Source organism: Schistocerca piceifrons, chromosome 4, assembly GCF_021461385.2.
Source record: "Schistocerca piceifrons isolate TAMUIC-IGC-003096 chromosome 4, iqSchPice1.1, whole genome shotgun sequence".
NCBI lineage: Eukaryota > Metazoa > Arthropoda > Insecta > Orthoptera > Acrididae > Schistocerca > Schistocerca piceifrons.
In genome coordinates, this window is record NC_060141.1 from 649,319,213 (window position 1) to 649,607,570 (window position 288,358).

Here is a 288,358-nt window from a genome sequence, read left to right on the forward strand (position 1 = left end):
GCACAGTGATACGTCGACCATGTCCTATGCCCCATTTTGTATCCCTTTATGACAAGCCATCCTGGCTTACATTTCAACAGATAAGTTCTACCCGAACACGTCGAGAATCGCTACTGTTTGTCTTCGTGTTCGCCAAACCCTACCTTGAGCAGCAAGGTCAATGGATCTCTACCGCGTTGAGAACATTTGGAGCGTTGTGGGTACGGGCCTCAAACCGTCTCGGGATTTTGACGATATAACGCACCAATTGGAGAGAATTTGGCACGATATGCGTCAGAAGACCATCCTACAACTGTGTGAATAAATGCCAGGATGAATAACAGATTGCATAAGGGACAGAGGCGGGCCAACGTATTATTGACTTGCACAATTTGACGTGCAGAATTTCTTGAATAGGTCATGCAATTTTTAAGGTACTGTGTTCATTTGTTTGTCTGTACATGTACATCAGATCTATTGATTTCCGTCTCGTTAAGATAATTTCTTCATGGTGCATTTTTCTTGTCTAACAATTTATTTTGGAAACGAAAGCTCAGAGGGGGCTGGCAGTAATGTTCAATTGAAGGGCCAACATTATACCCCCCCCCCCTCCCCCCCCCCCCCCCAGGTACATTATTGTCTCAGCAATGCTCCACCAATTCTTATGCCATGTATTAACTGGTCGTTTCTGTTGGTGTTGTTATAAAAATAGCACTGATCGCTTTTCCCATTTTCTATAACAGTGCAATATTTCGGAGTAATGCAAATTTAAGAATAAAAATTACTCATTCTTTAAAAAAGGTTTATCTAAAAACGAAAAATTTTAGCACTGCTGACATCGCTAAGTGATATTTCCGTCCAGCTACTAGCAAAAAATAAAAACACCTGTTATAACCGAGATCAGACAGATACCGAAAAATACCGGTTCTCCACGTATAAAACACCTGTAGCGGTATTAATCGATCGGTTCTTCCCATCCCTACCTCCCACTCCCTTAACCCCTAAGGATAACGAGGGAACAATGAGCACTCTGTGGATGACAGGTGGCTTTAAAAATGTTGCGTGTATGATGTTGGGACTGAGTAACCCATAGACAACAATGCAGCTGTTTACCGTTTTTATAAGAAAGGGAGGATTTAGTATGTGAGTATTTGGTACGATAAATCGTAAGCTTCTCCACGTGCTCTGTCACGAAAATAGTTACATCTAGGAAGTACTGAGTCCACAATTCGTTTGTAGTGCCGTTACGTCCTAAAAAATAGTTACTGTATACACTGACAGCAATCAAAACTTGTAATACTGTTTTACAGGAATTATAATCTGGAAGCGAACAGTGCCTCGCATCCGCTGAATAAATAAACAATACTTAAGACATGCATATTGTGGCGTTCGCTGTGTTATTCAGTGGTTTGGTATTTAACTAATTTGTAAATGGAAATGGTAATCTTATTTTATTACATTGAGTAATTACTAAATATTTTTTCTCCCGGCTAAAGATTTGATCAAGTTGCTGAAGAAATTCAAGTTAACGTCGTGTTAAAGTGTTGTCTGTAAGCTGTGTAAGTGTCATTAAATCACAGTTCATACAACAGATTCAATACAACTATTGATTAGGATGGAAGCAGTTATCTTCAGCAAAATGATCATTAAAACCACCGAATATCAGCCGCGCGCAACACTGACGTATGTTACCTGAAACAATATTCTTCGCAACTCGTGCGTAATTAATTTCGGCTCCATACATCAGCTAGAAAAGTTTCTTATAAGGATCGTGCTATGAGCACTGTTTTTAAAGAACCAATCTGATTCGAATTATTTTCGTTAAAATGAGTTCGGGACCACCGGTGCACATTTATTTTTACACATTTGTATTACCTTCGGCATTTATTCTGCAGAGTTGCGTAATTTGCCGCTGAGATAATTGTTAAGATGGCGCAGACAATTGATAGAGACTTTCTATTGTTAGGGCAAATAAGTAAATATTTAACATACTTATTAAACGCTATAAAATCTACTTTCGTATTGTGCACTATTTAGACTTCATCAAGCATACATTTGATTTGTTTCTAAGGAAAACACAGACAAAAACGCGATACAAATCGCTATCATCAATGGCTGCGCTCCTTGCAGCGGAAAGAAATAATTAACACAGATAATGCTTACTGAGAGAGGAATTAAAGTTACAAATAATTATCCACTCATATTTATAATAATAATGAACTCTATTTTCAAGTAATAATTAACAAATAATTACATTTTCTTAACAGACCTCAGTTCGATATGCGTCCGCAACTTACAAAAGCCAACCAACAAAAGGTAAAAAAGAAGAAGACAAACGCAGATCATAAAAGGAATTTACAATTATCATTGTCGTTGTCTGATACACATCGATACGTCCAATTACATCATAGAATATTATATACATAATTAATATTTATCATCGTTTTCATTCGTTTTCACTGTTTTTTCATACCTCGAATAGATAATGTTTATAGCTGTTAGAGGCATAATTTTCTCTCGTCGCACTGTATACATAATTAATATTCATCATCGTTTTCATTCGTTTTCACCGTTTTTTCATACCTCGTATAGATAATGTTTATAGCTGTTAGAGGCATAATTTTCTCTCGTCCCTCTGTAGCTAAAATTTATCTCGTGGATGTTACAATGCCCATTGGGCTGAGAAAAAAAAAATAGTTTATCTTTTGTAAATTTTTTTATCAGTCCTCGTAATCCACGTAGATTTGCTACTCTCAAGATACAAATGTTTAGTTTCAATGTTGTTTTAGACATGATAAAATTATAGTTGAATCGAGTACTTTAAATGACTTCAGTGACTGTATTATCTCGGAAATTGCTGCGGATACCTCCGGGATTAACTTATCCCCCCCCCCCCCCCCATTTCGGTTCACTGGACTCGGAAAACGGGGAATAAAACTGTCCAAGGGGCTTCAAGAAAATACAGACACCTACTTTTAACAGTCAGGCTTGACATGATTGTAATAAAATATGGTGGAAGATGCAAATTTTTGACTCTGTTGTAAGCATCTGAGATAATGAATGTTTTTTCATGGTGGTATATCATAACAATTTCCAAAGTCACTCATTTATCGAATGTCATAAGATTTTGCTGCTGATGTCGTAAGACCGCCCTCGTGTCGAGCCGTTGGACCGCAGACAGGTAGTGGCTGCTGCTGGACCGCTCCTGGCCGAGTCGGTGGGGCGTCGGTTGCCGTCGGTTGCATCGTGGTTTGGATCTGCTGCTGGCTAGAAGTCGCGCTGCAGCAGGTCTTGCTTCTCCTTTCCCACGTCCCTCAGTTTAAGACGGGTACATGAAATGTCAAAATATAAGCATCACTGACAAGATAATTACTATTCTCATCCTGTGGAAAAGTCTATTAGTGTCCATTTCACTTGCATTCACACGGATGGAATTAGACTGTTTTTGGAGTATGTTCTGTATTTTGACACTGTTCAACACAATGTAGTGATTCACATGTAAGTTTATCACAATATGCACATTTTGAACACTGCACCGTTAATCATACAAGTGTCCGTAGTGTGCTTCGTTTACTTTAGCAGAATGTAAATATTTTCGCGACGCGCTGCGTAGCCAACGTTGCATTATTGTTTTGCCCCGCGGCTGGCTGTGGTACGCGGAGACGCTTCATATCAAACTACTAAAGGTCATCAGTTCAAATTAATTATTAATACAGTCAACAGTACTCGACGTTCATAGCGTTGCTGCTAACTTTGACACTCCAAGAGCGTTCATAAGGTTGCGTGATCACAGTTTTTATCACTGTTCATCATTATTCACAATGTAAATCACAGTTCTTCACGCGTCCACTAGTTCCTTAGAAACACGTTTCACGTTCATATTACCATGACTGAATAACAAAATTTAAAATTTTACACTGTCACATGAACATGAGACAATATAAAACTTTCAGAATCTGCTATATTATCTTGACCATGAGATCATTACTGAACTGTCCAGATAACAGTACATTTCCATTTTTATTACAGATACATATATTTATATATTTCAATTTTTAATTTTTTTTATTGTTATTTACCATGCTTGTGGGACAGATGTCCATGTTCGCTTTATCTAACCGGAATGTTGCTCATAAGAGCATTTTAAATGACTTTGTAATGAAACCACGTACGTAAATAAGTACACATTCAGATTTCGCTTCACTAGTGATGAAAGCAGTTTATTTTATTTTTTATTTATTTTTCTTTCTCAGTCACACAGCTCACACACCACCAACACTCACTATGTGTGTGGGACTACATGACTCGATTTTATGAAAATATTTTTGTTATATCCATTCTTACACACGAACAAATATATTACTTAAGCATTTCAATCATTTCTATCCTACGTATAGAAAGCTAAAATTACTCACATTTAATGCAACAACAATCAAGTGTTTATCAAGTTATTTATCCATTTTAGAGTAAAAATACATTTATTATGGGGATTCTCTACTCCTTGTTCAAATAATTCAACAACATTACAGTGTAATACTTGACATAAAAGCTTATAAACTAATACATACATAATATTATCAAATTATTACTGCTAATTATTTTACCATAAACATTATATATATATACAGTTGTGGAGCAGTGCACTTGCACTTCTGATTGGTCCTTTGTATATTCCAACATTAAATTTGTTTTCCTATTGCAAATACTTTTTTAAGTCTTTATGACAATACAGTCCTTTCCTCTTTCCTGTTTTGACATCCTCTAGTATATAGCAACCCTCATGTGGGATATTAGCTATTTTATATGGTCCTTCATACAGTAATTGCCATTTTTTATTTTTTTCTTGATTATCGATGCCTTGTGGTGCGTCCTCAACAATACTAACTCATCGATACAATATTGTTGTGTCTTAGTAAGTTTTTTGTCAGACTTCGCCTTGCGAAGCTCTGCTTGGTGATTTATATTCTGTAGAGCTGTATCTAGTTTCTTCTGATAAGTTAATTGTTCCTCTTCGATCTTCGGTATTGGATTAACCCATACGTCCACTTCGTTTTTCTGTTCATTCATTAGTTCACTGGGCGTGAAACCAGTTGTCATATGTGGTAAATTATTATACGTTTCCATGAAACTATTTAGGTATTCCACCCACTTAGTGTGCCTGTTATGGGCGTACGTTCGGATGAACCGGTTGAGTTCCCTGAAAGTTCTTTCAACCGGGTTACTGCTCGGTGAAAACCTTGAAATTAGAACATGTTTGATGTTATATTCATCAATAAGGTTATTCCACCTCTCTCCAGGAAAATATGTGGCATTAGCTGTTATGACAATCGATGGACACCCGACAGATGTGAGGTAATCGTCTGTCAATCTTTTTGGAATACTACTGGCAGTCGGTGCCCTAAGCGGGTACATTTTCACGTATTTTGAAAATCAATCATACACTGCAAGCACGTATTTCACTCCTGCTCTGGCAGTTGGTAGGGGTCCTGCAATGTCGATGGCTGCAATCTGCCGCGGACATTTTGCAATAATAGGGTGTAGTTCAATATCTCTGCAAATATTGCTCGGTTTGACCTTTTGGCATATTTTACAGGTTCTGATAAGTTCTTGAACTCTTCTTTTTAATTTGGGTAATAACAATACTGACTTATCTTCATAGTACACTTAATAAGTGCCCCCATGCCCGATGCGTTAACCAAATTAAATCATCCAGCAGGTCTGATGGAATGCACACTCGCCATGTACTATTAGGATTGTCAGATTTGTAAACTAAAATGTCATTGTTCAACTGGTAATATTGGTGGAAAGCACTATCATCTTGCTGACACAATGCGTCCCTGATGTTCTTCCATATCGGATCCTTTTCTTGACATTGTTTTACCCTTTTCCACAACGCTAAATATTTTTGTCTATTAGCTTTGTCCTGTATAAGAAGAATTTTATATTCTGTAGAACTTTCTACTGGAGCTGCAAACGCTGGTAATCCTCGTGGTAGCCTAGATAATGCGTCGGCAATTACATTATCTGGTCCATGGACATGTCTAATTTCAAAGTCATACTCTTGCAAGGCGAAAGTCCATCGAGCTAAGCGCCCGTGCAGTAATTTGCATGTTAACATGAAACTCAGAGCTTGGTGGTCACATAAAACATTGACATGTTTCCCGTAAACATAGTATCTAAATTTTTTAAAGGCAAATACTACGGCAAGTGCCTCAAGTTCGGTCACAGTGTAGGATCGTTCACATTTGGTTAGGATCCTACTTGCAAATCCAATCATCTTGACTTCTAGCTTGTTGTTAATGTTTTCTATTTGAAACAGGCATGCTCCGAGCCCATAATTTGATGCATCTGTTGCAATAAAGAAATCCTTTGACATATCCGGCTGATGTAAAATTGGTGCATTGATAAGTGCCTCTTTGATACTGTCAGAGTCTTCTTTACATTTCGATGTCCAGCACCATTGTGCGTTTTTCTTTAGCAAACTCAATAACGCTCCACTGTTAAGCTGTTGAGCTGTTAAAAATCTTCTGAAGAAAGATGCTAAGCCAATGAAACTTTTAAGTTGTTTCTTCGTGCGCGGGTACGGAAAATTTGCAATTTCCTCCATTTTGCTAGGGTCTGGTTTTATACCTTGTGGCGATATTACATGACCAAGGAATTTTATTTCCTCCCTATCAAACTTGGATTTTTTCAAATTTACTGTTACTCCTCTTGCTAGAAACTTGTCTAGCACATTTTGTATTAAATCAAGATGTTCTTCCCAGGTACCTGTTGCTAGCAACAGGTCATTAACATATGCTGTGACTCAATCTAACAACTGGGGACCTAGTACATGATCCAACGCTGCTATGAACACACCGGCACTAATATTTAATCCAAAGGGAAGAACACGAAATTGATAGCTTCGGCCTCCAAACACAAAGGCGGTATATTGCCTGGATTCTTCTGATAAGAGGATTTGCCAAAATGAAGAACGCAAATCGAGTGAGGTTAGATATTTCTTGCCAAAAAACTTCTGGATTTGTTCGTCTAAATTTTCAGGTCCCTTAGCACTGGCACTATAATCTTATTGAGGTCTCGTGCGTAGAGAACTAAGCGTATACTTTTATCTGCTTTGGTTACTGCTAATAGGGGACTGCTATATGGCGAATTAGATGTTTCAATAATGCCCCAATCCACCATTTTCCGGATTTCTTTCATCACTTCGTTTTTCTTAGTCCAGGGCACCGAGTAAGATGCTCTGCAATAGGTCTTGTGCGGATATACTTTCATATTATACTGGTAATCTTTTATGATTCCAGGGCGTTCAGTGAATGCTTCGAGGTATCCGGATAATAATTCTGTTAATTGTCTAGTCTCTGAAGCATTAATGCAAGTTGCCTCCTGTACTTTCTCTTGCATTGTTGTGGCGATGTCACTCACGTTGCTGGGTGCATCGTTATTTCGATTTTTGTGACACATCTGTGGGTGCTTATGATCCAACACTAACAACTTCTGTTTGCTGACAGAAATATTCATTTTTCTCATCACCTTAAGGTTCGCACCGAACTCCCGATTCAGCATTAATGTTATGGGTCGCTGTTGGTACTTAAGTGCACATGTCCCACGGGCGAGATCAATTACAGCTTCCCTTTCCCGAAAGAACTCAAGACCCAGAAGCACCGGTACTGACAAGTTATCCATTAGTAGGAACGTGCATATAAGCAATCATTTCCCAAGGAAACTTCCACCTGTGCCTGGTATTTTATACTCTGTGCCTTTTTTTCCCAATGCCCCTATAACCTTACAATTTGCAACCGCCAAAATCGGCAATCTCCTTATCTCCGATACCTTCTTGAAAAACTGCGTGTTCATAACTGACACATTCTCACCTGTGTCAAGCAGAATAGTAGTTGTTACACCATTTACAGCTCCGGTGCCACTTGCTTGGATATTTTCCCCTTGTGGCTTATCAGAGACAGCAGGTTCCTGATATAGCTCATCTTCGATCCTGTTGCCATCCTGATACCGTATCATGTTTATTTTTTGTTCTGTCGACCTATTGCCTTCATTATTGGCCTCGGTCACCTGGCGAAGGCCTACAGGGACAGAAATTAGTTTGTTGGCTTCTGAGTGCTTTGTTTTGTTTCCGAAGGTACCTCCACTATTCTAACATTTTGTGAGTTTTCAGTCGGAGGAGGCCTGCTTGGATCCCACCACGGTGGATATTGATTGCTTTGTATAGGTATAGCCTGTACATAATTTATTGGCTGACCTGAATTGATAGAATTTTGCTGCGTCTGCCAATGACTTGGCCCTGGCTGTCGCCAATATTCACTGTCACCCCACATATTTTTAGGCTTTTCTTTATGTGGACTGTCTGACCTGTTGTGATTTCGTCTCTTTCGGTTGCTATTGTTTGGGTTTTCATTGTGGTACGGCCTCTGATTACCACTCGGTTGTTGGTGTTCTTCGGATTTTTGATAATTACTGTTATTATTATTAGGATAACCAAAATTTTGGTTGTAGGGATTCCTACTACTATTATTATTATTTTATTTTCCGTTACTATAAGCTTTACTTTCATTTTTCTTTGGACTACCTTCGCCCCTATTTCCATTATTTCCATTCCATGAATTTTTTCTATTAGGACTATTATTATTGCTGATCACGTCAGAATTTTTTCTGGCGTCTTCTTGCACTAGATCCAGAGAATCAATTACAGACAGAAATTCTTTCAGATCGGTGTCTGTAACATTAAATAATTTTTCTCTAATCTGTATGGGTAATCTAGCTTATAACATTCGCAATAAGTCTCTGGTGGTTACTGGCTCATCCCAGTACCGGGTCATGTTAATATATTTTTCAAAGTACTTTCTTAAGGAACCTGACTTCGGATTGTACATTTCTACATTGTAAACAATTTTACGGAGTCGCTCTTGAGCAGACGCTGACCAGAACTGATCAAGGAACGCCTTCTCAAAGTCGTGGAAAATCTTGCAAGTTTCTGCTGCATTTAATGCCCAGAGCGACGCATCACCAGAAATATGTGAAACCACAAAATGTATGTTCTGTTCTTCCATCCATGATTTTGGAAGAACACTTTTAAAGTTTCGAACGAAAACTACTGGATGTATGTTTTCCTTGCTTTCTTCGTTAAATATTTGAAACTGTCTATGCTTAATTAGGCTTTCTTCATGCATCAAAGTAGTTAAGTGCATGGAATTTCTATCATTCGCAGGTGGTGTGATTACTTTATTACAAGTACACTCTAGTCCACTATTATTGTTCCTTGGTGTCACATATTGCCCTGGTAATATCGGTTGATTACCAAAATTTGGTCTTCCTTCTGGTGCATTAAAATTCGCCGTTAGATTATCTGCGATCTTTTCCCTGTCAGTACCAGTGTTGTCATTACTGCATACTGTCAGATTTTCAAAATTTTGATTTTCAGAGCTCAGCACCCTGGCTACTTCTGTTCGGACTTGCTTTCGGATTTCCGAAGGAATGTCCTCCCGCATTGTTTCCACAGCGGTAGCCAAGGCTTTGAATTGGTTCTCTAGTCTATCTACTTCAGTTTAAAGACTATTGACCCGAACTGGAATGTTTGTTAACGGTTCAATAACGGTTTTTACTGCATCGATCTCCTGCTTAAAATGGGTAGTAATAGCATTATCACGATCGACCAACACTTGATTTATCCTATGGACAATTTCTTTATCTCTTTCCAGAAAAGAATTCTTTATATTTTACATTAATTTGTTTTCCTTTCTTGGTCCCTGAGCTCCTGTTTCTGTTTTTCTATAAGCTTTTCCTGTCTACGTTTTTCCTTTTCCTGCTGACGTTGTCTTTCACGCTCCTGCTCTTTAAGCTGGCGTTGTTTTTCACGCTCCTGCTCCTTAATAGTAAACTTTCCAAATAATGCTGTTAGCATATCCTGTATGGACATAGCTTGAGCATTGCTAACTTCTGCCCCCTGCCCAGAAGAAATATTGTCATTAATTCCTAACTGGTTGAATGCAGGAGTGTCAGTTTGTTTTGGCAACTCCTCGGATTTACTATCACTCGGGACATCAGTTTCTGAATTATCATTCATAATTAAATTTTCTAATAATTCGACAGAAATATGGGTACATTGTTCTACCTGAGACTCTGATGACATCTCTGCATCAGTATCCTCATTCGGTTTATTTTTTTTTTTTTTTTTTTGTTTAACCATTCTATCACCAATATAGCACAACAAATATATAAATCACTGACAAGCACCAATTGACACAAAATGATCTTATAACCAACACATATACACAAATAACACTTAAAAATATTATTCTCGCTGCCAGAATTTTTAATTATTACTACTTATGGCTGCAGGCACTGATTGCTGCTGTATAACTACTGAACATGAACATCTGTTCCTACCTGAGCTGATTGAGAGTTGTGGACTGCACTGCCTATATGAAGCCTCTCGTGTTCTCGCACCAGCTCAGACACAGACTCGCTCAGCAGTTCGGTAGGAAGATGTCAACGCTCATGAAACAAGCAAATAAACGATGATTAATAGTTTGTTTTGGTACCCCATACCTGTAATAGATCACAATTTCAATTATTAAAATGAATAAATGTGCATTGGTGGCCCCACATTGGGCGCCAGTGTGGCGTTCGCTGTGTTATTCAGTGGTTTGGTATTTAACTAATTTGTAAATGGAAATGGTAATCTTATTTTATTACATTGAGTAATTACTAAATATTTTTTTCTCCCGGCTAAAGATTTGATCAAGTTGCTGAAGAAATCCATGTTAACGTCGTGTTAAAGTGTTGTCTGTAAGCTGTGTAAGTGTCACTAACTCACAGTTCATACAACAAATTCAATACAACTATTGATCAAGATGGAAGCAGTTATCTTCAGCAAAATGATCATTAAAACCACCGAATATCAGCCGCGCACAACACTGACGTATGTTACCTGGAACAATATTCTTCCCAACTCGTGCGTAATTAATTTCGGCTCCATACATCAGCTAGAAAAGTTTCTTATAAGGATCGTGCTATGAGCACTGTTTTTAAAGAACCAATCTGATTCGAATCATTTTCGTTAAAATGAGTTCGGGACCACCGGTGCACATTTATTTTTACACATTTGTATTACCTTCGGCATTTATTCTACAGAGTTGCGTAATTTAAATTTGAATTTGCCGCTGAGATAATTGTTAAGATGGTGGCAGACAATTGATAGAGACTTTTTATTGTTAGAGCAAATAAGTAAATATTTAGCATGCTTATTAAACGCTATAAAATCTACTTTCGTATTGTGCATTATTTAGACTTCATCAAGCAAACATTTGATTTGTTTCTAAGGAAAACACAGACAAAAACGCGATACAAATCGCTATCATCAATGGCTGCGCTCCTTGCAGCGGAAAGAAATAATTAACACAGATAATGCTTACTGAGAGAGGAATTAAAGTTACAAATAATTATTCACTCATATTTTTAGTAATAATGAACTCTATTTTCAAGTAATAATTAACAAATAATTACAATTTCTTAACAGATCTCAGTTCGATATGCGTCCGCAACCTACAAAAGCCAACCAACAAAAGGTAAAAAAGAAGAAGACAAACGCAGATCATAAAAGGAATTTACAATTATCATTGTCGTTGTCTGATACACATCGATACGTCCAATTACATCATAGAATATTATATACATAATTAATATTTATCATCGTTTTCATTCGTTTTCACTGTTTTTTCATACGTCGAGTAGATAATGGTTATAACTGTTAGAGGTATAATTTTCTCTCGTCGCACTGTAGCTAAAATTTATCTCGTGGATGTTACAACATGTATGTGAAGAAATATGGCTACGTATATGTGCTCTGTGCTTAAATTTAATGTTACTCCGTCCCAGGAAAAAGCTGTTCTATTTAACTTAAATTTCTTACTGGCAACTGCGCATCTGAACTGCCCAATAATTAATAGCGCCTTGTGTGTTTAGTAAGTTCCATTAACGTAGCTGGGTTTGTAAATAAAGAGAAGACAACATTTGCTAATGCCAGATTCTTAATGAATGATGTAATATTTATCGAATCAGTGCTTTCTTGTTCTGCAAAATAACACCCAGTGATAACCAACTCGTTGAAATGGAAAAGTCACAGTGCAAAATATTTCCTATATGTCATCAAAATGGTTCAAATGGCTCTGAGCACTATGCGACTTAACATCTGAGGTCATCAGTCCCCTAGAACTTAGAACTACTTAAACCTAACTAACCTAAGGACATCACAAACATCCATGCCCGAGGCGGGATTCGAACCTGCGACTGTAGCAGTCGCGCGGTTCCGGACTGAAGCGCCTAGAACTGCTCGTCCACAGCGGACGGCTTACGTATTATCTTCCAGTTGTGATCGGACAAATTACACTGACAGAAAAAAATCACAACAGCAAAAAATAATCAATGTAGAGCAATGAAATTTCTGGAATATATTTGTCTAGGTAATGTATACAAGTGATTAACACTCAAGATCAGAGGTTAATGTAAGTGCGAGATAGGTAATTACAAATATGAAATGCTGGTACATTAACAATGAGTGTAACCGCCAGAATATTAAACGCAAACACGCAAATGTGCATGCATTGTGTTGTATAGGTGCCTGATGTCACTTTGTGGGATGGAGTTCCGTTCCTGTTGCAGAAGGTCTGTCGGTACAGGTATGAGTATTAATGCTGTCTGTGGATGACGCTAGAGTTGTCGCCCAATAATGCCTTGAACTTACTCAATTGGAGACAGATTTGGTGATCGAGCAGACCAAGGCAGCATGACGACACTCTGTAGAGCATGTTGGGCTACGACAGCGATATTTGGGCCAGAGTTATTCTGTTGGAAAACGCTCTCTGGAATGCTGTTAATGAATTGCAGCACAATAAGTCGAAGTATCAGATGGAATTAAAATCTTGCAGCCAAGGTGCATCGAACAACCACGAGAGTGCTTTTGCTCTCATACAAAATCACACTGCGGACCATAACTGCAGGTATAGATACATTGTCTATAGCACGCAGACAGATAGGTATCAGGCCCTCAGCTGGCCTTCTTCTAACCAACACACCGTCATCACTCGCACCGGGCAGAACCGACTCTCATCAGAAAACCCAGCTGACCTCCACCATGTCCTTCAATGAGCTCTCGCTTGACATCAATGAAGTCGCAAATGGCGTTGGTTTGGGGTCAGGGCATGCTACAGGACATCTGGCTTGGAGCCGTCTTTGAAGTAACCGATTTGTACCAATTCGTTGTGCTACTGTGGTGCCAACATCTGCTACAGATGCAGTACAATGCGTCAGAGCTGTACGCTGAAGAAGGTGGTCTTCCTTCTCGGTAGTGTCACGTCGCCGTTCGGTGCGCCTGTCTCCTTACCACCGTACATCTCTTGTGACCACCGCAGCCAGCATTTGTGCAAAGTGGCTACGTTCCTGCCAGGTGTTTCTGCAGTATCGCAGAAGGAACATCCAGCTTCTCGTACCCTATTACACGACCTCGTACAAAATCAGTGAAGGTTGATAGTGTCGTCTTTGTTGCCTTAAAGGAATTCTTGACTAACATCTGCTCATCACCTTTCATCTCAAAGGTAACTAATGCTCACGGCCGTTACAGCGTGTATGTATTTAAAGCGAACCTGAATTGCATCCTCATTGTGACACTACCAGCTGCACTGGTGCGAATCTTGAGTAGACATCGCCTTTTAGATCTAGAAACACACCCACCAATTTTCGTTTATGACGCGCGGCTCCTTCTTGGTGTTAAGATTTCTTTTTGTCGTCAGTGTATTTATGAATGAGATGTATGAGGCATTATCACGATTTCATCTATCACTCAAAATAATTGATTCAAAACAGATATACAGCTTGATCAGTGTCCTTTTATTGTAATATCTGATAATGCATAATGGTACAACTTTTCCTGAGATTGTGAATAAATGTCGACTATTGAAAGCCATAGAAAAAAGTAGGCCTTCGGTCAACGATGCAATTTTTTTCGACAACGTTTTGCTTTGTTTTGTTTCGTTGGTAGATGAATATTTTGTTTATTTCCTATCTAATATCTGTTTCTTCAAGATTTACTGTAAAGTATTTCATTAGATATCAGTCAGCAGGACTGATCGGGTTTCGTTCTCTAGCTGTTTTCGTTCAAGTGTAAAATGCTATCATCAAGTCATCTTATTGCTGAATTAGCGTGCTTCTGGCCTGATTTCTTTTTTCCTAGCAGCCAACAGACCAGTAATATCTCTGCATTGCAGCCGCCTTTTTCTACAGACTTCCAAAATTTTTCCTCTCTTTAAATTAATTTCATAACTTTTTCTTGCAAAACCATAATTGTTATGAGGATAACTTTGATTTTATGTAAGTAAGAGTCGAAAAAACATTTTTCATTTTCACCTTCAACAACTTTGTTTAAATTTTTCCAGCATATCAGAAGTGGACGTTAGTGAAGACAGAGTACAAATGGATGGGCTATGCCACATGCTTTAGCGCTCCCTGCTGTGACACACTGTACTATTGTCCGCCATATTTTCGGAAGTCATTATGCACGCGTGACTAAAATGACTAAGGAAGGCATGCAAGTGGCTTTCGGATGAAATCTTAAATCGATCACGCGTTGTCCATCGTTTTCTGGTGCGATTCTTGTCTTGATCGCCAAATTTACAAAATCGTTGTTGATTCGATCGCAGCTAAATATCTGCGACAGTTAAAACTACCAAAATGATTGCTGCTCGTTTCGTTCATTGCTTTTAGGTTGCTTCCTTGCTACACCCTCGGAAGTCTCGACATAGTCCGAAAAAAAGATCAAATACCTGGACAAGAAAGAATATAAGAGTGAATGCCAGTGCTTTTTGTTTGCTTGCAGCACTCTCATCTTTCGGTTTTGAAGCAGACTGAAATCATGAAATCTAAGAAACTGAATTCTCATAGAGCACGCTCTTAGACGTAAATAACATCGAATATAGCAGAATGTGCATGTGTTACCTGAATAAGAAACTCACGAAGATGAAAAAAAGGGATGGGTCAGCACCCGAACGTACCTCCTTTGACTCCTTGATTGTACGTCTATAACCACATGACCCCAGGAGTCGCATTCAATTTAGAAGCTTGTTATCACTCATCTTACAAACTCATAAGGACTTTCGCTTCTATTGTGCGTTTCAGTGAAATTTAATTATAACAAATCGTACCTAGAGTGCACGATTGACTTGAAGCGGCATACTGCGATAACACGCAAATTGTGATACGGAAACACAAAATACGATTAATCCTCTTAAATGGAGGATCTCACGAGATCGATTTCCGATATCAGGGGAACGCCAGTCGAAAGCGATTGTTGCTTCGATCCTAGTTACGCGTCTTTCTGCGGTTGTTTTGAAAGCGAGATACTATGTGTTGTAAGCATGTATCGAGTAGCACTGATATCGATTATGATAACATCGCTTAGTCGCTTCTTTGTTTTTTTCGCGCCAGAATGAGGAAGGAGTCGCTTGGTGATTTTTAACCGTGTGCGTGGTGTAAAGATGTTAAAGAATCAGGTTAAGAGATCAAGTAAATTTTGTGGCTATAAAGGTGTTTGATGCTGTGTAATCATTCGCGTACCTCACGAAACGTAATCCGCGGTTCGCAAAGTCATAAACCACGAGAACAATCGCGAAAACATGATTAGATGCCCGCGAGCATCTCATCCGCGCCGGTAAATGAAACTTGGATTACATATATTGCCACGATCGCCGCATCTAGATTGCAGTGTTGGATGATGTATTGTGGTGTAGTGACTGTGTGTATCAGTGTATCATCATATTTGTTATTTTGTGAAGAGTGTAACAGTGCAGCCCTATGTAGCGCAATAATCAATGGATTATACTAGGCTAAAACTTGAATTTTGGTAATTGGCACTCCTTTGTTCCCATTGTTAGTTACCGTTTATTACAGCAATACTCAAGCTGCTGTTCCTAGACTGCAAGGGAAGAAGCGAATGACGATTGGATTTACGAGGTAAGTGGGTACAATTAGCAAACTCAGACGGAACTATAACCCCACCCTCCCCCATTCGCTTACAGTGTGTGAAATTGAAGGATACGGAATTGCCGAATTTCTTTTAGAAATCATGGTTAATACCTGCGTAGTGTGTAACCTGGTTGGTAGGTACTCAGAGAGCGCACAGGATTGTGTGTGTGTGCGTGGTTTGAGGTTTTCGGGCGCTAAACAGCGTGGTCATCAGCGCCCAAACCCATAGAAACAGGAACACATGCGGTGAAGGGACGAAGACGGACAGCGAACAAGGAGAACGGCTAAAAGACATAGACCTGATTCAGTTCCAAATCCTCACATACAGAGGCAAAACAAGAGGAGAAGAAACGCACTAAAAATGGAAAGGAAACACAAGGAAAAGAGAACAGAAATCGAAGTGAAACAAGTAGGTAATCGTGACTGGCGGACCTCTTACCTAAAGCCTGGGTGAGCCAGTCACCCAGCAGCACATTAAAATCCTCTCCCTAAAATCCGAGGCAACAAATTGGACAGGACACAAAACCGTAAGACCTTAACCACAGTCGTTGCGTCGTCTTGCAAAATAGAGGGAAAAGAGGGATAGAGTGATAAGGTTATGATTGTGGATGGGGCCATAAACAGTTATTGTGAGTTGCACAATCAAATACACAACTTTATTTTTCTAAGAACCACGTATTTACACATTGCTTTAAAAGATCGCAATTAATCAATACGGCTGAAGGCCTAGTTAAAGAAAACATGAGACGCTTTCTGGGCTGAAGGCCCAAAACCACATCAAAACAAGAACGGCTGAAGGCCTGACTTAGAAATCGAAGGCAATTAAAAATAGAAGGTAAAAATATTTAAAAAAAAAACCATGCAGTTGAAAACAACTAGCTGCTGAAGGCCTACACAACACGTCTGATGGACAACTATAACTAAAACACATTAATAAACAATTTTTTCTAACCAAGAAATTTATTTGTAATCTTATAATAGAATGGCCGAAAGCCTAATTAACGAAATATTAACTTATTGCACGGCTGAAGGCCACAAACAAATTTGAAACAATGGCTGAAGGCCTGAACACCAAGTCAGACAAACAATTTAAAATAAACCCCTTCCTTCTTACAAAAAATTCTCCTTGAAACAATGCACAGGGCTGCAGGCCTTATTAAAAGGGGTTGACGTAAATCCTCGGCTGAAGGCCACACATAGCAACTAACGCAACTAACGGCTTAGGGCCTGGATTATAAACAGTTTCAGAGAGAACAAATGTTAAGAAATTTTTTTTTTCAATAAAATCAATCTTCAAAATTTTAATTTAACACGGCTGAAGGCCTTTAAAAAGAACTGTATTAACACACGGCCGAAGGCCTCACACAGTACTTCAAACTGGTGCTCAGAAGTGTTCCAAGGGTCGGCCTGAGAAGGTAGCTCAAACGTAAGGTGAGGTGTGACAGGCAGCCAAGAACTGAACTTAAGTAATAGGATGGCAACCCAAACTAGGGATGGCCCAAGGACTGACCAACAATTTAACCAATTCCCTTCCGTCCGACCAACGGCACAACGATGGAAAATATCGGCCGAGGACGAGGACAGGAACAGCACTACGTCTTCAGAAATTGGCGTCTAAAAAAGGCCAAGAGAACAATAACCACCCTAAGCAAAATATGAACCAAACTACTTAAAAGGCTGTAGAACTACACGCCGTGCCAGACAGCATCAACACGATGAGGAAAGGGACACTACCGGAAAACTATGCTAACGACGGGGGCAGGCAACTGGGGCGTTAACGGTCACAGGGCAGAAAATACCGCTGGTGAACTTCACTGGCAAGTAACAGTCAATTTAATAATTAATCACAATACGGGAAGACGGCTGCAAGATTTCGCCAACTGTAACACACCTTACATTGCTGCTAGCCCGAACAGCCCAGGGAGCAACAGCCCACCAATGAACGAAAAGATGTCACAGTAGTTGAGGTTTCGTACCAGGTCAACTGATCGCTCAACTTCGGTCTCCAGGTTCGGTGGGCAACGTACTTTGTCGCACTCGCAAGATCTGACAGCACGTGCACCCCGCCAGCGGTCCCAGCCCGACACCACAACAGGGAGACATCCTAGCTGCCCCATCCCAACCGACTGACCACTATAAACACTACCACCACCCGGAAATACTAGCGGTCACACCAAAGATAGTACGAGAGTACTACTATCGATAAGCGCTGCTGCTGCCACTCAAGGAGGTAAGCCAGCTACACTCCTGGAAACTGAAATAAGAACACCGTGAATTCATTGTCCCAGGAAGGGGAAACTTTATTGACACATTCCTGGGGTCAGATACATCACATGATCACACTGACAGAACCACAGGCACATAGACACAGGCAACAGAGCATGCACAATGTCGGCACTAGTACAGTGTATATCCACCTTTCGCAGCAATGCAGGCTGCTATTCTCCCATGGAGACGATCGTAGAGATGCTGGATGTAGTCCTGTGGAACTGCTTGCCATGCTATTTCCACCTGGCTCCTCAGTTGGACCAGCGTTCGTGCTGGACGTGCAGACCGCGTGAGACGACGCGTCATCCAGTCCCAAACGTGCTCAATGGGGGACAGATCCGGAGATCTTGCTGGCCAGGGTAGTTGACTTACACCTTCTAGAGCACGTTAGGTGGCACGGGATACATTGTCCTGTTGGAACAGCAAGTTCCCTTGCCGGTCTAGGAATGGTAAAACGATGGGTTCGATGACGGTTTGGATGTACCGTGCACTATTCAGTGTCTCCTCGACGATCACCAGTGGTGTAGGGCCAGTGTAGGAGATCGCTCCCCACACCATGATGCCGGGTGTTGGCCCTGTGTGCCTCGGTCGTATGCAGTCCTGATTGTGGCGCTCACCTGCACGGCGCCAAACACGCATACGACCATCATTGGCACCTAGGCAGAAGCGACTCTCATCGCTGAAGACGACACGTCTCCATTCGTCCCTCCATTCACGCCTGTCGCGACACCACTGGAGGCGGGCTGCACGATGTTGGGGCGTGAGTGGAAGACGGCCTAACGGTGTGCGGGACCGTAGCCCAGCTTCATGGAGACGGTTGCGAATGGTCCTCGCCGATACCCCAGGAGCAACAGTGTCCCTAATTTGCTGGGAAGTGGCGGTGCGGTCCCCTACGACAATGCGTAGGATCCCACGGTCTTGGCGTGCATCCGTGCGTCGCTGCGGTCCGGTCCCAGGTCGACGGGCACGTGCGCCTTCCGCCGACCACTGGCGACAACATCGATGTGCTGTGGAGACCTCACGCCCCACGTGTTGAGCAATTCGGCGGTACGTCCACCCGGCCTCCCGCATGCCCACTATACGCCCTCGCTCAAAGTCCGTCAACTGCACATACGGTTCACGTCCACGCTGTCGCGGCATGCTACCAGTGTTAAAGACTGCGATGGAGCTCCGTATGCCACGGCAAACTGGCTGACACTGACGGCGGCGGTGCACAAATGCTGCGCAGCTAGCGCCATTCGACGGCCAACACCGCGGTTCCTGGTGTGTCCGCTGTGCCGTGCGTGTGATCATTGCTTGTACAGCCCTCTCGCAGTGTCCGGAGCAAGTATGGTGGGTCTGACACACCGGTGTCAATGTGTTCTTTTTTCCATTTCCAGGAGTGTATTTCGTTACGCCAGTAAGTAAGGGAGAACAATACGCCACTTGATGTGACAAAATACCAAAGAACAAACGGCATGAACTAGAGCCGCACATGGCTCACAATGTATAACACACAGAAGCAATAAAAGTGTGGACACATCATATTTCAAGTACTTATTGTCGAAAAGTATTACCTGTTAGCTGTACTGTACATTGTCGCTATGGACTGATGTGACAGAAGTCATGGGACAACTCCTAATATCGTGTCGGACCTCCTTTTTCCCGACATAGTGCAACAGCTCGACATGGCATGCACTCAGCAAGCCGTTGGGAGTCCGTTACAGAAATTTTAAGCCATGCAGCCTCCACAGTCTTCCAAACTTGTGAACCTGTTGCCAGTGCAGGGTTTTGTACACGAAATGACCTCTCGCTTATATCCCTTACATGTTCGATGGGATTCATGCCGGGCGATCTGGGTGGCGAAATCATTCGCTCGAATTGTCCAGAATGTTCTTCAGATCAATTGTGAACAAGTGTGGCCTCGTGACATGTTTGGGGAAATGACGTCCATGAATAGCTGCAGCTCGTTTCTCAATACTGAACATAACCATTTCGTCAATGATCGGTGGAGTTGGATCAGAAGACCCAGTCCATTCCACGTAAACACAGTCCACACCGCTATGGACAAACCACCAGCTTGCAAAGTGCCTCGTTGACAACTTGGAGCCATGGCTTAGAGGAGTCTGTGCCACTCTTGAACCCTAACATCCTCTCTAATAAAGTGAAATCGGGATTCATCTGACCAGACCATGTTTTTCCAGTGGTCTAGTTTCTAATGGATATGGTTAAGAGCGGAGGAGAGGAGCTGCAGGCGATGTCGTGCCGTTGGCAAAGTCAGTTGCGTCGGTCGTCTGCTGCCATAACCCACTAATGCCAAATTTCGTCGCACTGTCCTAATGGTATGTACCACATTGAATTTTGCGTTTATTTCTTGCAGAATGGCTTGTCTGTTAGCACTGACAACTCTACTTAAACTCCACTGCTCGCGGTCGTTAATTGAAGTCCGTGGGCTACTGCGTTGCTCGTGATGTAAGGTAATTCCTGAATTTTGGTATTCTCGACACACTCTTGACACTGTGGATCTCGGAATACGGACATCGCTAACGATTTCCGAAATGGAATGTCCCATGCGCCTAGCTCCAACTACCATTCCGCGATCAAAATCCGTTAATTTCTGTCGTGCGTCCATAATCACGTCGAAAACCCTTTCACATGAATCACCTGAGTATAAGTGACATTTCCACCAATGCGCTACCCTTTCACATCTTGTGTATGCGATACTACTGCCTCTGTATGCGTGCATATCGCTGTCTAGTGGTTTTGTCACTTTAGTGTACACCAGCCAAGAAAGAATTTTCATGCGCTTAACTGTACGTAAATACGTGAATTTTTTGTTTTGCCCTAAGTTTCGTAATTTCCTTATCCTCCACTATCATGTACAATATACCGTTGTTTTGACTTCGGAAAACATGCGGAGAGTTGTTCAATTTGATTCACAATGGTCGTTTCGTTGACTGCCCATGCTACTTTGCTAGAGAACGAGTGTCAGGAACTCTATGTTCCCCAGTATAGCGTTTTAAGATTTATAGAAACTAAATAGATACAAACAAAAGTCCTACGTGCCACCATCACTTTGGGCCCTGAAATTATACATTTCAGAGAATAGTTATGCCTCGTCAGCTGTCGTCAAATCGAGACCCAGTATTTTTTCCCCGACTTAAAAGTCACTCGCCACTTCAAATATTTATGTAATGGTGTTACTAGTACGTACTTGCATAAATGGTTCCAATATTTCTTTACCGAGCGAGGTGACGCAGTGGTCAGACGCTGGACTCGCATTCGGGAGGACGACTGTTCAATCCCACGTCCGGTCATCCTGATCTAGGTTTTCCGTGATTTCCCTAAATCGCTCCAGGCAAATGCCGAGATGGTTCCTTTCAAAGGGCACGACCGACTTCCTTCCCCCTCCTTCCCTAATCCGATGAGACCGATGACCTCGCTGTCTGGTCTCCTTCCCCAAAACAACCAACCAACCTGTCCAATATTTCTTTAGTTACAAAATGGTTCAAATGGCTCTGAGCGCTACGCGACTTAACATCTGAGGTCATCAGTCGCCTAGAACTTAGAACTACATAAACCTAACTAACCTAAGGACATCACACACATCCATGCCCGAGGCAGGAGTCGAAACTGCGACCGTAGCGGTCGCTCGGCTCCAGACTGTAGCGCCTAGAACCGCACGGCCACTCCGGCCGCCCTCTAGTTACAATTAAGAGAAAGATCTTCTCAAGTTACGGGCGACTAACATTTTACGACCAATATATACTGTAGCTATGTTTAGAAATTCCCTAGTGTCTGTTTAAAAAGAACGTCGACAATTGAGTCATTTTCGGCCAGTGCCACAACAAATTATTCACCACATCAGTGGCGCAACAGACTGTCCCTCAGTATGCACAAATCTCCAGATGACATCGCTAATATTCGATTCCGACAGAGTGCACTTATCATACCTATGAAATTAAAGCTATATTTAATTATCTCAGAATTACTGCACGGGAACACTAGTTAGAAAATACTCAACACTTCAGATCAGCATCTAGTCATAAATCCAGTGGCATATAAAACATACTATTTGATCTCAGTACAGTTATCACCAGAAGATATTTCAGTCATTCAACATATTAATAAAGCCACTCTTTACCACATGCCGCGAGGGGTAGCCTTGCGGTCTGTGCCGCTTTGTAACGGTTCGAGTCCTCTCTCGGGCATGGTTGTGCAAGTTGTTCTTAGTGTAAGTTGGTTTAAGTTATATTAAGCAATGTGTAAGACTAGGGACCGATGACCTCAGCATTTTGGCCTCGTAGGAACTTAACACAAATTTCCAAATTGCCGTTACATAGCCTCATCTCCCTAACTAGTCATTTAACGATTCATAATGGGAGCCACTAAACAGAATTTCGCCGATACAAATTTGCGGAGTTACAGCAGTCAATTTCTCGAGACATGAATTACTCGTACACTTAATTATTCAGACTCCAATACCACTGCAAGTTAAACTACTTCGCGGAGACTATCCATACTGCAGCTTATTGCGACTGTCAGCACATCACGTACACTGACGGTGCCCTACTGTGAACTGTTCCTCCAGACTTCTCCCGATAACTTCCCCCAACAACTATGTCTAAAACGCTCCTCAGGACGAGTGCCTCTGGACAACTGCTCCTCTTGATTGCCCGTAAGGTGCATGTTAAATCATTTTCGAACCGTTTACACAAACAAACGTGAGCCGTGGCGCCATTAAGTTAGTAGACTGTTTTGTATGACGCCACTAGCTTAAAGGTAGTATCGACTATCCCTCTTGCGGCCCGTTGCCAATATCTATAAGGAAGAGTTGGTATCTGCGATATATATATATATATATATATATATATATATATATATATATATATATATATATATAAGCCAGCAAAGAGCTTCTGAGGGCACAACTCGCAGATACCAACTCTTCCTTATAGATATTGGCAACGGGCCGCAAGAGGGATAGTCGATACTACCTTTAAGCTAGTGGCGTCATACAAAAGTCTACTAACTTAATGGCGCCACGGCTCACGTTTGTTTGTGTAAACGGTTCGAAAATGATTTAACATGCACCTTACGGGCATATATATATATATATATATATATATATATATATATATATATATATATATATATACGGGTTCGCTGGCCAGAGGGGAGAGGCACCAAGTTTGGGGACTGGCAGTAGCTTCGCGACAAAAGGCGGTCACGATGTCCGAGAGGCCGAAGTCAAGAGCTATGTAAGGAGGTCCTGCGCAGAGGAAGGATACTGGAGTACTTCAACAGGGTCAGCGTCAAGCAGCAGACCGACATTCCGTCGGCTGGTTGGCAACATTTATGTCGGACGACCGCTCGTGGCCTGGTTGCCTCCTTCTACCTGGCTGTCATCGGCACCACTCAGCAACCGCCACCAGGCACCGTGGATGCATGGAGCTGCTTGCTGATAAAGGGAGTAACACTCTTTAATCATTGTGGTTATTGGTGTTATTGTCTACCCAACCACCTAATTATTTTCTGGTTTGTACCCGACCCTCAGAGTTTTACTCGGTCAGCTCATTGGTCGTAAATATAGACCGTAGTATTGTACTAGAAACTAGTTGTCGTTTGAAAATTTGTTCTGATATTATATTGCCTTTCTTTCTAGTTCATACCCGGTCATTAACGTTTTAATGGATCAGGTCCTGGACGGAAATTCAATCGGAACAATTCTATCAAGGCACAGGTTTCCGTTAAGCAAATAGGGATCTTGTGCTTAGACTTGGATGTTAACCGGTTCAATTCCTTGGTTGTAATTGCATTTAACATAATCTGAACTACGTGTTGTGCTAAACTGTGCAGTCCTGTCTTTGAAAGACCAGGTCATTATTGGTGTATTTTTAGCTGGATCTTGCGGTTCCGCCGAGTGAGTTCTCTTGTAATAAGTACTCATACACAATGTTTTAAAACGTTCCTTCAGAGCGGCATTCGTAACTGAGAAGTAGTTTAACTTTTGACATATTGACAGGGCTTTAGTCAGAATACGATTGTCAGAAGGGACGGGCTGGGATCCAGTCGCACCTTACTGCTGATAGAAATGAGAAGGTTGCTGGCTTTGAAACAAGCCTTATCATTGTCATAGTTGTTTCCTAATTTGTTTAATCTTTAAGCCTAGTCCACTTATTAAAACTCTCGGCATACAGCTTTCAAATTAAAAGTTACGTCATCTGTTCTGAATAACTGAATCCCTCTTGTCATCAGTGGTGCTTATATAGTTTTCATGTGTTGCAGAGGCGCATTTAATAAGAGAAACTGTGTCCAGCGCGGTAGTAAACACCGATATTTCACCCGATAACGGGCGGGCTGCAGGTACGGTCGTCTTCTAAATATTTTCATGTTATTCTTCTTTCGAATTCTCTTGTAAAAGCTTATTCATTTCACAAATCTGTTAATTTGAAATGAAAACAAATTTATGATTGTGTTTTCTTAAATAAACAGGTTGTGTGAAAAGGAAGTTACATTGGTGGGTCCACCCTTCCACGTTTTCCTTAATACTAGTAAATACCACGTCTCAAAACGTACATCGGTACAATTACTTTTAACACTTAAGTTATTCCAGAATGAGATTTTCCCTCTGCGGCAGAGTGTGCGCTGATATGAAACTTCCTGGCAGATTAAAACTGTGTGCCCGACCGAAACTCGAACTCGGGACCTTTGCCTTTCGCGGGCAAGTGCTCTACCATTTGAGCTACCGAAGCACGACTCACGGCTGTTTCTCACAACTTTACTTCTGGCAGTATCTCGTCTCCTGCCTGACAAGCAGGCACGGTTACTCAGCGAGTTCGGTCAGTGGGGTTAATGGATCAACGACGAACAGAAACGGGTGTCTTGCGACGTCCGCCCCGAGAAGATACAACGAACTAAGACGAACAAAATGAGACTAAAAAAAAAAAGCGAGAGTGGAAGCAGTCATCAAGGCTAAGGGTGAATTCCAGCATTACCGATGGAGGGTGCCGCGAACTTCTAAATCGTTTTCTGTAGTGTTGGCAGAAGAGCCAACACTGTGTTTCTAGAGAAGGCCGAAACGCACGCGTTTGATTACACGCTGACTGGCGTGAGGTGTGGAACAGGACAATATCTTGAGAATTGCAAATAAAGTACGTAGATGATGTAATACTTAACTTTAATCCACAATTGTAGAACATCTCTCTTGATGATACATGCTTCACATAATAAATATCAATTGAATACGGCGCCTTGCTAGGTCGTAGCAAATGACGTAGCTGAAGGCTATGCTAACTATCGTCTCGGCAAATGAGAGCGTAGTTGTCAGTGAACCTTTGCTATGAACGTCGGCTGTACAACTGGGGCGAGTGCCAGGACGTCTCTCTAGACCTGCCGTGTGGTGGCGCTCGGTCTGCTATCACTGACAGTGGCGACACGCGGGTCTGCCGTATACTAACGGACCGCGGCCGGTTTAAAGGCTACCACCTAGCAAGTGTGGTGTCTGGCGATGACACCACAGTTTTCAACCAGGTGGCTTTATAATTTTGATCACATAGTGTATCTGACTTTAATGAGTGACCACATTTACAAATCAGTTAGACTCTGGCTGCAGCAGCAATACACCGCTGACGTGTTACCGTTCTCAAACGGGATTCAATTCTCCATCCGTCATCCAAATTTCGGTTTCTTTGTAATATCATTTCACCGATTACAGGAAGTTCCGAGACTGTTCATTTTGAGAAGGACACGTCAGTTTCCTTTCCCAATCCGAGTTTTTTCCCGTTTCTGATGCATTCGACTTGATATTAAGCCCTTATACGTCATAATTTCCTCTGACACAAACATATCCGCATTCTCTGCCGGACTGTTATAACAAGTGTGCAATGAACTGCGTGTCCACTATTACTGAACTAGATGACTTTATAGCTGATTACAGTAACAGCTGAGTTGTTATGTTGGCGATTACAGGTTCGGCTGTTATCAGCAATCTTCAGAACATTTAGGCTTTGTTAGGTGTAATATCTGTACTTTCTCGTCAAGTTTAGCTACCTCAACTTCAAAATACATATTTTAATCTTGTGGCAGTTGTACCACACGCCAAAGTTGACACGTCACACTGTAAAATTATTTGAAATTATCTGAAAGCAACCGAAACTTGTATCTGTCTACGCTGACAGATAAATGATCTTGATTAAATTTAGCGGGTATGTAAAGGGGTCAAAATAAAGAAGTACATCTTTTTCCGTTTTTCTCCGATTTCACTTTTAAGGGGTAAGACACACCCAGAAAGCTAATTTGGAGTATTAGGTTTAGAGGGAATATGTTTGAAAACATGAAATATGAAAAACATGTTTCACATAAAAGTTGAAACGTTATTAACAAGCTATCTGGTCAAGTTTTAGTAGTAATTTAAAAATGTTGCAAAATACCCCACCACGATTAATTATTTTTGAAAAATGAAGACTATTGTAATAACATAAATTTTAGGAGTCTTTCATTCCAGATATCAAAATTTTAATTTTTTTTTTCTATCTAGTGAAAGTATGTAAACGTTCAATATTTACTATTTTTACTTATTTTTCTTTTGAGTTTTAAATGATTTTGTGTTAGAGTGAATGTACCAAAGACCACGCACTCCCAAAGAGAGCACGGCTCGTGTTTCTGACAGTTGGTTAAACTGGTCATCTTGCCACTGACGTAGTTCGGAATGGTATCAGAAACACCTTGCAGAAGTTGTGTGAGGAAATCACATATTTCCGAAGTGAAACAGTTAAAAATCACTTTTCAGATTTCTTGATATAATTCTGGTACTCTGTTTCATAAGTTATGCACAGAATAGACGAGCAATAGCCTGGACTTCAGTCTACCATACTGCATCCACAAGTTTTGCAAATATGATGTATGCTGCCGGGTGTTGACTTTGCTTGGAATCCTTGTTCCTGTGCGAAAGACCGCGTATGTAACATCCCGACAGAGAGCTTGCTTACTCTTTTCGGGGACAACTGCAAATATGTACCATCTTGCTCGTGTTGTGGAACCTGAAGTACAGATTTTGTTTCAGACTAATTTCAAATTATATACGAAAATACGACAGGAGACTCAGCTTTACTGAAGAACTGCTCAATGAATTCAGACGACGAGTCGAAAATGGAGAAAGAAAACGAAAGTTTGGCGCCGATCTTGGTAGAAAAGGGTCTACAAGAAAAAGGAAAAGACAGAAAGCTGTGAGTTTTGGCGTTTACTTGTTAGACGTCCAATACACAAATACATATGCCGTGTTCAAAATATTTCTGTCATACAGGGTGTAACAAAGGGGCATAATGTTAACAGAATCTTCCATCAGTTCTTGGTAGAACAACATTATAGTAAATGAAAAGCACCAGTTTGCTTTTGTTCTGCCAAATTGTAGAACAAAAGCAAACTGGTGCTTTTCATGTACTGAAACGGCAAAAACTGCAGGACAAATTCCTCACACGTAGACGAAGAAATTATGTTACATGAAGATGAGTCTGGAGACGCTCTATTTCTAAGTTAAAACTTGCTTTCTTCAACTCATTGATCATGGGAAACACACACAAACAGAACACTCCAATATACCAAATGCAACTCTTTCTCATAGGAGATGTTTAATATGCCCTCTGTGGGCACTGATATATACATCCACCCTCTGTCGCAGTGAATCTCTAATGTCCTGATGTATCCTTGCAGTATCGCATATGGTTTCTCAGCGTTCCATAACACGATCCTGGAGACTGTTGAACATCATGTACTGGGCTTCCATACACAAGAACTTTGAAACGACCCCTCAAATAAAGTTCCTGTGGGTTTAGATCCGGAGGGCGACGAGCAGGCAATTGGACCATCTCTGCCTATCCATCCATCACCAAATCTGTTATTTAGAAGTCGTCAGACATTAACACTAAAATGAGGAGGTGCTCCATCGTGCATGAAGTACATGTTTTGTCGCACAGCTAACAGCTCAGGTAGAACTTTGTCTACGAAATTGTGATAACTTCGTCCGTTGAGACTGGGTGGAAGAAAATGAGGCCCTGCCAAACAGTCACCAACAATGCCAGCCCAGACACTGACAGTAAATCTTTGTTGATGACTTGCTTCCAGAGTTACATGAGCATTGACGTCTGCCCACACACCCCGCTTATGAAAATTTACAATCTGTTCTCGTTGACACTCGTTGGAGAGAAAGCTTTGCCAGACCCATGTTCATATAATATAATTTCTTCGTTACGTCTGAGGAACGTGTTCTGCATTTTGTTTGTATATTTTTGTTACACCCTGTAGGTCACGTTTTCCTTTAGGGTACTGTACCAAAGTCAGTGGAATTTTCTCAGATGAGCTGCAACAGAACATTAGCAAATTATATCAGAAATCCTAATGCCGAACTTCCACCTTATCCGATCCCTGTCTTTGAGGAGACTCAGTGTGAAGCTTGGCTTAACGAATTCTTAAATTTGAAAACAATATATTTCTTCGAACATGATTTTGAGCACGAACTCTAGTTTCTTTATGAATTATAGCTAATTATGAATATATTTCTAATCCACTTAAGAAGATTGCACACTGCTATTTCATACGCAGTATAAATAACGCCAACAGCTCTGCTGTGTTCTTGTTGTCTCCAGTCTATATCAATACCGTTGACAGTGCATGCTTCACCTCAGGAGTCGTCTGTTGAAAACGAAGTCATCGCCGAATATCCTGGAAGAGGAGTTGGTTAACTTCTTTTTAGGGAATCAGCAGTGTTAATACAAGCAAATTGTTTCAAAACATGGGTGAAATACAAAACAGAACATGTAATTAATACCTTTTAGTTACCCACAAAGATTCCCATTACAGTATGCATCAGACTACATTCATTCCAGTGTTTGTAATCTGTTGCTGAGAAGCGTACGAACACTTCGACTGAAATGTGCAGGAGCTCCATCGTGCATGAACCACATGTTGTGTCGTACTTGTAAAGGCACATGTTCTAGCAGCACAGGTAGAGTATCCCGTATGAAATCATGATAACGTGCACCATTGAGAATAGGTGGAAGAACATGGGGCCCAATCAAGACATCACCAACAATGCCTGCCCAAACGGTCACAGACAATCTGTGTTGATGACGTGATTGCACAACTGCGTGCGGATTCTCGTCAACTGGGCCAACTGGCGGTGAATCGAGGAAGTACAGTACATACTGACGAAACTAAAATGAGCTCTGACATGGAAATTAAGCGTTTCCGGACACATGTCCACATAACATCTTTTCTTTATTTGTGGGTGAGGAATGTTTCCTGAAAGTTTGTCCGTACCTTTTTCTAACACCCCGTATAGTTACAGGAAACAACTGTTAATAAGGATAGATTACGTTTAATGTACTGACTCATAATTGTCATACAGGCGAAGATATAACAGTCAGACTATCTAAAAAAAAACGAAAACAGAATGGAACTATTGAGGGTAACAATCCTGGTGAAAGATCAGTTTGGGTTCTTGAGAAATATAGGAATACGCAAGGCAATACTGACTATACAAAGTACCTTAGAAGCTCTATTGAAGAAAGACAAACCTTCACATACACCATTATTAGATTAAGAAAAAAAAGGTTTTGACAATTTTTACTGGAATACCCTCAATGAAATTGTACACAATGCAGGGAACGAAAGATGATGACCGAAAAATTATTTCATCTAGTACAGAAACCAGAAAGGATTTTTCGGTTCCTGAAAGTCAGGCAGCGGTCAAGAAGTTGGTGAAACCGGCTGCAGCCTATCTCCCATGACATTCAATCTCTAAATAGCACAATTCGAAAAGGAAACCAAGCACAAATTTCGAAAACAAATTAAAGTTCAAGGGAAAGAAATAAAATCAATGAGGTTTGGGATGACGCTATAAATCTGTGAGTAAAGGCAAATGACTTGGAACATCAGATGAACGGAGAGGATAGTGTTTTGAAAAGAATTTATGAGATGAACATCAACACACGCAAAAAAAAAAAAAACAGGGATACAGGGATGAAGTCGAATTAAATTAGATGATGTTGAGAGGATTAGGTTGGGCAATGAGACGCTGAAAGGAGTATATAAGTTATGCTACTGGGCAGCAAAATAAATGAGACTATCCAAAGTAAAGAGAACATAAAATACAGGTTAGTAAAAGCAAGAAAAGATTTTCTGTGTAAAATTTTTTTGATATAGAATGAAAAAGTATGTGTTAGAAAGTCTTTCCTGTAAGTATTTGCCTTCTATATACGGTCCAGTCACACTAACCTGACCACCTGTCAAAATCCCGACCAATCACATTCTGCAGCGCGTACCGCTGCGAGACGAGCACGAAGGGTCACTGGGGTTCTGAAAGGTCCCATCAGGGTGTGGAGCCATGTCGACTCCAGCGCCGTGGCCAGCTGCCTCAGGTTTCTCGGTTGAAGATCCATGGCGCAAATAGCCCGATCGAGATGGTCCCACAGGTTTTAGATTAGGCCTAAGTCCAGGGAGGTTGATGGCCAGGGCAGTACGGTAAACTCATGCTGGTGTCCTTCGAAACCTGCACGTACACTGCAAACTGTGTGACACGTTGCATTCTCCTGCTGGTAGAGGCAGTCGAGCCGTAGAAAACATAAACTCCATGTACGAGTAGACATGGTTCCCAAGGATAGATGCATACTTGTGTTGATACACTATGCTTTCCAGAATGACGAGAACACCCAGGGAATGCCAAGAAAACATTCCCCACAAATAACACTCCCTCACTCGGCCTGGACATTTATGACCAATATTCCAGGGACGTAAGCACCAACGGTTATCTGTCGAATGAAGCAAAAAAACATGATTCATCTGAAAAGGCCACTTGTCGCCCTCATAGGAGATCCAGTTGCGGTATTAGCGTGCAAATTCCAGGCTTAGTCGCCGACGAACAGCAGTGTGTGTCAATTCCTAAGGGAGCAAACTGCTGAGGTCACGGGTCGCTAGACTTACACACTACTTAAACTAACTTATGCTGAGAACAACACACACACCCATGCCCGAGGGAGGACTCGAACCTCCGGCGGGAGGAGCCGCGCAATTCGTAACATGGCGTCTGAGACCGCGCGGCCACTCTACGTGGCACGAACAGCAGCCAGCAATGTGTGTATGAACCAAGCTCCTACTGGGGAGGCCCATGCACAGCAGTGTTCTCTGAAAGGTCATTGAAGAGACACTTTTGGTAGCCCCTTGGTTCATCTGGGTGGTCAGTTGTTCAACACTTGCACGCCTGTTCGCCTGTGGACATCTCCGCAGTCCTTGTTCACCCCTGTCATCTATGGCCTGTGGTGCAAGACACTTGGCTTGGCGCCAATATCGGATCGCACCATTTTGACATACACGGCATACTTCAACCACGGCGGCACGCGAAACGTTTACAAACTTAGCTCGAAAGCCAATGAACATGCTCTTGTGGACGTCAGATAAATCGCTTCTTTTCCGCCTTACAACGACTGCACTGTTTTTCATATCCCCCGATACATCGTCCCTGATGCTGCCGTCTGCCGTCTTTGAGTGGGTGCTGCTCGTTGATACCGAACACACGCGGTGGTCACGTTAATGTGGCTGCACCGCGTAGAAACGCAACGTTGAAGACAAACAGTTCATACAAGAAGAGAATAGAAGGTAAATAAGTTACATAAAACTGCAACCACTCAATTAGAATAGAAGCTTTTGAAATGAGATACCACAGAAGAATGCTGAACATTAAGTTGGTAGATCGCGTATCTAATGGAGATGTACTGAATCTAATAAAGGGAAATGAGTTTTTTTTGCACAACATGGATCTGTTGACAGGGTATGTCGAGGAACGTTAACAAATGGTTTATTTGTTAATGAAAGGAACTGTGGGGAGAAACATTATAGAGAGAGACCAATGTTTGTTTAGTGATGGCAAGTTCAAGTGGATGTCGACTGGAGGAGTTACGCAGAGAACAAGAAACACGTTCAGTCTGCACTAGCGTGGAGCTGCAATAGTCTTACAACTGAAGGCTACATACCCACAACGCTGCTAGAGTGGCTGAAGGCTGTTGAAGTTAGAGACTACTTTTGCTGTAAGTCTAGTGAGCGAAGATTTTAGTTACCATACAAAGTTCCATATCTTCCACTAGGCAAACGAGGGGCAAAACCTTTCTCTTTTAGAAGCTTTTGAGATCGACAAACACCTGAGCCCATCTGCCACTTAATCTTTAACTGTCAGACTTGACCTGAACCTCCCAACCATTTTCTCGCATTCCGCAGGGTATCCTATTCTACTCACCCATCTTTAATTTTTTTGTAGACGTATAATCATTATTGAATATCTGAGTGGTCGTCTCTTTTGTGTGCATATTCTATTCAGCCGATGTTCATATTTGTTTTTACAAACCCAAAGCATTATTTGAAGTTCTGTTAATTTGATGCATCAATATTTTAAAGTAATCTGGTTTTATGCTTCCTCATTTTCTCTTGAAATGTATTCATTGTGTAGTTCATCATTTATTTTGTATTTCTATTGTAGCGTGAAAAATTACCTTTGTCTTTGAGCATTTGCAGCACGATAAACCAGTCAAATCTAAAGGCCGTAAATACAACTAAATATCTAGGAAGTACTATTACAAACAACTTAAACTAGAAGGGAAACATAGAAAATGTTGTGGGGAAGGCAAACCAAAGACTGTGTTTTATTGGCAGCACACTTAGAAAATATAATAGATCTACTTAAGAGACTAGCTACACTACGCTTGTCCGTCCTCTTTTAGAATACTGCTGCGTGGAGTGGGATCCTTACCAGATACAGTAGGTCTGACGGAGTACATCGAAAACGTTCAAAGAAGGGCAGCACGTTTTGTATTATCTCACTGAAATGATACAGGATTTGAGATGGACATCATTAAAACAACAAAGGCGTTTTTCGTTGCGGAGGAATCTTCTCACGAAATTCCAATCATGAACTTTCTCCTCCGAATGCGAAAATATTCTGTTGAGGCCGACTTACATAGGGAGAAACGATCACCATGATAAAATAAGGGAAATCAGAGCTCTCAAGGAAAGATATAGATGTTCGTTCTCTGCGCGCACTATACGAGATTGGAATCCTAGGGAATTGTGAGGGTGGTTCGATGAACTCTTTGCCAGACACTTAAATGTGATTTGCAGAGTATCCATGTAGATTTAGTTGTAGGGCTTTTGCCAGTAAGAACTTTTCTAAAGTTGTTAACTAGCACTCTCCTCTCTTGGTGATGAGGGTTAGCTATCGTATAACATGGGCAGTTTGTTATTATTAATAATGCCTGACGAATGATAATTTTTGTATCTGCATACTGAAGCGCAGAAGTGTAGCATACTGGAAGGTTCGAAGTTGGAACGACACGTTCTATCAAACATATAGGCTTATTCTCTGTTTACCTTGTTTCCTTGGGAACTGTTTCTTTTCTTCTTTGTTCGCATTTCTTTTTTATGTATATTGCAGATTTATTCTTTTATTTTATAGAATAAAGTGGGACTAAATTTATAACTTCGGATGACAATCAGTATATACGATACTGGTTAGAACTCTATTACAGCAGAAAGGCAACGGCACGAAACAGTACGTACTGTTGCTCATTCAGACGTAAATAGCAAACTGTGATTTACCTGTAACAGCATACTGGAATTCCAACCAATCTGCAGTTCCTAGAATTTAACCGAACATCTCTTCCTTTCAACTCAGCAACTCTGTAATACGTCCATCCGTTGCTTCGAGCATCGCCTGGATGGAATTCAGATTTTAAATTAATTTCCTGCCTGTCTGTGAGACAAAGTGGTATGCAACTCGTTGAAGTTTGCGTGGCAAATTGAAATTTCAAAGGACTCCTCCGATTGACGTGGTAGTCAATAAAAAACAACTGCAATATAAAGAACGACCCGAAAAGTAATAAATATTTGGCGAAAGGAAGAGTACTACAAGATACTAAAGTAGAAGTAAACTTGTGTAAAATGAATAAATAAATTAATATTCCGAAAACACAGTGTATTCTTAATATCTGCTTCAAAACTTTCCTACAGTCTAGCGCTCTATTTTATCACTGATATCTTTCTTCAGATGATTTCAGAGGCCAAGCTGCCGTTTTTTGACTTTACTTTCGGTTCAGATCTAACATGGATGCTCTTGTCGTTGACGCATCAACTTAAAGAAATGAATTTTTACTCCAAAATGGTGTCATTCCCGTCTTCGGTTAAGTCTTAAATTGGGCTGAATTCATTTCGTATAGTATTAAAATATTAGCAGCGTAATTGAAATCATTGTTGGTATTACAGTCCCACGTCAAAGTGCCATTATTGAGCGCTTAATCCGATTCGACTGCTGGCATTCTATTATCGTGAGTAACCTGACGCTAGTCAGTGTTTTTTTTTCCACAAGATATAGCTTACAGCTTACTGAAGACCTAATTATTCGTTTGTACGTACGCAAATAGAAATATTTACGAACTTTTTTTGTGTACCATTTTTTTCTTCTCTTAGTCGTAAGGAAGGTGACATGAGATTTTGTTTTGTTGTTTCAAAACGACTGAAAATCCTCGCGGAAATACCATGGAATGATGTTGTTATTGATGACGAATCTGTGCGATGTTTCTCTGAGCTAAAGCGGGGTAAGATTTTAAAAAAGTGAATAAGATACTTACTCAGATGTTACTACCGTTACTAGTGTTGACATGGTCACTGTTAATAATAGTTCCTTTTTTTCTCATCTGAACGGGAAAACTAAATCAGACTAGCAGCCATTTAGCGAAATAAGTCTCGCTAAATAACACAATATTATTATCACACATTTCCCAGGTGCTTAGATGTGTAAAAGCTGGGTACAACCGTCAAACCAGTCCAGGAAAAAACTAGATCTATTTTCCGCTTTAGATATCACTATTGTATGATGTATTGTATAATATAGTACAGCAATACGACGATGAAAATTTCAAGGAAGTACAATACGGACTGATTATTTAATGCAACTACGACGTCTAAATATTGTTGCCACTTGGTATTAACTACGTGACTATGAGAAGATGAAATTTGCCTCTTGTTTGGTGTTCGTGAGTTTCTGACATTGATGCCAAAAAGCACGTGAATGGATATTCTCCTACAGAATATCTCACGATTGACGAGTTACTCATCCTATTTCCCGAGTGTTGCTCTTTAAGCGGTATGTAAGTAAAGGTCCAAAGCAGTTTGGAGTAAAAGATGGTTGCTATAGTAGAACACAGAAATTTCTGTTTTCACACATTTACGCGTATGCAGGAATGGAGTCTGATGGCTCATTCAGGCAACCAAATCATCTTTCAGGTGTTCTTAAACATGTTACTTCTCACATAAAAGCCTCCGGGAGAAATATAACCGCCGGCTGCGGTGGCCGAGCGGTTCTAGGCGCTCAGTCCGGAACCGCGCGACTGCTACGGTCGCAGCTTCGAACCCTCCCTCGGGCATGGATGTGTGTGATGTCCTTAGGTTAGTTAGGTTTAAGTAGTTATAAGTTCTAGGGGACTGATGACCTCAGATGTTAAGTCCCATTGTGCTCAGAGCCATTTGAACGATTTGAGAAATATAACCATTGATAAGAGGAGTATCAGAGTTCCAGTTGCCAGAACTTTGATAGTTTTGAAATTGGCTTCAGTGGGAATATTACCCAGATATAAGAATAAAATTTCTGCTGAGCGCCAGCTCAATAAACACAGAGATGTTGAGTTCGGCTTTTCTTGGTGTCACGAGACAAATGTGTGTGTGTGGTGTTTTACCTTCAGAGAAAGCCTCACTGTTTAGTTCTAATATAAGTAACACAAAGTCATGGTTGGTTCGTTGATTTGGGGATGGAAAGTAAATAGCGAGATGATTGGTCCCACTGGTATAGCGAAGGATGGGTAGGAAGTCAGCCGTGCCCTTTCAAAGGAACCATCCCGCCATTTTCCTGAAGCGTTTTAGGGAAATCAGGGAAAACCTAAATGAGGATGGCCGGACGCGGTTTTCAACCGTCGTCCTCCAGAATGCGAGTTCAGTGTGCTAACCACTGCGCCACCTCGCTCTGTCCAAAGTTATGACAATATACATGAAGATATAGGTACATATAAAAGAAGGTGACTTTCTGCAGATGCACTAAGGGAGCACTGAACACGTGCGAACATCTGTGCAAGAAATGTAGTGTTGGGCGCAAAACAATCACAGGGCCCCTCGTTTTGTTCAAACTCGTAATCGTCTGCGCAAACAACTCCTGTGTCATTTACGAAATGAAAACCATTAAAAACACACGAAGAAAAATATTTCTCAAGAGCCTTAAAATTAACGTACCATGGAAAATGTTGTCAATGAGACGTGCTTCTGTCCGTCTCGTTTAAACCCGCACCCTAGTTACGCCTTGGCTTCCCGCCGGCGCTTTTCGGCGTGGCGGCGCCGTCTATTCTCCTCGTCTCATGCCCCGCCCTCTAGGTCGGTGGAGTGGAGCGACTGAGTCGTGAAGCGGGGCAGTACGCCATCGAATTCTGAAGTGCTTGTTTGTCTTACTTGCGGTGGTTTGTGTGGTGTCGGCCGGCTCATTCCACTGTGAGGTTCTACGGCATAGCGTGCCTGACTTGGAGAAGCCGTTAGCTCCGATTATGCTTGTTCTTGTCGGAAGAGAATTGAAATAAGGAGCTGTGATGTTGCTGTTCCGGAGAATAGTGGGAGTCGCCGAGGACGGTTGCTCCGGAAATGTTTTGAGCACGAGGGCGGCAGGTTTTCCTCCGGGACTGAAGTTGAGTATATTTCGCTATTGCCGTTGTGCTTTTGACTTGCTATTTCCTTGTATTAGGGTGGTGTTTGCGACTTCCTTTATGTTGCTGCCGCCGACATCGTGTGTTTTCTGTCCACCGGTTTAGCTCGCCGGTTCTGAACCTATGAAGGAAAAGGTTGAATGTTAGTTCTGCACTGCGTTTGCGGAGTTTGACTTCGAGTGTATAGGTTGTTCTTGTACTACTGGGCTGGTTCCTCGGTTACGCGTCGACGTGAGCGTGAATTGCTTGGTTAAAATTTGCAGTAGGCACTCCGGGCGTGGTCGATGCTATACAACGAGGACAGTAGAACATGTTGAATCAAAGGCTATGAATGTGAACTGTTGCTCTGTCATGTCACACTAGGAGACTGTCTAGTTAGGTACCGATGTATTGGTGGCTATCTATTGATTCTTGCGACCAATTTGGTAGTCAGTTCCAAGCCTACGTGTTCTATGTATGTGAGAGAAAGAAAATAAATTTGTGAAGTACGTGGCTGTGCACACCTTAAAAGTTGTTGGTGCATGTGTTTATCTTAAAGATTGTTTTAATACCGTATGTTATTATCAGCCCCCTTTTAGACTGAAAATTTTACAGGGTTAGACAATTTTATTTGTATGTTTGCCTATATGAACAGTGTCGATTGAACTGGTGGCTTTTACGCCAGTTTGTGAAATGTGGCAGCTTTACACTGCGGTTTAATGATTTGTAATTGAAGGGCATCATTTAATTCCTTCTTGGCGCTCGGCTTGTATTTTTCCTTTTTTGTACTACCTGAAGATTGTAAATCATGATATTGGGGCACGATGACTGATTGGTAGCCTTGCAGCTGCTTGTATTTCATACTCAGCAACTGTGGTTAAACTTTTGTAAATTTGCTGGCCATGTTGGTGTGCGATTGTTTGCATTTTAAATTTAGATTTTATTCCAGTTTACCTTTTAGAAGTATTTGCATGTATTGTTGTCCCTAGGTTTTAAGCTGAGTAGTATCAATTGATTTATTTAAGGTTGCTAAGTTATAGGGAATTGCTTCGCTATCTGATAGTTCTTAATGCTTCATGTGGATTCTAAATGTACTGTGGCCCTTAAGGCTCGATTACTGATAAATTTGTTGATTTGCCTTCTATTTTTGAGAACTTGCCTAACCTTAACCATCGGCCAGCCCTTCAGGCTGAGCTGTTTGTCAAGTACCTTGATGAATGGGCCCTTCAGGCCCCCCTTTTGGAAGCTCTACAGCCCCTAAAGCTTTGAAATCCAGTTTTAATACTTAACCTCCCTTGTTAGTGTACTGGGGCCCTTAAGGCCGGCTTACTGATAAATTCCTGGCCATTACTTACATATTGCAGAATTTCTTTGACTAATTTCATTTATTACCTGGCCCTTAAGGTCGAGTTGTTAATAAGTACTTGTTATTTTCCAGTTGATATTTTTAAGATTTTCTTATCTTGTTAATTTGGCGCCTTCAGGCTTTCTTTGCGATTGCAGCCCTTAAGGCATACGGAGTAATATGTTGCGTGGTACAATGTTAAATTGTTGATGAACTAGTTTCTTAAGGTTTGATTCTCCCTGTATTCATTATCTTGGCAGATTGTATATTGTATTTTAGCTAGTTTTAATAAATGCATTAGAAGTAAGGTGTTGTGTTACTTCTACCACCATTATCGGTCCCGGTGAAGAAATTGGGAATATCCCGTATTATTAGAGAGAATGAAGTTGTTTGCGAAGAATAGAAAAATGTTCATCGAACTGAATTATTTTAATGCAACAAAACGTTTTGTACCCTAATTCTGAAACACTGTTTGCATACTAAGTTAGATTTCCATTGTTGTGCACGTATTAATTTCATTGTCGTTAAGACACCTGTTGTAATTGTCTCATTTTGAGCAATGAGCTGCTGTCCTTATTCACTAAAATAAAAATTTTTTTAGACAAATGTTTGGAAGAAAATATTGTAAGTAATTCTAATGTAAATAAAGACTGATTGGAGGATAGTGCACCAGATGAAGAGGGAGTGAATAAAGATAGAATTACTGAAAGTAATAGAAATATTTTGTTTCATGACTTGTCTCTGTTCTTCCCTGTCGCAGAGCATCTAAGGGCTGACTTCATAAAAAAGGATGTGAAATGTTTCAAAACAAAGATGGGCCATTTGTTTCCGTTAATACCCAAGGCACTAAGGATAAGACAAAAGGTGCTAGCCGACCGTTGATGTGGAACGTTCTGCATCAATCCAACACGTGACCATACATTTCTGAGAACCTAGATGGCATACGCAAATAAAAACAAAAGTTTATGCTATGTTTGCAGTAGGTTCTCTGGCACAGATGCTAGTTTGAATAATACATGTAAATTTGTTAATGATTTTCAAGCTCGGCGGAAACTTCAAAAAATGGTTCAAATGGCCCTGAGCACTATGGGACTTAACATCTGAGGTCATCAGTCCCATAGAACTTAGAACTACTTAAACCTAACTAACCTAAGGACTTCACACACAGCCAAGACCGAGGCGGGATTCAAACCTGCGACCGTAGCGGTCGCGCGGTTCCACACTGAAGCGCCTAGAACCGTTCGGCCACTTCGGCCGGCGGTGGAAACTTAGTCTGAAAATTTGCTATCATGAAACGTAAGAGAAACATCAAGCTGAATCTTAGGAATGAAAAACCTTAAGAATAGCTCTAATTACCAATAGAACAACTGACCATGTTACGCAGGTTGTGTTTAAACCAGAAGCAAGGAAATGGATTTTCTTAAGAATCTTTATAGACGTCACTATTTTCAATTTTAACAAAATCTTCCATTCCGTACCCACAAAGAGCACAATTATGCAAATATGCTATCAGAAAATAAAGGAAATTTTGCGCAGTTGATTAAACTTTATCTAAATCTGAGGCAATACTAAGGGAACATGTGACAAAACGAGAAAAGTCCACTCAGTCGCAGTAGGGCCAAATACTAGGGCTATTCGGAAAGTAAGCTCCGATTGATCGCGGATTGGAAACCACTGTGATAATCAGAAATATTTTGTCTGCAACAGTTAGCTACAGCTTCCAGCCACTGCTCTACATAGTCACCACTCTGACTTAGACATTTGTCGTAGCGTTGTGCCAATTCTCCAATACCCTCGTCTTCCCGCCAATTCTCTACGCTTATGTATAGCTCGTTGTCTGTGCGAGAATGTTGTCTTCATAGCCAGTTGTTAATGTGTGCAGAGATGAAACACAGAGGGAGCCAATTACCGGCTGTAGTGCGGGTGATCAAACACTTCCCATCGAAATCGCTGCATGAGCATTTTCATTGCCCCTGCAGATTGCGACCGAGAATTGTCACGAAGTAGGAACCGTATGGCAGTTCTGTAATGTGGGCTGCATAACATCAGGCTAAATCTCTTACCAGGACCTCAAACTTGGTGGATGACACTATTTTCTACGCATCTTTATGTTCTCACCGTGCACTCAGAACTTAAAAGAGCGAAGTGATGCAACCGACGGGCATACTAGAGACACTGTCGTACACATATGTGCAAAGCTTTATTAGATTTTCGCAGTGGTTTCCATTTCTTGACCAATCGGAACTTACTTTCCGAATATCCCTCGTATATGCAAGCTGTTTATCTCCCACTGCACAAAATGGATTTATGTCTCTTCTGGGCGGGAGTCTTAAGGAAAAGATTTGGAAGTTCTAAGAATTCTGTATATTCTTTGACAGCACGCAAGACATCTCGCAGATAGATCAAATCAGTGGAACCCTTCATTACGTTCACGCAGAAATATAAGTAGAAGTAAAGGAGTTATGGATACTATGAACCACAAATAAACAAAAAAGGAGTAAGTTGTGTACATGTTATAACACAAGAGACGCAAAAATCAAGGAACAAAAAACTCAGGAGAAAAGAAGCGTTGTTACACATAACCAAGGATACTGGTAGACCGTCTTTCACGTAGGCACAAACATAGTTCACGATTTCGATGACATGTTTGAGTGCTTGCGTCGTCGCCACACAGCCCCCCCCCCCCCCCCCCCCCCCCCCCCCCATCCAGCAGATCGGAACTCCAGGGATGAGAGAGAACTTGTCCCGAATTGTTCTGCCCGCTCTCGTGCGGAACTGCGGACCAGCACCGGTATCGGTGTGGGAGAAGAACCTGGCACTAAGTGAGCGTCTGTAGCAACTGACCCCATTGACGTTGACAGCAGGGCGGCGGTTGGGGCCGGCAGAGTAGAGGCCTGGTCAGTAGGGGAAGGTCTAGAAGCAGGAGTCTGCCGACAGAGAGGCTGCCGTTGTGCAGTGACGAGAGCACGTATCCTGTTTTCACCTGTTCAGTGGCAAACCTGTTTGGTTTGACGTTGATCAAGAAAGTGAAGAAGAATTATACACTACTGGCCACTAAAAAATTTCCCCAATGAAGATGACGTGTACAAACGCGAAATTTAACCAACAGGAAGAAGATGCTGTGATATGCAAATGATTAGCTTTTCAGAGCATTCACACAAGGTTGGCGGCGGGGCGACACCTACAACGTGCTGACATGAGGGAAGCTTCCAACCGATTTCTCATACCTAAACAGCAGTTGATCGAATTTGCCTGGTGAAACGTTGTTGTGATGCCTCTTGTAAGGAGGAGAAATGCGTACCACCACGTTTACGACTTTGATAACGGTCGTATGTTAGCCTATCGCGATTGCGGTTTATCGTATCGCGACATTGCTGCTCGCGTTGGTCGAGATCCAATGACTGTTAGCAGATTATGGAATCGGTGGGTCCAGGAGGGTAACACGGAACGCCAAGCTGGATTCCATGGGCCTCGTATCACTAGCAGTCGAGATGACAGGCGTCTTATCCCCATGGCTGTAACGGATCGTCCAGCCACGTCTCGATCCCTGAGTCAACAGATGGGGACGTTTGCATGACAACAACCATCTGCACGAATAGTTCGACGACGTTAGCAACAGCATGGAATATCAGCTCGGAAACCATGCCTGCGGTTACCCTTGACGCTGCATCAAGACAGGAGCGCCTGCGATGGTGTACTCAACGACGAACCTGGAAGCACGAATAGCAAAATGTCATTTTTTCGGATGAATCCAGGTTCTGTTTACAGCATCATTATGGTCGCATCCGTGTTTGGCGACTTCGCGGTGAATGCACATTGGAAGCATGTATTCGTCATCGCCATACTGGCGTATCAGCCGGCGTGATGGTGTGGGGTGCCTTTGGTTACACGTCTCGGTCACCTATTTTCGCATTGATGTCACTTTGAACAGTGGACGTTACATTTCAGATGTGTTACGACCCGTGGCTCTACCCTTCATTCGATCCTCTACGAAACCCTACATTTCAGCAGAATCAGGCACGATCGCATGTTTCAGGTCCTGTACGGGCCTTTCTGACCATAGAAGATGTTCGACTGCTGCCCTGGGCAGCACATTCTCCAGATCTCGCACCAATTGAAAACGTCTGGTCAATGGTGGCCGAGCGACTGGCTCGTCACAATACACCAGTCTTGATGAACTGTGGTATCGTGTTGAAGCAGCATGGGCAGCTGTACCTGTACACGACATCCAAGTTCTGCTTGACTCAATGCCGAGACGTATCAAGGTCGTTATTACGTCCAGAGGTTGTTGTTCTGGGCACTGATTTCTCAGGATCTATGCACCCAAATTGCTTGAAAATGTAATCACATGTCAGTTCTAGAATAATATATTTGTCCAATGAATACCCGTTTATTATCTGCATTTCTTCTTGGTGTAGCAATTTTAGTGGCCAGTAGTCTATGATATGCTGAATGGAATGAACAGTCTAATCAGTACTGAATATGGATAGGGAGTAAATCGAAGAAAGACTATAGTAATGAGAAGTAGAAGGAGAACGGCGAGAAACTTAACATCAGGAATGATGGTCACGAAGTTGATGAGGTTAAGGAACTCTGCTACCCAGACAGCAAAATTACCAATTAAGGGCCGGCCGCGGTGGTCTAGCGGTTCTGGCGCTGCAGTCCGGAACCGCGGGACTGCTACGGTCGCAGGTTCGAATCCTGCCTCGGGCATGGGTGTGTGTGATGTCCTTAGGTTAGTTAGGTTTAAGTAGTTCTAAGTTCTAGGGGACTTATGACCTAAGATGTTGAGTCCCATAGTGCTCAGAGCCATTTGAACCATTTGAACCAATTAAGGACGGGACAAGGAGGACATCAAAAGCAGACTAGCAATGGCAATAAGGGCATTCCTGGCAAAGAGAATTTTACTGGTATCAAACATAGTCCTTAGTATATGAAAGAAATTTTTGAGAACATACGTTTGGAGCACAGCAGTAGTGAAAGATAAACTGTAGGAAAGCAGGAAAAGAACAAAAAATGGTTCAAATGGCTCTGAGCACTATGGGACTCAACATCTTAGGTCATAAGTCCCCTAGAACCTAACTAACCTAAGGACATCACACACACCCATGCCCGAGGCAGGATTCGAACCTGCGACCGTAGCAGTCCCGCGGTTCCGGACTGCAGCGCCAGAACCGCTAGACCACCGCGGCCGGCAGGAAAAGAACAGAATCGATGCTTTTGAGATTGTGTGCTACAGACGGATGTTGAAAATTAGGTGGTGTGATAAAGTAAAGAATGAGGAGGCTCTGCGCAGAATAAGAGAGGAATGGAATATATGGCAAACACTGACAAGAAGGAGGGACAAGATGATAGGATATTTGTTAAGGCATAAGGAAATAGTTTCTGTGATACTAGAGGGAGCTGTAAAGGTTAAAAGCTGTAGAGGAAGAGAGAGATTACAATACGTCCAGCAGATAATTTAGGACACAGGTTGCAAATAAGATGAAGAGGTTGGCACAGAAGAGGAATTAAAAGAGAGAGAGAAAGATCGTCGTTGTGTAAGCTTCTCTTTCTAGGACTGAAAAGGACCAATGTAAGATGGCTACAGGACAGCTTTAATGACATCCGAACGGAGCGTGACATGGGTACATTGAGCGAGGTATTTATGAATGAAAACGAGGGAGCGCGGGGTTCCCCATGGAGAGATGCCCTTGAAGGTCGGAATATTGAAATGAAATTCCTCTTTTATAGCAACAGTGAGCAATGGCCTATAGGGTGACCTTGTTGTATGGACAAAAAGCCCGATGGAAGTCGCAGGCCTTCGACGTACGGCATTTCTGCTGCTGGAGCGCCGAGCTCTGTATTGGACGCTGTCTGGAGCCTCAGTAAAAGCAATGGCACATTAACACTGACTTGGCTATCGCGTGCCAGCATTCCACGATGTCATTGCTTGCTGAGTAGCACCTAGTGGGACGATGATTATTGAACCCACATAAAGTAGCTAGTTCGTTGAACATAGAAGACTCATATTGTCGAACATAGTCTGTCGTCACACCTGTCAGGTACACAAACCATGAAATCCATGTAAAAAAGGCTCGTGCAGCTGTCTCCGCATGAATGTACATAATAGTTGTGGCTTCGACGCGACGGTTAGGTGTTTCAGTTGCCATGAGAATACACCTGAATCGCAGCACAAGGGAGTAGAGACCCTATGAGATCATTGTGAACATGAGACAAACAGCATGTCGCTTTTCGACAGAAAGTCTGTTGCCATACAAATAGCTGCACTGGCTGCAAAATGTGCGTAAAAACTTGTTTCCGGCTACGGAGAGATACGAAATGTCAGCGTCGGTTCTCAGAAATTTCGCACCAGATGAGGAAGTTGCCCACAGGTAATTGTTTCAGCTACAATTCCATTGTTTTTTTCTTTCATAAGAAACTAATGTAGGCCATCGTCTTTTTCCTGTGCCACAGCTTGTTGGGTTCGATACACTCTAGAAGAGAGCGCTTTGATTCCTGTGACGTAGTCGGCAACCCCGTTGTCAGTTGCTTCTAGCCGACGGAAAACGGTAGTGAACTGCGCGATGAATTCCGAATGGTTGAAGTGCCGAAGGGAGACGGAATTGCGAAGGTTTGGTAACGCCAAAGAAACAGATTTTTGGTCCTTAAAGACAGTGAGGTGGCGTACCTAAAGTTGTGGTCTGAAGTGTCATATTGATATGTAGGTCACTAGTAGTTCTCAGTCTTAGGCACTCCATGTAGTCTCTGTGTCAGACAACTTACGGAAAAAAATGGAGGGTCTGCCAGGACCCTTTCACCTATGCAGCACCACTTCCTCTAGAAGTCCGGCTGGCGTCGACCGCCACAGCCAGTTGCGCTGAAGGCAGAGGGTCAGCAAGGAGTACTGTGTCTTTTGAAGGAGGATCTGGCTTTGTGAAAAGCAGACATTATTGTGTCCAGGCAACAGACCCCATGAAGTGATCCGGAAATCGTAGCTGTGAGCGGTGCCTAGATGGCTGCTGCATGCGACAGGTGGTGCTAGTAGAAGTTAGTGATGCCTAAGATTCGGCGGCACTGATAATATGTATGTAAAAGAGGGATTGATTGAAGCAGGTAAACAGATTATAAGGGCTTAATGTCTTCGGAGACACCTGATGTCCGGGTCTTTTGTATTTCCTCAGGTGCTTCTGGAATTTTGTAATGGGCCTTTTGGAATTCAATAACACTAAATATTTGGGGGCTTGCCAGAGTGGCTGTAAAATCACGTAAGTGGGGGACAGGCTATCAGTTCTGCGAGGTGTGAACATTTAGTGCGTTAGGGAATGACGGTCCTCGACACAGAAGACATGAAACTTCTTTCTTTCTGGCGTAAGGGAGACGCCCACGGGCTATCAGAGCGCCTGATAACCCCCATAGTCAGCAATACTTCAGACTCTTTCTTTGTATTGCATACTTAGCAGGAGTCAACCGATAGATAGGTGTTGTAAGCAATCGGGAGTCCTGCCCTAGTGTGAATACTATGTGTAATGCTATGTTGAAACTGTGGTGTGGACTGGCATCTGCTGCATCCACAGTCATACCAGGAGTGACGTCATCCCTGACATGATGAAGTGCAGCTCAGCCATATCAAGTGCGGTAGTATAGTCTGAAATGTGGGTGCGTAAGGCCTCATTGTATGTGAGGAAGTGCATCTTATGTTTTTCCACTACCATAACTCTTGATATTACACCACCAGACTGGACAGTAAGGTAAGGAGTTCTTTCAACAGCCGGCCGGAGTGGCCGAGCGGTTCTAGGCGCTACAGTCTGGAACCGCACGACCGCTACGGTCGCAGGTTCGAATCCTGCCTCGGGCATGGATGGGTGTGATGTCCTTAGGTTAGTTAGGTTTAAGTAGTTCTAAGTTCTAGGGGACTGATGACCTTAGAAGTTAAGTCCCATAGTGCTCAGAGCCATTTGAACCATGTGCCAAGTTCTTTCAACAGTGGTGTTTTTGCTGCTACTGCTGAAGTTCCCTTACTTGGTAGTGCAGTTGTTGCCGATATGGAAACGTCTCGTAGAGTCATCACATGACCATGTATAGTTACATGGCTCATGTGAAATATTACCTCCCGCATGAACACTTATGTTTTAACACTGGTAAAACTTCAGTGATGTCAGATATCAGAAAGCCCATCGAAAATTCTGTGAGAATACTAAATTGAAAACTATGTCTTGATAACCGAAAGTAGGTATTCTCGAATTTTTCGCTGCTATGAGCCGTAATTTTATGGATAAAAATTTTTTCGATGTTGCAGGGAGGAAAATGAGACTGAGCCCGTGTCAGTTAAATAAGCCCATGTGACGAAGGAACGCTGTGAATAACAAAGTGCTTGTGAGGTGTGTTAGAGACATACGACATATTACCTCCCGCATGAACACTCTTTATGTTTTAACACTGGTAAAAATTCAGTGATGTCAGATATCAGAAAGCCCATCGAAAATTCTGTGAGAATACTAAATTGGAAACTGTGTCTTGATGACCGAATGTAGGTATTCTCGAATTGCCAATTCGTATATTGCCAATACGAGGGAGTGTGCTGTAATCACGCAGCAGAGTATGAGTGGTACATAGGCAGAGCCGTCTGTAGTAGTGGGCAGGGACTACAGTGAGGCGATCGGTCGCGCCAAATTTCCAACGCCGTCCCCATTGGGGTAATAGCATGCCAGCGTGGATTTGCGTGTCAGTTGTCCGAAGCATGAAAGGTACCAAAGCCGTTTGGCATGCTAGTTGGCGTTACCTCATGCGCTGCACCGTCTGGTTGGTTGTGTGCTGCTGGAAGTGGTGGCATCTCCTCGGAGTTGCCACTGGAGAGCGTCTAAGCTGTGTCGTAGTAGAATCACTTGTTCGGCAAGCGGAAACTGCTGCTCCTTATCGGCGGCGTCAGCAAGTATACCCGTTTATGGGGCCCTGCTTGGCGTCATTAAGTGACAGAACACGATAAAGTTGATCTGCGATCAGTTATTTCGAGTGAAAAGATGAAGTACTGGAAATCACTGCGCTTTTCACCTCTGGCTCACCCTAATCTGTATAAGAGTGGTGTTGGAAACTTCAGTAGCCTAAACCAGTGATCGCAGGAGTCGCCGGAAACGGAAGGGACCTGTTCACCAATAACTTCGTCCTACAGCACTTGTTGAATTCCGATGTCCATAGGTTTCCGCATTTGACGAAGCACACTGTTCTTGACGTGCGTGTGTATTTACCCCCAGGAGCGTGTTGTGCACCTCATTGTGTCAACAAAATTTGCGAGTCGGATGCTCTAATAGCTCAAAAAATGGCTCTAAGCACTATGGGACTTAACATCTGTGGTCATCAGTCCCCTAGACTGAGAACTATTTAAACCTAACTAACCTAAGGACATCACACACATCCACGCCGAACCTGCGACCGTAGCAGCCGCGTGGTTCCGGACTGAAGCGACTAGAACCGCTCGGCCACCACCGCCGGCGCTCCAATAGCGAGGACGAATTGAAAGTTACCATTTGAGAGTCCATAGGCTTCTAAAGAAAGTTCGAGAATCTGGAACCAAAGACTGGGCTATTGCTGCCTGTACGACGGCGCGACGAATTTATTACTCGGAATGGAAGGCTCGACGCAGCTCGGTAGGGACTCTCTATGAGCTTCATAAATCGAGAAGTTCCCGGAACTTGCCAGGGCAGTTGTGGAGTAGTCTGAAGATCTTAATGTCTTGGAGGTGTTGCGTCCACGTTCGTAAGCGATCTCGCTATTGATTTACTTATCATCTGCCATGGTCGCAGTCACCACTTGTGGGTACTATGATCCACAATTGAATAAAGGTGGTGCAAGTACTATTCATTTTATAACTCAATAGACGTAATAATAAAACAACAAAAAGCTCGGAAGAAAACAAGAGAGATAATTCAGAAAAGTTGCTGCGAGACCGGTCGTCACATAGACACAAAGACAGGTTACACTTTAGAATTTGTGTTCGACTGCTTGCGTCCCCACACAGCGATTTCTAGGTAGTTTTCTGCCAATTGTGAATAACACCATTAACAAAACGTAGGATATTTTACAAGTCAATAAACAGAATGGTCTGGATATAACGATCTGCTGAGGAGAAGGATTCGACAACATCTCTATAACGTCTAAAGTACATACAGGCGTTCAGAAAAGGAATTGTGAACCTAATCCTAAGCCACTGTTTGTACATTGCGATAAACACTCTCTGAATCTGGGGGATTATACGCTTTTTCAGCAGTTCCATTATGTGTGGCATTTTTACAACTGTAGAAAGTTTGTACGTGTAATACACACAGAGTGACTATCCTTCTGAAAGACGTCTGAGTAACAGTTAACAGACTTTCATATACGCGATATAGTGCTCTCTACGAAGCTGTTTAACATGTGATTCAGTGGTTAAAAAGGTTATCGATGCCTGAGAAACTGTCTGATCCCTTGAAAACAATAGAAACCCAAGAAGGTGATCTAACTCTCTCGCATGCATTGTGTGTCCTTTTTTTTAAATTTTTAAATATTGCCTTAGTTAGAGGATATGGGGGATCCTCAAGAAGGAAATGTCATCAGGGGAGACTACTGCTGGCGAAACGCTGATTTTGCAGCGGAAACTGAGGTCAGTGTTATAACTTATCGACAGGTTTCTACAGTAGACCTTGCAAAACCTTGTAACGTATATCAGATCGTTTTGCTGTTTTAGAGCCCGTCGATCTGATTAAATTCTCTGAAACGGAACTTCTCATGACTTTAAAAAGGTTTGTTTGGCAACTGCTATGAGTTTTCTGAAGATGGTATCCTTGCAGGAATTCCACATCTCAGAATATTTCGGCATGGTGTCAAAGTTCCAAAAAAAAGTCTCTTGGTTGGATACCTTTAAGAATCTTACAGTTAATCGTTGAATACGAATGTTCCGAATCCGTCTACAGCCTCACTTCGCCTGTTTAAATTTGGCATGTTTGTTTCGTTGTTTCTGCAACAGTGTTCTAACCCGTTTTGTGTACCAAGGAGGATCAGCTCCTTTGTTTGTTAGTTTATTTGGTATAAATCTCTCAACTGCTGCCGATGCTATTTCTTTGAATTTAAGCCACATCTGGTCTACACTTATATTATTAATTTGGAATGAGTGGAGATTGTCTCTCAGGAAGTTTATTTTTATCTAATTTTTTTGAATAGGTATTTTTTAGCTTATTTTTCGAGGATTTGGGGAGTATAATATTCAATATTGCTACGACAACCCTGTGTTTATGAATCCCTATATCGGTTTTGATGCTCGTTATTAAGTCAGGATTATTTGTTGCTAAGGGGTCAAGTGTGTTTTCACAACCGTTTACTATTCGCGTGGGCTCATACTAAGCTGGTTAACTCTGTATGTTTATCTGCAATGAAAGTTTTGTCAGAAGTGGAGTGGTGCACCATAACAGATTTTGTGGTCCCCTACGATACAAACTGTGCTGGTCCTTAATCAGTTGATGTTCATTAAAGAGAAAAAAAGAGAAAAAGGTTATCTAATTTGTCGGCTAGTACTCTTCAGTGTGACAAAATTTAATGCTTTAGTCATGCTCATCAATAGACAAATGCAAGGCGATAACAAGTGATTGATTCTGCTAGTGTGTTCTTTCTCGATTCCAGTTATGTTTTGCATTCTGAGAGTAGACAGAATTAAGAGCTTAAATTCCATTTTAGAATCTTGAACGTCTTTAATTATTGTTCTGAAATTATTTTCTCCAGTTTGACTGGCCACTGTTTGCTGTACATTGCCACATATAGCCACTCTCACCTGAGGAACTTTGGTTCGAGTATTTATTGGTGTAGTATTTATTGGTGTAGTAGTTTCTTTGCTTTGACGGAGAACAATATCAACAGTCCATTGCCTTTAATGCATTTGACGCATGATCACACTCAATTAATTGTGTAAAAGGATAACATTACATGGGTTGCAATAATTGTAACTGTTATGTATCACTGCTGAGATGCATTTCACAGCACTGTAAATACATGTACACCAGATTACTGTTATTTCCTGCAAAGAAGTGCTAAATATGGCGGGGAGGAGAGAAGAATGGCAGATTCAACAATGCGTTGCATTTAGTGCCTCATCATGAAAAGTAGGCTGAAGTGATACAAATGAGTATATGAAGTTTTATTTTCTCACACTGTCTGTGACTTTTTTACCCATTATAATTCCATCTGTTGTAATACATTAACGGAATATAAATTGCACTCAAAATAATTAATGTAGAGTAACGGAATTTCGGGAATACACTTGTTTGTGTAACATACACTCCTGGAAATTGAAAAAAGAACACATTGACACCGGTGTGTCAGACCCACCATACTTGCTCCGGAAACTGCGAGAGGGCTGTACAAGCAATGATCACACGCACGGCACAGCGGACACACCAGGAACCGCGGTGTTGGCCGTCGAATGGCGCTAGCTGCGCAGCATTTGTGCACCGCCGCCGTCAGTGTCAGCCAGTTTGCCGTGGCATACGGAGCTCCATCGCAGTCTTTAACACTGGTAGCATGCCGCGACAGCGTGGACGTGAACCGTATGTGCAGTTGACGGACTTTGAGCGAGGGCGTATAGTGGGCATGCGGGAGGCCGGGTGGACGTACCGCCGCATTGCTCAACACGTGGGGCGTGAGGTCTCCACAGTACATCGATGTTGTCGCCAGTGGTCGGCGGAAGGTGCACGTGCCCGTCGACCTGGGACCGGACCGCAGCGACGCACGGATGCACGCCAAGACCGTAGGATCCTATGCAGTGCCGTAGGGGACCGCACCGCCACTTCCCAGCAAATTAGGTACACTGTTGCTCCACTGTTGCTCCTGGGGTATCGGCGAGGACCATTCGCAACCGTCTCCATGAAGCTGGGCTACGGTCCCGCACACCGTTAGGCCGTCTTCCACTCACGCCCCAACATCGTGCAGCCCGCCTCCGGTGGTGTCGCGACAGGTGTGAATGGAGGGACGAATGGAGACGTGTCGTCTTCAGCGATGAGAGTCGCTTCTGCCTTGGTGCCAATGATGGTCGTATGCGTGTTTGGCGCCGTGCAGGTGAGCGCCACAATCAGGACTGCATACGACCGAGGCACACAGGGCCAACACCCGGCATCATGGTGTGGGGAGCGATCTCCTACACTGGCCGTACACCACTGGTGATCGTCGAGGGGACACTGAATAGTTCACGGTACATCCAAACCGTCATCGAACCCATCGTTCTACCATTCCTAGACCGGCAAGGGAACTTGCTGTTCCAACAGGACAATGCACGTCCGCATGTATCCCGTGCCACCCAACGTGCTCTAGAGGGTGTAAGTCAACTACCCTGGCCAGCAAGATCTCCGGATCTGTCCCCCATTGAGCATGTTTGGGACTGGATGAAGCGTCGTCTCACGCGGTCTGCACGTCCAGCACGAACGCTGGTCCAACTGAGGCGGGAGGTGGAAGTGGCATGGCAAGCCGTTGCACAGGACTACATCCAGCATCTCTACGATCGTCTCCATGGGAGAATAGCAGCCTGCATTGCTGCGAAAGGTGGATTTACACTGTACTAGTGCCGACATTGTGTATGCTCTGTTGCCTGTGTCTATGTGCCTGTGGTTCTGTCAGTGTGATCATGTGATGTATCTGACCCCAGGAATGTGTCAATAAAGTTTCCCCTTCCTGGGACAATGAATTCACGGTGTTCTTATTTCAATTTCCAGGAGTGTATTTAAATGATTAACATTGCAAGATGTCAGGTTAATGTTAGATGGAGGTAAGCCATTGCCAATGTGAAATAGAGGTACATTAATAACCGGTGTAACCGCCAGTTTGTTGAACGAAAGCATGCAATCGTGCATGCTTTGTGTTATATAGGTGCTGGACATTACTTTGTGGGATGCTGTATCATGTCTGTTGCCCTTGGTCGGTCAGTAAATGGACGGTTAATGCTGGCTTTGGATGACGCAGGAGTCGTCGTCTGATGATTTCCTATATGTGATCAATCGGAGACAGATCTGGCGATCGAGCAGGCCAAGGGGACACGTCGACACTCTGTTGAGAATGTGGGGTTACAACAGCGGTTTGTGTGCGAGCGTTAGTTTGTTGGAAAAGCACCCCGCAGGAATGCTGAGTGGTAGCACAACCGGTCGGATCACCAGACAGACGTACAAATTTGTAGTGGGTGGAAACTCACGATGTTACTCCTGCTGCTTTACGAAATCGCACCCCAAATGATTCAAATGGCTATAAGCTCTGTGGGACTTAACTTCTGAGGTCATCAGTCCCCTAGAACTTAGAATTACTTAAACCTAAATAACCTAAGGACAGCACATACATCCATGCCCGAGGCAGGATTCGAACCTGCGTCCGTAGCGGTCGCGCGGTTCCAGACTGTAGCGCCTAGAACCGATCGTACACACCGGCCGGCAAATCGCATCCCAGACATTAACTTCAGGTGTAGGTCTAGTTTGTATAGCACGGAGGCAGGTTGGTTGCATACCATGAGGTGGCTTCTTTCTAACCAAACCACGGCCAAAACCTGCACCGAGGCACAACCAGCTGTCATCAGAAAACACAACAGGTCTTCACTCTGTCCTCTAATGAGCTCTCAGTTGATACCACTGACGTAGCAGTTGGCAGTGGTTTCGGATCAGAGGAATATACGCTACAGGGCGTCAGGCTCAGAACTCTCCTTGAAGTAACCGATTTGTAACTGTTCGTTGTGTCACCGTGGTTCCAACTGCTGCTCAGATTGCTGCTACAGATGCAGTACGATGCAATAGAGCCGCAGGGCGAACATGATAGTCTTCCCTCTCGATAATGCCACGAGGCCGTCTGGAGTCCGGTCTTCTTGTGTCCGTACTTTCTCGTGACTACCACTGCCACAAATCATGTACAGTGGCTACATTCCTGCCAAGTCTTTCTGCAGTATCGCCGAAGGAACATCCACCACCTAGTAACCCCATTACACGACCTAGTTTAACATGAGTGAGGTGTTGATAATGGCGTCTTTGTAGTCTTACACGCATTCTTGACTAACATCAACTCACCACGTCCAATTTCAAAGGTAACTGACTCTCACGACCGTTGCAGCGCGTATTTAAAGAAAACCTGATGTGGGTCCTCATAGTGGCGCTACTAGAGCTACTATTGTGAGACTGGCGTGAAATTTGAGTGGACATCAACTTCCAGATGTAGAAACACGTCCATCATATTTCGTTATATCGCACGAATTCATTTTGGTGTTGTGAATTTCTTTCCATCAGTGTATTATTTCAACGAAATCAAGCAGCGTCTCATACTACACTCATGCTCATAAATTAAGGATAATTGCAGAATGTGGTGCCACACAACGTGGCCCTAAACAAAACTGACGCTAATAGCATAGGTACATAGGGAACACACACGACGCAGATCTGTAAGTCCACGGTATTGGTGACAAGTTGAGAAAACCGTTCCGAAATCCATGTGATACAAAACGCCACTGTTTCCTGCACATGTACCCCGACATCAATATGGGATATGATCACCATGCTCAGGTACACAGGCCGCTTAACGGGTTGGCATACTCTGGATCAGGTGGTCGAGCAGCAGCTGAGGTATAGCTTCCCATTCTTGCACCAGTGCCTGTCGGAGCTCCTGAAGTGTCGTAGGGGATTGAAAACGTGCTGCGATACGTCGACCGAGAGCATCCCAGACGTGCTCGATGGGATTGAGGTCTGGAGAACAGGCATGCCACTCCATTCACCTGATCATCTTCTGTTTCAAGGTACTCCTCCACGATGGCAGTTCGGTGGGGTCGTGCGTTATCATCCATCAGGAGCAATATGGGACTCACTGCACCCCTGACAAGGCTGACATACTGGTGCAAAATGACTTCCCGATACACCTGACCTGTTACAGTTGGTCTGTGAAACACATTCATGGATGTACGTGCACCAATCATAATCCAACCCCACACCATCAAACCACGACCTCCACACAGGTCCCTTTCAAGGACACTAAGAGGTTGGTATCTGGTTCCTGGTTCACGCCAGATGAAACCCCGGCGAGAATCACTGTTCAGACTATATCTGGAATCATCCGTGAACCTGGGACCACTGTTAAAATGTCCATGTACTGTGTTCTTGACACCATGCTTTGCGGGCTCTCCTGTGACCAGGGGTCAGTGGAATGCACCTTGCAGGTCTCTGGCGAATAAACCACGTCTGTTCAGTCGTCTGTAGACTGCGTGTGTGGAGACAACTGTTCCAGTGGCTGCGGTAAGATCCCGAACAAGACTACCTACAGTACTTCGTGGTCGTCTGCGGACAATGATGGTGAAATATCGGTCTTCTTGTGGTGTTTTGCACTGTGGGCGTTTCGTACTGTAGCGCCTAGATACGTTTCCTGTCTTCTGGAATCGTTGCCATAATCTTGAGATCACACTTTGTAGCACACGGTGGGCCAGTGCTACGACCTGTTCTGTTTGACCAGCCTCCGGTTACCCTAGTATTCTACCCCTCATAACGTCATCAGTACGTGTTCTTTGAGCCATTTTCAACACAGAGTCACCATTAGCACGTTTGAAAACGTCTGCACACTTACTCGCTGCACCGTACTCTGACATGCACCAACACAACTCTGCGTATGTGGACCGCTGCCAGCGCCACCGTGTGACGACCGCAGGTCAAATGCACCGCGTGGCCATACCCCGAGGTGATTTAAACCCGCAAACGGCCCACCAGAGCGTTATTTCACTATGTATCAGCATTATCCAGACTTGATGAGCATGATTGTACTTACGCAATTTCTACCCAGCTATAGGCACTCTGGAGACACCTACAGTACTTGAAGCGATAGGTCTTGTTGGACACTTAATGGGTGAAGCGCGAGGGAGGCTGCTTGCAGGTGTAAGAAAACACGTTCTGTGGGGCAGCAGTGTGGGGCCTCCTTTGTGAGAGACTGCCTCAGAGGTGAGCACAATAATTAACGTCGCAGCCTGCTGACTCCAAATATGAAGACGAAGACAAAGGGCGAGGAGCGCCGGCCCCTCGGAATTTAATCTTCTGTGTTCTTCGGAATGTGGACCCCTCGCCGCGCCGCTCCTGTTCCACCGAGATGAAGCGATTGCCCACCCTCTCGTGGCACAGTTCGAGTCCGCCTATTGTGCGTCAGCTTGGGGAATGCTGAATTTGTCACCGGGTTTGCTGTCACTTGATGCAGGCATAAACTCACCGGCCAAAAAGTTAGTCACGGCAGGAGACATCCGTTAATGCGAATTAATCACAGCGAATTTAGCCAAGATAACTGCCTCGGGTAATTATTATGTGTCAATTAGATAGTGTTCTCTGTTCTCTTAATTATCGTTGGACCTAATGTAAAATTTTTTCATACATGCCACAAAAATATAGTACATCCCTTCAGAGGTTTCCAATTCACCCAAGATTTGTTACAAAAATGCATATGGAGTACATGAAATGAATACATTGAAAGTTCAATAGTACAAGCGGTTCTGTGTTACCAGGTATCGACTCATGCTGAAACACCTATGTTGATATGTATTGTATTCTCCACGGATGGCAACGTATGCGCTGACTCTAGCATCCAGTCGATATTACAGGTGTCTGATACTCTCATGGGATACGTCATTCCACGCCAGATTGATCTGTCCGCATACTTCTGTAAGAGTACTTGGTTGACCATTCCCACGAGTCACTTGCAGTCCTATCATATCCCTCACGTATTCGATTGGAACAAGTCCTGAGGTAGTGCTGGTCAGAGAAGTGGCTGAACGCCTTGCCAAGCGCGTTGAGTTTCACGGGCAGTGTTTGGGGAGCATTATCTTGTTGAAACAACATATCACCTTCCTGTTGCAAGAACGGTAAAAGAACAAATCTAATAAGTTTATCCTCATAACAGTCGCTGGGTAGCATCTCCTCCAGAAACACCAAACGTGAACGAGAGTTGTAGCTTATCGCACCCGAGGCCATAAGGCCGGTGGTGGGGACAGTGTGCCTTGGAAGAATGCACATAACGAGACTGAGCTTACCAGGCCTGCGTCCTACGCGCAAAAGAGGGGCTCGAGGTATTTGTGATTCTACACTGTCCCAATAAATGAGGTACGAACATGGTGTCATTTGTGCGGTGAAATCAACGATAGATACTTTCACTATTAAAGTGTCCATGGATCGCAAATATTAAGTGGGATATATGATTCTCAAAAGCTTATTCATTGTAAATATAAAATGCTTCTACTTAAAGGTCTGGCTCAATATACCCGTATTACTGTCAGGGGCTTAGTGGAGTATTGGCCAATAGAAAAACTCCGAAAATAAAAGTTGCAATAGGATCTTCAGACCTTAGTTCATACAAATATTCAATTTTGGACTATATCAGTTCATGCAAATGTTCAGTTGTAGGCTAAACCAGATCATACAGATGTTCAACTGTGAGCTAAAGACATGTCTTGTACAGTGTCCATCATTAACTGATACACTGTACACACACACACACACACACACACACACACACACACACACACACACACACACACACGCGCCAATAAACTTTCAACCACATCTAATTTTTCCCTTTCCACCACATCTAGTTTTTCAACTTTACCAAAATATTTTATATTTTCAAAACTGATATCAATCACATATGCATCACTAGAAAAAAAATGTTATGAATTTAGTTCATATGATCAAACATTACACGGCACAAGGATACAAATTGTATGTAATTACTGTAGTTTCTTTCTTTAGTAGAGTTTGGATAAAAGGTAAATTCTCTAATTTACGTCAGTTTTTAATGGAAGTTTCAGCTGGACGGAAATAGGGATGATATCGTTGCCGACAACGGATAGAACACGGAAAACTGCAGACTCGGTTACGTGACAACCCAGAACCTATCGTAAGAAACGAGTAGCCACGAGGAAAGGTTTTCGTAGTCAGTAGACAAGACATTTCAAGGCCGCTCGGGATAATGTTCCCGTAGATTGTTGATGATGTTCACGTTTGGCATATTACACGATAGGATACATAGACAGGAATTAGAATAGTTGCACACGCGAGATACATGTGTCTGCAGAAAGAAACGTTGATTTTAGGGTACAATTAATCTTGTTTTCTTTAATTCACAAAAGTCAAAATTATTTTACGTCAGTGATTGAGTGGTACTGCCTTGCTGTATGTATGTGACGAGGAACACACAAACACAAACACACATACACACACACACACACATTATATATATGTTCCTGTCTGAATGATAATAAAAACACGAAACATTACCATTTAGTTGATCGTATGTTTTCGCCACAGAAGAAGAGAAATTTATAAATGTATAAATCGTTGTAAATAGATGTAAAGGCAGAATATAGATTTCTAGTTGATGATCAACTAGATTACACATGAATGAGGCCTGACCATATGTAAAGGACATTATTAATAAGGCGAGGAGGAGAACAAATTTAACTATCCCAGTCGAAATAATTAACACTGCTGTTTACATCCAGAACATCTAGCGAAAGTGAGCAAGAGGTGAAACAGTGATAGGTAGTGATGCGAATTAACTGTACCACCTACTGGAAAGACTAATTGGCAGTGAAATTATGATTTACTTTCCGGTGCTTGAATGTTGCATGAGTGGACAGGGATTGAATTCGCAAACAGTCTTCACTTATTCCTGCGAGTAACAGCAAATGTTGCGAAGCGGCTTATGGCACACACACATGTTCAGAATGTTATGCGGCTCAACACTGAATATGTACACGCTGGTCTGCGTGGCAATATACTGCAACATGGACTGAGAACCGCAACGTACGGAAGTTTAAATTTGATTGTTGTTGGCGTTCTCGTGCAAATGCCTGAATTGATAAAGTTCAACGAACAAATTAAATAAGTTTAAAAACTGACAACATCACATTCAGAAACACTGTATATTGTGCCCGTGACTGATTATCTCTACATAAATCGTTAACTAATACAGACGATTTGAAAAATATATATATACGGGGTGGTCCATTGATCGTGACTGGGCCAAATATCTCACGAAATAAGTGTCAAACGAAAAAACTAAAAAGTACGAAACTTGTCTAGCTTGAACGGGGAAACCAGATGGCGCTATGGTTCGCCCGCTGGATGGCGCTGCCATGGGTCAAACGAATATCAACCGCGTTTTTTTAAATAGGTTCAAATGACTCTGAGCACTATGCGACTTAACTTCTGATGTCATCAGTCGCCTAGAACTTAGAACTAATTAAACCCAACTAACCTAAGGACATCACACACATCCATGCCCGAGGCAGAATTCAAACCTGCGACCGTAGCGGTCGCTCGGCTCCAGACTGTAGCGCCTAGTACCGCACGGCCACTCCGGCCGGCTAATTTCGGTTGTTCCAATGTGATACATGTACCTTTGTGAACTTATAATTTCTGAGAACGCATGCTGTTACAACGTGATTACCTGTAAATACCACATTAATGCAATAAATGCTCAAAATGATGTCCGTCAACATCATTGCGTTTGGCAATACGTGTAACGACATTCCTCTCGAAAGCGATTAGTTCACATTGACAATGCGTTGGTGCATGTCGTCAGGCGTTGTCGATGGATCACGATAGCAAATATCCTTCAACTTTCCCCACAGAAAGAAATCCGGGGACGTCATATCCGGTGAACGTGCGGGCCATGGTATGGTACTTCGACGACCAATCCACCTGCCAAGAAATATGCTATTGAATACCGCTTCAACCACACGCGAGCTAAGTGCCGGACATCCATCATGTTGGAAGTACATCGCCACTCTGTCATGCAGTGAAACATCTTGTAGTAACATCGGTAGAACATTACGTAGGAAATCAGCATACATTGCACCATTTAGATTGCCATCGATAAAATGGGGGGCAGTTATCATTCCTCCCATAATGCTGCACCATACATTAACACGCCAAGGCCGCTGATGTTCCACTTGTCGCAGCCATCGTGGATTTTCCGTTGCCCAATAGTGCATATTATGCTGGTTTACGTTACCGCTGTTGGTGAATGACGCTTCGTCGCTAAACAGAACGCGTGCAAAAAATCTGTCATCGTCCCGTAATTTCTATTGTGCTCAATGATAGAAATGTACGCGACGTTCAAAGTCGTCGCCATGTAATTCCTGGTGCATAGAAATATGGTACGGGTGCAATCGATGTTGATGTAGCATTCTCAACACCGACGTTTTTCAGATTCCCGATTCTCGCGCAATTTGTCTGCTACTGAAGTGCGGATTAGCAGCGACAGCAGCTAAAACATCTACTTGGGCATCATCATTTGTTGCAGGTCGTGATTGACGTTTCACATGTGGCTGAACACTTCCTGTTTCCTTAAATAACGTAACTTCCCGGCGAACGGTCTGGACACTTGGATGATGTCGTCCAGAATACCGAGCAGCATATATAACACACGCCCGTTGGGCATTTTGATCACAATAGCCATACATCAACACGATATCGACCATTTCCGCAAATGGTAAACGGTCCATTTTAACACGAAGAAAATACCGTCCGCACTGGCGGCATGTTACGTGATACCACGTACTTATACGTTTGTGACTATTACAGCGCCATCCATCACAAAGCGAAAAAAAATGGTCCAACTAAAAAATTCATATATATATATATATATATATATATATATATATATATATATATGTATGTATGTGTGTGTGTCTTCGTCACATATATACAGCAAGGCAGTACCACTCATTCATTTAAAAAAATAATAAAGAATAAAGTTTTGTGTTCTGTCTCACGGAAAGTCTTGTCAAGGGGGAAGCCCCGCCACCGCATGAGCGTGTACAGAAGTGATGCCAGTGGTAGTTTCCCATTAGATTTCACTGATGACGATGAAATGAAAATGAGGATAACACAAATCCCAGTCCCTGAGCGGAGAAATCTTTCCTCCCTGCCGGGAATCGAACCAGAGCCTCTTGACGTGACATTCCGGCGCTCTGACAACTTTTTTTTCTCGCTTTGTTCGTTGTATATGTTCATGGCGGACGTCTCATGATACCAGTTCAGGATGTTCGTTGATCCGTTCACTTAGTTTTTTTTTTTTTTTTTTTTTTTTTTTTTTTTTTTTTTTTTTTTTATAGAGGGTAGCTAACCGTTTGTCCGAACACGCTGAGCTACCGTATCGGCTGTCGAAATTCACTGAATAAAATCCATTTATTTGAGAGCCATAGATGAAAGTGTATAGTATCCCTTATATGGTTATCTATTCATAAAAAATAAGTAAAAATCCTAAAATTAGTCTAACCGGCAATTACCATCAGTTGTTTCAATGGCATAACTCTTTTCCTTTACTCGCCAAGATGGAAAATCGTATATGTTTAATTCTCTTTGCGGTTTTGAGTACTATTTTTTGGTTGTTGTGAGAGATTGCCTCGCACGGTTCGCTTTCCTGATCTGAAAGTATATGTCATTCGCAGGTTATGAATGTTCACGTTTTGTAATGGGAGTTATGTAGTCCTTTATTTGTGTTATTACGTGTTAGCGGTGTTGCCAATGAAAGAAATCCTAAAAGAAAACTACTTTCAAATATATAATATTAACATGAATTTTATTTAGTGATAAAGTTAATAGCGTCTGTTGACGCTATGAAAGCGAATTGCTTCCTGTGAATGAGTTTTTTAGTTTGCAGTTCGCTTAAGACAGAAAAACACCAACAGTTGCGACAGCTGCTGGAGAGAACAACAACCCATTTCATTTTCGCTGCACTTTATTTATGATGTTTGAGATGCAGTCGGTGTATCTGGATATTATTCGTAACTATGTTTTAGACCCAAATCATAGTTTCAGACTGCGAGCAAAACTCATTGGCCCAACTAGGTACTTCTTCACCCAGTCAATGCGGTAGCAGCTTAGGGAACTGTGTCTTTGAAGCGTGAGCTTCCGCAATGCTAGCCAGCTCAAGAAACACACCGCCTAAGCAAATGAATTTTGCCTGTCGCTAGTTTAGAGGAGAACTGGCAACATTGTAGAGCTCAGTTGGCAACTATACGACCGTCCATTTCCTTCCTGGTATGGTTCGGGATTATCCTGGAAAAATCCCTTCGATATTTTCTTGTCGTTCACATTAAAAATTCTGAATGATTCTGAATGATTCTTACTTAAGGCATGACATTAAGGTAGCTAATATATGTTTTTGAGTTCAGGATGCTCTTCCAACAGAAACAGCAGCTTACTTTGCCTTATACATTTCAAATTCTATGCCTTAGTCATAACTGTGACAAAAAAATTTTTTCATAAAATTATGGTATGTCTAAATTTATTTGTATTGGCGCAGTGTACACTACGTATCTGTTTTTCGTTAGTTTATAAACAAGACATATAAAAATAGGAGGTAATGTAATCAGTAACAATATAGTCTCCCAAATTATCTAAAGCAGTCTGTCACTGCTCGAATAGTGTTTCGGCTTTACATCTGTAGACAATATGTTGGTAGCACTTCCGCTCCTTGCACGTTATGTTGCATCAAAGGCAGTAGACCTGTCCAGTTGGGCATACCGATAAGACGAGAGGTCTCGCGAATTACGCCACAAACAGTACAAATGGCTCTCTGAGGGTAATTTTCATCTACGTTGGTGGTAACGTTATTCCTTATTCTTTTGCCGCTTCCAGCGTAGGAAAATTAGATACCTATATAATTATAAAGGTATTTACTGCTGTCTGGACAATAACATGTCTTCTTCTTTGCGTAGACGAAGACGACGGCACAGAGATGCGTTTTATTGTAATTTGACGATCCGTTTGGGCGTCCATCATTTTAAAATATTTAACTATTAATAACACGAATACTTAGCGTCGAGCTAAAGAAAGAAGTAAATAAAAAGACGTTAGAGAACATTCTAATTTTGTAGTGTCTTATGTGTCACTAAACCCAAGGTCATTTTATTCTCCAGTACAAAAATCTACTACACTATCGGTACTGGTGTACGAGATTAATACAAAAAAATAAACTCTTTATGGATAGTACAGTCTGAGAATAATATGTGTAATGTTCATATGAGTACAATAATAACAATGATAATAACAATAACAATAATAATAATAATAATAATAATAATAATAAGCATAAAAGTTTTCATGTATTCATGCTTGTATGAAATTATTTTCACTGCCACCTGATTTGCTCGATTAATTTAGGGCAGTACTAACTGCAGTGTATCTGCTTCATTTACTACCTTTTGGTACCCAATTTGGAACGACCTGATACGTAAGTTATCAACTTGCTTGAATTGCAACTGGGTAACGATTCTTCCTCATAAAGATACGTTAGGAATCGGAACACTGAGTAGTTTGAATTATGTGTACTTGCTCATCAGCCTTGGCACTCTCTGACTGCCTTTCCCAAGTTTAAAGAAATTCTTTTTTGAAGACATTTTAAGCGCAATGAAGAAGTTTTGAAAAAATAAATACATAAATTTAAAAAAAGAAAGGAAAGAAAAACAAAAGTTTGGATGACGTGCAGTTGTTTAAATGGGACTTCGTCGAGAAAGAAGTATATTTTTTAACAACTTTGAACATGGCTGACGTTTGCAGCAACCGTATGCACAAATTTGAAAAATATGTAAAAATCTATCAGAAAACCTATGCAACCGGTTGGCAGATTTTTACATATTTTTCAAATACATTTTAACCTAATAAATGTGTAGCCCCAAACTAATGATAGGTTTTGGAACAGCATTAGCATAAGTATTCCTGTATTTATTTTCTTGCGGTCACATTAAACAGGATCTACTGACACACCAGTGACATTAAATAAATTAAATACTAGTATTTTGGAATTCAGTGTCAGATGCGCGGGTATCTGAATTGCCGTCCTCCCGAAGGCGAGTCCAGTGTCCTAACCATTACGCCACCTCATTCGGTATGGACATCAAAGGCAGATGGTAGTTGGGGAGGTAGAGGTAACGGTGGAACCTTTCCCACTGCAGTTCAATTTTAGCTTAGGGGAAACAGTAAAAGAAGTAATGCTAAATGTGGAAAAGGAACTATAGTTCAGGCAGAAGAAATGAAGACATTAAGGTTTGCCGATTGCTTAGTAAATGTTTTAGAGTCAGCATAGGATTGGAAGGGTGGCTGAATGGAATGAATCGTCTTGAAAATACAACAGGAGGAAAACAAGAGTAATTGATATTGCAAAACAGAGTTGAACGACAGCAAGGAAATTAGGTCAGAAATACGACACTAAAAGCGTAATTCTTTATGGAGACCAAAGTAACTAACGATGGCAAAAGTAATTCAAAAATAAAATGCTTACTGGGAATGTTTTCAAAAAAGAGAAATTTGTTAATATCGAATATAAGTGTAATGTTAAAATATCGTTTCTGAAAGTAGTTTGAGTGTAGCCTTTTGAAGAGCCAAAGAAATAAGTGCACCTGCCTAATACGTATAGAGCACCCGCGAACTCACGGAAGTGCCGTAACACGACATGGCATGGTCTGGACTGTCAGAAGTAGTACTGGAGGTAATTGACACCTTTAATCCTGCAGGGCTATGCATTAGAGTACGACGGGGTGGAGAACTCTTCTGAACAGCACATTGCAAGGCATCCCAGAATGCTTAATAATGTTCACGTCTGGGGAGTTTGGTGGCCAGCGGAAGTGTTTAAACTCAGAAGAGTGTTCCTGGAGCCACTCTGTAGCAATTCTGGACATATGGGGTGTCGCACGGTCCTGCTGGAATCGCCCAAGTCTGTCGGATTATACAATGGACATGAATGGATGCAGGTGATCAAACAGGATGCTTACGTATGTGTCACCTGACAGAGTCATATCTAGACGTATCAGGGGTACCATATCACCAACTGCACATGCCTCACACAATTACAGAGCCTCCACCAGCTTAAACAGTCCCCTGCTGACATGCAGGGTTCATGGATTCATGAAGTTGTCTCCATACTCGTACACGTCCATCCCACCAGGCAACATGTTTCCGGTCCTCAACATTCCATTTCGGTGATGTCGGGTCCAGGCGAGGCGTAAAGCTATGTGTCGTGCAGTCATCAAGGGTACACAGGTGGGCCTTCGGCTCCGAAAGCCCATATAGATGATGTTTCGTTGAGTGGTTCGCACGCTGACACTTGTTGATAGCCCAGCATTGAAATCTGCCACAATTTGTGGAAGGGTTGCAATTCTGTCGCAATGAACCATTCTCTTCAGTCGTCGTTGGCCCCGTTCTTGTATGATCATTTTCCGGCCGCAGCGAAGACGGAGATTTCATGTTTTACCGTATTCCTGATATTCACAGTACACTCGTGAAATGGTCGTGGGGGGAAACCCCCACTTCATCGTTACCTCGGAGATGCTGTGTCCCATTGCTCATGTGCCGACTACAACACTACGTTGAAACTCACTTAAATATTGATAACCTGCCATAATTTTGATAACCTGCCATTGTAGCAGCAGTAACCGATCTAACAACTGCGCCAGACACTAGTTGTTTTATATAGGCGTTGCCGAACGCAGCGCCGTATTCTGCCTGCTTATATATCTCTGTATTTGAATACGGTTGCCAATAGCAGTTTCTTTGGCGCTTCAGTATATATGATTGCACAAGCACTGTATAAATCAGTCTTCGGTCCCATTCTACAACAAAAACAAATAAACAATAGTATACGTATGTTTTTGGACAGGGTCCGCCAATATTGTTAAAGCAAACACGGAAGAAAAGTGCTTCAACACAAGATGAAACAATAGTATTGTCAAAAACACGGTCTAGGTTGTAGTCACTCATCTTTCAAAAGCATATTTAAGAATTAATTTCAACAAAATTGGTAAATTCTTTAATCTGCTTGCGCCCACATTGCGCAGAAATCAATTTGTAAGACATTCAATGACGACCCAAACACTGCAACCACCTGCTTAAGAGCGTGTTGATGAACGTTTGGAACGCATTACAACGTCCATTCTGCATCGGATGGATTCGTCAGTGCTTGGTATGTTTCTGGAAGCATGTATCACCAGACGTCTACGTACAGGTTACACAGTTCGCGTAAATCACTGGCCGATATGCAAACTATTCAGATACAGAATCATGAATAATAAACAGTAAATTTCTTGATTTTAGACACGCTGCAACTGAATATATGAAGCCTGTTGAAGCAGTAAATTAATTTTTCTTTGATTGCTTCGTCTTTTCATTTGAATTACGAGATCCTTTACAACAATAGACTTATTTCTTACCATAAGAACTTGTTTGAAAAATTCATGTAATTGATTCACTCAGGAATTATGAAAATCGGAATATTTTGAGGGGTGCGCATGTTTAAAACTTAATATTTCAGGGATGTTGAATTTATGTAGCATAATAATAGTATACGACGTGTCACAAGGCTACGTATGACGATGTCGCATGTCACAACTAGTGACCTCTACGGAGGTGACGAAGTGACTCGGTTAGCATTTCATTTGCTGCATTACATTGGAAGAAAACCAAATTATACACACATATGAAGTTTAACATTTTCTGTTCATGTAATGATCTCTAACGACGAAAATGAACATTTGTTACTCATCTGTACATTAGTGGCATGTATGATTACACTTACGTTTAAGGTATGTAAAAACAGGTACTGCACGAGTGAAAAGTTTTATGACGTTGTACGTAACATTCAACTCGCATGTACAAATGCGAAAGTACGTTGTAATTTTATCTTAGTTAACATCATAAAATCTTTTGTAGGATATGGTTTGAAAATGGACGTGATGGTCCAAAATTAGTCGCCCCAAAGAAATGACTATCATCGTAACTCTTACGTATAGTGAAAAAAATTAAAAAAGTCGAACAAAGATTAAGAAACAAATGGAGAAACTACTCGTTTCACTAATGTCATTGATAAAAACTCGCTTGGACGTGATGGTCCGAAATTAGTAGCCACAAAGAAATCAATTATCGCAACTGCGACACTCAATGGAAAAAAATAAAAATATGTTGAGCATAGTTTAAATTACAAATGAAAAAACCTTTCATTTTACTATTTACTGCGAGAAATAAATTTAAGCTTTTAATCCATAATTTTAATCGAGAAGAACAAAACTACCCAAAATACCATGGCCTTTATTGTAATGCATTAGATATAATTTAAAAATAAGTATTGGTACAATTTATGAAAAAAATAATCCCAACAAGAAGACTGTAGAAAACGTTCGTTGATATCTGCAGTAGATGACTTCTCGAGTGTATAATTCTGGAAACATTAATCCTAATTGCCATTAATCAAGCAAAAGTATACAATAACGGTTTATGTGTATTGAAAGTGAGTGAAAACGCATAAGAAATCTGTTTGCAAAATGGAATATACGGCATTCGCGCATCCAAAAACTATTTCTTATGAGTTGTGAATATGAACTCAATAAAAGAATTTTTGACCTGAAAATACTGATATCGATGATGCGCCTTCACAGCCAATACAAAAGTGTGGAAAGTCGACGAAATCGTGAGAAATGTTGAACAACTCAGGGACTTTAGCAGCCACTATATTTGTAAGGAATTTAACATCTATGACGAATCCATGTAGAAAACGCTGTGTAGTAATAGCTCGACTCCACACGATCTGACGGTAGATTGAAATTCCATTTGCGAAAAAACACTCTAAACGGAAAGAACTTCCACAGATTACGGAACTGCTGCTGGTGCTGTCCGAGTGTGGAAGTGGGTAGGAGCTGGGGGTTTGTTTCGAAAAGTATTATTTTGTACGAAACACACGTAAAATTTCTGGTACTTTTTGATTCTTGTATCTTGTTGACCACTGGTATGAAATGTATCCAAGTGCCAAATTTTAGAGTAATTCCTTTCGCTGTAGAGAAGAAGCGGGCAACAAAATGGTTGAAATGGCTCTGAGCACTATGGGACTTAACATCTGTGGTCATCAGTCCCCTAGAACTTAGAACTACTTAAACCTAACTAACCTAAGGACATCACACACACCCATGCCCGAGGCAGGATTCGAACCTGCGACCGTAGCAGTCGCGCGGTTCCGGACTGAGCGCCTAGGACCGCGAGACCACCGCAGCCGGCAAGCGGGCAACAATTCAGGTCGCAAGCTGTGCCCTGGCACGAAAGCCATAGCGCTGAACCTTGTAGCCGTCACCGTAGTTCAGTATGTTCGGTCAGAAGGTTACCTGCCTTCTATAATAATAATAATAATAATAATAACTGAGTGAATGGATCAACCACGAACTTGAGTGGATTCATGGCACGTCCACCCAGAAAAAATACAGCGAGCAATAACGAACAAAGGAGATAAAAAAAAAAAAGAAAAACTCGCTGCATATTTCCCCCACCACCACGGCACGCTGTCTGAGTGTCTGCAGAGGGAAAATGGGGAGTGTGAATGAGCTACATTTAAATGGTAATGCCGCCGTACTGCGCAGGGCTTGGTTTCATATTTAACATTTCGTAATAACATAACTCACAAACATAACAAGTTTTGAATGTTATTTAATCGTTTTTGGCGAGCGGAAGACATAATACAATTTTTATCTGGTACAAACTCTCGGCATACCGACGGATGCAGTTTCGCACTCAGGTTGTCACGTAATCGTAACTTGATTTTGTTTCAAAATCGAAAAAAGGTCTCTCACACAAATATGTCGATCGAAATGTTGCAGCACTTAAGCAACCTCATTATGGAGACATGAAAACTCTACTGGAGAAAAGCAAAGTGAACGTCCTGGACAGATTTGAAGTAAAAGTATTTGTCATTAAAAAGGAAATTACACTGCGCGTCAGTCAGTTATATCTGTACACTGAAACGGGAAACCCTTTCGAAAACAGCCCGAAAACAGATGTAAGATTGGCAATTGTGACGTCCCTTCCCTCCTTCTTCAATCACCGGGAAGAGATGCGACTCGTAACGATGTTCGTCCCCGTCGGTATGACGTGGAACATCACCTGTAACTCTCCTAAGAACACAACTCCTCGCATGGTTTACAAATATTCTCTTATCTGTCCGCAACAGTCTTCTCAGCTTGTACGAACTGGCAAACTGCAATCGTTTATTTTTATGTTTATGCCCTGTTATTTCCGAGATGAAATAATATCTTGATTCTTGATTTCATCATTACGGTCGTTTTTCACATCATACATAGCGAGGATGAAATTTTGATGTCTGCTATTCCGTTGCTATGCCGTTGCTATGCCAAGTTATTAACAACGGTCCGAAGTAACTCCAGAGATAACTTATGTTAGAATAAATGTTTTTTTAATACGCCATAATGCCGGCTTAAACCAATCACTTTTCACTGTCCATTATTCATGTACTCACTTAGTCACTTAAAATGTTTAAAGAGTCAATGAACTTGCATTAATACACATTATATTGTCCATTTAATGAGTTAGGCGACACGTAAGATTTATCTTTTGACTTATATTTTATTGTTCTTTCTTTAATTAATTGTTTGTCCCTACAACACACGCACACCGATATATCACTTAAGGTTAACTTCTGTTCAGTTCAGTAATCGTGACGCTGACGACAACTTTTGAGTAATCGGCGGACTTGTCTTTCTTCGTGTCTTCGTTTTATTGTGTTCTACTCAAGACTACGAATAGTTTTTCTGTAGCTGATCCATTGCTCTCAAGGTTTGTAGCTGTTCATCAGTACGAAGGCTAAGTCCAATAAACCAGAATCACTCAGTTGAAGTCTAACACTCGTCTTACTATACCGTCGCGTTGAAAACGGTAAAGTCGAGTGACTGAGCAATACTTCAGTCTCTACCTCATGAATTATCAAACTTCCAAAACTGATTCAAACTAATAACGTTTGCGTCCAGACAACTATCGCAAAAGTACTCTAGAGCCACTCAAGAGCAATTAACTAACGAACATTTCCATATTCGAGTTGCATTGTAGTCGCATTGAATTTCCTTTTCGATGCTGCTACAACTCTCTTCCATATCAAATGTTATCTTTGACTGAATTACTTTCTTGGATTTAAGCTTCGTTCATATGATTTTGAATTTATTCTATAGATGTTGGATAAAGAATCTGTGATAATCCTTTCCTTTTATCTCCCCTTTTTGTATGCTATTCTCAGTATTTGAATGATATAGGTGTTAATCAAAACATCGCCAGTGTAGATTTTATCGTCAGTAGTTGCCGTCACTGTCAAGATGACTCACTTACCTACTTTAAGTTTCCCCAAAATTTGTTAATTTGGGTTTTCTGTCCTTGGGGCGTTACACAATGTAAGTACAACGTTTAGGAAACTATCCTTGTATTTCCTATAAGGCCACAATGAATTCTTCAATCCTCGCGTTTTCTTCAATGGTAGGGAACTTTGATGCGATTGTGGCAACTGTTCTCTTCTATAACGCTGTTTCCCTTTCGAATTCATCCCCATCAAACCACAAATAATTTGTTTCTCACCGTGCAGTGTCTTACTGTGGACTGTGTGCAGTCAAGTCCACTTAAAATACGGGACTGCAATCCATTCCGGATTTTCTATTTTCGTTACAGTAATCTTCTCTCCACTATACGTTTAACAATAGCGAGTTTTAATTCGAAAAATCGTTCCAGGCATGGCACTTGACTCGAGCAACGTACTTTACAGTAATAAATAAAGTCTCCATACTCTTGGTTCATTTCCATCGAAAACTATTGTAACTGACAGTGGAATAACGCGTGCGGATTCAAACATTTTACTATTCACGCCATCAGTTTCTTCACGTTATGCCTGCATGTAAATTTAGTAGAGTGTACTTCTTGATTTACAGAGCAATGAAGCCCGTCCGTCGATGGTTGTAATTCTTTGCACTTTCACTGTCGACAAAATCTTTAAATTATTTCTGCATGGTGCCGTAATATTGTTTTATAGGAAAATTGCAGTACTCATCGCATGTGCGTCTGCATGATTTATATAGACAATTATCACCCGTCTTATCTGTAATGGGCTACTTTCCTATATTAAAAATATGGTTCGGGTTGTTGTTATTCTGATTAATTATAACATTTAAATAGCATTTACAGTCAATATTCACATAAAATATCTGTTACTTTTATGTTATTAAAGCCTAAAAATCATTAAATATCAGGATATGCTCGCGTACTCTAAATCGCTCTGTTGTTGGCTGATGTTCCGGTGACGTCACAGACTAGAAGTAAGGAGAATATATACGTGTTTTATAGGAGCGTTAGCAGAAGTAAAGAGGTTTTTACACGATTATTCTGCAAACAGTTTAGCTGTTTACTGATAGAAAACGCAATTACAACTTTTAAGTAACCGTAGAAAGAAATTTTGTGAACGCCGATAGTGGAAGCCTTGCGAAAGTTGATGCGATTATGCTGCACCCATGCACCGATTTAGAGTGGCGGTATGTGCAACGACGGACATCCTTTCCCTGCTCCCTGCTACATCATTAAACTTGCTCAAAACTAAGGAATAATAGAACTTTTTGCAAATTATCCCGTATGTTATAACTAGAGTTTCAACCATCGGTGATGAGCTACGACCCAAACTACAATAAAATAATTATTTTCAAAACTTGGTGCTGATTTCCTCTCTAGAAGGAAGCAGCAAAGGTGCATTTCACAGGCGTTCTGTAGCGCAAAGGCTAACGCGTCCGACTGTACTTAGATATGGCACATGTTCGAATCCTGTAAGGGTCACATATTTTTAAAAGTTTTACACGAAATACGAAAGTAGCGTTAGCAAGAAGTGATTATATCACTCGCGATTGTGCAATGTATTATATACAGGGTGATTCATGGAGGTATGCAAATATTTTAATGTGTTATTCTACAAGTAAAACTAAAGAAAAGAGTTCATATAAACATAGGCCCGCAAATGTTTAGTTTCGGCTAATAAAAGAAGTAATCGCAAAACTGTACGAGGATACAATAAAACGTGATTTCTATTTATTTTGTGTCTGGTGAATCTAATAAAACACGTCCCAGGCGTATATCTGCAGTACTTTTCCAGAACATCCAGAGATGCAACGATTATTATAGTAGTAAATGTGTTTTCTTTCCATTAGGAATGTAGAAACGTTTATGTCATTGTTGGCAACCGTTAGTGAGTTGTTTCAGTCGTTTCCTAACCTTGAAACGAGTTAGTTTTCTGTATTGTTCAGTGAAAGAACATAATAAAAACAGTGTATTTAAGTGAAACCGCATAGTAACTGTTGTAGTTTGTAGATTATTTATGAAATAGGGATGCCTTTCAAATTTACGACAAATGAATACGCCGATATGGTGTTTATTTATGGCAAATGTAATGGTAATGCTACGGCTGCAGTTAACGAATATCGCGTACGTTATCCAGCTCGGAGGATTCCGAATGCACTCACTGTTAGCGAAGTATTTCGAATGTTAAGAGAGACAGGTTCTCTACTTAGCGTTCATGATCATGATGATATTGTGGATGCTGTCCAGCGTAGCCCGGGTACCAGTACACGACGTATCTCTCAACGATTAGGCATTTGACAATCTAAGGTATGGCGTACATTGAAGTATAATAATCTGCATCCTTACCATAAACAAAATGTGCATCATTTACATCCGAGACATCATGCCCTCCGCTTGGAGTTGTGCAACTGATTAAATACCAATCGGCAGTTACACAAATACATATTATTTACTGAAGAGGCGCAGTTTACTCGAGATGGTATAAACAATTTACATAAGGCGCGTATGGTCTGAAACAAGCCCACATGCAACAGTGCAACGCAATCTCCAGCAGCAATTTAGCTGCTGTACTGTGGTATAATCAACACACTCTATTGGACCATTCATTTTCGCAGGTCGTCGAACTGGCGAGACATACTTACAGTTCCTTCGAGAAGTGCCCCCCCCCCCCCCCCCCCCTTGCTCCAAGATGTTCCACTTGCTACGCGATTGCAGATGTATTTTCAACATGACGGTGCGCCTCCACATTTCACCAACGCCGTTACTGCACATTTAAATGAACATTTTCCCCAGAAATGGATTGGTTGTGGTGCTACACGTCTATGGTCATCCAGATCGCCCGATTTAACACCAACGGACTGTTGTGTATGGGGTTGGATGAAAGACATAGTTTATGAGGACAAAGTCAATGCATGTGAGGCATTACTTGCTCGCACTATGAATGCAACAGACGAAATTAAGAATAACCCTGTGAAACTGAAATGAGCAACAAAATCTGTTGATGCACGTGCAGCTAAATAAATTAAAGTCGGTGGAGACATTTTTGAACATTTATTGTGAATGTATTGTGAAATTGTTTGTACACTGTACAACTTCCTTAACACTGAGCTATTTTTTTTCGGTTTAACATGAATTCACTTGTGCTATGGTATTAATAAAAGCAGATTATCTGACACATTCATACAGTTTCAGTTAACTTTATTACCATCATTTTTCGAAAATTAAATTCTCTGCGACTTCTGCTGAAAACTTTGTGCAATGGTCTGGAATTACAAAAAAATAGTTTGGGTCAAGTAGTTAATAAATTAAAAATTTTGGCAATTTACTTCTTTGCTACTCTGAATATTCCGGAAACTGCTCTAGATAGACATGTGGGACATATTTTATTAGATTCACCAGGTCAATAACAACAAAATAAATGGAAATCGTGCGTTACTTTAACCTCGTACAGTTCTGCGATAACTTCATTTTAGCGAAGTTGCTAAATTTCAGGCAAAATCTTTTACTAGCCGTAACTCTGTAACTCAAAATTTGCGGAACTATGTTTATATGAACATTTTTCTTTAGTTTTACTTGTAGAATAACATATTAAAATATTTGCATATCTTCGTGAATCACCCTGTATAGCTTCATATTAGTCTAAGAAATGGACAACACATGATAAACGCACTTACTTTGCGAACAAACTATTCAGTTTTTGGAAAACTTTGTTGGTAGTGAAGATATCAACATACGCCCACAGGACAACGAGGTGTATGACAGCGGGGTTACACGAAGAGATATGTGTAAAGCGTGTACAACGTACAGGTGACACGAAGGTAAGGGCTGTGATGTTTGTCAGTGTAAACTAACGTTAACGTCTGGAGCAGACTTACGATGATGAAACTGCAAAAGTTTAAAATACAAGGATCCTAGCCGGGCAGTACGAAGATAAAAACATTGTTTCTAATAAAGTAAAAATCACGTGATCACGGTAATTAGAAAAAATCTTTTTGAACTTAACGTGTGAACATCAGTTGCAAATGTAAGTGCGTGTAAGCAGAAAGGAAAACAAAAAATAAGTTTCTTGATCCAAAATGTGTTTCGGCGTATGCCATCATCAGATAATGCTGGTATTGAAGGTAAGCAAAGAACCTAATCATTACATGGTATCTAATGAACGTAAACAGACTGTTCAATTCCGTCAAATTTTCCGCAGTAATTGCGGAACAGTTGTCAAGCAAATTTCTTTGAGTTCCCACATAGTCCATTCCTTGAATTTGATCGGTTACAATAAGAGCTCTACCCTTATCCTGTACTTCACCAACATGACATAAAAGTCTCTTCCCCCTTCCTAATGCCTTAAAACAGCACGTAGTCGGAATCATGCACTTGCACCCTGTAAGGACGTCTCTGTCCCTCTGATGCATCACAGGAAGCTCTTCGGATGAGATAGTGCAATATCGCTGCACACAGATGGGAGTAAGAGAAACACTGTTGTACCCCTGTGTTGTTCATTTCGTCATAAGAGTTTGCGAGCCTTACTGACGTGAAAGGTTTACTACGACAGTTTTTTATGTTTATAATCTGTTTTTGTGTTGTTTTGATTAACGTATACTGATACTGTTAACCGGCGGCCGGAGTGGCCGTGCGGTTCTAGGCTCTACAGTCTGGAGCCGAGCGACCGCTACGGTCGCAGGCTCGAATCCTGCCTCGGGCATGGATGTGTGTGATGTCCTTAGGTTAGTTAGGTTTAAGTAGTCCTAAGTTCTAGGCGACTGATGACTTCAGAAGTTAAGTCGCATGGTGCTCAGAGCCATTTGATACTGTTAACCCCATACTGCTTAAATTTTGATTAATAATCAGCATTGGCGGCCGAAGACTTCCGGCATAAGAAGTCAAAGAGGGCGGAGGAGCGGACATAGGTTCAGGGCACTCTCTTGTCTTAGGGGTTGTAAACTACCACTAAAGGCGGAAGAATCAGCAATGATCGACGGCATGAGAATGCAGAAGGCAATGGAAACCATTGCATAAAAGGCGCGTAACGTGTATCAACAGGACATGTGACCTGTAATTGAAGAACTGTCATGATGATCTCTCCATTGGCAAAATATTCCGGAATTGTACCCCATTCAGATCTCTGGAAAGGGACTGCCAAAGGGGAGGTTGTCATGATAAAAAGATTGAATAATCAAAGGAAGGATAACGTTCTACGATTCGGGGCGTGGAATGTCGGAAGCTTGAATATGTACGGAAACTAGAAAATCTGAAAAGGGAAATGCAAAGGTTAAACCTAGACATAGTAGGGGTCAGTGAAGTGAAGTGGAAAGAAGACAAGGATTTCCGGTTGGATGAGTACAGGGTAATATCAACAGCAGGAGAAAATGGTATAACGGGAGTAGGATTTGTTATGAATAGGAAGTTAGGGCAGAGAGTGTGTTACTGTGAACAGTTCAGTAATATGGTTGTTCTTATCAGAATAGAGAGCAAACCAACACCGACAACGTAGTTCAGGTATACATGCCGACGCCGCAAGCTGAAGATGAAGAGATGGAGGAAGTGTATGAGGATATTGAAAGGGTAATACAGTATGTAAAGGGATATGTAAATCTTCTAGTTTTTGGAGACTGGAATGCAGTTGTAGGGGAAGAAGTCGAAGGAATGGTTACAGCAGAATATGGGCTTGGGGTAAGGAATGAAAGAGGAGAAAGACTAATTAAAACAGTTCAGTAATACGGTTGTTCTTATCAGAATAGAGAGAAAACCAACACCGACAACGTGGTTCAGGTATACATAGCGACGTCGCAAGCTGAAGATGAAGAGATAGAGGAAGTGTATGAGGATATTGAAAGGGTAATACAGTATCTAAAGGGATGTGAAACTCTAATAGTTACTGGAGACTGGAATGCAGTTGTAGCGGAAGGAGTAGAAGGAAAGGTTACAGGAGAATTTGGGCTTGGGACAAGGAATGAAAGAGGAGAAAGACTAATTGAGTTCTGTAACAAGTTTCAGCTAGTAATAGCGAATACTCTGTTGAAGAATCACATGAGGTGGTGGTATACTTGGAAAAGGCCGGGTTATACGGGAAGTTTTCAGTTACATTACATCATGGTCAGACAGAGATTCCGAAATCAGATACTGGATTGTAAGGCGTACCCAGGAGCAGATACAGACTCAGATAATAGCACACTAGTGATGAATAGTAGGCTGAAATTGTAGACATTAATCAGGAGGATCAATACGCAAAAAAGTGGCATAAGGAAGTATTAAGGAATGACGAGATACGCTTCAAGTTCTCTAAGGCTATAGATACAGCAATAAGGAATAGCTCAGTAGGCAGTACGGGTTAAGAGGAATGGTCATCTCTAAAAACGGTCATCACAGAAGTTGGGAAGGAAAACATAGGTACAAAGAAGGTAACTGCAAAGAAACCATGGGTAACAGAAGAAATACTCAATTGATCGGTGAAAGGAGGAGGTACAATAATGATCTCGGAAACTCAGGAATAGAGAAATACAAGTCGCTGAGTAATGAAAGAAACAGGAAGTGCTGGGAAGCTAAGACGAAATGGCTGTAGGAAAACAGTGAAGACATAGAAAAAGAAATGATTGTCGGAAGGACAGACTCAGAATACAGGAAAGTCAAAACAACCTTCGGCGACATTAAAAGCAAGGATGATTACATTAAGAGTGCAACGGGAATTCCACTGTTAAATGCAAAGGAGAGAGCGGATAGGTGAAAGGAATACATTGAAAGCCGCTAAGAGGGGGAAGATTTGTCTGATGTGATAGAAGAAGAAACAGCAGTCGATTTAGAAGTAGTATGGGATCCAGTATTAGAATCAGAATTTAACAGGGCTTTGGAGGACTTAAGACCAAATCAGGCAGAAGGGATAGATAACATTCCAACAGAATTTCTAAAATGATTGGGGGAAGTGGCCACAAAACAACTATTCACATTGGTGTGTAGAATTAATGTTTTTGGCGACAAACCATCTGACTTTCGGAAAAGTGTCATCCACACAATTCCGAAGACGGCAAGAGCTGACAAGTGCGAGAATTACCGCACAGTCGTCTTAACAGTTCATGCATCCGAGTTGCTTACGAAAATAATATACAAAAGGATGGGAAAGAAAACTGAGGATGCGCTAGATGACGCTCAGTTTGGCTTTAGGAAAGGTAAAGGTACGACACAGGCAATTCTGACGTTGCTACTAATAATGGAAGCAAGACTAAAGAAAAATCAAGATACCCTCTGCCAGGCACTTAAATATGATTTGCAGTGTATCCATGTAGATGCAGATGACACGTTCATAGGATTCGTCTACCTGGAGAAAACGTTCGACAACGTAAAATGGTGCAAGATGTTCGAAATTCCGAAAAAAGTGAGGGTAAGCTATAGGGAGAGACGGGTCATATACAGCATGTACAACAGCCAGGAGTGGGCAACCAAGAACGAAGTGCTCGTACTAAAAAGGGTGTAATACAAGGATGCAGCCTTTCGTCCCTACTGTTCAATCTGTAAAACGAGGAAGCAACGATGGAAATAAAGGAAGGTTCAGGAATGGAATTAAAATTCAAGGCGAAAATATATCAATGATACGATTCGCTGATGAGATTTCTATCTTGAGTGAAATTGAAGAAGAATTACATGATCGGCTAAAGGGAATGAACGGTCTAATGAGTTCAGAGTATGGACTGAGACTAAATCGAAGAAAGACGAAGGTAATGAGGAGTAGTAGAAACGAGAACAGCAAGAAACCTAACATCAGGATTGATGGTCACGAAGTAGATGAAGATAAAGAATTCTGCTACCTAGGCACTAAAATAACCCATGGTGGACGGAGCAAGGAGGACATCAAAAGCTGACTAGCAATGGAAAAAGGGCATTTCTGGCCAAGAGAAGTCTACTAATATCAAATATCGGTATTAATTTGAGGGACAAATTTCTGAGAATGTACGTCTGGAGTACAGCTTTGTATAGTAGTGAAACATGGACTGTGGGAAAACCAGAACAGAAGAGAATCGAAGCATTTGAGATCTGGTGTTACAGACGAATGTTGAAAATTAGTTAGACTGATAAGGTAAGGAATGAAGACGTTCTGCGCAGAATTAGAGAAGAAAGGAGTATGTGGAAAACACTGATAAGGAGAAGAGACAGGATGATAGGATCTCTCAAGACATGAGGGAATGACTTCCAGGGTACTAGATGGAGCGGTAGAGGGCAAAACCTGTAGAGGAAGACAGAGATCGGAGCACATCCAGCAAATAATTAAGGACATAGGTTGCAAGTGCTACTCTGAGATCAAGAGGTTAGCACAGGAGAGAAATTCGTGGCGGGCCGCATCAAATCAGTCATAAGACGAAAAAAAAAAAAAAATAGTGATGTACCTAAACCCAGCAGTACCAACACATAAAAGACAAATTTCATTAATTGTTGTTAACTTTTATTGACAGCGTCTTTTTTTAAATAGGTAATGACCTATAAGTAGGAATCAGAACCAGCAAATATCTTCTAGCACAGTCTCAGCAATACCAACGCATTTTCAATAATGCGTACACCATTGTGTGCATAATGTGTTACCTCTATATGACCACCACTAAAATTTTTTTAAGCTAGAGATCTCGTTAATTATCTTTGAGTTTTATTCACAACATACCTTTTACAGAGTTAGAGATGAGTTAGAAGGATTGGCCCTGAAAATATGAATATGAAATTTGTTTCAGAAAGTCACATTCACTGCCAAGACTTAAATTTTTGGATTACGTTTTCTGAAAAATTCAAAACAATTACCGAATACGTTATAACAAATCATTAAAATTAACAAATATTTTTTCTAAAATTTTAAAATGTGAAATAAGATAAGCTCCACAAATTTCGTCCTTTTGTTGATAACTCAAATACTAATTTCTAAAATGTTTATAATCCCACAAGACCTGTGACCCTGTTCCAACAAACAACAAACGTACTATGATTCAAATTGTAGACGACAAACGATTAAAAAGAGTTTACTTCCAATATAAGATTTCTAATTTAAATATATATGCGTTCTAGCGCATGGGCAGTAGATTAGTGAAGTTTGTCTCCAGTTATGGTGGAAATGAAACAACTAATGCCTATAGAAAGCTAAACGATGGTACAAATTTAAAAATTTCTTTTCCCGCCCTACAGATATTATAGTAAATGGGAGGCATAGTTTATGGGAATAACACAGTTACTTGTACAGTATTAATCCTAAGCTACCAAAATGGTTTCACAGAGTAGTCTTGGTAAAAACCGACACAGTATTTACCAATGCAAATATCATTTATTATAACTTGTACAAAAAATACCTAGGGATTGGTGGCCATGTACGATACTGGAAGTGGGGGAAGGAAAGGTAAAAATAGCTGACACACGATACCAACAGGCAGCCCTAGCATTATGACCAAAACAAAGTGGGGAAAAGCATACTGTCTGCCTAAGATTTTTCGGCTAAACAACTGTTTGAGGAAAACAGATAACGTTGTGAAGTGTGTGCAAACAACAATACTGAATCACGGTCTAACATGAAGTGTACAACGGATATAGTTAATCTGTACCTTAATGAGAAATAATCGTGTTTCTATGCTTACCATGATAATTTATCATAACAACCATGCTATCCATAAGTTTTTAATAAGTTTCCATAGACGCTGCTATGTATTTCACTCAGTCTGATACGATGATTATATTCTGACCTGATTCAGAAGTCCCATTTACCTCTTTTCCATAATATAAACAATATATGTATATGACAGTGCACTGTTCTGTTTTAATCTACTTTGGTAACATTCTCTCCATACATGTTAAATCCTCTCGGCAGTATTTCATAGTTTGGATCAGAAAGGGTTATACAGTGACGGGAGGCCCTAGTCACACGACATTTACATTTTTTTAGTGGGTCCATAAAGTTAGATGTCGGATGGACCGCTCTGCACGTAAACCTTTTCCTAGGTTTCATTGCAGCTTTTATAAGTGACTGGTCTTCTGCAAAAATATTTTACTGTCAATTAGCAAGTGTCTCTTCGCCAGCTGAAATCACAGTATAAATGCTATGTTCTTCCGACAAACCGGTATTTTCTGCTTGTGCTCGGGGATGTAGAATCATTCATAGGCCTTAGTAACTGCAGAGTCTCTTCCAGTTTCTGCCATGTCTCATCCTTTAGCAGGGCGGTCTTCAAGGCACTGTCTAACTGCACACTGAGACAAACCATTACCTTCTCTAGAGCTTCCCTGTTCTTCAAATAGCTATCCAAACTTTGCTACAATCTGAGTGTAACAGATAGTGAACGGTATTTCTCTTTCCTCATAGCCCCCAGTACGGCAATGGGAACATGGCTGTACTTCAAAGATTTGTTATTTGTTTGGCTACACGGTTAAGTTCATGAAGAACGTCCTATATCAGTAGGCCGACGATGTACATTGGGCAGCTTATGCTGGTGATGTCGTTGATATTATGTTGCCTGCAGCCAGCACATTTTGACCATAGTTCAGTTGTAATAGAAGCGAAATTTTCATTGCCTATTCCATCGATAATGTCGGAGACAGCATCCACTAGTTATTGGGCAGGTTCTCATTTTTTTTCAGCACTAATACTCGTGAAAAATATTGGGCACGAAGCGGCTATTATAAAACAGCCACAAGGTGGCCTGCAGCATCCGTCCAGCCTTCCACATTTAATACGAGTGATTGTGGTACCTGGATTTTTCACGTCTGTGAGACCGCATCCTACTGTATCGCGCATAGGTGGCTCATAATTAGTCAGTATCTTCTGGAAGGCATCCTTCCAGTATATCGATTCTAACAGTGAATGCGGTATGCCTTTTGCTTATACTGCACTAGGAATATTTTCAACTTTTTCATGTGTGACAATTACCAAAGGGTGATACGGGCAGCGGTACGTCAATATGCTTCGAAGCGTCCGCAGGCCAGGTCGTCCTCACAGGCACAACCCTACTCCCTCTATTTCCTTTTTCTCATAGGTTGGACGTCACTGTGCATGTAATAGATTGTGAGAATAGCTTACATAGAGGTCCTGAAACAATCGTAGCACTAGTGCATTGTGGTAGAGTTCGTCGCAATACTTAGATCTCGCTTCAGTTATTCCACGCACAATTTGTGTTTCATACTCTGCCACGAAGCCACTTGGCTACAGAAGGCTTGATAATTACGATGCTCACAGACGCTTCTGTGGATCTATATTCTTTCTTTTAAGCGAGTAAACAAGGGTGTCATAGATTAAATGATCTGCTTCCAGCACAATCTAGGCCTTGCCATTCTTCTGATCAGGGTTTCTCTGCCTAGGGGTATTTCGTTATCCCCAGGAAACATCAGTCTTGAGGGCTGCACCAATTTAAGCAACTAAATAAGCGTGCTATAGAAATCATTCCTCTCCTGTAATAAACTTTTTAATATCAGAGTTGCAAACAGACAGCCCGTTGCCCGGAAACCTGCACTGTCCATGCCGCTTCACTGGCTGTCTCACTGATAGCATCACGGTAAACGTGTTACTCTTCCTTTACGCCAATGAAATTCTGTTCCAGGAGATGTGGTGCGAGCTGTCGATAGTGCAATGGTTCAACTCCCCCCCCCCCCCCACAAGAAAAAGAATCGCAGGATGAGGATATCAGGGCTCACAAGAGAAACTTAATTAATGCCACCTCTCCTAACTTGGCTTAAGTGCACCCAGGACTCATTTCCACTCTCTTCGTTGCGGAGTCTAAGTGTGATTGAATCGGTACCTCCAACATCTTATACGGATCTACAAAGTGGGGTGACGTTTTTCTGGACATTATATTATCATAATCTCTACCTGTAAAATTTTCAACGTGGAGTAATTCTCCGACCAGAATTTTCCCCAGCTCTATACCAATTATCCTTGACTAAAGGACTAACGTCATTTGGCAAACAAGTTGCATGTGGGCAAGAGGATAGGCAAATATGAGAGGAGCAGGAGTACCTCTGTGTGTCTCATGTGTGGCAATATTACAGGCTAGGTTCAGTTGTGGTAAAGAAATATACGAGGGCAGTTCAATAAGTAATGCAACACATTTTTTTTCTCGGCCAATTTTGGTTGAAAAAACCGGAAAGTTCTTGTGGAATATTTTCAAACATTCCCGCTTCGTCTCGTATAGTTTCATTGACTTCCGACAGGTGGCAGCGCTGTACGGAGCTGTTAAAATGGCGTCTGTAACGGATGTGCGTTGCAAACAATGGGCAGTGATCGAGTTTCTTTTGGCGGAATACCAGGGCATCTCAGATATTCATAGGCGCTTGCAGAATGTCTACGGTGATCTGGCAGTGGACAAAAGCACGGTGTGTCGTTGGGCAAAGCGTGTGTCATCATCGCCGCAAGGTCAAGCAAGACTGTCTGATCTCCCGCGTGCGGGCCGGCCGTGCACAGCTGTGACTCCTGCAATGGCGGAGCGTGCGAACACACTCGTTCGAGATGATCGACGGATCACCATCAAACAACTCAGTGCTCAACTTGACATCTCTGTTGGTAGTGCTGTCACAGTTGTTCACCAGTTGGGATATTCAAAGGTTTGTTCCCGCTGGGTCCCTCGTTGTCTAACCAAACACCATAAAGAGCAAAGGAGAACCATCTGTGCGGAATTGCTTGCTTGTCATGTGGCTGAGGGTGACAATTTCTTGTCAAAGATTGTTACAGGCGATGAAACATGGGTTAATCACTTCGAACCTGAAACAAAACGGCAATCAATGGAGTGGCGCCACACCCACTCCCCTACCAAGAAAAAGTTTAAAGCCATACCTTCAGCCGGTAAAGTCATGGTTACAGTCTTATGGGACGCTGAAGGGGTTATTCAGTTCGATGTCCTTCCCCATGGTCAAACGATCAACTCTGAAGTGTATTGTGCTACTCTTCAGAAATTGAAGAAACGACTTCAGCGTGTTCGTAGGCACAAAAATCTGAACGAACTTCTCCTTCTTCATGACAACGCAAGACCTCACACAAGTCTTCGCACCCGAGAGGAGCTCACAAAACTTCAGTGGACTGTTCTTCCTCATGCACCCTACAGCAATGAAGGACGCAATCCGTGGGAGGCACTACGCGGATGATGAAGAAGTTAGTGATGCAGTACGGCGTTGGCTCCGACATCGACCAGTGGAATGGTACCGTGCAGGCATACAGGCCCTCATTTCAAGGTGGCGTATGGCCGTAGCATTGAATGGAGATTACGTTGAAAAATAGTGTTGTGTAGCTAAAAGATTGGGGAATAACCTGATGTATTTCAATGCTGAATAAAACAACCCCTGTTTCAGAAAAAAAGTGTTGCATTACTTATTGAACTGGCCTCGTACCATTTAGTTTGAACCTCAGAGTGGAAAGCAGTAAGAGAGGACTTTAAGATACGTTTTATCCACTCCACGAACGAAAGTTAGGGGTTATAAGATAATCTGGTGACGTGTTTAACCCACTGATCGAAAACAGAAGTTCAAAAACTCCCTCGAGGAGAAACAAGGCCCATTATGCCTGACAATAACCTTCGGAGGACCTAACCATGAGAAAATCTTACTCTGATGCCTAATACTTTGTCTTTTAGTAATACCACTACTGCGAAGCAGTCATCTGAACTTAGTAAAATCACCAACCACCACAAATACATAGTGCTGCTCACCTTGGGTCCGCGGAAGAGGACTGACATAATCATAAAAAGACGCCTCGTGGACCTCTGCCGGAGTAGACTGAAGCAATCCCCGGCTCCCTTGGGAATTAGGCTCAGCCATCTCGCATTCCTGACAATGAATAACCATTTTCCTAACACCACGATACAGGTTGGGCCACGTTAGGGACTCACAGATCTTGTGAATGGTTTTATATACACCCAAATGACCCTCTGCAACAAAACTATGATAATATTTGAAAACAGCCAGAACAAGCGCGTTAGTCACACAGATTCTAAGCTCTTTATTGTGGCGCCCGCAGCGGCTGTGAATGTCCTTCCGCAATTCATACCCAAAAACTCCCTGACCGGCTCTCAACTGCTCCCTAATGCAGCCCAAACTGGGGTCCTCATCTCGTTGTTGCGCAAGGTCAGAAAATAATACCGGAACCTTGGCAAGCACAGAATTAACAAGATCTTTTACTACCTCAGCATCGTGGGAAGAAGAACCCTCCACCTCTTTGAACATACTGCTCAAGGTATCCACTACAACATTATCGCACCCCCTAATGTGACGCACGTTGAAGCGGAATGCAGGAAATTCAGACAGCCCACTTCACAAAATGCACGGTCTTACGCGGGCGATCGAGAGCTCAACTAAGCACCTGGTTGTTCCGTCTCCAGTGTGAATTCCCGGCGTTTGAGGTAGTATTTAATTTCTCCAGTGCGAAGAGGACAGCCAGCACTTCCCCAATTCATAAGCAGAGTATTTCTACTCAGCTAAAGACCGGCACCTATACGTGCAGGCTAAGGGCCTCTGCTCGCCACGTTGCTCCTGAAGCAACACGTGGCAACCCCTGAGTTAGAGTCATCGGTCTGGAACGTTAAGGGTTGATTGAAGTTAAGAAATGCCGGAACAGGGGCATTATTCAAATCGATCGTTAGTGTATCAAACACAGCCTGCTGACTGTCAGTCCAGAAAATGGTTCACCCTTCTTCTGCAGCAGGTTTATCGTAGCGGCTAGCTTAGAAAACTTCAGAAACTGGTTACCCTTTTCTTAGTTTTGGAGGGCGGAATCTGTACATAGACAGAATCGTAGACTGATCAATCCTGACTGCCTCGGCGGAGACTAGATCCCCAAGGAAAGATATAACTACGAGCTAAGGTAACTATCGATATTTTGACAGCCTTGCTTGCCTCAGACGCTCCAAAATCAGTCGCAAGTGCTCCAAATGCTGTAAATGAAAACGTCGTCCAAGTAGTTGTACAAGCACTTGAACTTCGGATCTTTGAGCATGGAATCAAGTAACCTGTAAGGAACTGCCGCCGCTGTAGAAAGGCTGAACGGCACCTGGTTGAATTCCTACAACTTTCAGTCAGTGCAAAAAGCAGTGGCCCCCTTGGATTCTTCAGCAAAGGTAATCTGGTAATAAGTTTGGTTAAGACAGAAAACGGAAAAGTAGTGGGCGCTGGAAAACCATGAAAAACCCCAGGTCAGCAAGAGAGAGACAGACTTCAACATTACTTTCTGTTTATGGACGAAACAGTCTACAATGGGTTTGAAACCGCGCACCTATTATTCTTGGACATCAAAAATATGGGCGATGCATACAGTGAGGTGGACGGCCTTTTCACCCCCTCAGTGACCATTTTATGTAATAGCTCACACAATACCTTCATTCTAGGTGGGCAGTAGGATGACTGCCTGACTAGAAGATGGTCGAAAAGGAAAATCTGATAATCAGTATGATGTGTCACAACTATTCGATCTGTCAACAATTCCGGGAAACCTCACAACATCTGGAGAAGAGCGTCAGCCTGATCAGGAGATAAGTGCGCAACGTCGAACTCTGCCACACTAACGTTAACATTACGGAGACCTACCCTCCTAGAATGGCGACCCAAGCCAAAGTTTACCTCATGCCGAAACCCAAAATAGAATTTCCCAATGGTATAGCCCGAAACTAATCATGTTTTACTTGCAAAATCACACCCAAAGAGGAGATGGTCCGGAAACCCTCCGCCATCAACACCTCCTTGGATCAACAAAATTCACCGATATAACAAGAAATGAGCATTGATCCTATCGAAGAAAGAGCTTCGCCAGTACCAGTTCTACAAGTTCTGCCCATGGGATTGAAATTAAGAGACTTACAAAAGCTCCAGTAACAGGAATGCCACCTACAACGTATTAAGGAAAGCCTGGTGCCAGAATATAACAGCGCACAGAGCGGCTCATGATTGACGTATGCGCACACAAACGGAAGACGGTTATGGATCACCCCTTTTACTTTATTTCATGCACTCAGCAACGTGTAAAAGACGTCGCTCCATCTCTCCCTTTGGCTTCAGCTGTCGAAACGCCTTTTCCTGTTGACCTTGCACTAGTCAGCAGAATTCCCCTGCCGATCGCAACGATAACACCTACGATGGGAGAACCTCAACTTGCTGGCGGAAACGGCAATCTAGATGGGTTTGGCATAACTTGGAGATAACGCCTTCTCACAGCCTCTCCTTTGATCGAGATGTTTAACCCCCTCCACAAGTGGAACGATCCTCCGGTTTAATCCCTTACAAAATGCTGACAATAATCTTGTGCTCAGCCAACTCTAGGTCATAGGCCACGACTGCCGCATATACTTCACAAATATACAGTAGTTATAGGGAGCTCCAACGTTAGGCGGGTTATGGAGCCCCTCAGGAAAATAGCGGGTAGGTCGGGGAAGAATGCCAGTGTGCACTCGGTGTGCTTGCCGGGGGGTCTCGTCCGTAATGTGGAGGAGGCCCTTCCGGCAGCTATTGAACGCACTGGGTGTGACCGGCTGCAGATAGTAGCACATGTCGGAACGAATGACGCCTGCCGCTTGGGTTCTGAGGCCATCCTTGGTTCCTTCCGGCGGCTGGCTGATTTGGTGAAGACAACCAGCATCGCACGCGGAGTGCAAGCTGAGCTTAATATCTGCAGCATAGTGCCCAGAGTCGATCGCGGTCCTCTGGTTTGGAGCCGTGTGGAGGGTCTGAACCAGAGGCTCAGACGACTCTGCGACTATAATGGTTGCAAATTCATCGACCTCCGTTATTGGGTGGAGAACTGTAGGGCCCCCCTAGACAGGTCAGGCGTGCACTACACACCGGAAGCAGCTACTAGGGTAGCAGAGTACGTGTGGCGTGCACACGGGGGTTTTTTAGGTTAGAGGGACCCCCCCTTGGGCGAAACGATAAAATACCTGACGGCTTACCAGAGAGGACATTATCATCGTTGATAAAGAACGTCCGTCCTCAGAGACCAAAAACAGGAAAAGTTAACGTAATATTGGTAAACTGCAGGAGTATCCAGGGCTAGGTTCCTGAATTAGTATCTCTTATTGAAGGAAATAGTGCGCATATAGTATTAGGAACGGAAAGTTGGTTAAAACCGGAAGTGAACAGTAACGAAATCCTAGACACAGAATGGAATATATACCGCAAGGATAGGATAAACGCCAATGGTGGAGGAGTATTTATAGCAGTAAAGAATTCAATAATATCCAGTGAAGTTATTAGCGAATGCGAATGTGAAATAATCTGGGTTAAGTTAAGTATCAAAGGTGGGTCAGATATGATAGTCGGATGCTTCTATAGACCACCTGCATCAGCAACCGTAGTAGTTGAGCGCCTCAGAGAGAACCTGCAGAACGTCGTGAAGAAGTTTCGTGATCATACTATTGTAATAGGGGGAGACTTCAATCTACCAGGTATAGAATGGGATAGTCACACAATCAGAACTGGAGCCAGGGACAGAGACTCTTGTGACATTATCCTGACTGCCTTGTCCGAGAATTACTTCGAGCAGATAGTTAGAGAATCAACTCGTGAAGCTAACGTTTTAGACCTCATAGCAACAAATAGACCGGAACTTTTCGACTCCGTGAATGTAGAAGAGGGTATCAGTGATCATAAGTCAGTGGTTGCATCAATGACTACAAGTGTAATAAGAAATGCCAAGAAAGGAAGGAAAATATATTTGCTTAACAAGAGTGATAGGGCACAAATCGCAGAATATCTGAGTGACCACCATCAAACGTTCATTTCTGAGGAAGAGGATGTGGAACAAAAGTGGAAAAAATTCAGAAACATCGTCCAGTACGCCTTAGATAAGTTCGTACCGACTAAGGTCCAAAGCGAGGGGAAAGATCCACCGTGGTATAACAATCATGTACGAAAGGTACTACGGAAACAAAGAAAGCTTCATCATAGGTTTAAGAGTAGTCGAATCATAGCTGATAAGGAAAAGCTGAACGAAGCGAAAAAGAGCGTAAAGAGAGCAGTGAGAGAAGCATTCAACGAATTCGAACATAAAACATTGGCAAACAATCTAAACAAGAACCCTAAAAAGTTTTGGTCATATGTAAAATCGGTAAGGGATCTAAATCCCCTATTCAGTCACTCGTTGACCACGATGGCACCGAAACAGAGGACGACCGAAGAAAGGCAGAAATACTGAATTCAGTGTGCCGAAACTGTTTCACTGCGGAAAATCGTAACACGGTCCCTGACTTCAGCCGTCGCACGGACGCCAAAATGGAAAATATTGAAATAAACGATATCGGAATTGAAAAACAACTGCTATCACTTAGTAGCGGAAAAGCATCCGGACCAGACGAGATACCCTTAAGATTCTACAGTGATTATGCTAAAGAACTTGCCCCCTTTCTATCAGCAATTTATCGTAGATCGCTGGAAGAACGTAAAGTACCTAGCGACTGGAAGAAAGCGCAGGTCGTTCCCATTTTCAAGAAGGGTCATAAATCAGATGCGAATAATTATAGGCCTATTTCGCTTACGTCAATCTGTTGTAGAATAATGGAACATGTTTTGTGTTCTCGTATTATGACGTTCTTAGATAATACAAATCTCCTTCATCATAACCAACATGGATTCCGCAAACAGAGATCATGTGAAACTCAGCTCGCCCTATTTGCCCAAGAAATTCACAGTGCCGTAGACACTGGCGAGCAGATTGATGCCGTATTCCTGGACTTCAGGAAGGCATTTGATACGGTTCCGCACTTACGTTTAGTGAAAAAAATACGAGCTTACGGAATATCGGACCAGGTTTGTGATTGGATTCAGGATTTCCTAGAAGAAAGAACACAACATGTCATTCTTAACGGTTCAAAATCTGCAGATGTAGAGGTAATTTCGGGAGTACCGCAGGAAAGCGTGATAGGACCTTTATTGTTTACAATATACATAAATGACTTAGTTGACAACATCGGTAGCTCCGTGAGGCTATTTGCAGATGACACGGTTGTCTACAAGAAAGTAGCAACATCAGAAGACTCGTACGTACTCCAGGAGGACCTGCAGAGGATTAATGCATGGTGCGACAGCTGGCAGCTTTCCCTAAACGTAGATAAATGTAATATAATGCGCATACATAGGGGCAGAAATCCATTCCAGTACGATTATGCCATAGGTGGTAAATCATTGGAAGCGGTAACGACCGTAAAATACTTAGGAGTTACTATCCGGAGCGATCTGAAGTGGAATGATCACATAAAACAAATAGTGGGAAAAGCAGGCGCCAGGTTGAGATTCATAGGAAGAATTCTAAGAAAATGTGACTCATCGACGAAAGAAGTAGCTTACAAAACACTTGTTCGTCCGATTCTTGAGTATTGCTCATCAGTATGGGACCCTTACCAGGTTGGATTAATAGAAGAGATAGACATGATCCAGCGAAAAGCAGCGCGATTCGTCATGGGGACATTTAGTCAGCGCGAGAGCGTTACGGAGATGCTGAACAAGCTTCAGTGGCGGACACTTCAAGAAAGGCGTTACGCAATACGGAGAGGTTTATTATCGAAATTACGAGAGAGCACATTCCGGGAAGAGATGGGCAACATATTACTACCGCCCACATATATCTCGCGTAATGATCACAACGAAAAGATCCGAGAAATTAGAGCAAATACGGAGACTTACAAGCAGTCGTTCTTCCCATGCACAATTCGTGAATGGAACAGGGAAGGGGGGATCAGATAGTGGTACAATAAGTACCCTCCGCCACACACCGTAAGGTGGCTCGCGGAGTATAGATGTAGATGTAGATGTAGATAAACTAGGTTCTCTTAATCAAGTTCCACACTAACAAAACATTGATTAACGAGATCGCTCTTAACCATGGCAGACAGGCGCTCCCGTAGCACGCGAGAGCGTAGTTCGCTTAAACATCCTTTCCTCGCGAAAGTCTCCCTGAGAATTTCAGTAAAGGACCCTTGACACAAAGAATACATCAACTGGATAACGGTTTCCCACGAAATTTTAAAAGCGTTAACTTGTTCTTTTAAGGTAACAGTATATCATAAAAATTTTAACAACTCCTTTTGACTATCGATGGCACTGCATTCTGTCCCACGCAACACATTCAAGAAGAGATTAGGTAATTTAGCATTGGGCCCCAGACAAACGGTTCCATTTTCGGAAACCGCCGGATTTTGGAATTCACTACGCCCCTGCCCACTCTCCCACTCTAAAGCACTCAAACTAGTTGTTAGATTTATCATTCAATTATATAGTTGATCCACCTTAGGTTTGAACTGGGAATGCGTGACTACCGAAGCCTGGTCTTCAAGTCTACACAAGCAGCGTGTTATTTGCGGCTGGATGCGGTACAGCTCAGCGCGTTGGTGCACTAAACCGAAGAAAGTTCAAGGCCTGCTCTACCTTGCGAAGGCAGCCTCTCCGACCATGACTCGAGGCTCCATAACGGAGAAATGCACCTGACACCCAAAGCAAAAGAACAGCAGATTGTGCCTAGCTATACACAATACAAGTATTAGGGTAAAATTATATATACGCACTACTGGCGTAAGGTTGCCTGGAGGTGGAAGGACTGGGCCAAAGAAGGGTTCAACATCATTCGTATCAAAATATATATTAATACTTCCAAGCAGAAAAAAATCTTTAACAACTGGACCTTACATATTAAGACAAAACTGTTCAGTTAGATAATTTTTTTGCATCATTTAAGAACATGTTATTATATTATTTAAGAACAATCGATCAATAACGTTATGAAATATTTCAGTAAGATCAACTAACAAAAGATTATAGTGTTAATTTATATACTTACTTCCATCTCTCCGAAAGTTATTCATGGGAACATGAAGTATGAAAATTTTAATTTACAACAAATGTTATTCTTTTTCCAGAAGTACAACGAATATACAAATCTTGTATATAAATCTTGAGAAATATTTACAGAAAATTTCAATAGGAGAAGGAAGATAATATTTCACCAATTGAAGAGACACAACAATCTCTTCAAAGGTTATAATACAACAGTCTTCAAATAGGTAGGCCACAAACATATTTAGAATGTATTTAACTCAAATACATCAATCAATTCAGCTAGGTTTACCCAAGAAGGAGCTCATTAAATGCAACAAAAACAGTTAAACCTACTTCATATGAAACCACCACACGTCGGATACTGTGGTCCAGACGAACGGATCCGAAATTACTTAGGGCCGGCTTGAAACGCTGCCTACCACACTCCTTGTGAGTAAAACTTAACTCATTAGATTACAAGCTAGCGCCCGCATCTCGTGGTCGTGCGGTAGCGTTCTCGCTTCCCACACCCGGGTTCCAGGGTTCGATTCCCGGCGGGGTGAGGGATTTTCTCTGCCTCGTGATGGCTGGGTGTTGTGTGATGTCCTTAGGTTAGTTAGGTTTAAGTAGTTCTAAGTTCTAGGGGACTGATGACCATAGACGTTAAGTCCCATAGTGCTCAGAGCCATTTGAACCATTTTACAAGCTGGCAGCGTAGACAAAATCTTTGTGTAAAGTCGGTTAACGATAATAATGTAACTTGCCAGTACATCTGATGGTAAAGTTAAGCGGTCAACGGAGGGTCAGGTTCAACTCATGCCACGAGGCGAAAATGGTAAATACCTAACCGTAGCATGGGAAAGAAAACATACTTGGAAGGAAGACGCAAACGGTTGGCTGATGAACCTCACCTATGTAAGCTTGGAAGTATAGCCCTGCAAAATACAAGAAAGAAGATTTGACCCGCTGAGGCGCGTAAGCTTGCGGGCTTCAAATAACTAAAGTAAGCGGCTTGGCGATGTAGTACACAAGGTAGTATGCAGTCAAAACATTTTAGACTTCTAGATTAATGACACTGAACATCAAAGAAATTTACTAACCCTAATTTAAAACACAGATCAAATCATAACTCTATGGCAGTTACCAAATGGAAGTTCTTATATTTTGATACGGGCGAGACGCTCCTCAAATCGCCTGGCCAGACACTGGAACAGGGAACAATAACAACAGGAAACTGAACTAAATCCAATAAAAAGCAGCAGGGTCTCGGAACTGAAGCAACGAACTTAAGGGCTCACGGAGCATACAGAGCCACTCTGGGATGACAAACAGTGAGAAAGCTTGGATTCGCCACGAGGTGTGTGGATGCCGATGAACCACTCCTCTCCTCCAGACTTTGTCGTCCGAAGAACTAATGTGTCCGCTCCTGTTTCCTCTGCACGCCGTCCGGAAGATGCTCATGTCCGGCAGATGCTCAGCTAGACAAACTTGGAAGTCACCCGGGTCGTAGAACAAACAGTCAGCACGCTGTAGAATTACGCTGTCCATGTTGCTTTACTGACTGCTTTCCCCGCAAAACGGACTCGGCGACACACGCGGCAAACGTGCCATGCCAACTTCACGCCAAAGATATTGCCTTCAAGAAGATGTGGTGCTATCGATCGCACAACGGTTCAGCCGGCTCTTGCTGTTTTCAGAATTGTGTGGTTGATGTTTTTCCGTAAGCCTAATGCTACATCGCCAGTTTTATACATTCCACAAACAAATGTGAACAACACTTTGTTGCCACTTCCGCAAAAAATGTTTCAAATGGCTCTGAGCACTATGGGACTTAACTTATGAGGTCATCAGTACCCTAGACCTTAGAACTACTTAAACCTAACTAATCTATGGACATCACACACACACATGCCCGAGGCAGGATTCGAACCTGCGACCGTAGCGGTCGCGCGGTTCTAGGCCATAGCGCCTAGAACCGCTTGGCCACCTCGGCCGGCCTTCCGCAAAAGATTTCTGAAATTCTGCAGGTATGTTATCTATGCCGTCTGCCTTATTTGACCTTAAGTCATCCAAAGCTCTAATAAATTCTGGTTCTAATAGTGGATCAGTTGGTAGGACATGTTTTGAGGCATCAAGGGATCACAAATTTAGCATTGGAGGGCAGCGTGGAGGGTAAAAATCGTAAAGGGAGACCAAGAGATCAATACACTAAGCAGATTCAGAAGGATGTAGGTTGCAGTAGGTACTGGGAGATGAAGAAGCTTGCACAGGATAGAGTAGCATGGAGAGCTGCATCAAACCAGTCTCAGGACTGAAGACCACAACAACAACAACAACAACCCCGTCTACACGGATTTTTTCTTCTATCAGTTCTGCTGAGGACTCACAACTGCGATCCCATCAGCACCATCCGCTGAAAGACCTCAAGCAGACGGTGGCAGCTGTTGTCACAACGCGGTGCCATATAGGATTTGGCCGGCGCGCTGCAGTGCCGCGGGCTGCCATGGACAGACAGGATACAGCGGGACAAAGTGGACAGTGGCGGCGGAAACAGCGGGTAAACACGCCATTGTTTACCTGACGCAGCCGGCGGGGCTTCGCGGAGCGCTACAGCCAGGGTTCAGGTGGCGCTGTTGCGACTCTGCTGCATCACGGCGACACATGTGTGTGTGTGTGTGTGTGTGTGTGTGTGTGTGTGTGCACGGGAGATCTAGAAGCAGCGTCGCACAGATGGATCTGCGCCATTCACGTCTGGAGCAAGCACAGAATACAGGGGGTTCTGTCGAATAGATCCACCGTTTCGTATCAACAATGAGACTCTGCAGGGTGGTGTGATCCGTGAGTTTACAGAATTGGCCTTTATTAACGAGCCACGTTATTATTTTACGGTTTCATAATCACACACGGCCAATCTGGTTTTAGGAATGGTAAAGGTACCAGAGAAAGAATTCTGATGCTTCCCTTGGTAATGGTGCGGGCAAGTGGGATGCTGTCAGCCTTAGTGAGACCAGTTGAGGAGCTACTTGATTAAGAAGTAACGGCTTCGGTCACGAAAACTGACGACGACTGGGAGAGGGGTGTGCTAACCACATGCCCCTCTATATCTGCCTCTTGTGACGTCTATCGATTGAAAATGACACGGCGGTCGGTCGGTACCGCTAAGCCCTCCGATGCCTGTCGGGTCGAAGTTAAGTTTTTAAATTTGGGGTCCTTCATGCAGGCATTGCCTGCTGAAACATATTTTAAAACTTAATTGCATAAACTCCTCTAAAAATCTTGAATTCTCCCAAAACCTGACTCGTTAAAGCAATCATAATTTCAGGTGAATGGCTGGAGATAAGACAGTGACCTAATGAATTAACACTTAATGACATGTGACCGTAGGCTTCCGCGGCCGTTGTCACCGTCACCAAAATTCTTCTTTGCTGTTGATACGAAGTTGTTATACGAAGTTGTCCGACGTTTCGGCCGCTATTGCTAACGGTCCCCCTTAGGGCTTTGTGCTGAGGTGGACTCTAAGAGCCCAGCTCAGCACAAAGCTCTGAGGGAGGCCGTTTGCGATAGTGGCCGAAACGTCGGAAAATTTCATATATTGAAAATGCGGTCAACAGCCCAGAACAGTCAAAATATCAAATAATTGTTTATTTAGTAATGAGAACTGGTTTCGCCCTTTATGCTAGCCAATCTTAAGATCCAAAGCACTATAGAGAAAAAATAGTTCCAAAATCGGGAAGTCAGATGATGACGATGTTTGGTTTGTGAAGCGCTCAACTGCGCGGTCATCAGCGCCCGTGCAAAGTCCCAATTTTTACATAGTCCAATTTTCACGCAGTCCAATCTTGCCACTGTCACGAATGATGACGATGATGATGAAATAATGAGGACAGCACAATGACCCAGTCCCCGGGCAGAGAAAAGGGAAATCAGAAGATAATATAGAGTGCAGAGCAGTAGTACTAACTAAAGTTAAAACAACGTAGCATTTGCTCATATGGCTGAAGTCGGTACACACAACAGTTACGTGGTACCACGGTCTTTTACTGCTGCTGGTGGCTAACCTGCCACCAGTTAAACAGAGTGACGTCATCCTCAGCCTATGGACAATAACTCACACAAATATACTCAAAGGAACGAATAAAATATAAAAGTAGACGTCAAGGTATTTATATAACACATTTTGGTAATGATAATAACGTAAGCTAAAAAATGATTTTAAATGCAAATGGTAATGGGACAGGATATACGGTAATCGACCGCCGCCTCGTGGTACTGGCTGATACCCTCAGGGACGTTGTTTCCACAGAGATGGCGCCGTCAAGATGGCTCCTGGTGGTCAAAGATGTACCGAAAACGCCGTTGCTACGACAGTGGGTTGTGATTGTCGATATGTGCCAGCAAAGATGAAGCAGTAAGTTACCATCGGCTGTAAAGGCGCCGATATGTTGATAGGCTGACGCCAGCACGGATACGTTTGTTGGTTGTTAATTGCAGTGCGAAAATACTACTAGCAGCAATGCCTAAAACTATAATACCGTAATACATGAATGTCAACGTAACCACTGATGGAATGTGGATGCGTGAAGCATGAGAGGGTCTATTCTAAAACGTTTACTTTAGATATAAGGTTATATTCGTTTATAGAACGACAAGGATAATTAAAGGACGGTAACGACAGCTATAAAACATTTAAAACACTTAAAATGGAATAAATATTAACAGTTGAAGTTTTCATAACGGTTAATGAGAATTAGCAGTTATGATCTTCTGGCTTGGTGAAAAACCCAGCTTCTTACCAACTTATAAAAAATAAGTAAATAAAAATAGGAAAATAAAAATGTAGATTAAATAAAAACACTGCTTGACAGCAGTTATGATCTTCAGGCTTGGTGAAAAACCCAGCTTCTTACCAACTTAAAAAAAAAAAAGTAAATAAAAATAAGAAAAAAAATGTAGATTAAATAAAAACACTGCTTGACAATAACGAGAAAATCAAAATTAGTGGCTTCAGCAAAGTTGGTTATCGCCTGATATTCATCAGTAAAAGCTGAGAAATGTTCATGTGACGTAATAAAGCACAAAGTGACGAGAAAAATCAATGATACGAAAAAGCAGCTATCCTTTTTATTAAACAGGACCTGCAAAAAGATCGAAACCCTTTAGAAGGGTTAAAAGATTATTCTTACAGTAAGCAAATATTCGCAACTCTTCCAAAGTGTTCAGCAACAGTCCCTTGGAAGCAGTGTGCAAGGCTATGGGTAATATCACCTTCTGAATGATTATTATTTACGAGGTATTACCCAAAGCTGACCTGTTACATGAAATGCTTGAAACGTGTTATAAAGGTGCGCTCCGTCTGTCCAGTATACACCTTCTCACAATCATTACAAGCCAATTCATAAACACCTGAGCCAAAGTGTCGATGCTTAGCATTCCCAATAGCATGATTCACTTTGTTGCAAAGCATACTTATCGTCGAAAAAGCAATAGATGTATCTATGTTTCTAAATAATCTATTAATTCAGTTAAATATTGTACCATATAAATCACTTTAGAGAAGAAGCAGTTTAAAGAGAAACGAGGTTTTTCGGATTGTATTTTTTGGAAAAGGTCATCAACAATTCTCATTTCATAATCATTTGCAGCTGCAGTCTACTTTAAAATCTCGAATTCCGTTTGCTTTTGGTCCGATGTTAGGGGTTATCTGATCACTCTAGCAAGCATTATAAGGAAAAAGCTTTAGCGTATTCGTTCGGGTTACAAGACGTAGCTTTTGTGATGACTTCTGTCACTGTCGGTTTCCTAAAAACAGCAAAAAAAATGTTTTCCATTATGATCAGAAACGGTTAGATCTAGAAAATTAATAGTCCCTTGATTTTTGTGCTCCATTGTGAAAGCAAAGTTTGGACATATGTTACTCAAGGCAGCAGTCACAGTGTTTAGTTCATCTTCTGAACCTTCATATAATAACAATGTAACAATTACATAAAATTTGTAGTAGACCACTTTGTTGAATACTTGTGGATTGTCTCTCAGACATAAAGATTCCAAGTGAGTGGCGAAAACATCAGCGATAGTGCGAAAAAGGAAGTTGCCCTGGCTAGGCCAGTATGTAAGACTTGTCAGCAAATGAAAAACTATTGAAATTTAAAGTCGCGTCTAGGGGTCAAATAAGTTCATCAATTTTCTCCTCCAAATTCATAACTTCATGTTTCAAAAGGATATTTTTAATAATACTAATAGTTTCTACTACTGGGATATTTGTGTGTAGGTTTTTGATATCTAGTGAGGCAAATCTAGCACCTGGTGGAATGGTTATGTTGTAAATATTTGTTGCCAGTTCATAACTGTTCTTTAAGCAATAATTACCCTAAAATATTAAAGTCTTTCAATGTGTCATTAATTGTCTTTATTTTTTGAGATACTGCGAAGGGCAATTGGTATTTTTCATTATAGGCTGTATTGGCAATCTAGGTTTATGCAGTTTAATTTCAGACCTAAATCTAGGCAGCTGCGGGTTCATTGTTTTCGGCTGTACCTTAGCCTCAGGTGAAAATAAAAGCCTGATTTTTATCAAATAGTTTTTTTGATCACAGATTGAAATTTTATGATTGGATCTTTAACCAACTAAATTACGTTGTTGTTAGTGAAAACCTCCATTGTTTTTAAAGTATAATCTTCTTCTTTAATTGCAACAGAAGAATTACCGATGTCTGCTTTTACAGCAGTAGACTGATGTAATGGAAGTTTGTTACTGATGTCTTTAATTAATTTTGTCTTCTGATTATTATTGTTTTTCTTTCATTTCCATTACCTTCGCTATTATTTCTTTGGATCTAATGGTGGTCATTTATGTGTCATGTTTATTTAGGTTTGCTCGTTTAGTAGCATTAGCAATGATGCAATTTATATTGGAATCAATTAATGTGGAAGTTAAATTATAATTTAGTCCCTTGTTAAGCAAAGTTATTTCGGAGTAAGAGAACTGTATGCCAGCTAAGTTTGCAACTCGTGAATGAAATTGGTGTATTTGCGGATGTGGGTCGAGAGGGGATGGAGGCTCAAGTTGTTGACTAATGAAGACATCAAGTTTTTTACTACGCGTCTCTTCAATATAATCCCACATGTAATTAATTTTTTCATGTATTGCGTTAAGCAAAACAGAAGAAAATAGGAAAGATGCAGTTTGCACAAGCTGGAGTTGAAAGTATCTTTCATATGAGTAAATGCTCTGCGTTACTTTAACTTTTGTTAGTTCTACAGTTTTCCAGTCTATGTTATTTTATGACTTCCCTTCTTTGGGAATATTTAATATCTTAGCAGTGACATGCTCGCCAGCATAAAGTTATTATTTGTAAATAAATGATAATTTGTCATCTTCACAGTTTCATTAAGTGATAATTTGCAATTGATAGCCGTTTTGTCTCGAGCCATGTTATCTAAGAATATATAGTGCTTCTCAGTGGGACACAGAAAACAGTGCAGTTGTTACCATAATGCAGAAAAGGAGCGATTTAAAATATATAATGCGCGGTAAGATGGCACTATCCAGAAACGCCGCCAAGGGAACTGTGTAGCACCGTGGGTGAAAAGGGTGACGACGGCTGCAAACATGTGTACAGGCGAATGCAAGTGTCGAACAAGTGACCACCCAGACGATCCAAGGATCTACCGACGGTGTCCCCTCAACGGCCGTTCAACGAACATCGCTACATTTGTGTCTCCGAAGGAAGTGCCTGGCTCATGCACCCGTGATGAATGGTGTTCTATGGCGATGAAGGCTGGAATTTAAACACCACTGCCCCAACTGGACATCCGCTGGGTGGAGACAGATGGCCCGTTCAGATGAATTACGGTTTTGCTCCAAGGGAGGGATGGCTGTTGGCGTGTACGGCGTGAAACGTCTGAAAGCAGACACCCAGGGTGTGTTATGATATGGGAAATCTTTCCGTGGAATTCTCTGGGTGAATTCGTCATCCTGGAAGACACAATGGATTAACACAAGTACGCCTCCATTCTGGGGGACCATGTCCAGCGCTAGATTCACCTTGTTTTTCCTCGACACGAAGTTATCTACCAGCAAGCAGAATAACATGTTACACAGCTCACAGTGTGAGTATACCGTATTGCCCTCTCCACTAAACTTCCCGGATATAAAATCAATTGGGCCGTTCGTTCCATGGATCCTCAGCCGAGATACCTATTGCAGCTGGCCACGGCACCACGGCACTGGAGTCGACTGGCTGTCAATATCTTCCAGAACCTACATGACCACCTTCCTGCACGTCTCGCAACGATATGCACTGCAGAAGGTGGCTATTCAGGCTTTTGACTGGTGGTCATATTTATGTGACTGGACAATGAACAAAAATCATGAAAATGTAAAATTGACCAAGAAAGTCTCAGTAAAATTTATAAGCTATAGAGAAAAATGGATAATATACAATTCATGTAAGAACTAAGATGGAACACGAAGAATGAAAACCAAGAAAGAAGTGCTCGTATTAAAAGAAGTTTCAGACAAAGACGAAGTCTTTCCCCCAAAATCTTCACTCATCTGCATCTAAATAAATATATTCTTAATGGCTTCGTGTGCGACGCGAGAGCATGCCCACAAACTGTACGGGATGTCCACTGACTATTTCCATCGAATAAATTAAGAGGAGTATACTAATTCAAGCTTACCATTACTTCGAGCAAAACTCAAACTATCGTCCCTCTGGTTGATGGAACCCATCGTTTTGGAAACTGACATATTGATGTTGACGACATACATTGCGCAAACAGAGGCAGAATAGAACAATGAGAACAGTTTTTTTGAGTCTATATTTTGAAATGTCGGTTTGTGATACAAGACTAGGAGCGCAGAGATACATTTCTGGGAGTTTCCCTTTGTGAGCAGCCAGTTAATGGCAGCCTAACAGATCTGAAAAATTCCCTCAGCATTCGCTGGTAAGACAGACATAGGTTTGTGTAGGAATGGCTGTTTGGGATGGTAATACAAAATAATGCCTGTTCCGATAATACATTGTTTTCTTTCTGTCTTAAATAGGTTCATTAGGCACTCTGCATCGCTGTGTAGCTTGCTGTCGAGGTTTAGAGAGGGTGCGTTTCTGGATGAGGTATCTAATATATTGCTTCCCCTTCTTATACCTCCCGAGGAGATCACGAATGTAAAATTAGAGAGATTCGAGTGCGCACGGAGGCTTTCCGGCAGTCATTCTTCCCGCGAACCATACGCGACTGGGACAGGAAAGGGAGGTAATGACAGTGGCACGTAAAGTGCCCTCCCCCACACACCGTTGGGTGGCTTGCAGAGTATAAATGTAGATGTAGATTCGACCTAACGTACTCGGTGTCTTGGAGCAGTCAACACGCAGCGTCCATGTCCATGAGAACCGCCAAACATCAACGGCATTACAAGCAAGGTAACGCAGCATCACTCCTCTTTGTGGCTCATCTAACCCTTTATTGATCACATTCTTGTAACTTTTTTTAAACTAATGTTTGATAATATCATTTTGAACACTAGTGCACTCTTTCATCCTGATTTCAGTGCTTTATATTCGTTTACTGTTGCTTGTCAATCTTGAATGTAGGATATGTCGCAGTTAAGTAGTCGTATTTGGGCTCTTCTGGTTGTTATAATTATCATGCTGCCATTTATACAACCTCGTGATTGGCTTGCCTTTGTCAGTATTCAAAGGAATTGATTCATTCACACCTGCTAGTCAGATACTTCCAAGGAGACTTGGTATGGCATCACCTTCACTGAGCTCCATTTGTTAGTAAAAAGGGATGGGCAGGAGGAGAGTGACATCAATAACAGTGGTGACAGACTGATCTGTAACGTAGCCCGAGGTCTAGATCAGGGTGGAAAGCACCAATTTCATATGGGAGGCAAAATCTTCTACATTATTAGGTCGCGACTCCTTTGTTCTACACTATCGACGTTTCGATCCCTATGCATGAATTATTGTCGTCAAAGACCAGTGTCATGTTCTCTAATAAAAGAGAATTTTGCCGCTCTTGTACTGAAGAGTTAGAGCTGTTGGATAAAATTTCTGTGGCTACCATTGTTGGGCCATCCTCACTGGATAGAATAGTGTGAAAGTCTATGAAATGACGTGTGGCTGTGGCAGAGTGTACATAGGCGAAACCGGAAGGACTGTGATTGTTTTACGGAACGCCACACGCAGTTAAAACATAGTGTGAAATCTGTAGTTGTGGAATATCAGGAAACGCCGGTCATGACACTAATTTCAAAGATGTACGTGTGCTGGTCAAGAAAAGTTCGAGAAGCGACTGAGATTCCCTTGAACGAATGTAACTTAAACAGAATGTACGGTTATGGACTTTCGGGTTTGTAGTTTTGTCATAGAGGAACTGAATACGCATCTGCATTGCACGATGAATACAAACAACAATTAAAATGTCTTCTCTGCAGACAACAGGCTGTCAATTTTAAGTTGTGAAACGAGAATAACTCGAAAAATAAACTTCACTCGAAAAAAATGTGTAGAATCCAAAGTTGATTATTTTCGAGGGGGAAATCTGCTGGTGCTAAAATTATGCTGCACCGCAGCCCCCTGGGCTGAGCTGGGAGGCAACTTTAAAATTTCAAATGGGAACCACCATTTTCTATTACAGAATCATAAAAAACTACGTATATTTGGTCATAAACATTAAACTAATATTTGGTTCAACATTTGTAAAACTCTAATTCCTCTCTGTCAAACCCCACACTGTGGGGAGGGAGAGAGAGTTTTAGTTTAAGGGAATCAAAATTTACGAAGTAAATAAGTATTTTTTATTTAACCGTGACCATTTTCCACGCAAAACTGAGGACATGGATTTTCTTGAATTACAGCGCCAACTACCAAGAATCAAAACGATTGTTTAAAACAAAATTTAATGTAGAATCTCATTCTGCAATAAAAAAGTGTGGTTCCCATTTGAAACTTTAAAGTTGCCTCCCGTCCAACTCCTAGGGGGCTGGGGTGCGGCCTAATTTTAGCACCAGCAGATGTCCCCCTCGAAAATAATCGACTTTGGATCCTACACATTTTTTCGTGTGAAGTTTCTTTGTAGAGTTATTCTGGTTTGTCAACTTAAAATTTACACCCTGTATATGAAAGGCAATGTCCTGACTGACACTCATAGTCCAACCCAAACTCCTGAGGAAGGAAACATGAAATTTGGAGAGGGTGTCGATCTTTTACCGTAGACGTTGTTTAAGAAGGAATTTACCTAAGGGGGTAAAACAGAGGATGAAAGGTTTGTTGAAAATACGTCACTATTAAGCCAAATTTGAAGCTGAACAACAAAAATTGGTATTTAATTTCTTGGTCAGAAGTAAAGAAGTACATGTTTCATCATATTTGAAAACTTAACCCTATGTGGGCGATAGAGCTGGAGAAAGCTTTTTTTCAAAAAAGATCATTATTAAAGAACTACTAAAGCTTTCTTAAAGATGTATCTATGAAAATTGTTATTTGACATGTCAGAAAAGATGTTGTGTCTAGGCAAGGCAGCCTAGACACAATGAGAGGAAGCCGAAAGGCACGCGCTTAAACTCACGCAGGCTGGCGTGAGGTCTGAAACAGGATACGTAATGAATGCTATAAAGAAAAGTACGTAGCTTCTGGAATACTTAACTTTAATCCACAACTGGTGAACATTGGTCTTGTTGATACAGTATTATCATCTCAATATAACTTGGTGATGGCGCCTTGCTAGGTCGTAGCAATTGACTTAGCTGAAGGCTATGCTAACTATCGTCTCGGCAAATGAGAGCGTATTTGTCAGTGTGGCGTCGCTAGCAAAGTCGGCTGTAGAACTGGGGCGAGTGCTAGTACGTCTCTCTAGACCTGCCGTGTGTTGGCGCTCGGTCTGCAATTACTGAAAGTGGCGACACGCGGGTCCGACGTATACTAATGGACCGCGGCCGATTTAAAAGCTACCACCTAGCAAGTGTGGTGTCTGGCGGTGACACCACATTCCTCCCCCGCAAATCGGCGTACTGTTGTGTTATAAGGCTTCCGTCCGCCGTGGGGAGGACCCCATGTTGACGCATGCGACGAGGTGGGGAGCCTAACAACAGGCGAGGCTGTGCCACCCGCACCCTGCCATTCGGTCCGAGGGGAGCTAGGAAACGCCTGAAAACCTAGTCCAGGGTGCACGCCAACATATGCGATGTATGCGCCCGTAAAGAGACAGGAGGGGCCGAAGATTCGACCTCCATCGCGTCGGGGTACCCGACGGGCGAAGACGACATCTGGTCGGGAGCGGGCAAGAGTTCCATGTCGGAGGACAGCTGGTCACGGGAAGCGATCGGCGGCGCTTGACCCAGGGAGGTGCTTGGCGGCTGCAGCGAAGCGTCCACTGCGGGCGGCGCCGGCAGGAGAACAGGCGGCGGCGGCGGCGCATCGCCATGTGGCAAAATGGAAGGCAGCGTCGGTAACACCTGGGGATGAGGCGAGCCAGTAGATGGGTCCCCAGGGCGCTGACCGGACGGCACCGTCGCTGAAAGCAAACGGGGAGCGGCAGAATCCGTGCGACGACAGATGCGCAGCTGATTGAGATGCCGACGCACCTCACCAGAGGCCCCCAAAACCAAATACATAGCGCGGCCGAGGCAGCGAAGAATGCGCCCTGCGAGCCAACGCCGTGAACCGCGATAGTTGCGATAGTATACAACGTCGCCTGGAGCGAAAGCAGGCGTCTGCCGCTGCACAGGAACCTGATGCGGCGGATGCAGCAAAGACATCAAGGTTCGATGAGGACGACCGTGGTGCAACTCAGCCGGCGAGCGACCAACTCGGGGCTGAGAGCGATACGAAGACAAAAAGAGCAACAACGCGTCCTCCCGAGAATGCGACTCTTTCAACTTCAACATCTGTGACTTGAAAGTCCGGACCAATCGTTCAGCGGCACCGTTTGACTGAGGCGAAAACGGCGAGGATGGCAGATGTTGAATACCATTGGCCTTGCAGAATGACTGAAATTCTGCCGACATGAATTGTGGGCCATTGTCGGAAACAATAGTCTGTGGAAGACCTTCACTGCAAAAGATAGCGGATAACGCTTGGATGGTGGCAGATGACGTCGTGGAAGACATCCGGACAGCAAAAGGAAAATTACTGAATGAATCCACCACAACGAACCATCGAGCATTCCAGAATGGACCAGCAAAATCGATGTGTATGCGTTGCCAAGGAGAAGTGGCTTTCGGCCATGCAAAGAATTTCCGCGGTGGTGCGGATTGTTGTTCGGCACACGCCATGCAAGAAGAGCACATATTCGTAAATGCAGCATCGATTCCGAACCAAGTACAGTGCTGATGAGCAAGTTGTTTCGGTCGCACTAGACCCCAATGTCCTTGGTGGAGAAGCTGTAAGACAGAGTACTGTAACGAACGTGGAACCACGACTCTGGACTGATCATTGTCAGAACGCAACAGCAAAACACCACGTCGAACAAAAAGTCTCTCCTTGTGAGCAAAAAATCGGCGAACCAAAGGATCCTCGATCCGTGATTTCGACAAGGGCCATTGTGGAGCAACAAAACGCAAAACAGTAGCAAGGACAGGGTCAGCAGCTGTGGCTGTAGCTACACGACGAAAATCAGTCGGAAACGATTCGACCACGGCATCGATTTACGCATCAATGAACATGCAAGCAAGTTCGGAAGAATCGAATGCTCTATCCTCAGCAACAGGCAAACGGGACAACGCATCGGCGTTTCCGTGCTTAGCAGTGGACCGATACAAGATATCGTAGCGGTACTGCGAGAGGAAAATAGACCAGCGAATGAACTTCTGCGCTGTACGTGGAGGTACAGGCTTGTTCGGATGAAAAAGCGATGTCAAAGGTTTGTGGTCTGTGATGATGGTAAAGTGACGACCATACAAGAAATCGTGAAACTTAGTAACAACAAATACGAGAGCCAAGGCTTCTTTCTCTATCTGTGAATAATTTCTTTGCGCAGACGAGAGAAATTTGGACGCAAAGGCAATAGGGTGATCAAGCGAGCCATCTTTGTGCGCAAGCACAGCACCGATCCCGAAATCTGATGCATCTACCATCAACAAAAACGGGTTTCTGGGGATCGAATGGCGTAAGGCAAGTATTTGAAAGCAACGCCGATTTCAACTGACGAAAGGCGCGTTCGCATTCCGTCGTCCAGACGAACGGAACACTTTTACGGCGTAAGCGATGAAGCGGAGCTGAAATGGAAGAGGCATGTGGGATATATCTATGGTAGTAGTTAATTTTTTCCAGCACACTCTGTAGCTGCTTCAAATTCTGCGGCGAAGGCAAGTCTTGTATGGCACGGAGGTGCTCTGGACTGTGATGTATGCCTTGGGCATTGATTACATGTCCCAGATATGGTAAATCACGAGCAAAAAACACACATTTGTCCTTCCGCAAGCGAAGACCATGTCGCAAGACCTGAAATAATGTTCGGAGATTGGCTAAATGTTCTTCTTCCGTCTTTCCGGAGATCACAATATCGTCCAGATAGTTTGCTGCAGTAGGGACCGACGCACAAATAGTTTGCAGATATTGCTGAAACAATGCAGGGGTGGATGCACACCCGAATGGCAGTCTTTTGAATCGGTACAAACCAAGATGCGTGTTAACCACCAAAACGCGCTGGGAGTCTTCGTCCACTGGTATTTGCAAGTACGCATCTGCTAGGTCCAACTTCGAAAAATATTTACCCGGGCACAGGTTGTCAAAAAGATCTTCCAGGCAGGGTAAAGGAAAAGATGCAATCACTAGTTGTGGATTCACCGTTGCCTTGAAGTCCACACAAAGTCTCAATTTTCCGGAAGGTTTTGGCAAAATTACTAAGGGTGATGCCCAGAGAGAAGCCTGCACACGTTCAATCACACCTTGTGACTCCAAATCGTGTAATGTTCTTGCGACCTCATCACGCAATGCATAGGGAACATTGCGCGCTCTGAAATATTTTGGTTGCGCGTTTACTTTCAGTTCCAAACGTGCTTTAGAGTTCTTAGCGCAACCAAGGCCCGGTGCAAAAATGTCTGCAAACTCTTCACATAGACGAGGAACACTGGCTGAAGGCACAGTCTGGTTCACTGATAGGACCTGATTGACTATAGACAAGTTAAACAACTGAAATAAATCTAAACCAAACAAGTTCACAGCAGAAGAAGAACGAAGGACGTAAAAAGGCACAAGTTTTGTTTGTCCCTTGTATGTTGCAAGAAGGCTGCACTGTCCTAACACTGGGATATGCTGTCCTGAATAACTAGTTAGCTTAACATTTGCGGCATGCAACGGAGGTGTGCCCAGTTGTGTGTACATGTCGTTATCGATCAATGAAACTGCAGCTCCGGTATCGAGCTGGAATGGTATCACGTGGCCAAGAATGTCCAAGTCTACAAAAAGTTTATTGTCCTGCTGACGACAAGAGCGACTGTCTCGTGCAACGTGAACAGACACTGGTACAGAATCACTTGCTACTTGACGTGATTTCCGGCGACGTCGATGCACACGTTTTGTGGGACGCACACAGTCACTTTTAGAGAGAGTGGCATTGGGCGGAGTGGAATTAACTACATGAATGTCCATGGGCGAAGGTTCACGAGCCTGAGTATTCTTGGTTCGATTCCAATTCCAGCATGAAGCAAAGGGCCTGGAATGGGTGTTAGCGTCCGATCTGAGCCTTTTCTGGCAAACACTCTGAACATGTCCTTTTTTATTACAGAAAAAGCAAATAGCTTGGCGTGACGGGCAATTCTCACGCGAATGTCTAGTAGCACACCGCGGGCATGATTTAGCACTGCATTTGCTTGCTGCCGCGGGACACGTGGCTGAGAGCATGGTTGAGAGCGTGGCGGCAGCTGCGCGGACGAGCGCGAGGGCTGTTTACTGTTCCGTGCAGCTCGCCCGGCGGGCCGGTTAACGTCACACACAGCTGGGGAAGGTTCAAACGATTCCTGAGCAAAGTCAAGTGTGTCTTGCCTATCCAATATGTCTATCACTTGTTGAAGGGAGGGATTGACTAGTTTCAAAATTTGCTCCCGTATACGAACATCAGAAACGTTCTGTGCAATTGCATCACGCACCATAGTATCTGAATAAAGGAGTCCACATTCACACTCAAAAGCACAATCTCTAGTAAGGCCTTGCAAAGTTGCAACCCACTCCCGATTAGTTTGACTGGCCGTACGTTTGGTATGAAAGAAAGTATACCTTTTCGCAACTACATTGATTGATTCTTTGAAATATGCATCTAATGCAGACAAAATTTCTTTGTAGGACAGAGTTGCTACCTCACGTCGGGGAAATAATTTCACTATCACTCGGTACGTGTGGACGCCGACACATGACAATAAGTGACATTACCTTGAATTCTGTAGGCGGCGAGATGTAATCCAAATTGGCGTGACCACTCAGTCCAGCTTTCCACTGCCGCATCAAATTGACGAAAAGGTGGTGCAACTGTGTGTTGCAGCTGCGGTAGCGGTGGAGCGGCGGCGGCCGCATCATTTTGCATTGCATGTTGACCCTGGACGAGCTGTCCGAGGGCATCCAATGAGGCCTGCGTCTGCTGATTCTGCAAGCGATAAAATTTGGACAGTACATCTGGAGATTGTGGCGAAGCCATGATACAAGTAAATTAGAGCAATACGACCATTTGTATCCTCGTCGCCAAAAATGTTGTCTCTAGGCAAGACAGCCTAGACACAATGAGAGGAAGCCAAAAGGCACGCACTTAAACTCACGCAGGCTGGCGTGAGGTCTAATACAGGATACGTAATGAATGCTATAAAGAAAAGTACGTAGCTTCTGGAATACTTAACTTTAATCCACAATTGGTGAACATTGGTCTTGTTGATACAGTATTATCATCTCAATATAACTTGGTGATGGCGCCTTGCTAGGTTGTAGCAATTGACTTAGCTGAAGGCTATGCTAACTATCGTCTCGGCAAATGAGAGCGTATTTGTCAGTGTGGCGTCGCTAGCAAAGTCGGCTGTACAACTGGGGCGAGTGCTAGTACGTCTCTCTAGATCTGCTGTGTGGTGGCGCTCGGTCTGCAATTACTGACAGTGGCGACACGCGGGTCCAACGTATACTAATGGACCGTGGCCGATTTAAAAGCTACCACCTAGCAAGTGTGGTGTCTGGCGGTGACACCACAAAAGAAATAAAAAAATAGCTATTTCAGTGTTCTTGGAAATTCAACCACAAAGGGGGTGAAAGAGGGGATGAAAGTTTTTATGGAAATATTTCCTTATTTAATTAGGAATGCGATTTAGAAGCTACATTTAAGGAAATTTGTATTTGTTTCCATCGCCTGAAAATTTAGAGGATGTTGCAACTACATAAAAAGGAAAACAAAAAAATGTCTGTGCAAACCACACAGTGCGAGCGAAGCAGCGAGGACTTAGTTTTTGGTAAACGTTCCCTCTCTCTTGCTCTGCACGTTTTGCATCTGTGTGGCTGAACACACTGTTTGCCACCATCTTGGATAACGGTACTTGCATCATCAGGTGACATCATGGCAGCCATCTAGGATTATGTCATGGAACTGATGACTGTGCCATCTGGTGGTGGTACCGTGTACTAGGTCAGTTGGAGTGCAGATCTCATGGTGAACACACTGGTTGGGGGTGCATCCTCTAATTGTTTCAATAAAGACTGGTGCCTGATTTCAACAGTTGCCGATTATGATTTTGACAATTTACAAGTTGTTTGGCTCTCTGGACATAAATGTATTGCATTATTTACGAGTGGTTTGCATGTCTATAGGCTGTGCAATGCGTTATTATGACAGTTTACAATTAACAAGCATGTTTGTAGAGCATTACACATGAGTTATTTAGGAGTAGTTTGCAGGTATGTATGCTGTGTGGTATCTCAGAGACTGTGTTCTGTACGACTGTGATAGATATACTCCATCCCTAAATAAATTGTTTCAAAATAAATAAATAAAGTACAATCCTTCCTCTCTCCAGCAGCCCAGGACAGGCTGAGTCCTTTTCCTGGCAGTTCCTAGGAAGAGGTGGCGGTCGGATGACTTAGTTTAGTGGAGGTAGCTCAAGTAACCTCTTTTCCCTCGATCTACTTAAGTTAGTAGAGGTGTGATGCTTTATGATGTTGGAATTTGAACTTCCCACCATGTTTCTGTGGGAAGCGAAGGGAGGGGGCTTAGGTTAGCGGAGGTAGCCCACCCTATCTTCCCACCAAAATCCTCCATCTTGGATGACATCACCGCCATCTTGTATGATGTAATGTGCTGTTCCCAAGTCTACATACCGCCATCTTAGATGACGTCATCGCCGCCGTCTTGGATGCATGTGGCAAGAATGGAGAGTCGGGTGATGACTGCTTTGTTCTACTACTTTCATCGCCAGACTAATTATCGTGAGAAATAAAAATGTTGACATGAAGAATAAATATGTAGAATATTAATAACGTTTGTTTTTAGTTAAAAGGCCTTAAGAGATTTCAAATAAGAAATTCGGAGGCATTACTCTTCAGCATGCCCTCACACATAAAAGTTGGGACTGCACAGTGTGAATCACATAAAACTTCCTCCGAAAATATTTCGGAGGAAGTTGGGGTGTGGGTTTCACAGAATCGTTTGGTAGGCAGGGGCTCGTATTGTTAACCAATAAATGCTTTGTAATAATACATAGAAAGTGTATTTTTCATCCAAACATGGAACAATGCCTGTTGACATTAACAATCTGAGAGTAGGGTAAATTAGAATGTCAGTAGTGCTTGTTGCAGGATTCTAGTACGAGTCGTATATCGAATTTTGAAAGTTCCTGCATTGACACTTGTACCATACTGTGGCAACACACACTAAGGAAAAACAAGAGTGCAAACACTAGTTACGTGGATTCTGACCAGTAACAGGGCAACTGACTATCACAAGGTGTGTTCAGAATGGCCACTGGCAGCAGCGACACACGCTTCCAGTCTGGTGTGGAATGACTGTTGCGCACGTGCTAGCATTTCAGCGGAGATGTCCGAGCAGGCTGCAGTAATACGTCCTTCCATATCATCGGTTGTAGCTGATATCTCCTCGTAGACAGCGTCATTTAGCTTTCCCCACAGAAAAAAGTCTACTGGCGTCAAATCCGGGGAACGGGCCGGCCAAGATACAGGTCCTCTGCGCTCAATCCAACGATCTGGAAACAATTTTTGAAGACAGGCTGCAGTACTTCGTGCACTATGGGATGGCCAGACATCACGTCGGTACCATAAATTCCTTCTAATCTGCAGAGGAACGTCTTCTAGCATCCGTGGAAGGTGGTGTGTTAGGAGGCTGCGAAATCTGCGCGATTCCAGTCTACCATATATGACAAACGGGCAATGAGCAGATGTTAGCGATCCCATACCACAGGATGACACTCCATGAACGGTGACGTTCCACCTGACGAAGCTAACAGGGATTGTCAACAGAGCAGTTGTGCGTGCTTCGGCGGTTTACCTGGCCATGATTGGTAAATGTGACTTCATCACTAAACAAGATACATGAAACATTTGTAGTATTCTGTCTTAATGTCCATGTAAAGAAATTTACACGATTTTTGTAAGCGTTTCCATGCAGCTCTTGATGGAGATAGATGTAACAGGGATGGATGCTATGCCGATGGAGAATGCGTAACGCACTTACCTGGCTAGTGCCATACCCTCGCACGACTGCGTTAGGGGATAATGTGCAGATCTACTGCAACACCACAAAGAACATAACTTTCCCCCTCATCTACCATCACTATTTTCCTTCCGTTACGTTGTCTAGGTGTTACACTGCAATTTTTACGTGTCTGGTTGAAGAGGTTGATAAATAATTGCCAAGCTGATTTACGCTACTGGGATATCTTTCCAAATACACCGTAGAAAAGCGAACTAAGTTCTTCCTACGCTCTCCAATACCATGAGCATGTCAACTTTTTCTGCATTGGTAAATCCCATCGTCCACTCACGACCTACTGCTTGGACTGTCACACACTAACTGACTAAGCAAGTCGCAGTGCGCTCAAGGAACGCAAGGAAACACTGTAAGTAAATATAACAGCATCGTACCTGGCAACTACGCAGGTTAGACGGCACATACAACATCTCGCAACCGACCCAAAATAGAATCCTGGAACAGAAACCACTGACATTCCAGTTCACTCTACATTTAGTTTGTTAATGTCAATAGGCATTGTTCCATTTAAATGCGTACGTCTGCAAAAAATAGACTTTCTTATTTTTACTACAACCTGTTTATTAGCTAACACTACGAGCCCATGACTACAAGTCCATTCTGAGAAAACTGCACATTAATAGCAATTTCCATTTCCGCAATATTTGCGGTGCAATTTTTAGGTGATTTACACTATAAATGAATCCAGGTCTCATCAATGCCTTTTGTATTACTTAATATAAATATCAACACTGTCGTTTTTAATTTTATAATATATTTCACCGAACAACCTGACGATAATAAGACCTGCAGAAGACACTGGATGCGACTGAAAACACCGGAATAAACATGTGGATAGTTAACTGGAAACGAACATCGTTCTGCCTTTCATTTTATTTCCGCACTATTGAGCTGTAAGTGATATGTTTAATGTTACTCTTTGGAACTTATAACTTCAAAAGAGACATAGAAATAGAGGTACGGAACAAACTAGAAGAAGAAAGCCATCTCAGAAGAACAGAGTGAAATTATTTAAAAATTTTCATGTGAATAGCAGACCAACATACGAAGAGACATCGCCTTTTGTTAGGTTGTCCTTTTCTTTATACATAGGGTAAATACTGAACATTCCAAGACTGTTTGTGTGTGTGTGTGTGTGTGTGTGTGTGTGTGTGTGTTTGTGTGTATCTGGCTGTCTTAAACAAGCATCACTTAAATGCTTTCAAATTCTCATACTCGTTAAAAAGGGTCGTTGGTGTAGGACTGTTCTTGGAAGGAAAACAGTGAAATTGCACTTGCAATGTGGAAGGAAGACATCCTTCAAATGAAAGGTCACAATAGACGGTACTCGCTATGCTGTTTCATTATGTAGACTTCGTTAATCCAAAACAACTGATAAGAAGGATGAAGTCATATTTTGGTTATTCGGCCAATTATTAGAGCAATGCATGTCAAAGATTAAGATTTAAAAAAATTACATTGTGGAATTAAAAGTACATTGACCTTTTTTTTACTGTATAAAGTTTTGCCTTTGCAAATAACACCTACGCTTCATACACCAGACGACATAAGAAGATGAATTCCTTCCATCCCAGTTTCAGATTTATTTCTTTGTTCGTTATTATTAGATGTACCCTCTTGTATATTCTATTTCTATCAGTGTATATTCTATAACTTCCTTCTTATTCCATTGACAATTAATTTACTTAAGGGTTGTAGTCAAAATTGTGCATTGTTTATTATATATGCAGCATTGTCCTCACTTCTGCATCTTCATAATTTTTTGCTTAAAAACTAATTTGCACTCCCGGATTAATGCTGCAGTTAACATTTTACCCTTCTTCTTTGCACACAAAATGTTTTCACTAAAATCTCAGACGATACGATCTATTTCATTTTAATTTCAATAAAGTCACGTCATTTTTCATTTGAAACTCTACCATTTGAGTCAATGATATGCACTGTATGCACTGAAGGGTTTAGCTTCACCCATTTGGAAGTTCATTCATTTTTCATTAATGTCATTGCTGCCGGCCGAAGTGGCTGTGCGCTTCTAGGCGCTGCAGTCTGGAACCGCGAGACCGCTACGGTCGCAGGTTCGAATCCTGCCTCGGGCATGGATGTGTTAGTTATGTTTAACTAGTTCTAAGTTCTATGGGACTAATGACCTCAGCAGTTGAGTCCCATAGTGCTCAGAGCCATTTGAACCATTTTTTGTCGTTACTTTGTGAGAGGGATTAGAGAAGTATTTCTATATATGGGTTATCTTCACTGTATAATTAATGGTTACGTTCTGCTCGTAATTAACTACCTATTCATTTTACGGAAGCATTAATCGGTTCTTTAGTCCTTTCAATTTAAAAAGAAAGGCATTCATCGTTTAATTTTTCAGTATTTTAAACCTGTGGGTTCAAGCCTGATGATAAAATTGCTCCGTTTAATCTCAGTACCATCAATTTAATTGAAAGTTTAATTTGATAAATGTTATTGACTGTGTAGGGTGTTTTCTAATCAGTCTGCAGTGTCTCCTGCTCGTTTCCTGCACGTTACAAATCTGCTTCATGAACTTTTTTATTTAACAACACTTCCAACTTTTCAATAGTTTTACTTTCAGTAACTTGCGGATTTCTCATTTCTGATTACTTGTCGAGACTTTTTGTCATCAATATCGACAATGACAATGTAGTTTCTTCCAGCTGTGTCTCCGAGATTTCTTGACAGAAATTTGGTCACCTTTGACCACTTCCGGATGCTTTTAGTCAATTAGCAATGTGGCGGTTAGGCGTGGCTTGTCGTCGGCAGCTTTCATTCGTCCTAGTAGGCAACTTACTTTTGGAAGCAGGTCCGTTTGCAGCGTCAGTAAGTCAGCAATTTGGTGACAACGTTTCAGTCATTCGAAACGGTTCCTGACTGAGACGACTTTGATATTAAATCATACATGTGGTGCTTGTATTCGGCAACTTACACTGAGGTGACAAAAAACATGTGATGCGATATGGATATTCACAGATGGTGCGGTATCGCGTACACAAGGTATGAAATGGCGGTTCATCGGCGGAGTCGTCATTTGTGTTCAGGTGATTCATGATTATATCGCCACACGCTGGGAATTAACAGAGTTTGAACGCCGGAAAGGTACCCGAAGCTAGACGCAAGGAACTTTCCATTTCGGAAATCGTTAGGGAATTCAATATTCCGAGATATAAACTGTCAAGAGCTTGCCGAGAATATTAAATTTCAGACATTATTCTTTACTGTGGACAACGCAGTGGCCGACAGCCTTCACTTAACGACCGAGAGCAACGGCGTTTGCGTAGAGCTGTCAGTGCTACCAAACAAGCAACACAGCGTGAAATTAATTGGTTATGGAAGTAGACAGCTGACACGAGTGCCTTTGCTAACAGCACGACGTCGCCTGCAACGCTTCTCCTTGGCTCGTGACCGGTTTGATTGGACCCTACACGACTGTAAAAACATGGCGCTGATCAGATGGGTCCCGATTTAACTTGATGAGAGTTGCTGGTAGGCGCAGCTCCACGAAGCCATGGACCCAAGTTGTCAACAAGGCACTGCCATAGCTTCTGGTGGCTCCATAACGGTGTGGGCTGTGTTTCCATGGAATGGAATGGGTCCACTGATCCATCTGAACCGGTCATTGATTGTAAATGGTTATGTTCTGTTACCAGGAGACCACCTGCAATCATTTATGATCTTCATGTTCCCAAATAACGATGGAACCTTTTTATGGATGACAGTGTTCCAAGTCGCCGGGCCACAACTGTCGCGATTTGTACGAAGAACATTCTGGACAGTTCGAACGAAATATCTGGCCACACAGATCGCCCGACACGATTCGCATTGCACATTTATGGGACATAATCTAGAGGTCAGTTTCTGCACAAAATACTGCACCGGCAACACTTTCGTAATAATGGACGGCTATCGAGGCAGCATGGGGGTTGGGTTGTTTTGGGGGAGGAGACCAAACAGCGAGGTCATCGGTCTCATCGGATTAGGGAAGGACGGGGATGGAAGTCGGCCGTGCCCTTTCAAAGGAACCATCCCGGCATTTGCCTGTAGCGATTTTAGGGAAATCACGGAAAACCTAAATCAGGATGGCCGGACGCGGGATTGAACCGTCGCCCTCCCGAGCGCGAGTCCAGTGTGCTAGCCACTGCGCCACCTCGCTCAGTGGGCAGCACGTCTCAATATTTCTGCAGGGGACTTCTAACCACTTGTGGAGCCCGTACAACGTCGAGTGCTAAACTACGCCGGCCAAAATGAGGTCCGATACGATATTAGGAGGTATGCCATTACTTTTGCTCCCTCAGTGTAGTTTTCATTAATATCGCGTGCTAAATATGCTTATATTGTGCTCGTGAACTGATATTCAGGCACGTGTTGTTACAAAAGTTTCGAGTCTTTGCGCTTTCATCAGGCTTGAAGAGAGTTGCAAGAATATCATGTTCTGTTCATTCAATCCCAATCAATGTGTAATCAATTTCGTAACTATCCCTTTCAATTTTATTACAACAGTGCATGCGTATTGGAACCTTTGTGACTGCAGGCACGTTCGACTTCTGTTGTCCATGTATCCTGAGCGCCACGTGGCTTGTCTCCTTTGTTTGCTTTAACGTCATCGTACAATTTAATTACATTTACTACTTCTCATGTCGACATTCCTAAACCATTTTTTGAACATTTATGTATATTTTGGTGCATGGCTGGTCCGCCACTATTTCGTGGTCATGTATTACATGTTACACGTGTTGTCTGTATAACTGTTGCGCATGACAAAGGTAACGAAATCGCTAAATTTACTCATAGTTTTATATAGAAAAATAAATAATCAATTCTCTCTATCCAAATTAAAGGGAAATCTCAACGTCGTTTGTGAGTGAAGAATTGCTTTGACAGATGTTGTAACGTGTACTTGTTCACGTTTCAGAAGCTATCTTATGGATAGTATGGTATTGCAGTGTTCATTATTACCTTAATAGGTCATACATTTCCAAATATTTCTAACTACATCATTACTAAAAAAATACTGAAATGCGTTACATTAATGTTTATTTCTCATATTTGACTATTGCAATTACAGAAAATAAACTCGATGCCCATTGATCGACTATAAGTAGGTCGCCGTTACACTATAATAATTCTGATAGGCTCTAACGAAAAGTTATCACATCCATTTTCTCCTGTTACACATGCTACGAATATCATTCATTAGTTGTGTGATTTAATGTCTGAGATACTCATTTGGTTTCCTTTTTATTGTTGAAGTCGGAGTTACAGAATTGTTTATTGAGTCATGTATGTATTTGTGATAGGGCATAGTTTCACTTAATCAAATGCTTGATGATTCTACTTGTATTTGCAGTTTCAGTTTCGAAAAGGATACCCACTTTGCACACTGACAATCAAGGATGAAGGCGTAAAACGGTTTCGTGTCCGGTGTATTCTGAGTCTCACAGAGAAACAGCCAATTCCGATCGCAAGATAGCAGTTTGTGGTGTCCTTGTTGGTTCCTACAGAGGAGATTTTTCTAGCTCTTTCGAGATGAGGAAGCACAGAGAAGTAATCGCGACAGAATCTGGGAATCTGTTAGTTTCACAAAAAGATTTGGAAGAGGTATTTAATTTTCTTTGGAACACGGGAGGAGTGATAAATGCATATAAATTTAAGGAAAGTCGGAGAAGAATAGGTCGTAGAGGTTTTAGAGGAAGCCATTCAGAGGGATTAATAGCAGGGGACGAAGAAATGAAGTAAGTTAAAAGAACTAAAATGGCAACGTAGAAGATTATTATCGTCTGTGGGGAAAAAAAACAACTGGAGAGGCACACCATTTAACAGTCATGCAAGAAAAACCTTCGGTCACTTGCACATACTATGTTACGCCAGAGTACCATAAAGCAGCATGGCAAGTCATTTGGGCGAGAGAAGTAATCGACATCATATCTACAGTTCCATCAAAAATGCTTTTGACAAATTGATTCTGTTCGCGGGATTTCTCCAAACATTTCGAAGCATGCTGGTATTCCTCCTAAACCACTGAAAGACGTGCGTTCTTTCTCATTCACTAGCACCCATTTCATATTTAATTCTTTTAATGACGAAATCATATTATTTTTATGCTATTATAATTGTATTCGGATGCCTCAGTCGCAACGACAATTTTTCACTTTAAGATCACGCTGATTAATGAGAGGGGATGGGAGCGGGAGATATATTTATTTGATACTCTGCTCAGCAGTCTCCGCTGCATAGCCATTTTGGTTTCCCTTTCCCGCCAATATCGTTGCTTTCGTTGGGCGTGGGCTACCATTTTGAACAGTTTGTAGAGACGAAAGGTAGTACTACCAACTGCGAAACTTAACTTTCTCTCTCTTTCAACTGCGCGAAGTAGCCTCCCTGTCAGTTTCGCGGCAGGCCCTCTGATTAGCTAGTTTAAGAGCGCCTGTTTCGCTGCCCAACGTTCCCGGCACCCCTTGGGAGGCGAGGGATCTTGGCCGTGTCTAGTCTGCTTTTGTCCGTGGCTGGCAGCGTGCTACAGAGTTCTTGTAGGTAAGTATGTGTGTTCTCTGTGAGCACCAAGTTCGGTGCCTGCAAGGTAGCAAGAACGTCAGGAACTCCGCCATTTAGAGCGCATTAATCGTTTTGTTTTTGTGCAATATTTTTATCCCGTAAATGTCAAAATTTCTTTACTCTGCTGGACCTGTGGTCTGTCTCTTGTCCGTTAGGATCGCGAAGTCGGTCATAGCTCATTTTAGGATAAGGACTACCACTTATAGAGTCATATTTTCGCTTTCTGGGCCTTTGCTCTTGTTTTATCGTAATATGCGTGCGGAGTTAAAAATTACGAACTTGTCACTTCAGTGGACTTAGATCCGTTGTGCTGGGCCACGCGGCAACGTGTCGAGCGGTTGGTCTCACAGTATGATGATTTCATAGCCATAGTTTCGCAATAAATCGATCGCGTTGATTTCGACAAAAATAATAATCACGGGGATTAATGATAGTTATTTGATTTTCAGACGAAAGGCCACATCGGCTTTTTCTTTTCAAGCATTCATTACTTGTTCCCTCTGTTTTACAGTAATAGCTCTTGCATGTTGCTAATCCCACTCTCTTGCTAAGGAGTTATGTAACCTTTTGCGACACTGATCGGTTTCCACATTCTTTTCCAACCATCCCTTATTCCTCGTCATTGTGGAGAGGGTGTATGCCGCTAGAAGAAAAATGTTTTTGTTGGCAAATTTAGTAGACAATCAAAGAAATTACGTAGGCAGTTTCCCGTAAGGTCGTGCGGATCTCTTACTTCTCTTAGTTAAGGCTGAGTTTGTTCCGTGGGACCCGCTCGGCCATTGCACCTGCGGAACCGCCAATAGAAAGTCATATTCTTCCCTTACCGAAGTAAGGGAATGGTCATGGCTAACTCCGAGTCGTGAGTGAAATCCATTCGATGTGGTGAAAGTGGATGTCTTGCTCCGAATAGGAGATAATAACTGTTAAGATTTTGGAGAAGACACAGCGTTAGAGCTAATCTTTCTTAGCCGGACGTATATTATCAGTAATTACGCAATAGCAATATCTACCGTCTATTTATTCAGCCTCCTTGTTAATCTACCCATTTAAATTTCTGCACCAATGAGACTAAATAAAAACGAGACACCGCTTTTACCACTTGAGACATTTTTGAATCCATTTCCAAAGGTAAAGTGCACACAATGAGTTTTGCGTTAAGTATACTACTTTTCTCCTCTCTTCGTTAAGTGGTAAAGAGGGTGCCGTAGGCACTGAGTTACGTGCGGCGTTATCTCAGAGCGATAGGGAGACAATAGCAGGTTTGTGTACGTGTCTGACTTATGACACCATTCTCCAAGAGACATTTGATAAATATCTGAGTCATCCAGAGGATATTTTAGAAATACTGGGAAGGTATGGAGCAACACGTCGTCTTAGTTTGTATCAAGTGCACATCCTAGGTTCTTAAAGGTTACCACAGCGAATTCATGATGTGACAGAAAAAATTACGTAAATGGAGCATATATACACAGAGGCCATCGAGGGGGTTAAACAAAAATATCTCACAGTCCTACAGAAGTAGTATGGGTCAAAACTGGAAGAAAAGTTCCTACAATCAGTACCTGTTGACATATGACCATATGTCTATCTATCAGTAGAAGTAGACATTACAGACAGTCCTGCATGTTGTTGCCACGCATCCTAACGGAGCCTTCAGCCCATCTTCGTTGTGAATCACACAAGCTTTCATATCCACCTGGCTCCAATGGAACTGCGTTACATGCATTGGACATACGCTCCTATAACATCTCTATGTTGCCGATGGGTTGGCCGTACAGCAACGCATATCTTAGCTCCATAGCGAGAAATCCAACGGATTCGGGTCTAGTGAACGGGGACGCTATGCTACCAGACCTCCCGGTCCAATATAGCGCCCATCGAACGTTGCGGTAAGGTACTGTCCCACAATCTGTAGAGGTTCGCCGGCGGGCATAAGCCACAGTCGTTATCTTTCTACATGGGTAAATTCCTCCCGTTGCTAATTCACCGTTCAGAAACCGGTGTTACACGGCATCTGATAATGAATGGTAGAGTGAATGACTGTATGAGTCTGTCAGCGACACTCCCTGCCCATACATCGACGCTGAAGCTGTCCTGGTGCTTTATCTGCGTGACAGCTTGAGGATTTGCATCTGTCCACACATGTGTATTGTGGTAATTTACTATACCATCTCTTGACAGTCCTGACTTGACTTACTTGACTTAATTCTTTTGACCCATATGGGAGCATAGGACATCCAGGAGAACTAACCATTTATCTTTGTCTTTGGCCACTTCCCTCAATTCCTCCCAGATCTTTCCAACTCTCCTTGCTCCTTCTCCACCGTCCTCTTCCATGTACCTATATGCTTGCCTCTCTTCTAGGCACTTCAGTCCGGAACCGCGCGACTGCTACGGTCGCAGGTTCGAATCCTGCCTCGGGCATGGATGTGTGTGATGTACTTAGGTTAGTTAGGTTTAAGTAGTTCTAAGTTCTAGGGGGCTGATGACCTCAGCTGTTAAGTCCCATCGTGCTCAGAGCCATTTTTGAACCTTGCCTCTCTTCCTTGTTCCTTGGGGATTCCATTCCAGTGCCTCCTTTTTGATGGCTCACGTGGCTTTCTCAGTGTGTACTCTAACCATCTCCACTTTCTCTCACGTATCTGTTCATCTATAGGTGTCTGGTTTGTTTTTCACCAGATATCCTCGTTACTTATTTTTTCTGGCCACCAGATACTCATCACTCGCTGAAGATACCTATTTATGAAGCTCTGTAACTGCGATGTTATCTTTTCATCTACTTTCCAACTTTCACGGCCATACAGAAGGATTGATTTCAACTTTGGATTAAAAATACTAATTTTAGATTATATTTATTTATTGGTTTATTTACACGTCAAGTTCCGTAGGACCAAATTGAGAAGCAAATCTCCAAGGTCATGGAACGTGTCAGTACATGAAATTACAACATAAAAGTAATAACAGATAAAAATAAATGTTTATGAACCCGAAACAAAAAATCAGTTCATAAGTTACCTCATCAACAATACAACAATAATCAGCTTAATTTTTCAAGGAACTCATCGACAGAATAGAAGGTGGTGGTGGTTAGTGTTTAACGTCCCGTCGACAACGAGGTCATTAGAGACGGAGCGCAAGCTCGGGTTAGGGAAGGATTGGGAAGGAAATCGGCCGTGCCCTTTCAAAGGAACCATCCCGGCATTTGCCTGAAACGATTTAGGGAAATCACGGAAAACCTAAATCAGGATGGCCGGAGACGGGATTGAACCGTCGTCCTCCCGAATGCGAGTCCAGTGTGCTAACCACTGCGCCACCTCGCTCGGTAGAATAGAAGGTGTAACCTATGAAGAAACTCCACAGTTTAGATTTGAAAGCGCATGGATTACTGCTAAGATTTTGAAATTCGAGTGGTAGCTTATTGAAAATTAACGCGGCAGTATACTGCACACCTTTCTGCACAAGAATTAAGGAAGTTCGATCCAAATGCAGGTTTGATTTCTCCTGAGTATTAACTGAGTGAAAAGTCCTTATTCTTGGAAATGACAGTAATGAATATATATGTATTGAGAGGCCAATTTCAAAATACAAAGACTCGTGAACGGGGGTCGACAAGAGGTACGTGAACTTAAAGCACTTATTGCCCGTAACGCCCGTTTCTGAGCCAAAAATATCCTTTTAGAATGGGAAGTGTTACACCCCAAAAGAAATCTATGACATAAGGAATGAAAAAAAGCAAAGTAGACTTATTTTCGTGTCGAACGATCACTCGCTTCAGATACCGTTCGAATAGTAAAAACGGCAGCATTAACTCTTTGAACAAGATCCTGAACGTGGACTTCCCGCGACAGCTTACTACCTGTCTGAACACCTAGAAGTTTGAAATGTTCAGTTTCACTAATCATATGGCCATTCTGTGAAATTGAAACGTCAGTTTTTCATGAATTGTGTGTTAGAAACTGTAAAATCTAAGTCTTACTGTGATTTAGCGTTCGTTTATATTCTACTAATTAGGTCATGAACTGCACTATTTGAAACCGAACCAATGCACACAACATCCTTTACTAACAAGCTAGTGACACCAGCAAACAGAAATATTTTAGAGTTACCCTTAGTACTAGAGGGCATATCATTTATATAAATAAGGAACATGAGTGGTCCCAACACTGATCCTTGGGGCACCTCCCCCCCCCCCCCCCCCCCCCCCCCCCACCACCACTTGACTGACCTGTACCTCACTCACAATACACATCACAGCTATTCTCAACGTTGTGAATAATGACCTTCTGCTGCCTGCTGCTAAGGTAAGAGGTGAACCAATTGTGAGCTGCAGTTGTTGAACGACTTCTAAAGTCGAACTGTACATTTGATAGCAAATTGTGTGATATAATATGATTAATTATCCCTACATACACAGCCTTTTCAATAACTTTAGCAAACACTGATGACAAAGAAGTAGGTGTAAAATTATATACATTATCCCTTCTCCCTTTTTATAAAGCGACTTTACTACTGAGTACTTTAATCGCTCAGGAAACTGACCATTCCTAAAGGAAAAATTACAAATATGGCTAAATACCGGGCTAACAACATGTGCAGCACAGCACTTTCATATTCTGCTAGGCACTCCATGATAACCATGAGAGGCCTTAGTCATCAGTGATTTAATTATTGACTCAATCTCCCTCTTGTCTGTATCACAGAGGAGTATTTCAGACATCAAGTTCGGAAAGGCATTTGCCAAGAAAGTTATATGATTCCCGGTAGAAATTAAATTTTTATTTAATTCACCAGCAATGCTCAGAAAATGATTGCTAAATACTGTACATATTTATCAGTAACAAATATTTTTACTGCGAAATGACTTGATATCGTCGACCTTGTGCTGCTAACCAGACACTTCCTTCGCAACTGACCATATGGTTTTAATTTTAAATTTTATCCTGTGAATTAGTTATTCTATTTGCATACCACATACTCTTTACCTTTCTAATAACATCTTTAAGCACCTTACAGTACTGTTTGTAATGGGCTACTGTAGCTTGATTGTGACTACTTCTAACATTTTCATATAATTCCCGCTTTGTTCTACGTGATATTCTTATCCCACTAGTCAGCCACCTGGTCTGCCTGTTACTGCAAGTATCCTGTTTAGAACGTTCAAATGGAAAGCAACTCTCAAAGGGTGATGCTTTTCTGTTTCTCCATATTGGATACAGATGTTCTAAGGCAGCATCTGCCTTCTCAGTGCGGTTCTTCACATCTTCTCCGTTTCCACCATCTTTTGTTACCACACTATCCAGGTAACGGAGTGAATTGACGATCTCCACTTTCTGGTTCCATACAAGCAGCGGCACTTCCATTTTCTAGAATTTTTTCTCATTTCCTTTGTTTTAGTTATGTTTACCTAGATCCCAGAAATCTCTGTTTCTTTTTTTTTCAGTGAATTTAACTTATGTTTCATATCTGTGAGCCTTTGAGCTAGTAAAACCATGTCGGCTGCGAAATCCAAATATCCCACACTTTCATGAACCATGCTTTAGATTCCACGTCTCCTGCCCGCTGTGGCTCTTCTCATAACTGAGTCAAGGACAGGTAGAAAGAGCGTTGATGACGAAGTGGGACACTACTGGAATCCGGTTGATACCTCTTTTGGATCTGTAAGGGTTCCTTTTTGCAGTACACGGCATTTTCAGCCATCAAACAGATCTCTGATGATGTTTTGAATCTTCTGTGATATACTTCTGTAACACCTACCACAAACCTTGACGTTACACGTGAAAGGTCTCTGTTGGATTCCTTTCATGTAAATTTCTTAAATCTGTTGTCATTTACGGCATAAATTCCTCTTCTAAATTTACTGTGGCGTTTCTATCTGGGAGGAGACTGAGTAGTGGAACGTGTTACTTTTACACATAAACAAGAACGATCTGTCACACTACTACACTTTAAAACACAGTTTATATTTAATTCATGTCACACAGTCTCATACGGAACCTACATCCGCTTTCTTTTATATACTGTATATGATAAGATACTGTCATCCCCCTTCCCTTCTGTGTGAGAGGATGAATGAGCAAATGTATTTCTAGTTGCATGCTTGAGGGTAGCATACAAGCCTGTCTGCTAGAGAACAGTAGGACCAACGTCGGAACAGGTAGCTACGCTTTCTAAAAGCAGAGAGGTTTCTATTCTCAGTATGGTCCTGTCCGTCCCATGTCATGTTGGTATAGGAAGCTGCCCCTCTGGCCACTTCCGTTTGTATTTGTAAGCCACCCTCAGGAAGGGACCACGGCAGTCTGTCCGCGGCGAGCGTCTGAAGTGGTAAGATCTCCGGCTAAGCGCGTGTCTGCTAAGTCCGTAGGACAATGGATTTCTTAAGTTCAGCCTAACTGAAAATTTAATCACCTTTATTTCAAGTTTAGCTCTAAAAATCTGATGTTATCTTACATTGCAACGCAGTGTAATTCGCGTGTGAAGTTCAGAATATCTTCCGGCAGTTGCTTTGTCACTACTTTGTGAGTAAAGTGGAACCACGTGTTGATCAGTAACTCTAACTAAGATCATCAATCTTAAATGCGAATGCTCGTGTGATTATAACGTCTCGTCTTGACAATATTTTTCAATATAGCAACTTCTCTTTATGTTCAACCCACGTGGGGTGTACTTTGTGAGACCAGCACCAAATGCTTATACAACTGTTTGACCCATCAGGTTAATAGTACGACGATAGTAACCAGTTCGAGGTTTTTCGTTAGTAAATTGCGTTTCGATGTAATTTATTTTAATTATCAAAATTATTGTGGAGTTACACTCTTTGTGTAAACCAAGTTGACCACGTGAAGCATGTGGTGAAAGCATCAAAGTAGCACTCAGCTATTCTTTTCGGGAAAATTTCACACAGAGTTAGTATGAATTTAGTATACCAGTGTGTGGTAGATACATGACTGACAGGATTGTGCTACGAACGTAACTTCTTTGGGTGAAAATTGAATCGGTTGGTTGTGGTTAATTTCCTCTTGCATATGTTTCAACGTTCTTCGTGTGTTATTTTATGAATGCAGTGTTGTATGCAGTCTCTCAATCTTGGCTCCATATTTGATGTGTTCCGTAAGATTACAATCTCACATTTTCACAATCTTACATAAGGCACCAGTTTAGTTATGAATCAACTTTACGATTCTGATTTATTTCTTTTTATTTAAATTCTCTTTTTTATATATATCACCAGTTGTCGTATGACTATTAAAAGATTATAATTAATGTTAGTCTGGTTGAGAATTTGGTAAGCTAGACTGGATACCTGGTGAAACAGTTGCGCAGTAATGCACGGTTAACTTCCCCAGACAGTTCATAGCTTTTAACCCGCTTTCATTGTCTATCAGCACCGCTTTCATAGCAAATTAAAGCACCAACATTACACACGGAGTCTAAGGCTTTTTCAAAATCAATAGATGCAAGGCACGTGGTTGCTTGGAATTATTTGATTTACTCTAATCAATAAGATCAACGTAACTGTGTTGTGCCATAAAACCGGCCTTTTCTTTATTTTCAACTGAGTCTTTAATCCTATTTGAAATAACTCTGATGATGACGTTTTTGGGCGCTGACAGCAACATAATAGTACGCCATTTATTACAGCCTGACAGATTGCCTTTTTTGGGAGTTTTACAACCAGTCTACTATTGCACTCCTTTGGGGATTTCCCTTCGAGCCACATACGCTTCATCAAGGGGTGGAGCATTTTAATGACACTTTAGATATTGCCTTTTAACAGCTCCGGTGCTGCGTTGTCTAGGCTTGGGGCCGTTACATTTTTTAGACTTCGCAAAGCACTCCTAATTTCACCCATAGCCGTAAGCTACAGATTTATATCTTGGTCTACTTCGACTTCCTCTGGAACATCTCCCACCTCTTCCTCTTGGATTTAGTAACTCCTTGAAATGCTACTGCCGTCTCTGTAGTTGTGCCTGTTGGTTTGTAATCGCCCCCCCCCCCCCCTTGCTCCTAACTGGTCCTTCACGTCTGAAGTTCTTCATTGACAATGATTTGGTGATATTGCACAGATCTCTTATATTTCCTTCTCTGTCTTTTCTGCTAACTGTCCATGGTCATCTGTCCATTTCCTTTTATCTCGCCATTTTCACTCTTTCGTTTGCCTCCGTGTCTTCTTTATGTGCTTCAATTTGGCTGCGCTTTTGTCTCACGAAAATTTAAGTTTTGTTTTATTCTTTCCTGCAGATAATTTCATTCTGTGTCACCAGAGATACATTCTTTCCTTCGATGTGTCTTAAACACTGATTTGTTCCCTCCAACATCTGGATAACTATCTTTAACTTTTTGCCAACCTGTTTCAGTTCCCTGCTGCATCAAGGTTTCGTCTGACAGGATCTGGAACCTGTTTCGTTTCCAAGGGCGAATCTTTCTTTCATATTTTGGTCTTTTAACCTTGGTACTTCTATTTCTGTGATTAAGATTGGCTCTATTTGCCAATGTATTTAATCTAAACTCATAAAAACTACGTGGCGGTCACTTCCAACGTCTGACATTTGGAAGAGAGTGTGGAAACTTACGGCTTACGACTTTGTGATCAATCCGATTTTCAGTAATATGATGTGGCGTAGCATGATCTAGCGAGACTCACGTTATCTTATGGCAGCTGCGATTTGGAAACAGTTTGCCTCCAATGACTAGGTCATGCTCTGTGCACACTTCTGTCAGAAGTTCACCATTTGCATTTATATTCCCTATGCCAAGTACACCCATAATGTGTTCAAGCCCTTCGTTTTTCTGAAGCAATTTTTGCATTCAAGCTTCCCATTAAAATTTTTCTGTCTTTACAATTAGTTGGTCTAATAACTCCATTTACCTCTGTCAATCCTGCCTCACGATTACATAAAGAGTAGAATGTGTGAACGATTCAAATCTCGAAAATTATTAGGTTCCAGAGATATAATCATAGAATTCTTCCTCCAAGTTTTGGTGACTACTGATTCCTGTAGGTATATGTGACACTTTCTAAACACAATATACATTCAAATTTAATCAAATTCAGTAGGTACAATGTGGGGTTTCTGGATCAGTTTCCAAGAAAATAAAAAAAAATCGCAAAATTTCAAGCAAGGAACTCCGAAAATCAAAATTATGACAAAAAGCTTTTCCATGTATTTATCAAAATATAAAAAAAACGCAAAGAAATGGTTGTCACAGGAATAAAATCACCTGTTTTGTCACCCATTTTCATCACTTTTCGATCATTTTCGTCGAAAATTTTCATCTTTTCTTGGAATATTTTCATTATTTTTTCAAGTTTTCCACTACTTTTTTCAAAATCGGTTCTTCATGGCGAATCGTTCTCGTACATTTCGCCGTATTTTCTATCACTTTCTGAAACGCTTACTTGCAGTTTCGCGATTGTTTTCATTTACTTGGAAACTAGACCAGAAACCCTAAACTACAGCTACTCAAAATAGATTCTTTAAACCAAAACCAGTGAAAATGTTTCATGCATGAAATCTGGATGTATATTTTTCAGATCATGTCCTCATCTTCACCTCTATTTACCTTGAAGACGTGGATAAGAAAATGGAAAATCCACGTCTCATGTCACATAATAGAAAGGGAGGGGATGAAGCGGTCACTCAGAGAGAAATTCAGTTTTCACTGCTTGGAGCTTATCACTTGTATATTTTGAATCCGTATGTTATACGGTATCAGCCCAAATATATTTAAGTGCAAAGGGAAACAATATATTGGAACTACATGCATTTTTCCGAAGACTTGTATTGTTATCAATTTTCCGTACTTCAGCGAAGGCTGTGGTCAATGCCATCACTGCAGCGTCCCATGTTCGTTTTTCTGATTTCCGGATTCATTTTGTGCTCATCTTCACGCCCCCAATATCTGAATGGGTACCGAGTAGCCGCAACACACCATTCTCAATGAGACTTTTGTACTAGACAAAACATAACATTACAGGGACGGTTTTAATTAATGTCAATTAATTAGTTTAAAACTGTCACAAAGGGATATACCTGCGGATGATAAATTTTTGTATAAAGGGTTATAGAAGCCATTTTCATCTATTGTATTTTTGGTGTTTTTTGGAAGTATTACTGGAGTGAAGGCCTTGGACACTTTTCCCGGCGAATAGTATCGTCAAATTTCCCGAAAGGACGCCACATCGACATTAGTGACCCACATAAGAGACTATCAGACATAATAAAAAATAACAAGGGACTACATTTGCAGGCTACAAGGCGTTGTTTAAACTTTGATATTGTAGACAATTACTACTGTCCATACAAGTGAGGTAACAAGAATAACCAATCGCATTAATAGGACCACCTCCTTTGTCCGACGTCAACGTGCAATAACTACTCACAGGCGGCTGGTGGCACCACTACCAGAGGACGGTATGTAAAGAGTATCCGGGAGACGTGGAAAACACAGTCGTCGTAATACGGTAACAGAGAAATTTACCTGACGTCGGAAATGGCATGACAGTTTTCGAGCCAAGGGTGGAAGCACTTCCAAAACGGCCAACTTGTATATTGTTCGTGCCTTGGTTACAGTATACCGTGCATGTCAAAGTTTTGACATCTAATATACAAAGTCGGCGCCGAAGCAACTATGATGCACCACCAGCCATAGACAGCTGCGGTAACGATGGCTGTGGAGAATGTGTTCTTGCGAATAGACATGCAGCTGTTGAGCTACTGACTGGTCAGACGGACCAAGGGGGGTACCAGTGGTGTCCGCTCAACGACTGTCCAGCGCACATTGCTGCGTATGGGCTTCAACAGCAGGCTCCTGTTTCTGGCACCCATGCTGACTACCGTTCATTGGCGATGAAGGCTGGAATTTGCATGTCAATACGGAAACTGAACGTGCTCTGAGTGGCGAAAGACGGCCTCTTCAGATAAGTCACGCTTTATGATCCATTGGACAGATAGCTGCTGGCGTGTACAGTCCTGATACAATCGTCGGAGTGGTCCAGGCCAAAAGAGAGAGCTTTATGGTCTGAGTGATCTCGTCCTTCTGGAGGGCATAAAGAATGTGCACAAATATGCACCTACCCCTGGGGACCGAGTCCACCACTACATGCAGCTTGTTTTTCCTCCGCACAACGGTATCTGCCAGCAGGACAACGCAATTTGTTACACAGCTCACGGAGGAGCAGGTAGTAAGGTACAAGGTTATTAAGAGTGTGTCGATAGAATGCTTTGCAGTGCTTGGAAGAGTTAATATGGAGTGTAACATTGAGGCTGTTTCATGTCTGGCGCCATTCCCGGCGTTTTTTAGCATCTAGTAAGTTCCTGAAGTGTCTCTGTATTCGATGGTGACAAATGAGTGTATCCCTCTCGCAAGTCCTGTACAGGCGATGGGATTTTCAGAGAAGGAGTAGGACTTCTGGGGGAGAGTAGGGCAGTCATGATAAACGGTCTTCATAGGGACATGGGCAGATATTGCATCTGACAAGGCCTGCTACATAAAGGTCATGGCATGGGATATATCATAGAGTTGTTGGATGGGTGGGGGATGCCTTCCAATCTGGTCATCTATGGATGCCCAGTAGACATTCCATTTGGCACATGAGTAGTTATGGATAACTTCTGGATGGAGATTGGGATGGGGTACATAGGGATGAGGTTATGTGTAGGAAATGCTGAGGGGAACAGGTAGGTGGCCACTTCCAATTGGATCGAGGGCTTCTGCAGTGAGGCGTCCAAGGAGTCTGGGAGGTGCTAGGATGACATCTGGGATGGCATTGCTCTCAGGACGGGTTTGCTGTGGGCTGAGGACAATATCACCCCAGAGGGAGTCTGTAAACTGACGCCACCACCAGAGTTCTGCGGTGGATTTACTATGGACTGCAGTATCTACATTACAATTGGATGATGTTCATTACTCGTATTCGACCGCTTTTTCCGTTGAAAGAGAATGGCCTGAAGACAACACCGGAAAAATCGTCGACAGTTACTTTTATGCGGAGAAGAGTTGCTTATTGTCCAAATTATAAGGGCTGGTAGAATAAATAAGCCATTCAGGATTCGAGCTAAGTTTCTAAGCATGACAACTGACTAGAGATTAACAAGGAGACCTCACATAAACAATATTTCTTCTGAGACAGAAACAAGGATAGACGCACTAAATCACGTGGCCGGCACATGGTGGGAATAGTACCCGAAAATTGTATAGCACTCTAGTGAGATCAGTCTTGAATTATGGATGCATATATTATCATGATGGGGCAGGAAATTCGACATCGAAGCTAGACGAACTTCAGTATCGCTGTATTCGAACATGCACTGCAGGCGCACTATCCATACCTACCAATGGTCTCATTTTCTCAGGGGAACCACCTCTGAACATTAGAGGCAAGACTCTCTCTGCTCAATGGCATAATGAAATATTGACCATACACAGAAAAACTGAAGTATTTCTCTAGTGATAGAAGAAAGTCACTGATGGTCAAATCTCTTGAATGGTGGACCTTGAATAAAAATAGAATACAGATATACGATGTCTTACCAGTATTCCTAGGCCAATTTAGTTACCGAACAGAAAATACAATAATCTTTGATAACATCGTACAACATAAAGATTCTCCAAATTTGAAGACAGAAATCAACATTTAGCTCAATACTGTTTTTCTGAATTTGAGAAGATTTATGCGGATGGAGCCAAGACCACTGATAGGGATGAAGTAGGGGTGATTAGACAGTATGCTTACATACGTGTCACCTGCAGAGTCGTATCTAAACATGTCAGGGGTCCCATATCACACCAACTGCATACGCCCCACACCTTTACATACCCGTACACATCCATCCGATCGATACAATTTGAAACGAGACTCGTCCGACCACGCAACATGTTTTTAATCGTAAACAGTCCAATGTCGGTGTTGACGGGCCCAGGAGAGGCGCAAAGCTTTGTATCGTGCAGTCATGAAGGGTACACGACGGGAACTTCGGCTCGAAAGCCCATATTGATCATGTTTCGTTGAATGGTTCGCACGCTGACGCTTGTTTCTGGCCCAGCATTGAACTTTGTAGCAATTCGTGGAAGGGTTGCAATTCTGTCACGCCGAACGATTCTCTTCAGTCGTCATTTTCCCCGTTCTCGCAGCATCTTCTTCCGGCCCAGCGACGTCGGAGATTTGTTGTTTTACCGGTTCCTGATAGTCACGGTACACTCGTGAAATGGTCTTATGGGAAAATTTCCACTTTATTGCTACGTAGGAGATGCTGTGTCCCATCGCTCGTGCACCGACTACAACGCCACTTCCAAACTCACTTAAATCTTGATAACCTGCCATTGTAGCAGCAGTAACAGATCTAACAACTGCGTTAGACACTTGTTGTCTCATATAGGCGTTGCCGACTGCAGCGCCGCATTGTGCCTGTTTATATATTTATTTCAATACGCATGCCTATACCAGCTTCTTCGTCGCTTCAGTGTATATAAGACCTGGGGGGAATAATGATGAACGCCCATTTTTCGCGATTTTGGTATTATGGTGCCATGTTGCAAAGGTTCGTCTTTAGTTCCTGTTGAGGTATTCGTTGGCGCTAAAATTTCTAAGGGTCTTGTGCTAATCGCAAATAAAAATACTTGGGAAAATCGGAAACCGATGAGAGTCCTTGGGTTTGATGCAAAACTTATGATGGTCCATTCTGCTTTCTTTCCTCAGAATACAATGTTTTAGCCGATGGTTTGGTGTGACTGGTTGGTGATTTTCCTCGTTTAATTTAGAGTTCAACGAAATGCCTGTTGGTTAGATCATTGCTAGTGAAGCTGTGTTACTGTTGTTTGTATTCACAAAGTGTGAAGAGTGCTGTAAAAGTCGAAGAAGATACAAGTCCACAACCAACCCAGAATGCTAAGAACACGCAAAAGCACAGTTGATTGTCCCACGTAAGAAAACAATTATGGTACAAACGCATGAAACAGGCGAGCCCTGTATGTTTGCCAGATTAAAATATTTTGAAAGTATGAATGAAATTGATAGATGTGTTACCATAAAAAAAAGTTCAATGCCTTGCCTTATCGCGATGCAGAGACGATATATTTCAGTGGTTTATTTGACGTGAAACTTGTGCAGAGAAGGCGTCCTCGAAAATGTCCTAGCGAAGCTCTTCTTCACGATCATACAAACATATACAAAATAAGAGTGAAGAAAGATAATACTATGAGAGAGATTCCTGTTTATTATAAAGCTTTCCTGGCACTTCATGGGGTATCTCGCAGAACTTCGCAGATTATCCAAGAACAGTTAAAAGAACGTGGCACACCTGTATCAGACGAAAGAGGCAAGCACAAAAATCTGCCTCTTGCTTTCAGCGATGACACTAGGAATACATTTCATGAGAATATTCAGTCACTCCAAGGCCGCCGGTCGCACATTCTGTGAATAAGACATCTGAAACTTACCTTCCAGGAGATCTCAATGGAAAGATGCGCCATCAGATGTGCGTGGATAAATGCTCCAACAATCAGGTGTCATGTAACACGTATTTGCGAATTTTTAAAGCGGAATACAGTATTTCAATTGGAGTATCCTCGATCAGGTACATGTACTCAATGAAATACCATGAATACACGAGAGGACCAAATACAAGAATAACTGTACCGTTTAGAAAAAAAAAAATGGATGATCCTGTCCTTAAACAACAACTAAGAAGCTATAATGTTTGAAAGCAGACAAGGAACTTCATTTAAAGAGAGCGCAAACGTTTTATGGTAATAAACATCTCTGCAGGCAACATTACGCTAAAAGAAAAGAAGAAGCTATTGACATGGATTTTCAAAGGAATGTGACAGTCCCAAAATAGCAAGTAACATGGTGTACTGCAAGCGACAGCTGACGGTGCATTTGTTTAACACCCATATTTTAACATCGGGGGAGTCAATATTTTATTGTGATGAAGAGACCGTACAAAGAAAGGTGCATATGAAGTTGTATCAATGATTCACAATTTTATATTTCACGTTCTTTCTCCTGACGTAAAACAACTTTATATGTTGTGTTATTAGGAGCTGGACAAAATACGAACTCTATTGTTTTTAGATACATTTATCACAGTGTGGCGGATCGTCAACGCCTTGAAAGGGTTACGATGACATTTCCAGAAAGAGATCTCATACTTCCAGTGTGACAAGAAATGGGGTTAACCTCACGAAATGCTCACACGAAGGTACCGAAAGGCTGGTATAACGTCATACGTCACAGTCGCCTGACACCATTTCAAATTGTGGAGTGCGATCAGTCAATGTTTCTACAGTGGACATCATTCTTTTCATCTAACGGATTCTATAAAAGGAGATTACCTGTACCTTCGAGATCGCTCAAAGAAGTATAGGCAGATAATAATTAGCTATGGATCATGTCACTGAGATGTGGAAGCTACAACAGTTTTTGGGTTGCAGTGGTAATCACAGAAGTGCATAATAAGAGTTCATAAAGTTTCCCCGAACAAGAATTTTTGCTACCGGGTTCAGCCTCCTGGGTGGACTTTTCCATTCTGCTCCTAAAAATGGGAAGATTTGCAGGAATGTCTGCTGAATATTTTATAGACTTCTTACTACTACCGCTACTACTGCTAATGCAACAGTAAACTCTACAAACTTTCTTGGTACTTGTTTGCAGGAACAGTCTGCGCCTCTAACAGCAGAGGAATCAAAAGCCCTTTTATAAGAAGATGCGGCACTATGGGTGAACGCAAAACTTAAACTGTGGTATTATGAGTCGTTGATAAATTACGGAACTTGTGTTATAAAGACATACGTGTTCAATGGTGTTAATTAAAGTAAAATGATAATTACACGTAAACGATTAGGAGTACATTCATCGTTCTTCCCTCTTTTCTTTGGTCATTGACGTCTCATTGTTGCTTTTTCTCTATTGTTATGGGTCAGACGCTCTTGAAACTTTCTCCCTACATTGTTAGCATCCTGAGGTTTGCTTACTGCTAATATTATCTTCCTATTATGTCAGTCATAGGTAATAAAGCGTTTCAGACTTCAAAATTCAAATATCTTACTAATATAACAAAGTGTCGTTCGTTGTTATTTGAAATTTTGATGCAATATTGAGCGCCATACATACATAATATCTGCATAAAAAATATTATACATAAATTTTTTGTCTTCAGAATGCATAAAATAGGTTACATACATTCACGAAGGACCGTTGAGTGTCAGTTGTCAAAATCCCTTCGTTCTCAAGACCACTCTTTCACTTACCAAATCCAAATTGGATGTTGGGAAGAACATTATTCCTTTCTATCTACCTTTCTAATCTGTTTTAGGCATTATGTAAAGCGTCTTTGAGAAACGTGAAGATAATGCTGTCGGTCTGTAACACTATGAATTTAGAGTGTGGTGTAAGAATAGGAAATAAAATTTGCGTCGTCCATTCCTGAGTTACTACGCATGAAGTTCGTGGTATAGAAGGACCCCAGATGACAAGTTTCGGATCATGCTATAACGTATTCCGTCGATACCTGGTGCCGCACTGGTGAATTTTGTAAAGCATGGATCAGCTCATGTTCTGGAAAGGGGTACACAATTCGTGCTTTGTTTCACTGTCGTGAAAGAAAACATCTACGTTGCGGGTTGAAGCTGGTGCAATTCTCTCCAAGAACGGCTCTGACTAAAGTATTTCTTGCAGGATGAATTTTGCATTTGTTTTCACCCTTCTAAAACATCTGATCTTTTGCCAGACTTTTGTGCTGTTGGTATCATGTCGTATCGACTCACAGTATTGGATCCAACTCCCCCTCTTGCGTACTTTCGATTTTTTTTCTTGTCTCTTCCGTTCGTTTGTAATGTAAGAATTTTTCTAATGTTGATGTCTTCCTGTATTGCGATAGAGCTAACCCTCTCCTGGCTAGGGACCTGGAGCAATTTATGTTACACCAGACAACTGTCGGTCTTTTGTTTTTGTTGTTGCTGCAAAAGGGGAGAGATACTTCTATTAGTTGCTAGTTCCATTACTGAGACGAGCTTGCTATACACATCAGCTCCCTTGGGAATATTGAAACTGTCTTTTATTTCTTGCATTATCATTTCTTCATAACGTTTCCAGTTTGCTTTTCCAACATTCTCTATAGCAGTGCTGTTTGTATCCTGTTAGTGTTCATACTCAGCCCGGGTGTTCATAAGATAATGATCCGATCCTAGAGAGTCCTGGGGTACTTGCCACGTAGACATTACAGCAAGACAAGGGGTGCATAGTATTAGTCTAAGGCAGATTTTCCCCTCTCAGGGACATGCCACTGTTGGAGAGCCGTAATTCATAACAGTCAGCGATTTATTATCCAACAAACCCAGGATCTATTCAACCAATCTGTCATAAACGCGTATCTCGACTGCCTTTGTGAGCGTTATAGTCTCCGCACAGTACGTCCAATGGTTCTGTTTCTTGAAACAAAGCCTCCCACTCATCTTGGTTAACCAGAGCTTTTGGTGGAATGTACAACGATACAAAAAAATTACCATATTGCCCAATTCAGTCTTAGGAGCCACACAGCTCGGAATGGCTAATTATGCAGATTTAAGAATTATATTGTCTCTGATCAGACCTACTACTCCTCTTCCATACCCTCGGTCCGCTGTATATGAAGTACAGCCTTTGCCTAAAAATCGTTTTTCCGGCTGGAGCCATGTTTCCGATATTGCTGCAGCCTCTACCCAGCGCTGCTGTACCTACATGACTAAACTTTCTTTATTTGAAATAACTGAGCGACTGTTCCACTCTAAAATGTTAAATCCCCTAACTTGACGTTAGCAGGGTATCAAACGACGTTTTTACTAACGACGACTGTGTGTTACCTTCACTTCGTATTTGTTCTATCCAATTAAGCCTTAAGTTGCAGAGTTTTTCATCCAGAATATCAGTGAAACCCGAGAGGGGTCAGTCTTTGGTTCTTTTCCCGGAAAATATGTGTTACATTGGATCGTATTTCTACAACTTCCTCATCATTCTGTTTACAAGTGATGTGAATAATATTAGCCTCCACGATTTGTTTGCTGGGCATACGCGTGTTTTCTGTCTACAATTCTGCTCTGTGAGTGGGTGGATTAGCATATTGTTGACACAAATCACACGTGTGGCGTCGATAGTTACGATGCCACAACGTAAGTGCACGCTCTCGTAAGTTGGCACTACGAGAGAAGACAAACTACACCGACTACAGCGCCCTCTGGCCGACGCTGTGAAGCTCAACGAGTGCCGTCTTGATTTCTGCGCCCATTTCATCAAGAGCAGACGGCCTGGAATTATCGCTTTTACTACCGCGTGGGCTAGCTTGCTATTGAGACTTTGTATTAGTTACGTTCAATTAAAGTTTGGATAGCAAGGAGTATTTGTTAGCTTTGAGATTATACCGAACAGTCATCCTAACTTCACAGGATTTGACATGGACTGCGGCTTCACACCTACGTGCTCATCCTAGTCAAAGTTATGCATGCATTTGATATTTACTTGTGTTTCTGACTCTATTAAAAATGTTAAAGTTACATGCAGTACGAAGTGCTTCCACCTCTCCTGCTCCTGTTCGCTTCCTTCACTCTCGGCTTATATTACAGAAGCAGTTCACAAGAGCAGACCTACGCGCCGCCTATCCAGGCGGGATACAAAAATACGTATTACATTCTATGACTCTGGAAGCGTCGACAGTCATTTTTGTTTCCGGTGCTGCGCTTGCTGGTAGAAGGTGGAATAGGGCGGGTGGAATGGAATCTATTTACTACGTAATTTATGTAAGTCCGTATGGCTGAGTATGAGGTACATTAATATTTGCAGACACAGCCTGAGAATAACTCTCAGTATCTTTAAAGGCGTTGACGATCCGCCACACTGTGATAAATGTATCTAAAAACAATAGAGTTCTTATTTTGTCCAGCTCGTAATAGCACAACATATAAAGTTGTTTTACGTCAGGAGAAAGAACGTGAAATATAAAATTGTGAATCATTGATACAACTTCATATGCACCTTTCTTTGTAGTCTCTTCATCACAATAAAATATTGACCCCCCGATGTTAAAACATGGGTGTTAAACAAATGCACCGTCAGCTGACGCTTGTAGTACACCATGTTACTTTGCTATTTTGGGACTGTCACATTCCTTTGAAAATCGATGTCAATAGCTTCTCCTTTTCTTTTAGCGTAATGTTGCCTGCAGGGATGTTTATTATCATAAAACGTTTGCGCTCTCTTTAAATGAAGTTCCTTGTCTGCTTTCAAACTTTATAGTTTCTTAGTTGTTTAAGGACAGGATCATCCATATTTTTTTTCCCTAAACGGGACAGTGTATTCTTGTATTTGGTCCTCTCGTGTATTCATGGTGTTTCATCGATTACATGTACCTGATCGAGGATACTCCAATTGAAATACTGTATTCCGCATTAAAAATTCGCAAATCCGTGTTACATGACACCTGATTGTTGTCAGGTGTCAGTTCAGCGCCAGTTGTTTTGAGCCGCTGTTTCATTAACTCTTTTCCTAAATATAAGCTCTTTACATTTTTTTGTGCATAGCTTCGTGCCCCTCACCGCAGTGTATGCGACACGTACTGCCGTTGTGGCAGGGGCGGTGGCAAGGTGAGGTGAGGGGAGGCTGTTGGGGCTATAGCCACCCCCCCCCTCCTCCAATGGAGTATCATATTACACCGTATAAAATGACTTCAGATATCAGCGAATATGTTTCTTCAACAGATTCAATTATTTTTTATAATTATGTAGCAATATAGGATGGAATGTATTTCAAACACATTTTAACAAAATAATAAGAGCGGCAAATAGCTTACTATCTAAAGCAATAAATATAATTTAACTGAAAACGGGGGTCTTATTTTTTATTAATATACAGGAGAGCTGAATCTATGGAAGAAGAAGTTGGTTGATGAAAGTAAAAGACCTGAAACAGCGACTGAGGTTTTAAGGAACTGTGACAAGCAGTTTTTTCCAAATGTATATGTTTTACTTCAAATATTTGGGACTATGTCACCACAACCCGTCCTGAACGAAACTTCTCTACTTTGAGACGAATAAAGACTTATTTGCGTAACACATTGAGGAAGGTGAGACTAAATGGATTAGCTCTTGCAGATATCCATAAAGAAAGAGATATGAACATTAAAAACATCTTTGACATATTCAGTATTAAGAAACAGAGACGAATGAGCATGACAAATTAGGCAGAAGACGGAAATAGCCAGTGAATTTTGTTACAGAATTTCTCTTATATTCATGTCAAGTTCAAGTTTTTACGTTCATGCCATCTTCTGTATCCAGAAAATTAATTAAAACTTATGGTTTAAGTAATTTACAAAATCTTCCATGTTAAAACAAGTTCCTTTTTTTTTTACCCTGAACTCCAAAACAGTTAACAAAAACTACTTTGAGCAACACCCAATTTTACCAATTTGTCGGTGGAGGACCCCAACTTTCCTTTTGTTAAGCGATATTCCATTACCCCCCCCCCCCCCGCCCCCTTGCCCATTACCCCTCCCTTTACCGATTTCTAGAATCGCCCCTGCGTTGTGGCACTGTTCTTTAGTTTGTTGACGGCTACACCGGAGCAACGATATTCACTGCCATATTGTCTGTCTACACGGCCACAACGTAAACACTGGAAACACTGTTTCACTGCTGGTAGGTATGGAGTAACTTCACAGTGCGTGCTATCGATATACATATACTGCGGAAGGATTTGAGTCTGCAAATTTATAACACGACGTACGTCATCTGACTGACACATTTCGTCTTTCGTGTTACTTTGATGTTATTGTTTCCATAATTTCATGTTCCGAAAGTTCTGCTTGTATCACCACCATGTGGGTAGAAATGTATATGACACAGATCTCAGCTCAGATGTTGTTCCAGACTGTACCAAGTAAATTTTAATCTATTTCTACCCACGTGGGAGATGGTGACAATGTGGCCACAGATCCTCGGCATGCGAACATGATAAATTTTTCCTAATGCCATAGGATGATCACTCTTGCATCATCTATTTGACTTTCTAAATACAATGTGTATAGACCGTTATCTGTGGGGTCGTGTAGGTTTCGTGGAAGTTTTTTGACGGTGGTACTGCTACATTTGAATCTGTTGCCAGTGGCTCCTGATGTACGTGCATCTCTGCTTCTGTCACATCTTCACAGACGCCATCATTGTTACTGATACTTGGAGTCGCCCGTGTAGCCAACTGCTGTGTCAGATACAAAGCTCCTTTGTCATTACCTTGAATGTCCTTGTTACTGCCAGGCGCTATCTTTCGACTGAGTCATTCTCAACTATAGGATTACTTGTTTTACATTTCGAACAATGTATAGCAGTTATCACAGGATCACTGCCACTTCGCCCTCTTCGTATCGGTGGAAATAATAGTCCCTCCTTCGCCATTCGTCCCGCCGTTTATGTCAGCACTGCGATGTGTGAAGTCGGATTAAACTGAGGTGACAAAAGTCACGGGATACCTCCTAATACCGTGTCGGACTTCCTTCTGTCCGGCGTATTGCAGCAACATGCCATGCACTCTGTAAGACGTTTGAAGTCTTCTGCAGAAATACTGAGCCGTTTTGCCTCTAAAGCCGTCCATAACTGCGAAAGTGTTGCCACTGCAAGAGCTGACCTCTAGATTGCGTCCCATAAATGTTCGATGGTGAGCCGTGGTAAAAATTGCTGTTTTGAAGAACGCACCGCAGCGCGTAGTGTGAAGCAGTCGCCCTCCGTTTCTGGCGGTGGCGCCGATGGGGCAATCGCTGCTTTGTTGTCTCCCTCTGGTGGGAGAGGGGGAAAGTTGCCTGTTCACGTGCACTTAAGGGGCGCTATGGGGTCGCCAGTCGGACGGTCTGGGTCTGTCTCCCGTCCGCATTTGTTAGCCAGTTAGTGTCTGTTTGTCGTTCGGAGTGCTAGTATGTCTGTCGTTCGGATCAATCCTTAAAAGCGGCAAAATGAGAGTCTTTCTACTCCGCCAGTAAAAGAACTCAGCGAGTGCTCGCCCGGTGCTTAGTTCCTGCATCTGAGTCAGCGCGTTTGGCCGCCAGTCTGCTCGAGTTTGCTCAGGCAATGGTTTTTTATTTATTCGTTCGGCATATACAAGGCAAATATTACAGTGTCATTACAATACACCAGGAAATTACAACACTACACAATGCTACTTATAGTTTTGAGCCAATCTATGGCTTGGTCAGGCAGGTAATGTATGTCCTTCAGTTCACCACTATATCCTACCACTTCACACACCAGTAGGTTGTCCATTGTCTGGATTTCACCACATTCACACACAGGACTCTCCGCAAGTCCCCACTTATTCATTAGATGTTTGCATCTTCCCACTCTTGTTCTAAGGCGATTTAAGGCAACCCAGAGCTTCCGAGGGAGATCAAAACCATTTATCTTCTTGCTGGGGTCATCGATAAGCTTTTGGTTCTTGTGTGTCCCTTTGCGCCATGATTCCCCCCAGGCTAGCTTTGGGTCAAAGTCCTCTAATTCCCTGCTAATCTTCCAAAAGGGGGACCTAGATTTTAGCTTGTTGATGGGTGATAAGTCTTGGTGTATAGGGAGTTCTGGATTGTGTACGATCTTCCTATATATTCTTGAGGTCGCCATGGAGCGCCTTATACCAGGGGGTTCTATGTTGGCAAGGACTGGGAGCCAGTCACATGGGGTAGCTCTAAGTGTGCCTGAGATAATTCACATCGTCTCTTTCAATTGGGTGTCCACTTTATTTACATGCGCACCTTTCGCCCAGATTGGTGAACAATATTCAGCCACGCTGTACACGAGGGCTAATGCTGACGTCCTTAGTGTATTAGCTCCGCACCCTCATGATGTTCCGGCCAGTTTAGACATAATGGCATTTCGAGATTTTAATTTCTGTTTGGTGTCTTCCGGGTGGGAGCTAAATGTTAGTGTGCGGTCCAATTTTACTCCCAGATATTTGGGCTTATCTTCATGTCTGATATTATGGTACTGGTCGTTTTATTGGGGTTGGGATGCAAATGCCACTTAAGGTAGTAGGTGTTCAGCGCTTCAAGGTCTGCATTCAATGCTTTTTCAAGATCTTCGATATTTTTGCTTTGGTATGCGATGGCCAGATCATCCGCATACGCAAATTTACAAGACCTGGTGCTCGGCATATCAGATATGTATAAATTAAAAAGGGTCGGCACCAGGGCTGACCTCTGCGGCAGGCCATTGTTTATGACCATGCTTTTGCTGCTCTTTCCATGGAGATAGACCTTGATCTTCCTGCCTGTCAGCATATTTTTTTTGCAATGTGTACGTCTGATTGCATCTGATAATTCGAGTAAGCTTGAGCAGTAGTCCTTCGGTCTAGACAGTGTCATAGGCTGATGTAAGATCTATTAATACCAGGCCCGTTTTCAGCTTGTTCTGATAGCCTTTCTCTATATATGTTGTAAGGGACAGAACTTGTTCACAGCAGTTCCTTCCCACACAGAACCCTGCTTGATAGTCCGGGAGGTTCTCCTCAATGTATGGTGCTAGTCTGGCCAGTAATATTCTCTCAAATAGTTTGTAAGAGGTACAAAGCAGTGAGATCGGTCTATAGTTCTTTGGATTATCTCCATCCTTCCCTGGTTTCAGTACCGCTATTACCTTAGCTTCTTTCCATAACTTCGGGAGTCCACCTAATTTAATGCATTCCGTGAAGAGCTTGGCCATCAATTTCCTCCCAATGGGTCCCAGCTCCCTCAGAAATTCTGAGAGGATTTCGTCGGGTCCGGCTGCTTTCCCTGTTTTCATTAGTGTTAGGGCCTGGGTAATCTCCTCGACGTCTACTGCTTTGACAATATCTAGATTAGTTGGATTATTGGCTAATTCCTTGGTTAGGTTCCTGGAGATCCTTTTCTTCTCCTCAGTCTTCAGGCGTATTTTGGAGGTCTGTTTCATGGCAGTCGCTATTTCGGATGGGACCACACCCGAGGCCGATCTTCGTGGTGTTGTGGCACCACCCAGTTTCCGTAGTTGACCCCAGCTCTTCCTGCTAGAATGGGTAAAGTCCAGATACTCCATTGCCATCTTTCACCTGTTCCTACATTCCTCGTTCATAGTGTTGATCAGTCGTTCTGCAGTCTCGTCCTCCCCACTCCTCTCATACTGCTCTAACAATGACTCGCACTCCTCTGACCAGCAAGGAATGTATTCCCTCCGGGCCCCTCGGAGGATAGCCTTTAGGGCCCCTTTATATATCAAGTTTACAAACCTTTGGTAGTTCTCTGGACTTGGTGGTATTCGATTTATTTTCTTGTCAATAAAAGATTTATATTTCCCTCAGTCTCTTTTTCTCAGATTCCACCGTGGAATCGGGGGGCTCTTTATGATCGGGATGGAAAGGCCGATCTCCACAATAATCGGGAGGTGTTGGCTCCGTGGGAAAGCTTCGAGGACTCTTCTTCTAGCTTGCATTGGTACGCCCGTTGCGCCGCGTGTGACAAAGGTCAGGTCAGGTGTCGTCTTTGTGCCCCATACTTTTGAATTGAAGGACGCTCTGTCCTTGGGATCAAACAGGAGGTTTAGGTCCCGGTTGTCAGCCCAGTCACTTAGTCCAACGCCTTCCGGAGTGGATGTCTGATATCCCCATCTGGTGTGCTGGGAATTAAAGTCGCCGGCAATGGTCATTGGCGGTTGGATCGATCGGATGGTCGGTCGCGCTCTGAGACACAAGATGACTTGTCCGTCTTGAGCGTCGGCGCATATGAGGTCGCCACGTGAGTCCAGTGGGTCGCGGCGTAGTAACTTCGGTCGACACGAGAGCAACAGAGTCAACCCACGCCATCAGTCTGGCCGGTGCGAGCTGCGACGCCGTGAGACGGGAGAACGGCGCGTCTTCCTGCGTCCGTTGAAGCGGCTGGCAGCGGAGGGTTCGGGAGAGCGATTCCGCGGTGCTGCACCTGGTCTTCTCGAGAAATCACAGTTTATTAGAAGTTAAGTGATTGGTGATGTGTTGTTTGATTTACTCTTGTTAAATTCTACTTGTTTTCTTGATGAGGTCACCAGCCGTTTTGCTTTGGGTTCGTCTCACCATGCTTCTCCGTTTGCCCAGCCGCCAGAAGGTGATTGTTTATAAATTGGGTGGTCCGTTTTTCCCCTGTAGAGTAGGGGCGGGTTAGAGCAACCTGCGGATCGGGTTGTTCGGTAATCTCCCTATCAATCTACCATGTGTTAGTAGCTGCCTCTGTCATGTTTGTCGGATTTGGTGTGTTAACGAATTTATTGCGTGGAGTGTAACGGCCTAATACCTGAAATGTTTTGATCTTTGGAAACTTTGATATTATTGCCTATGATCTTGAGAGGCGGTACCTGTCTACTGTAGAGAATCTTAACTATTGTTTGGCAAACCTTGTAGAATTTTGTATAAGATTGCATTTCATGAGCTTTTATTTAAATGATCATTTTAGTATATAAAGTTGCCACCCTTTCACCGTAAGACTTTTCTTAGAAGTTAAAATCAAGTTGCACCTTCAGTGGCAAGGTTAATGTTTTAATTTTTGGTGTTTTGTACCATATGCATCCCTCCTACGGGGGTGCATAGTTTGTGTGCTTGTGTAAATTGTAAAAACTATTAGTTTAAAATATTCTGGTGTGTTGCAGTTTTGCACCAGTGTAGTCTTTCAGAGGCTGTTGTGAGCGGTCGTAACTACGGCCGTGTCAAAAGGGAGCGGCAAGGGTCTCTGCCCGAAAGCTCATACAGTCAAAACTTGTTTCTTTCTGCCTCTGAATAAATTGTAACTTTGATATTTAGACGGTGCTTTCTGATCATAAATCTGTTTCTTTTAAAAAATTCTTTTAGGCACTATTAAAGTGAATAAAATTCCCATTTGTTAAAAGGAATTTGGTTATGATTTCATCAGTTACTCCCTGGCAACTACTTCCATGCTTACATAGTGTGATGAAATGTGTTAATGTTCTTGATGAATCGCTAGTAAATAAAATAAATTCTTAACAATATTCTTTGAAAATAAATCACGGTTCAGATGGGATTCACTTCGGGAGACCTGGGTGACCAGACCATTCGCTCGAACTGTCGAGAATGCTCTTCAAACGAAACGTGAACAATTGTGGCCCAGTAATGTGGCGCATTGTCGTCAGTAAAACTTCCGTGGCTGCAAATGGTCTACAGGTAGTCGATCATAACCATTTCCAGTCAATTATCAGTTCATCTGAACAGGGTAACCCAGTTCATTCTATGTAAACACAAATCTTAACAACGGAAAGCGGGACTAATCTGACAAGGCCACGGTTTTCCAGTCATCTAGGATGCAGCCTGTAATTGAAGAAGTGTCGTGATGATCTCTACATTGGCAAAGGATTCCGGGATAGTGCCCCATTCGGATCTCCGGGAGGGGACTGTCAAGGGGGTGGTTACCATGAGAAAAAGATTGAATAATCAGCGAAAGGATAACGTTCTACGAGTCGGGGGTGGAATGTCAGAATCTTGAACGTGGTAGTGACGCTAGAAAATCTGAAAAGGGAAATGCAAAGGCTCAACCTAGATACAGTAGGGGTCAGTGAAGTGTAAAGAAGTCAAGGATTTCTGGTCAGGTAAGTATAGGGTAATATCAACAGCAGCAGAAAATGGTATAACGGGTGTAGGATTCGTTATGATTAGGAAGGTAGGGCAGAGGATGTGTTACTGTGAACAGTTCAATGACAGGGTTGATCTTATCAGAATCGACAGCAAACTAACATCGACAACGATAGCTTAGGTATACATGCCGACGTCGCAGGCTGAAGAAGAAGAGATAGAGAAAGTGTATGAGGATATTGAAAGGGTGATACGCTATGTAAAGGGGGATGAAAATCTAGTAGTCATGGGGGACTGGAATGCAGTTGTAGGGGAAGGAGTAGAAGAAAAGATTACAGGAGAAAATAGTCTTGGGACAAGGAATGACAGAGGAGAAAAGCTAATTGAGTTCTGTAGCAAGTAATAAAGAATACTCTGTTCAAGAATTGTATGAGGAGGACGTATACTTGGAAAAGACCGGGAGATACGGGAAGATTTCAATTAGATTACATCATGGTCAGACAGAGATTCCGAAATCAGATACTGGATTGTAAGGCGTACCCAGGAGCAGCTATAGACTCAGATCACAATACAGTAGTGATGAAGAGTAGGCTGAAGTTCAAGACATTAGTCAGGAAGAATCAATACGCAAGGAAGTGGGATACGGAAGTACTAAGGAATGGCGAGATATAGTTGAAGTTTTCTAAGGCTTTAGATACAGCAGATAGAAATAGCTCAGTAGGCAGTACAGTTCAAGATGTATGGACATCTATAAAAAGGGCCAACACAGAAGATAGGAAGGAAAACATAGGTACGAAGAAACCATGGGTAACAGAAGAAATACTTCAATTGATTGATGAAAGGAGGAAGTACAAAAATGTTCCGGGAAACTCAGAAATAAAAGTCGCCGAGGACTGAAATAAATAGGAAGTGTAGGGACTGTAAGACTAAATGGCTGCAGGAAAAATGTGATGATATCCAAAAAGAAATGATTGTAGGGAGGACAGACTCAGCATACAGGAAAGTCATAACAACCTTCGGTGACATTAAAAGCAAGGGTGATAACATTAAGAGTGCAACGGGAATTCCACTGTTAAATGCAGAGGAGAGAGCGGATAGGTGGAAAGAGTACTGAAAGCCTCTATAAGGGGGAATATTTGTCTGATGTGATAGAAGAAGAAACAGGAATTTTGAAGAGATAAGGGATCCAGTATTAGAATCAGAATTTAAAAGAGCTTGGTGGGACTTAAGATGAAATAAGGCAGAAGGGATAGATAACATTCCTTCAGAGTTCTAATCTCACTGGGGGAAGTGGTAACAAAACGACTATTCACATTGGTGTGTAGAATGTATGAGTATCGCGACATACCATCTGACTTTCGGAAAGCATCATCCACACAATTTCGAAGACGGCAAGAGCTGACAAGTACGAGAATATCGCACAATCAGCTTAACAGCTCATGTATTCAAGTTGCTCTCAAGAATAATATACCGCAGAATGGAAAAGAAAATTGAGGATGCGCTCTATGACGTTCAGTTTGGTCTTAGGAAAGGTAAAGACACGAGAGAGGCAATTCTAACGTTGCGGTTAATAATGGAAGTGTGGTGTCACTGCCAGACACCACGCTTGCTACGTGGTAGCCTTTAAATCGGCCGCGGTCCGGTAGTATACGTCGGACCCGCGTGTCGCCACTATCAGTGATTGCAGACCGAGCGCCGCCACACGGCAGGTCTAGAGAGACGTCCTAGAACTCGCCCCAGTTGTACAGCCGACTTTGCTAGCGATGGTTCACTGACAAATTACGCTCTCATTTGCCGAAACGATAGTTAGCATAGCCTTCAGCTACGTCATTTGCTACGACCTAGCAAGGCGCCATTATCATTTGCTATTTATGTTGTGATGCATGTACCGTCAGACCGATGTTCACCAATTGTGGATTAAAGTTAAGTATTCCAGAAGCTACGTACCTTTTTTTGCTAGTCTCTATTCCTTTAACTGCTCCAGACCTCACGCCAGCCTGCGTGAGCTTAAACGCGTGCCTTTCGGGTTCCTCTCATAGTGGCTTGGCTGTCTTGCCAAGTCACAACAGGAAGCATGACTAAAGAGTAATCAAGGCCCGTTAGTAGGATCTGTCGACCTGGAAAAAGCGTCCGACAATGTAAAATGGTGCAAGATGTTCGAAATTCTGAGTATGGTTAAGCTATAGGGAGAGACGAGTCATATACAATATGCACAATAGCGAAGAGAGAATAACAAGAGTGAACGACCAAGAACAACATGCTCGTATTAAAAAGGGTGTAATACGAGAATGTGGCCTTTTGCCCCTATTGTTCAATCTGTACACCGAGGAAGCAGTGATGGAAATAAAAGAAAAGTTCAGGAGTCGAATTAATATTCAAGGTGAAAGGATATCAATGATAAGCTTCGCTGATGACATAGCTATCTTGAATGAAAGTGAAGAAGAATTACATTATCTGCTGAACAGAATGGACAGTCTAATGAGTACAGAGTATGGATTGAGAGTAAATCGAAGAAAGACGAAGGTAATGAGAAGTAGTAGAAATGAGAACAGCGAGAAACTTAACATCAGGATTGATGGTCACAAAGTATATGAAGTTGGGGAATTCTGCTACGTAGGCAGCAAAATAACCAATGACGGACGGAACAAGGAGGACATCAAAAGCAGACTAGCAATGGCATTATGGTAGTGAAACATGGACTTTGGGAAAACCGGAACAGAACAGAATCGAAGGATTTGAGATGTGATGCTACACACGGATGATGAAAATTAGGTGGACTGATAAGATAAGGAATGCGGAGGTTCTGTGCAGAATAGGAGAGGAAAGGAACATTTGGAAAACACTGATAAGGAGAAGGGACAGGTCGTAGGACATCTGTTAAAACATGAGAGAATGACTTCCATGGTACTAGAAGGAGCTGTAGAAGGCAAAAACTGTAGAAGACAGAGATTGGAATACATCCAGCAAATAATTGAGGACGTAGGTCGCAAGAGCTAGTCTAAGATGAAGAGGTTAGCACATCGGAGGAATTCGTGGCGGCAGCATCAAACCAGTGACAAGACCGATGTAAAAATAATAATAATAATAATAATAATAATAATAAAAGAAGGATCCAGCCGCTACGGTTGCGAATCCAGGAGAGGCCTTGCAGACGATGTCTTGCTGTTAAGCAAAGGCACTCGTGTCGATCGTCTACTGCCATAGTTCGTACAGTCGCACAGTCCTAACGGATACGTTGTTCCCCATTGTCCCACATTGATTTTTGCGGTTATGTCACGCAGAGTTGTCTTTTAGCAGACGCCGCTGCCCTCGGTCGTTAAGTGAAGTCCCTCGGTCACTGCGTTGTCCATGTTGAGTGGTAATGCATGATGTTTGGTACTCTCGACACACTTTTGACACTGTGGATCTCGCAATACCGCATTTCCGAAATGGAGTGTCCCACACGTCTAACTTCAGCTACCATTCAGCGTTCAAAGTCTGTTAAAATCCGTTCTGCGACTATAATCACTTCGGAAAGCTCTTCACATGCATCAGCTGAGTACAAATAACAGCTCCGACAATGCATCGACCTTCTATACCTTGTGCACCCTATACTATCGCCATCTGTATATGGGCATATCGCTATACTACCTGTATATAGTAGATCGTCGATTATCCGAAGTAATTGGTGGACATGGGTGTTCGGAAAACTGGTTTGTTCGGATAATCGAACTGTACATGTTTATTTGCCAAAAAGAAGTACTGTACAGTAAATTTATTAATAAAAACAGGCATCTCTTTTAGTATTACAAAGTAACATACAAAGGCAACTTCAGTAGGAATATATAGCATGTGGCACAGTTTATTAAACAAAAATATATACATTGTAAACGTTTTCGAGAGCATAATCTTCTTCCCTTAATACGTCCTTAGTTTGACTTTGAAAGAATCAGCTGCTGAAGAATCAGCCGACAGTTTTTCTCCCTGTATTGTAAGCTCACGAATGCCGTGTCTTGACTTGAAGCGTTTTAACCAGCCCGTGCTCGCTTTAAAGTTCGAAGGCCCTCCAAGTTCTTCGTTGAACTGTATCGCTTTCTCACACAGAATGGGACCTGAGGTAGGTTCTCCTTCCGATGTCTGTGTAAATTACTTGTAAACAGAATCATCTAGATCTGTGTTAGTGGCGAGCTTCATAGTTTTACGGCTTGTTGATCCATCAGTAGAATCAAGCATAGCTATAAAATTTGCTATGCTCGTCTTTTGTTTTTTTTTTAATATCCGTAATCTCGTACTTGTCCCTCTTCTAGGACAACACGTTTACGTTTAAGCATTTTGTATCGTCAAATTCACTTCTTCACGCAGCAGCACACAAGTGGTCGTAACAGAGAACAGAAGGTGACTGTTTGCACCGTGATAAGCTCTTCTTGGGGGCGCGCAATCTTTCAAACTGCGCGGAACGGCACGCCTCAACTCTAAGCTGGCGCAGCTGTAGCTGTGAACAGTTTTGATACTGCCGCTACGTCTACTGCCAGTAGAAGTATGGTGATTGTTGAAACACAGCGACTGGCGGCTTGGCCGGTCAGCAGCGCCTTGTGAAGGCCCCATTAGAAGCAATGTTCCGCCAGCGGTGGCCCAGTGCGGCGACTACTGTGGGAAACTTGGTTTGGGAGTGAGGGGGATGATGGACGGTAGGGTGGGAGAGTAACAGTTGTGAGCGAGTACACAGTTCGGTTAAGCGGTCGTTCGATTGACCGATGTACGTATAATCGACGCTCTAATATATATATATATATATATATATATATATATATATATATATATATATATATATATATATATATATATAGGGGGGGCAGGGGGGTCTCTACTTGCCCTGCAGCCGCTGATCGATGATTCTTACTCAGTACTGCAGAGGTATCTACTGTTCAAAGACAGTTTCTGTCCTCCAACATCAGTAATCACGCTTCCGCGATTTGCGGCGAATTATTTTGCGAGAATTAATTCGCAATTAGCACTTGACAGCGATCTTCGAATAAGAAGATGGACAAAGCCACGAGACGCCAACTGCCACTGAGAAGAGTCGTCGAATTCACATGCGGCAGGCGACCGTTCGTTACTCCTAAGCAATCACGCCGAAATAGCGTCCTCGGTTTTGATCTCAGGCCGTGTGTCGATGCTACTCACCACAGATTTAATTATGCCTATCTGTCCATCACGAAGAGATAGATACGATCTTCAATGAATAAATCATAACAAATTTGCGTAATGAAAGCGGCCGCTGGATGGGAATTTGGCCAGCCTCCGATAAGACCGCCGAGCGCTTTCCTCACGTGAATACATACGGTCCGCAGCGGTTTTATTCATGCCGATCGGCCAGAATTTCTTTTCATTTTGATTGAAACCGTCTGACAACGATCAGGGCAAGATACTAAGCATACATAGCGCTGCAAAATACAAATCTTTGCTCAGGTTTTCCAGGAGGTTTCTCTGTTTTAGTGTCGCAGTGGCGACGTTGAGTAACAATACTGGATCGCGATGATAATAACCACTTCTAAAATTAGTGTAAAGTGCATGGCCGAAGGCACGTTTTATTGTATCTTATATCAAAGTCTTATGCTGAAGTGTGCAACAATAACTGCTTATGTTCCAATGTTAGAGATGGGAATAACCAACCGGTTAAAACCGATACCGATATTTTAATTCGGAATAACCGACGTTTTACGGTATTTGTTTCGTCTCGGTTATAGCTTGTATTTTTATTTTTTGCTGATAACCGCGTAAAAAACGGGTACATCAATAATTAATAATCAATCAAAAATTATTTTTGATTGCAGCCGTGCGAAGGTTTTTGGTTCTTAAATAATTTTTTTTTTAAACGAATAATGCTGATTCATAAAATTTCCATTGGTTTGGAATACTGGGTTACCATACAAAACGCAAGAAGCGGTCAGTGCAGTTTTAATATCGACGCTCACACTTAAAAACGAGCATAACACATACAAGAATCGGTAAAGAATAGCTAAGACAATACTGTTTCTGTTATCCTTTGCTACGCAGAAGCAGTGAGCAATTCGTTTTGTGGGAGCAGAGTAAAAGGTGTATTCCAGGCCTGTCATTTGTAGCTTAACAATATTTATCTTTGTTAGCAAGTTCTGTGGCTTCTGGAAGGTTGATACTGTCTTTGCATTATATTGTTTCTGATGGAAGGAGTCGATTCACAGATCAGTTCGTTGCACGATGAGTATTTATGGATGGATAGGATAATGAATATTTACCATTGCATTAATTTATTGGTGAAATCTTAACTAGTCATGTTATTGTTCTTGGTAAATGTTCTATTTCACTTGCTATCTCAATTGTTAATCTAGATTTTTGAATGAGCGTATTTAGTTTTGTCAGCAAATGATTCATCGTAGTAAAATTCCAGTTAAAAAGTAAAAATAAATTTGACTACAAAATCGATTTTTCATTCGTAAGCTTTGTGTCTGTCTGCCGTTTCTATGAAGTAATAAAAGAGAAACGGATTAAGGCATCAGAAGTAAATTAAAGGATTCATTCACAGCTTACAACGGAAACAGAAAGTAGCGGATCTGCTGCCTATGTCTACATAATACGCCTTTATCAGCTTCCAGCACTTAGAATCAGGACAACTTAGCACGAAAAACATAACTCTCCAACTTCAGTTTTCACTCTTCAGCAATGACTATTCAAACAGCAGTATGATTATTGATTACAAAATGATTTTGTTTGAGGTTCAAATAACTGGAATCAGTAGACGATTACTGGTGTTTATTCGTAATAATCAACCCATCATTACTTTCCGAGAATGCAGCGAACTGTAGACAGAAGAATTTGCTTTTATTAACCTTTTATATTTGATATTTTGATTCTAAATATTCTCTTGAAATGCGTAATACAAAAGTCTAAGGAAGTATTAGGATTTTTTCAAACTTTCTTCTGTGACTATTTATTCCTGGCAATAAACGCAAGAAAAACCGACAATCGGTGATTTAAAAAAAAAAAACTATTTTCCAGGAAGTTTGGAAGGTAGGAGATGAGGTTCTGGTAGAATTAAAGCTGTGAGGATGGGGTGTGAGTCGTACTTGGGTAGCTCAGATGGTAGAGCACTTGCCCGCGAAAGCCATAGGTCCCGAGTTCGAGCCTCAGTCCGGCACACAGTTGTAATCTGCCAGGAAGTTTCAAACTATTACTTTGATCGGTTTTAACAGTCCGATTAAAAACTGAAGATGAGAAAAATCGGTATAACCGAAAACTTGTTTCAGCGATAACCGCTATACCTGACCCATGTGCGAATTGTTTTACTTTTCTTTACCCCTGTCCTCCATCGTTATAACAGATTTACACAGGGCTCAAGAATATTCGTAAATATGCAACTGAAAACCGATTTCATGAATTTTGTGGGTAGGTTCACTAGAGTTATTAGGGGTTGTATAAACAGCAGTAAATTATCATTTTTGTAGTATCCCTGTTACATATCTCTCGCTGTTTACCTTTTTATACTCTCCCTTTTACTGCTAGCCCAAATTTTCATGGATTACTCGCAGTATTCCATTATTGGCCGTAAAGTGTTTAGTAAACTAAATAGGTGGCCGCAGCAATTTATTCATAAGGGGGCAAGATTGCAAAAATGTTGTTTTGATATGACTGTAATCCGCGAGAGCGTTTATGACCTCTGCGCTGGGGGTGCATGGTACACACCTGCGCAGCTAAACAGTAAGTTCTTAGTTTGTTTCCGCGTTCCACACTGTGTAAACTTCCGTCATATTTGAGTGTTCCATCATGTTTCACGTGGCTGAAACTCCTACTGCCCCATTTCTGTGGTATTTTGTGTGTTCTGTGACTTTTCTCGTAATGGCAGAAACTCCAAGAAGGCGCCAAGGGTTTCACAATCAGGCAATCGATATTATTTTTAAAGTTTACTCGATCTTCAAATGTGCGGCAGATTCGGGTAATCCTGTCTGCGACTTTAACAAGGTGCAGAAATGTAACGTAGTTGCTGTGTATGCACTTTCAGCCGAGCGGACAACGCAGTATTCCTTGTGAGCTGCGTGGCCAGAGGCCATTGACACTGTCCGCCCACAGTATTTTCGTGAACTTGAGAATGTGTTTACCACAGAACGAAAGTGAACACTGAGCACAAAAAAGTATTGTATGTCAAATACCTGATGATTTCAAAATAATATATTTGGAAAATAGATTATTATCATACCTAAAATGTGACCATAGGTAGTAGCATATATAAAGAACATCGTTTTGTATTATCAGTATAAAATGGATTCCACCTCTTTGAATTAACCATTTGACATTATATCTCAATATGATTATACTATAAATAAAACTAGAACATATTCACAACAAATACTTTCGATCATATACCAAGGATGGTAGGATAAGTATGGAAGAAGTGAAACACTTTTTTTGTTCTGCATAAAATTTATGTGGTTTTAGACTCCTGGCAACGTGTTCATATAGCGCATTATGCAAACATAAGCACAGTTTGTTACTGAGTCACTGCCACTTAACATAGACAAGAAATGATAAAATCAAAAACACGTAAGTGGTCCATCTCACCCATAGGTGTACAAGTGAGATGGATGTATTGGTAGATAGGACAGCTTGGCTGTGGAAGTGGAAGGGTAGCCCACAACATTGACAGACAACAGTATTCACAATTACAAGCACCCAAGCTTTAATGATCTTCCAGTAATAAAGGCTCTTAACAAATCTCAATTAAGCAAGGACATAAACTTGGCTACAAACATATGTTAACCTTCAACCAGTGAGTAACCCCAATAAAGAATTACCAATCAATAAAACTTAGATAAAGGACTGCTTTACAAGAATGCTTCAATTAAGTAAAATCATGAAAGGTAAGATACAAATTTTATGTTAATCTTCAACAGGTGAGTAACCCCAATAAAGAATTCTCATTTAAATAAAACATAGATAGAAAAGTGCCTTACCAAAATGCTTGAATTGTGTAAAATCATGAAAAGCTGAGTTACAACTTTTCTCACAAACTGCTTAGGAATTTACAGCAAATAAACAAGTTTGATCTGTTTAACCGGAAGGTAACTGCCAAGTCCAAGCGACCGAAGCCACTCAGAGCGGACGACCGCCCCAACGCTGGTCCTCAACCGGCATCGTCACGGCCCAGTGGCCACCGTGCTAAAACAGACTAACGTTTCGGTAAGCGACCGACAGCAACACAAGAGTAACAGTGACTGGAAGTCGGCGTACGCCTTACGAAACACGGCACACCCTGAAGCGGGAGCAGGCACAGCTGACTAGCGGCCATACAACCGCGAGCAAACAAATCTCACGCCGCCCGTACTAACGCGGGAAATGATAGCAAGCGACAAGACGCCACGCGCAAAGCAGCAACCGTGCCCACCCCTCGACCACAGAATGTGCCCTGTCTCCTTGTCTATGGTAATACAATTATAGCACACAAGAAACGATTTAATAATGCCATTAGTTCAACGCAAGATCAGTTAATAGTTAGGTCCAGTAAAGATTTACCAACGGATTTACCTTCGAACCAACTTCCGGACCACAGGCGGAAATTAGTAAACTTGGCATAAGTTTTCACCAGACCGATAAACAATAAATCAAATTAAACAGTTGCCAAAATACAGTCACGATACGCAAGCCCTTCAAGATCTTGCTATCTTACTCACAGTTATCATTAACGGCGAAACATACACAAAGGAATGACAAGAAATTCACCATTGAAAGCAAAAAAACAACACACCACAAGGGTTAAATTAATTAATTTGCAGACGAGCCAGTCACTGAAAGCTCAGTTCCACAAGATTAGGACGAACCTCACTCGGCAGCAATACATTTGTGTGCGTGACAACTAGGTTGCCCAAACAGGACGCCAAAACCCAAAACAATAGGTCACACGTTAGCTGTCTTGTTCTCGGATACTATGCACCACTGGGCTAAGACAATCGCGACGAAAAAAGAAAATCTCTGAAACTACAGCTGCCTGCAGCAAAACAAATGAGTCAGGGTGCATGAACGTATAGCACAAGCCACTGTTCCAGCCGGAGCGTAACCTGTTCAATGCACATACGGATAGAACAACACACGCGGGCATAAAGGGAGCAGCAGATGCGTACCAAGCAAACTATACTGCGCCAAAATACGACCCACGTCACGTCTACAAACCGGAGCACTGCTCCCTGAGCTGGTGTCTGCTTGCTGGACTGCCACAACTCTCTGTCCCCGGAAAGCGATGCTGACTGCCGCCTTGCTCAACGCTCCTTTCTCGGCCGTGCAAAACAACTCTTCTCTTGTTGCCTCAGAATACGTCCACGATGTCCGTTCTCCCCTGCTGTCCGCCCCAGACTCCCGTATCGCACTCACTCCCGCGTTAGGACCCGCTCCGACAGGAGGCGCTCGCGATCGCACATAGTGCCAACCTCAACCAGAGGAGTAAACGATAGCGTCTTGCGCCCGAGAGCCGCGCCGCGGCTCAATGGACTAATGTACTAGCAGGGATGGACCACAAAATGAAGAGTCAATGTTTTATTTGAAATATGTAGTTACAAATACTGAATTATACCGATAAATATTTCAGTCCAAATTAATTTTATCAGTGTATTACAAATCTTGAGTGAGCATTGGCTTTTCCAATGAGTTGCTCGTTTTGTTCAAGCTTTAACCAGTATTTCTCTTAGTACGGCAGTTACACTTATTACCAGTGGTAGAACTACATTCTTGTGACCATCGTGAATAGGAAACACACTGAATCCAATCGTCATTTTTATTAGATTCGTTATAGATTTCACCATATCCAACGCATTCATCTTCATTCCATTCATCAAAGTTGTTTTTGTAGTCTTCTACAGTTTCTGCATCCTATGAATACAGTGAAGTATTTCCAGCATTTTTCATATTTAGCTTCTTCAGTGTGGTTTTCTTTTACTAGTATTCCCCTTTGGTGATCTTTTTGTGCCTTTTTGTGTATCCTTTCGTTTCTTATCCCTCCTTTTATTTACAGTTTCAATATTTCCACCATCGTTTTGGCCTCTGCATACAGTTTCTGCCTACCTCTTAAAAACCATGATTTTATCAATAGAAGGAACAGTTGGTATTCCTTCCAAAAGCTTTGTCTGTGCTGGATTAAGAGTAGTTAGTTTTGAGTTGGTAATCTTGAAACTTTTAAGTTTAGTAGGAGTGGAACCCGAAGTTGTGTCAGTGAAGGAATTTGACCCGTGCAGATAACGCTGCTCTTCTGATATGCTTGAGATCATTAGGTCTTTTTATGAGCTTTGAAGTGGTTGGTTGGCCTATGTGTAAGATTCTGCTCTTCCATTCGTGGGCTGAGACGTTTCCTCTGACAAATAAGCATGGTCTGAGACTGCGGCAATCTTCAGTGGGATTATTGTACCTACCTAATTGTGCTCAATCGCTGTCACATTACAGCACGTGGTCCATCTCTCCCGATGAACACTGGTTCGTCTCTTCCGATTGTCTGGGGGATATGTAGCACTCCAACGTCTACCCATAGGTAGCAAACTCGGTGGCCATTTTATGTTAGTTTCATGCCTACGTATTTGTCAAGCTCGCTATAAATAAAGAATTAAAAAAGAACCTTTCCTGGACCTAGTCTAAGTTGACCCTGCAAGTTACTAATCCGAAATAGAAAAAAAATCGGAGCACTTGAGAAAATATTGTTGGTTACTAACAAAAAAGTGTTCGAATTCTGATGATTAATGCTTCTTGAAATGGACAACGAACAAGTTATTTTTGGGAAGGTCTAATCACCTTTCATGTCGTCTGTAACACTCTGTTTCGTTACCAGATTTCTCTCAAGATCATGATAATATTATTTTTACATTATTTTCATGTCTTCTATTTTTTTAATGTTCACTGCCATACTAGTTAAAACTATTTATACTTTAGAGAAATGTATTTCGAAGTCTACACTTCATTAGGTTCTGTGGATGAGGTATAGCCGGAGTCAACATTCCACAAAACGACTTCAAATTGTTGGGTAGAGTCCACTGTTCACTGACTGAGAGTGAGCGAAGACGGTCTGTGTCCCCATTCCTGCCTACCCCTCACCCCCTCCCCCAAATCCCACCACTTGGTCACGTTACTGTGCAGCTATGCCAAATGGACTGCTGAATTCCAAATTTTATTACACATTGTTACACCCCTTGGAGTTTCTGAGGGGTCAGGTTCGTGGAGTGGGGATCTTTCTGATATTGAAATTTGACACTTTTTCCTCTCCGCGGACCACCGTTTTTGGAATATCCCCTGTCTCCAGCTTGATAAATATTGAACGAAGAAGTGACAGAGAATAGGTTACGCGTTGTATAACTGCACATCCGTCTTGATCGAAGGACAACGCCAAAGACACTGCCGCGCAAAAGAATATAAAACAAGTAACAGACAAACACAATACTTTCAATAACACTCAGTAAGTCGAGATATACGGTTTAATAAAATATCAGTCATTCAGTATGTGATCGAAATTATCCGGATACCTGGCTGAAAATAACTTACAAGTACGTGGCACCCTCCGTCGGTAATGCTGGAATTCTGTGTGGTGTTGGTTCACCCTTAGCCTTGATGACAGCTTCCACTCTCGCCGGCATACGTTCAACCAGGTGCTGGATGGTTTCTCGGGGAATGGTAGCCCATACTTGACGGAGTGCTGCACTGAGGAAAGGTATCGACGACGGTCGGTGATGCTTGGCACGAAGTCGGCTTTCCAAAACATCCCGAAGGTGTTCTATAGCATTCAGGCAGGACTCCGTGCAGGCCAGTCCATTACAGGGACGTTGGTGTCGTGTAACCACTCCACTACAGGCCGTGCATTACGAAACAAGTGCTCGATCGCCATCCCCGAATTGCTCTTCAACAGTGGGAAGCAAGAAGGTGCTTAAAACATCAATGTAGGCCTGTGCTGTATAGTGCCACGTAAAACAACACGGGGTGCAAGCCCCCTCCATGGAAAACACGACCACATCATAACACCACCGTCTCCGAATTTTACTGTTGGCACTACACTCGCTGACAAATAACGTTCACCGGGCATTCGCAAAACCCACCCCCTGCCATCGGATCGCCACATTGTGAACCGTGATTCGTCACTCCCTACAACGTTTTTCCATTGATCAGTCGTCCAATGTTTACGCTCCTTACACCAAGCGAGGCGTCGTGCGGCATATACCGGCGTCATTTGTGGCTTATGAGCAGCCGCTCGACGATGAAATGCAAGTTTTCTCACCTCCCGCCTGTCACAGTACTTGCAATGGATCCTGATGCTGTTTGGAATACCCTTGTGATAGTCTGGATAGATGTCTGCCTATTACACCTTACGACCCTCTTCAACTGTCGGCAGTCTCTGTCAGCCAACAGACGAGATCAGCCTGTACGCCTTTGTGCTTAAGTGTCCCTTCACGTTTTCACTTCACTATCACATCGGAAATAGTGGACCTAGGGATGTTAGGAGTGTGGAAATCTCGCTTACAGACGTATGACACAGTTGACACCCAATCACCTGACCTGGTTCAAAGTCCATGAGTTCTGTGGAGTGCCCCATTCTGCTCTCTCACGATGTCTAATGACTACTGCGGTCGCGGATATGGAGTACCTGGCAGTAGGTGGCAGCACAATGCATCTAATATGAAAAACGTATGTTTTTTGGAGTGTCAGGATACATTTGATCACATAATGTATCAAAAAATCTGTTCCCCTTGTCCCGCCCCCCCCCCCCCCACACACCACTCCTTTTCACCAGTGGTAAACTGAAACATTATAGTTTTGGTATGTCATTATGAGCTCATAATTTGCGTTTCCTGCAGCTGAAACTTTGTAGTTGTTCCATGGCATGTATCTATGTATTGTTACTCCCAGGTACATTTACCACATAGCTGATCAAGTTCTCATAAATTAATCATGAAATCAACTCCCTTACACACCCGGTGTCACTAACATTAACCCACAGTATAGGCCAGCCTATTGTCTCTGAGGAACCAGGTCAGTTCCTGGTCATACGATTACTGTCTGGCTACAGACCAGAAGTGTCAGCATAAAGTCTTTGATTACCACCTCCTTCAACAATATTCAGGCTTAAATTCCAATAGCGTGAAAGTGTGTGACAGTCCTAATGGTAATATACATTGTCAGATAAGTTATCTGGACACAAATTGGTGAACATTAATTGGTTATGTGTTCACTCTCCGCCTGTATGAGAGCTTGAACTCTGCTCGTATTCTTTCAGTGAGGTATCTGAATGTGTGTGTGTGCGTGTGTGTGTGTGTGTGTGTGTGTGTGTGTGTGCGTGTGTGTGTGTGTGTGTGTGTGTGTGGACTTTCACAGTTCAAAGGTGTTTTATTGGTTTCAGGTCGGAACTATGGACAGACAAGTCCATTTCAGGAATTTTGTTGTCCACAAGCCATTGCCTCACAGATTCTGGTTTACGACATTGGGTTTGTCACATGGTGTAGAGTGATTCATCACTGGAATTACTCATTTCCATTTATCCTTTACCCAGCGTCGTTGCTGTTTGTAGCGTCTCAAGCATCACTGCAAAAATGTGTGCTTTATATGAAGCTTGCATAACCACACATTCATTGTGCTGGCTAAACTGCTGGAAGCACTTTGCTTTGGAACTCATGAGTGATTCCTTCTGCTGATTCCATGCCATTTATTACAACCATCCTCCACAATGTTCGACTGTCTCTGTTCTTCAGTACATGAGGCCTACCTGGTCTATGTTTCACTGTGGTTGTTCGTTGGTGTTTTCACTTCAACAGTCACATCAACTGTCCACGTGGGTGGCTTCAGAACGGTTGAAATTGATGTGTAGGACTTCATACACAACAGTAAGGAGAGATGGACTACAGAGTGGTGTTCCAACCGTCAGTCTACAAAAGCTAGACAGGAGCAGAAATGATTAACGAACAAGTTAACAAAACAAACGGAGGATTTATTTGACTTGTATTCATTAGCATGCAAGCATTAGAGTCCAGCTCATACGATAGCAACTAGGATGAGGCTCACTGTACTAAGTACAAACGATGATGTAGCAATGAGGCTTCAGGTGCAAGTGGGTTGCATGATTGTCGCCGGCCGTCGCATATTGCAGTGGTAGAGGGTACTAATGCTACATAGCTGCTGGGGGTGTGGCTCAGTGGGCATGCAGCATTGGTTCCGCCAAATCCTGTGCAGCTGCCATCGTCAAACGGAAATTTGCAATTCTGTTGCCAACTTGAGTATCTCCAAAGGGTGGTGTCGATATATGATACCACAGGAACATCCCACATGTATTTGTCACTCAGGTGGCATCCAATGGCTAGTTCTTCTTTGAAGTCACCGAGCTCTCCTCCCAGACTCATTCTGTTGTTACTGATTCTCTGCTGGCAACACAGTACTCCCCGTCTCCTTCTATACTGGCGGGTCCCACTCCTACGCAGCTAGTAGTCAATTCCGCATTTCACAGGGGTGTCCGGATACATTTGATCAGACAGTGTATGTGTTTGACAGCTATGTGACATAGTTGTTCAAATTTTTTTATGTCAGAAAAACATGCAAGGATAATGGCTTTTACTTCTAGAAAATAATAATACTAACAATGCAAACGACTACACATTTAAACTGTGCTACAAACAAATTTATTTACGAATTAATTAGACATACTTAAGACAACAAACACAGTGGGTGACGTTGTTATGCATGTTTAACTGCTTTATTTAACTCTCCACACCATAGTGGTTTTAAGTCCGGAGACAGAATATTCACTATTTTTAATTTTTACCTTATTTTCATCCATCCCATTGTATGTTTTCTCTGTGTCATTCTTACTCATAGAGCGCTGATGTTGTTCTTTGTAAAATTCTATGGTTTGTGGGTAGACATCTTCGGAAGTAGCTTTGGAAATACGTTTCACTGCACTTCGAAACTCTTGTAGATACATTTCTGTGTTTTCTTTTCTTTTTTCTTGTATTTGTAAGATACTGTTTTTGTAAGATACTGTTTTTGTAAGAGGGCTTCAGAAAAACACAATTATGTTTCACACATATTTGCTGTTTCAATAGGTCCTGCTTCATTTATTAAACTGTTTGCTCCCTTTGTGTTATTTCATACGATCTTACACGCAGCTGTCACAGCACCTATCATCACTACATTATTATCGCATTCGTAATAATGTATTGTAACTGCATTGTAACTATCAAGGTCTTCCTAAGACACCCTTTTAACCGTCATTATTTCAAAATTTGTGCGATGTAGTTTGGTAAAAGGGCATGTCAGCCTCAACAGAATGGCCAGATGTGGCAATGAATAGACTAAGATTCAACAAGGAACTGCCAGCTCAGCTAAAATTAGATTTTAGTATACTCTTTCGGATTCCACCAAATTTTTTCTGGAATTCAGATGCCTTAATTGTGTTTTCTCTTTAGTTTTATACAAACTGTTTTCCCCATTTGTGTCGTCTCCTTTTTACTCCTAGTCATTGACACTCTCAACATCAGGCTCAGTACGGAACTGTTCTTGGGCGTCATTTCGGTTGCCCAATCAGTCCATAATGTATTGTAACTGTCAAGGTCTTCCTAAGACACCCTTTTAACAGTCATTATTTCAGGATTTGTGCGATGTAGTTTGGTAAAAGGGCATGTCACCCTCATCAGAATGGCCAGATGTGGCAATCCATATCCCTCACAAAAGCAATCCGATTTCTTAGGATACATTGTCAGTTCGCCAGGTCGAGGAGACAAAATCTTTTCCATCAACTCGTCTTTGTTAGCACAGATGAAGACACCTTCTGACAGTGCTCGAGCCCTACACACTCCGATGGAACCGCTTAATTCTTGTTAGACAGAACTCCGATTGCTCGTTCATTTATTTGGACGCTTAGTTGTTCCATTTTTACATACTAGTCGTCATTCACGCACCATGTCATCCACGAGTTGTTCAAATATTAACACCTCGTAGTCAGTTACTCGTATATTCCGTATGTCTTGTTCAGAGTACGTTACTATGAAGTGCGATCTGACCACTGACAACAACCTGCCGCTCTGAGATTCGTTAGCTGGATAAAAATATTCTTCTGTATTTGATTCTCCACTAACGCTCAGTTTAGACTGTGTAGCCATTTCCAAGTGAATCTGAAATGCATACCAAATGTGGATAGCCGAGGTCCGAAATATATTATAGCTCTTGCGTGTTCAGTGGAAAGCATAAAAATATGTGTACTTACTCTGCATTTTTGGGATGAAATCCGATTTAGTCAGTTTTAGGAGGTGGACTCACAATCACAGAAAAACCATCATTATGCATCAAAAGAACTTCATCGGCAGTTGCAACAGCCGTTGCATAACGTTTGGTTTGGTGTCTAATGAGCAGTATGCATCAGCTTCTTTGTGCTTGCAACCTTGTATTAACCCGTGAGTTTTATATGTACTTAATGTACATTCAAACATATGAGAAACCCCCCCCCCCCCCCACACACACACACAATTTCTTACACATAGATGGGCTTAACAGTCAACTACCGACGCCCTGCAGTACAGCTGGCTCTTCACCTGCCAGTACCTCGCTCTCTCCCCCAGATAACACGTGCCAGTACTCCACGTCAGCAGGAAAAGATGAGAATGCAGCCGAAAAACACTAGCACTCTGCAAAATCTTCCTTATCGAACATGGGTAACTCCATGGTATAATTACGCAATTCGTTCGTGTTTGCAGAGCTAGAAAATGAGTGAAAGAAGCACAAACACAGTGGTTGTTAACATCAACAAACCTTTGATATAAATTCTTATAAAACGTTTAAGGAATTCTGCTGGACGTCCAAAGACTTTCGAAAATGTTTTAGGATTAACTCTCAGTAAATTTTCCGTTAGTTAGTGGAACAATTTGTCGATGAGAAATACGTCTATGCAATTACATACAGCTTTTAGATTAAAAAAATCCAGAAGAGACACTGGGTTTGGGTGGATGGAAGAGTTCATAACACTGCTGTACGTTGAAACTTTTTTATCGAGAAATATCAAGTGACGATCGGAAGACTTTTTTTCGCCTTTCTATACCAACCGAAATTATTGCAGCGATATCTTGTTCAAAACAAGTAATCCAACAGCATGTGTTAGGATTAACGCTGATTACCTTCTCCGTTAGTCAATGGAATAGTTTTTCGATGCGAAATGCATCTACGCAGTTACATACAGCTATTAGATTGAAAAATTCAGAAGAGGCACTGGGATTGGGTACATAAAAGAGCCATAATATGGCAGCACATTGAAAGTTGTTTTATCAAGATTTTATCAAGTGACGACTGGAAGAGTTTTTCGCCTTTCTTCATCAACTGAAATTATTGCAGCAATGTCTTCTTCAAATCAAATAATCCATTTGCATCGCTGTCCATTACCATAAGAGGCTCGGGACAAACGACAGACACGTAAAAGATAAAAAAAAAGATAAACAAAAAAAAGGCAACGAAATTGGGTCAAAAGTTTCAAACGATGCTACACTGTAAAAACGAAATTTTATTTTGAACGTGATTTCGCAGGTGAAGCTAACGCAGTTACAATGAATTATTTACAAAAATCGTCAGAGAAACTGATGATTTCTTCATTTTGATTTGGAAGTCTTATATTGTTATCCTGCAATAAAAGCGATTACAGGAGATTTAAATTAAATGAGCTGATATAATGTTTACATGTATGGAATATATGTTCTTTGGAGTGTCACATAGGCAAACCCTCACAAATGAAATTAACTTTCTGATGACTTGTCTGGAAAAAAGAGTTATCTTAAAAATTGTTTTAAAGGCAGCAAATTTACTTTCGTTTAATAAATAACAAAGAACTGGAGCAATATATGTCATTGGATTTCAAATTTATCTATTATACGCAGCATTCTTTGTTCCTACATGATGAATCAGAGTTTTTATGTGTGTGAGTGATTAATACGTAGAATATATATTTTATTTGTTATCCTCGAATGACGAATAATGATTTTTGATCTGTTTTCGTCATTCGTCATTTGAAATAAATGTGGCCCCAATTAGGTGGCAAGAGAAATGCATCGCAGATGCATGCTCTGCTAACTCGTAACTATCTGAAAATCAGTGCTTGACATCCGCGTGGCTGGAGCTAAGCACTCACTACTTAGTTTTATGGGGCGGGGAAGCATTGGTGTTACCCGGCAACTTCCGCCAACGTTCGCGAAATTTATTTGCGCCATCTGTCGCACAACGCAGACGTGCACACACTAAGCGGACGAACCACTCACTTGCAGTGTTCCACTGTGTCCCTGTGACTACCTCCTCATAATTGGGCAACCCTTGTGAGCCTCACATTTACATAAAAACACTAAACGACGAACACTAGACAGCCAGCAGTCGATACAATAGTGGCATGTTAGCAGTAGTGCAAGTTTCACGTTAGAACAATAATAAGAGTACAAAGTACAAAGATAATTTCGTTATATAAACTAAAAAAACCACAAAATTACAACCCAGATTTCGAACGGGGCCGGTTCCAGAGGAAAATGATATCCAAAGTAACTTACAATTGAACTGTCGACAACGGCGTCGTTCACAAAGGTAAGTTCTTAGCGTAAAGTAAAAACACAAACATTAGTTCCAGCTTTCTAATTATGCTAGTTACATGGGAGGGCAATATCCACACAACTTATAGGTCAAGGCTGAATACCAGCGTCTTTTAAATAGTTCGCGAGGATATAATACAACATATATCGGACTGGTGAAGTAAAGCAGTTACAATTGTAGGAAGGGGATAGCCCCTCGCAACCTATTTTTTGTACAAGATTACTTGGTGCACGCTAACATGCCGTGGCGCAGATCCGCCATCGCCACTGTATTCTGATCACAGTGTCCAGAAGCGACGTTTTTCAACCGGTATGGGTGGGAGGGGTAACACCCATGTCCCAGGCTCATGTGGATTACAGAGGTCACACGACATCTACTGAGCTTCACCGAGAACCATGGCCGAGAAGAGACGTTCCGATGTATGTTCACCATGTGGTTGCTCTTGTAGTGCACGGATACGTGCTGTCCGCAATTACAGTCGTGATAAACAGCTATCTTAACCCTCGAATTGAAATCCATATAAGGGATTCGGGTTGAAAATGCTCCTCTTAGCGAGGCGGTCAGCAGTTTCATTAAAAAGAATGTCTTGGAGCCCTTTTACCCAAAGTAAACCGACGTCAATTCCCAACGTCGGCCCGTCTGTTATGGCATCGAAGTCATATATATTAGTGCCTTTATCAAACGCAGGATGCTGTAGTTTCTGTAATACTTTAGAAGTCCGTAGGGATCAACATATGCCGGAAGCTCATGTGCCTTAATAAATAGCCTCCCTAATAGCCAGTAGCTCCACTGTGTAAATAGACGATTCAGGTGGTAGTGCAAGCATTTGGTTTGTCTCGCTACAGGGGCTGCAGAAGGCTATCCCGCGCCCGCCTCACTTTTAGAGCCATTCCTATAGATGCAAGTATAATGTGGCCAATGGTGGATCGTGGTTAATGTTCGTTGCCGTTCTGAAATCGGATGGCAAATACGACACAGGGGCTTGGATGAAGAAAGTAACAAATGGAGAGCAAAAGCAAGGGCCCTGAGTCTTATAGGATTAGCGGTAAAAGATCTCGCTGTTTGTCAATGTGTCTCGTAAAGATTTGATGTGTAAGAATATAAATGCCCATACTTGCATATCGTATCATAGCAATGAACGGAAGTATGCAATGTAAACTAACAATTTAACATTTCGGAGGATAAATTCAGCAGTGACACTTACATAAAATTCACTAAATTCAAGTGTGTAATAAGATGAACAATATGTATTTGTAATTGAATAGCCTATTAATACATATGTCGTTTATAATTCTACTTCTTTTCCATTATATTTTACTACTTTTAATGAAGTTACTGGTTTAACAATAACTGTAAACTGTCACCAGCACAAAGAGATGTATTAAACTATCACTGTTCGCACATTCCAGCTCAAATAAGTGGTACTATGGGAGCTATCTTCTTCCATACACTTTACAATGCTTTCCAGTTTGCTGTTGATTAGAGTGTAGAAGATTAGCGGCGAGACCAGAGTCGAACCTCATGGCGCACCTATTCATGACAATTGTTCACAGTGGCACCATTAGTCCGCGAACGATACATGTACATTACGAAGTTACGAGGGAATCTCATAATGTTTTCGTTGCGGATATGTTTCTTCTATTGGCTTGGAAGTGAGTGTCCATAACATTTTACTACTTGGAAAATTTCTTTATCAGCTAGTGCACTAAGCGTAGTGCATACCAGGGACTCGGAGTTCAACTTATATGAAGAAAAATTTGATTCCTTCTCTCTCATCTAGTTCCTCATGGCCCTCTTCTATACTCCCTAAATGGTACATATTGTTTGTGACATTCAGTTCCGTTTCATGCAAGACACCGTTATCTCCAAGACTACTTTAAGGACTTATATCCCAGACTGACTACCATGAGATCGACTCTCAGTACTACTATCATTACTGCTATCACTTTCATTATGTTCCCCACTGCTCATTTCACTTCTCTTTCCTTGCCTTTCATTATGCTAAATTACGTGGAGACCTCGCTCAAAGAAAGTTGTTATCGGTATTTAATAATTTTTCTGGAAGAAGAAAAGGTTATTTTTCTTTGGTACTATTTATTTATATGCTTTATTATGTATGATCAAATGATGCTGTATATACAGTAGAAAAGCAACATGTATTTATCATATTTTAATATATTTAGAAAGTTATTCTACTGTCTACGTAGCTTTCCATGCAAGAACGTTGAATATCCTTACAAAATTAACTCTAAAACAATTTTGTATATCAAAACAACATAAATGTTCTGTTACAGTGACAAAAATAATGGAAAGTATTAACAGAATATATTATCTGACTTACAGAAATAACACTGTTTTTACTTAATTTACCTCCAAATTAAAACAAAAAAAACTAGAACAAAAGAATAACATAGAAAAAATAGAAGTAGGGAAAATTAATTGAACTGTTCCCTCAGAAGGCAAGTTCACATGAAATCCCTGTATTGTACATAACGGCATATGCACGTATCCAACAATTCCTCCTTGTTCTCTACCCAGAGAAGTAGAAGCTCTCTATAAATGTCCTACTTTAGTGCGTTCGCTGCTTCAGGCTTCCAGCGTCTGCTCTAATTTCAGTCTTCAATACAGTAGTTACTGGACGAGGGCGATTTGAATGTTTACCACAGTTATCGCATATGTCGCAAATTCCAAATTTCATTTTATTCCGAAGAATCTGAAAGCAGTGTGGCGTTACAGCAAATGTATCACAGTACGTTATTAGACAAACATCAACATTCTTACCTTCTCTGGATAATTACTAACGACATACACAATTTCTCTGTGATGTGACATCAGTATGATGTTTCCAACAACACAGCTAAGTTACTTAGCTGCTGATACTGACCATTATAGTTTAGTTTGTAGAAATTCTTAAATAAATACTCTTTACTAGATTTATTTAGTAAAGAACAACCTATTTTAAGGCAGCCATGGTGTTTACATATTCTGCCCTGAAATAAAAATACAGCAAAATTGCAAATATGATGATGTCACTATACTACTTTATTCTGTTGTACAATTTTTGGGTTATAACGATACACAACGTTATTGTACATATCAGTTGTGCAGTAGTTTTGCAGGTATGTCTGAACCAGCTGCAGAAATAGCAGATTATCCATTGTTCCTCCTACATTTCTTAACATTGTGTTTCCAATTTGACTTACATCAACCACATGCGCGTCTTTAAGAATGGCCAGCTTTATAACTATAAATTGCTCCACTTGTAAGAGGAGAAAAAACATACGTTGCTATGGAATCATGCCTCATGTGGTGAGGAACTGTATTCTAGTGAATAGTCAACATTGACAAGAATGTGCTGCACAATGCTATTTGAGGAAGGTCTTCACACGCTTCCAGGCCATCTGACACAATTCACCAACATTTTCTCCCTCTTCTCTTTCCCGTCTTTGACTTTATCCTTAAGTGGCACATTCCATTTCGTTCTTGGATATCACAAACACCCTTTCTTCTAAGGCAGATCTTTTTTCGTAATTCTAATTACGATTACGAGTTATATAATCCACTCTTTTGCTCCTAATCCATTCACATGTATAAAAGTTGGATCCTTTGTTATTACACAGAAGAGCTAAAGAAACTGGTACACCTGCCTAATATCATGTAGGGACCCTCACGAGCACGCATAAGTGCCGCAGCATGGCTTGGCATGACGAAGTAGTGCTGGAGCGAACTGACACCATGAACCCTACAGGTCTGGGGGGTTTCGTGGCCGTTGGAAGTGCTGAAACTCACATCAGTGTTCCTAGAGCCACTCTGTAGCAATTAAGGACGTGTGGGGTGTCGCATTGTCTTGCTGCAAATGCTCGAGTCCGTCTGAATGAAAAATGGATGTGAATGGATGCAGGTGATAATACAACCATGTCAACTGTCAGAGTCGAATCTAGGCGTATCAGGCGTCCCATATCACTCTTGAATGCACACGCTCCACGCCATTAGAGCCTCCACCAGCTTGACCAGCTCCCTGCTGCCATGCAGGTCCATGATTTCATGAGGTTGTCTCCATACCTGTACGCGTCCATGCGCTCGATACAATTTGAAACGGGACTCGTCCGACCAGGCAACATGTTTCCATTTCATCAACAGTCCACTGTCGGTGTTGACGGGCTCAGGCGAGGTGTAAATCCTTGTGTCGTGCAGTCCTCAAGGGTACTCGTGCGGACCTTCGGCTCAGAAAGCCCATGTCGATGATGTTTCGTTGAATGTTTCACACGCTGACACTTGTTGATGGTCCAGATGTGAAATCCGCAGCAGTTTGCGGAGGGGTTGCACTTCTGTCATGTTGAACGATTCTCCTCAGTCGCCGCTGGCCCGTTCTTGCAGGATCTTTTTCCGGCCGCAGCGATGTCGGAGATTTGATGTTTTGCCGGATTCCTGATCTTCGCGGTACACTCGTGAAAAGTTCGTACGGGAAACCTTCTTCACTACTTTGGAGACGCTATGTCCCATCACTCGTGCGACGACTATAACACTACGTTCAAACTCACTTAAATCTTGATACTCTTCCATCGTAGCAGCAGTGACTTATCTAACAACTGCGCCATACACTTGTCTTACTAGGCGTTGCCTACCGCAGCGTCGTATTGTGCCTGTTTACATATCTCTGTATTTGAATACCCGTCCCTATACCAGTTTCTTTGGTGCTTCAGTGTATATAGCTTACCATTTCCGGATTGAAATGTTAGTTTGGTGGATAAGTTCGTATTTTTTTCTATAAGTTTAATAAACACAGCACGTATGACAGAGACTTTAGTCAACAATAATATATTCTCCTTCACTATTTACAAGAGTCCGCCAACGTTGGAATAACTTTTCGATTCAGCGACAGTAGAAATAACGTGATTTTGAGGTGAAGAACTCGCCGAACGATGTTCGGAGCGCATTTGCATCCAGAAGGGAAGTTCTTGAAGGCTACTAAATAAATAGCGGAGGTTGTAAGATCAGGTGAATAAAGTGAGTGTTGAATGACTTCCCAACACAGTCAACCTAGCAGAATGCGAGCGAACGTTATCATGCAGTAGCATCACTTCACAAGGAAGGTGGTTGTTCTTGCATTGCGTCTGCAATGATAATAAACGTCAACAGTGATGGTCACACCTCGGGGAACCAATTCGTAGTACATCACACTGTCGCCGTTCCATCAGAAGCATAACATTATCTTTGGTGACTATAAGCAAGTCTGTCTACGGGGAGTTGCTGCTATATTTGAGCTAAATCATTTCTTTGTTTACCTTATGTTAGCATAAAGACACTAGTTATGATACGAGATAGGAACGATAGGTGCTGTTCACGAGACAATTAATGACGAACAAGCAGAGATGCACATACGGCACCAACTGATTTTTGTGATGTTGGCTTAGAGCATGCGGAACCTACATATCCGAGTTTTGAACCTTCCTCACTGCATGCAAATGCCACACGATGATGGAAAGATCACAGTTCATCACATTTAGCGGTTCTCGAGTAAACGTATTGAAACTTCCCCTTTGAACAATTATATACGACTGTCCTTAAGCAAACGTCCCCTTTGAACAATTTATACACGACTGTCCTTAAACTGACACACAATATTTTGTTAGCGCAACGCAATCTGACTTTCAAAATTCCCTACAAAAGAATGGCCCTGACTAACATTAAACTATACCTTTCACAAATCACTTACCTCACAAAAATCTTCGCTGCTCAAGCTACTGCAATACAGCGAGCGCCACTACTGCCAGCTAAATAAAAGATTCAAACTATGGAAGGCACTAACTACTGATAGGGATAGTTAGCAAATGAAAGATATTAATAGAGAACAAACAATGTATTTACCTTGATATCATCATATATAAATATAGCAGTTCATGACAAATTACAAATCTCCGCCATCTCTCTCCCCACATCCACCACTGCTGGCGGCTCACCTCCAACTGCGCAACGCTACGCGCTGTTCACAGCCAGCTGCCTAACACTACAATGGCGAGTATTACAACAATGCAAAGCAGCCACAGACTGCACACAGCACAGCCAGTGATTTTCATACAGAGGTGGCGTTACCAATAAAAAAACCTAAACAGCCTACTTACATAGCCCCCATGCTCCCCACAAAAAATTTTACAAATTTTTTTTGGGCACTGGCCAATACATATTTGTTAAAATTTTTTTTCACAATTACAATAACAAAGAAATCAGATGCACACACTTATTGATCAATGTTGGTCAAAAGCTAAAGTTTTCTCACAGTCCATAAAGATAGTCCTGATCATTGATCACACTAATATTGTCGTGTTTTTCTCAAAGTCTGAGCAGTAAAAGACAATGCACACAGACGTAGTGGATTTCCATGCAGTCTTGAAGAAGTAGTGTTGTCCTTCCAACGGAAAGACAGTGCTGACTCGACATGCAGACAGGTAATGGGCCACAACAGAGTAAACCCACAGCAGAGTCAGTCGACGTTTTGAAGAATATTGGTAGTTAGGTCATCACAGAGCAGACCCACTGTAGTCCTGGTAGAGATTACGGTACTGGTGGGCCACCAGAGGTGCAGACCCACTGCAGTCCTTGTAGAGATGATGGTATTGATGGTTGATGTAGACCCACTGTAGTCCATGTAGAGATAATGGTACTGGTGAGTCATCAAAGATGCAGACCCACTGCAGTCCTTGGAGAGATAGCCAGCAGCCATCTGTTGTGACTGTGCAGGTGCACAATCACCGTTGAAGAGTCTTGCGGATAATATAGCAAGTCCATAAACCACCACTTGTGCACTCACAAAGTTTTTGAAATTGTCCTTAGAACCAGCAATGCTGTTATCCAGTCCCTTGCTGAATCATTAACACACGTGCAAACACTATCAGTCCCTACTTCTCACATATTGTCCATATACTATGACCAACAGAAACGTGTGCAGTGAAATGTAACTAACAAGTTAATAATATCATGAACTGGTGACAATTACAATTTTATAACATAAGAATACAATAACAAAGGTACAAAACACATCATTAAAAACATAATAATACAGATAGCGTTTGTAGTAATAGGGGCTTTACAAAAGAATAGAAATAAACATATACATCAGTGTTACAGGAATTATGACATAAGTAAATACATAAAAGATCAGAATAACTTTTGAAACATCAACTTTACACATGAGCATTAAAACAAAACAGAATTAATATCTAACGTCTTTACAAAGTAAATAACATATTATTAACGCAAATTATATTTGAGGATAACAGTATTCCTCATCATAGTTCATGTAGCTGAGTATGAGAAAAATTCTACAACAAAAGTCTGATGAGGTAAACATATAAAGACAGGAAGAACATATATACACAAGGGTACCCAAACGCATAGTGGGATAACACAAAAGGAAAGGACAGGGTTTGTTTCATTGCAGTATTTTGCAAACAAAACTTTCTTTGCTTCTTGGAGATCTCCCTTCATTCATCATTATTCCCAAAAGTCCTATCTAAGCCTGCCTTCTGTATTTCGTTCACATCCTCTGTCAAAAATAGTTTTTCTCTCTGCTTTCTGTATTCTGTTCACATCCTCTGTCAATAATAGTTTTTCTCCACTGTACAGTATCCTTTTTATTTTGCCAGACCATTTTCTGATAGCTTCTCAATGCATTTCTTATAAATTTATAATAGTTAGTTTCTTATATAGTCTCCTCTTAAGCTAACTTAAATCTACTGAGCTCAGATACTAAACTAAGGGACGAGGCAATGCAGCAACACATAACAAATTAACACAAACAGCAATGCAAAAAAAATGGAAAATTGCAAAGCAAGCTACAGTAAATATAAATTACCAAGCAATGCAACATTACAACTAACATGAGCCAATGTACAGTAGCAAGAAAAATAAGTCAGTAGTAAAATTAGCTTAACAGAGTAACACAATTTAAAATTCAGTAGCACTATGCCTGGCAAACAGCAGCAGCAAATATAAAAAATATAAAACTTATATCTATACATGACAAAGCTCAAGCAGAAAAAATATTACAGTAAAAACAACAATGCAGATAAGGGAAATGTATATTCACATCTTAATATCTATGTAATTAAAGTGGTGCACCACAACAACTGATTGTAAAAAGAAATATTACCATGTACTTGAAAAGAAAATTATGTGTTACTGTTACTAGTTCCTTCTTATTGTTCTTTCCTTTCCAAGTGCTCCTATTTTAAAGAATGTGGATCATAAAATAATTATTTAATAGATCTTTTGACAGAAAGTGTTCACATTAGCAAATGCATTTTATTTTATAAAAGCAATGCTGCAACACAGCTGGTAACCAGATATCAAGTGAAATAAGCAACTATGAAAAGCAAAGCATAAAAATATCATTCAATAGTCATGTGGCATTTCGTAAGTCAGTAGCTCTCAACTCTCATAGAAAGACACTTGTCATAATCAGGTGTGCAGATGTACGAATATTTCCCATCAATTCATAAGCATTGCAGTAATTAGCACAAAGTACGAGTAATCATATGTTTTCAGGTAATGAGCGTGTAATATTTGCGATGCTTTCTACAAAGGAATGTCAATAGCAAGGTTAATGGAAGTAATGAGGGTGTCGCATTTGCAATATTTTCTCTAAAGGAATGCCAATGGCGAGGATAAAGGCCTGCCTTTTTTCTTTTTTTTTCTACCTGTGCTTCCGGAAAGGCACACCCTAATGGCTTGTTCTCCAGGTGTTTGACACAGCTGCGTGCCCACGACGCATTACGTGCAGGTGGTCACTTAACTTTCTTACGGAAATATTTACGACACCAGTTTCCGCTACAGTGACAGTCTCACATAAAAATATTTCACAGGTCAAGAATTAGCGTTGCAAATCTGTAGAAAGAAAATCCTATGAATATAACGTTGTCCAAAAAATTTTCGCCAGCATTGTGATACATTCACGCATTTACACACATTTCATAACTCTTAAAGTACGATTCTTGGTTTCCAACATCCTTTTTCACAAGTCAAGAGTCCCTACCCACTATTCATTACTCCTTACCTTATTACACATATACGTATCCATCGACACTCGTCAATATTTCGTAATTATAAATATGAAGCATAATCAAATAACTCATATAGCCTCAGCCTATTAATCGTAAACATACCTCAGCAGCATAATACACATCGTCGTCGTAAAAATAACATCATAACACCTCAGTCAAATCTCAAAATCGTCGTAGCTTCCTCCAATAATTAAAAAAATTCTTTGCTCATGTCAAAAGTGTCATCTGCCTCAAACGTACTTTAAAAATCATGAATCCATACCAAATACATCATTCAAAGCTCTCATAGTATCACAATGGTTCCGAAAAAATATGAGCATTTCACAAAGTACAGACAAAATACAATTTCATAAGTGTGAAGTTATCCAACTGTGTAAGTGCGTAAACATCTGTCACTGATGTAATAAAAAAAGTTTATCTCTCAGTTACATGATCAAACAGCTGTGTAATTTGTGTGTTAGAGAAATATGGTACCGATGTGTAAAGTTGTATAAGCAAATACCATATTAGCTAGGGTTCCTTGTGGTTGCCAAACACATGGTACACAAAGTAAGCGTGTACCCCCCTGAGGATTAATGTAATTATACCCTCAGGTGTTACAGATTACAGCAATGAAATGAAATGTATCACTGAAAACCTTTGTATCATTGTACTTCAAATATCTTTAAAAATAAATGTTTTAAGTACAAAATTAATCACTCAAATGCGTGTCCTGTAGCGCTAAATGTGCGTCTTGCTGTAAGATAATTCTGTGGAAGTGTCGTACTTATCGTCCTCCGAAAGCTAAGTTCTGCAGAAGTCAATGTACTTACCTCATGATAAACAAAAGTGAAATGCTTTATGTATAGATATCTTAGTTATTACGCTTATTGCCATGATGAAGAAAGTACTGTGCTGTAACGTATTGTTGTGCTATGGAAAAGGCAATCTCATTGTAGCTATACCACAAAAGTTACTACTAAAACATGTTTTTCTTCCTAGAAGAATTCAGAAAACTGTGCAGATATAAAACAGATACACTGCAAAAGCAACATTGTAAATTGTCACTCATTAGTAGCGTCGTGATAACATCGTGTAGCTGTCACATAAACTAACCACTGTGTCCTCTGGTATCTCACAGAAAGTACTTTAAACCCAGAATGTATTTTCAAGTAAACCAAAATGTTGCATTAAAATCTCATTAGCAGTACCAGTATGTGTCCTAAGTATGTAAGCCTGATAGTCGTTACGTAATCGTGCAACTAACAAGCAAGAATGTACACACACAATAACACTGTGACGTCTGTTCACTGTAACAATGCATTCGTCATTTCTGTTTAAAATAAGTTCTCTTGGTTCTTGATTGGATATTTAACTTCAAACATAGTTGTATGTTAACAGATTCTAAGTCTGACAAAGCATACTAGAAATGTGAAGTGAAAAGTTTTATACCAAAGACTAAGTTAAAAAGCAGATTATCTCTCAATAAATGGTTTTACATGTGAAATGTGGTACAATCTTTTACTCTTCAAAGTACTCAGACTTTCAACTGAAAAGCAATTGTCATGTTTTATACGTCGGTAAGGAATGCTAAAATTTTTCTCAAGGTTAGCGTCTATGTTATTTTTCTTGGAGCCAGCGGGCGCACGCGGCTGCCTGCTGTGCGAGTCATTGTCTGTCTCTTTGTAGGCGCGCGTTGTTATTGGAATTAGGAGACCTAACTTCTACAAATTCGCCTTGCCGAGAGGGCCCAGCTCTGTTAGAATCCCGCCAGTTCTGATGCAATTCAGGTCTGTCGTTACGATCACATCGTCTGTCGTCATGTCGGTAGTTCCTGTAGTTTCTTTCTTGTCGGTTAAGTGGTGGAGAATTTCTCCCTGAATCGTAACTGCGCGCTGGACCGTTGCGTCTCAAGTTATTCTGTCTCCCGTAATAATAATTGTTTTGGTTCCCATATTGTCTGTTTCTCTGATTGTCTCTGTGATAGTCATTACCGCGGAGAGGTGATCTTTCCCTGTAATTATTACTACTCTGCCAACGGTTGTCATACGGGTGGTGTCTGTTTTGGTCACGATTTGTGTTGTGAGAATAGCCTTGTCGCGTCCAGTTATTATCGAGGAATTGTGACGGATGTGACCTGTAATTGTTGTGTTCCTGTTTCCGCATTCCGCGATTGTCAGTGTCAATTTCCAATTCTTGTAACAATCCCTGAAAAGCTTCAATGTCGTCTTTGCAACGTCCTGCCAAAGTAATGTGTCGTAAACGTTCAGGCAATTTGATTAAGCAAATGCGGATAAGTTCTGAGGGGCTGTATGGGTTTGACAGGTACTGATTCTTGTGCAACATGTCTTCAAAATATTTCATAAGACTGGAAAATTCAGATTGTTCGAAACGTTTCATCATTATGATGCTTTGTTTTACTCGGTCTTGTGTGGCCTGAGACCAATATGCTGAGAGGAAGGCATGGTAAAACTCTCCTTCACTGTGGCAATCGTGAATGACCGACGCATTCTTACAGCTGGTTCATTCTCTAAGTAGCCACACATAAATTCTAATCTGTGCTCTAATGACCAGTTGGGAGGAAAACAATGAGAGAATTGATGGAGCCATGCTTGTGGATGAATGTCGTTGCCAGAATTCTTAAATGTTTTGAATTTACGTGTAGTAATGAACAGCTTATAGTCAAAGTCATCATGTCGGCGAGTCGCATATCGGTCATTGTTACGTCGTTTCGGCGGTTCCATTTCAAAATTCGGTGCACCTTGCCAATTTCTTTCATAACTTCCGAAGTGTCCTGTGTTATTATTTTGTGGTTGTTCCGTATTTCCAAGTCCCTCTTCCCGTATTGGAGCGCGAGTGGCCTCTGAAATACGTAATTCTTGTATTACCTGAGTCAGCTGATCTTGTACTTCCCGGATTTCTCTTTGGTGTTGCGTATTAATTTGATTCTGATTTTGTTTGAATTTCCTAATTTGTTCGCACCCTTCTGTGTCATTAAAGACTACCGGTTTTGTGTCGTTCAGATTATCATCTACCTTCGTAGATAAGTTAGTGAACTGTTCCGAAAGTTCGGCTACTTTCTCCGATAGTGAACACATTTCCTCAATGTGTTTTTCTGAACCAAGTTTCAGAGTGTCCATTTGTGTTGAAATCGAATCTACTGTGTTCTTTAAGTTTTCCTGAGTTTTTGCAAGTTGCGTAACCGAATCGGTAGATGCAACTGAGTCAAATTTAGCTTGCAAGGTCTCATGATTTTCATGAATAATAATTTGCAGTTCTTTTATGGCTGCTTCGTGATTCTGTAATGCCTTTTCATGCCGCGAAAAAATAGGTTGAAAATGCTCACAAATTTGAGTTTTTACGTCATTACAGACTTTTTGACATTTCGATTCAATGTTATGTAACTCAGTAGTTAAATCTTCACGCGTTTGTTCAAGAGTTTGTTCCAATGAGTCTAACTTTTGAAGCTGTTGCTGTGTTTGTCTCTGATTTTGTTCCAGTGCGTCTAACTGTTGCTGTGTTTGTCTCTGATTTTGTTCCATTGTGTCTAACTTTTTAAGCTTTTGTCCCATTTGTGGCATTAATTGTAATAACAATGCACTGGTGTCTGAAACATGTTCCTCAGTGCTTTTCGGCAGTGAAGTTGCACCGGCAACATTCACATTTTGACAAGCGGAAAATGTGTCTTGACTCATTTGAGAAAACGGTGAGAACACAAAACCTGAGTCTGCAGTATTTGCAATATTGTGTTCTGTCATTCCCGATTCCTGAGGCGAGCTGTTGCCGACCAATCGATCGATAACGCTTCCCTGTTCACTACCTGTTTCACTGTCTACACCATTGTTTGCCGCCCGCTCCATTTCCCTATGCGCAATTACCAAATTACTACTTTGAACATTAGTTAATTCATTACTCTGCGGCGCTAACACACTGCTTTCGTCTTCACTGTCATTTCTCAGTTTACTTTGGAGCCTAGTATTACGTTTTTCACACGCCATAATTGTCACAATATTTCACACGATAACACAGAAAAGCACAATTTGAAGACCAAAATAAAATAACATAGCAATGGAAATAATGTCTACTTAATCGCCAGCGCAGCTGCGAAATACTTGGTGCAAATCTACATGCATGCCACAACTGTTTTACTGTACAACAATGAAAAACTACAACTACAAAGGAAATTCTCTCTATAATTACGCGCTAGCAATAAACAATAGCTACACTAATTACACAAACTACAAGAAAAAAATCAGAAGATTCCAGTGAGGTATCCTAGGCTAAGGGTCGACATATGAAACTTCCCCTTTGAACAATTTATACACGACTGTCCTTAAGCAAACGTCCCCTTTGAACAATTTATTCACGACTGTCCTTAAACTGACACACAATATTTTGTTAGCGCAACGCAATCTGACTTTCAAAATTCCCTACAAAAGAATGGCCCTGACTAACATTAAACTATACCTTTCACAAATCACTTACCTCACAAAAATCTTCGCTGCTCAAGCTACTGCAATACAGCGAGCGCCACTACTGCCAGCTAAATAAAAGATTCAAACTATGGAAGGCACTAACTACTGATAGGGATAGTTAGCAAATGAAAGATATTAATAGAGAACAAACAATGTATTTACCTTGATATCATCATATATAAATATAACAGTTCATGACAAATTACAAATCTCCGCCATCTCTCTCCCCACATCCACCACTGCTGGCGGCTCACCTCCAACTGCGCAACGCTACGCGCTGTTCACAGCCAGCTGCCTAACACTACAATGGCGAGTATTACAACAATGCAAAGCAGCCACAGACTGCACACAGCACAGCCAGTGATTTTCATACAGAGGTGGCGTTACCAATAAAAAAACCTAAACAGCCTACTTACAGTATGTGGATCCTTGTGGATTAATGCGTTTAAATGATCGTCATCAAATCCGGGAGGTCTTCCTGAAAGTGGAGAGCCACTAATGACAATAAGATCCACCTTAAAACGAGAAAACCATTTTCTTCCCGTGCTCTGTCCAATGGCTTTATCCTCATACACGGCGCAAGTGTTCTGACTGCCTCGGCTGCTGTTGTCCCTCTACTGAACTCAGACAGAAGGATATGTCGTAAATGTTCCGATTTCTCCTCTTGGTATTACATTTAATAGTGTCCGCAGCTCTGTTTACTATCTCTAAATGACAAAATGACAATATATGACCTCAAATAGCAACAGCGAACTAGAAATAAAAAGTAAAAGTTAGTAAATAAACTCATAGAAACCGTAATACCAGCATGTAAAACATAAACTCTATGAATTTATGCACCATCCTAATATCTAACTCACCGTGACGTTTCTGGCAGTAAGATGGATATCTGTGCTCATTCATGACAAACTGGACACTAAGTGTTGTGGTACGTCGTTCCTCATTTCGGTATGGTTTAACGAACTCCACATCACTAAAATTACCACAATTCTTCCTCCTCTCGTATCTCTCGAACTCGTATAGTCCACAAATTTTCATTCCTCCAACCACCCAGCATTATATTTGGAATTACAGTTCCCTTATCACTTGTTAATTTCTTCTACTCTTTTCAAAAATTCTCATAGACTCTGTTTACTACCTATCAGACTTTCTCTCCTATTGTAGGGTACTTTTGGAATTAATAAATTTATAGTATTAGTTTATTTCACAGTTCCTCACCCTATACCATTAATGGTTTCCCTGACTGATTATAACACCTTGATTTCCATCTTACTCACTCTGTTACTTCTTTCTGCTTGGCTCTCGGCCTATCAAGAAAACTTTTTGCAAAAGAATAAAAAATTTCAAACCTTTATGGAACATTTGTACCCCATTCTACAATTTCTCCTTTAAGTCTGGCTCATCTGAAATTATCTTTCTTTCTCCAGCCATCATTGAAATTTTGTTTTTTTGTAAGTTATTTCTGAAGAAAACTGGATGCAACCACCTATGTGCCTCAAAACTGATATTGTTGAAATTGTTCACAATATATATGTGTATTATCATCCGTTGAACTGAAATTTTTCCTTCCTGAATAGTATTCTAATAAAATTACAAACATTTTCTCTATTATCAATCTTGGCTTCTTTCCTAGTGTGTTTCTTGTGCTCCTGGAAAAACTGACAACAATAAATTTTCAATTAATTTTTACCTTGCTTACATTCTTTCACTTTGTATTCAAAAACTTTATCAAAATTTTGCTTTTATGTTTCGAGTCTCAGTTCTAATTTTGTATGTTAGCTCTAGATATCCTGCGCAGGTTTTGAAATTTTCTCCATCATTTCATTTTTAAATTCTATTTTCTCCTCTTTAAATTCCTGATTGTTGCTTGTACCTTACCTTCAGGCCTTTTCTTTATCTCTGATTTAAACATTCGGGATCTGCTTTTTGATCCCTGTCAAAGGCTCACTTAATTCTTCCATGGATTGTTCTTAAGCCTCCATTCCAGAGGTCACTTCACTTTTGAGCTGATGAATTTTAGATCCACCAGCACTGATGTTAGATTTAACATCAATGAGTTTAGATTTAACACTGTTGATTTTATATTCAGCGTTATTGATTTTAGATTTCATATTTTTCAATTCAGCTGTTATACAAGGAAGTAGTTGTAATACTGTTTGTAACACATCATCGACACTCTTTCTCTCATAATTATTTGTATTACTATCTCATGCCTTTTCTGTTTCTACAATAATAATTTCCTTGTCATTACCCACTGCTTTATCCCCTACCACCTGAAAACTTGGTCTGGCTTCTTCTTCATTTTGACTACCAATATGAAATCTAACAAATGTTTCTCTGTAGTCCATTAAACAATACCTGCCTTGTACCCTCAGTCTACAAGTTCTCAACTCTTGAACACAAAATTCTCAAGCTGTATCACTTATAGCCCCACAAATAACACAACAGGAATGGTCGACGTAAATTTATATTTTATACATGACAATGTAATCAAGTGATGATTTAGTCTTGTTGTGTTATACTGAATGAACTTACGTGTGTTAGCTAACAGTGATCATTTCCAAGAATTAGTTCTGAGCCAAAGGAATGAAATTAAATTTACGTTTCAGCCCTGTACCTTTGCTAGGATGCAAAGTGCAAAATCAAGATAATTTAATAAACATCTATGTTTGGCATTAAATAAAATTGTAGTGTTAGTTCTATTGAAGTATAGGTATACATAGACATAGAAATACACACAATAATTGGGCAAACACTGACACACGCAACCCATTCGACTTTCATAATATTATAAAGAAACCAGTCCTAACACATGTGCACCAGCTGTCAAATTCTAATAGCACAAGGACTGCGGTTCTCAATCAGTCCGAACAAAGGACATTTATGATAGGTTTGTGCAAATCTCATATAATGCCGGTTCTCAAATTTGTTCACTTCGAAAAATTGTGTATTTACTGTGTGAAGAATTACAAACAGCCAAACATGTACAGAATGAATGGGAGCGTATATGAGTACACTTCACAAATAATTAGAAAAATTGTAGAGAGGAATGTGGAGACTACGTTTATATGTTGCTACTGTTGCAGCATTATCGTGGATCAACCTGTTACATGGAAGAAAATTTTATTTTAAAAGAAAATATTACCTTACATTGATAGTGAGAGCCTTTCTTTTAAAAAATCTGCTCTTTTGCTGCTCCTCTCCTTGTTGCAGGACTCCAAAACAATGTGGTGACGACGGTGACCGGTATCTACCTATTATGCATGGACAATATTGTCTCCAGGCACGTTAAACATCTGTCGCAACTGTCGTTGAGAGCGTCACTTTGTGGGAGTATCTACGGAGTATATTAGTCTGTAGAATGTCTCACCCTGTGGCACTCAGAGATCAATGTCAGTTCAGTGATACATACGACACATTGTGGCCGAGCGGTTCTAGGCGCTTCAGCCCGGAACCGCGCGACCGTTTCGGTCGCAGGTTCGAATCCTGCCTCGGGCATGGATGTGTGTGATGTCCTTAGGTTAGTTAGGTTTAAGTAGTTTTACGTTCTAGGGGACTGATGACCTCAAATGTTAAGTCCCATAGTGCTCAGAACCATTTGAACCATACATACGATACAGTTCATGGCTTATCCACATCAAAGCACAGTCCTCAAAATCTTCCAACTTGACGTTGTACACGCGCGTTGTTTCAGCAATGACACACCTATCTGCATCTATTGAACACGCAAAAACTATCCTAGTTCGTCCACACATAAAAGTAGAGTGCACAGTTCACTGTATGCACAATATTAATCACTTCCTGCAGTTCGCATATTTTTTTGGATGATTAATCCGCGTTCTCACAAAGGAAAGCGTATGATATATATATGATGAGTCAGCGTCTAGTCGTTACCACCCCTACCACTCTTTTGTTCAGGTTCGATAGCCAAAAGTATGCTCATTTACAGGAAATATATACAGGTTACAATGAAACGTATACGTTCAGACAGATGGATTATTCAATGTACTGAAACTGAAACGTCCCCTTTGAACAATTATACATGACTGTGCTTAAACTGACACACAATATTTTTAGCGCAACGCAATCTGACTTTTAAAAATCCCTACAAAAGAATTGCCCTGACTAACATTAACCTATACGTTTCACAAATCACTTACCTCACAAAAATCTTCGTTACTCGAACTACTGCAATACAGCGAGCGCCACTACTGCCAGTTAAATAAAAGATTCAAACTACTGAAGGCACTAACTGCTGATAGGCACAGTTAGCAAAAGAAAGATTTTGATAGAGAACAAACAATGTATTAACCTTAATATTGTTGAAAAGTCATATTATATATAGCAGTTCATGACATCCATTCTTACAAATGTACTGTTTCTGATGGACACACCTCCAGATTATCCATTCTCAAAAATCCGCCATCTCATTTCCTCACATCCACCACTGCTGGCGGCTCACCTCCAACTGCGCAACGCTACGCGCTGTTCACATCTAGCTGCCCAACACTACAATGGTAGACAACAATACAAACTAGCCACAGACTGCACACAGCACAGCCAGTGATTTTCATACAGAGCGCTACGTGGCGTTACCAATAAGAAAACCCAAACAGCCTACTTACAAAACTTACTACTAAATTAATGAATGGTACAAATAGCCCTAAGCACTATGGGACTTAACATCTGAGGTCATCAGTCCCCTAGACTTAGAACTACTTAAACCTAACTAATCTAAGGACATCACACACAGCCACGCCCAAGGCAGCATTCGAACCTGCGGCCAGCAGCAGCGCGATTCCGGACTGAAGCGCCTAGAACCGCTCGGCCACAGCGGCCGGCCAAAATAATGAATGTAAAAGTACTAATATAGACTAAGATTTTAACTTTGTTTACAGATAGTATTCGCATTTAGTATTCTAAGAATTAGGAGAAAAAGGATTTTACCCCGCTAGTGTGCAACGCGGTTGTGAAAGGGAATGCGCGTAGCCTACTGAAAATTAGTTGACTTTAGGGTGTGTAGAGATCTCAGCTACATCAGTGAAGGTGGTTAAGAACTAATTAGTGATTCACAGAAGTGTAGGTTGGTGAAACAGCGATATTTCCGTATTCCGGTTACTTTATTACCTTGTTATGCCCTATTAACTGATTTAGATGAAGTCATCACACTAAATTAGATGATTTTGCCGTGTTTAAGCAATAAATGTAGCTTACATGACTGTGTTTTTTCTACAGTGATAATTTTCTCCTTTCCATAAAAGGAAGCTCACAGATGGTAGTTCAGATCCAAATATATGGCTGAACAACAAAAACAGGTACGCATAATATTTGTGGCAGCTGGGGATATAAAGCAATGGTGATATCATCACTGTACTCCAAGACACTTTAGAGTAGTATTAGGTGACTGGATTTCTTATACAGGACGACGTCGTGTACAGACAGCTCATCACTCATAACGTCTTGGCAGGTGAAAACTGTATGCTGGACAGGGACTCGAACCTAGACATTTGCCTTTCACTGGAATGTTCTCTGGCGACTGTGTTATCCAAGGCATGCACGAGAACGTCTGTACAGCTTCGAGGGCAAGAGAGTGGCAGTAGTGCAAGTAAAGCTGTGAGGACGGGTTCTGAGATATGTTTGCATAACTCAGTGACTGAAGTATTTCTCTGTGAAAGACAACATTCTCTCATTCGAATCCTCGTCGAGCACATAGTTCAAAGCAGCCAGAAAGTATCAAATCAGTGCTCACGTCGCTTCAGAGTGAAAATTTGTTATGGAAGCTTGTGATTGCTTTCCGGTATCTCCTTTACCGGAGGGAATTATATGGCACCTGCTGTAGAAATGGTTCAAATGGCTCTGAGCACTATGGGACTCAACTGCTGAGGTCATTAGTCCCCTAGAACTTAGAACTAGTTAAACCTAACTAACCTAAGGACATCACAAACATCCATGCCCGAGGCAGGATTCGAACCTGCGACCGTAGCGGTCTTGCGGTTCCAGGCTGCAGCGCCTTTAACCGCACGGCCACTTCGGCCGGCGCACCTGCTGTAGATTTCATACTGAAAAGATAGAGATAATGAGGTCCCACTGTGTCACTTCACGAATGACACCGCACCGCCGTAGTTCCATCCGGCAGGATGACTTTGTGGCCATTTTACATGCAGCTGCTGGGTGGCGGGACTGTGCCTCCCTATAATATCCACGCGGCACCGCACAGCGGCGAGAGAGCCTGCCAGATGTGAGTGACGTGTGAAACTCCTCTGTTGATATGAGTAATGCCCGACTGCCCTCTGACTCTGCGGCCCGCAGTGGCTGCTAATCCCGTCTGCTTCCAGCGCGGTCTGTCTACTGCGTTCCCCACACTGGCCCCATCACTCCAGAGGTAATTCCACACCAAACTGGAGTCCAGCGTGGTGATGGCAGACGAATACGGGCGCCGCTGCTTACACTAGCGCGTCGGCAGAGCGGCAGAAACCCACTTGGCGGATGGCGGCTCATTACGGCTGTCCGCCAGAGTGGAGTGGCTGAGGCACAGTTGTTGGACCTCTGCTGTCCGTCTCTTTGTACCAGCCTCTCAGAGTGCGCTGACGATGTGTGCCTGGCGGGATGGTTGATGCGTGGAGAAAACTGATTCTAATACTGACTTCCTTCCTAATTATACTTTCAATGCATTCGGTAAAGTGCACATGAAACCATTCGCCTAGGTCATTTCTTGGTGACCTCAGCCCAAGTAACATGACTCCGACAGTCTTAAAAGTAAGTAAACTGATGTACAAGGGGAAGTCAAAAATTAAAGGGACTTCTGAGAAAAGGAATATTTATTCTAATGATAGAAGACTGACATTCATTATTTTTCTACACAACCTCCGTGGGCTTCAACGCACTTTGTCCAACCTTTCAAAAGTTTCTTATTCCGTCGGAATGATTTCTGCACCTGTTGCAAATCTTCTTCCGTTGTGCGCTTCCTTCCATGGTCCAGTAGCTTGGAGTCAGGTCTGGTCTATATGGCGGGTGTTCCAGAAATTTGACTCTCAACTCCTTTCTTGTTTCGGCCGTCCGTTTCGCAGAATTTGGCCGAGCGTTATCCTGCTGCACGACGACACCTTTTCGCAGTTTTCGCCAAACTTGTATCTGATTGGTAGTTTCAGTTTGGTTCGCAACATATCGCAATAGTTCTCACTGTTCATAGTTTCGCCTTTTGGGGTGAAATGAACGGCTACCACACTTCCATGTCCCAGAGTAGTGTTAGTACGATCTTACCAGCTGATGGTTGACGTTTAAAGTTCTTAACTTTCGGTGATGATAGGTGTATCCAAACCATGTTCGCAGCCTTAACTTCCGGTTCCTGATTATACGCCAACGTTTCTTCCTCCTTGGCGCAGATCGAGAATAGAGCTGCCACGTTTCTCGGTCCGTTGCAATACAACGACTAAAGCGAGAACAAAAGTGACACGTTGTATAGAATTTTTGCAGACGTCAATACTTCAGTCTTGGATACTAGCAGTGTTACTAAGCCCTACGGCGAGAATACCCATAGGGCTTGGTATCACTGTCAAGTGTCAACACTGTCAACGGGGAAGTCAAAAAGAGAGTCCCTTTAGTTTTTGACTTCCCCTCGTGTATAGAGTTTTCAGGAGGAATGGCTTATGTTTTAGGACATGGCAGAACTCACCAAATGGAATAAAAGATTCCATATAACGTGTCTGCAGTTATTGTTCGCTACAGGCGTAACCCAAACAGCTATCCACAAAGAGGACACGTGAAGGCGAATGAAATTTAAACTTTATGGCAATAAATTCCACCTTCAACTTGAATGTGCTTTCGAATTCCCTTCACTACACCACGCGTAACTCAGGTTCGGCTTGTCATTATTTCATGTGGATAGTTCTATTCGTAATTCGAACGATTAATTCGTAGTTTGTGTTTAGCTTCTCTTTCTGCACTTTGCCTGCCTCGTCTTCACTGCCATCACTGTTTCATGTCATCGGCCTCTATCGTATTTCTTACCATTGTTTCAGTCAATCGTTGCCTGATGCGGCATTTGAAACTCTCATTAACCATTCATTATTCCAACTTACCCTGTTTCGATCTCCTTAATGCTCTACTTTCCAGCAGTTTCTTCAGTTTTAATCTGCAAACATAGACAATAAATTTGTGGTCAGAATCCATAGCTTCTCGTGTCCTGCCAAAAGTCCACGCTACCGATATAAAGTTGGTGCAGTCTGCATTCGGCGTTCTTTCGCGGGTTATCACAGTGTCTGGATACAAGCCACAGTTTCCTTGATTTTTCTCCTTCGTGGAGATTATCGCACTTTCCTCTTTTTCCACCGTTAGCTGCGTCACTTTGACTAATGTTCATACCTCTGCTACTCACAATGGTCTGTAGTCTGTTACGTATCAGTCGCTGAATGAAACGTCTGCATTCTAGCGCATAAACAAATTCTGTTTGGATGGCTCATACATCCTATTTCCACATGAGAGTACTGACTTCCCGTATGTTGCTGGGCTTGAAACATTCTATTTCCTTAAAAATAAGTCGTTCACTTATCTGAATAGTTTTCTTCTAAAATATCTCATATATAACTCATGTTATCTCTGGCTGTTTGGTTTGCCTTTGCGTCTCCCGTAATTTTTGACTTCACATACTGAAATAATAATTCTTTGTCTTTACTTTTAACTATCTCAAATGCAGCACTCATATTCTCAAAGAGCTCCTGCAGTTCCCTTCTCATACCCACACATGTTTTTGAAACTTTTGCCTCCTTAGCAATAGTGCCACCCATATCACTACTGGTGGGCATCATTTTGCACACTCACGGGGGATCTTATACCCAATTCGACGAGCAGCCTTACTTTTTCTGATGGTGCAGCTGGTCCAGTGTGCTGAGCTTCTTCAGTTTTCCGTTTCTTGAGTGCTGCTACTCGTATGGGCTTCCTGTTCTTGCAGCAGTACCCAGCAACACAACCAACAGATTGTCTCTTCGCTCCCCCACCTGTTTCAGCAAACACCCCACATTTGACACCAAATTCTTACGCCGCGTTCTGGCACAGGTTCAAGCTCCAGAAATTGAATCAGTATGGCTCACGTGCCAATCAGGATGTTGATAATACTGTTCTGTTCTGGTAGCGGGTAAATTAAGCTTTCGCCGCTGTGGTCGTGTATACGCATCCTGTTACACTGTGCACCAGATGTTGTGGACATGTAGACTAGTGCCGCTTGGCTTTCCCTACAGTCCAATGGATGTCTGAATGTGTCCTGAGCCGCCGACTAATAGAAGACATAATAAAGAAGATCCAATGAAGAACGGTGCGTGTCGTCATGGTGCGAGAGCGTTACCGAGATGGTCAACAACCTGCATTGGCAAACCTTTTCAAGGGAAGCGTTGTGCATCACGGAAAGGTTTACTACTGCAAGTCTGACAGAGTACTTTTCGGGAAGAGCTGGACAACATTTCGCTTAATGACCACTACGAGAAAATTCGAGAAATCAGAGCCAATCCATAGGCTTAGCGACAATCATTCTTCCCACGCGCCATTCGGGAGGGGAACGGGTAGGGGTATCATTTAGTGGTACCATAAACACCCGCCGCCGGACACCATTGGGGTACTAGAGGTGTATGATGGAGACGTAGACGTAATGTAAATCAGTGTATGGGAAATTAACACCCACCTCAGATATAGCACGACTCTTTACAGTTTACGTGGGTCACATTTACCCTATGAATTATTCTGACGACTTCTGAACAACATCTAATAATTTTCCAATCATACTAAAGGGTAAAGAACTTTGGTCGTTTATAAAATTCTGCTTGTGTGTCACGAAAATCTGCAGTTTAAGTGTTACATCGCAATAATGATCTCATCGAAACAACTTCTTCCTTCCTGCCTAAAATGGCGATTAATCGATTCGTTTGTATGTTGCTACGTTGCGCGTTTTTCGCGTGTCGTATTTTCGAGAATTATGAGTGGCTTCTTGGCACTGTTTAGTAGTTGATTATGGGAAATACAGTCTTTAAACACTGTAGAGAGCCTTGGCATCATAGGTGCGATTGGTAAATGTTGCATCCTACCCAGGAAGTTGTTTTTATATTGAACATCGAGAAGGTGTGAATCACTTGTACTAAAAAGAAATGATTGTCAGTCAGTATCATGTATTACATTTTTCTGTTGTGGAATATAACGTATTATCTCCTTCCCTCCGCCCCTCCCCCCCAAAGTGGTGCTTGGTAAGGTTAATGATGACAGTTCGCTGTATGAACCACAAACAACATAGTCTCAGACTGAAATTCCATCCTGTACGTATTTTAGACGTGGCGACACTATTGCAGCATTTGTAAAGCATCATAGAACAATTCTGATGAGAAATACTCAATTTGAGGGTCTGTTGTGAGCTATACTAAGTGTAGGCCTAAAAGTGGAATTAATCACATTCCTCCAGTGACTGGCAGTGAATCGGATTGCCTGTTTCTTTGTGAGCTTTCCTAGTTAGCATGGTATTTTAGTCAACATGTGTCTTTTGCAGCTATAAGTTTGGTCAGGCTAGTTTTGCTACATCGCCTGATTTAGATCTAACACTGAATGTCAACTGTCTGTTAGCACATTATTTTTTATCCCCCCACGTACTTTGTAACTATCTGGGAATGAAAATTAAATTTGGACACTTAACAAGAGAGTTCGTAGTTTGTTTTAAGCAGCAAGTTTGATGGATGAGATGTGTGTGCACGTGTGAAAATAACATTGTACACTTAATGTGAGTCACAGAACAACTTAAATGTGGAAAATATTTACTTTGATAGTCCTTTGTGTCGTCAATCATAGTATGACACTCGAACTTTGGACTTTCCAAATATTGCTTTATATATATGTGTGTGTGTGTGTGTGTGTGTGTGTGTGTGTGTGTGTGTGAGAGAGAGAGAGAGAGAGAGAGAGAGGAAGAGAGAGAGAGAGAGGTTAAAATTAAATTTTCACTACGGGAGCCAGTTTAGAGGGGGTACCGTATGGGTACCAAACTTTATAGGAGGACGTTCAGACTGTGCATTGCAGGATTTGCGTTGTTAATGGTTTCAGTGTCATGAGTGTGCGTTACAGTTCCAGACAGTCGACGTGAGCCTGGAAAATGTGAACAGGGCTTTACCCGTAAAGCAGTTTTATCAAAGCAACAGCAGTAGTGCTGCTGATCTTCGATAGTATCGACGAAGAGGTCCTTTTCCGCACCAGAGTTGAAGTACATGATTCGGAAGTTCGAACTAACTGGTGATTTTGGGAATTGCTCCTGGGAGATGCCGATGGAATTACCGATCTTCAAGCAGTGCACGAGTTCTGTCACGACAGCAAAACATCCTGTGGTCCACAGTACTAAAATTGTTGCAAACATTTGTGATGTGGTAACCATACAAACCTCACATTTCTCAACAACTTATGCCACCAGACTCAGACATTAGATAGACTTTGCTCTTTCGTTTATTTTAAGAGTTGAAGTTGACATGTGGTCTTGGGACATTTTGTGGAGCGGTGAAGCACAATTTATTTCTTTTTCCTCTTCACCATGTTCTTAGAAACGTTTCCAAAAAGTTTCGCTGTCGTACGATCGCTAGTTTTCATTTCAAGTAGCGAAAGTTTAATTGTAACCAACCTGTATTTCATACATGAAAATACAGCGAGATACGTAATTTTCTGGATAAATATTTTTGAAAATGACGCAAAAAATTCAGATCATTCAGATTCTTTTGAGCACGGCCAAAATTGGTGCTATGAAGCTAAATTATGATCGGCTGTTTCATCGTTATGACCGTGATTGGTTGTTTCGTTTTAATGGCCGCTTCCAGGGTGTGTGTGTGTGTGTGTGTGTGTGTGTGTGTGTGTGTGTGTGTGTGTGTGTGTGTGTGTTTGAGCTCGTATTCAGTGTTACGACCCGTAACTGTTCAGCACATAATCCAATATATAATTGCAAGGATGTTCTTAATTGTGCCCCTATGTATACCTGAGAAAGTCATAACACTCACAGAGTACAACTCTTCCTCTCCGACCAAGAAGAAGAATTACATTGGCAAACAAAATTATGTACCTATGTGTCATATGAGAGTGTGTAGACCGGTATTCCATATGTAGAATAGTATTCCGTTGTCAGTCTAACAGGATTGAAATTCCTAATTCACGACGTGTGAATATTAATTATTACAGGTGGGACAATTGGCAGTTGTTATTATCTAGTAATCGCAAAAACGTCTTCGGTTCCGGGTTCGATCCCCGCCACTGCCTAAATTTTGATAAATTATCAGCATTGGCGGCCGAAGACTTCCGGCATAAGAAGTCAGCCTCATTCTGCCAACGGCCTTGTCAAAGAGGGCGCAGGAGCGGATAGAGGTTCAGGGCACTCTCTTGTCCTAGGGGTGGGAAATTGCCCCTAAAGGCGGAAGAATCAGCAATGATCAACGACATGAGGATGCTGAAAGCAATGGAAACCACTGAATTAAAAACACGTAACGTGTATCCACAGGAAATGTGGCCTGTAATTGAAGAAGTGTCATGATGATCTCTACATTGGCAAAAGATTCCGGAATAGTACCCCATCCGGATCTCCGGGAGGGGACTGCCAAGGGGGAGGTTACCATGAGAAAAAGATTGAATAATCAACGAAAGGATAACGTTCTACGAGTCGGGTCGTGGAATGTCAGAAGCTTGAACGTGGTAGGGAAACTAGAAAATCTGAAAAGGGAAATGCAAAGGCTCAATCTAGCTATAGTAGGGGTCAGTGAAGTGAAGTGGAAGGAAGACAAGGAATTCTGGTCAGATGAGTATCGGGTAATATCATCAGCAGAAGAAAATGGTATAACAGGTGTAGGATTCGTTATGAATAGGTAAGTAGGGCAGAGGGTGTGTTACTGTGAACAGTTCAGTGACCAGGTTGTTCTAATCAGAATCGACAGCAGACCAACACCGACAACGATAATTCAGGTATACATGCCGTCGCCGCAAGCTGAAGATGAACAGATGAGAAGGTATATGAGCATATTGAAAGGGTAATGCAGTATGTAAAGGGGGACGAAAATCTAATAGTCATGGGCGACTGGAATGCAGTTGTAGGGGAAGGAGTAGAAGAAAAGGCTACAGGAGAATATGGGCTTGGGACAAGGAATGAAAGAGGAGAAAGACTAATTGAGTTCTGTAACAAGTTTCAGCTAGTAATACCGAATACCCTGTTCAAGAATCACAAGAGAAGGAGGTATACTTGGAAAAGGCCGCGAGATACGGGAAGATTTCAATTGGATTACATCATGGTCAGACAGAGATTCCGAAATCAGATACTGGATTGTAAGGCGTACCCAGGAGCAGATATAGACTCAGATCACAATATAGTAGTGATGAAGAGTAGGCTGAAGTTCAAGACATTAGTCAGGAAGAATCAATACACAAAGAAGTGAGATACGGAAGTACTAAGGAATGACGAGATACGTTTGAAGTTCTCAAACGCTATAGATACAGCAATACGGAATAGCGCAGTAGGCAGTACAGTTGAACAGGAATGGACATCTCTAAAAAGGGCCATCACAGAAGTTGGGAAGGAAAATATAGGTACAAAGAAGGTAGCTGCGAAGATACCTTGGGTAACAGAAGAAATACTTCAGATGATTGATGAAAGGAGGAAGTACAAACATGTTCCGGGAAAACCAGGAATACAGAAATACAAGTCGCTGAGGAATGAAATAAATAGGAAGTGCAGGGAAGCTAAGACGAAATGGCTGGAGGAAAAATGTGAAGACATCGAAAAAGATATGATTGTCGGAAGGACAGACTCAGCATACAGGAAAGTCAAAACAACCTTTGGTGACATGAAAAGCAACGGTGGTAACATTAAGAGTGCAACGGGAATTCCACTGTTAAATGCAGAGGAGAGAGCAGATAGGTGGAAAGAATACATTGAAAGCCTCTATGAGGGTGAAGATTTGTCTGATGTGATAGAAGAAGAAACAGGAGTCGATTTAGAAGAGATAGGGGATCCAGTATTAGAATCGGAACTTAAAAGAGCTTTGGAGGACTTACGGTCAAATAAGGCAGAAGGGATAGATAACATTCCATCAGAATTTCTAAAATCATTGGGGAAAGTGGCAACAAAACGACTATTCACGTTGGTGTGTTGAATATATGAGTCTGGCGATATACCATCTGACTTTCGGAAAAGCATCATCCACACAATTCCGAAGACGGCAAGAGCTGACAAGTGCGAGAATTATCCCGCAATCAGCTTAACAGCTCATGCATCGAAGCTGCTTACAAGAATAATAAATGGTTCAAATGGCTCTGAGCACTATGGGACTTAACTACTGTGGTCATTAGTCCCCTAGAACTTAAAACAACTTAAACCTAACTAACCTAAGGACATCACACACATCCATGCCCGAGGCAGGATTCGAACCTGCGACCGTACCAGTCGCGCGGCTCCGGACTGCGCGCCTAGAACCGCGAGACCACCGCGGCCGGCGGAATAATATACAGAAGATTGGAAAAGAAAATTGAGAATGCGCTAGGTGACGATCAGTTTGGCTTTAGGAAAAGTAAAGGGACGAGAGAGGCAATTCTGACGTTACGGCTAATAATGGAAGCAAGGCTAAAGAAAAATCAAGACACTTTCATAGGATTTGTCGACCTGGAAAAAGCGTTCGACAATATAAAATGGTGCAAGCTGTTCGAGATTCTGAAAAACGTAGGGGTAAGCTATAGGGAGAGACGGGTCATATACAATATGTAAAACAACCAAGAGGGAATAATAAGAGTGGACGATCATGAACGAAGTGCTCGTATTAAGAAGGGTGTAATACAAGGCTGTAGCCTTTCGCCTCTACTCTTCAATCTGTACATCGAGGAAGCTGATGACATTGCTATCCCGAGTGAAAGTGAAGAAGAATTAAATGATCTGCTGAAGAGAATGAACAGTCTAATGAGAACACAGTATGGTTTGAGAGTAAATCGGAGAAAGACGAAGGTAATGAGAAGTAGTAGAAATGAGAACAGAGAGAAACTTAACATCAGGATTGATGGTCACGAAGTCAATGAAGTTAAGGAATTCTGCTACCTAGGCAGTAAAATAACCACGGACGGAGCAAGGAGGACATCAAAAGCAGACTCGCTATGGCAAAAAAGGTATTTCTGGCCAAGAGAAGTCTACTAATACCAAAAAGCGGCCTTAATTGGAGGAAGAAATTTCTGAGGATGTACGTGTGGAGTACAGCATTGTATGGTAGTGAAACATGGACTGTGGGAAAACCGGAAGAGAAGAGAATCGAAGCATTTGAGATGTGGTGCTACAGGCGAATGTTGAAAATTAGGTGGACTGATAAGGTAAGGAATGGGGAGGTTCTACGCAGAATCGGAGACGAAAGGAATATATGGAAAACACTGATAAGGAGAAGGGGCAGGGTGATAGGACATCTGCTAAGACATGAGAGAATGACTTCCATGGTACTAGAGGGAGCTGTAGATGGCAAAAACTGTAGAGAAAGACAGAGATTGGAATACGTCAAGCAAATAATTGAGGACGTAGGTTGCAAGTGCTACTGTTAGACGAAGAGGTTAGCACAGGAAAGGCATTCGTGGCGGGTCGCATCAAACCAGTCAGTACATGATGACCAAAAAAAAAAAAAAATCGCAAATGCTCACAGAAGCAATGGTCAAGTCAGGAGGGAGTGGGCTATAAGAAGGAGAAGGCGGATTTATTAAAGACACACGATGAACAACTTACAAAAATTCAGAGACACTATTTTCTTCATTTTTATAGCAATTACTGACAGATTAAGTGTGCCTTCTCTGGCTTTACGCATAAGAGGTATTTCAATTACAGATCTCATTTGACGTACGTAGGGGAAGAAATCAATGTATCATTACAAGTGTCATCTAACGATCTTGGTTAGCATACATTTTTTCTCCGAACTCTCCAAAAAGCCTCATATTGAGAGAACAAATTTTGTTTTGTTGGCATGTATTTTGATTCTCTTGGTCATAGGCTTCAATCTTTCTAAATAGTACCGAACTAATATTGATTTATTGCGAATAAAGATTCAGAATGGCGGACCTCATTTTTATCAAAAACTAGAAGTGCGACAAAGTAGAAAAGAATGCCACGATCGTAAAAGCAACACAAAATTTAATCTTCTTCCATTGAGCCAGAAAATAAAATGTCACTGTATTGCAGTATAAATCCTATTCGGTCGAAACTCATCCACGGCACTGGACAGTCGGGAGTTTCGAAAGCGATTAAGTATTCTGCTCTCTCTCCTCATATTTAAACTTCGGAAGCGGAGGGAAAAGAAAATCCTCTCCGCGGCTAACCGGTTGCCCGGGAGGGCGGCCTTTAATGTAAACTTGAACGTTTAAATTTGTTTCCAATAAATCCGGGGCAGCCTCGGGCGGCGCGCCGAGCGCAGACCAGATAAGGCGACGGCAGCGCTCTCGGCGGACGTCGAGAGATTTAGTGGCAGGCGCGTCGCGAACCTTTGCAGTTCACCGGCTGTGCGTTCGAGAGGGTCCGTCGCGTCGCACGCTTTTGTTCCGTCGGCCTGTCTTACGTAATTCCTGTCCAGATCTTGCTTACCGTGTCACGATGTATTGTCACAAGGGACATAGAATAAAAGTTGATAAGTACCGTGAACTGGTTGACCAGATGTGTGGAGTCAATCCCTCTGAAAATTCGATACTCAACTGCACAAAGGCGCTCTGTGACAATATTTACGGAAAACGAAATATACACAAAAAAGTTTCTGTCTGATAAGAGCATTATATACTGAAAGCCCACTGATGTCACCATAGTTTGTCGTGATGACATGCACAGAAAGTCCGGCAAGGACGATGGCTCCCACATGATACGATGAATGTGCCTACACCTATGCGTGTTCACTCTGTTGCTGCAAGCCTGTAACGTGTCGCTGAAAAACCGTAAGGTTTGCAAATAGTACAGCGTGTAGTGATACAATGCCTTAATATTCACATAGGGTGTAGCGTGCATCAGGAGAAGAAGTTTCCTTCAAATAATGGCCTCAAACGTTCGGAATAATGGTCTGCGTCGTAACGAGGAACTTAATTACATATCGAACACTTTGGGGGTAGAGAAATGAGGAAACAGCGGACGGACTCTTAGAGAATGTATGTATGTGGAGAGAGGCTAGCCTACTGCGTGTGTTCTCAATATCAAACAGGGCTAGTCACATCATTTAGGAACGACGCTGATTGTCGACAATTTGCGGCAATTGCGCAATTAGAATATTACACCGGTTCGCCTTGTTTTGTATACATTTCTGCACATTTGATTTTTAGTAACAGATATGTTGCAGTATTGTCGTTGCTAGGGATGTAAAGAGAAATAAGTGAAAGGGGGACCAGATTCTTTCCATACGTGTGTACAAGAAATGTCTAATTATAAATGACACACCGATGTGAGCACTTTGTACTCGTATGCTGAAAAATATCGAGACACGATATTGGCTCTGAGCACTATGGGACTTAACATCTATGGTCATCAGTCCCCTAGAACTTAGAACTACTTAAACCTAACTAACCTAAGGACAGCACACACCACCCAGTCATCACGAGGGACACGGTATTATAAAATCTTATATTGTAGAGATTATTTCTACGATTTTATGGCATGTGTTTATGAGACTAATGTTAGGTAAATTTGCAAGTGTGTCTCAGTAAACTGCCTCATTGTATAGATATTGGTGCAGTGTTCGTATGCAGATAAAATTTATGCGTGATGGGCTTATTCTTTTCCACAGATTTTGCAGGTTCTCTAACCCTCGTGTGTCCGCAGCTTGTGGTCTCGTGGTAGCGTTCTCGCTTCCCGAGCATGGGGTCCCGGATTCGATTCCCGGCGGGGTCAGGGATTTTCACATGCCGCGAGATGACTGGGTGTTGTAGTGTCGTCTTCATCATCATCATCCATCCCCATTACGGTTGGAGGAAGGCAATGGCAAACCACCTCCGCTAGGACTTTGCCTAGTGAGGCGGTGCGGGTCTCCCGCATCGTCCCTTACGCTCTGTCAAGAAGTATGGGACCTCATCATCATCATAACCCTCGTGTTTATGTAAGTATCTGCTTGAGTCAGATCCTGTACAGTGTCATTGTATCGTAGTTAAACAGAACAGAATGTACAGCATAATCAGTGCAACAGAATACATAAAGCCGGCCGGAGTGGCCGAGCGGTTCTAGGCGCTTCAGTCTGGAACCGCATGCCAGCTACGGTCGCAGGTTCGAATCCTGCCTCGGGCAGGGATGTGTGTGTCGTCCTTAGATTAGTTAGGTTTAAGTAGTTCTAGGGGACTGATGACTTCAGATGTTAAGTCCCATAATGCTCAGAGCCATTTGAATATGTAAAAAATATAGTTGGCTGTCATTTCCTTTTTAACCCCAAAAAAACGAGAATTTCTTTATTTTTTGTGCGTATGCATGGTTTTACTTTTCTGACGAGATGGTGAAAAGATATTACAATTGTTTTATTTGTCTACAAAAGAGGTATAGTTAATGAAGAAACACGGAAAATGATAATGGACAAGCAAATGATGCATATCGCTTACATATTTACTGTAACAGTTTCATAGTTCCAAATGCGTTTCTTTTTTCTTCCGTAACACTTCGTCGTCGTCCCCAGTATCATTGTAACGTTATTAATTAGAACAGAGATTCGACAATATGAATAAGGCAGTAGAAAGCGTAAAAAAAATGGTTATCTATTCTTACGTAAACAGAGTGGAATTGAGCTATGCTAACGTGACTGAAATTTGGTTTCGCAGGAGAGAGCGGATCAGGTTGTGGAAAGAAGCCAAGGTCAATTACTAAAGTAAAATTACAATATATTCTCGGCTAAAGGCCGAAATAATATTTCAGATCAGCTAAGGAAATTCCTCAAAAGCCAAGCATTTACAAATTCTGCCTAAAAACCATATAAATGAAAGTTCACGCTAATTCTTCGGCTGAAAGCCCAATTAAAAATATTTTCTTTACATAATAAAAGAGAGACTTGCAAGATATGCCTTTACAAAGTACAACAGAAAAACATTTTAAGAAAACTTGAAGTATCTTGTCGGCTGAAGGCCCAAACAAGTACTCAAGAATAATTAAAGACAATCTTAAGATAAACATTTACAGAACACGGCTGAAGGCCATTTCAAGAATTCAAGATAATTAAAGAGAAACCTTACAGAGAAGGATTTAGATAGTAAATCCACAGATTCTGAAACAAACACAGCTGAAGGCCTAAATTCAGAATACAAGAATTTGAAATGATACCTGGCTGAAGGCCTAATCTTATAAATGTTATGAAGTTCGGCTGAAGGTCATATACTAAACATAAAACAGACAATATTAACATACAGCTGAAGGCCTGGCACAGTACCTGCGACCAAATAAAATAACAATCACATGCAACATATAGTGATGCTCAGAAGTGTTCCAAGGGTCGGCCTGGGGAGGAAACTCTAACCACAGTTTAGGTGAGATAAACAGCCAAGCGTAACACTAAACAATCGGGTTGCAGCACGACCTACGGACGGCTGACGGGCCGGAGTGGCCGTGCGGTTCTAGGCGCTACAGTCTGGAGCCGAGCGGCCGCTACGGTCGCAGGTTCGAATCCTGCCTCGGGCATGGATGTGTGTGATGTCCTTAAGTTCGTTAGGTTTAATTAGTTCTAGGCGACTGATGACCTCAGAAGTTAATTCGCATAGTGCTCAGAGCCATTTGAACCATTTGACGGCTGGCGAACCAACCAACCACCTAATCAATTCCATTCCACCTGACCAACAGCACGACAACCAATGTACCAGCGAAGACGAGGGTCGCAGCAGGATTATGCCTTAATAATTGTCAGATAAACGCAGTCAAGGCACAATAAACACTCCAAGAGAAAAAGAGAACGACACCAAGGTGTGAACTACACACCATGCCAAACATCATCAACATGGCGAGGAAAACACACTGCCACAAAACTACCCTAATGACCAGGGCAGGTAACAGGAACCAGCCACAAGGCGGAAGATACCGCTGGTGCACTTCACTATAATCATTTCAAAGGTTAAACACCATAGAGGGAGACGGCTGCAAAATCTTGCCGACTCCAACACACCATCATGTTGCTGCTTGCTGGGCAGCCCAGGATGCAACAACCAGCAATCAACGAAGAGATGTCACAACGGTTGACCTTTCACGACAGGTTCACTGATTACTCAACTCCAGTACGCAGGTGCGGTGGACGACGAACTTATCAGTTCTCGCAGCTAGTGCCACACAACTGCGACTGAGCGCGCACGCCTCCAGTGGCCCCGGCCTGATCACATGCCATAGAGACTTCCTCAGTGCTCCGCTGCAACCGACCAACGGCCACACGCACCATGACACGGAAATATAACTGCCACACCATTGAAGTTACAGCAGTACTAGTATCGATAAACGTTGCTGCTGCCACTGATGGAGGCAAGTGAGGAACTCATTCAGATAGTAACTGAGGGAGGAATAAGGCGCCACTCGATGGTGACAAAATGTCCAAAAGGAAAAACGGCATTAATGCGAGCCGACCACGGCTCAGTGAAAAAGAAGAAGTACTGCTCTTCATATCTTTAAGTCAAGTTCAGCTCCTGGTATAAAATTGTTAAGATTTCTATAAAATACACTCCTGGAAATGGAAAAAAGAACACATTGACACCGGTGTGTCAGACCCACCATACTTGCTCCGGACACTGCGAGAGGGCTGTACAAGCAATGATCACACGCACGGCACAGCGGACACAACAGGGAACCGCGGTGTTGGCCGTCGAATGGCGCTAGCTGCGCAGCATTTGTGTACCGCCGCCGTCAGTGTCAGCCAGTTTGCCGTGGCATACGGAGCTCCATCGCAGTCTTTAACACTGGTAGCACGCCGCGACAGCGTGGACGTGAACCGTATGTGCAGTTGACGGACTTTGAGCGAGGGCGTATAGTGGGCATGCGGGAGGCCGGGTGGACGTACCGCCGAATTGCTCAACACGTGGAGCGTGAGGTCTCCACTGTACATCGATGTTGTCGCCAGTGGTCGGCGGAAGGTGCACGTGCCCGTCGACCTGGGACCGGACCGCAGCGACGCACGGATGCACGCCAAGACCGTAGGATCCTACGCAGTGCCGTAGGGGACCGCACCGCCACTTCCCAGCAAATTAGGGACACTGTTGCTCCTGGGGTATCGGCGAGGACCATTCGCAACCGTCTCCATGAAGCTGGGCTGCGGTCCCGCACACCGTTAGGCCTTCTTCCGCTCACGCCCCAACATCGTGCAGCCCGCCTCCAGTGGTGTCGCGACAGGCGTGAATGGAGGGACGAATGGAGACGTGTCGTCTTAAGCGATGAGAGTCGCTTCTGCCTTGGTGCCAATGATGGTCGTATGCGTGTTTGGCGCCGTGCAGGTGAGCGCCACAATCAGGACTGCATACGACCGAGGCACACAGGGCCTACACCCGGCATCATGGTGTGGGGAGCGATCTCCTACACTGGCCGTACACCACTGGTGATCGTCGAGGGGACACTGAATAGTGCACGGTACATCCAAACCGTCATCGAACCCATCGTTCTACCATTCCTAGACCGGCAAGGGAACTTGCTGTTCGAACAGGACGATGCACGTCCGCATGTATCCCGTGCCACCCAACGTGCTCTAGAAGGTGTAAGTCAACTACCCTGGCCAGCAAGATCTCCGGATCTGTCCCCCATTGAGCATGTTTGGGACTGGATGAAGCGTCGTCTCACGCGGTCTGCACGTCCAGCACGAACGCTGGTCCAACTGAGGCGCCAGGTGGAAATGGCATGGCAAGCAGTTCCACAGGACTACATCCAGCATCTCTACGATCGTCTCCATGGAAGAATAGCAGCCTGCATTGCTGCGAAAGGTGGATATACACTGTACTAGTGCCGACATTGTGCATGCTCTGTTGCCTGTGTCTATGTGCCTGTGGTTCTGTCAGTGTGATCATGTGATGTATCTGACCCCAGGAATGTGTCAATAAAGTTTCCCCTTCCTGGGACAATGAATTCACGGTGTTCTTATTTCAATTTCCAGGAGTGTACATATACAATGTTTCACGATACTCCTGAAGGGCATTGGAAGACACCACTACTGTCCTGGCCGTCAAAAGCCTGCCACTGCGGACATCAATAGCTGCGGACCCCGAGGGATGGCTCCATTGTGGCAGTATATGCATATCAGGCGCCGCTCCTTCCCTCTTCGGGAAGACGACACGACCGCCCTTTCGGGCGCTGTCATGAAGGACGCCGACGACAGCGCTCGGGTGACAGTTCGTCAGCGCAGATCGTCTCCTCAGGTTGACAGCTCAGCTCCACGGAACAGCGGCTACCGATGTCATAGCTATTTAGGTCTGCGAGAACAAGCGCAGCTAGAAAGATAAATTGCTGATGAGCTGACAAAAGATTCTGTTCAGAGATTTGAAATCTTTGTTGTGTTCTACATGGCTGCTTCTCAAAAGATAAGTAAATATATTTGATTATTCCATTACAGTACTGTCTACTGACACCCTGTAACTTATCCAGCTACCCTAGTCCATCTCCTGATTCCTAGTTCACGAATTTCTGTTGTGATCATCCGAGATACAACAGATCTATCTGTAGCAGCGATGTAATAACACTCACAGTAGCCCTAGCACTATGCGGCCTAAAATGCGCCATTCCAAAACCACGTGACTTAAGCTGCAGCAGTTGTTGCTGGCAGAATTCTCGTTCTGCGCATCCAAATGCTCACTCCATACATTTTATACTCTATGTACGTACTAGACGGTTAAGCAGGGCAAGGTGATTCCACTGGTATCATACACCCAACACAGAAACACATACAGTATTCCACAGCGTACTACAGTACACAGTGTGTTGGTCAGGTATGTTATTTGCATGTGATGTAGCCATAATGCTCTTACGGCGCATTGTGTGTTGCGACACTCAGTGTATCACTGTAATTTGCTTACGGGTCCGTCACTGGACGTACAGCTCCCAATGGAGGCCTAATATTCAACATGTGAGATGGCAGATGTGGTCTTTTGCCAAGTACAAGCATATTGGAGCGATCTATGGTCATGTAACCTGCATGTTGCGAAATAGCCACCACGCCATACACCATCTTTAAAGAAGCTTAGTGCCCTGTTCCAGCGACTTTCAGAAACAGGATCCATTGCACCACTAACATGGTATCGTGGCAGACCGCGACGAACTGGCTTACCTGATACGGAGCAACGGTTATTAGAATATGTGGAGGACAACCCTGGAACGACTGTCTGACGAGTGGCTGCAGCGGAGGCTGTTGCTGTTGTATGGAAAGTCCTCCATGAACAATTTCTCTAACCCTCCGTGTGCAACGTCTCCAAGTTCTGCTGCCACACTATGTGCCCGCCAGATTGCAGTTCTACCAGTGCTTCCTGAAAAGGTACGCTCATGAACTGAGTCCACGGCGAGAGTGTTGTTTATTGATGAGGCGGACACCATGAGAGACTGTATCGTAAATTACCATAATACGTATGGATGGGCCGATGCCAACGCCCATGCACTCGAAGAGAGACGACACCAGTATCAACGTTTGGGCATGCGTCCACAGTGACAGACTGCTAGGCCCCTACGTTTTACATAACACACTGAGTGGTGCTAGGTATCGTCACTTTCCTCGAACCAATTACCTGAGTTGCTGGAGAGCGTTCCGTTACTTGAACGGCTTCAAGTGTGATACATACACCATGTGGCACCAGCCGATTTTCAACTTCGGGTGAGGCGACACCTAGCACGAGTCTCTCACGAGCGCTGGATTATTCAGGGAGGGCCAATACTTTGGCCTGCTCGTTCTCCTGATCGTAAGACAGTGGATTTTTGGCTTTGAAAACATCTAAAGACCTTGGTGTATGCAGTCCTCGTAAATTATGTGGATACACTAGGAGAACGCTCGTACAATGCCTGCGACGAATTCGGCAAAAACCAAGGGTGTTCCAATAAATGTGTGATTCCATGAGACGTAGAAAGGAATGCTGCATTGCAATGGATGGCGGTCACATCGAGCGTATGTTGTGAAGTGTACCGCAGAGACAAGGTGATAACTGATAGTAGTGGTAGAGACCGCAACTCTGAAGTAAAACGTTTACGACCAATGTTTATAGGAACTTCCTTCTCTTGTTAAATACTACATCCTCTGTAAATACTGGCACTCTTTTCCGGACGTTCAGTAGACATAACTATGAATTACTGCATAACACAGCAGTAGTTAACAGGCGACTGCATTCTGTGTAAGTGTAAATATTTTGGGATATGGGTAACAAAAAGAATGAGATGCAGCCACGAAGGCAGTTTTGATCGAGCGACTATGAGAAATGGAGGAACAAGCTAGGGTTCCAGTATGAATCTTTCATTCTGTAGCAAAGTAAAACTTCCTGGCAGGTAAAAATTGTGTTAAAGGTTGGGACGTAAACCCGGGACATAGGGTTTCGCGGATAATGCTGTTATGGAAAAAAAAAATGGTTCAAATGGCTCTGAGCACTATGGTACTTAACTTCTGAGGTCATCAGTCCCCTAGAACTTAGAACTACTTAAACCTAACTAACCTAAGGACATCACACACACCCATGCCCGAGGCAGGATTCGAACCTGCGGCCGTAGCGGTCTCGCGGTTCCAGACTGTAGCGTCTAGAACAGCTCGGCCATCCCGGCCAGCGCTGTTGTGGACTCAGCTATCCAGGCATCATTCACGCGCTTTATTCCACTATTCCACCAAGGTATGCTGGAGATTCTATTTGAATTAACTGAAAGAAGTAAAGCTGTAACGTCGAGTCTTGAGTAGCGCCTGAATACTTGGAGGCAAGGCAAGAGTAATACTCGCCAAAAGGTAGGGTTCTCAGTCGAAATTAGAATCCAGCACATGGTTCTAGTCGGGAGGAAGTTTTGGAGCTAAGATTTGCACAATTTATACGGCATGTAACAGAATGACGCTTTAAATATTTGAGAGACTGTAGAGGATGAAGTTTTGAACGTTTTGTTTTGAGGAACCTACGGTCGGAAATAAGAAATAAAGCTTTTACAAAACTATGCACTTTCTACGCGTTCGGTAGAATACTGCAGTATGGAAAACGCTTATTGATGGTAGATACTGTAAACGGAATATATGGTTTAATTACTGTAGAATATTTGTTCAATATGACGACCGTCAACTTCGTTACAAAAGTATGCGATGATAAACCATGTTTTGTCTGATTTGCTGTAAGATTCTTTCTCCCTTCTGATGGTATCATGTGCTGTAGAGATGCGTTCAATAAGGTCAGGTACTGTTTCTAACGGCGCTGAGTACACAAAGGACTTACGTAACCCCACAGGAAAAATTCAAGAGGGATGAGGTCAGGGGATCGCAAAGTCCAAGGATCTGGGGATTCCCTTCCAATACTCTGCTTGACGTTCTCTGTGAGATATGTCCTGGGCCCTAGGACAATGTGCAATGGCAAGTCATTGCACAGAAAGTTCAAATACTGTGCACTATTCAAATGAACTAGCAAGATGTGTGGTCTAACAAGATGATCTTCCTGAATCTCAGAATCTCACCAGGCAACATCTCATACAGATAGTATGTGGATTTTCAACAGCCCAGTGGTGGCTGTAGAAACCTTATTTCTCATTTTCGACTGTAGGTTTCTGACATAAAAAATTTATCATTTCTACAGTCTCCAAGTTTTGAAAACGTCATTCTGTCACACCTTGTAAAGGGGCAGTCAAATGAAAACAAGACGGATAGGAAAAATTAAGTAAATTATTTATTATTTCCGAAGTAATCTCCATAACTGTTAATACATTTACCCCACTGTGAGACAAACATTTCCGGTTACAGAACCATGTTTGTACCCAGGTGCCCACCTCTTCATCCGAAGCGAACCGATGATAAGCTGCAGTCTGGAACCGCGCGACCTCTACGGTCGCAGGTTCGAATCCTGCCTCGGGCATGGATGTGTGTGATGTCTTTAGGTTAGTTAGGTTTAAGTAGTTCTAAGTTCTAGGGTACTGATGACCTCAGATGTTAAGTCCCATAGTGCGATTTGAACCACTTTTTGATGATAACCTGTTTCTCTGACTGTAAGAGACCGCTGCTCGCAGACTTCCTGGAACACCGCGCCATAATTAGCTTACAGAGGCACGCGGACACTTCGCAAAAACTGCAGTCCGCCATCAAGTACGCACGCCAATGAATGTTGACGGGCGACATCATCCTGCTGCACGACAGTGCCCACCCAAACACTGCCAAGAGTGTTTCGACTACTCTGCGGAGGTTTTACTGGGAAATCCCATAGGGAAGGAATGTCTCTGGTGTGAGCATGCATAATTGCTTGTCTGTTGTCAACATACATTTCTACCGAGATGGCGCAGACTTGTCCGTCAGTCAGCAGCCAGATAGAATAAATATTTCCTGTACAGAGGAACATAGTAGCAACAAGATATCCAATCTAAATACGTCACAGCAGAATAACAAACTAATACAATCAGGTACTTGTGGATGTATTTAAAGATGTATGAAGAGGAGCTAGACACTATCGGACGAACTGACCTGACGAACTGAATACCACATGGCTGTCATTGTCCGTAAGACATATTTCAGTACCTCATACTGGGCAGACGTCCAGGTGTAACCAAGGAGATATCTAAGATGATGCTACGGAAAATTTGTGAATCTTCGTTGTCGCCATGCTGTAGCACACTTCCGGCTGTAGCTAAGCCAGATGGCAATGTTAGACCTAATAGAACTACAGGGTAATATCCTCATCAGCATTGAGCGGTTGGAGATCTCTTCTGAACAGCACGTTGCGAGACATCCCAGATATGCTCAACATTATTCTTTTCTGGAGTGTATGTGCGTTGTCGCACTGTGCTACTGGAAGAGTGATGAAGTCCGTTGGAATGCAAAATGGACATCTATGGTTGCAGGTGATCAGACAGGATGCTTGCGTAAATGTCACCTGTCAGAATCGTACCTAGACGTATCAGGGGCCAATATCGCTCCAACTGCACATGCCCCATACAGTTACAGAGCCTTCACCAGCTTGGACAGTCCCCTGCTGACATGCAGGGTCCATGGATTCATGAGGTTGTCTCAATACCGTACACGTCCATCCGCTCGATACAATTTGAAACGAATCTCGTCCGAATAGTGCAACATGTTTCTTGTAGTGACTTGGCAAGACAGTCAAGCCACTCGGAGGTAGCCGAAAGGCACGCGTTTAAGCTCACGCAGACTGGCGTGAGGTCTGGAACATGACAATGTCTTGAGAATTGCAAATAAAGTACGAAGATCTTGGAATACTTAACTTTAATCCATAATTGGAGAACATCGCTCTTGTTGATACATCAATAATAATCTCAATATAAACTGGTAATGGCGCCTTGCTAGGTCGTAGCAAATGACGTAGCTGAAGGCTATGCTAACTATCGTCTCGGCAAATGAGAGCGTATTTGTCAGTGTAGCATCGCTAGCAAAGTCGGCTGTACAACTGGGGCGAGTGCTAGTAAGTCTCTCTAGACATGCCATGTGGCGGCGCTCGGTCTGCAATCGCTGACAGTGGCGACACGCGGGTCCGACTTATACTAACGGACCGCGGCGGATTTAAAGGCTACCACCTAGCAAGTGTGGTGTCTGGCGGTGACACCACATTTCCAGCCATCTACAGTCCACTGTCGGTGTTGACGGGTCCAGGCGTAAAGCTTTGGTCGTGCAGTCATCAAGGGTACACGACCTTCGGCTCCGAAAGCCCTTAACAATGATGTTTCTTGAATGGTTCTCACGTTGACACTGGTGAAGGCCCAGCATTGAAATCTGCAGCAATTTGTGTAAGGGCTGCACTTCTGTGACGTCGAACGATTCTCTTCAGTCGTCGTTGGTCCCGTTCTTGGAGAATCTTTTTCCGGCCGCAGCGACGTCGGAGACTTGATGTTTTACCGGATTCCTGATATTCACGGTAAAATGGTCGCACGAGAATATCCCCACTTCATCTCTTCCTCGGCGGTTCTAGGCGCTTTAGTCCGGAACCATGCTGCTGCTACGTTCACAGGTTCGAATCCTGCCTCGGGCACGGATGTGTGTGACGTCCTTGGGTTAGTTAGGTTTCAGTAGTTCTAAGTCTAGGGGACTGATGACCTCAGATGTTAAGTCCCATAGTGCTTGGAGATGCTGTGTCCCATCGCTCATGTGCCGACTGTAAAACCACGTTCAACTCACTTAGATCTTGATAACCTGCCATTGCAGCATTAGTAACCGATCTAACAACTGCGACAGACACTTGTTGCCTTATATAGGCGTTGCCGAAAGCAGTGCCGTATTCTACCTGTATATATATCTTAGTATTTGAATACGCACGCGTATACCAGTTTCTTTGGCGCTTTAATGTAATACATAAATAACATAGGCAAAAACTGTATTCACTGTGTATACACGAGGATTTATTAACAATAAACTTCCCTTACTTTTATGGAGACAGACCTTGTACAAAATATATACAGGGAATAATGTAGATTAATTCTTTCATTTATTTTTAAAACATTTTCTAAACTTATGTATATACAGACAAATGAAAACTTTGGAAACATTTTCCCATTTGTCTAAAAGTGATTGAGATAGAAAGCTTATTCTGTAAATATGTGTGACGAACAGTTTAATTTTTGATAAGATCTATAGTAACAAAAAGTTATTCACGTATAAAAGAAACAAGGAAGAAATTTTAAAAAAGCAACGAGAGATCGTAACACTTTTCTCCGAATAAAGTTAAACTTCTGTGTACGTAATAATTTTTGTGCTACAGAGAATCAAATATTATTATACGCTTTTTTGAAACATAAACCCTACACTCTTTTTAAGCTGAAACTTATATTGTATTTTCTCTTTGCACTAACTGCACGATAGACTATTTTGTTATAACTAGTGGTACTAAAGGCTGGATGCCCGGTTCGTGATTTTTCTTGGTTTCCCGCGGAAATTTTCCAAATTGAGGTAAACGTAATAAAACAATCCACGATATCGTAAAGTGAATCCAACCTCTAGCATCAGGTTGTAAATAACGATTTGCTTGTGTTGATTAGACGCATTGTGTAAAGGTTTAGTGTGTTGAGTGACGAATCTTTTGAACAACAGTACATCATTGACACAAAGTAACAAATGAGCTCGTTAAAAAAAAAAAGAATTCTGATGTATCCCTTGCAATTCACAAAGACACAATCAGTCTGCATTATTGCGTCATCTTAATTATGCCAGTTGATGTTTTAGTGAAATGTGTGTGAAATCTTATGGGACTTTTGTTTTAGTGAAGACAATTTCATATCACGTATGCCGCATACAAGTGAAAAAAGAATTGTTGAACTGCAAGAGCTACTATTATTACGTAATCACTGTCTTCCCCCTTTCTGGGATGATTCTTGCATAAATATAATATTCATATACCCGTAAATACATGAGTTTATGTCAACATACATAGAAACGCAATGTCATGCGAAAAAAAATCTAAAAACTTTACTGATTTTTAAGACCATTCCAGTGAATCAACGATCATCACAAGAGTATCTATGTAAAACTATTGTGACCCTGTCTTTGTAATTAGATTATTATAAATGCAATGTCACCATCGATTTTGTTCCGTCTCTTCCTATAACTCGTTGATGAAAGATGTAAGTTATCAGTGCGTACGCCAGTGTTATTGTATTATTCATTGTACGATTAATTACGTGTTGAATAATAGTAATTCGATTGTTTTGTATTTTTACCATTTGTCGCTCTTAATAATGAATTCCGTTTTTGCTATCAGCGGTAATTCAAAGGACCTTAAATTCTACGAGCCGCTATTAACGAATGGCTCAGTGATTTATGTGATGAAACGACCGAGCTCTAGCCGCTCTATCGTTTATCATTTTGTTATGGAAGTTGGACGTGCGTAATTTGGCAATAGCGTCTGCATTGCAGTTACCAGCCGTTCGTGTAGTCGCTTGCACTTTGAACCTTGAAATTATTAGCGGCATTGTCTTATCGGCAACATCAAAAAAGGCGAATAATTGGAAGGGGACACATTTAACATTAACAATAAGAAAATTACTGTAATTCACGTAAGCAAAGATTTTCAGAAGACAGTGCCAGGACGTAATGAATTTAAAGTATCCAAATGGCTATCTTTCCGTTTCATTTGATAAAGTACGTGTTAAAATTAAATGAAAGTAAGTTCGATTTTGCATACAGAGAGATAGTTCGCCTTGCCTTACAGAGGCATTCGATAATTTCTTTGGACCTAAGAGCGCCATACTGACAAGACGACTGAGTTTTTTTAAGAAATCCGGAAATCAAAAAAGGACATAAAAAATTTTCACTCCTTTAAAGGACCATGCCGGATAACTCTTCTGACGCTACCTGAGAATGCTGTTATCAGTCTTGTGACTGGTTTGATGCGACCCGCCACGAATTCCTTGTTGAATCCTGCCTAATTGTCAAAGATGTGACGTCTAGTATACCTGATTCTCGGATATCTGGACAACAATTCATGCAAATCGTATTAAAGAGTGTTATTACGAAATGAAACAATGACAATACTTAACTTTGAGAAATACATAGATGTGTCGCAAACAAAGGGCAACATGCAATATAACCAATGTCCTTCAGCATAACGATTCCAGTATAGTGGATACCAGCCGGGAGCGGCGCTTAAGCCGTCGGCACACGGACCGTGCATCCGAACGTTGAGCGTTGAGCGTGCCCAGTTTCTGACGTCATAGCGTGGAATAGCACGTATCTGGCATGTCAGATATTCTGAGCGTGCGTATGAGCGTTGACCAATGAGATGGCACAACGCCACTTACGTCACACGCACGCCATCTAACTTCAATACAGAGTTGTGAGGCGCCATATTGGCATTCATTTCAAGCCTATACGTATATATGCCTTTTCTGGCCACCAACAAATTGAGAATCACTGGAAAACCCGTTGTTAAATGTGTTTCGTTCCAATAAAATAATGGGAAACATCATATTCCTGGCAAAAGAATTTTTTTTTTTGGACTAAAGTTCAGTCTTGATCACATCATGTATGTTTTAATGGTATAGGTAACCGGTTTCGGTTCTTTCTACAAAACCATCATCAGACCTGTGGATAAATTTTTAGAAATACTAGATACCAATCTTTAACTAAAATGAAAGTGTCTAATGATGTCAAAATTTAACAAGATAAAATGAAATTAATTATGCCCATGGCTCCCTTAGGATGGTAGGCGGAGCTCTCCTCGCTGCTACGCAGTCAACTGATGGTTATGAGTGCTGAGCACGAGCTTAAATATGCAGAGGCTCCGCCTACTTCCTGTCACACTACTTCACAACTGCCAATCAGCAATAACATAAAATTGATTCATTTAAATGTCTGATTAACAGATAGTATGTCTGCAGCTTATTTATATTTTGGATAAAAACAATGAACTACGATGTGTAATAGTTGTGCCCTCTATGGGCAACCTTAATACTATTACAGTGTCAGTTACATCAAAGATGTGAAAGTCCTTGGCGTTGTGGTATATATCGATTATACCGAGTCGCCTACATCACAATTGCATCTTTGTTGGATGCTGCAGAATCGTTTTATTTTAACTGTAGTTTTTATAGCAATATTCTTTATAGCAGTAGGGTAGCAGCCACGAGTACGTTCCACATTATGTATATCTGAATAACTGATGAGACTGCTGATTAAATTTTTTAAAATCATCGATCTAATAGTTTTTATAATAATCAATGTCAATTTAATAATTTTTTTTTTATGTTGTGCAGCATATTTTACATACATTGCTTTTGCCATGGGTATAACTAGTCTTATATTTTTAAAAAACAAAAGAGTAGATGCTTTTATTATAAAATTTCGTCAAAAAGGTCGTAATAATATTTTTCGCGAAAATCTAATTGTTCATTGAGCAGCATTGATGATTTGGTTTTCAAATGAGCATATATCTCGATTTCTTCTAGGATATTCATAAGTAACCTTTATTTGCATAATGAAGAACTTGCATATTTAAGCTGGTGCTCAGCTCTCATAACCATCAGTTGACTGCGTAGCAGCGAGGAGAGCTCCGCCTACCATCCTAAGGGAGCCATGGGTATAATTAATTTTATTTTATCTTGTTAAATTTTGACATCATTAGACACTTTCATTTTAGTTAAAGATTGGTATCTAGTATTTGTTAAAATTTATCCACAGGTCTGATGATGGTTTTGTATAAAGAACCGAAACCGGTTACCAATATCATTAAAACATACATGATGTGATCAAGACTGAACTTTAGTCAAAATATAACAATTAATTGATCACTGCTTTCCAAAAATGTTTACCAAAATTGTGAAAAGAATTATTGTAACTTGCGTATTATTAGAGTAGGCTATTTGAAGGCAGCGACACACTGAAGATCCACACAAAATGCATTGTTCTTGGTACAGTTTGTTATAATTAAATTTCATTTAGTAACATATCTACGATTAAGGTTTTCAGCAAGGGGTAACATAAGATTAGTTAACATAGTGGAGTTGTTGGTTTATCGTAATGAGTAGCGTCATTTGTCCTGCTTAGTAATGCAGTTGTTTATTGGGGCGGTGGTTCGCGTCTTGACACATCCAAATTCTTTTTTCCTAACATTCACGTTTTTATTAGGTTCTGAACTTTATTATTAGTTTAATATAAGTATATACTATAATATTTGATATTATGTAAATATAAGTTAACATCTTTTTGAGGGATGACTTTGTTCGATTGACTTAATCTACAGGACAGCTTGCGCTACTTGTATAAAGAAAATTTGATCCTTTTTCTTTTACGCTTCGTAATTCACATGTTGCAAAGATTCTGGTACTGGGTAGGAAAAGTGATCAAGTAAGACTGACCTTAGGGTTTCACTAAAATGTGGGAATGATGAAATAATGTTTATCCTATGCGGAGAAGTATTCCAAATTTGTGCTGCACTGTTTGTAATGGAACTTTTATAAGCCTGTGTCCTGATTGGACATGATACCTTCCTTTTCGTGGACGATGGAGGAAATGTGCGTTTTAATAGAGCTAACGTGGGAATCTTACGCGCGCCCGGGGAATAATCAGTGTGATTTACGAATTAGAAACATCCATGAACTGCCGCTGGAGTGCGTTGCGATCGCGTATACCACGTTGGGGCCCACGTACCGTATGCACGAGTTGCATTGTTCCTGAGCACGTTGAACATGGCACGCCCAATGTTAACAACGTTCGACAGCACGGTCCGTGTGCCGACGGCTTTATGTTCTCCTCGCCTAGAGGCCACTGCTGTCGCGTTGTCGTCCTAGAGAGGGGTCGTTCAGCGTGCTATTGGCTGACGTCTTCTTCACAATCCTCTCTGCTCTACTTTTTCTGACTGGCGTGCTGGCGCTTGAAATTACTCCGGAACGTTCCTCTTCTGTGTTAACCATCTCAGAGTAGTACTTGCAGTCTGCAATCTAGGTTGTCAATTATTTTCTGGATGTATTCCAATCCATGTCTTTGTCTACAATTTTTACCCTTTACAGCTACCTCCAGCATCACTGAAGTCGCCCCTGATAACTTAATAGATGTCGTATCATCCTGTCCCTTCTCCTTATCACTGTTTTCCACACATACCTTTCCTCTCCAATTCTGTGCAGAAACTCCTCAATCCTTACCTTATCAGTCCACCTAATTTTCAACGTTCTCCTGTTGCGTCACATCTCGATTGAATGGATTCTCTTCTTCTCCGGCCTTCCCACAGTCCATGTTTCAATACCAAACAATCCTGTGACCCAAACGTACATTCACAGAAATTTGTTCCTCAAATTAAGGCCTATGTTTGATACTGGTAGACTTCTTTTGGCCATGAATGCCCTTTTTGCCACTGCTAGACTGCTTTTTATGTCCTCCTTCCTCCGACCGCCATTGGTTGTTTTGCTGTCTAGGTAGCAGAATTACTTAACTTCATCTATTTTGTGGTCACCAATTTCTATGTTAAGTTTCTCGCTGTTCTCATTTCTGCTGCTTCTCATTGCTTTCAACTTTCTTCGATTTACTCTCAGACCATGTTCTGTGCTCATCAGACTGTTCACTCCATTCAGTGAATCCAGTAATCGTTCTTCACTTTCACTGATATTAGCAAACGACATCAGGAAATCTTAACATTGACATCTTTACACCTTGAATTTTAATCCGACTCTTTAACTTCTCTTTAACTTCTCTTACAGTAGGGGTGGAAGACTGCAGCCCTACCTTAAACCCTTTTTTATCCGAGCACTTTTTTCCTTATAACTTACCCCTACATTTGTCAGAATTCCAACACCTTGCACCATTTGACGTTGTAGAACGCTTTTTCCTGTCGACAAACAGTATGAATGTATCTTGGTTTTTCTTTAGTCTTGCTTCCATTATCAACCGCAACGCCAAACCTGCCTTGTAAGCCAAACTGATCTTCATCTAACACATCCTCAATTTTTTTCCTACTCTTCTGTATTATTATTGCCAGAAATTTGGTTGTATGAGCTGTGAAGCTGATTATGCGATAATTCTCGCATTTGTCGGCTCTTGCCATAGTTGGAATAGTGTGGATGATGTTTTTCCGAAAGTCAGATGGTATGTCGCCAGCCTCACACACTCTACACGCCAGTGTGAATAGTCGTTTTGTTACTACTTCCTCCAATGATTTTACAAATTCTGCTCTTAAATTCTGACTCTACTGGATCCCCTATCTCTCCCCTATCGACTCCTCCTTATTCCTCTATCACGCCAAGTCCTCCCCCTCATAGAGGCCCTCAATGTACTCTTTTCACTTATCCGCACTCTCACCTCTGCATTTATCAGTGGAATTCCCATTGCACGCTTAATGTTACCGCCCTTGGTTTTAGTTTCGCCAAAGGCCGTTTTCACTATTCTACATGATGAGTCATTTCTTTTCCGATTTCGTCACATTTTGTACACAGTCAACTTGCCTTAATCTCCCTGCACTTCCTATTTATTTCATTCCTGAGTGACTTGTGTTGCTCCACTTCTGAATTTCCCGGAATTTTTTAGAGATTTCCATTCCTCTCCAATTGAATTGCCTGCTGAGTTATTCCTTATCGCAGTATCTATAGTCTCAGAGAGCTTCCAGCGTACCTCTTCATTCCTTAGTACTTCTGTATACCCACACTGATTCTTCCCAAGTAGTCTCTTAACCCTCTGCTTACCCGAAAATCTGTGTAGCGCTGCTCACGAATTGGGCCTCTCAGACCCGTGTTGTTTAAATTGTCATAAATGGACACTATTCTGTCTACTTACGATATGAACGACTTTTGAGGTATAAGTACTTTTAAAATAATTTTATTCATTTAAACTTTAGATTTTAAAAAATACAGTTTTTATACTTTTTCTGGTGGATTTTATTCTTATTGCAAATTTGCGCAGAGTCTACAGACAATAGCAGAATGTTCCGAACATACGGATTTGATGCAGTTATAATATGTATTTTGATTTCTTCTATCTTTCTTCTCTACACAATATGCACGTCTTCTCCGTTTCTTAGTTGATGGTTTCACTGCCCTTCTAGGATCCGATGCCACTAATGAGTTCTTTGCCGCTGCGAGCTGCTTTCCCAAACTGATGATGAAAGTCCGACGTCTCATATTTTTATTGGTGGCCAGCACCATCAAAATCATGTATGAATTCTTTACACTTAAATCGATCATGTTGAAGAAAACCGCCAATGGCCAGCGTCTTGTTTTTTCTCTTCACACCGTAGCGTCGCGTCTTCTGATCCATGACGTTAACACCGCTCTTTGCGGCATTGTATGTCATTATAACTTCACGCTTCTTGTGACAATGACACCGTTGGTTGGTCATGAAAAGAGTTAAGGATGGTAACAACTTTGTTTTCCTAAGGAACATAAGAAGTTATCAGCACATCTGGTTGAAAACCAAATAACGGAAAGTATACTTCACATTCTTTAGGTGTAATATTATCGGCAGGCAGTTCACCTCCGTTTTTTTTTGGCATAGATCATCTAACAATAAATAATAAGCTAAAAAAAGACATGTAAAAAAATTATCACAGGTGATATTGCGTCCACACTCTTCAAGTTCAATCACCAGAGTTCTCGCACCACTTTCTCCAAGTCGCACGGCTCTGGTATCTTCCCCCTTCCCCAAACACATTTTCACCTTCCAGCAGTAGCTTTTTACACTGTCACAAATATCCCACAACTTTATTCCAGACCTACCAGGTTTTGATGGGATATGGACAGCGACCTCGAGACCTAACCAACAGTTCATCCACGGTTATGCACCAGCCTACAGTGTAGGCATCCCTAACGGTAATTTCTCATGTCTCAAAAACTTCTCTTGCACTGTCAAAGCGCAACGCCCGCAGAATAGCTTGGAAGGGGTTGCGAGACACGATTTCACTGAAAGGTGGTCGACCATTCTGAGAACTTCAAAGCTGACTGATATCTTCTGTTCTTGACTTGTAAAGTCTAGTCACGATCAGAGCACCAAGAAACCTTTTCACTGCATGCATATCTACATCCACCCACTCGTAAACAATTCAACCTTCCTTGTTGGTCCACATAGGCGCTTTGTCAATGAGGGAACGTGAAACAACATTCTTCGTTATCACAGTTACTAATCGGATAACTCGGAGGTACCTGGCCTTTTTTTCAATATATCCTTTTTGCTCCGACCAGAAATTCCAGATTGAGAAGAAGTAGCCCATATTTAATTCCCATTACCAGAAAACAATAAATCACACTCAACAGAATTTTCACTAAATTGTTCTTCTCCATCTTTGTAAAGGGATTCTTCATGCTCATATCTTCGTGTAGTTCCAAATTTTCACCGACATCTACCTCATTATCATCATCACTAGAAGATTCGCATTCACTAGGTGAATTTTCAGAAACAGAAGACGGCGCCAGTAATTCCCATGTCTCCTCAGCCTCCGCAACATTTTCAGTTTGCGAAACAGACAAATATTATGAAGTAATGCACCAAAATAAATACACTCCTGGAAATGGAAAAAAGAACACATTGACACCGGTGTGTCAGACCCACCATACTTGCTCCGGACACTGCGAGAGGGCTGTACAAGCAATGATCACACGCACGGCACAGCGGACACACCAGGAACCGCGGTGTTGGCCGTCGAATGGCGCTAGCTGCGCAGCATTTGTGCACCGCCGCCGTCAGTGTCAGCCAGTTTGCCGTGGCATACGGAGCTCCATCGCAGTCTTTAACACTGGTAGCATGCCGCGACAGCGTGGACGTGAACCGTATGTGCAGTTGACGAACTTTGAGCGAGGGCGTATAGTGGGCATGCGGGAGGCCGGGTGGACGTACCGCCGAATTGCTCAACACGTGGGGCGTGAGGTCTCCACAGTACATCGATGTTGTCGCCAGTGGTCGGCGGAAGGTGCACGTGCCCGTCGACCTGGGACCGGACCGCAGCGACGCACGGATGCACGCCAAGACCGTATGATCCTACGCAGTGCCGTAGGGGACCGCACCGCCACTTCCCAGCAAATTAGGGACACTGTTGCTCCTGGGGTATCGGCGAGGACCATTCGCAACCGTCTCCATGAAGCTGGGCTACGGTCCCGCACACCGTTAGGCCGTCTTCCGCTCACGCCCCAACATCGTGCAGCCCGCCTCCAGTGGTGTCGCGACAGGCGTGAATGGAGGGACGAATGGAGACGTGTCGTCTTCAGCGATGAGAGTCGCTTCTGCCTTGGTGCCAATGATGGTCGTATGCGTGTTTGGCGCCGAATAGGTGAGCGCCACAATCAGGACTGCATACGACCGAGGCACACAGGGCCAACACCCGGCATCATGGTGTGGGGAGCGATCTCCTACACTGGCCGTGCACCACTGGTGATCGTCGAGGGGACACTGAATAGTGCACGGTACATCCAAACCGTCATCGAACCCATCGTTCTACCATTCCTAGACCGGCAAGGGAACTTGCTGTTCCAACAGGACAATGCACGTCCGCATGTATCCCGTGCCACCCAACGTGCTCTAGAAGGTGTAAGTCAACTACCCTGGCCAGCAAGATCTCCGGATCTGTCCCCCATTGAGCATGTTTGGGACTGGATGAAGCGTCGTCTCACGCGGTCTGCACGTCCAGCACGAACGCTGGTCCAACTGAGGCGCCAGGTGGAAATGGCATGGCAAGCCGTTCCACAGGACTACATCCAGCAACTCTACGATCGTCTCCATGGGAGAATAGCAGCCTGCATTGCTGCGAAAGGTGGATATACACTGTACTAGTGCCGACATTGTGGATGCTCTGTTGCCTGTGTCTATGTGCCTGTGGTTCTGTCAGTGTGATCATGTGATGTATCTGAACCCAGGAATGTGTCAATAAAGTTTCCCCTTCCTGGGACAATGAATTCACGGTGTTCTTATTTCAATTTCCAGGAGTGTATGTGCGTATCACAAGGAAGACTCTTTAACACTGAAAGAATAACAGCGCGAGTCACCAATGGCAAATGATGTAACAGACTCTGCGAGTCATACATCTGGTTGCTACGGGAGGAAACGTGAGCCAACAGATTTACTAAAAGCCACAGGCAAATTTTTATCTTTTTTTTTATAAACTTACTACTAACTTCACAACTTAGGAAAAGTCATAAAATTTCATTAAAGTGAAATGTACAGCTACTAATAGGGAAGATATTAAAAATCATGGATGGGCCTCTGAGGTCTACTCTTCATCACAACTAAATTGTGATCTGAGTCTACAGCTGCTCCTGCGTACACCTTACAATCTAGTATCTGATTTCGGACTCTCTGCCTGACCAGATGTACTCCAACAGAAATCTTCCCATAACTTCTGGTCTTTTCCAAGAATACGTCCTCCTTTTGTGACAGAGTATCCGCTATTACTAGCTGAAATTTATTGCAGAACTCAGTTAATTTTTCTCCTCTGTCTTTCCTAGTATTAAGCCAGTGTTCTCCCGCAACCTTTTCTTCTACTCCTTCCCTTACAACCGCATTCCAAACTGCCATGACTATTACATTTTCATGTCCCTTTACGTACTGAATTACCAGTTCAATATCCTCACATGCCTACAGGAAAATTAAAGAGACCTTTGGAGAAAAGAGAACCACTTGTATAAATATCAAGAGTCGAGAGGCATGAAAGGGAAGCAGTGGTTGAGAAGGTAATGAGACAGGGTTGTAGCCTCTACCCGATGTTATTCTATATGTATATTAAGAAATCAGTAAAGGAAACAAAAAAATTGGAGTAGGAATTAAAATCCAAGGAGAAGAAATAAAAATGTTGAGGTTTGCTGACGATATTGTAATTCTGTCAGAGACACCAAAGGACCTGGAAGAACATTTGAACAGAATGGACAGTGTCTTGAAAGGAGGATATGAGATGAACATCAACAAAAGCAGAACGAGGATAATGGAATGTAGTCTAATTAAGTCAGGTGATGCTGAGGGAATTATATTAGGAAATGAGACACTTAGAGTAGTAAATGAGTTTTGCTATTTCGGGAGCAAAATAACTAAAGATGGTCGAAGTAGAGAAATATAAAACGTAGACTGGAAATGACAAGGAAAGCGTTTCTGAAGAAGAGAAATTTGTTAACATCGAGTATAGATTTAAGTGTCAGGAAGTCGTTTCTGAAAGTATTTGTATGGAGTGTAGGCATATATGGGAGTGAAACATGGACGATAAATAGTTTAGACAAGAAGAAAACAGAAGATTTTGAAATGTGGTGCTACAGAAGATTTTGAAATGTGGTGCTACAGAAGAATCCTGAAGATTAGATGGGTAATCACGTAACTAATGAGGAGGTACTGAATAGAATTGGAGAGAAGAGAAATTTGTTGTACAACCTGACTAGAAGAAGGGATCGGTTAGTTGGACATGATCTGAGGCATCAAGGGATCATCAATTTAGCATTAGAGTGAAGCGCAGAGGGTAAAAATCGTAGGAGTCCATGGCATGAATACACTAAACAGATTCAGAAGGATGTAGGTTGCAGTAGTTACTCGGAGATGAAGAAGCTTGCGCAGTATAGGGATGCCTGGAAAGCTGCATCAAACCAGTCTCTGGACTGAAGACCGCAACAAAAACAACATCCTCATATACTTACTCTATCTCTTCATCTTGTCCTTGCGACGTCGGCGTGTATATCTAACTATCGCTTCTGGTGTTGGTTTTCTGCCCATTCTGATGAGAACAATCCTATCACTGAACTGCTCACAGTAACTCTCTGTGTGCAATACGATCCTATTCAAAATGAATCCTACTCCCATTATACCATTTTCTGCTTCTGTTGATATTACCTTATACCCATCTGACTAGAAATCCTTGTCTTCTTTCTATTTCACTTCACTGACACCAACTGTATCTAGATTGAGCCTTAGCACTTCCGTTTTCAGATATTCTAGTTTCCCTATCACGTTCAAACTTCTGATATTCCACGCCCCGACTCTCAGAACGTTATCCGTTCGCTTTTTATCCAGTCATTTTCTCACGATTACCTCCTCTTCAGCAGTCCACTTCCGCAATTCGAATGGGGAACTAGTCGAGAATATTTTGCCAATGGTGAGATTATAATGACAATTTTTCAATTACAGGCCAAATGTCTTGTGGATCCAAATTATGTATCTTTAGTGCAGTGCTTTCCACTGCTTTCTGCATTCTCATGCCGTTGATCATTGCTAATTCTTCCGCCTTTAGGGGCAGTTTCCCACTACAAGGGCTAGAGAGTGCTCTGAAACCGTGTTCACTCCTCCACCCTGTTTGACAAAGCCGTTGGCAGAATGATGGATGACGTCCTATGCCGGAAGTCTTCAGCCACCCTTGCCGCTATTTTTTATTCAAAATTAAAGCGGTGGTGTGGTTCGAACCCGGGACCGAGGACTTTTTGATTATTAATCAAAGACGCTACCCTCATTTTTTAGTATCAGCGTTACTTGGTATTATTATGAAACTGCAGCAGAATATAGTCTAATCACCATATAGTACAAGGTGCAAATTTGGGAAAAAATTATGATGACAGAATAATAAATCAAAAGAGAAAGGAAAAAAGTCCAGAACATGCCTGACGAACCACAACCCAGCTCTCATGCTATGTATGAAGAATATTTTATTTAGTACTTTATATTTTATTAATTTTTAAATTTTTTATTTATTTTTTATGTTTATTATTTAATTTTTGTAAGGAATATATAAGAAGATATAATCAGGAAAATGAAATTACCCAACACTTTGCTGGCGAAACAAAAAATTCAACATACTGGTGAAGAGATATCGGTTTCGAGGCAGCCACAAGCATGTCCAGTAAGCCGTTATCATGTACTGCCTGAAGGCCATGTGGTCGTCCCCGTCGCCTTCTACAACATAATGAACGATGTGTCCCAGCAACCACATTACGGTATGGGTTTTCGACCGTGGAAAGAAGTAATGATGTGGGCGGAATATGATGTCCGCAGTGTAAACAGTCTCAGAAGATCGAGTAAGGAAGGCCAATAGTGTCCTAATCCAAGACCCGTTTGCCATGTGACAAAATGGTTCAAATGGCTCTGAGCACTGTAGTCATCAGTCGCCTAGAACTTAGAACTACTTAAACCTAACTAACCTAAGGACATCACACGCACCCATGCCCGAGGCAGGATTCGAACCTGCGACCGTAGCAGTCGCACGGTTCCGGACTGAGTGCCTAGAACCGCTAGACCACCGCGGCCGGCTGCCATATGACCTACGCAAGTAAAACAGTGTCGTACCTTATCTGTAAACGCACAATTACTTTATGAATCAGTGTCGGTGAGCTCAGTATGAAAACGTCACTTGTTCCTTGGAATCAAGTTATTTACTGCCTACACGCATCGGCAAAACCGGAAGATTAATATTGGACCAAAGTGTCGTCCAGGTTGTTTGCGGCGATCCTCTTTTAACGAGATTCGGGCAAGGAACTCCTTTCCAAAGAGTCTTTAGGCATTTAATGGTGACAACGGATCACCATGAAACGTCAGCCCCTAAATAGTTCACCGCAAGTTGGAGGTCACGAATGTTTTTTAACTTGTAATTTATGCGACCAACATCAATAAGGGGGATCAAGACACAGAGAAATGAACGGGGTGTGAATGCGCCAAGTTCTTAAGTTACCGGCAAAACAATAGTCGCACATACAGCGTCTGCGTCTTTCTTCGAGTATTAACAAGGGCCAAGCAAGGGCACAAGTGACGGGCGCTACAGCACCGACCAAAACCACGTCACGACGCTCGAGTATAGGCGTAAGAATGGTACGACCAGGTATGCAGCTTTGATTTTCTCACTCAGAGACGACATTCTGCTACTAATTGCCCTCGCCACAATCTTATAATCAAAGTTTAACAAACTACTTAGGCGAAATCTATCAGGGGCGTTTCGGGATTAAAATAATTGTTCCCACTCTGAACAAGGTCGGCGCTACTCTTCCCCGTAAAACATCATTCAAAAGGGACGTAAAGTTAGCCCCAACAGAGGCCAAAAACGCATGTAAAATCACTTGGGAAGTCCATCCAGACCCGGGGACTTTTGAGAAGGCGATCCCACAATAAGTTTATAAACTAACTCATGCTGAAAGGCAGCTAAGAGCGTTCCATTATGTTCAGGTGTAACTGTCATATCCACTGTGCTGACTTGCGGGTCGTAAAACGTATCACTGGACTAATCGACGTCGTAGTATTGGTGCAAGACACGCACTGTATGAGTTTGGGCCATTACGATACGTCCACCACTTGGCGTGAGAGAAAGAATATAAGTGCGCCTGCGACGGATCTGATGCCGAAGCAATCATATAGGGGAGTCAGTTCTTCCTTCACAAATGAACGTAATTTGGATCGTAGTTTCTAACCGTTCGATTTCGTCCTAATGGAGGTCAACAGTTTCGCATTTACACACCTAACTTCAGAAATTTGCAGAGGGGCCTGATCAGTTCATCACAAAGTTCACGCAGGATAGAATAGAAAAATTCCTAAGTGCTCCAAAATTCCCGCGCTTTGGCAGTAAAAAAAGTATCGAAGCTTGCCTGATCCTCGGCTTTGCCAGTTGTGTCCACCTGTCAAGGATGGAAGAGTATTTTCCAGTGGACCAGGGAGTATGCTCCCACACGACTCGCATCATATCAGCGAGAGAGGGGGTCGAGTTTAAGATTCACGGAGTACAAAACAATTTGACCGGTTGCCATACAACGTTGATAGTTGCAGTTACAGCGCAGTGATCCGTAAAGGAAGCAGGGACGACATCAACATTAAGAATACCAACGCGCAGGCAGTCGGGTAAGTGAAACCTATCTGATTTTCCACTAGAAGTCGCATTAAGTTGAGTAAATTTAACTAATCGGATATGTACATATCCAGACGTCTTTCAGGCGTAAGGAGCGGACCAATTCATGTAAATCAAGAAAGTAAATTTGGAGGTTGATCTGCAGGACGCAACACACAGTTACAACCACAAACCAACAGCACATCCGGAGGACTCATACGTAACAGAAAAAAACTTCCTTTTTATAAAAATGCGAACGATCATCTGTGCGACCCGTGCCATACGGGGCATATAAAAGAACCAGAATCCAACATTTTTCCCCTCAGAAATACGAACGATTTCGCTAAAGAATAAGGTGGTCGCCGTAGAATAATCAGGCGCTATTTTAAAGATCATACGAAAACCAGGTAAGAAGAAATGCCTAAATAAACCCTCCTGTGAGAAAGGTCCACATAAATCATAAATGAACTGACGCAGCGAAGCCAATCACAATTCTAATTCCACACGATTAACGTTTATGGAAAGGAATGTGTAGGCTTGTATCACTGGCCACATTTATGTAGAGATGTACGGAACGTACCGAGCAGAATTGTATAGACAGCTGAGCGTCAAGATCCATTGCGGAGTCCACAGATAATCAGACATCGGGGGACAGAACCCCCGTCATCGAAATCTTTTTTTCTTAGATTTCTTACGTGCCACCGCACGGTCAGGTTGTATACGCTGTTTCTGTCGGCTACGTGGCACGGTCAGCTCTGCAAACGGAGGTGTGAGCTTCCTGCCCATCAGAACAAGGGACATGTAATGCAGGTCCGGTCATTAAGGAGGAAGCATTCTGTGGAACCACCAAAGCAACAGGTGATACTTTGTCGCTACTTTTGTTCTCCTCTGGAGTTACTGTACGCTGCAAATTCAGTAAACCGTCGGCGACTGAAGACGATGGAGTAGGGGAACACTGCCAAGTCTCAGACTGTACCGGGGGACACAAAGACGAAGGACGGGGAGCGGAACCCTGCTCCCTTTCCTCACAGAGGAAGCTTGGAAGGAGCTGCTTCGCGAGCAGTAGGGCTGCTGAAGTTAATTTCTTTGCCACTCACCGCAACACGGACGCGAGGTATCGTATCATCGAGAGGAGCAGTGGACAAAATCAATGCGGAGGAGGTTGGGACAGAAGAAGGCACAGCCAAATCCTCACCCTCACCAACGTGAGTGTTTGTCAGTGTTGCAGTTTGTGGGGGCCATAGGATTCTAATCCTGTCGCTTAGGTAAAGGCGGAAATTCATTTACACTGTTTAGTTACTTTACCCCCCAAATCAACCAAACCAATCATTTACACGATTATGTCAACTGCACAAGTTATCCATCTACTTAGCCATATTCGTAATTTTTTTTAAAGAATAGGCAGTCTCCTGAGCGATTAAAGTAGTCAGTAGCAAGGCCGCCTCATAAAAAGGGAGGAAGGGATAATGTAGACAATTTTAGACCTATTTCTACGGCATCAGAGTTAGTTAAAGTTATTGAAAGGGCTGTGTAAGTAAGGATAATTGATCATTTTATTTCACATAATTTGCTATCAAATCTACAGCTACATCTACATCTACATTTATACTCCGCAAGCCACCCAACGGTGTGGCGGAGGGCACTTTACGTGCCACTGTCATTACCTCCCTTTCCTGTTCCAGTCGCGTATGGTTCGCGGGAAGAACGACTGTCTGAAAGCCTCCGTGCGCGCTCTAATCTCTCTAATTTTACATTCGTGATCTCCTCGGGAGGTATAAGTAGGGGGAAGCAATATATTCGATACCTGGCGAGCAATCTACACCGCGATGCAGAGCGCCTCTCTTGCAGAGTCTGCCACTTGAGTTTATTAAACATCTCCGTAACGCTATCACGGTTACCAAATAACCCTGTGACGAAACGCGCCGCTCTTCTTTGGATCTTCTCTATCTCCTCCGTCAAACCGATCTGGTACGGATCCCACACTGATGAGCAATACTCAAGTATAGGTCGAACGAGTGTTTTGTAAGCCACCTCCTTTGTTGATGGACTACATTTTCTAAGCACTCTCCCAATGAATCTCAACCTGGTACCCGCCTTACCAACAATAAATTTTATATGATCATTCCACTTCAAATCGTTCCGCACGCATACTCCCAGATATTTTACAGAAGTAACTGCTACCAGTGTTTGTTCCGCTATCATATAATCATATAATAAAGGATCTTTCTTTCTGTGTATTCGCAATACATTACATTTGTCTATGTTAAGGGACAGTTGCCACTCCCTGCACCAAGTGCCTATCCGCTGCAGATCTTCCTGCATTTCGCTACAATTTTCTAATGCTGCAACTTCTCTGTATATTACAGCATCATCCGCGAAAAGCCACATGGAACTTCCGACACTATCTACTAAGTCATTTATATATATTGTGAAAAGCAATGGTCCCATAACACTCCCCTGTGGCACGCCAGAGGTTACTTTAACGTCTGTAGACGTCTCTCCATTGATAACAACATGCTGTGTTCTGTTTGCTAAAAACTCTTCAATCCAGCCACACAGCTGGTCTGATATTCCGTAGGCTCTTACTTTGTTTATCAGGCGACAGTGCGGAACTGTATCGAACGCCTTCCGGAAGTCAAGAAAAATAGCATCTACCTGGGAGCCTGTATCTAATATTTTCTGTGTCTCATGAACAAATAAAGCGAGTTGGGTCTCACACGATCGCTGTTTCCGGAATCCATGTTGATTCCTACATAGTAGATTCTGGGTTTCCAAAAACGACATGATACTCGAGCAAAAAACATGTTCTAAAATTCTACAGTTCGGTTTTTGAAGGGGTTTAACGAATGAAAATGGTATATGCTTTTTCTCTGTGAGGTGATGGATGGATTAAACAAAAGGTTTCAAACGCTAGGCATTTTTTTAAATTAAATAAGGCGTTTGATTGTGTTGATCACAAAATATTGCTCCAGAAGCTGGACCATTATAGAATACGGAGAGTAGCTCACAATTGGTTCACCTCTTACTTTAACAACAGACTGCAAAATGTTATTATAGACAGCGTTAAGAATGGCTACGATGTGGGGTCTGAGTGGGGTGCAGCCAAATTGGGAGGGGGGGGTGGGGTCCCACTGCCGTCATATATTTCGCGTTAGGATTACGAAGATAAGATAGGTACCAGAAATTAGGGCTATACGGAGGCGTATAGACAGTCGTTTCTCCTCGCTCTATCTGCGGGTGGAACAGGAAAGTAAACAACTAATAATAGTACCGGGTACCCTCCGCCGTGCACCGGCGGATTGCTGAGTATGTATGTACTCGTAGTTGTATATGTAGATGAGCGTCGTTATTTTTACAAGAATCACAGCTGACACTGTAGCAGCTCCATGTGAGCGATGACTCATGTTGTAGTAAAGAGTACAGACCTGCAGAAAGAGTTTGTTAGAATTTTGCCTGTCAATTTATTGTAACCCTTACCTTTCTGAATTACGAATCTTCCTAGTTTAAACGTTATAGTGAGTGCATAAGTTCTAATCATGTATTTGCTTTTGATATTTTATTACTTGATGTCAGTCTCCTATCTTGAAGGGACTAACTACATGTCAAAGAAGTTTCCCTGAGTCACGCTGTGCATACAAGTTTAATTGAAACCAGCCTTATTTGCTAGAATTCATGTTACAGAAGTAACCGTAATTAATGCTGCCAGTTTCAGTGCATGATTTAAGAGGTAAGTAATTACTCCTGTTATTCCTACTTTTCTTAATGAATAAGTAAGGACTGTTTTGTTAATTACTTGAAAGAACTGTAAACAAGACTTACCATACTTTAATTAGAACGGAACGTGATTATTAACTGAAAAATGAAACTTTTGTAAGAAAACAGTGATACACGATATCGTGTGACATGAAGCTATTAATCATCAAGGCACTGCACCAGTCAAATTAAAGTTCAAAACGGTGCCTCTGACTTTAACTTTACGTTTCACTTGCATGGTTAGTTGGAGCATACCTCTACAGCTTGCATGTGGTTTTGATGTCTTTCAAAGACGCAGTGTTTCAGTAGGACCATTTCAGTACTGACACTCTGTCTTGATTTCAAAACGCCGAAGCTCGGCTTATGGTGGGATTTGATTGAGTTTTCTGTAATACCTTCCTACAGCACATTCGCTGCCTTAGCACTGCTATTCTATCAAAGCAAAATACAAGGTGTATTTTCCACAAATTTTGAAAGGGAGAACCTTCGTACCTGCACTAACTACAGGTATTGGATTTTAATAGTATTATGAGAAAGATAGACTGCTACTCAAAACGTAGAGGAGGCGTTGAGTCGCTGACAGACACAACAAAAAAGACTGCTATACATTTTAGCTTTCGGCCAAAAGGCCTTCATCTGAAGTAGAGCACACATACTTTTACACATGCACAAATCGCACACATATGACAATTGTCTCTGGCCGCTGCGGCGTACATGACCCACGGCCAGCCCCAGACGTCCATTATGTCGTTCCTGCGTCACATCCTGCAGTCGTACAAACATCGATGTAGTTTTCCATACAGGGGAGGACATTTTAACTGAAAGTATCTGCCCGGTATGATATTGTAGTGCCTGTGTTGTTAAGAAGAACGATGCAGTTTACCTTCGGAACAGGCAATGCGTCGACTACAGCTGTAATCACATGGAATATATTCGTAGTTGCGAATACGAACAACCATTGGCTGTAAAGGGGAATAACGAGAGGTTGTCATAACCGCTTTGGTTGTTCGTGCACGTCCCACGGCCGGTTCCAAACTTTCATATGTCGCCGTTTCTACGTCACAACGTGTACTTGTACACACGTTATGTAATTCCCGTACAGGGGAGGACATTGCAAATGGAAGGCGCTGTCTGATATCGGCGGATAAATAAGGTATTGCAGAGCCTGTGTTGTTAAGAACTCAGACATCGTGAGGCAAACTGAAGAGCTACTTGATTGAAAAGTAGCGGCTCCCGTCTCGGAAACTGGCATATGGCCGGGAGAGCGGTGTGCTGACTACATGCCCCTCCGCATCCGCATCCAGTGACGTCTATGAGTTGAGGATGACACGGCGGCCGGTCAGTACCGTTCGGCGTTCATGGCCTGCTCAAGAGGAGTTAAGTTCAGTTACTTCTAGTGTTGTTAAAAAGAACAATGCAATATTCCTTCGGACATTCATGCTCAGTGTATTATTTCTGTTGTCCCCTGTTATACCTTAGTAGGAGCCTTTACGACTATTTTGTGAAAGAAATCACCAGGGCAACCCGTTTCTTCAAAGAAGCTGCAGCCCTCCCCCCCCTCCTTCACGTCCCTCATTTTTGGAATATAGAAGCTAATTTATAAAAAATGTAAAATTTTTCTTCGTACTTGAATTTCCAGCCAGTACTCTGGCAATTCCGTCCAAGACTAAGGTGACAGATTCAAACAGTAATTCAGCTTAGAATACGTTAATTCTACTTTGGGATGCTGACAGGAAGAGCTTTTCTGTGCAGCATCTGTATTAGCCAATAAGGGGAGTGAGGGAGCGTCACTCGATGATCACAGGGATGCGAACAGAGTGTGGGTTGATAAGGAGTCTCCCTCTCTGCTCTCGGCCTGGCTTTCCCTCTCTCTTTCTGCCGATTTTTTCCATTGAGGCCACGATGGCCCCTCTGAGTGATTAGTGACTTCTTGTCTCATCCTAGGGCCCACGCACTGTGAGCCACACTTCCAGAATATACAGTATTTTTACCTCTTGAACCGCTACGGTCGCAGGTTCGAATCCTGCCTCGGGCATGGATGTGTGTGATGTCCTTAGGTTAGTTAGGTTTAAGTAGTTCTAAGTTCTAGGGGACTGATGACCTCAGATGTTAAGTCCCATCGTGCTCAGAGCCATTTGAACCATTTTTACCTCTTGAACGTATTGGTTTATTTTTATATGTATCGGACGCACACTTTCTCGTATATCCTGCCAACGTACCACACTGGCAGCTGCAGAGACCTGACAGGAAGAGTGAGATTGAGCATAGAGAAAGACACGCATAGTGCGAAGTTTTGTTAATTCTTCTTCGATTGCAGATCATTGTTTTCAAATTGCTTGTTTTTACCAGTGTATACATTCCACAAGTGTAGTTCCTGTACTATAGCTGCAGAAAGGAATATTTAAATAAGTGCTGGCAATAGCCAAGCGGAATATGAAACTTGTAACGATCTTAATTACAGTCAACGTACCCTTAGCCATGGTATGTCTTTCACGAGAGTTATTCAACTACAGAAGACATTAACTACCACATCATGGACCTGAATTTTACATTCTTACCAGCAACAGCCCACATCATGTTTTCGGCAATACTGAAAAGAATGGAGATGTTAGTTTCTGCCTTTCGTTGCGGTACTTACCCTCCGCTGCACCCTGTAGCAATATAATGTTGTGAAAAATATATTCCATGATGCTGGGTTTTCTTACTCCTTTCCTCTTACTCCTTTTTCGCTGGTACTGTGAAAATCCTCCGCACCTCTTAACTTTGAGGAACTTAAAGAAACCTTTTTCCGTACACACACACTCGCACACCCGCACACACACACACACACACACACACACACACACACACACACACACACAAAATCGAGCGCTCGCCCGTTCCAGCCACCTCATACCGTACACGAATGTTGGCATTCGTACCCTGATATAGGCATTAGAAACCAAAAAATGTGATGCCATGACACTGTTATATTTATTTAAATGTACAATAGTAAACATAAGATTCTTCTAGTATAATTGTTTTCTCATAGCAATAATATTAGTTTACCAAAATAAATCAGTTGCTCTACACATGAAAAATGTATTGGAAGACCTACACAAAAATGAATTTAAAGGCTAATTCATGTAAATCAAATGTAGTAGTCTGCATCGATACCGTTGGCATTTACGTCAGCTTGTAGACGCCTTGGCATGGAGTGAACCAAGCTGCGAGTAATATCTGGTGAGATCTTCTACCATTCCCCTCTAACAACACTGTCTGAAAATCCACTTCCCTGTAGCACCACGTCTTCGAACTTTTGTACCAAAGTGTGTCCCAAGATGCTCTGTCGGGCTAAGATCAGGGCTCTGTGGTGGAGTAAAAACTTTTCCTGGAGCAATATAAAACAACCACTCCTAAATTCTCACAGCCGTATGTTTAGCGTCGTTGTCTTGTTGCAAGTAAAATACGCCATCGAGACCCAGTTTCTGTGCACTGCTACGTAAATGGTCTCGAAACACATAGATATATTTACGACGACCCACGACACCTTCAGTAGTTGCTAAGTCACCAATAACAGAAGCTGCCTTGCATCCCCAGACCATTATGTCTTCCCCCCAAGTTTTATTGTAGGTAGAACATGTTGCGGTTGGAGTTCTGTATTTGCTCTGCACCACAGTTTTTCCTTTCCGTTAGATCAAAACACGTTAAATGTGAATTCGTCATAAAGTAGCACTGTATTCCAAAATTCAATCGATTTATTGACATTCATTTGATGAAGTGTTATCTCGGGCAAATTCCGAAACAAATGGCTTCTTTTTGGGTGATATGCCACGAAAGTCAGCCACGTTCATAACGTTCGTAATAGTTTGAGATCTGATCTGTTTGCTGCTCGTTGTCTGGATGTCTGATACAGAAGGCCCTAGTCTTTTAAAGGGCTATTTTTGTGTAAGACGATCTTTCCTTCGACACTCGCTGCATGTAAGAACCCTTGGACGTCCGAATCTGCATTTGTTATCTGTTGTACCAGTCTCTTGAAACTTCTTGAGGATTATAGCAGAGGTTGAAAATGCCGCTTCAGTTGTATGGTTCGTTTTATTTAGAACTCGAACTGGTGATACACGGCATTCTGTACTCGTCCACCGCGGCGCTCGGGTTCACAGCTCAGATTCGTAACATCTGATGATGGTGATGTAAGTGCCCGAAACCTGTCGTGTTCTAAATAAAAAGTACCATACAGCCGAAGCGGTATTTTCTACCTCTGCTACAGTGCTCAGTTACGGATGTTCCTCCGACAGGGTTGCTTGTTCTTGAGGATTGCCCTCATTGTTGTATAATTAACAGAAAGTTCGTTATCATCCTCACAGCAGCTTTTATCCCGCGAATGCAATAATACCACCTTGTTGCGGAACGACACGGAATGCTACTTTCCCTTCGGACTCGTCGTTACAAGTGAATGCCCCTTTACATTGGCCATTAGGCAAGCGGCTGAACAGTTCGTCAAATCCAACTACACAACTCTGGTACGCGCGGCGCTGTCTGTCAAGAAGAAAACAAATGTCGTACGGCGTGCCAACACTTCTTTGAGGAGGAGGAAACACTCATTTTAATGATTGCACATGTTTCTGTTGTGTTAGGAAAATATACTGTCAGCATGAAGGAGTTGTGCAATATTAACTGAAGTTGGTAAGCGTGTTTCTACGTCTGAAAGATGATATCTGTTGATAATTCTCGCCAGTCGCATAAGAGCAACGCTGGGAGGTTTGCTTTAAATGCATGCTGTAACGGTTCTGAGCGTTAGTTACCCTTGAGATTGGAAGGGGTTGGTCAAGAATGCATTGAAGGCGGTGAAAAAGGCCATTATCAACACCTCAATGACTCTGAACGAGGACGAGTAATTGGGCTGTCAGAAGCTGGACGTTCCTTCTGTGATGCTGCAGAAAGACTCGGCAGGAATGTACTTACTGTACATGATGGATGGCAGCAGTGGTCACGCGAATTTACGTCCGCAAAAAGACCGAGCCCCGGACTGTCACGAAGCACTAGCGAGATGAAAGCCCACTGTATTCGAGGTATGGCTCCGGCGCATTGCACAGCATCTGCAGCGGCGATCTGAGCAGCAGTTGGGACCGCAATGACACAACGAGCCGCTACAGGGACCGCCAGGTACCCGCTGGCGTGCATTCCATTGACCCCAAAACACCACCATTTGCGACTTGAGTGATCTCAAGAGAGAACTCACAGCCGAGGGCAGGGTATAGGTGTGTCGTGGTTTTGTGGTTTGTGATGAAAGTTTGTTCTGGTCGGTGCCAGATATGGCCGTGTGTTGGTCAGAAGGAGGTCAGCTGAGGACCTGCACCCATCCCGTCTACGTGCCAGACACAATGGCCTGAACCGCGATTTCGTATGAAAGCAGGAATAGCCTCTATGTTATCTCAAGCACCCTGACTAAAAAACTGTACGTCTGGCTATTTGACCTACTGTGCTGCCATTCGCGAACAGCTTTCCAGAGGTTGTTGTCCAAGAGGATAACGCTCGGCCACATACCGCTGTTGTAACCAAAAATGCTCTACAGAGTGTCGACATGTTGCCATGGCCTGTTCGATCACCAGATATGTCTCCAGTCTATCAAGTATTGGACATTACCGGCCAACAACTCCAGCTTCATCCGCAAACATCCTTGACAGTCCCTTTACTGGCCGACCAAGTGCAACAGGCATGGAATTTCATCCTACAAACTGACTTGCGGCTAGGTGACCAGATGCAATTGTTTAAAAAGGAGGACAAACAGCTTCAAAAAGGAGGACAAAGGAAGAAAAAAAGAGGACACATCAAACGGGTCAACTGCAGATGAGGATACCACCCGTCAGCTTTGGACATGTCACGTGACTGCCGGGAATTACCGGTAAAACTAGTAGTTAATTGTTACTGGTGGTGAGGTGGTGATTCCCAGAGCCATATTTTTTTATTTTAAATTAAAAACATTGATTGTGGTGACAGTGTGGCATCAATTGTTTTTATATTTACCCGTAGTTTTAAGATTTAACGAAGACAGCTTCCTAAACGCCACTCCTAAGTGGCTACTTTCATGTCACTTGTCCAAAGCTGACGGGTGGTATTCCCCATCAAACACACGTTCAATTTTAATAAATGAGTTTGTTATTTATAGACATTACATACATTGCTTAACGGTTATTGATACTTCTCGGAGGAAACAATTTTCTGCAGAAGTTTAGGCTTACTTAACAGATAACTGTAAAATGAGACACATGAAATTTTTTAAAAATTATATTGGACCATCAACAGACCTTTCACTGATTCAAGGTTTAATCTATTCCTCTCATCAGTCCACTGTGTGGTAATTGGAGAAAATATTCTCGATACTGGTGCCACCTACTAACACCGCCTTTGTGCGTGTTCATCACGAAGGCTGTGGCGATAGTTAAAGTATTTAAGACAAGAGCAATAGAACGGGACGATTTGTAAATTTAACTGAATTACGCTCAACTTTGCGAAAAAGCCGGACACTGTAAAAATCCGCCCGGATCCCAGACAAAGAGCTAAAAAGGAGGACATGTCCGGATTAATTCGGACGTCTGGTCACCCTACATGCGGCACCTGTACATCACAATGCATGCACGTTTGCATGCTTGCATTCAACATTCTGGCAGTTACACCGTTTACTAATGTACCAGCATTTCACCTGTGATTTTGCAAAGTGAATCACTTAAATATGGTATCTAGACAATAGTATTGCGGAAATTTCGTTACTCAACTTTACTTCCGTTACTTAGTTTTTGGTGTTTGCTATTTCTTCCCATCAGTGCATTTTAATATGCAAGTAATTTCTTTATTGTTTCAGAATTAATGGTATGTACATAATGTTCCTCGTATTTGTACATTTTTGTAATATCTTCATTGATTCAGAGTTAATGGTATGCATGTAATATTCCTAGTATTTATACATTTTGTATTACATGCGGAAAGGTACGTGTGCCAATACCTTTTGGTGCCACTGAGTGAGTGACACGCACTTGCGGCACAGTCAGGAAGTTATGCAGGTGCATTTTTGGCTTCAACCAGCAAGTGTCATTAAGAGCAGTGTTCAATTGATATGTATGAACCTGCCTAATCGCACACAACTTCCGCAGAAAACGCGGGGTGGGAGCAGCAACACACACGGACCTGCTGAAACTGGTGGGGAAACAGTTCCCTGTCGAGCGCGCGCTAGGCATGATTGACGAAACAGGAGCCGCAGTGGGCTGGAGACGGGCGCATGTGGTCGGGCACCCGAGGCTATTTGGTGGGCGCCTGGCGCGATTAGCGACCTCGGCGGTAAATAATACATGAGCCGGCGGCGACCTCGTTACCTTGTTAACAGCGGGGCCTATCTGCCTCGCTCATGAATATACAGCGCGGCGGGCGCATCGGCTCGTCCGCAGGGGCGACCCTTCGCTGACACCTGCTGTCAACTGTACCCCAGCTGCCGTTAAAGACCGGTATCTGGGTGCTTCTGTGGCGTGTTCCGCTATTGTGCATTACCCGCTGCGTGCACCGGAGGTGTTTTAGGTAAGCGTCCCGTACGGGAATCAGATCTAATAAGCTACACATCTGTATCCTTCTGCTGGTACTTGACTGAACTCTCGTGTTATGTATCAGTTTGCAGTCTCACGTAACATCTGTGCGCAATCAGAGGTTAAACCACCTGCAAGGGATAAATGCTCAATTAAATCACAGGGTCGCCATCAGCCCAAGCCATTATTAATATACGTGAATAGACCGAACTCGAAATTATTAGACAACTTTTTCAAAAGACCAGTATTTCAGCTATAGTGAACTAGATAAAAACAACAGTACATAATATTGTTAAATAAAGTCAAAATTAATCAACAACTTGTCTTCCTGCACCATGTAAAACCAGGCTAATATTTTAAAGAACCAAGGCACTAAAAGTATTAACTTGCAAATTATGTAGTTATTTACAAACGGCATGAACTTTTACTACAGTCATTTATACACAGATAGCCACAAAGAATGATGGGTAGACATCCTATCAGAGTTCTTAACTGGTGTGTGAACGTGAAATAAATTGATCTGCTCTTGTAAATTGAGGTTACGCAGCACAGTTTAACTATGCGTCGGTGAGAGGGAAGAGAGGAAAAGGAGCAGGAAACACAGGAATTCATTTGAAATGCCTTGGCTAGCAGGACAGAGCGGATTAGATTGTGGAAAGGGGCCGAAATGAGTTCCTGTCAGTTGCACTCAACACACGACTTTATTTATCAACACAATATTACAACATGGATGCAAAACACTCAAAACTTTAATCGACCTCCTTTGATTAGCTTTAGATTCAAAATCCAAGAGACAAGGCTTAAGCAAAATTGAAATACAAGGTTCTTCTGAAGGTTTCACCCAAGAATATTTTCCAAATCTTCAATCTAATCGGTAGAAGGCCTTAGCAATTTAATTTTAATGGAACTAGGCTGGAGATCGCATATTAAGCACTAAGAGGAATTTCAATCAAAAGGCAGAAAGCCTTATCTTAAAACATTTCATGCAAATTGGGCTGAAGGCCCCATTCAAAAGCAATAACAATCTTATGCCTTAAGGGCAAGAGAAGAAGATTAATTTAAAAGATACTGAAACTCGGTTGAAGGCCATTCACCAACAAATAATTTAACGGCTTAAGCCCTATAAAGAAGAGTTTCAATTGTAAAGGGCAGAAGGCCGTATCTTAAAACATTTCATATAAAGTAAAGAATAACAATCTCATGCCTTAAGAGCAAGACAAGGACATCAAGTTAAGAGATATTGATACTCGGCTGAAAGCCACACATGAACCAAATAACTAAAATCCAAACAGGGAAATTACTGCATAACACACAAGGAACGGCACTCAGAAGTTTCCAAGGGTCGGCCTGGGATTGTAACACTAATACCCGTTTACGTTAGACAGGCACCCTGTCCAACGACTTCTTAATTTGAAGGCAACCAAACCAACAGACAGCCAACCAACCAGTCAACCAAATCAGTTCTGCTCCACGCAACCAGCATAACGACCACAAGATTTCAATACATGACACACAGAATATTGGCGCCCACAACGACCAAGAACACAGCCGTCGAACTACACGGCGTGCTGGACAACAACAACACGACGAAAATACACTGCCTAAAATTACGTCAACGACCAGAGCAGGTAACTGGAACATCAATGTCCACAAGGCAGAAGATACCACTGGTGAACTTCAATAACAGAGAACAAATTAAGTTAAATTTCACAGGAAGACGGCTGGAATCTTAGCCGACTTAAAAACACACATGTTGTTGCTCGCAGGAATGTCCCAAAAGCGACAAAGAGAATCAAACTTAGAAATGTAAACAGTTGAAGCTCAATAGTAAGTTAAGGGAGGACTCAACTTTCATGTCCAAGATCGGTGGGCGACGAACTTCGTAGCACTCGCAAGCAGCACCTCACACTCCAACCGCGTGTGCACGTCGCCAGCGGCTCCAGCCCGACTACGTGCGACGGGGGCCTGCTTGCAGCTCCACGCCAACCGACCGACTGTACTGCTGGTCCGTCCGTGACTGCTGCTCCGTCGCGACTGCACTGCTGGTGCGTCTCCCACTCACTGACTACTGTTGTACCATCCAGAGATGGTACAACAGTGCGCTTATCGATGGGCACTGCTGCTGCCACTCATCTACATCTACATTTATACTCCGCAAGCCACCCAACGGTGTGTGGTGGAGGGCACTTTACGTGCCACTGTCATTACCTCCCTTTCCTGTTCCAGTCGCGTATGGTTCGCGGGAAGAACGACTGTCTGAAAGCCTCCGTGCGCGCTCTAATCTCTCTAATTTTACATTCGTGATCTCCTCGGGAGGTATAAGTAGGGGGAAGCAATATATTCGATACCACATCCAAAAACGCACCCTCTCGAAACCTGGCGAGCAAGCTACACCGCGGTGCAGAGCGCCTCTCTTGCAGAGTCTGCCACTTGAGCTTGCTAAACATCTCCGTAACGCTATCACGGTTACCAAATAACCCTGTGACGAAACGCGCCGCTCTTCTTTGGATCTTCTCTACCTCCTCCGTCAACCCGATCTGGTACGGATCCCACACTGATGAGCAATACTCAAGTATAGGTCGAACGAGTGTTTTGTAAGCCACCTCCTTTGTTGATGGACTACATGTTCTAAGGACTCTCCCAATGAATCTCAACCTGGTACCCGCCTTACCAACAATTAATTTTATATGATCATTTCACTTCAAATCGTTCCGCGCGCATACTCCCAGATATTTTACAGAAGTAACTGCTACCAGTGTTTGTTCCGCTATCATATAATCATACAATAAAGGATCCTTCTTTCTATGTATTCGCAATACATTACATTTGTCTATGTTAAGGGACAGTTGCCACTCCCTGCACCAAGTGCCTATCCGCTGCAGATCTTCCTGTATTTCGCTATTTCGCTACAATTTTCTAATGCTGCAACTTCTCTGTATACTACAGCATCATCCGCGAAAAGCCGCATGGAACTTCCGACACTATCTACTAGGTCATTTATATATATTGTGAAAAGCAATGGTCCCATAACACTCCGCTGTGGTACGCCAGAGGTTACTTTAACGTCTGTAGACGTCTCTCCATTGATAACAACATGCTGTGTTCTGTTTGCTAAAAACTCTTCAATCCAGTCACACAGCTGGTCTGATATTCCGTAGGCTCTTACTTTGTTTATCAGGCGACAGTGCGGAACTGTATCGAACGCCTTCCGGAAGTCAAGAAAAATAGCATCTACCTGGGAGCCTGTATCTAATATTTTCTGGGTCTCATGAACAAATAAAGCGAGTTGGGTCTCACACGATCGCTGTTTCCGGAATCCATGTTGATTCCTACATAGTAGATTCTGGGTTTCCATAAACGACATGATACTCGAGCAAAAAATATGTTCTAAAATTCTACAACAGATCGACGTCAGAGATATAGGTCTATAGTTTTGCGCATCTGCTCGACGACCCTTCTTGAAGACTGGGACTATCTGTGCTCTTTTCCAATCATTTGGAAACCTCCGTTCCTCTAGAGACTTGCGGTACACGGCTGTTAGAAGGGGGGCAAGTTCTTTCGCGTACTCTGTGTAGAATCGAATTGGTACCCCGTCAGGTCCAGTGGACTTTCCTCTATTGAGTGATTCCAGTTGCTTTTCTATTCCTTGGACACTTATTTCGATGTCAGCCATTTTTTCGTTTGTGCGAGGATTTAGAGAAGGGCCGGCCGGTGTGGCCGTGCGGTTCTAAGCGCGTCAGTTTGGAACCGCGTGACCGCTTCGGTCGCAGGTTCGAATCCTGCCTCGGGCATGGATGTGTGTGATGTCCTTAGGTTAGTTAGGCTTAAGTAGTTCTAAGTTCTAGGGGACTGATGACCTCAGTAGTTAAGTCCCATAGTGCTCAGAGCCATTTGAACCATTTTTAGAGAAGGAACTGCAGTGCGGTCTTCCTCTGTGAAACAGCTTTGGAAAAAGGTGTTTAGTATTTCAGCTTTACGCGTGTCATCCTCTGTTTCAATGCCATCATCATCCCGGAGTGTCTGGATATGCTGTTTCGAGCCACTTACTGACTTAACGTAAGACCAGAACTTCCTAGGATTTTCTGTCAAGTCGGTACATAGAATTTTACTTTTGAATTCACTGAACGCTTCACGCATAGCCCTCCTTACCCTAACTTTGACATCGTTTAGCTTTTGTTTGTCTGAGAGGTTTTGGCTGCGTTTAAACTTGGAGTGGAGCTCTATTTGCTTTCGCAGTAGTTTCCTAACTTTGTTGTTGTACCACGGTGGGTTTTTCCCGTCCCTCACAGTTTTACTCGGCACGTACCTGTCTAAAACGCATTTTACGATTGCCTTGAACTTTTTCCATAAACACTCAACATTGTCAGTGTCGGAACAGAAATTTTCGTTTTGATCTGTTAGGTAGCCTGAAATCTGCCTTCTATTACTCTTGCTAAACAGATAAACCTTCCTCCCTTTTTTATATTCCTATTAACTTCCATATTCAGGGATGCTGCAACGGCCTTATGATCACTGATTCCTTGTTCTGTACATACAAAGTCGAAAAGTTCGGGTCTGTTTGTTATCAGTAGGTCCAAGATGTTATCTCCACGAGTCGGTTCTCTGTTTAATTGCTCGAGGTAATTTTCGGATAGTGCACCCAGTATAATGTCACTCGATGCTCTGTCCCTACCACCCGTCCTAAACACCTGAGTGTCCCAGTCTATATCTGGTAAATTGAAATCTCCACCTAAGACTATAACATGCTGAGAAAATTTATGTGAAATGTATTCCAAATTTTCTCTCAGTTGTTCTGCCACTAATGCTACTGAGTCGGGAGGTCGGTAAAAGGAGCCAATTATTAACCTAGTTCGGTTGTTGAGTGTAACCTCCACCCATAATAATTCACAGGAACTATCCACTTCTACTTCACTACAGGATAAACTACTACTAACAGCGACGAACACTCCACCACCGGTTGCATGCAATCTATCCTTTCTAAACACCGTCTGTACCTTTGTAAAAATTTCGGCAGAATTTATCTCTGGCTTAAGCCAGCTTTCTGTGCCTATAACGATTTCAGCTTCGGTGCTTTCTATCAGCGCTTGAAGTTCTGGTACTTTACCAACGCAGCTTCGACAGTTGACAATTACAATACCGATTGCTGCTTGGTCCCCGCATGTCCTGACTTTGCCCCGCACCCGTTGAAGCTGTTGCCCTTTCTGTACTTGCCCAAGGCCATCTAACCTAAAAAACCGCCCAGCCCACGCCACACAACCCCTGCTACCCGTGTAGCCGCTTGTTGCGTGTAGTGGACTCCTGACCTATATAGCGGAACCCGAAACCCCAAGTCGAGGAATCTGCAGCCCACACGGTCGCAGAACCGTCTCAGCCTCTGATTCAGACCCTCCACTCGGCTCTGTACCAAAGGTCCGCAGTCAGTCCTGTCGACGATGCTGCAGATGGTAAGCTCTGCTTTCATCCCGCTAGCGAGACTGGCAGTCTTCACCAAATCAGATAGCCGCCGGAAGCCAGAGAGGATTTCCTCCGATCCATAGCGACACACATCATTGGTGCCGACATGAGCGACCACCTGCAGATGGGTGCACCCTGTACCCTTCATTGCATCCGGAAGGACCCTTTCCACATCTGGAATGACTCCCCCCGGTATGCACACGGAGTGCACATTGGTTTTCTTCCCCTCTCTTGCTGCCATTTCCCTAAGGGGCCCCATTACGCATCCTAAGAGTTGTCATCCACCACACCAACGTAGTGGCGTTCTTAAGACTTTGGTACGGAGAGCATATGCCATTTCCGACGCAGACAGCTTAACCCAAGAACTTGAGCATTTGATGATTGTTTTTAAGGAAAATAGATACACCGAGAAGCAGATTCGTCAGGCTATGGAGTTTGGATCATCTCCGGAGGTGTACGAAGAGGTACATAGATCTGTGGCCTTTCTTTCTTATGCTGGAGGCTTATCGTTTAAGATTGGACAAATTTTAAAGAATTTTAACATCAAGAGTGTGTTCCGTCCACCTTCTAAGATTAGGGCTCTGTTCGGCTCTGTGAAGGATGATTTGGGGCTTAGGAAACCCGGAGTGTATAAAATTCCGTATCAATGTGGGAAAGCTTACGTTGGCCGTTCTATTCGCACAGTGCATGACGGGTGTGTGGAACATCGCCGTCATACGAAGCTACAACAGCCGGAAAAATCGGCGGTAGCAGAACACTGCCTAAATGAGGGACACAAAATGAAATTTGAGGAAACTGTTGTGGTTGCCAATATTTCCGGTTTTTGGAACAATGTCTATAAAGAGGCGATTGAAATTAGGTTGGCTGATAATTTAATCAACAGAGACAATGGGTATCCTCTTAGCAAAACGTGGAATCCTGTATTATCTCGCATCAAAACTGAACGTTCTTCGGTGCGGCCTTGATTGCGATATATCGTTACCAGCAGTGTTTCACTAAGGGCGGCGCCACCTCCCTGTTTCGGAAGACAGAAAGCGTGAACGGCGGCGCATGCGCCGTGTACTGAACGGTGTCCTATATAGGACGTCGATTTACAACCTGACGTCAGCTCTCAGCAGGACTGATCAGCAGAAGCAGCATTTTCCTGAAGATGGCGACCAGTTGGATCGCCGAAATATCGAGTCAAGTTGATTTTAGGATCCGGCAGCAAACCTGAAGAGACTTTCATGACTTACTACTCCGGGAAAGCCTACGTAATCACACGAAGTTCATTTATGCTACATATTTAAATATTTTTAACGCTTCTTAATTGACAATAGCTGTTTAATAAGCTGAGTTTAGTGTGTGTTTATTTTTATTTCTTGACAATATTCTTTTACTAAGTAATTTTGCATTGTTATACGACTTATAACTCGTTGGTTAGTAATAACATCATGCAGTCAAAAGTCGGTGGAGCCTCCATTATATATAGTAAGACGTGCACTGATTTCTCCAGTAGTGATTCTCCAGCAGAAAGAGGTTCCTACTCAATGGCAATTCATCGTTTTATAGCCTTATAACTTAATGTATTTTCTTTAATGTATGTAGCCCTCTAATTAAAGCTTTGTATACGACTTGTAGGTCTGAAGATGACCACAGTAGTGGTCGAAACCGGTCACCTTAATAAATAAATCGTGATCAAGACTGTTTTTATAGTAAATATTTGTAACACATTGATCACTGTCACTTCCATAATGTATTCAAAAGTAATTGCCGATTTTGCTACACGACCAGTAGTATTGCTGACGGAAATACTGATTCTTCCTTCGCTTCCTAGTATAAAAATTCCACAATCATAACCAAAGAGCACGACAGCGCTGTAAGACGAGAAACTGGTTACCGGATACATTAATACTGTATGGCATAGTTTCGTGCTTTTCATTTATAGGAAGTTAATATAAGACTTTATAATAAGGCGCACGGCTTCTACAGAATTCCACATGAGATAGTGACTGCAATCGTCGAAAACACATAACACCATTAACTGAATGGTCAAGAAACTAAGAGGGGCGTTCAGTAAGTAATGCAACACAATTTGTTTTCCTGAATGCAGATGTGTTTTATTCGAGATTCAAATACATCGTGTTATTCCACATTCTTCTGGCTACAAAACCATATTTTTCAACATAGCCTCCTTTCAACGGAATGGCCTTACGCCACCTTACTGCGAGCGCCTGTATGGCCGCATCTTACCGCTCTACTGGTCGACGTCAGTGGCAACGTCTTGGTGCTTCAATAATCTCCACAACATCTACAAACTGCTTCCCGTGGAGAGTAACCTTAACTGGACCAAAAAAGATGGAAATCGGGAGTTGCCAGACCCGGACAGTAGGGTGGATGAGCAAGAGCAGTCCACTAAAGTTTTGTGAACTCCTCTCAGGTTCGTAGATTTGTCTGGGGCCTTGTGCTGTCATGGAGAGGGAGAAATTCATTCGCGTTTTTGTGGCGACGAACACGCTACAGTCGTTTCTGCAATTTCCTGAGGGTAGTAGAATACACTTCCGAGTTCATCTTTGCACCATGATGCTGGAATTGAAACAGAATAACTCCTTCAGAGTTCCAGAAGACCGTCGCCTTACTTGAGGGTACGGATCTGAAGTTTTCTTCAAAGGAGAGGTATTGTGGCACCACTTCATGGATTGCCGTTTCGTTTCGCTTCGAAGTTATGAAGCCCCGTTTCATCGCCTGTGACGTCGTTCGACAAAAAATTATCGCGATCAGCACCGTAACGTGAGAGACGCCCTGCTAACCCCACAGGACAGGACAGATAGTTTAAGTTGTGGAAAGGGGCCAAAATAAGGGGCTGTCAGTTACACTCGAACATAAAACCTTTCATTTGATTAAACATTACAAGACCCAAGATTTAAAAAAAAAACACAGCTTTAGTTTTGGTACTTAATTAGCGGCTGAATCTCATGCCTTAAGGCCAAGACCACTTTAATTTAAAAACGGCCTAAAGCCAATAACTTAAAGCTGAACCAAAATCAGAAATTTAAAAGGTAAAGCCTCATCTTAAAACAGTTCCTTAATTGGGCTGAAGGCCCAAAGAATCTGACACTTTAAGAGCAAACAACTTAAATTCAAAATCGGCTGAAGGCCCAACACTTAAGACTCAATAACATTAATTTCAAAAATGCCAAAGGCTTTACGTAAAACAGTTCTTAAATTAGGCTGAAGGCCCAAACCATCAGACGCCTTAACGGCAAAACAACCTTAATCTAAAAATCAGCTAGAAGCCATACAAGCACAGACAATAGGAAAAAATAAGAAAAGGCAGTACACCAAAGGGCGCTCAGAAGTTCCGAGAGTCGGCCTGGAATTCAACACCAACTCTCGCTTAGATGAGACAGGCAGTCTGCCCAACCATTGTCGATCCAATGACAACCCAACCAACAGACACTCAACGGACCCACCGTCAAGACAACCTCCGCTTCACCTAGCCAGTACACAACAGGGAGCTCAATGGAACAACATAGAAGGTATTGGCTCCCACAACCAATTATTCATTGAGCTATCAAACTACACACCGTGTTGGACAGCGACAACACGACGAGGAAAATACGCTGCCTGACAAGGCAGAAGATTCCGCTGGTGCACTTCAACCAGGTACAGTTAAACTCCACGGGAGGTTGGCTAAAATTTGGCAACTTGAAAACACACGTTGTTGCTCGTGGGAATATGCCAACAGCCGACAACGAACTCCAAACGACACAACGTGAACAGTCGTGACTTGCTGGTAGATCAAGTCAAAACTCAACTTTCATGTCTAGGATCGGTGAGCCACGAATCTCGTAACAATGGGAACAGCACCACACACTCCGACACCGCCAGCGGGCCTGGCCAAACCACGCGCAGCGGAGATTTCCTCGCTGCTCCGCGCAGGCCGACCAACTTCCAGGCCCGGAAACGGTGTAAGGACCAAATATACATCGGCCGATGAGACGACCAACCGAACGACCAACAAACGGTCGTCCCGCTCCAATCTCCCTCCTTGGGACAGTTCATGTGTGCGCCAGTGGTCGGCGAACACTGGCTGTCAGCGCCTCACCGGCGCTCCGTCCCCGACTTCACTGCTGCTGCGTCCCGATTGCACTGCTGGTCCGTCTCCAACTGACTGCCAGACACACGAAGTCCCGCAAATACTATCGGTCGCTCCAGACATGGTACGACAGTGCACTTATCGATATGCGCTGCTGCTGCCGCTCACGGACAAGTAAGGCAAGAAGTCAGTGACGCCAGTAAATAGAATAAGAAAATGAGGCGGCAATACCGTAAGAGAAGATGACAAACAATAAGTGGGATAAACGCGAGCCGTGCACGGCTCAACGTGCAAACTATTCCGCACACATGGTCCTTCGTTGCTGTGTATGAATTTCCGTTAGTCGGTGAGTAACCCAGAGGGCACACAATTTTCAGTACCCCAGCTGGTGAACAAGTGTGTCAGGACTATAATCCGTTCATCATAAGAATAAACTTGATGTAAACAAACACAAACGCGGCCGGCCGCGGTGGTCTCGCGGTTCTAGGCGCTCAGTCCGGAGCTGCGCGACTGCTACGGTCGCAGGTTCGAATCCTGCCTCGGGCATGGATGTGTGTGATGTCCTTAGGTTAGTTAGGTTTAAGTAGTTCTAAGTTCTAGGGGACTGATGACCACTGATGTTACGTCCCATAGTGCGCAGAGCCATTTTTTGAACCATTTGAACCACAAACGCGATGATTGGTCAGAAGCCATAGCATACGGACACTGGTGTTGCTACGCTCTTGGAAGTAGGTCATCTTAACGTTAAGTTACGTTAAATGAAAATTTAAGATATTTAAATGTATTAACAGCCATCAACGTTTTTCTTAATCACGCTTTAGCTACGTAGTTGTATTTCAAAAATCGTGTACAGTCACAGCCTCTCCAGCGTTGTGCTCTAATTGTCGCGCTGTAAATGCGCAGTATGAAAATGGATGAGGCTGCTTTCTGCAGTGAAACACGCACATGGAACACACTCAAAAAGTGCCGAGAAATAGGCTGTTCTTGATGTTTTTCATAAATTTACAAAGATAATCGGCTTTGAAGTTTTCCCGGCATTGTATATAATGCAGTTGATAAGCAAACCTGTATTGAACGTGTAGCGCAGTCGGTAGCGTAATAAACCGTGCAATCTGCCTTCGGCAGTGACACAGTGCGGACCGTGTTGCCCGCCGGCCGCGCTGCGGTGCGCTCACCTGTTTGTTTACACCGGAGCAGCTTAGCGTTAGCGGTGTTTTGAGTCTAGAACGAGATTGCACCCTCGTACGGAAAACGACTTTGAAGTTCAGTTTTGCGAACGACTATACAGGACGAAAGGCGCACGAGAATGACCGTTTTTTTATGAGAAGAGGTTAAAATCGATCCACGGGAATTGGTGGGAGTCCATTTATCGATCGTTTCAAGAGTCGTCTATGTGAAGCTTATTGACGAGGCGGCTTGTGAAAGACTTCTACAATGATCACCGAACGGATATCGTTTCTGTCATGCCGACGGGAATGTTGGTACGGTCACAGTCGACCACGCGGGAATGGGAATACTCACCATAGGGTCTCCGAACTTCCGTTTGAGGTCCCGTCTGAACTTGTGATCGACGCCTTTCGACCATATGATACAGTTCTATCCCATGTGGCCGGAAAATGGACGAGTTTTACCACATACCCCGTTCTAAATGGGGTGAGACAAATATGAATAGCCGGCCGGAGTGGCCGAGCGGTTCTAGGCGCTACAGACTGGAACCGCGCGACCGCTACGTCGCGGGCTCGAATCCTGCCTCGGGCATGGGTGTGTGCGATGTCCTTAGGTTAGTTAGGTTTAAGTAGTTCTAAGTTCTAGGGGACTGATGACCTCAGAAGTTGAGTCCCATAGTGCTCAGAGCCATTTGAACCATTTGAACAAATATGAATAGAACTGCGAAGCACGTCCCCTCTTATTTGTACATAGGTGGTTGTCGAGCGATTATAATTTATGGTGAACTACCTCGCACTTGCTCGGCGTGCGGGAAAGAAGGTCGGAGTGCCCCCGATGACGTTTAGTGCAAACCCCTTGGGATGACGTTCAGGCTCCACAACAGATGACTGTATTGCCGTTGACCTTTGTGGAGACCCTGAGAGAAGAAGTGAGGGAGATTTCCGATGGACGCCAGCAGCTGCGCACTATACAGAACATGGACACCAACGGATTGGAACTCCGACCGCCGGTTGCACGACAGCAGACACAGGACCTCATAGAAGACGTGCAACTGGCGGTCGCTCCAGTCTCAACCGTGGTGGCTGCCAGTGCTCCCACCGAGAGCGTGACAGACCAGGCTCAAGACGGAGGATATGCAATCCAAACGGCCAATGTGGAAGCAAGACAACGGAAACAGCGTTCGCCGAAGAGAAGAAAGAAGCGTCGACTGACTTCAGCTGACGATAGCCATAGTCCCGAGGGGTACGGCAAGAAAGGAAGAAGATTGTTGGTGTTAATAACGATCACCCTTCTTTACATCCTCTGCATTACTGCAGATGACGTCTCACTGAGCACATTTGTTCTGTGCATGTAATACACGTGAGGCGCCTAGTTGTTTCCACTGTACTGTGTGGAATACGAAGGTTCTGTTATAGTTCACTAACCTGCTGTCTTCAAGCTGACGTCCCCAGCGCAGAAAACAGCACGCAGGTCGTAGGTTCTGTATCTTGAGGCTGAAACTACTTTTAGCGAGGTTCAGTTCTGAAATAATGTATCACTTCTTTGGGATGCCACTCGCGTATTTTAATATACCCACACGAGAAGACTACATGATCTTAATGCTACACCTTCTGATACAGCAAAGTACATGATCAAACACAATGTTTACGAAAATGTATCTTTACACTATTTGTGGCACGTGTCTGCGGAGTGAATCTTTTAATACTGAATACTGGCAAACACATCCTGCGACAGATAACATGTCTGTTCTTCTCGACTGCCTAATCCACAGTGACGAACAGGAACTTAAATAAAAATTAGAAACACATCCTACGACAGACAACATGTCTGTTCTGGACTGCCTAATCCAGAGTCACGAACAGCCGAAACACTTCGTGCGCCATACCAGAAAAGGCGTGACCCGAACGCTTCCGAATTGCTTCGTCTGCAATTACGTCAGTCTTTTGTTTTTGATTTAAATTGTTTTTAATAATTCTAAAACGACTGATTGATAGTCAGCTGTTCAGAGATATTTATATTAAAAAGTGAAGTCATTTCAATGAGTAGTTTAACTAATAATAATAACTGTACTTTAACGTTTTGGCCCCCTTGCTCCGAAGACAGCAGCCAAACACAGAGTAGTAGCATTATGCAGGCGGTCTTTCTCACGGTTATGGTACCGAATCTAACATCTGTCGCAGGTACCTCACACATTTCGTCATCTATATACTTCTTGCATCTCCACTACGCTGGGAACAGCTTCTTGGAGCCTAATATGATGGCTGACTAAGCCACAAATATTACAGGGGCAGTGGGTGACAACGACAGTATCGACCTGCGACCAGTGGATTCAACAGATACTGACAAGGGAACCTCCCCATCGCACCCCCCTCAGAGTTAGTTATAAGTTGGCTCAGTGGATAGGTCTTGAAAAACTGAACACAGATCAATCGAGAAAGCAGGAAGAAGTTGTGTGGAACTATGAAAAAAATAAGCAAAATATACAAACTGAGTAGTCCATGCCAACATAGGCGACATCAAGGACAGGGTGAGCTCAGGAGCGCCGTGGTCCCGTGTTTAGTGTGAGCAGCTGCAGAGCGAGAGGTCCTTGGTTCAAGCCTCCCCTAGAGTCAAAAGTTTAATTTTTTTATTTTCAGACAGTTATTGTCTGCCCGTTCGTCCGTCCGATGCTAGGTAACTGCACCGTAGTATGGGGACGCTACACCTAAACAAACATCGAAACACACGACGCACATGCCGTCACCAGTGTCCTATAGAATATATCAGACGCGTTTTCCTGTGGAGGAATCGGTTGGCCTATGACCTTGCGATCAAATGTTTTCGGTTTCCATTGGAGAGGCACGTCCTTTCATCTACTAATCGCACGGTTTTGCGGTGAGATCGCAAAACACAGACACTAAACTTATTATAGTGAACAGAGATGTCAATGAACGAAAGGACGGATCATAACTTTGCGAAAATAAAGAAAGCAAACTTTTCACTCAAGGGAAGACTTGAACCAAGGACCTGTCGTTCCGCAGTTGCTCACGCTAACCACGGGACCACGGCGGTCCTGAGCTTACACTTTCCTTGATGTTGCCTATCTTGCACTTTGACTACTCATTTTGCATATTTTGCTTATTTTTTCATAGTTCCACACAACTTCTTCCTGTTTTCTCGATTGATCTGTGTTCAGTTTTTCAAGGCCTATCCACTGTGCCAACTTATAACTAAATCTGAGGAGGGTGCGATGGGGAGGTTCCCTTGTGAGATGACGGTGCAGGAATTGCACAGCGACGATAACTTGAATTCTCCTTCTCACCGGAAGGCAGAAGTGGAGATGACAATTGTCCAGCATCAGAGCGGTGACAACCCTGCCTACCATCCTTCGGCCAGTTCCGGAGGAAGGCGGTTCCTTCCCGCGTCCGGCCATCCTGATTTAGGTTTTCCGTGATTTCACTAAATCGCTCCAGGCAAATGCCGGGATGGTTCCTTTGAAAGGGCACGGACGACTTCCTTCCCTGTCCTTCCCTAATTCGATGAGACCGATGACCGCGCTGTTTGGTCTCTTTCCCCCAAACAACCTAACTTAACCAGTTCCGGAAATAAGCTGGGGTACTAGGCGCAAGAAATGGACCAACAGGAGCAGGATGAAGTTACGGACGCGGCGATTGAGGATATTCCTCGCCAAGCGCCCGGAGGGGCCGGGGAGTGTTGAACAACTTGGTGTGGTGAGGAGCGACGGGGTTGCCGATAGCCGACAGCAGTTCAGTTTTCAACACATTCGCTTGATGACACCGCCCTACAACTGATGAACACATGCCAGGCTTACCCCATTGCAACGATAAACATTAATGGCATTCGGACACCACTTAAAATTCAAATGCTGAAAGATATGTCACACGCCGCAGACGTGGATATTGTACTCCTACAAGAAGTGCGTTTCACATCGCTGCCGGAGTTCTACGGCTACGACGTACATTATTCAGTGCACTATGAGAGTGGATGCGGTATGGTGACCCTCACCAGGGAAGGAATAGAAGTGGAGGAAGTCATGTCTCTCCTTTCGGCACGTGGCATAGCGATCACTGTCGACGGCTTTCGTTTCATCAATGTATGTGCGACGTCTGGCTCCACAAAAAGAAGAGAAAGGGAGACCTTTTACACCGAAGAGATAGCACCGTTGTTCGCCGGACGCTATGACAATTATGTATTGGGTGGCGACTTTAATTGTGTCGTCGACCAGAAGGACCAAGTACCTCATTATGTGCCTTGCATGGAATTGCGCGCTTTGATTACCGAAATGGCGCTTCTGGATACCTGGGAACTGCAGCATGGCGATAGAACGGGTTACACGTATGTAACGGGACACTCGGCGAGTAGGCTTGATAGAGTGTATGAGAGGCGCGCTCTACGAACGGCGATACTGGATGCCGAAATCTGGCCAGAGGCTTTTACGGATCATATGGCGTACGTCTGTACGATTTCACTAACGGGGCAGAAGATATGGCTGGAGTAAGGGTCTCTGGAAAATGAATAGTGCACTTTTACGTGACGCTGCATGTCGCCGGTCGATAGAGAAGATCTGGGAGACCTGCGTTCGCCGCCAACGAGCATTCACCTCCGTCTTCCAGTGGTGGATCAAATGTGCAAAACCATCGTTACGGAGAACATTGATACGATAAGGGCAGGACAAATCGCAGTGGAACCGCGCGACGGCGGATTTTTACTTTACTGCTCTGAGGGAGCTCATGATCCAACAACCATCGCCGGAAAGGCACACGGCCATGCGCTGGATAAAAGCCAAGTTATTACAGCTGACGAGACTAAGAAGGGAAGGGATAATGGTCCGGGCGAGATTGGAGGACACAGCTGCTGCCGAAGCCCTCTCAAAGCAACACGTAGTACGTGAACGCCAACGACGACGCAGGACATTGATCAGGGAACTAATCTCTGGAACTGGCCAGCAAGTTTTAACCCAACGTGATATTGCGCAGGTGTTTACCGATTATTTCCGTCAGTTATATGGACCTGTGCAGGTGAACCACGAGACTCTGCATGATGTCATCTCCGAAATGCCAGATAGAGGACCACCACTGGATGCAGAGACTTTAATCAAAGCGATAACGGAGGACGAGCTGACAGACGCAATTGCCAGAGGAACTCCGAACAAATCGTCAGGACAGGACGGCTTCCCAATTGAATTTTACCGCAACTTTGCATACATCATGGGACAGACGTGGATTCAGATGTATAACGAACTCGTGTTACCGCAGAATGAGATACCTGTCGAATTCACGGAGGGTATCATCATCCCAATACACAAAGCACGAGGTGGCAGAAGGCCAGGAGATTATAGACCACTAACTCTCCTGAACTGTGACTATAAGGTTTCGCGAGCATCCTTGGGGCTCGCCTGAAGCCTTCAATTTCTGATAGACTCTCATAGATCAAACATGCCTCGTCGGTAAGAGAAATGTATATACGACGCTTGGTTATTACCGAGATATCGTCGCATTAGGAGCGGCATGCCGACTGCGTTGGGCACTAGTTTTTATTGACTTCGATCATGCGTCCGACAGGGTTGATCATATCTTTTTACAAGCAGTGATGGGCAGATTGGGAATTTCACAGGCCTTAATTCTAGAGATCATGCGACTGTTACACGGCGTGCGATCAAAGGTCTCAGTGAATAGGCGTTGCACTGACAACATTGTCATTTCACGGTCAGTTCGTCAAAGTTGCCCCCTTTCGATATTTTTGTATGCAATGGCGTTGGAACCCTGCCTATATGGTCTCCGAAGACGGCTGGAGGGAGTGCTGTTGCCACAAATAACCTTTCATTGCCGCGCTTATGCTGACGATGTGATGCTGATGGCACGGACAGGCGACGAAGTACGTACGGCGTTGGCACGGAGACAGCGATACGGGATGGCGGGGGTGCTTAATGTACAGAAGTCACGCTGCATGAAAGTCGGTCGAGGATTACAACCGGGGGAAGAAGGCCCACTCATGTTAGTTAATAAATGTGTTCAAATGTGTGTGAAATCTTATGGGACTTAACTGCTAAGGTCATCAGTCCATAAGCTGACACAGTACTTCTCTATCCTAAGGACAAACGCACACACCCATTCCCGAGGGAGGACTCGAACCTTCGCCGGGACCAGCCGCACAGTACATGAATGCAGCGCCCTAGACCACTCGGCTAATTCCGCGCGGCTGTTAGTTAACACCGTAAAATGTTTAGGTGTTACGTTCCACACGGATGTGTAGCGGACAGCAGCGGATAACTAGCGACACATATTGAAGCTGATGCGGACAATGGTGCTGTTACAGAAATTAAGAGCGTTGGATACGATTCAGAGGGTGACTTACGTTAAAGTGTACCTAGAACGGAGACACTCACGTAGCGCATGTCCTGCCTTTAACGCACACAATGGCAACGCGGATACGAGCAGCTTTCGGAACTCACGTGAGTGTGGGACACCCGTGGTCAGTTTCGCAGTATCTCGGGTGCGTTGGCCGATGCACTGGCGCCCACTTCAATGGTGCTCCCAGTCAACGTCGGCCATATTTCACCTAAGATGTCACACTTCAAGTCTTTCTTTTTGGAGCTTAGCAATGTCAGAGAATCCTCCAAGACAAGAACTGCCGACAGATGTGGTGCGTTATACGGAACGTTTACCTCCCGACGTCGGTACGCTCAGCATGCTAAGTGGTGGTAAATAGGAAGTTCGCAACGAATCAACGGCGGCATGCGATTCATTTGCAGACACTCCACTATGTTTAAGCTGTGCAACAGCGGACACTGGCGAACATCGTTTAGCATGTAACGGGACGACTCCCGCGTGGCAATTTGCACGACAGATATTGGCATTGCTGTTACGCTCCTCCACTCACACAATTTCACCGGACATACTTTTTTCCCCCAAGAATCTTAGTTTCCTGTCCAAAAAACCAGTGCAGTGACATGGGTAAGGGGAATGGTTGTGGACTACAACGAACTGGAAAAGGACAAAATGGATTTTTGGCATTTTCCCCTGAATGGACACGCGAAGCTGCAACAGTATAAGAAATATAGGTAAGACTTCGCTAATTACCTGCATGGACATTTGCCGACCCGCCGGCCTGCTGGGTTGTGACGGGTGAGAGATGAGGTAGACGAAGTAAGCCGACACAGACATCGATCACACTTAACGGAACCTTGGTTATTTTCGAGAAGACGACCCAGTCTTATGACAATGTATGGAGAACGGGTCGATAGATGGCTCTATTGCTCTGTCGAACGTCGGGTGGTGATCATTGCTAGAGGAGCATATTTCTTTCGTATTTGTACTATCAGTGATGTTGGATTGGATTGTTTGGGGGAAGAGACCAAACAGCGAGGTCATCGGTCTCATCGGATGAGGGAAGGACGGGGAAGGAAGTCGGCCGTGCCCTTTCAAAGGAACCATCCCGGCATTTGCCTGGAGCGATTTAGGGAAATCACGGAAAACCTAAATCAGGATGGCCAGTCGCGGGATTGAACCGTCGTCCTCCCGAATGTGAGTCCAGTGTGCGAACCACTGCGCCACCTCGCTCGATATCAGCGATGTCTTCACGTCTTTTTCATCTGGACGTTTTCAATTTCATTCATTTCCGTACTTAATTAATTTTCTAATTAACCACTATGTGTCAACATTTGGACATTGTAGAAACTATTTATGCGGTAGTGTACAATATATATATATATATATATATATATATATATATATATATATATATATATATATATATATATATGTATACAGGGTGTTACAAAAAGGTACGGCCAAACTTTCAGGAAACATTCCTCATACACAAAGAAATAAAATATGTTATATGGACATGTGTCTGGAAACGCTTACTTTCCATGTTAGAGCTCATTTTGTTACTTCTCTTCAAATCACATTAATCATGGAATGGAAACACACAGCAACAGAACGTACCAGCGTGACTTCAAACACTTTGTTACAGGAAATGTTCAAAATGTCCTCCGTTAGCGAGGATACATGCATTCACCCTCCGTCGTACGAAATCCCTGATGCGCTGATGCAGCCCTGGAGAATGGCGTATTGTATCACAGCCGTCCACAATACGAGCACGAAGAGTCTCTACATTTGGTACCGGGGTTGCACAGACAAGAGCTTTCAAATGCCCCCATAAATGAAAGTCAAGAGGGTTGAGGTCAGGAGAGCGTGGAGGCCATGGAATTGGTCCGCCTCCACCAATCCATCTGTCACCGAATCTGTTGTTGAGAAGCGAACGAACACTTCGACTGAAATGTGCAGGAGCTCTATCGTGCATGAACCACGTGTTGTGTCGTACTTGTAAAGGCACATGTTCTAGCAGCACAGGTAGAGTATCCCGTATGAAATCATGATAACGTGCTCCATTGAGAGTAGGTGGAAGAACATGGGGCCGAATCAAGACATCACCAACAATGCCTGCCCATACGTTCACAGAAAATCTGTGTTGATGACGTGATTGCACAATTGCGTGCGGATTCTCGTCAGCCCACACATGTTGATTGTGAAAATTTACAATTTGATCACGTTGGAATGAAACCTCATCCGTAAAGAGAACATTTGCACTGAAATGAGGATTGACACATTGTTGGATGAACCATTCGCAGAAGTGTACCCGTGGAGGCCAATCAGCTGCTGATAGTGCCTGCACACGCTGTACATGGTACGGAAACAACTGGTTCTCCCGCAGCACTCTCCATACAGTGTCGTGGTGAACGTTACCGTGTACAGCAGCAACTTCTCTGACGCTGACATTAGGGATATCGTCAACTTCACGAAGAATTGCCACGTCCATTGCAGGTGTCCTCGTCGTTCTAGGTCTTCCCCAGTCGCGAGTCATAGGCTGGAATGTTCCGTGCTCCCTAAGATGCCGATCAATTGCTTCGAACGTCTTCCTGTCGGGACAGCTTCGTTCTGGAAATCTGTCTCGATACAAACGTACCGCGCCACGGCTATTGCCCCGTGCTAATCCATACATCAAATGGGCATCTGCCAACTCCGCATTTGTAAACATTGCACTGACTGCAAAACCACGTTCGTGATGAACACTAACCTGTTGATGCTACGTACCGATGTGCTTGATGCTAGTACTGTAGAGCAATGAGTCGCATGTCAACACAAGCACCGAAGTCAACATTACCTTCCTTCAATTCGGCCAAATGGCCGTGAATCGAGGAAGTACAGTACATACTGACGAAACTAAAATGAGCTCTAACACGGAAATTAAGCGTTTCCGGACACATGTCCACATAACATCTTTTCTTTATATGTGTGTGAGGAATGTTTCCTGAAAGTCTGGCCGTACCTTTCTGTAACACCCTGTATATGTATATATATAATTTAAACAACTTTTTATGTAACATCGATAATTAAGAATTTGTATTTGAAATGGAAACAGGAATTTCGCGTCCAATATCTAATTAGATTTAATTAGAGACTACAAGACTTGCATTATGCATAAATAATTATGATGAGTTTTGTAATTACGATATGTAGGTATTTCACATTGAACGAGAAAAAAATGAAACAGGAGAGATTCGAACGAACGCACGAATAACGGGATTTTATTCACAGTTTTTTAACGTGTTCTACCACCCTTTTTTTGCAGCATGGAGGGTGTAGGTTTGATGTCATTGTAGTTTATGCAATTTTTTATTTATTTTTATTATATATATATATATATATATATATATATATATATAATTAAAAGAACGCATAAACCACAATGACACACACACACACACACACACACACACACACACACACATATATATATATATATATATATATATATATATATATATAAATAATAAAAATAAATAAAAAATTGCATAAACTACAATGACATCAAACCTACAGCCTCCATGCTGCAAAAAAAGGGTGGTAGAACACGTTAAAAAACTGTGAATAAAATCCCGTTATTCGTGCGTTCGTTCGAATCTCTCCTGTTTCATTTTTTTCTCGTTCAATGTGAAATACCTACATATCGTAATTACAAAACTCATCATAATTATTTATGCATAATGCAAGTCTTGTAGTCTCTAATTAAATCTAATTAGATATTGGACGCGAAATTCCTGTTTCCATTTCAAATACAAATTCTTAATTATCGATGTTACATAAAAAGTTGTTTAAATTAAGGAAACATAACAATTTAATTTTCTAAGGCAAAAATGAGAAACCAAATACTCTTTATTTGGACTATGTCCATCGTTTTATACCACAGAGGTAGATAAGTATCGTAGAAACATGAAAAACAATCATTTTCACAGCATCGGGCACATCTTACAAATGTTGCATTTTTCTATTTGCTACTGTACCATTACAATATGAACCCAACATAACTGATCTGGAACCAAGCTGCGGAATTTGACCCAATACGTAACAAGACTGTTGAACTGCCAGACGTACTGGAACTAACGCACACGGCTTTTTCACACGTCACTGCCGAACGGTGGCGGGATATAGACCGGCTCGTCATAAAAGAAGAACAGAAAATACTGCGCTGATTGGCTTCGTGGATTCTGTTTTTGATAGGTTCGTTATTAACGTAGCAGGTGACACTTCCAGAACTGAAATGAATTTCTCGGATTCGGATAAGGAAGGAGCCAAGAGATTTCCAGACGACTGACTGTAATACTTTCCGTGGCTCCAATAACGTATCCTTATTATCGTACTTGACAGTACTCGAGACAGCTTGGCTGTAATTCCACGTGAAAGGGAAATCCAATGAAGTTCCAGCAAACACGGAAGAATACATAGTTCAATGTTTACACCAGGTTTAATCTTATGATGAACGGATTATAGGATCAGAGACATCCAGTTGAGCAACGAGGTGTTTGACTGTGATCCAGAGGATCACCTCGAATGAGAGTGTCCGCACGTTCCAGCATTACAGGAGTAGTAACAGTTCTGAGCGCTCGGACGACACGCAGGAGATAGGTCAGGTTTGCGCGACCTAGTAGTGATAAGGGCGGACACCTCGCCAAACGACTCACCGTGCTTTTGCTCACTGCCACGTCTCCATCGACATTCTGCAAGTGCCTATGAATATTTGCGATACTCTCGTTTTCTGCCAAAGCAAACTCAGTCACTGTTCTCTTCTTGGAACACACTTTCATAACAGACGCGATTTTGAAGGCAACGTATGGCACTGCCACCTATCGGAACCATGTCCCACAAGAAGTTCCGTACTTTTTCAACTGAGAGTGGGAGAGAATAGAAATGTGTTGCATTACTTGTTGAACGCCCCTCGTACAACCGCTTATGACATACTGAAGGTCACAGGGAGAGAAAATGCCACTATCCATCTACTAGGATCACTACTCCTGGGATAGTATATTATACAGTACGGGTAACCTTGTAGTATTAAATCTAATACGATCGTGGTAACTACAAAACAACCAGATCGAAAATATTTTATATTAAAAATTTCCTGTTTTATTTTAATACAACGTATGACATTCACTGAGGAGGAAAAGTGAGCCAACGTAGATCATATTGCACTGGGCTATTCACATTACTTGCAAGAATGTACAAACAGTAGAATGGAGCTTTACTAAGTCATCGGAAATTATAAAGAAAGTTATTATAATCCAAGTTAATTTGTTCAGCAAACATAAAAAGAATTTTACTGGGTGCACTCACATATCTATTAACTCCATGACGATCACGTTGCATCCCTTATTCTGTACACGGGGTCCATCTAGGTTTGGATTTATGTCCTGTATTTTTTATTCCATTTCCTTAAGATTCATGTTCAGACCTGATTGGTTGTTTGAATTAATTTCAAATGTTTTCTAAACTTGATATTCTTGGATCTTGCCATCAGAAAAACATAGAATGCCGAACAACCTTAATTGTCAACCCTATAAATAGAAGAAGCTGCCCTTTCACGAGTGCACATTTTGCGGAGCCTAATCTTGTATTTTCGAGCGTTTCTAAGTGAAATGCCGACTTTAAATTCTGATTTCCGGGATAGGTTACTTAACTGGTGGGATACTGTTACACAATTATCGATATTAACTATGGTCGTCTTGTCTAAATTATTTTTCTGTTTTTCTCAATTTATGATAATTTATGTAACTGTGATTAATCTAAGGATGTAACTTCAAAAATAATGTGCTGTAAAAGATTTTAAAAGCTAGAACTTTCTTTGTAATACTGGTTCATGCATAGGGAAAGTAGGTTTGTAAACATATAAAACTTGGAAGGAAGTCCCTCCGCAACGGAATTAAGCAGGCGAGAATAGAAAAGGTGGATCTCTCCGTGTAACTGGGAGCCTCCTGTGTGGCATGAGTGAGTCGGTGGCTAGCAAGCAACGGGTGCGCATCTTGTGAACTGAAAGAGGCGAGAAGAACTGCAAGATTACGCAACATAGCCTCGGATGCGGAAGTAAAGCGGCTTATTATTCAAGGCATTCCTTGGTTAGTGCTGTACTATTCGACGCTAAGAAGAGAATTTTCAGAGTTCGTCACACAGGAAGCGCCATGGATCCTTCTTCGAATAGCACAGGAGATTGACGTTGCGACCACCTTCATCTCACATTAGCAGTTGGGTACTGATTACTGCATGGACCAGTTATGTGTTTTCGTTTTCAATAATAATTTTGTGTTCTGTAAACTTTATGTTGAGCCACGGTATTTAATCCTTAGTCATTTACCTAGACAGGGTCCTATCCCAAGTGCAACAATGAATCCGAGTATCCTGTGTTACTGAACTGAAAAGAATTCCTCAACCAAAGTTAACAGAATTTGTGGAGTTGTAAAGCACCTAATTATTTAGTGAGCATAAGTTTTGAAATGCTCCACATATTTTTCATGAATGGACAGTTAAAGCACTCAGTTCAAAGATCATTTTAATTGAAATAATAGTATTTACATTTTCATGTGTAGTGTTGTTAACAGTGTTTCGCGTTTTGTGTGGTGAGTAAAGTGTCCACCCATGCTCTGAATCTACCGATTAATTAGTATGTGGATCCCCATGCTGATTGTTGGGCCAAGTTTAAATGTTATATTACAATAACAGCAATGAAAAATAGGCAATTAGCTACACTTATTCAAGTTATACTAGATACAGGTGCCCCGTCTTTCATTTGAGCTAAATAATATAAGGCAGTGATATTCCTCGAAAAACGCAAATAATAATTATTGGAAAAGGTACTATTAATTCATAACTATTTCAGCAGTAATAATTTCCTAAATGACAAAAGAACTTCTTGTCCACGTCAACAATAATCCTCCATTAGTAATCATTTACCTACAGTTATCATCATCTTCTTACTGTAATATACAGATAGTAAATGTTATTGAGAGAAAGTTTTAGCCTAAACGCAGTAATACTTCTCTAGTGTAGCTGAAGTCAATTCACTGGAACATTACTCGTTAAATTGTGCTACTGTCCCAATTAGGCTGGCGACCGTTTCTTTTCACGTAATCACAGTATGCTTCGTTCCTAAAAGAACCTTGGTACGATTTCCGTCTGTTTTGTTATTGTTTCCACTCAATAACAATCTTTCCAGATTTGAAAAATAGTACGATACATTTCCATTACACACAGTCACGCTCATAAAAATCCTTTCACTGGAATAATATTATCGGTATAGTACATATGTAATAACAGCCGGTAGTCTTATACGTGACGCCGGCCGCTGTGGCCGAGCGGTTCTAGGAGCTTCAGTCCGGAACAGCGCGATTGCTACGGTCGCAGGTTCGAATCCTGTCTCGAGCATAGATGTGTGTCATGTCCTTAGGTTAGTTAGGTTTAATTAGTTCTAAGTTCTAGGGGACTGATGACCTCAAATGTTAAGTCCCATCGTGCTCAGAGCCATTTGAACCGTTTGAAGTCTTATACGTGACTTTTTCCGTGAGAGGACTAAGTGGTTCAGTTAGTGGAAGAGTTATAATACACAATTCAAAAGCAACTTAGGAAAGCCTACCTTTCACTCTGGTAATCTCACTTACCCTGTTTTCCGTCTGTTTCATTCGCCTGTATGTTCCACCTAACAAAGTTTATACGGAAGCTGCTATTTCTAACTAACATGGCTAAGTATACTTATATTGCGTTTGCCTTTAGCGGAAAGTGTAACAACCTATTCGAAGTAACGAATTTTATGATTTTGCGAACGACCCGGCATTTCAAGGATAGTTACATTGGTGGCTCTGGGTTTTATAAAAATGATGAACTTATGCTGGTGTCCTTTTCTTGTAATTGTTAAGACCAAGAAAGTTGATCCGATTCTACCCCATTTTCTACCGGATCTTCCATTTTCTATGTGCAGTATGAAATTGGTGTGATGGCCGAAACGTGTCACACTTGACAGAATATTAAAGGAACATCAAATAGTCGAGTAGAAGTCATTATTTACACATACTATAAACTGAAACCCCAAGCTGCGTTTTCTGTCTCTATGTGAAGACTAATCTCTGAAGCTACCGTATGGATTTTCATACGATTTGCACTAATGGATTGGAGATTACACAAACATTCGGGTTTACAGGGTCACTAGTGTCTACTGTGGAATGTTTCCAGATGTGTCAGCTGCCCTACAGGAACCGTGATCAATGAACGGACGCCACTTCATTTCCGCAGAGCCATTCTACGCGATTGCAGATAGTTTAGGGCGAGACGGATGACTGTCGATTTGGACATTGGGTAGCAGAAACGTATTATTATGCACAGTATAGGCTTCAACAGTCAACAGCCGTCTCGTGTCCCTCTACTGCCATCACAGCTCAGACTTCAACAACTGGCATGGTCCGGAGAACGTCGTTACAGGACCATAGAACAATGGCTACATGTAGCACAGTATGACGAATTTTTGTTTCAGTTGTCCCGATGGGCTCGTGAGAGTGGTGTATGCGTCATGAAGCTGTGGACCCTGCGTGTCAACATGGTTGCGTCCGGCCTAGTCCAATCCCAGTTCAAATGGTTCAAACTGCTCTGAGCACTATGGGACTTAACATCATAGGTCATCAGTCCCCTAGAACTTAAAACTACTTAAACCTAACTAAACTAAGGACATCACGCACATCCATGACCGAGGCAGGATGCGAACCTGCGACCGTAGCGGTCGCGCGGTTCGAGACTGAAACGCATGGAACTGCTCGGCCACATCGGCCGGCAGTCACTGCTAATCTGGGCTGCCTTCACATGATCGCACTGTATAAGGACAGAAGACACTCTGTAACCATTCTTAAAGAACTTCTGCACTAGTTCCATCAACCATCGGAAAATCAGTATATGAGGAAGCTGACTCCATTAATACACTATAAACTGAAGTGTAAATATCTTTCCAAACTTAAGATACGAAGTTCAGTTAGTTTAACGTGACCACCTGTCAAAAACCCGAATACCTACAGGGATGTGGAGCCATGCGGACTCCAGAGCTATGGCCAGCTGCTCCAAGTTGCTCGGTTGAGTATTCATGGCGCGAACAGCAGGATGGAGGTGATTCCTTCGATTCTGTATTGGAGTTTGTTGGCCAGGGAAGTACAGTAAACTCGTGCTCGTGCTCTTTGAACCACGCACGTACGCTCCGAGCTGTGTGTCAAGTTGCAGTGTCTAAATGGTAGATCTCATCATGCCGAGACGAAACAAAGCATGTAGGAGTGGACGTGGTCAACAAAGGCAGAAATGAACTTGTTTTCGCCCACTTTCCCTTCCAGAGTGAGGAATTCACACAGGGAATGCCCTCCGGCCTGGACCCTTCTAACCAACGATTGTTGTTGGGGTGATTGCCTTTTGAGGTTTCATGCCGTACACGCCGAAGTCCATCTATCCGATCGAGCATAAAACGTGATTCGCCTGAAAAGGCAACCTGTCGCCACTCACTGACTCACTGGACGTCCAGCCGTGCAACTCGTGTCCGAATTCCTTTCATCGCCAATGAACAGCAGCCAGCATGGGTGCATGTAATAGGTACCAAATATTGAGGATCGTACGCATCTACTTTCGCTGAATGGTCTTTAAAGAGATTGTTGACAGTCCCTTGATTCATCTAGACGGTCAGCTGCTCCAACAGTTGCACGTCTGTTCGCTTGTAGAAATTTCTGCAGCCGTTGTTCACCCTTATCATCTACAGGGTGGTCCATTTATAGTTACCGGGCCAAATGTCACACGAAATAAGCATCAAACAAAAAAACAACAAAGAACGAAACTTGTCTAGCTTGAAGGGGGAAATCAGATGGCGCTATGGTTGGCCCGCTAGATGGCGCTGCCATGGGTCAAACGGATATCAACTGCGTTTTTTTAGATAGGAATCCCCATTTTTTATTACATATTCGTGTAGTACGTACAGAAATATGAATGTTTTAGTTGGACCACTTTCTTCGCTTTGTGATAGATGGTGCTGTAATAGTCACAAACATATGACCCACAATTTTAGACGAACAGTTGGTAACAGGTAGATTTTTTAAATTAAAATACAGAACGTAGGTACGTTTGAACATTTTATTTCGGTTGTTACAATGTGATACATGTACCTTTGTGAACTTATCATTTCTGACAACGCATGCTGTTACAGCGTGATTAACTGTAAATACCATATTAATGCAATAAATGCTGAAAATGGTGTCCGTCAACCTCACTGCATTTGGCAATACGTGTAACGACATTCCTCTCAACTTCGAGTAGTTCGCCTTCCGTATTGTTCGAACATGCATTGACAATGCGCTGACGCAAGTTGTCAGGCGTTGTCGGTGGATCACGATAGCAAATATCCTTCAACTTTCCCTACGGAAAGAACTCCGGGGACGTCAGATCTGGTGAACGTGCGGGCCATGGTACGGTGCTTCGACGACCAATCCACCTATTGAAACGTCCCCTTTCAACAATTCATACATGACTGTGCTTAACCTGACACACAATACTTTGTTAGCGCAACGCAATCTGACTTTCAAAATTCCCTACAAAAGAATGGCCCTGACTAACATTAAACTATACCTTTCACAAATCACTTACCTCACAAAAATCTTCGCTGCTCAAGCTACTGCAATACAGCGAGCGCCACTACTGCCAGCTAAATAAAAGATTCAAACTACTAAAGGCACTAACTACTGATAGGGATAGTTAGCAAATGAAAGATATTAATAGAGAACAAACAATGTATTTACCTTAATATCATCACAAGTCATAATATATATATCAGTTCATGACAAATTGCAAAACTCCGCCATCTCTCTCCCCACATCCACCACTGCTGGCGGCTCACCTCCAACTGCGCAACGCTACGCGCTGTTCACAGCCAGCTGCCTAACACTACAATGGCGAGTATTACAACAATGCAAAGCAGCCACAGACTGCACACAGCACAGCCAGTGATTTTCATATTGAGCGCTACGTAACGTTGCCAATAAGAAAACATAAACAGCCTACTTACATAGAGAAAACATAAACAGCCTACTTACATAGAGAAAACATAAAAGAAAACATAAACAGCCTACTTACATAGCCCCCATGCTCCCCACAAAAAAATTTTACAAAATTATTTTGGGGCAGTGGCCAATAATGATTTGATAAAATTTTTCATAATTACAATAACAAAGAAATCAAATGCACACACTTATTTATACAACGTTGGTCAAAAGCTAAAATTTTGTCACAGTCCATAAAGACAGTCCTGATTATTCATTACGGTAAAATATAGTGTTTTTCTCAAAGTCTGAGCAGTAGAAGAAAATGCACATGGAAGTAGTGGATTTCCATGCAGTCTTGAAGAAGTAGTGTTGTCCTTCCAACGGAAAGACAGTGCTGACTCTCGACATGCAGACAAGTATTGGGTCACAACAGAGCAAACCCACTGCAGAGTCAGTCGAAGTTTTGATGAATATTGGTAGGTCATCACAGAGCAGACCCACTGTAGTCCCGGTAGAGATTACGATATTGGTGGGCCACCAGAGGCGCAGACCCACTGCAGTCCTTGTAGAAATAATGGTACTGATGGATCATCAAAGATGTAGACCCACTGTAGTCCTTGTAGAGATAATGGTATTGGTGGGCCACCAGAGGTGCAGACCCACTGCAGGCCTTGTAGAAATAATGGTACTGGTGAGTCAGCAAAGGTGTAGACCCACTGTAGTCCTTGTAGAAATGGCCAGAAGCCATCTGTTGCGACTGTGCAGGTGCACAATCACCATCGAAGAGTCTTGCGGACAATATAGCAAGTCCATAAACCACCACTTGTGCACTCACAAAGTTTTTGAAATTGTCCTTAGAACAAGCAATGCTGTTATCCAGTCCCTTGCTGAATTATTAACACACGTGCAAACACTATCAGTCCCTACTTCTCACATATTGTCCGTATACTGTGACCAACAGAAACGTGTGCAGTGAAATGTAACTTACAAGTTAATAATATCATGAACTGGTGACAATTACAATTTTATAACAGAAGAATACAATAACAAAGGTACAAAATACATCATTAAAGAACATAACAATACAGATAACATTTGTAGTACAGGCTTTACAAAAGAATCGAACTAACATATACATCAGTGGAATTATGACATGAGTACATACATAAAAGATCACAATAACTTTTGAAACATCAACTTCACACATGAGCATTAAACAGAATAAATAATGTGTAAGCATATTTATAAGGTAAATAACATATTATGAATGCCAATTATATTTGAGGATAACAGTATTCCTCATCATAGTGAATGTAGCTTAATATTAATAGAAGAAAAAATTCTATGAAACTACACAGAGACAGGAAGAAAACAAATACACAAGGGTACACACACACATAGTGGGATAACACCAATAGGAAAGGACAGGGTTCGTTTTCAGTGTAACATTTGGTACTGCAGTCCAACCCAAAACTTCATATATCTTTCCTCTTATTTCATCCTTTGTTTCCACAAAAAAAATTCTAACTAAGCATGCTTTCTGTGTTTATATGTTCACACATTTCGTACCTCATTTTTATTTTCCATTATCTTACCTCATCATTTATTTCCAAGAAAATCCTACCTAAACCTGTTTTCTCAATGCATTTCTTCCAATTCATCGCAACTCATTCTCTTAGAGGCTACCCCCTCTTAAGCTAACTTAAATCTACTGAGCTCAGATGCTAAACTAAGGGACGAGGCAATGCAGCATCACATAACAAATCAACACAAACAGCAATGCAAAAAATGCAAATTGGCAAAGCTAGCAGCATAAATGAGCAAAAGTCAAATTCAATAACACTATGCCTGGCAAACAGCAGCAACTTATACCTAAACATGACATAGCGCAAGCAGAAAAAATATTACACTAAACAACAATGCAGATAAGGGAAATGTATATTCACATCTTAATGTCTATGTAATTAAAGTGGTGCACCACAAGAAGTTATTCTACCAAAAAGTTACCAATTACTTGAAAAGAAAATTATGAATGCAGTTACTAGTTCCTTCTTATTGTTCTTTCCTTTCCAAGTGCTCCTTTTTTAAAGAATGTGGATCATAAAATAATTATTTAATAGATCTGTTGACAGAAAGTGTTCACATTAGCAAATGCATTTTATTTTATAAAAGCAATGCTGCAACACAGCTGGAAAACAGATGTCAAATGAAATAAGCAACTATGAAAAGCAAAGCATAAAAATATCATTCAATAGTCATGTGGCATTTCGTAAGTTAGTAGAAATTCTCTCAACTCTCATAGAAAGACGCTCGTCATAATCAGGTGTGCAGATGTAAAAATATTTCTTGTCATTTTATTAGGCATTTCAGTAAATATCGTAAATTAAGAGCTAGTGTAATCATATGTTTTCAAGTTCGACCGTGTCGTTTTTGCGATGCTTTCTCTAAAGGAATGACAATGGCCAGGATAATGGCCTTCCCTTTCTTTTTTTTTCTTTCTTCCTGTGCTCTGAAAGGCACGCGCTAATGACTTTTTCTCCAGGCGTCTGACACAGCTGGGTGCCCGCGGAGCATTACGTGCAGGTGGTCACTTAACTTTCGTACGGAAATATTTACGACAGCAATTTTCGCTAAAGTGACAGTCTCACATAAAAATACTTCACAGGTCAAGAATTAGCGTTGCAAATCTGTAGAAACAAAATCCTATGAATGTAACAGTGTCCAAAAAATGTTCAGTGGCATTGTGATACATTCACACATGATTCACACATGTCATAACTCTTAAAGTACGATTCTTGGTTTCCAACATCCTTTTTCACAAGTCAAGAGTCCCTACCCACTATTCATTACTCCTTACCTTATTACACATATACGTATCCATCGACACTCGTCAATATTTCGTCATTATAAATATGAAGCATAATCAAATAACTCATATAGTAGCCTCAGCCCATTAATCGTAAACATACCTCAGCAGCATAATACACATCGTCGTCGTAAAAATAACATCATAACACCTCAGTCAAATCTCAAAATCGTCGTAGCTTCCTCCAATAATTAAAAAAATTCTCCGCTCATGTCAAAAGTGTCATCTGCCTCAAACGTACTTTAAAAATCATGAATCCATACCAAATACATCATTCAAAACTTTCATAGTATCACAATGGTTCCGAAAAAATACGAGCATTTCACAAAGTACAGACAAAATACAATTTCATAAGTGTGAAGTTATCCAACTGTGTAATTGCGTAAACATCTGTCACTGATGTAATAAAAAACATGTTTATCTCTCAGTTAAATGATCAGATAGCTGTGTAATTTGTGTGTTAGAGAAATATGGTACCGATGTGTAAAGTTGTATAAGCAAATACCATATCAGCTAGGGTTCCTTGTGGTTGCCACACACATGGTACACAAAGTAAGCGTGTACCCCCCTGAGGATTAATGTAATTATACCCTCAGGTGTTACAGATTACAGCAATGGAATGAAATGTATCACGGAAAACTTTCTTTGTAATTCAAAAATCTTTAAAAATAAATGTTTTAAGTATAAAATTAATGACTCAAATACGTGTCCTGTAGCGCAAAATGTGCGTCTTGTTGCAACATAATCTCTGTGGAAGTGTCGTAGTTATCGTCCTCCGAAAGCTAAGTTCTGCAGAAGTCAATGTACTTACCTCATGATAAACAAAAGTGAAATGCTTTGCGTATAGATATCGTAGTTATTACGCTTATTGTTGTGATGAAGAAAGTACTGTACTGTAACGTATTGTTGTGCTACAGAAAACCCTGTCTCATTGTAGCTATACCACTAAAGTTACTACTAAAACATGTTTTGCTTTCCAGAAGAAGTCAGAAAAACTGTGCGGATATAAAACAGATACACCGCAAAAGCAACATTGTAAATTGTCACTCATTAGTAGCGTCGTGATAAAAATCGTGTAGCTGTCACATAAACTAACCTCTGTGTCATCTGGTATCTCTCAGAAAGCACTTTAAATTCAGAATGTATTTTCAAATAAACCAAAATGTTGCATTAAAATCTCATTAGCAGTACTGGTAAATGTTCTAAGTATGTGAGCCTTATAGTCGTTACGTAATCGTGCAACAAACAAGCAAGAATGTACACACACAATAACACTGTGACGTCTGTTTACTATAACAATGCATTCGTCATTTCTGTTTAAATAAGTTCTCTTGGTTCTTGATTGGATATTTAACTTCAAACATTGTTGCATGGTAACAGTTTCTAAAGCATACTAGTAACGTGAAGTGAAACGTTTTATGGCAAAGACAAAGTTAAAAGGCAGATTATCTGTCAATAAATGGTTTTACATGAGAAATGTGGTGTAAACCTTTACTCTTCCTAGTACGCAGAGTTTCAACTTCAACGCAATTATCATGTGGTATACGTCGGATTCTGTAAGGTCCATTGTAAACTAGAAAGAATTTGTGACTCAAGTGTTTCTTCTTATGTGACAATGAATGAGCTTTAATGAGAACTTTCTGACCAATACATAATTTCTTTGCATTTGCTTTACCGTTTAGTTTTCTCCGTTTGTCTGCTGCAGATTTTATATTTTTAAGAGCCAAATCAATTATGTCTTTGTGTCGAAGTTTACGTGTATTCGGGAAAGGTACAAGCTCTCTGATTCTGTTCGGAGATTCCACACTCTTCAGTACAAGAGTAGGTGGTAAAGCAGTGGAATCATGAGGCATTTCATTCAGCACATTTTGAAATAAGTGTAAATATCTGTCCCAATGCTGATGCTTTCTGTGACAATAAAGTCTGCAAAGCTTATTGATTTCTTTCATAATCCGTTCAGACGGGTTGCAATGTGGTGAGTACAATGAAATAAAAACAGGTTTGATTTTATGGTTGCGAAGCATACGTGACCAAACAGCAGATCTGAATTGCGGTCCGTTATCTGAAATGACTTTGCTAACGTGTCCAACTTCACGTAAGAAATTTTTAACAAAGGCGTTGGATACAGACCGTCCAGTGGCTTTACGTAACGGTGTGAAAGAAACAAATTTTGAAGTAAGTTCAACAGCGACTAGAACGTACGAAAATCCATTAGATGTTCTGACAAGCGGTCCCAAGAGATCAACAGCAGCAAATTCTTTTAATTTAGAAGGAATGATAGGAAACAACGGAGCACGATGTGAGACAGTAGATGGATTCGCCTTTTGACAAAGTTTACAAATAGATAAGACTCTTCAAATTCTTTTTTCCATATTGTTAAAGTAACAAGTCGTTCGAAGAATATGATAACATTTTCGTGGACCAAAATGTGCGTAGCTGAAATGAATGTACCAAATGAGCTTATTAACAAAATCGTCAGGAATGCAAAGTACCCATAGCTTGTCATCAACAGTGCAGCGTTTGAACAGTATGTTGTTTCTAACCAGATAATAATGCCGAATCTGTGTGTGTGTCTTTTCATGCCATTTGCTCTTGATGTCTTTCCAAATCGGATCTTTATCTTGTTCATGAGCAATGTCCTTTAAAGATGTGGTGATGAAGTTTTCAAAGGCGACTTTCTGAATGTAAAGAATACTGAAATTTTTCTCGAGGTTGCCTTCTGTGGTACTTTTCTCAAGCCCAGCCGGTGCGCGTGACAGTGCGTCCGCAACAATATTCTCCTTGCCGGGAATGTAGACTACTGTGAAGCGGAATTCTTGCAGAAACAATGCCCAACGTTTTAACCTGTCATGATTTAATTTTGAAGACATAAGAAATTGTAATGCACGATGATCACTGTATACTTTTACGTGCTTACCAGAAAGAAAGAAACGGAATTTGTTAAATGCCCAAATGATAGCTAAAGCTTCTAATTCAGTAACGGAATAATTTTTTTCAGATTTTGTTAGCACTCGGCTAGCAAAAGCAATGGTTTTCTGAATGGTAGTGTCATTTTCTATGGCTTCTTGAAATAAATGGGCACCAAGACCGACTTTAGAAGAATCCGTACTAAGGCAGAAATCTTGTGACAGATCAGGATGAGCTAGTATTGGCGCGTGAAGTAACGCTTCTTTCAAAGAATTGAATTCCAACTGTGCTTGTTCGTCCCAGTTCCAAATAGTATTTTTTCCAGTGAGAGAACAAAGTTTTGGTGTAACTAGAATTTGCATATTCAGAAAACGACGGTAAAAATTTACGAGACCTAGAAAACTGCGGACTTGTCTTTTTGTGGATGGAACTGGAATGGCTCTGATTGCTTCTAACTTTTCAGGATCCGGCTGAATGCCTTCAGAAGAAATAATATGTCCCAAAAACCTCACCTTTGACCTACCGAATTCAGACTTTTCCAAGTTAACTGTAATTCCAGATTCTGCAAAAATACGTAACAGACTGTTGAGGATGCGATTATGTTGTTCCCATGAAGCTTCCGCTATTAGAATATCGTCCACATATAAGGTGATGTGACGTTTTAAGAACTCAGGTAATATGGAATTTAGCCCGCGAATAAATGCTGCTGAAGAAATGTTCAAACCAAAGGGAAGTTTCCGAAACTGATAACAAACGCCGAAACAAAGGAAAGCTGTGTATTTTCTGCATTATGGATGAAGTTCGATCTGATAAAAGCTGGATCTGAGATCAATGGAAGACAACACTTTTACACCATTAAAATTTTGAAGAAGTTCTTCCATCGTCTGCGGCCTGTCTGTTTCAGGAATAATGATAGTATTGATTTGTCTCGAATCTAACACAAGTCTGATCGATCCATTTTTCTTTTCAGCAACATGTAATGGATTGTTGTATGAGCTTACTGCAGGCTCAATAATGCCCTCGTCAAGCATAGATTGTATTTCTGTTCTAACACGGTCCCTATAATGTGCTGGAATTACATATGGTCTAACACAAAATTTAGTATGCTCACGAACACGAAATTGGTATTGAAATCCCTTGATTGTTCCTGTTTTATGAGTAAAAACTGTGGAATGTGCTTGTAAAATCTCAAAAAGGTCCTGCCTATCAGTGTCATTACAATTCTCAATTGTTTGAATTTTATTCTGAATTAACTTGTTAATGTCAAATGCGCCGTCGATATCATCCCTGTCAGTACTTGCAGAGTGATTGTTAGTGTCTAGTTCCGTAGAAAAGTCCGAACTGTTGTCTAACAGAAGGTAAAGCCGATTAATTTCCTCGTCATGGTTTGAGAGCCAGTCTTCAAATTTCAAAGCTATTGACTTACCTTCTTTCTCTAAACTTATTTCAGCATCGTGAAAGCTTAAGATTGCTTTGTATTCATTCAAAAAGTCTACTCCCAATATAATTTCCGTCGACAATAATGGAACAATAAGAAAGTTTATAGAGAAGCTGTGGCTTTGACAAAAGAATTCTAAATTGGTTTGCTGGCGTACATCTACACTTTTTCCAAAGATTGCACCTTGTAATTTAATCTTACGTAACGGAAGTGTAGGGCAATCGTTCGATTTGTTACATTTGCTAAAGGCTGTTTCACTAATTACTGAGATGGGACTGCCAGAGTCAAGTACTGCCGTAAATTTTACGTCATTTACTGTAATGTGAATCACAGGATATGCAATATTGTTATGTTTTATGTCGTGTTCGTGGAGTAAGATGTCCCTAATGTCTTCCATTTTTACGTAATTACTAGCTACGGCAGCTGCGTCGTTAGTGTCATAAGAACGTTTTGTGGCTGCCATCGGTGTGAGTCATTGCCTATTGTCTCTTTGTTGGCGCGCGTCGTTATTGGGATTTGGAGACCTAACTTCTACAAATTCACCGTGACGAGAGGGCCCTGCTCTGTTTGAATCCCGCCAGTTCTGATGCAGTTCAGGTCTATCGTTACGATCATATCGTCTGTCGTCATGTCGGTAGATGCCATAGTTTCTTTCTTGTCGGTCACGTGGTGGAGAATTTCTCCCTGAATCGAAACTGCGCGCTGGACCGTTGCGTCTAAAGTTATTCTGTCTCCCTTGATAGTATTTATTTTGGTTCCCATATTGTCTGTTTCTCTTATTCTCTCTGTGATAGTCATTACCACGGAGAGGTGATCTTTCCCTGTAGTTATTACTACTCTGCCAACGGTTGTCATACGGGTGGTGTCTATTTTGGTCACGATTTGTGTTGTGAGAATAGCCTTGTCGTGTCCAGTTATTACTTCTTTCATCGCGGATTTGCGACGGATGTGACCTGTAATTGTTGTGTTCCTGGTTTCGCGTTCCGCGATTGTCAGTGTCAATTTCTAATTCTTGTAGGAGTCCCTGAAAAGCTTCAATGTCGTCTTTGCAACGTCCTGCTAAAATAATATGCCGTAAATGTTCAGGTAATTTGATTAAGCAAATGCGGATGAGTTCTGAGGGGCTGTATGGGTTTGACAGGTACTGATTCTTGTGCAACATGTCTTCAAAATATTTCACAAGACTGGAAAATTCAGATTGTTCGAAGTGTTTCATCATTATGATGTTATGTTTTACACGGTCTTGTGTGGCTTGAGACCAATACGCTGAGAGGAAGGCATGGTAAAATTCTCCCTCACTGTGGCAATCGTGAATGACCGATCGCATTCTTACAGCTGGTTCATTCTCTAAGTAGCCACACATAAATTCTAATCTGTGTTCTAACGACCAGTTGGGAGGAAAACAATGAGAGAATTGATGGAGCCATGCTTGTGGATGAATGTCGTTGCCAGAATTCTTAAATGTTTTGAATTTACGTGTAGTAATGAACAGCTTATAGTCAAAATCATCATGTCGGCGAGTCGCATATCGGTCATTGTTAGGTCGTGTCGGCCGTTCCCTCTCAAAATTCGGTGCACATTCCCAATTTCTTTCATTACTTCCGAAATGCCCTGTGTTATTTTGTGTCTGTTCCGTATTTGTATGTCCCTCTTCCCGTATTGGGGCGCGAGTGTCCTCTGAAATACGTAATTCTTGTACTACTTGTGCCAACTGATCTTGCACTTCCCGGATTTCTCTTTTGTACTGTGTATTGATTTGATTTTGATTTTGTTTGAATTTTCTAATTTGTTCATACTCTTCAGTGTCCATGAAAGCTACAGGTGTTGTGTCATTCAGATCATCATCTACCTTTGTAGATAAGTTAGTGAACTGATCTGAAAGTTCGGCTACTTTATCCGATAGTGAAATCATTTCCTCTCTATGTTTTTCTGAACCAAGTTTCAGAGTGTCCATTTGTGTTGCAATCGTGTCTACTGTGTCTTTAAGTTTTCTTGACTTTTTGCAAGTTGCGTAACCGAATCGGTAGATGCAACTGAGTCAAATTTAGCTTGCAAGGTCTTATGATTTTCATGAACAATAATTTGCAGTTCTTTTATGGCTGCTTCGTGATTCTGTAATGAATTTTCATGACGCGAAAAAATAGGTTGGAAATGCTCACAAATTTGTGTTTTTACGTCGTTACAGACTTTTTGACATTTCGATTCAATGTGATGTAACTCAGCAGTTAAATCCTCACGTGTTCGTTCAAGAGTTTGCTCCAATGAGTCTAACTTTTTAAGATTTTGTTACATTGTGTCTAACTTTTGAAGCTTTTGCTGTGTTTGTCTCTGATTTTGTTCCATTGTGTCTAACTTTTCAAGCTTTTGCTGTGTTTGTCTCTGATTTTGTTCCATTTGTTGCATTAATTGCAATAATAATGTATTAGTGTCTGGAATCTGTTTCTCTACGCTTTTCGGCAGTGCATTTGGACCGACAACATTCACATTTTGACAAGCAGAAAATGTATCTTGACTTATTTGAGAAAACGGTGATGACCCAAAACCTGAATCTACAGTATTTGCGAAATTGTGTCCTGTTATTTCTGATTCCTGAGGCGAGCTGTTGCCGACCGATCGATCGATAATGCTTCCCTCTTCACTAATTGTTTCACTGTCCGTGCCATTGTTTGCCGCCCGCTCCATTTCCCTATGCACGATTACCAAATTACTACTTTGAACATCAGTTAATTCATTACTCTGCGGCGCTAACACACTGCCTTCGTCTTCACTGTCATTTCTCAGTTTACTTTGGAGCCTAGTATTACGTTTTTCACACGCCATTATTGTCACAGTATTTCACACGACAACACAGAAAAACACAATTTGAAGAGCAAAATAAAATAACGTAGCAATGGAAATAATGTCTAGTTAATTGCAGCTGCGAAATACTTGGTGCAAATCTACATGCATGCCACAACTGTTTTACTCTACAACAATGAAAACTACAACTACAAAGGAGATTCTCTCTACAATTACGCGCTAGCAATAAACAAAAGCTACACTAAATACACAAACTACAAGAAAAATCAGAAGATTCCAGTGAGGTATCCTAGGCTAAGGGTCGACATATGAAACGTCCCCTTTCAACAATTCATACATGACTGTGCTTAACCTGACACACAATACTTTGTTAGCGCAACGCAATCTGACTTTCAAAATTCCCTACAAAAGAATGGCCCTGACTAACATTAAACTATACCTTTCACAAATCACTTACCTCACAAAAATCTTCGCTGCTCAAGCTACTGCAATACAGCGAGCGCCACTACTGCCAGCTAAATAAAAGATTCAAACTACTAAAGGCACTAACTACTGATAGGGATAGTTAGCAAATGAAAGATATTAATAGAGAACAAACAATGTATTTACCTTAATATCATCACAAGTCATAATATATATATCAGTTCATGACAAATTGCAAAACTCCGCCATCTCTCTCCCCACATCCACCACTGCTGGCGGCTCACCTCCAACTGCGCAACGCTACGCGCTGTTCACAGCCAGCTGCCTAACACTACAATGGCGAGTATTACAACAATGCAAAGCAGCCACAGACTGCACACAGCACAGCCGGTGATTTTCATATTGAGCGCTACGTAACGTTGCCAATAAGAAAACATAAACAGCCTACTTACATAGAGAAAACATAAACAGCCTACTTACATAGAGAAAACATAAAAGAAAACATAAACAGCCTACTTATATGAAACGTCCCCTTTCAACAATTCATACATGACTGTGCTTAACCTGACACACAATACTTTGTTAGCGCAACGCAATCTGACTTTCAAAATTCCCTACAAAAGAATGGCCCTGACTAACATTAAACTATACCTTTCACAAATCACTTACCTCACAAAAATCTTCGCTGCTCAAGCTACTGCAATACAGCGAGCGCCACTACTGCCAGCTAAATAAAAGATTCAAACTACTAAAGGCACTAACTACTGATAGGGATAGTTAGCAAATGAAAGATATTAATAGAGAACAAACAATGTATTTACCTTAATATCATCACAAGTCATAATATATATATCAGTTCATGACAAATTGCAAAACTCCGCCATCTCTCTCCCCACATCCACCACTGCTGGCGGCTCACCTCCAACTGCGCAACGCTACGCGCTGTTCACAGCCAGCTGCCTAACACTACAATGGCGAGTATTACAACAATGCAAAGCAGCCACAGACTGCACACAGCACAGCCAGTGATTTTCATATTGAGCGCTACGTAACGTTGCCAATAAGAAAACATAAACAGCCTACTTACATAGAGAAAACATAAACAGCCTACTTACATAGAGAAAACATAAAAGAAAACATAAACAGCCTACTTACACTATCATGAAATATGCTATTGAATACCGCTTCAACCGCACGCGAGCTAAGTGCCGGACATCCATCATGTTGGAAGTACATCGCCATTCTGTCATGCAGTGAAACATCTTGTAGTAACATCGGTAGAACATTGCGTAGGAAATCAGCACACATTGCACCATTTAGATTGCCATCGTTAAATGGGGGCCGATTACCCTTCCTCCCATAATGCCGCACCATACATTGTCCCGCCAAGGTCGCTGATGTTCCACTTGTCGCTGCCATCGTGGATGTTCCGTTGCCCAATAGTGCATATTATGTTGGTTTACGTTACCGCTATTGGTGATTGACGCTTCGTCGCTAAATAGAACGCGTTCAAAAAATCTATCATCGCCCCGTAATTTCTCTTGCGCCCAGTGGCAGAACTGTACACGACGTTCAAAGTCGTCGCCATGCAATTCCTGGTGCATAGAAATATGGTACGGGTGCAATCGATGTTGATATAGCATTCTCAATACCGACGTTTTTGAGATTCCCGATTCTCGCGCAATTTGTCTGTTACTGATGTGCGGATTAGCCGCGACAGCAGGTAAAACACCTACTTGGGCATCATCATTTTTGGAGGTCGTGGTTGACCTTTCACATGTGGCTGAACACTTCCAGTTTCCTTAAATAACGTAACTATCCGGCGAACGGTCCGGACTTTCGAATGATGTCGTCCAGGATACCGAGCAGCATACTTAACACACGCCCATTGGGCATTTTGATCACAAAGCCATACATCAACACATATCGACCTTTTCCGCAATTGGTAAACGGTCCATTTTAACACAGGTAATGTATCACAAAGCAAAAACCGTCCATACTGGTGGAATGTTACGTGATACCACGTTTGTGACTATTACAGTGCCATCTATCACAAAGCGAAAAAAGTGGTCCAACTAAAACATTCATATTTCTTTACGTACTACACGAAGATGTAATAAAAAATGGGGGTTCCTATTTAAAATAAAAACGCAGTTGATATCTGTTTGACCCATGGCAGCGCCATCTAGCGGGCCAACCGTAGCGCCATCTGGTTTCTCCCTTCAAGCTAGACACTTGACGCTTATTTGGTGAGATATTTGGCCCGGTCACGATCAATGGACCACCCTGTACAGCCAGTGTTATACCGTGATTCCCAAGGAGCCAGTTTTGGATCGCGCCATTTTCCAACTTACGGTACAGTTTAGCCACTGCGGCACGCGAACTGTTTACGAACTTCGTCGTTTCGAAAATGCTTCCGTCCTTGGTCCGAAAGCCAATGATAATACCCTTTCGGGCGTCAAATAAATCGCTCCGTTTCCGCATTACGACAACGACTTCACTGTTTTCTGCGTCTTCCGGTCATGCTTTATATACTCTCCGCTGCTATAGGTGGCCGTCCGTGAGTAGTTATTGCGTGTTAATATAGAGCGTAGACGACGGTCTCACCAATGTGTACGGCAGACGCCGAGCCGAGAGGACGCGGTAGCAGCAGCAGCAGCAGCGTTTTCCTGACACACAGTAATTTAATTTCGTTTCTGTATTTTTTTTCAAGTGCTTCTGCAGAGGAGTGAACTGTACCTGTGTATTTTACTGTTCAGACTAGTGGTTAGCAAATTACCGTTAAGTTTTTGTTTTTGCGAGCATATCCTTGTGTGAGGTGGGTTCCTATAGCAATTTTCTCGCCGTCAGACCGCTACGTCACGCCACTCAGTTTAAATCTCGAACTAGTGCATAGAATTTCGTTTAGACAAGTGCATTCTAGATTGCATGCTTCTCTCGTGCAGTAGCTTTCGGGTAATCATAGTTTCTGGTACCAGGTAACTGTAGATACATCCGCTTCAGCAGAGGAATTTATTTCTGTTTAAGAGTTTGCCGTCTGGGAATAGTGAGAAGTCTGCAGAGCGCTCTTTAGTGTTTCTTTATTCATCTCATTATATTTTGCGTATGTTCCAAAATCAGTAGCGCCATTTGAGGTCATATATCTACTTTTACACACTGCAGTATTGCTAGGAACTGTGCTTGTCGTGAATGGACACAAGGAGAATTGGCTGCTGACTGTAAACAGCTGGAAGCAGCGTTGGTACCGTCGACGTGCTTCTGGGTAATTTTCAAGGTTGTGGCGGCATCGGGGCGCTGGGAACGAGATCTGCGACACCTTTGGTGTCACTGGAAACCGCTGGTGACCCGGGTGTCGCTGCATCTACTTATACGCAACGTCTGGGTATGCTTGACATTTGGAGCTCCAACGCTAGGCGTGCGATGGAGCCCCTCAGGGATATAGCAGACAAGACGGGAAAGAACGCCAGTGTACACTCAGTATGTTTGCCGGGGGTCTCGTCCGTGATGTGGAAGAGGGTGTGCCGGCAGCTGTCGAGCACACGAGAGCAACCGGCTGCATATAGTGGCACATGTCGGCACGAATGATACCTGCTGCTTGGGTTCTGAGGGCATCTTTGCGTTCTTTCGGCGGGTGGCTGATTTAATGAAGGCTTCTAGCATCGCAGGTGGGGTGCAAGTTAAGCTGTCTATTTGTAGCATCGTTCCCACGATTGATCGTGGTCCTCTAAACCAGCGGCTTAGACGACTGTGCGACGGTATTGGATGCGAATTTCTCGACCTCCACCAATGGGTACAGAATTACCGGATTCTCCTTAATAGAACAGATGTGCACTACACGCAGGAAGCGGCTAATAAGGTAGTGGAGTACGTGTGGCGTGAGCATGCGGCTTTTTTGGGTTAGGGAAACCCTCCCATAGCATCAAAGATGATTTGCCTGATAAATTAGCCCCAATGCCCTCAGAGAACGTTCGTCGTCGCAGATCAGGGATAGAAAAGTTTAATATGATTTTAGTAAACTACAGGAGCATCCAAGAAAAGGTCCGAGAATTAGTATCCTTACTGAAGGTAATAAAGCATAGATAGTATTAGGAACAGAAAGTTGGTTGAAACCGGACGTTAATGGCAACGAAATCCTAAGTTCATTTGAAATATTTATCGTAAGGATAGGTTAGTTACCAACGGAGGCGGCGTGTTAAAGAATTCGATAAAATCCAGTGATGTTATCGCGGATTCAGATTGTGAATTAATTTGGGTGAAGTAAAGTATCAAAGATAGGTCAAAAATAGTAATCGTATGCTTTTAGAGACCACCTGGGTCAGGAGCTGTAGTGGTAGAGCGCTTCAGACAGAACTTGCAGAATATTGTAAGTAATTTCACTGATCATACCGTTGTAATAGGGGGTGACTTCAATTTGCCAGGCAGAAACCAGTAGTGTCATACTATCAAAACTGGTGCCAGAGACAGGGATTCGTCTGACATTGTTCTGGATCTCTTGTCCGAAAATTACTTTGAGCAGGTAGTTAGAGAACCAACTCGCGAAGTTAACGTCTTAGACCTCCTGGCAACTGACAGTCCTGAACTTATCTGATCAGTTACCTTACAGGAAGTTATCAGTGATCGTAAGGCTGTGATAGCATCTATGACAAAGGGGATGACAAGGAATGTTAAGGAAGGTAGGAAGATATGTTTGCTTATCAAGAGTGATAGGATACAAATTTCAAAGTATCTGAGCAGTGAGCATCAAATATTCAGTGATTAGGACGAAGATGTGGAAAACAAGACTGCAAGAAAGCTCAGGTCATTCCCACTTTTAACAAGTGCCATAGGACAGATGCACACAGTACTAGACCTATATCGTTGACATCAAACTGTTGTAGAATTATGGAACATGTTTTATGGCCAAGAATTATGACGTTCTTGGACAAGGAAAACCTGCTCTATAAAAATCAACAAGGATTCCCCAAACAGAGATCTTGCGAAACTCAGCTCTCTCTGTTCCTCCTTGAGATCCTCAGTGCTGTAGACAATGGCGCTGTTCCTTGACTTCAGGTTTAGTGGAACAAAATATGAGCTTATAGAGTATCGGACCAGATTTCCGACTGGATTAGACTTCCTTGCAAACAGAACTCAACAGGTCGCTCTTAACGGAACAAAATCGACAGATGTAAAAGTAAGTTCTGGTGTGATAGGACAGTTACTGTTTACAGTACATATAAATGATTTAGTAGAAAGCGTCGGAAGCTCTCTAAGGCTGTTCGTAGATGATGAGGTCGCCTATGACAAAGTAGGAACGCCAGAAGATAGTAACGAATTGCAGAATGACCACCACCTGCCTCTGGCAGTTGACCCTGAAAGTAAATAAATGTAACATATTGTGCATACATAGGAGAAGAAATCCACTACTGTACAGCTACACTATTGATGACAAACCGCTGGAAACTGTATCTGCCATGAAATATTTAGCGACCTTAAGTGGAATGATCATATAAAACACATAGTGGGAAAATCAGATGCCAGGTTCAGTTTCATAGGAACATTCTTAAGGAAATGCGACTCACCCACGAAGGAAGTGGCTTATAAGGCGCTTGTTCGACCGGTGCATGAGTATTGTTCATCTATCTGAGATCCCCACCAGGTAGGACTGATAGAAGAGATAGAGAAGATCTAACGAAAAGCGACACGTTTCGTCACTAGATCGTTTAGTCGGCATGAGAGCGTTACGGAGATGTTCAACACACTCCATTAGCAGACGTTATAAGAGAGGCATTGTGCATCACCTGTAGATTTACTACAGAAATTTCGAGAGAGCACATTCTGGGAACATCTGGATATCATACTGCTTCCCCCTAGACACATCTCGCGTAATGACCATCAGGAGATAATTCGAGAAATTAGAGCTAGTACAGAGGCTTGTCGACAATCAGTTCTCAAGCGCTATTGGCGTTAGTGGTACAAAAAGTACCCTCCGCCAACACAGTTAGGTGGCTTGCGGTGTAAGGTGTAGACGTGGATGTGGACCAATGTGACTGGAACGTGTAAATGTCAATCGAAGATCTTTAGGACATCCAGTATAACGTAAGTCATATCTTTATTTCCCTCATCACGCATGTCATGAGGTTCAAGGTGTCATCGATAAAATTAAACCCATATCGAAGGTCGTAATCCAAATGAGGTATGTCACTGCGTGTGTTTCAAAGAGATGAATTTAAAAAATGAATTTCAGCTTTTAGATCGTTTCTGGATACATTTTATGCATGAGACATTGACATTGAAAATATGGGTGCTAAACTGGCATCGTCTCACTCATGTTCTACGTTCACTTTTGGTTTCTTTTACCATCCTGACACACACTGAATATGCGACATATGCAGTGGAAAGTGAATAGTGCTGTCACACTTCACGTCAAGATTTATTGCACGACTCCCCGTATTTTCTCCGGACTCATTGTTATGTGAATTACGATGGAACTGCTCCCATTGCCAAGTGTGACGAATTTACACACTTTAGATGCTGATGGTAATATTAAAAGGTTGCTACGTAATTTCACATTAGGTTTCATAACTCCAGAATACGTAACACATTACTTAAATTGTTTTCTACATAACTGGGTCCATGCTTAAATGAAGACATGATTTCGCTAAGGCTACAACTTCATGTAATCTTTCTATTATTTTACTATTGATTAATTTCAGTCTCATAATCATTATGAAGCATTTGATTATGACCTTTTATATGAAAAGTTTCATGATGACCATGAGGTCGAATTGACCAGTGACAAATAAAAATATTACCCAAAGTTACAGTCCCAACGGAAACAGGTTTCATTTAACACATATAAGGGGTCTAGCCTTTTTTGGTACTCTGTGAAACTGTTGTGAGCTCTCTTTCTGTTCGATGTGTCATACTTCATATTTTTACACTGTGTATTTTTCAGACAGAAGTCTCCAGTAGTCGCTGTTCCATGCCATAGGGTTTCTGAGTACGAGTGATTTTTGGTTGACAGTAACATTGTTGTTCCCAATGGAGCATTTAGTGAGAAGTAAGCGAAAGAGTTGAGTGTTGCTTAAGCCGCTGAGCGGTCTAGAAAAACCTAGCAGAACACAGAAATGCAAACTCAGAGGATGTTTCTGTTTGGAAATACGATTTTGTAACGACTGGTTTGAGAAGAGTGAAGATATTCAGGTAATGTTTTCAGTCCTTTGCTTACTCGTGCGTAATTTATCATGAGTTCGTAAAAAGCAAATTTTTAGCATGTTTTTTTCCTTATTGATTTGGGAAAGTAATTTGACTGTAGAGATGTGATTACGCCAAATTATCTGCACACACGGCTTGCACTCAGAGTTATTTGTTTCACCATTCCTTAATGTTTCGTTAACGTATTATATGGCAGAGTAATATTTTTCAGTAAGAAATGAATTTCCTGAAGATTGTTGGAATTGTTAAGGAATCAGTTTCATAAATCACGATTCAGTTTTTGAACGCTAGTCTCTTCTGCATCATTCAGTAAATTCAGTCTCTACCATCGTCTCCTCATAAAAGTTTTATTTTCTTGTCGCGTGTTGCCGCATTGCACTTAGCGATATACAGTTACTCAGGCTTAACGTATGCTAACCAAAGATGCTTTGCTTTACATTGCACTTGGGCAAGGTTCCTTTCCTTTAACTGGTTTGGTGCTGCGCTGCGTGTTAACAATCATCACTTCCGACATCTTTCTGTTACCACAAGGTAAGTCACAAAACTTGTTAGCGTCAGTTTAACATGTCAGGCACAATAAGATCGCTTACAGTCACGTTTTGCATTTCAGAATTATCATCAGGTTCAGCTCAGTAAAGTTTAGTTCAGATCTCATTCACTTCTCACGGCGCAGTATTACACATGGGTGTGTGTGTTTCATTCTGTGTTCGGGATTTTAATTATTTGAGTATGTAAAACAACAACGCATTTTAGTAAAAGTATTTTGGACATATTTTCTTTCAAAATTCTATTCGAAGTGCAGTTATATATTTTCACTTGGATATGATGACTCATTTAATCAGTTAACGTTTACGCAAGCGCACCTCTTACATTATTCACATTCGCAAAACAATACAGGCATACAGGAAGCTTAAGAATAAGGAACCATTTCTCTCACGAAGAAGAAAAAAGTAAACAATACAGTTCCACAAAATACAAAGCAGTTACACGTAATACTTTACTGTTTGTGAACTGCGTAACGCTGCGAAGGAATGAAGAAAATGTTGTGAAACAAAGTTAGAGTGTGCTTTCGCGGTGTCTGAGTTCCCTCTTAGATCTTGTATAGCTTATAAATGGTAGAACTATCGATCTGTTCTCACACTGACGAATGGTAACAAGAAGCTTGTAAATACTCTCTAACATGATATCGGAACCTCATTATCAACCGACATGCGGCTATTAACTTCGTTTTTCAGTTGCAACTTCGCTACGTTTTGGCTCCGTAAATTTGGTCAGAGACGGGACAAACAGAATTATTTAGTGGGTCTAGCAACAAACTAGAGAATAAAAATGTATCTGATTTGTAGAACTTTCCGCAGCTTTTCTAGTCAGTTGAATCGTAAACCTTACAGTAAATGGTTACACAATTTATTGTCTAGTCTTGGTTCTGCGCAGCTCAAACTGTACAGAGACATGCTAATGGGAGCGGTCGTTAATTGCTACTCTGTTACAAGCATCGGGGCTAAATGCACGTAATGAGGCGTCGCTAACCTGTTTGCACGCTGTTACCGCAGCAGCCGCGATCAGTCAGCTCCACAGTGGGACAGCCGCGTATTGGTCGATAAGGCACCGACTTGCAGCAATACCCGACTAGCAACGGACTTACGGCCTATGATTTTCACTGCTGAGAAATTACGGGAGTTCAATGATTCAACTACGTGAGATCTCTTACCAACTTCTAATCTGTGCTTGGATTTACCTGTTGTGAGAGCTCTTCACCAAGTTCACAAATCGAAATCAAGAAAATGTGTGTATGTTATGGTACAAGAATTTTTAATGACGTGATGTATTATTCACCAAAAAATGTTACAAGAACGCATGTTTTTACAGCATAAATGTTTATTCTTCATTTCAGTAATTATTTTTATTTCGTCAGTGTAATAAGTAACATTTCTCTGTTTTGCACACAGTCGTCGCTTATTAAGCCTCTCATGATGAACAGTACCAGGCAACTTCTTTGGAAAACATAACATTAAACCGTTACACAAAAGTACTTTCCCTGCCTATTACTTTAAATAGCAGCGAAAAACTAATTTTATGTTTCCTCGGGATAGTTCTAATATAACGTGATAACCCACTTCAGGTCATTTGATCTCTAACGTATCACCACTATTTATACATCAGCCTCCTATCGCAACATTTTGTTGCCATCTGTAGAAATAACATAATATTATTTTTTCTAGAGAATTTTAACCTTATATCTTTTGAAGACTGATTTCCTGTGACAGCTGAAAGTGTGCAAAATTTCTTTGGCGTACTCTGTATTAAATGACTTTAGTAACCTTTGTCAACACCTAGACTGCTGATTTTCATCAGGAGTTTTCCAGACGCACTGACGCCTCTGTGGTTTCTTAAGGGTGAGATTAAAGAACTTTGCTGATTATCAGGTCTTTGTATAGGGACTCAAGTTTGGTGGACGCTTCCAAAGTTTCTAATATAACAGTCTTTGCATTGCCACAGAGTTCTACTTTTTACATTCTGTCTTAACACCATTCAGCACACATTCGTCGCACTCATCTACATCATATTTCCTTGCTGTGGCATAAAAGTGATCCTCCATTTGTAAAGTCTCAGATCCCCAACTCTCGTGGACATGTTTTAGTTTCCTTGATATAGATTTAAGTGTTAGGTATTCTTGTCTGAAGGCATTTGTGTTGACTGTAGCCATGTGTTGTAATGGCGACCAGAACAGTCACGGGGTTGAAGTAACGGAAACACGACAGGACCTGCAGAGTGGCCCGCGAACAACAACACAACGGGAGAGGACGGACACGACCAACGAAGGACCTTACAACAACAAGAACGGACAACAGAGTCAAGACAACCAAACAAGACAACCACATCCACTCGTAAAGAAAACACAGAAGTAAATACACTGTCTAATGCGAGGCGATATGTCCTGAGACCTACGCAAGGTTAGACTGGCAGGCTGAGCTTTTTTTTTTTCTTTATTGTGATTTCATTCCCCTCCCCCAAATGAGCAGGGGAGGGCTGTCAGCGGCACAATCCGCCGCTCTTCAGCCGAGTGACATGACAACTTAAAATAAGAGTAAAATGTTACATACATAAGGCGATAAAAAAGGGGAACTTAAAACAGAATAATGGGGGAAAATGGAGGTAAAAATAGACTGAGATGGAGACGTTCATGGAGCACAGTTAAAAAAGTCACCAGAAAGTTAAAAAACACAGTAGGCTATTCTTAAAACACAGAGAAGACACTGAATGCACATGCTCAGGTCGGCTACAGTATTAAAAACACTCCAGAACAACACACTTAAAATCCACTTCGAGCACACACAACGAAGAATAAAACTTCCAGGTGGGACCTGCCGAGGGAAACGTCAGAGAGGATGGAAAAGGAGGGGAGAGCAAGGGGCAGCAGGGGAAGCAGCGGAATGAAGAGAGGAGGGGCGTCAGCGGGTACACGAAGAGGCAGGAGACACGTGGGGCAGGAGATGAAGAGGGAGGACAGGGCAGGAGAGAAAGCAGAGACACTGAAATGGGGCGCAAGAGAGTGAGGGGGACTAGGAGGGGGAAGCCGCTCAATAGGAGGGAGGGGGAGGAGAGGGAGCCCTGAGGAGGAGGCAGGAAGATGGGATTGGAGTTGGTAGGAAGGGTAAATGTCAGGGCAAAGCTCATCATCTGGGAGGGTTAGATGGTGGAAGTTGTGCTGGGAAAGGAGATGGAGGGTGTGGAGATGGAGAGAGGGTGGGACACAATGGTAAAGGTGCGGCAGCTGGTTGGGGGTGGAGAGGAAGGGGGACACCAGGGGGTGAGGGTGATCAAGGCGGCGGACAATATATAGTGTGCGGAGTGTGCGGATGTGTTCAAGGAAAAGGAGAAGGTGGGGTAAGGGGATGAGGTCATGGAGGATGCGCTTGGGGGACGAAGGCGGATGCGGAAGGTGAGGTAGAGTGCATGGCACTCGAGGATTTGGAGGGCTTCATAGAACCAGGGAGGAGCAGAAATCCAAGCTACGGTGGCATAACAGAGGATGGGGCGGATCAAGCATTTGTAGGTGTGAAGGATGGTGGAAGGATGCAGACCCCACGTCCGGCCGGACAGAAGTTTCAGGAGGCATAGGCGGTTGCGAGCTTTGTTTTGGATGGTAAGGAGATGGGGGGTTCAGGTGAGGTGGCAGTCGAGTGTGAGGCCAAGGTATTTGAGGGTAGGAGTGAGGTGGATAGGACGGCCATAAATGGTGAGGTGAAAATCATGGAGGTGGAAGGAGCGGGTGGTGTGGCCTATGAAGATCGCCTGGGTCTTAGAGGGATTGATACGAAGGAACCACTGGTTGCACCAAGCAGTGAATTCGTCACGGTGGGTTTGGAAGGTATGTTGGGACCGTTGAAGGGTAGGATAAAGGGCGAGGAAGGCGGTGTCATCAGCAAACTGGAGAAGATGAACAGGTGGGGGAGGTTTGGGCATATCAGCAGTGTACAGGAGATAGAGGTGAGGGGAAAGGCCAGAACCTGGGGACACACCGGCAGAGGGATAGAATGTACGGGAGTTGGATAGAGGAGAGGGGAAAGGACAGAACCTTGGGACACACCGGCAGAGGGATAGAACATACGGGAGTTGGAATTGTGGATAGTCACATCAGAGGGACGATGGGAGAGGAAGGAAGCAACGAGATGGACGAAGTTGATGGGGAGAGCGTAGGTCTGGAGTTTGAAGAGGAGCCTGGGATGCCAGACACGGTCATAGGCGTTCTGTAGATCCAGGGAAACAAAGATAGTGGAGCGACGGGAGTTAAGTTGGAGGGAAAGAAGATTGGTAAGGTTAAGGAGCTGGTTGTCGGCGGAGAAGCAAGGCCGGAAGCCACATTGGGTAAGGGGAAGGAGGTGGTGCTGGTTAAGGTGGTGGTGAATACGTTGAGAGGGGATGGCTTCGATGACATTACTGAACACGGAGGTGAGGCAGATGGGCGATAGGAAGAGGTAGCAGAGGGGGGTTTTGTTAGGTTTAGGGAACAGCAGGACACGGGAAGTCGGGGTAAAATCCAGTGGAGAGGAGGGCATTGTACAGGGTAGCAAGGACAGACAGGAAGGATGGGCGGGGGGGGGGGGGATTCCTTGAGGTGGCGGTAGGTGACGCCATCATGACCAGGGGTGGTTTTGCGTTTGGTGGGGAGAACGAGTGTGATGTCTTGTACAATGATGGGAGTGTTGATGTCTGAGGGGGGCAGGCTGAGCGACATGCAGGCGCTTAAGTACTCTAACGGGGCGCCGCTATTGGCCGCTGCAACCACCTGTTCCACTGTGGCGCCCTCACTCTAAATGCGGGCTGGAGGCGCGCGCCGCCACGGCTTACAGCGCGATGGTGCAGAGACCTCTAGGGGTCTTCGACGTCTGTCGTGGAAATTCCGCGGCGCGCGGTACCAGACCATGCATGGAAATGGACGTGAAAAAAAAAAAAAAAAGGTTAAGTGGCTCTGAGCACTATGGGACTTAACATCTGAGGTCATCAGTCCCCTAGAACTTAGAACTACTTAAACCTAACTAACCTAACGACATCACACACATCCATGCCCGAGGCAGGATTCGAACCTGCGACCGTAGCGGTCGCACGGTTCTACACCGAAGCGCCTAGAACCGCTCGGCCACAACGGCCGGCGACGTCAAAAACTTTGGACAAGAAGAGAAAAGAAGGTTTTGAATGTGGTGGCACAGAATAATGTTGAATCTTAGATGGATAGATTACTTGAGTAATGCGGAGGTACTGAACAGGACTGGGGAGAAATGAAATTTGTGGCACACTCTTGATTAAAAGAAGGGATAGGTTGATAGAATACGACTCGAGACGTCAAGGGATCACAAAGTTAGTACTGGTGGGAAGAGTGGCGAGAAAAAACCACAGAGGGAAACCAAGAGGTGAACACAAAAAGCAGATTCAGAAGAATGCAGGTTTCAGCAGCCTTTCTGAGATGAAGAGGCTTGCACAGGATAGAGTAGCATGGACAGTTGCGTTAAACCGGATTGAAAACCACCACAACAACAACAACGACATGTCCAGCTTTGCAGTCTCAAAGTTGAAATGGTTGAAAACAGTCATAACCCATGCGTAACGTTCTTTGATTATAATTCAGCGCAAAGCAAGAACGTATCGCTCCACGTTAACATAGTGTCTTCAGAGCTGCCGCTAGACTATTTATTAGACTCGAATCGTCTGAAACTGCTGCTTCCGTCTCTCTGTCCTACTGGCTAGATTAACTTACTGAAAACTCAGCGAACTTCAGCTGAAGTGGCTTTTGTTGTTGTCATGGCTTGTGTGGTCATTCTTGTGGCGTCAATCAATCAGTTCGTCAGTATCAGGATCTGTCTTATGAATCAAAACATCGCTTGTTCGATTTACAATGACACTGAAGGCCAATTTTGACTATTAGTCAGTAAATCAAAGTAAAATTCTGGAACCTCACATATCGCCGGTTCTGTTTACACACAAGTCATTTTTATAATATAGTGACTGACGCGAGCTGACATGGAGACAAAAAAGCTAAAAAAGGCAAAAATGAGAATCACTACGAAAATGACAAGACATAAATTAAACTGAAGATTGCTCTTTGTATATTTAGATGTTTTCCTCAACTTGTATTATCTGAGATTCGACAGGAAAAGAACGCCAACATTAGTTGAGGTACACATGCTGATGTTGCAAGAAAAAGATGAAAATACAGAGAAAGAAAATGAGGATACCGGATTGTGAGCTCTATATTGTGTCAATGTGGGGTTTCCCACGGTGTACTGCTAAGGATATCTTTTCGGTCTTTCATCCAGGTAGCTGCGTTCAAATTCCACAACGCATCGATGAGTGTCATACTCATCATCTTCTGGTGAAGTGGCGATGATATGCGGGCGCCCTATCTGCGGCTTCGTTTGGGATGTGGTTGCAACCATTGTAACCATGCGAATGCGTTCGACGCAGGCGTTTTCCCAGTTCCTGTGGTTTGTCAGTGGGTGATAGCTGTTCGAGTGGCAACCAATGGACGGTTGCAACTGGTTTTGGATGATCAGAGGAAAGTCGTCTGAGTGACTACAATGCGTTTAATAATATAATCCTGCTCCAAAGAGATCAGCGCCCTCACGCGGATAGCTTTTTGCGTTTTGTCTAGTAGCATCCTCGTTGAAGAAAATAAGTACTAGGTTCCTGACAGCCTTTTAAAGGAACGGTACATCTCAACCTTCTGAAAATTTAATACATCCTAGTTAATTTTATTATCCTGACGGGTTTTTCTGCAGGAATGTATTGAATATATAAAGCCTGTTCTGTCAAAAGCAAAAGGATCACACCATGCTATATTAACTTAATATTCAAAATGAATAAATTTTCTGTCTTCCATACAAGGATCTGATCACAAGAGCCGATGTGATTGTTGATGCAATACCGTACTCGTTGCTATAAAGGACGTGCTCACATTAATCTGACTCACTTTAGAGGCGAGGTGGCATTGGTTGAGTTTCATTAAGAACTTTTGCAACTGTCTTCAGAAATATTAATGTTCGTACCACCAATTTCTTCACGTGCTCCATGCCTGCAAATTTAGCACAAAGTACTTCTTGATGTATAGGACAATGAATCTCGTCTGTCGATGGTTGTAATTTGTTGCTGTTTCACTGTCAAGTAAATCTTTAAATTATTTCTGTGTGGTGTTTTATATATTACACATATATTACTGAAATTAAGCTGCATATGTGATTGTAATCAGTGGACACATTACAGTGGACACATTACAGTCACTCCCTACTAACTAAACCAACGATAAATTTTCTCGTAATTACATAATTTCCAGCACATGTAATATTTGTCATTTAATACATTGTAGTTTATTAATATTGGTACTAATGATCTGTAATGTATTGTCGAACAGCAACAAAATTTGTGTCACCAAAATCAATGGGACAAACTTATCAAATTTGTCACATATGAATGCAATCTAAATATTTTAAAGAGAACATGATGTTGATCAGGAATGTTATGTCACGAGTAATAAAGAACTTTTTCAGTTAACATTTTGTATCACTGTTTCTCCAAAAAGTGCTGGTCACAAGTGGGAAGTAGAAACATTTGACTCAATTTTATTCATCGTAATCGATGTTTTTGGAAAGCTGCAGCTGTCATTCAGTCTTTAAGCAATGAAACACTGCACCAATGACTTATTTTTTCATGCTTAGAAAGACTCGGTTCCAGAATTTCTCATTGCCATTATCAGATATTTAAATTGGTATTTTCTGTGTTGTGCTGCCTGTCTTGCACTGCAGTTGTCTTTTTGAGGTTATAACACGCTGTGCCTCCTCTGTTAAGCAGTAAACCACACACACACACACACACCAACTATGACTCATACAATTTGCGAAATTGTGTGTGTGTTCTTCTGTACAATGTAGGAGGCAGAGTACGGTACCTTAGAACCTCAGAAAAACTACACAGTACAGTGGAAGGAAGGCACAACGCACATACAAACGGTACAAAAATACTTATATAAATATTTGCAGTTAACAACGAGAATGAATTCTCGAAACGCGTAGTGCTAAGCATGAAAAAAATACGTACCGGGTGCAGTGTTCTATTATTTAAATCGGAAAAATTTGAGCAACGCGAAGAGAGCAAGGGTATGAACTACCTCAAGGGGCGGCCAAACGACGAAGCACACGAAGTATGCTTTCGAGTAAACGAGGGCTGGCCATGGCGTGCCAGTCTTCACCTGTGAACATTGTGCGGGCCGCGTGTAGGCCAAAATCTGGCTTTACTGGGTCTTCTAGGAAGTATCCGAAAGAGCGTGAGATTCCATTGAGTATTGCGATGTGGCTGTTCTCGACCGGCACAACTCTTCAGTTAGGCGGTCGTGGTGTCAGCGATGTTTAGCCTTTGCTGCTTGTCCATGGCATTAAGGATGTTCACAGGTCCAGTGGGTGTTAGGAGAAAAAAAGGCAAGCGAGCGATCTAGCGTCACACCCCTTTAAAAATGAATGGGAACGGCAGAAGAAGACAGGGATGATAATTCTCATTACATATTATGCAGTCGTTTAATCGATGGGTACTGCAATTTTCCTACCAATTGACATTAAAACACCACACAGAAATAATTTAAAGATTTACGTCACAGTGAAAGAGCAACAAATTACAACCATCGACAGACAAGATTCATTGTCCTATACATCAAGAAGTGCTAAATTTGCAGGCATGGAGCACGTGGAAGAAATTTGTGGTACGAGCATTAATATTTCTGAAGTCAGTTGCGAAAGTTCTTAATGAAACTCAACGAAGAGCATGGAGACTTTACGTATTCTGAAAAGTACGTTGGTTAAGTCAAGGTACAAGCACGGAATGGTTTTTTCAACTTAAAATTCGCTATTGTTGAAATTATTGAGTGAAAATGAGTGCAGAACGAAAATCAGAACCCCCAGAATGGACTGCAGACCTCGCATTTTGAGTGGACGTGACGGTACATTGCCCACAGTAAGACACTGCTAGGTCAGAAAAAATTTCTTTCTTATTTGATGGGGAGCATTTAAAAAGAAAATTATTGTAGAAGGGAAACAGTCTGACAAACACATTCCAGTTCTATAAAACCAATGGCTGTAAACAAAACATGAAGTTTGAAGAATTCATTGTGGTCTTGAAAGAATTAAGAGGATAGTTCCGTAAATGTTATGAGGACACTGCCAGTCTTACTTCTGTTTTCGAGCTGCTTTCGAGACCGTTTGCCATTTCAGCTGTACGCGACCCTGTGCATGTGCACCGGTAACAAACTGATCTGCAAGGTAATTCAAATTATAACGATCAATCCCGTTACCGTTAAAACTGTCCAGGATGTCTACATTCTTTCCTCAGGTAGAATTTCCACGTCTCCATAAAGAGGGTGCAAAAGTGGTTGAATATTTCGACCAACATACGTGTGTGAAAGAAATTTTTTAGAGTATGAAACTAGATAAGTCGTGATTACGTGTCAACCTCAGTACAAACATTTGTGACACTGTCTATGTCTGTCGGTAAGCTTGCAGTTTGTATTAGATAAGAACTTTATCATGTCTTCAGTGCACAAAAAGTAATTAAATAATATTGAAAATTGAAATAGAAAACCAAGTTGTACGCATTGCGACTGAATCAGACAGCGTGGCGCGGCAGTGGGGGAAACGTGCATCGAGGATGAGATCCATGGCACACGGGCCAGGTCATGGCTCGCAAGCCGAATTCTTGGCCTCCCTCTGAGTAAACCCAAAGGGTTCTGACAGTTGAAACTATCGCAAAGCAGCGCATGCATATTAGAGACAGTTTGAAAACCGTTTCACTCGTTTGTGACACCTTTACTCGAACCAACCTTGTCATTTGTGTGTGTGTGTGTGTGTGTGTGTGTGTGTGTGTGTGTGTGTGTATGTGTGTGTCGGGGTGGGGGTTAAGGGGGAATTCAAGGGCGCCGACTATCGTTTAAGCTAATGGCGCCTTCGTCTTGCCCAGGCGAAGCCTAACAGCTGGGCACGGTCTCGCCGTATAGCTGCTAGTGCATGGGGAATTCAAGGGCGCCGACTATCGTTTAAGCTAATGGCGCCTTCGTCTTGCCCAGGCGAAGCCTAACAGCTGGGCACGGTCTCGCCGTATAGCTGCTAGTGCATGGTTTCATGCCAAACATAACTGGTAGCTCTTGCCCATGATGACAAGACAATCATGCAGTCTCGTCTCAGTTGATTGACTACACTTGCCTCAAAAGCCACCAACTCGCCACACCATTTTTGTTTTTTCGAATTCGAACGTGTATCCCCCATTGAGACTGTGTTCTGCCACTGATGATTTGTCTTTTTGCCCGGACGTACCCATGTAATGCAAGATGCTGCTCTGTGTTTGCCGAGTGAACTGTCGGCCACATTCGCGAGAGATACTATACATGGTGTATCATAATTAATGGCGTAAACGCATACAGTTGAAAGCACACGATAATAGAAGCAAAAAAGTCTCAGTAAACATAGGGTCGAAAATGCGTACCTTAAGAGCTACGAGCAATTTTTCATCTTCGATAGTGTGAAACAATTCTTTTCCACTGCACGCTCTTTGCTTTCCGTGTTTTGGGAAGTGGCAGTATGGACCAAAACAAGAAAAAAATGTCCAGTAAACATGTGTTCTAAGATGCATACGTTAAGAGCTATGAGCACTTTTTCATCTTCGATACTTTTAAACTTAACTCTTCTAATGAACACATGCTCATAACTTTTAAGGTCCTCAGTGAAGGAGAAGACGAAAACAAGCTATTTTGAAGGAACCGCGTAATGAGTAAGGATTATAAATTGAGAGTAAACTGAGATAGATGAAATTAATGAGAAGAAGGAGAAGTGATAACAGTGAGAAACTTAATATCATGACGTGAATAGAAAGTAGACAGAGATAAGGGATTCTGCTGCCTTGGGAGCAAAATTAGCTCATGGTGGTCGAAGCAAGAAGGACATTACAAGCACAACAGCACAGACAAAGAGGGAATTCTTGGCCAAAACAAGTCTACTAATATCAAACATTGGCCTTTATTTAAGGAAGAAATTTCCGAGAATGTACGTTTTGGAGCACAGCATTTCATGGTGGTAATCATATGCTGTAGGAAGATCGTAACAGAAGCGAATCGAATTGCTTGAGGTGTACTGATACAGAAGAATGTTGAAAATTAGGTAGGCTGTTTAGTTAATATATGAGGAAATTCTCCTCAGAATCGTTGAAGGAAGGAACATATGGGAGACATTGACAGGAATACGGAACAGTGTGATAGGACACGTGTTAAGACATCTGCGATAGCCTCCTCGCTAATAGAGGAAGCTGCAGAGAGGAACGCAGAGTTTGGAATGTATCCAACAAATAACAATTATTGAGAAAAAAAGTCTGAGATAATGTAACTAA